This window comes from Lissotriton helveticus, chromosome 7 (genome assembly GCF_964261635.1).
Source record: "Lissotriton helveticus chromosome 7, aLisHel1.1, whole genome shotgun sequence".
NCBI lineage: Eukaryota > Metazoa > Chordata > Amphibia > Caudata > Salamandridae > Lissotriton > Lissotriton helveticus.
This window is the reverse complement of record NC_136068.1, coordinates 134,623,217-134,911,574: the sequence shown is the minus strand read 5'-3', so window position 1 is coordinate 134,911,574 and position 288,358 is coordinate 134,623,217. Positions and strand designations below refer to the sequence as shown.

Here is a 288,358-nt window from a genome sequence, read left to right as displayed (position 1 = left end):
GGAGCTTATGGTCTACCGTGTCGAAAGCTGCGGATAGATCAAGGAGTATGAGAAGGCAGCACTTGTCAGCGTCAAGAGAACCGTGAATGTCATCTATGATGTTCAGCATCGCGGTTTCTGTGCTGCGGCCTTGTCTGAAGCCAGATTGGAGGGGGTCGAGGAGATTGATGTTATCCAGATGATGAGTCAGTTGCAGGAGAACACAGCGTTCCAGTGTTTTGGCGAGTAGAGGGAGGTTAGATATCGGTCTGAAATTGTTCAAGTCTGCAGAGTCAAGACCGGGTTTTTTCAGCAAAGGAGTGACTTGTCCCATTTTTAGACAGTCAGGGACCACTCCGCTTTGTAGGGAGCTGTTTATGATTTTGCCCCAGATAGGTGCTAAAGTGAGCTTCATTTTTTTGACTAGTAAGGGAGGAATGGGGTCTGAGATGTGAGCTGATGGTTTGGAGGTCGAGATCAGCAAGATTATCTCAGTTTCCTGCACGTGGCGAAAGCTTAGCCATGGGGGGGGGGGAGGGGCCAGAGAGGGGGGTCTGAGGGATGGCCGCGTTACTGATGTCTAGAGATAGTTCAATTTTTAGGACCTTGTCGTTGAAGAAGCTGGCGAAGTTGTCGCAAAGTTCTTTGGACGCTTGCAGGGGTGAGGGCAGAGGCTTGGATGTTTGATGTCTGATTATGTTGAAGAGCTCCTTAGGTCTGTTTGTGGAGTTGGCTAGAGCCTCTCGGAAGAAGCTGGATTTCTTGTTTTTGATATCGTTGTTATACTTCTTGCGGGCTGTTTTTAGTTGTAGGCGAAGGGTGGCTGTTGGGTTGTTTCTCCACTTTCTTTCTTTGGCTCTCAATGATCTTCTTTCTGTGTTGAGGTCCGCATTGAACCACGTTCTAGATGGGGTGGCGCGGCTTCTTTTGAGCTTTGGAGGAGCTAGATTATCGAGAATGGAGACTAGCTCAGAGTTGTAGTGGTCAATGAGTTCGTTGGTCGAAAGGTGTGGAGAGTTGTCTAGAAGAAGTGAACTTAGCTGCCCTTCTAGAATGTCTATGGGGACTTGGGAGAGGTTTCTTGACCATTTGGGTGGGTCTTGGGGAGGTTTAAGCGGGATGATGGGGTGATTAATGTGAAATAGGATCATATGGTGATCTGACCAGTCAACAGGGAGTATGTGGTTGATCGTGATTGAATTATTTTGTGCAATGATGGCGTCCAGTGTGGCTCCTTTGTAATGTGTCTCCTCGGTGCAATGTTGAGTGAGGTTGTTATCGGTGAGGAGGTTGGATAGTGATCTAATTAGAGGGTTATGGGATTCATTCCATCGGAGATTCAGGTCACCAAGAATTATGTTTTTGGAATCGTCGAGAGCGTCTTGAGCGATCAGGTTGGATAGTTGGTCTCCACACTCATTGTTTCTGCCCGGGGGGTGATAAAGAAGATGGCAGAGTAGAGAGTCATTGTCTTTGGTTTTGATGGAAGCGGATAGGCATTCAAATGAGTTGTATTCAAAGGGGGAGGTTTCTGTGATGTTCCAGCTGTCCTTGTGGATGATAGCAACTCCACCTCCTCGTTGTTCTATCCTGTCTTTGGAGATGAGGGAGAATCCCGGTGGGACCAGCATGTCTAGGCAGGGGGGAGATGACTTATTAAGCCAGGTCTCAGTGAGAACGCAACATCTATGTCGTGTGTGAGGATGGCTTCAGCTATGTCCGTTGCATGTAATGAGGCCGATCTGCAGTTCATTAGGAGGCAATTGGTGATTCTCTCCTGAGTGCTGGTGGTTTTGTCTTTAACTTCTCTGGGTATGGCGGTGAGGACTGGTAATCTTTGTCGTTTGAAGGTGGGTTGATCTTTCCGGTAACCAGTGATTACTTGGATTTTAGATTTAGGTGAGACTGAGATGGGAGAGTCGTAGGTCGTGGCTAGTAATGCTGCTTCACTGTCTGACATGGGGGCTTCTGATCTGAGTGGTCTGGTGGTCAGGAGTTTTGAGCCTGCTAGGGTGTGAGATGGGTTAGTCGTCGGAGGCTTGGTCCATGATGTTCTGGGGAGTTCAGTTTTTTTGGGACTGGAAGCCAGGACCTTGGGATAGGGATCGATCGGGTGAGTGTTGAGGGCTTCTGTGGGTCCCTGGGTGATGATGGCATTGGCGAGGAGGGGCGTTCGGGGAGGGGTATTGGAAGGTTTGGGGGGATTATATTGAGCACTGAGGGGTACTATGGGACCCTGGGTGATGTTGGGGTTGGCGAGGAGGGGTGTTCGGGGAGGGGGTTTAAAATAAAGTTGTGGTTGTCCTTCAATACAGGTGGAAACAACAAAATCCAACTTCTTACTCCCCAAACACAATGACATATCGTAAACCATCGAGCTACTCTTGATATTATTTTTCAAAAACTTCTCAATTGGAAACAAGACATTTCCTCCATATCCAGCATATGGATTTTAAAATGCCAAGTGCCTGATTAAAATATTTAAAAAGAGTAAAAACCTTCATATTCTGCCTACACTTAAAATATGATTTAAATGTAATATTCCCCAGTATGTCGGGATAACCGATCTCCAGAGTGAAAAATCCTTCTTCGAATCCTCAGGTGAACAAGGCGCTAGAGAGGGACCATCTAATCAAAACTTTCAGGAAAGACAACACCAGCAGCCTTTTATAGGGTGAGGCCAATTCAGAAGAAGAGGGAGATACAAACAACAGAACCAATCCTGGGAAATGAGAATGCAGTGCCAAGTATAAAAAAACAATAAAAATCTCAGTGGTTAATCACGCTCCATTCCAACTAACAGAAGATCAGCTGTCCGCTTTAGATAAAGGACTCTCATTTATCCCATCCTGTAGCGAGAACGTTATCTGACTAAGGAGTGAATCAATTGATTTATTCAGAAAATGAACTGTTCTTTCATATCAAAGACTTCCCAGAAAATTAGAAGTGTCTGGCTTGCGGAATAAATCAAGCTTTTGCCTAACAAATGAAATGCCTGGCGAAGTACTAGTATTTGAAATATGGCTTTTTCTGCCATTACCAAACTAGAAACAAAAATAAAATACTACAAGCTCAACTTGTCGGACATACACAGGAAAGCAATACAAGATCTGAACTATGAGAATTCTACTGTCATACAGCCAGATGATAAAGGCAGTGTTTTAGTCATTTGGGAAAATGACCATACCAAAGAAATTATGGAAGATATTTTGGTACACTCCTAGAAGGATATGATGAGGGACTAATTTAAATTTCTTAAACATGAGTCACCCTGTACTCCTGTCCTACACTTTCTATCAAAAATTCATAAGACTTGGAAGTACTACTTCGGTGTCCAAGGCAAGTGGCTGGCAGTACCTCCATGCTGGACCCAGTCTCGAGTCTTAAACGGTTTATATCCCAAGTGAAATCTTTTATCTAAGATATGACTGATTTAATCCAGAAAGTAGAAGGTTTACCATTTGATGGTCAGACACAACTGTAACATTGGATATTCTGTCTTTATAGACAAACATACCCCAAGATGATGCACTGTTTGTACTTGAAACGTATCTAGAACAGAGGGAAAGACCATATCGGGTACCACTGAATTGTATTCTAACATGCAAGATTTGCTCTCAAAAGGAATTCTTTCTTATTGAACAATGAATCTTTTTTCCAAGTGAAAGGAACTAAGATGATGCGTTCCTTTGCCCAGAGACAGCCATTCTCTCTATGACACAGTTCGAGGAAAACTATGTGTACCATAATAACCCTTTTTCAGCAAACCCTGCCCAATGGGAATGGCACATCGTTGACATATTTTACATTGGGATGGCGATCGAAGAGGATCTAGAACTATTCCTGGGTTGGCTAAATAATTAAAAGTTAATATCAAAGTCAATATGGCCAAATCTAGATCATCCATACGCTTCCTGCACACAGAAATACGTTAATCCAGTAACAACCTTTGTACATCACTATACAGAAAACCCACCGATAAAAACATTGTCCTCAATTACTGAAGTTTCCATTCAAGAAGCCTGCGGGATAATCTCCCATATGGTCACTTTTTAAGAATTCACTGAAACTACTCTGATAAAAATAACTAAATGTTTCACGCAATTGCACTCTCAAATAAATTAAAGGAAGGGATAGCAAAATACATTGATTAAGAACTCCTTAAGACAAGCATGGTTAACACTGCATGGCGCTATCCAGGAAAAGAAGAAAAAAATCAGAGCTCAAGAGAATAATTTGTGTATCAACTTTTTGCAAAAGCACTAATAAATTTTTAATAAATAGTGAATCAAAACTGGCATATCCTGGAAAGCCTGGAATGGAAGCCTGAAAGTCCACACTTTGCCCCTTTCGTACAGGAAACGCCCCACAAAGCGGACACTACAAAAACGCTGGAATTTGTCATCACTCCAAGGATATCACAGATGTGGTTCATGCCACCAAACCATTGAAGGCACTATCTATGAATGTAACAATCTCAAATGGACTCATACCAAATTCTCACACTGTAACAAAGAAAATGTTGTATATGGAAGTCTTTGTCCTTGTGACAAACTATATATTGGGAACAGTAATCAAGAAATCCGGTCACAGATATTGAAGCATAAATCACATATCTGGTGCAAAAAAAAGAACGCACCACTAGTGACATCTCTTGACTCACAATCATGAAAACATGATGTAAACAACCTCAAATTAACCATACTTGGGGTAGTTTGCCCAAATACAAAAGGTGGAGACATGGAATCTCTGTTACTAAGAAAAGAAGCTAGTCTTATATTAAGATTTAACACCGTAAGTACAGGGCTCAACTAAAACTTTTACAGTTTGGTAAAAAGGGGACCCCTTCTGAGAACAATGGAACTTGCTAGCTGTAGGGAAAAATATCAAGTGGGGTAAAGGAACACGCTAAATACAAGATCTATAATATTTCGTCATTACAAAAACATCAGGCCTAATTCTATGTGAGAACAGTGCATGTTAGATGAATATGTACATATGACTGGAATCAATTCCTTTTGATACAAATTATATTTTATTATTATCATTATTTGTTGTATATATATGCTATGTATTCAATTATTTCATATTCTTTCTTTTTTACTATTTTAATATTTTGAATGATTATTTTTGCACACAAATAATACACTATTTACATTTCACAACCACATATGTACATAACACATACAAAAAAATATATTTTCACAGACAATACATTACAGTGCTATACAAAAAAGTTAATGTAAAAATAGGAGAGGGAGTACATATGTTGACAAATGATTTCAAAGGCTGGCGGTCGATGAGAACACAACGCGTGTTTCAGCGTTTTAAGCCTTCGTCATAGGAACAGTCTGTGATCAGAACTTACACTTTACTTCTGCTATAAATAATGACCAGATATAATTTCTGGATATCATTATTAAACATGTTGCAGGTAAGCTGGTCGTTGATTTGTTCATTAAACCCACGGCGCGCAATATGCTCTTGCACGACGATAGTTTCCATCCACTGCCACAAAAAAACAGCATTCCGTTTGGACAGTTTCTGCGCTTGTGCACAAACTGTACCAGCATCACTGATTTTGATGTAAGAGCTTTAGACATGAGAAAGAAATTTCTAGCGCGAGGATACCCACCTAAACTGGTTAAAAACTCGTACAAGAGAGCGAGGTTTTGTGGCAGACAGCACTTACTAACTAATAACAACAAACATAATACAACAGCACTAGTATTTGTTTCCAGACACTCTATGATGAATGTATAAATAAGACAAATCATCTCTCAAGTTGGCATATCTTGAATGTTGACAAAGAATTTAAAGACAAAATCCCAAAGCCCTTATTTGCCTACAGTAAGAACAAAAACCTCAAAGATCTAATTGTAAGATCACGGCTACCCCAAACAAAAGAACCCATACAGAGAAGTATTGTTGGGACTTCACCGGTGGTAGGTAATTTCAGATGTGGCACATTTAAAATTTGCCCTCTAGCAGTAGAAGATGACAAAATACAATTGAATGGTCAAACTGTAAAGGTGAAAAATATGACCAACTAAAAAAACAAAAATGTAATCTACCTTTTACTCTGCCCAGTGGATTAGAGCATATTCGTGAAACATCACGCAGTTTTAACATACAACGATATTATAGATCTTGTATTTAGCGTGTTCCTTTACCCCACTCAACTAGAACTTTTGACATCATGGGTTAGGAATTACTGCCATTGTTGTTCAAGACCTATGGACCTCTAGATTTTGGAATAGAAAGGCTTTTCCAATCTCTACAAGCATATGTTTAAAATACCTTTGCTCGAGTACAGTGAGTTTGACTCTCACAGCCCAGAACAATCTCTTTAGTGAAAGAAATTGAAAATGGCTGCAGTAATGAAGCAAAACTTCCAATTAAAATTATTGCCATAATCCGTTGCATATTTATAAAGCAGTGTATGAACTCAAATCACTTAAAACTTCAGATACAGGATTGTTTAGATTTAAATAGCAGAACTGGAATATATCTTTTTATAATTAATTTATTGTTACGGTGTGTTGTAGATATTTGTTGATTGGTGATGTAACATATACAGTGTTTCACTTTATGATTACTTTTCTCTTTTATATGTACACTATGTATGGTCTTTTCAATTTAAATCTGTTTGTACTCTTTTTCTAAAGATACATGTGCATTGGATAATATAAGAAATATATTTTACCACTCAACTCATTTACAGCTTGTATTTTGTTGAAATTGATTACTTGAGATTATCGCGGGAGGTACTACTTTTTTGCATTTTTATGTAACAAGGTCCAACCACTATGTAAAAAGGACTCACCCTGTTCCCATTAGGGAATATTGCTATTATCTTTTTAGAACTCATCAGTGCTGGAGATATCCACTGAAGTGGCAGTGACATAGAAATCTCACCAGATATAAGAAACATGTCCTATGTAAAATTAATTGGTCATGGGTACTTTATACAATTAGATGGAAAAGACTCGATGCTGTGGAAAGTTAAGGCTAAAGGGAAAGGCAAAAATACTGGAAACCATCTTGATGTTGGTATTCTCAAATTGTCCTGGGTAGTGCACATTGAATCCCTGTATCACTCAAATATATAAACCCAGTCATAAAGAAAGCCTCTTATAGACCTCCCCAAAATAATGTGGAATCTGCCGACATCCACACTACAATTTGGGGATGGAAAATTCTACTGGTGAGTTTCTGAAAAGCAAATCTTTTTATCAGTAATATTTGATTACCATACATAAGGCCAACCCCCTGTTGCGCCCAGCTGACGCTGTGCATGGCATTTGGCCTTTCTCAGCAGTGGCTTGGCAACAGGGCCTGGCCTGCAGCAGTATGAAAGAAGAGCTGCTTGGCAGCAAATCCCAAGGCCAAGAGAGCACATTGACTCTACTGGAGCTCACTGTAGCTACCCATAACAAGTTGCTCAGTCACACCCTGCAGATTAAACGTGGGCCCTTCCTATCTGAGGATCATAAGAAACGCCTCCAAAATATCTATTTTACTTAATATTGATGGCAAAATACAGTGACTACAAAAATATAATTGTTGGGAATATCGATTGTAAGTAAATCTTTTTTTTGTACAATATTGAAGTTTAAATATTGATTAATAAACTACTGGAGTATTTCATATATTTTTGTACAGTTTTTATTTACATTTGTTTTAAAGTATTTTGTTGATAATGCTATAAAATATAATATACAATTATTACTGTTATTAATTTTTGTGGTTATTGGGTTATATTGGGAGGGTAAAGTTTTCAAAACAAAAGATTTTTAAAAAACAATTCTTGTATTTTAATTAACTATGTGCACTAATTATTATTATTATTCTCTGTTTAAACATGGTGTTAAATGTAATTAATGTTTTATTTATGTTTTTTGGATTTTATTGTGGAGTAGGATGGGAAGTGTTTTAAGAACAATTAATAATAATAAACCATCAGAGTTTAATTTAAAAAAATGTTTGATACATTTGATAATATTGATTTTTAAATACATTAAAATATTACATATTTCTGCTTGCATATTTTCAAAAATATCAGTAATTGATAAATAATTGATGAAAAAGCCTTATATGTGTTTCATGTTTAATACTAGAAGTGGTTTGATTTTTAAATTAATTACATTTTAATACATTTAAAACATAGTTTTTAAAAATAGTTGTAATTATATTAAAGGTATCAACCTTTTTACAAAGTCTAATTTTATCCCTAAATCATGGTACTTTTCTTTTACTGAGGATTGCTAAGAACTGTTTATTTTTAATGCTTTTATTAGTTAGCCTAAGACCAATAGTATCACAGAGGGATTCTAAAAATCAAGGTGTCCATCTGAAATGGGGCAAAATTGACTCAGCTAAGTTTCTGACAGACTTACTGACAGAAAAAGGAGATAATACTGAGACGTGAATGAAGCCTTCTGAAATTACACCCGCTTTTCAATCACCCTCACCTCAGAGATTCAGGTGTCATTCCTAGTTTGAACTGACTGGAAGTAAAACTGACCTCACTAGTAGGAAGATCTCAAAGGTGTACTGATCCATGGTTATCAAGTCTTTTTGACACTTTCCAGAATTGAGCAAGGCTTGCAAGGGTGACATTGAGCAGTTAACAAATTAAGACTGGCGTAAACCCTCCTGTCCCCCAAAGATGTAGCTATATTTCCCAGCTATTGACTCACTCAACTGAAATAACTCATGGGATTAAGAACTCAAGTGACAGACTATGGCGCGTGAGGCATGAATGTTTTCCAGCATGCCTTAGATGGAACATCCAGATTGGCCCATATGGTGAAGAAGTATGTGGTCTTCTAGGGCTTCTGCAGAAGAGCTTTACATTTTCTCTCTAGAGTCTTAGGATGGACCATTACATCTTACCCCAAACTCACCCTCCTGCATATCCTCAAAGGGATAAAAGCAAATAGGTAAATCAAGTCCTGCTAAATTTAGCTTAATACTGGCTCAGAGACACATAGGACCGCACTACCATCTCGGTCCGTAATCTGGGAGTGATGTTTGGGTCTAACCTCCAACTGAATGCAGCTGTTAATAAAACAGTGAGTAACTGTATGGGACTACTTCGAATGCTGAGGAAGGTCCTTCCGATGCTTCCCTTGGACAGTAGGCCAGAGGTGGTGAGAAGCATTATTGTAAGTCGTTTGGACTACTGTAATGCCCTTTTCCTTGGAGCACCATCTACTTTGACAGGAAAACTGCAACGGGTGCAGAATCTTGCAGCTAAATTAGCGTTGGCTCGTCGCCGTTTTGACTCTTCATCCCAGGCACTAAGGGACCTTCATTGGTTACCGGTCCTTCAGCGGATTGATTTTAAATCTTTATGTATTGTATTTAGGGCCCTCCATGGACAAGGCCCAGTGCCACTACAGAATATGTTTCATTGGTACACTCCATCCAGATCCCTTCGTTCGGCTTCTGCTTACCTTGCTGTGGTGCCTAAAGTTTTGAGATCGCGACTGGGCGGCCGATCTTTTAGCTTTACGGCAGCCAGGTTATGGAATGCTCTTCCACTAGGATTGAGAAGCACGAACGATCTCAATTCTTTTAAGAAAAATCTAAAAACACATCTTTTTCCTAAGGCTGGGATACACTAGCTCCTTTAAGTCAGCATGGTGCGAAGCAGGTTCCTTTTTAGTCAAAGCGCCAGGATACCCGTTGGGTGACAGACATGCGCTATAAAAGAGTACCAATACATACATACATACATACATCGGGGATGACTGCGGGCATGCCTTACCAGGTTTTCAACCCAGTGATCTTGCTTGCTTCCAGCAGCCAATGTCTCTGGGTGAGATAGTCCGTCTGGAAATCCCTATGGAATTGGTTACTTGTGGTACCGCTCCCACAGGGCTTACCAGGAGCGCTCAGAATGAGGGCCTAACTGGCAAATTGCAGCTGGACTGGCACTGCTTTGCTGTTAGGGAAATACTGCAGTGTTGGTAATGTTTATTATTGCTAGATAGTGCTGCATTCTTTTATATTTCTTTCTTTCTTTTATATTATTCCTAAAGGCACTTTGCAAGGAAGGCAAAGAGAAGCAAAGCAGGTCTGCAGGTGCACCAGCATGTGGCCATGGGCTTCAAAGGGCAACTTGGTGAATGGCTTCACAATCGTTTGCAAAACCCCATATGAAATCCTTAAACAAAGCAACATTCTAGAATGTGCATTGTTCCTGATTGTAGAGATGAAGGACTGGACAAAGAGAACATTTTTTTCTCTACATTGAATGAGAGAGAGAGAGAGAGAGAGAGAGAGAGAGAGAGAGAGACAGACAGACAGACAGACAGACAGATATATATATATTCACTGAAGAAAACAAAAGTTACAGGGAAGTTACAGTTAGGGTCACATTTTAAATACAAAAGAACATAGAATTTCAGCAGTTATAGTTAGAGTTATCTGAAGAAACTATTACTCCTGCCACCACTGTGCCCAGTTTTGTCATCAATAACTTTATTGCAAATGTTGCAGTAATATTGTCACAGATGTCATAGGAGATGCCATGAGTGATGTAATATGGTTGGTAATTAGCAGCGACTTATAGCTACCTTATGGCCTGAGATGGGGTCCTTAAGGCCAAAATCGGCCTGGGAGGGGGGCTGCATGCTCTCTTCCCCCATAATCTTGGCCCCTAATATTGGCCCCCGGGCCATGCCAAATAAAAATAGCGTAGGGACGTGTAGCCGCCCTCCCCTTATATTTATATGGCAGGCCCCATGGATGTGGTGGTCGCACAGCCCCCCTTAATTCATTCAGCCGAGTCCTGGGAGATGGGGCTACCTGACAGGCATATAGAAACAAGCGTGGAAGACTGCGCTTGTTTGGGGGGGGTCCAATTTTGCTGCGCATTCACGGATCCACTATGATTGCACAAAAAAAAAAAACTAACGTTTTGGCTTTAACGCCACCACCAAGCCCAGTGAGCCAGGGTATTCCTACCCTGCCCCCTTATTTTTTTTTCTTCACCTTTTGTCTGGGACTCAGGCGAATTTGAGTCCCTAGATGGCTGTCAACACTACCTGATTAAAGTGTTGCAGCCAATCAGATCTCAACATAAGATCTCTCGGATCTGCGGCGGATTCACGTCCCTAGATATCTATAATTTCTTTTTCTTTAATAACTCCAAAACTACTGAACATATTTCCACCAAAGCTCTTAAAGGTCTCTTTCTGGACCAAGGGTTAGCTTTCTGAAAAAGTTGGTGTAAATCCGTTCACGGTTCAGGCTGTAGTTGTGTCTAAAATCTCTATTGCAACATTGCATGGGAAATGCACATTTTTCTCGGTCCCCGCTTGATGGATCACCTCGAAATTTTCCATGCAGAACTAGATAAAATGGGACGCTTTATTGGGGAAATTCATGAAGATTTGTCAAACGGTGCCAAAAGTTATTAGCAAACCAAAAAAAGTTTCATCTATGAAAACTAGGTCCTAACTATAACCACCAACTGGTGATATGTGTGTATATATATATATATATATCCGACAACAGAGCGCCTCTCCCACACGGATCTGGGCCCGGTTTGAAGTGTTGTCAAGCACTCCTGTTGAATCATCACGGAAACACGCTGCAATCGCGACATACTCCAGGCCACACAAGCAATACTTGTCTCCTTAGACACTGAGAAGCACAGCATACTTGTTCTCATGGCACGAAAAAAATAAGCTGCACAGTGGTTGTGAGACTGTATTTGCACACCGTAACCGAGGTAACGAACTTTCCCTCTAAAGGCACATGGTGCACTCGGTTTACGGTGTAAAAAGTGTGGTTTTGCCAAGATCGACATTGGGAATCCAGTGATGTAAACTGAGGACAGTCAAAGAGAATTCTGGGAAGTGTAGTCCCACATATGAATGCTGAAGCCTACGAATAACTTTTACAGCAAAGGACACCTATATAATTGACTATTTGGAGGTTACTGTGAACCTGAATGAAGAAATGGTACTCACCTTTGCAGTTTCAGGGTAAAATGACAATTAGAACATTAACAAGCATTGAAAATGCAATAGGTCTCGCAATAGAAGAGTTTGACATTTTTCGTTTTGCAAATGGATGAGTGGTGTTGCGTGGATGAGTGGCGTTGCGTGGATGAGTGGCGTTGCGTGGATGAGTGGCGTGTGTGAGTGGCGTTGCGTGTGTGAGTGGCGTTGCGTGTGTGAGTGGCATTGCGTGTGTGAGTGGCGTAGCGTGTGTGAGTGGCGTTGCGTGTGTGAGTGGCGTTGCGTGTGTGAGTGGCGTTGCGTGTGTGAGTGGCGTTGCGTGGATGAGTGGGGTTGGAATGCAATAGGTCTCCCATTAGAAAAGTTGTAGGTATTGGTCTTGTAAATGACATAATTTTTTTTATTTTTCGTTGTTAAAATTGCTAATTGCTATTCTTTTAAATAAAAGCATTTTGACAAGTATTGCTTGTGTGGCCTGGAGTACATCGCGATTGCAGCGTGTTTCCGTGATGATATATATATATATATATACAAAACTCCAACCTTTCTTCGATCCTCTCAGAAAACAGGAGCACAGACCACAAGTAAGTGCAGATTTTTGTTTTATTTAAATCAAACAAGCACAAGCAGCATTACATGTTTTGGCTCCAGGGAGCCTTGATCACGTGACGCGCTTAACGGTGAAGAGTATATATATCTATATATATCTATTTATATATATATATATATATATATATATATATATATCCAAACTCGTATACCGCCAAAAAGGTTTCCCCTCTCCACACAGCGGGTGTCGCAGCTCATGGGGGCGGTCTCGTGAAACAAATAGCACCAGCAGTCCAAGAACAAGACTGCGCACTCAGGCTCCTTGATCATTTTCAAAAATTTATTTTTACATGCCATTCGAAAAACGAAAAACTGACATACGCGTCATTGACGAAGGCCAGGTGGCTGAAACACGTTTGTCAGTTTTTCTTTTTTGAGTGGCATGGAAAAATACAATGTGGGGAGCTGAAGAAGCTACCTGTGGCAGCAAAACAGGATTCATTTCCAGGAAGTGCCCCCTCCCCATCAGAGACGCCGGCTGCTCTACTTCTGGATTGCAGCGTGGCAGCGTGTAAACAAAATGTAGGCAAAGAAACTGTGCAATTCAAAAATAAAAATAAAAAGTTGTGCAGAGGCTTAACTGCTGGGAACTCACCTGCTGGCTGCCCGCATCAGTTATTTCCAGACACTGAAAAATCCTAGAACTGTCTCAGGAGTCCAGCCAGGAGCGGTAGGATGAGCGTTTGTTTGTCTTCCCTACTACCTGCCTTTAACAAACTAACTAGTGTAGTCAGCACCGCATGATACAGCATAGTTGAGCTGCAAACCTCATTATAATGGACAGAGACTTTTGGCAAGCCTTTATTTTTGTCTTTTTTTTTTTGTCCTCATTAGCCTTTACGCCACCCATTTCTGACCAAATGATACTGCCCATGGGTTTTTTATCTCATTTACCGAGACCGTTAACAACCACACTAGTAGTGCCACTCAATGACCACCTCTCTACATATGCCACCCTTTGTAAGAGATTGGTGCATAGGTGAACTCCACCGTCACGTTGAAAACACCACCGGCGAGATAGGCCAAGACCTTAATCATTGGACTGAATTATTTACAAATCCACCTATCCCCTACCCTAAAAAAGAAAGACAAAACACTCTTCACCCAAAATGTGCCAAAAATAGTGTCCAAAATTTACATTTATCTTTTGTCAAACAGACCCAAAGTATCCATTTTAGCTGTGAATCTCATAGCTCGCAACCAGTCTGAAATCCCTGGAGATAACGGGGACACCCACAGTTTACATATCTCTCTACGAGCCAAAAGTATCCCGTAAAATACAAGTTTAACTTTATCATCCATGCTTCTTATCTTGAAATTCAACCTTCCAGTTAAAATAAGTTCAGGGCTTACCTTAATAGTATGGTCAATAGCTTGGGATAAACAGCTACTTACTTCCTCCCAAAAAACTTTAATATTTGGACACTCCACAAACATGTGTATATCCTTCTCATTGGGACTTCTGCACTTTGGGCTTTCCACCAGACCTCCAGGCTTGAACTTTGAAAGTCTATGTGGAGACCAGTATGCTCTGTGGAGTGTAAAAAGATGATTTCGCCTTAAATTTGCAGGTTTGACAACTTTATACAAGATAGCCATAGTTACTTGCCATTGAATGTCAGATGCGATGTCCGGCAAGCAATCCCTCCACAGAGTTTCTGGCAGTGAGAACTGGCCGTCCGCCGTCTCTAACATTGACCAGTACCAAAGTCCTACTTCCTTTTTGTACACTTGACTTGAGTAGACCTTCTCTTCCAATTCATTCTGAAGTCCCACGATGATTTCAGCTTTACTGGCCCAACTATGCATTTGCAGATATTTAAATTTCGATATAGCCTGCCCCCAAATGGCCGCTCCCTGACTCCACCCAACCAACTTTCCATCCGGAAAAAGATGCCCCCATATTTCTACCCCTGCTGATCTTAGAGGAATAGCCCGAGCATCTTTAGTCCATGCAGGAGATCCTGGGCTGTCCCAAATGGAAGTTTAATATCCATAATACGGGATTTTTAGTAACCTCCTAATCCAGTACCAAAGTTCCGCTGCTTCCCGCAATACCTTAAGGCGCACTTTTTTTAAATACTTTGGATCCGCAAATTTATATAGAAAACCAGATTCCTTATGTTGGCAGCTTTTTAGCATTGCTGCCATCAATACACCAATACCCGAGGTCGGTGGAGTGTTGAAAAGAATTCTGAAATTTTTTAACTGAAAAGCCCAACAGTATAACTGAAAGTCCGGGGCTGACAACCCCCCTTTAAGCAGTTTTCGCCTTATCTTAGTCCATGAGAGACGAGATCCTTTTGCGGCCCATATAAATGTACTAACCTCACTCTGAAGCTTCTTAAACCATTCTCCTTTAAATGCAAGAGGGATTGTCTCAAATAAAAAAGTTAGTTTTGGAAGAAACATCATTTTTATCAAATTTGTGCGGCCATATAGATTAAGAGACAAATGACTCTATCCTCGAAGCATTCTTCCTATTTCTCTTATAATTCTTACGAAATTAATTTTTGCTAGGTCATCCAAGTTCTGAGTAATCCTAACCCCCAGATATCTCATTTCTAATTTGCGTTTTATAGGGCCAGGATCCAAATTCCAGCTCATAATTTCCGTTTTATCTTCGTTAATTTTGTACCCTGAAACAGCTCCGAATTCTTTAGTTATTACTGATATATTTTCCAGTGTCTGCTGGAGATTGGAAGTATAGATTATAATGTCGTCAGCGTGTAGACCTATTTTCTTGGACCAGGGTTCTACCGAGAAAGGGAGGATCTTATCAGAACCCCTAATCCTACAGGCCAAAGGCTCTATGTAAAGGTCAAACAATAAAGGGGATAAGGGACATCCCTGCCTGGTGCCCCGCATTACTTTAATCGAATTAGTTAGGATCCCATTAATCAGTACTCTAGAGGTGGGAGAATTATACAGTGATAGAAGTGTGATAGTAAAATATGAACCCAGGTCTAAATGAGTCAAAAGTGCCTTTAAAAAGATCCAGTTTACTCGGTCAAACGCCTTAGCGGCGTCCAGTGCTATTACTGCTCGTGGGAGTTTATATGTCGAGGCCAAATCTATTGTGCCTATTAAAGAAAAAGTGAGTTCCTTAAGGAACCTACCTTTAATGAAGCCTTTCTGATCTTCCTGCACTAGTTTAGGAATAACCAAACTAAGCCGATCCGCCATTATCTTTGCAAATACTTTATAATCGCAATTTAACAGCGAGATAGGCCTATACAAATTAGGATCACTTAATGGTTTCCCAGTTTTTGCAATTAAAACAATAGTTGCCTCATTCCACGAGTCCGGCAGCCCCGCCTTTCCTCGAAAAATATCATTAAATAACTGAACCAATAAAGGCAAGATGCTTTCCATAAATACTTTATAGACCTCAACTGGTAAACCATCAGGTCCAGGAGCCTTCCCTCTCTTAGCTGATCTTATAGCCTTTTCTACCTCAGTTGAGAGTATCTCTCCGTTCAATACCTGTTTTAACTCAGTTGGAAGCGGATCCACCAGCCTCGACCATTTCGCTATTTCCAAAGTACCAGGATTCAAATCGTCCTTATACACATTTGAAAAGTACTTAAAGAATGCATCCGCAATACCCTTGCTCTCAGTAATAGGCTCACTCATACCTGGCAAATTCAATTCCTTAATAAAATTGCGTACTGAATCTTTCTTGGCCTTCCAAGCCAGTAACTTTCCGCAGCCTTCACTATAACTAAAATGGGCCAACTGACTGGATTCCCATTTCTCTCTAATTCTGTGGTTAATAATTGCTATTAAATCCAGTTTTAACATCTCTAGATCTTTCAGCATCTGCTCTTCCATTATACCTTCACAGGAATTGATGCTAGCCTCTAATTCTCGAATTTTCTTTTCCAAATCAGTAATTTTATTAAAATAGGTTCTTCGTTTTTTTGCTCCCTGGGCACCCAGTCTGCCCCTCAAAAAGGCTTTACAGGTCTCCCATACTGTCTCTATCTTTGCAGTGCCTAAATTTGCATCCAAAAAAACCTCTAACTCTGAACTAATAATTTGCAAGCACTCTTGATCTAAAAGTACTGTGCGATCCAGCCTTCAAGTTGTTTCTGCTTCAGATGCTTTAATTTTAATATTAAGTGTAATGGCCGAGTGGTCAGAGATATGAACACCTACATGCCCCACTGCTGTAACTGAGTCTTTTAACCTTAAATCCAACAACACATAATCGATCCGAGATTTATGCTTATATTTCTTATTATAATATGTAAATCCTAACTGTTGTCCATAATTAAACCTCCAAATATCACACAACCCAAACTGAGTCATCAGCAACCTTATTCTGTTGGGCATTTTGGGATTCATAAGCCCACGTGAGTTAACAGATCTATCTAATTTATAATCCAGAACTGCATTGGAATCCCCGGCCATTATAATTTTACCAGCAGATCCTGACAATTCCCTTGCCAAAATGTCCAGAGAATCTACTTCATCAAGATTTGCGCCATAATACCCAACTATGGTTAGTAACTCAGAATCAATTCTTGCACTTAAAATGAGCCATCTACCTTTTGGGTCTGCTAAAAAATGTTCTAAACAAAAATGAACCCCATGTCTAACCAAAGCAGCAACACCCTTTGTAACTATAGTCTGCGGAGTGCAAAACCCATGTGCAACCCACCTTTGACCCTGCATGACCTCCTTACACTCTGTTGAGGTCAAATGCGTCTCTTGCAAAATTATGATATGGGCCTTTGAATCCTCTAAATATTTTAATATTACTCGTCTCCTAGATTTTGTACGTAATCCGTTAACATTCCATGACAGAAATTTTAAATCACCTGTACTAGCCCCACTCATATTGATCTCTAAAAAAAATAACACACATTTTGGTGGTCGCAAAGCTTCTTAGGACTTTTTTCCCCCTTTCCCCACCACTTGCCCCCCCTAACATCCCTATCCCCCCAACTACTCCTACCCACCTCTCCCGTGGAAAACCCTACCATTCTCCCTTTGGCCAAGGCCATGTGGGTGCTTTACCGTGGCGGTGCATCATATTTTATTATAACATTTTATACCAATGAACATAGGCTTAATAGTAAACATTGTGTCAAAAATGTATCTTATACGGCAGCATGCCGGGTCATATCTTGACATTGCTCAATAAATGCATCAACCTCCTCTACTACCCGGAAATTGTGCATCTTGTTCCGCCACATTACTTTTAAAAAGGCTGGGAATTTTTATTGAACTGTAGCCTCCAAAGCCCTAAGTGGTTCTATGCGTTTGCCTAGCTCCCACTGCCTGTTAGCTGTGACTGGTGACAGATCAGACCTCACCTCGATTTTTACCCCGTCAACCAAGACATTCTTTTTCTTCAAGGCGACTGACAACATTTTTTCTTTTAAACTAAATGTCAGAAAATTTATCAAAACTTTTCTTGGCTTGGTGCGGTTAGCATTTAATCTAAAAGGATCTCGGTGGACCCTCTGTATATCTGCATAGATCGTCTCTTCGTCCTCTTCCAGTTCCAGCTCAGATTTTAACAAATGGGCTACAAATTTTTTAATATCAGCCCCTTCTTTTCCTTCCGGCAATTTCAATATCTTTAAGTTGTTACGCCTCTGCATATTTTCAAGTCTCTCCATTCGCTCTTCCTGCGCCCTTTCTCTGAACTTAATTTCCTCGATCTCTCTATAGTTGTCTGCAACAGAATCCCCGAGCTTCTTTGCCTCAACCTCTAAAACTACCAAACGTGAGCTCAGCTCACTAAATTTTGTCTCCAGGCTAGTACATGAAGCACGTATATTCTCCTGAATTGCCTTAGATTCCTCAAACCCTTTATGCATATCCAAGTCCAGTTTCTTCAAATGGGCAATTATTGCCATATCAGAATTTTCCTCTCTATTCAGGTCTGAGGAAATCAGCTCATTCACTGCCCCCGAATTCGAATCCGACAAAATCATCTCATTTATTTCCTCAAGTCCTGGCACTGCCGGCACATTGCTCGTATCCACCGGGTCTTCCCCCTCCATATCGGCCGTAAGGAGCTGATATCAATTAGGACTTAAAACACCAGACCAATCTATAGCAGTGGTTTCTATCGGTGAAGCACTGGCCCCCTCGTCCTCTGATGGCGGTGTCACACTCTCAACAGAATTTACCAAGTTGGGCTTCAATATTAAAGTTTTAGGGATAACCTTAAAAAAAGAGTTAAGTTAGGGCGTTGTCTTGATTTTTTTCTCCAAAATATTGGTTTTCTTGCTGTTATATTTAACTGTTCTTTTCTTTATAGTTTTCTTGGAATTAACCTCGCGTGAGTTTTTATTTTTTCCCTTGCTGGGGGTGAGAGTCTTATCCTCCCCTTGTGTTCCAACAGTATCTGGAACTGCAGTAATTTTTGCCGCGCTCCTCAATTTATATCCAGACACCACAAATCCCGCTAGGTCTGCTGCTTGCTTATGTTCTAACAAACCCCCATGCTCCTCATTGAAGTCTAAAGAGCCTCCATTGCTGGTATTATTATTAGGTTTATTAGTCGATGAATTACACTTGCCTAAAGCAATCCCTAATTCAATACCTCTACCAATACCACCTCTCCCTTTACAACCTACTCTTGCTGCTGCTCGGCGCCCCCTCCCAAGTTCATGTGCCGCTCTCCCCCAACAACCAGCTACCTTCGAGGGCTCGACTGAACCCAGACCACGCTCCTCCGTTCCCACTGCTTCCACCAGCTCATTCAGTCTGTCCTCACACCGAGGGCTATCTGCACCCTCTGCCGCCATGCACCTCGTCCACTTTGCCTCTATATCCTTATACCGCCGCTGCAGTCACCGAAAAGAACCTCAGCCCCCGTAACCTGCAATCTCTCCTTGCCGCCCCGTAATTCCGTGGCTATGCGTTCTCCCTCACCTGCGGTGAACGCCGACTCCACCGACTCACTCTTCAATCTCCGAAGCCTCAGCGATACAATTCAGTTCTGCCTCCCCGTGGGGAGAAGACGCGGCAGGAGACGCCGCCTGCAGTGAACGCCCGCGGTGAAAGCCGACTCCGCCGACTCACTCTCCAACCTCTGAAGCCGAAGCCTCCACGCCTCAGTTCAGTTCCCCCTCCCTGCGGGGAGAAGACGCGGCAGGAGACGCCGCCTGCAGTAAACGCCTGCGGTGAACGCCGCCTGCGGTGAACGCAGACTGCACCGACTCACTCTCCAGCCTCAGTGCCCGTAACTAAAAGAAAAATTAGTAGAAACGCTCCGAAAACCACCGCCTGTGCTTGCCTACAGTTGCTCACACCGCCACTCCAAACACCCACGACCCGCTGTTAGCCGGCCGCCATGTTTTCCCCTCTACTTAATCAATTAACTTTTGGCAAGCCTTGCTCGTAATGTGAACCGCGTCTTGATGTATTTTATGACCTGATTCATTCTTCGGTGATCCAATGCCCTGTCCACTCGTGCATATTTCTACAACCTATAGGTTGTGACTATATAGTAAATACCTGCCAGTATCATTTTAACAACCAATGCTCGGTCATGCCCTGATGATGACCCTTGAACTATGAAGGGGTTGAAACACCATCCACCATTCCAGCAATTGAGACCATAAAATTGTTATTTTTGTGAAACACACTTTTATTTTGCATACATTTCCAGAATATGTAGGATTCTTCCAATAACCTAGTTTGTGACTAACCTTTCTTGTCTCTGGGAGTTTATTTCTTCTAGAACTAATTTAAGAACCATATTTTTACCTCATATATTTGGTAACCTTGTTGAAACACTGCTGATTGATTTCAGAGCACAGACATATTTTGTTGGCCATGCGTAAGTGATTAGATGACGGGACGAGTGATTCAGCATCTGGCAGGGTTATCATGCCTGTTATCGTAATGTCATGTGGAACTCTCAGGGACCTGAGCATGACCTCACAAATCCTGTGGGCTTCAGGTATTATAGTGCAGATGCTATATGCCCAACAGCTCCACCCAGTAACTTGTTCATCCTGTTCGTATGAGTTGATTAGGTCTTGTCATTGGGCCACCACCTCGGAAACTGCCTGGTGTGCAAACTTTCTCTGAATTTAAGGTTGTTTTTGACTTTTAGTTCTAGAGTTTACCCGCTAGTCGTCAAAGTGTTTCTTACTATGAGCATTGAAAGTGCAAGATCGAGGTAAGGGCACTGAAGGGACAGGGATAAAAGCTGACACAATCAAAAAGGGATGAAAAGCATAAGAAGGTGCAGGAGGGGACGAGAACAATAAGGAGGTGTAGAATAAAGAAATGAAGATAAAGAAACTGCCTCACATGTGGATTACTCACTTGATGGCAGCAACAAAGGAGCAAATATAGAAAGAGAAATACTTGGAGGCTTTCAAGCTGCTGCATATGAAGGCAAAGGAAGATCTGAAGAAAAAGAGCTGGCAGAAAACTCAAGGGTAGTTGCTACGAATGAGAATTGCGATTCTCCTATTACCATGACCAGAGAATCTGGATTTCATTAAAGACACGGAGGCTCACATTATGCATACAACTTTTAATGCGTCTCCAAGCAGCCGCAAACATCATAATAGAAAGGTTCCATTGAGAACATAGATAACAAATAAACTCCAAGAGCCATCAGAAGACTGCCTCTTTTAAATGAGGAAATTACAGAGAAGTCATAAAACAGCAAAAGGTTCCAAATAAGTGTTCACAAAACTGCAACAAGTTCCAAATTTTTGAGTAACTTCAGAGGAGCTTAGGATGAGAAATTCCAAACAATTCGAAGTTCAACAAGGATCCAAACATCCCAGGGTTTAAGAAGGATTATCTGAAAAACATAAAAAATGTGTAAATTTGGGAGTAAACAAAATTAAAGGATAGGATAGAAACATTTCAACAATGAAAATCTTTATCATTGAAACATTTCAACAATGAAAATGTAATAATATATACGCGGTATTTGATAAAGAAAGACAATTGTAAAAAGTACAGTCGAAACAAATACACTTCATATCCCAGGGAGGGATGGGTGGGATAATGTGAGCCTCCGTGTCTTTAATGAAATCCAGATTCTCTGGTCATGGTAATAGGAGAATCGCAATTTCATTACAAGACCGGAGGCTACATTATGCATGTTGATAGCTTTGTAAAATTACATCAGACATATGTTCTATAGGTTTGCAGTAATGTCGAGCAAAAGTGCTAGCTTTTGACCAATCAGCAGCTTTAAGAATATCGTCTAATTTACCTCCAGACCAAAGTGATTTGCTGGCCATAGCACCTCTTATAGAATGAGCTTGAAATTTACGTAAATTAATACCAGCTAGACCCATAGCAGATTTAACCCACCTAGAAATAGAGCTGGAGGAAATAGCTTTATGAGGTTTAATAAAAGAAACCAGTAATTGATTTACGTTTGGAAAACGGAGAGGGGACATTCTGTGTTCATACTCTTGTAAACAATCGAGAACACAAAGTTTAGGACAGGAGTCAAAGCGGGGATAGAAGATAGAATCAGACATAGTCTTAGTTCTTCGATAAATTTCAAATTTTACACCAAACAAGTTGAAAGATCTATTAGAAATGTCTAATGCTTTAACATCAGAGACCCTTCTACAGGAAATTAGACAGAGAAGAGTAGCGAGTTTGAAAGAGAGAAATTTTCTACTGAGAAAACTGTTGTGAGGCCAAGAAATAAAGAGGTCTAAAATTAAGTTAACACCCCATAGAGAATCATATTTCTGCTTTGGTGGTCTTCTCAGACAGATGCTCTTCATAACTCTACAAATAATAACATTCTTACCTACCGTCTTACCATTCACCAGAATATGGCCAGAAGAAATTGCAGATCTATAGCAATTGATGGTTCTGTAGCTTAGACCTCTATCAAATTGTTCACTTAGGAAATTAACTATGTGGACAATAGGTGCCTCAAGGGGATCCAAGTTTTTTTCCAAGCACCAACGAACCCATGTTCTCCAGATGTTGTTATATCTGTAATGGGTTCCTGGAGACCATGACTCAGAGAGGAGAGTCGAAGCCGTTGTCGAAAGTCCTGAGACTTCGTTAGATCTCCTGACACTCTCCAGGCAAGAAGGTTCAAATTCCCTGTCTGTATTAGAGGATGAATTTCGCCATCTACGCCTATTAGTAGATGATCCTGCCACGGGATTAGGAAAGGGGTGTCGTAACTCAGTTCCAGAGCTGTTGGGAACCATGCTTGGGAGGGCCAGAAGGGAGTGACTAGAACAAGGCAGCATTGTTCGACTCTGACTTTCTGTAGAACTCTCTGGATCATCGCGAAGGGGGGTAAGGCATAAGACCTCAGATTCTTCCACGATTGAAGAAATGCATTCACGGCTAGAGCTGCGGGATCGGGCATCCAACTGAAGTATCTTTCGAGTTGGAATGTTAATCTGCTTGCAAAAAGATCTATTTCTAAAGGTCCCCAAACTGTATTGAGCGAATTGAAAATTGAAATGTCGAGTTTCCAATCGCTGTGATCTCTGAGGAATCTCGAGTTCCAGTCTGCAGAAATGTTCGTTTTCCCAGGAAGATATTCCGCTTTCAGGGCAATCTTGTGTTCTAAGCAGAACATCCAAAGTTTTTTCGCCAGATTCAAAAGGTCTACAGATCTTGTGCCGCCTAGGCGGTTTATATAGGCTACCGCCGACATATTGTCCATCTTCAAAACGACGATCTCCCTTGTAGGGAGTGTTTGAAACTCATTAAGGCGTAAAGACCAGCGGTGAGTTCCAAATAATTTATGTGTTGGAAAGATTCTTCCAGAGACCACGTTCCACCAGTATTCTGGTCTAGAAGGCAAGCACCCCAGCCATGCAAGCTGGCATCTGATTCCAAAACGAATTCGGGTTTCGTCCCAAAAATCGCTTTTCCGTTCCAGGCTTCTAGATTTTCTAACCACTAGTTCAGTTCTAGACTGGCATCCTTGTCTAACGAAATGAGGTCCTCGTATCAAAGACCGGATCTTAGAGCTCTCCCTTTCACTCTTTGGAGAGCTCGATAGTTCAAGGGTCCAGGGAATATCGCTTGGATAGAGGAAGAAAGGAGACCGAGGAGTCTTGCAAGATCCCTGAGGGGAAATTCTTTGAGCTTCAGAACACGACATATTTCTTTTTTGATTTTCGTAATTTTTTTGGAGGGAAGAAGAAGGAGACACTTGGATGTATCCACAGTGAACCCCAAAAACTCCATCGACTTTGAAGGAGCTAAGACAGATTTTTCTTTGTTGATTATGAAACCTAAACGTTCTAAAAGGTTCATAACAGTTTCCAGATCTTGGGAGATTTGAGAGAGTTCTTGAGACATAATTAGAATGTCGTCTAGATAAATGATTAAACGTATTCCTCTTTCTCTCAGAAAGGAGGCAATTGGTCTCATCACCTTGGTAAAGCACCAAGGGGCTGATGAAAGACCGAAAGGAAGGGCCTTGAACTGGAATAAACGATCTTTCCAAATAAATTGTAGGAAGGGTTGGTGAATTTCAGCCATGGGAATGGTGAAATAGGCATCTTTCAGGTCTAGTTTTACTAGCCAATCTCCTTCTAGAAGAGGATCCCTTAAGAGATGAATCCCTTCCATTTTGAAGTGTCGGTACACTAAAAATTTGTTGAGATGTTTTAAAGTTTATAACTCGTCTCCACCCTTTGTCTTTTTTCTCTACAAGGTTGAGTGTTGTTATGAATCTGAGTTTCTCCATTGGGACTTGCATGATCGCCCTTTTTTTGAGCATGGAAGAGATCTCTTCCTCTATTATACTTTGTTGTTTTGGGGGTATCTGAAAATTCTTTGGAAGAAAGAACTGTTTTGGGGTTTCTGTGAAGTCTATTTTGAAACCTCAGACGCTGTTCAAAACCCAAGAATCTTGAGTGATCTTTTCCCAGTTCTGGAAAAAGAATCTGAGTCTCCCTCCCACCTCTGAGGGGAAAGAAAGAGGGGCAGGAGGGGAAAAGGTACTCACTTGGTGTGGTGTCGCTGGAGGATTGTCCGCGGATCTGTAACCTCTTGAGCGCATGCCACGTCCTCTTTGCGGAAAGAATTGTGAATAGTTGGTTTGTTGGAAGCCTCTTCCAAAGCCTCTTGATCTTGAAGTGGACCTTTGATTATATCGGCCGGAAGAGCGGCCCCTTGTTCCGGCCCGTCCAAAAAGGTTGTTGTTAAAAACCTTACGCATATTCTGCTGTGCCTTATCCAAGGCTGTAAACATGGAAACATATTTTCCCAGATTCTTGATGAGTTCTTCGCCAAAAGAGAAGACCTTTCGGATTTTGAGATGTTTCTTTATCGGCCAAATCCGAAAGCTTTGGGTTAATCCTAGTTAGGACAACTCTTCGTCTCTTAGCATTCAAGCCTGAATTAGCATTTCCGAGGAGGATTAAGGCTCTTTGACTAAGGCCTCTTATTAAATCAGTATTAAGTGGGGTCCCATTAAGGTGGCTCTCCTCTGAAGCATCTATAATTCTTGCTAGAGGGCCAAGGACATCTAGGACACGGTCTTGGCAACCTTTAAGAGACCTCTCCATCCCTTTGCGGGGGTCTCGACCAAGTTTAAAAAGAAATTTTATTAATTCAGGGTCCAAATTAGGGGTTTGGCACACCTTATCGTCAATAGAGGGTCTTGCACACTCAGCCCTCAGGATATTACGAGTATTGCGCTCGAGGGGAAATCTTAACCATTTATTAATTAATTTAGCCACGTGATCGTGGGACCACCTTTCAGAGCTCCTAGGGTGTGTAAGATTAAGGGGTGAAAACATTTCTTCCCCAAGAGGGTCAAGAATGGTATCTTTAGGAACAGGAGAAGACTCCGGAGGGTTGAAGAGATCTTCATCATAATCATCATTCAAATCTAGCACGTATTCGTCAGGAGTGCTATCGGAGTTATCTTCTCCATAATCATTGTTGAGCACAGGGTCATTAGCACTCAGATTTTGTGTGCCGCTAAGGACACCAGAATATCTTGTGCCGCGAGGGACACCAGAATATCTTGTGCCGCGAGGGACACCATAATAAGTTGTGCCGCGGTGGACACCATGATAAGTTGTGCCGCGAAGGACACCCATTTGGTTTGAGGTGCGAGGACCTCCCATATAAAGCGAGGTGCGAGGACCTCCCACAGTGCTTATAGGGGGTAAGTCTTGTAAATTTTTAATCTTTTTAGTTTTTTAACCCCTTGATTCGTAAGAATCTTGATAATGACCATCAGTAAATTCATCTTCATTAGGGGAGATGGTCCTTTTTGAAGATAAGACTGTGCTCAAAGGATTGCGCTGATGTGATTGCGCTTTATTACACTCAACACCAGGGGTAGGGGCAGAGGCACCCTCAGAGTCAGAATCAGACATGTTCACCTTTTAATTTATTTATTTAAATGAAAGCAAGGGGTTTTAATAAAGTAAATGATTCCCCTGTATAGTAATGTCAAGGATTGTACTAAGAAAATAATTTCAATTTAAACGAGTCCAATTCGTAATGTGTTAAAGTGACTAGATTTAAGTACAAAATAATCGAGATTCGGATGAAATTCGGATGAATAATGGCTCCGTGTGTGATGTATTCCTATAGGTACTGTATCGATTCCCCTATTCCTGACCCTGGTTTGGTTAATAATTAACTAGCAGCCATCCAACGGTGCAAAAACCGTTATCTGATTAAGCCACACCACGGCACAGAAGCGCGTTATCTGATTAGGTCATAACGCATGCCATCTAATTAGGCAAGCGATATTCCTCCAGCCCCTGATAAGGCATACGGAGTTCTCAAAACAAATCAAACCTACAGCGACCTGGGAAATTCCCATAGCCATTGTTTTGATTTCACCGAGAACTTCAGTAAAAGAATGTGCGAACGAACCCGTTCATATGACATCCTTATTGACGTATATATGTCCATCCTTACGTCAATCTCGGCACCTTTCAGGTATAAATATTACCGACATTGCCTTAAGCAAACACATGCGGTGGTGACGAGATTGGAGCAGCGAGACGTGCCGAGGAGCCCAGCAGAGAGCGAAGCCCACAGGCGCTGCCCCTCCTTCCTGACGCGCTGAGAACGAGACGCTGCCTTTCTCCTGCTGAGAAATCCAGCACCGGCGCTTCCAAGCAGCCCTCGCAGGCAGCTGGAATATCAAGACCTGGGATAAGAGATACCAGCCCTCCACCATTCTAGATCTCAGGTACAGAACTGAATAACCCCTTGCAGAGAATTCTCGAGGCAGTCCCTTGGCAAAACAAACTTAACTTAAACTGCTACTTATCTACTCCCGCCCACGTATTAGGCTTAGGTCAGGTACACTGGGGTAGGCGTGGTTAGAAGCACCAGTTGAATACGATTAGTCAAATGTATATATGTATGTATCTATTTTATCCATTTTAAAGTATCATATGGCTCAGAAACCATATCAATGCTTTTACAGTATTATTTTATAATTCTGTCTTTACTGTATGCACTTTACTTAACTATAAGTATTGCAATAATAGCGATTCATTTCTCTTGTACGAGAAAAGAGACTGATCAATAAACACCATTCTTTATTGAACACGCCCGTCTCTTTCCTTTCTCTACAATCTGGTGAAACTAAGAATGCACTGAACTGACTGAGTAAAATAAGTTGTCTTTTGTTTTCACACGACTCTAGAGATACACTCTTGATTAGGGGAGAGCAAAGTTGTCATGTTCTATGGTTGTCAGAAACTAAATCCCTTCTTGTCTATCCAGGGAGGTTAAAATCCTCCTTGCCTATTCGAGAAAGTTTCTAGTGAACTCTGAGCTAGCTGGCAAACACAAAACTTTAAGTCTAATATCGTCGGTAGAAGACCTAGTTAACCTCTGCCCTAGGTCTATACTATTGAAGATATTATTCCAATGCGCAGAGCCTATTGGGATAATAGGAACTACCCTACATGGCGCCCAACGTTTGGATAGGCGATAAAACTAACGCAAGACATTAGAGTAACTCAGTCGTGCTTTTTCACACAGACCCCTTTTTTCCCATAATACTCCAAAGACGTCTGGAGTGGGTGAAAGGTCATATCCGCCAAACCTCGCAGGAGGAGACTCCTATGTATGGTTCTTGGTTTACTCAACGTTGAAGGATACACTGTTCCAAAATATTGTGCATCTAATCTTTGTTTCCATAGAAACCTGATCTGCAAATAAATAAAATAATCTTCTTGACAATAGTATGTCAGAAACTGAAGAAGAAAGGGAGACAGTTAGAATAGCAACTGAACTCCTAGCAGCTGACAATACTCTGCTGCAAAATGACCCGGATATAATACTTATCCCGGTCAACATAAGAAAATCTATAACCTTAAAACTTATAGAAAATGGACTGACACCAAGAGGTGGTACAGTCATATTCGTAATTGAGGCACACGAATATCGGCAGACAGAGGTATTCTATTCATGGATAAACTTTCCAGCAGCAAACGCTGTAACAAAGGACTTCCACTATTACAAAATAGAGGAACCTCCTAATGAGTACACTCCTTTCGAGGAGGTGGAAATACCACTCAAATTCCAAGAGCACCTGCTCTTGTTTAATGGCGCCCTAAAACATAATAATCACATCACCAGGCTCGGTCCACTAGGTAGACCAGGAGCAACGTGGCCGGTCCTAGCCGGATACACACCACATCCAGACATTGAAGAAATGCCTGCACCAGATCTTTTAGCACAGCTAAAACAATTAATAAAAATACATAGACAATTAGTCCAATATGTAATGCGGACTTCAACAGTCCAACCAGCAATTAAAATTCCACAGCTGACCACTCATCAGGGGAACACAAATAAAATTACACCTCAGAACATACAGTCCTGTCTAGGTAAAGTACCCGCAAAACGGGAACAAATTCCTTTCTGGCTAGCACAAAAAATCACTCAAATAGAGGCGGTGTTTCCAGATACCACCCCTGTTGAGAAACATAGGATTCTGACTATCTGTCTTCCAATGGGAATCGCACCACATGTGGAGGACTGTGACACTTCGGGAACAGTCTTTGCTTCCATTTACACAAAAACACATGGTGTACCATCCATGTCAGTAATACCAGATGTGCTAAAACAGATTCAAGATGAATACGGTCCAGAACTCGCTTTAACTCTCGGTATGAAATTACTGAAAGATTTCAAGCAGGTCTCGGCAATATTATTAGCCAACATAAAGGGAGAAGCAGCAAATGTGGCGATTCGCCAGAGGTTAAAAGAGACAAATATAGCAGACCAACCATCTGAAATTGCCAGAATCATAGAAAAATCCTATGAAGAACTAGGAAGAGATAGTTTGGGTGGAATACCAGTGAAACCCCAACTAGTTGAAAGTCCTGAAAAGGTATTTATTAAAAATAATTTAAACACTCAAAAAAAGAGCTGGGATGGAAATAAACAATCCAATCCTAAAGAAAAAAGATTCCAGTCCAGAGGAAGGTCTCCTCGGCGGAGAGAAAGATCTCCTGATCAAGGATGCAAGTCTCCCCAAAGGGAGCCCTCTGTGAAAAAATACAACCTTAGAAATAGGGATAATATAAAAAAACCTGATAGATATCAAGATATTGATACACGTCCCTCTCAATCTTTTCAGACTTCCTCGCAGAAATCGGAAAGAAGAGGACGATCAGAACACAGGGAAGAGCACGTCAAGTCTAAAGACAAAGAACCTGCTCATCTGAATAAAAAATTACAATTTCCAAAAAAGAAGGTAGCCAGTATTAAAGTAATCAACAATGCCGAGAATACTGAGGACACAGCTGAAAAACGGAGAATGGGCTCAGACAATGCTAGACAGCGCAGCAGAAGTGAGCATAGCTCGCAAAGTCCTTATGAATCATCTGGAGACAGTGGACACGAATGAATACATTCAGGTGGAAACTGCAGATACCAGAGTTAGCAAACCTCATAAAATATATGAAATAACATTGCGTATAGAGGGGGATAAGACTAGAAAAATAAGGGGTCTATTTTGGGATAATCTCTCCAAGGGCTATGACATCCTTCTAGCTGAACGAGACTGGCCTCCAGAGTTTGTCAGGGAGTGCCCACATGGCGAAGAAATAATTATGCCTGCCTTCTCAAACCATATTCCAATTCATAAAAAATATACACTTGCAAGAAAGTGGGCAGTAGCTCAAGCCCCTGCCTTATATAAAAATCATGTGGGATGGGATGAGGACTCTCCTCCTCACAAAATCCAGTTAAAATCACAACCTACTGCACAGAGGCAGTACCCGATTAAGCAAGAAGCTAAAAAACAGGTAAAAGAGATCCTAGATCAACTTGAATACCAGGGGGTGATTGAAACTTGCACCTCACAAATGAACAACCCTTTGTTTCCTGTCTCCAAGCCAGACAATTCATATCGTCTTGTTTTGGACTACAGACACCTTAACTCATGTTGCAAAACATTTGCAGTACAAAACTCGCATAGTGCTGCACTAATGAATAACATAGTGCGCAAAAAATACAAAACCACATTAGACATTTCTAATGGATTCTTTTGTCAAAATATAGCACCAGAGAGCAGATATTTGACGGCGTTCTCAATAAATGGCACGCAAAAAAAATTCTGTCGTTTGCCCCAGGGGTTCAAGAACAGCCCAGGATTATTCTCAGCGAGAGTAACAGAATTACTACAAACATATGATGACGAGGCATTATCTTATGTCGACGACATCTATCTAACAGATGATGACTTGGATACTCACTTGAAAAGAGTGAACACCATAATACTTGGGTTCGCAGCAGAGGGTTACAAATTCAACTTTAAAAAGTCAAGAATTGCCCATCTAACAGTCCTGTTTTTAGGATATGAACTATCAAGTGAAGGCAAAAGCCTGGCTGACAATTTCCTAGAGAAATATGCTGTAATCCAAGCACCTAGAACACTGAAAAACTTACAATTAATTCTAGGCTTCCTAAATTTCGGAAGAACTTACATTATAAATTATGCAGAGAGAATTAAACCTCTCTATGATCTAATAAAACCAGATTTTAAAAAGAATCAATTGGACTCAAAAACACACAGAAATTTTGAGATCTTTACAAACAGATATGTTAGTTAAAACAAAATTACAAACACGTGACAACACACGCAACCTTGTGATTCGAGTCATCCCAGGAAGATGCGGATTCACATACCTGACCTCTAATGAGGGAGAGAAGGTACCAATAGCATACAAATCACACTTGTACACAAAAGCTGAAATGAAATTTAGCCCAACGGAAAAAATTCTGACCGCGGTACAGACTGCTGTAGCAAAGGAGCGGGCCCTAGCACAGGGTAAACTAATAATCATCGTAACACCTATACCAGCCCTAGAGGCGGTAACAAAGGCAAGCATTCCGAATGCTAAAGCACTCCATCCGAGGTGGATACAGTGGGCTAACTCTCTTGCTGCAACAGACGTGGTATACGAATTTGATCCCAATTTAAAAACACAAGAATTTCTCCAATATGAATTCGAATGTCCTCCGCCGACCGAAATTCTGCCTCTAGAACATTACGGCTGTATAATATATACAGACGGATCAGCACAACCCACAGTGGGGGGTAAGCAAGCCTACAGTGCTGCGTGCGCAATTGTTAAAGGTCGCTGGCACGAAGGAAAATTTAAACCAGTGGTCACTAAAACGCAATCTCTAGGAGACTGTACAGCTCAAAGAGCAGAACTACTGGCATTCAAGATGGCGCTTGAAAATGCCGATCGAGAATTCCCCACACTTATTGTGTGCGATTCGTATTACTGCGTCCAATCTTACAATGAATACTTGCAGATCTGGGTTCAGAATGGTTTTAAAGATGCAAAAGGTGGCACAATCAAACATAAAATGCTTTGGGAACAAGTAGTTCTTTTGCAAAAGGAACTACAAAAGACTCACGTGATACATACACTGAGTCATCAGCGTGATGGCGTTCACGTTGCAGGGAATTCATTGGCTGACGAAGCAGCGAAGGCAGCAGTGCAAACGGCTTCCGTAGCTGCTATCACCCGGTCAAAAACAAAAATAGACAGCGAAATATTACAGGCTGTCAGCGCTACAGTAAAAGATGCGATAGAAACACTCCCGAAAGGCTTTCCAGTAAAGTACTCATACATAACTGATGCAAATAATGTTCAGTTTGCTCGAATCCCTGGAGTGGGGGATAGGGCAATTCCAAACATGGAACATAGGTTAGGACTCATTATAGCGGCACACGAAGGACTCGCTTCTGTACATGCTGGCGTTTCAGCCATAGTGTCATTATTAAAACAGAGATACTGGTGGCCACAAATGAGATGACAAACAAGGAACTATGTTCTAGAATGTGAAATATGTCAAAGAATGAAAGTATCAACAGTGAAACGACCAGCACAGACGCACCTTCTAATCTCAGATAAACCATTAGCATGTGTTTACCTAGACCACTGTGGTCCCTTACAAAGGGATGGTAACTATAAATATATCTTGGTCGCAGTGGATTCATGCACGAGATTCATATGGATGTGGCCCCAGCGATCGGCTGACGCCAGAACAGTTATAAAAGATTTGCGAGTCTTTATCGGCACATACGCAATTGGCATGCTGCATTCCGATCAGGGTCCTGCTTTTAGCTCTCGAGCTTATAAGGAGGCCATGACCGGCATGGGCATTGCATTGCGGTATTCTTGTCCATTTCATCCTGAGGGAAACAGAATCGTAGAAAGAAAAAACCGTGACATAAAGCAATCTATAACAGCAAAGGTATTAGGTTCGGGAGCTGGGTGGGTCAAACATTTAATAAGTGTCCAACGTAGTCTAAATAACCTGCCAAGGAATTCTCTGAAAGGGTTCAGTCCGTACGAACTATTGTTCGGGACTAGAATGATGATCCAAGATCTTGATAGTCAGACTTCAGTGGTTAAAGACAAAAGCTTTGATATCAAAGATCGTTTGGCTATTTTGCAGGACTTAAATGAAACAAGAAAAGACCTGAGCAACATAAAGTTGAAACAACAGCCAACAACCACTGAAGAGAAACCACCTGTCCCAGCAAGGCCTGTCTGGATTCCAAAAGGCGGGGATCTAGTCAGAGAGAAGATCGCGGTAAAGAAGGAATTTGGGCCTTCTTACAGGAAAGCAGTTCCTGTCTTGTCTATCAACGGGACAAGGTCAGTAATACTACCGCCCCTTGCTGGTAAAAAGGAGAACCGAGTCATATCCATCCACCTGGTAAAACCACAATCATGTGGCCGATAACAAACAGTAGGCCAAGTGGACTCCCAAGAAGTAGCAGAACACCAATGTTTGCTACGAATACAGAGGTTCAAACTGAAAGACTGATCACATTTGGAAAATCTACAGTGAAACAACAAGGACTATGCAACAAAGCAATGGAACTTGAACCTCTTAAAACCCAAATCAAAGCTTTTCATCAAGAAACAACAACCTATGATGATGTAACTACAGACTTTGCTAATGAAACAAAGCAAAATCCAAAAGCAATTGGAACAATTGACAGAACAGCATCCGGCTACTTCATCAACTTCGATGATTCATCTGAAGATCTGAGTGAACCTAAGAAACAGCCATCAACAAAAACTTTTAAAGATAAAGCTAAGGAACTTTTTCAACAGCTGAAAGAAACCTATCTGATTTCTCCATGGATTGAATTTTGGGTGGCCTTAGGTGCATTTATCCTCATTCTTTGGCTCATCATGGTACTATGCTTGGGACATTTCATTGAAGGAAAATATGCTAAAATGGACACAGCAAGCCAGAAAATCAACTTGGTCCTTAAACCACACACATCTTCACACATCGAGAAAAGAGAACTTTCTTCAGTGAACTTCACAGCCAATCCTATACCAGGCGGTGTAGCATGGGACAAAACTGATTATGAAATCTATGGTCCGGTTGAAATCCTGAAGTATCCACACCAATTCAAGATCTCATTGAGTGACTTTGTAAAACCAAGCACATTTGCTGATGATTGGGACTTTGAAAGTATTAATGATATGATGTCTGATCTTGTGATGTCTGCTAAATTCACAGAACATGATTATTTGCAGGGTTCGTCTAATTATGATCAGATGTTCTGCTACAACCATTATGGTAACCATTATCTACATAAATCTGCACAACCTAGAAATGTTTTAAATTATAACCAATGGGAACATTGTGCTACTCCTCCAAAAGATAGCTCGAAAACATTTTATGATAAATATTCATACTTTTCAGGGTTTAACACAAGTAATGCAGAAACATTTTATTTCAAATTGTCAAATAAGACAGGTATGAAGACCATGCTTACAAACACAAAATTGATATATTCCGATTCATTCTTTGAGCAAATGAATACATTTGGGTTTGATTTCTGGAACAATAATATTGAAGCAAAAACTGTTTGGGGTACAAGAGATTGGCAAGTACAAGGTATAGAATCATTGTTTAGAGCCTGCATGATCCCAGAACAAATTATATTTTTGAACGACACTATTCAACAAACTACCTGTCTTGGCCTAGCCAAAATCAAAGATTTGAACAAACCGTCTATTCCAAAACCAACAGTGAACAGTAATAGCTCTATAGATGTTGAGATAGACGTAAACCATATATTAAACCAAAACAGAACACATCCTGAATGGAAAAAATGGTTGATCTGGCCCACAGATACAAATAACTGTCAAGACAGATTCCTGAACAAAATACAGGGGTTCACATTGACTAGGCCAGACCCTAGATATTCCCAAAGACAACATCCAGGGATAGTAACCACCTACAGCGAGGGCAAGCTCTGCCTTCAATGGCTACAAACGTCCACACTGGCTGAAATTAAGCAACACCTAACTTTACTTACAGAAGGTGCTGACTTGCGTGATTTTTATTATGGGACCACTCAAATAGCGTCAAAAACGTTTCATAGCGGCCTCTATATATGCAGCTTATAACGAAGTCTGGAAAGTAACTCAAATTGAGACAGCAGAAAAAATACGGGAGATTGACCGTATTAATTTGGAAAAATCACTTTCTGTGGTGGACAATGGGTTAATGACTCTGTCCTCCAGAATATATTCTCTGAACAGCATTGTGTCTTCAGCAATCGATATAATATCGCAAGACTTACTGATGTTACAATCAGTCCCAATTGCGTTCTATTGTACAGCTTGGCTGGACGTTACAAAATCTGCGTTCTGGCTATGTGCCTTGGCGTTTAATCAACACAACGTCATTATTTAATATCTTTAACCTTACTGATAAACAAATCTGTTTGGCGCAGAAGGGTGCTGACTATACAATTCTGAGCATTGAAAAACTTGAGAGATTACCATTGACAATGTCAGAACGACCTGTCATTGAATGGATAATACATGGAATAATAAATATTCCGATAACTACTTTCCAGTTTCAATTCTGCCAAAAATATATACAGGCAGGCCAGTATGAAAGGTTGGGTAAAGGGTACATTAGGGGAGTTACATTCTAATAGTAGATCGCAGATGTTGTAGTTTGCTGCCCGGAAAACCTTATCTCATAACCGTGACTAGGAAGGTCATGTGCTGTGAACGAGTATTGTTCCCTAACGATTCTCCAGACAGGGAGGCATGGTTATGGCCCGATTTGAAAATTGCTTCTATTTGAATTGATACTTTAAGCAGAATGAAGACTGTGCTCCTACAGACGCCGACCAGGCTAACGTCATCAAAAGAAACGTATGATCTCCAAGTTGCAAGGACAACGGCAGAGATTCATTCATTGTTATCAACTAATTCCCCCATACATTTCGCAGAAATACTGAACGAAATCTTAAATATGTCTGATACCAGTGGTGTCTTATGTGTATTTAAGACAGTGTTTTCAGGAGCTTTAATACCATTCAAAGCCATCCTGGGTATTTTTCCAGACTTTGTCCATTCAATTTTTGGCGGACTTCCTCTCCTTTTGGGACTAGTGGCAGGATTCCTATTTTTGATCCTGTTATTTCGCTATGGCAAACCATGTCACAGACAAAACACCTGCGACAAGGGAAGAAATGATCCTAGCCATTGGCTACCGGGACCGCATAACTAAAGTCCTTGGACTAGCACGGCTTCGGGACCTGAACATGACTTGGTTTCTTTCATTTAGACCAATGTGGCAAAGTTGTGTTATGCCTGTATTAAGGTGCTTGCTATGCGGCGAAGAATGCGTGTTGGACACCTGTCTGGCACTACAATCGGATGTGCCAATGGACGCAGATACCTTGTTGGGTCCGGTAACGGCTCATGCATTGTGCTGTCCCCAGCGGCTACCAATCCCGATGACGGCATTCGTGGAGACTTCACCACTACGATTGAGGGGTAGTGAAGTACAAGATGAAAGCAGCATCGATCAGGTACGACCTTCAGTCAGCTATGCTGATCAAAACATCTATGGAGGCAATCATGCTCAGGCTCATGAATGCATGGTAACGACCTTTTCCGAGTTAGTGGAACTTACGCAAGAAGCTGTTGACAGTTTTTTCAACAGTCTAAATGATATGATGTTTTCACCAGAGCAGCAGGAATAACTTTGAGCAGACTAGCACTCGGAGTTCCCTACATCCTGAATTTGGCCTTCAACTTTTTAAAAAAGCGATATGAAAAATTTTTCTCATCAGTTTTTTCAGACTGCAAGAACCTTTTTCCCCAATTCCAAAATATTTACGATTTTTTGGGACACTTATCTTCTGCTTAAAGTAGACATTATTCTTAGAGAACTGAATTTCTATTTTAGGTAGTCACGGGACATTAGCTATCCTCTAGCACTCTCATACAAAACTTTATGATTGTGATGAAATGGTCTCGCACTTTTTTTCTGTATAAAGAGCCATTTCATGTGTGGTTTTCGCATTTATTCATGCTGAATTTAAAATATGCGTTATATGTTTAGCATTATTAGACTGCTTGTGCATATAGTACATGTGATAGTACATGTGATTGTGTTTCGTATATTTCATGATTCCAATTTTCAGAATACATATGAATGTATTTTGGGGTGGTACGGTATACACAAACGCTACTAGTTTCACTATGCCTAGATTTGTAAATATGGACATAGTCTACGTGGAATGGGTGTGATGTATTCCTATAGGTACTGTATCGATTCCCCTATTCCTGACCCTGGTTTGGTTAATAATTAACTAGCAGCCATCCAACGGTGCAAAAACCGTTATCTGATTAAGCCACACCACGGCACAGAAGCGCGTTATCTGATTAGGTCATAACGCATGCCATCTAATTAGGCAAGTGATATTCCTCCAGCCCCTGATAAGGCATACGGAGTTCTCAAAACAAATCAAACCTACAGCGACCTGGGAAATTCCCATAGCCATTGTTTTGATTTCACCGAGAACTTCAGTAAAAGAATGTGCGAACGAACCCATTCATATGACATCCTTATTGACGTATATATGTCCATCCTTACGTCAATCTCGGCACCTTTCAGGTATAAATATTACCGACATTGCCTTAAGCAAACACATGCGGTGGTGACGAGATTGGAGCAGCGAGACGTGCCGAGGAGCCCAGCAGAGAGCAAAGCCCACAGGCGCTGCCCCTCCTTCCTGACGCGCTGAGAATGAGACGCTGCCTTTCTCCTACTGAGAAATCCAGCTCCGGCGCTTCCAAGCAGCCCTCGCAGGCAGCTGGAATATCAAGACCTGGGATAAGAGATACCAGCCCTCCACCATTCTAGATCTCAGGTACAGAACTGAATAACCCCTTGCAGAGAATTCTCGAGTCAGTCCCTTGGCAAAACAAACTTAACTTAAACTGCTACTTATCTACTCCCGCCCACGTATTAGGCTTAGGTCAGGTACACTGGGGTAGGCGTGGTTAGAAGCACCAGTTGAGTACGATTAGTCAAATGTATATATGTATGTATCTATTTTATCCATTTTAAAGTATCATATGGCTCAGAAACCATATCAATGCTTTTACAGTATTATTTTATAATTCTGTCTTTACTGTATGCACTTTACTTAACTATAAGTATTGCAATAATAGCGATTCATTTCTCTTGTACGAGAAAAGAGACTGATCAATAAACACCATTCTTTATTGAACACGCCCGTCTCTTTCCTTTCTCTACAATCTGGTGAAACTAAGAATGCACTGAACTGACTGAGTAAAATAAGTTGTCTTGTGTTTTCACACGACTCTAGAGATACACTCTTGATTAGGGGAGAGCAAAGTTGTCATGTTCTATGGTTGTCAGAAACTAAATCCCTTCTTGTCTATCCAGGGAGGTTAAAATCCTCCTTGCCTATTCGAGAAAGTTTCTAGTGAACTCTGAGCTAGCTGGCAAACACAAAACTTTAAGTCTAATATCGTCGGTAGAAGACCTAGTTAACCTCTGCCCTAGGTCTATACTATTGAAGATATTATTCCAATGCGCAGAGCCTATTGGGATAATAGGAACTACACTACACGTGTATGGGGGGATGTACAGCTGATCGCGGAGGTCGAGTAACGAACTCGCAGTCCCTCGCGCGCTCAGCTGATGCTCGGCAACCGCATGACGCGAAGCAGTGAAATAAAGAAAGCACCTTGGCAACGCGCTTACGCGACGTTGTTCCTCCCAAGGTTCTTTCTTCTACGCAAACAGAGGTAAGCCCGAGCTTGCGCCGAGGCTTATTTTGAAAGGAAACTCACTAAATTAAAGGCGCGTGAGTATAAGAAACGGCGACATAACGAAGGGGTTTGTAACATCGTGATTTCGATTTCGTTTTTAATAAAATACGTAAGTTGGAAGAATCATAATGATCGGTATAAAATAGATAAGCAGCCTAAAATACTTACGTGGCTGAAAGAGAATAAACCATTAGGACAAAGGGATATAAATTACATGAACAGTAATTAATCATAAACATAGCAATCAAACCTAAAATCCGACCAGAGAAAGGAGGGAAAAGGGGGATTTCCGTAAATTGGAAATCAGTATGGAGAGAAAAGGGGAAGGAGGAGGGGGGGAATGTTAAACCAAACCCTTGAAATCTCCTTCAAATAAAGAATAATAACAGTAAACTAACAATGTGAAAGGCAAGAAGTAAAAGGTTACTTATCTGCTCGGAGTCGCATTTAAAAGAGGCAGTCTTCTGATGGGTCTTGGAGTTTATTTGTTATCTATGTTCTCAATGGAACCTTTCTATTATGATGTTTGCGGCTGCTTGGAGACGCATTAAAAGTTGTATGCATAATGTAGCCTCCGGTCTTGTAATGAAATTGAACAGTAGCATTCTTAAAATATATATTTTTAATATATGCCAGTCTTTACTGTGAGAAATACCCAGAGAGGTGTGTCATGTTGTTTAAAAATACTGATGTAATAAGGAAAGTCCAGATTACTTTCAGGGTTATGCTTGGGTGAGAGACGATGAAGGATTTTGTTCTTGTTTGTCAGTGGATGCCAAAGGTATGGGGGAACTTGACAATGATGTTTGATTGCAGTTGATGGCGCTCACTAGGCCGGAATATATGGTGTGCACTACTAGTTGCTGCAGGTGTTGTATCTGCCCTTTCAAATGCTTCCATCCCAAAGAGGGGTGAGTGGTGCATGGAGTGGTCAGCAAGGTCATTGTGACACATGCTGGGCTTTCAATAGAGGTTTCTGCAGCAGGAAATACTGTGAATTCAGGCATGAGTGCTCGAAGCACAGGGAGAGTTATGCACTTACCCATTGTGGAGGTAACATTGGAAGTGAGCAGGGGAATCTCGTGGGGTCGTTGGCAGCAGCACAATCAGAAAGGAATGAGTGGGGAGCCTGGCACATTGCAAAAAAAGTGCATACACCAATTAAGCTGCACAGATTGAGTATTGGCTGCAATTTTATGAAAACAGATTAGATACTCATTGGTTGTTGGTTGGTTTCGAACAAGGTTTTACGTTGATGGTCCGTGAGCTAGAAGATGAGAGCTAAACTAGGAAAAGAAATTAGCACGGGTAGAATAGCGGAGCTTTTGGAAACTGGCCTTTCCAAAACTGGTATGTGTCACCAATGTGGTTCCCATGAAGAAGAAAGGAGAATTTCTTTCGATACAACACTGTCATGGCTGAAAGGCCAGTTGGTTAATGACTTTAAAGCGGAGGTGTTGGTGTCCGTAATGTACTCATCAGTTGATGTCACTAATGAGTTGGTGAGACCAAAAGGAGTAAGAAAGATAAGATAACCAAAAGTGACCTTAAACCTGCATTGGGGCTTTTGAAGGTACATCCGGGCGATTTTGAACTGTTGGGAAAACAGTTTGAAGGTCACTGTTTGTGGACAAAGCATTGCTTATGGGATGTTCTACGTCTTGAGAGGCTCGCCCTTTTCTGAAGAGGATGTTCACGCTTGCAACACGTATAAAGTTGGTGATGCATTATGTGGATGATATCTTCTTTGTGGGCCCAGGTGGATCAACGGACTGCCAGCCGATGCTGGTAAGTTTAAAGAGCTTATGGTGGATTTGAGTATTCCTTTGTCTGCAGAAATGATAAAATGGGAAGAGGGTATGGAGGGCAGAACTGTGATGGATTTTGCAGAGGGTACTAGTAGTTCTCCCTGGAGTTTACCTTGATAAGGCTCAAATAGTGGTGTCTTCTATGCTGATGGTATGGATGTTTTTTGGGGCTTTTCGTCTATCAGAAATACTAGGGGCTACGGGAAGGACTTAGACTATACAGTGATGTGTGTGTAGTGATAAGGTTGCAGAGGCCTAAAACAGATCAGATGATGACGCACCTTTGAAAAAACACCCTGTGGATAGGTTGTGTCTGTTTATTTGTGGAAGGGTTACATTGCCAAAGGTTTCGTAGAAAGAGAAGACATCTTTCTGCATAGAATGGGTCTCAGATTGAGACTTTTCAGCTGCTTCTTAAGGATTTAAAGGAAGTGGGCCGATTGTGCGAGAATTATGGAACTCATTTATTTAGGATAGGGTCGGCGACAGAGGCTGATAGAAGGGATTGGTCCAATGACAAGAATAGGCAGGTGGCCCTCGGATTACATAAAAGAGATACATGTGGGGGGTTGATTACATTGATGAAAAATGTGTGCTGTTTTACTGCTAGTTGTTCACAGCTTTGGTTCTGGGCACATTGATGGAATTTATGTCCATTTGGATTTGCGGATGCTCTTTTATGAAATGTGCTGAGAGGCAAGTAACAGGAAGGGCACACAGGAGGCAGCTGAGGTACTACAAGACAGAGATACGGATGAAGTGGTTGTGTAAGGGTGGGTGACATGGAAGGAAATGTTGCTGTTACTGAAAAGAACGTTTGCAACAGAGGGTTGACCAGATGCTTCGTTAATTCAATCAATCAATCAATCAATCAATAATTTGTAGAGCGCACAAGTCTTGAGAAGTCTCCTGAACATCAGCAGGTCCTGGGTTTGTCGCAGGTGGATGGGGAGGGTGTTCTAAGTCTTGGTGGCGAGGTGGGAGAAAGATCTGCCACCGGTGGTCGTTCGGTGAATGCTGAATGCTTGGAACGGTGGCGAGGGCGAGGTCGGCGGAGCGAAGCTGGTGGTTGGGAGTGTAGAAGGTGAGGCGGTTGTTGAGGTATGTTGGTCCGGCATCGTGAAGTGCTTTGTGAATGTTGGCAAAGAGCTTGAAGGTGATCCTCTTGTTGACGGGGAGCCAGTGCAGTTCTCTCAGGTGGGCAGTGATGTGGCTGTGGCGGGGGATGTCGAGGAAGAGGTGTGCAGAGGCGTTCTGTATGCGTTGGAGTCTTTCCTGGAGTTTGCCCGTGGTTCCCGCATAGAGGGCGTTGCCGTAGTCCAGCCTGCTGGTGACAAGGGCCTAGGTGACCGTCCTCCTGGTTTCGGTGGGGATCCATCTGTAGATCTTGCGAAGCAGGTGGAGGGTGTTGAAGCAGGAGGAGGAGACGGCATTGACTTGCTGGGTCATTGACAGTGATGAGTCCAGGATGAACCCCAGGTTGCGTGCGTGGTTGGTGGGTGTCGGCCAGCTCCCAGCGAGGCCGGCCACCAGGGGTCGTCCCAGGCAGAGGTGGTGGAGCTGAGGATGATGACCTCCGTCTTGTCTGAGTTCAGTTTCAGGCAACTGTTCTTCACCAATTCGGAGACGGCCTTCATTCCTTCGTGGAAGTTGGTTTTGGCGGTGGCAGGGTCCTTGGTGAAGGAGAGGATCAGCTGGGTGTCTTCGGCGTATGAGACGATGTTGAGGTCGTGCAATCGGATGATGTTGGCGAGAGGTGTCATGTAGATGTTAAAAAGGGTTGGGCTGATGGATGATCCCTGGGGTACGCCGCAGGTGATCTTGGTGGCTTTGGATCGGAATGGAGGGAGGCAGACTCTCTGTGTTCTGTCGGTGAGGAAGGAGGTGATCCAGTCCAGGGCTTTGTCGTGGATCCCTGCGTTGTGAAGGCGTTTGCGTAGGGTGTGGTGGCAGACGGTGTCGAAGGCTGCCGAGAGATCTAGGAGGATGAGGGTTGCGGTTTCGCCATTGTCAAGCATGGTCCTGATGTCGGTGTGGCGGTTTCGGTGCTGTGGTTGCTGCGGAATCCGGATTGGGACAAGTCCAGGGTGTTGTTCTCTTCGAGGAAGCGGGTCAGTTGTCTGTTGACAATCTTCTCTATTACTTTTGCCGGGAATGGGAGCAGAGAGATGGGGCGGAAGTTCTTGAGGTCCTTTGGGTCCGCCTTGGGTTTCTTGAGTAGGGCACTGATCTCTGCGTGTTTCCAGCTCTCCGGGAATGTAGCAGTATCGAGGTAGCTGTGAATGATATTCCGGAGTTGGGGTACGATGTTGGAGCTCGCTTTGTTGAAGATGTGGTATGGGCAGGGGTCTGACGGTGAGCCGGAGTGGATGGTGATCATGGGGGGACTAAGTGTTGAAGCTGTGTTGCATGTCTCTGATCTTGCAGTGGAAGAAGGTGGCTAGAGAGTCAAGAGGTCTTGAGATGGCAGGATGTCGGAGCTGGGGCTGGGGTTGGCGAGTTCCTTCATGATGTTGAAGAGCTCTTTGCTGTTGTGTGCGTTGTTGTCGACGCGTTCCTTGAAGGAGGTCCTTTTTGCAGTTCGAATGAGTTGGTGGTGCCTGCGGCTGGCCTTCTTGAGGGCTGCGTGGCTGTCCCGTGTCTGTTCATGGCGCCACTTCTTCTTGAGTCTTCAGGAGGTCTGCTTGGATGTCTGGAGGTCGGTCGTGAACCAGAGCTCTTCTGTTGGTGTGTCTGTTTGAGGGTTTCTTGATCGGGGCAAGATTGTTGGCGCAGTCGTTGATCCATTGCCTGGGGTTGCGGGCGGCTGTGTCGGTGTCAGTGTGGTAGGTTGGGGGGGTCTCCGGTGAGGGTGGCGGTTAGCTGGTCTTCGGTGACCTTGTTCTAGCAGCGGTGGGGTATTCGTTGCGGGTTGTTGTGTGCGGTGTTTTTCTCGAAGGAGAAGTGGACGCAGCGGTGGTCAGTCCAGTGGAGTTCGGTGGTGTTCCTGAAGGTGATGTGGCTGTTGGCAGAAAAAATGGGGTCGAGCGTGTGTCCAGCGGAGTGAGTGGGTGTTGTGACGAGCTGTTTGAGTCCGAGGTTGGTGAGGTTGTCTAGTGGTGGAGTTGCTGTCGTCGGCGTTTTCGAGGTGAAAGTTTAGGTCTCCGAGGAGGATGTAGTCTGTGGAGGCAAGGGCGTGCGAGCTGACGATGTCTGTGATGGAGTCATTGAACTGGTGCCGGGATCCGGGTGGTCTGTAGACGAGGGTTTCTCTGAGGGTGGTCTTGGGATCTGGAAGTGTATGTACTCGGCGTTGCTGAGGGTGTATTCGGTGTTGGTCAAAATTCTGAGGGTATTTCTGTGGACAATGGCGATTCCTCCTCTCGGTCTGTTGGTGCGGTCCCTGCGGGTGATTTTGTAGCCATCCGGGATGGCCTTGGCAACATCGGGTGTCGATGAGGGGCTCATCCAGGTCTCCGTCAGTAAAGCGACGTCCGGGGAGGATAAGTCGAGCTTGTCCCAGAGTTCAATGGCGTGCTTGTGTACGGAGCGGGTGTTGAGTGGTATGCATCTGAGGTGGTTGTGGCCTGTCCTGGTGGGAGGGGAGGGTCGTGATGGTGGTCTCTGGCTGGTGAAACTGCAGTTTCGGCATGTGAAGGGTCTGCGGTGCACTTCGGGGTGGCCTGGAAGCAGGTGAATGAGTGCGTGGAGGAGGTAGGCGTGGTAGCGATGTCAGCTGTCGTGGCATTCGCGGGGGCCAGGGGTTCTGGCGCTGGGCACGGTCCAGATGCGGACGGGGAGGTGGGAGGGAGGAGCGGCTGAGAGGCCAGAGCGGGGCGAATGGTCGAGCGAAGGGGGCTGGCCACAGGGGACGCATCGACAGGAAAGAACGAGCAAAAAATGGAGAGGCAAGCAATAAACAATCAGAGTAAAATTCAAGGGTCTGGCATGGAGTAAGACCATGAAAATGGATCTACGAGAGGCAAAAAATGGGGTTGTACTTTTGTACTATGGAACAAGTTGATTTCTCGGCTGAAATGGTAGAGAGCAGACAGGCCAGCAGCAATTGATAAGGAGAGGTGAACAGGGAGATGAGGAAATGTTGCAGGGCAGAAGGCACAGGGAAAATAGTACACTGGGACATTAAATATGAGAGAGGCAATTTTATTGTGATGACATAGTGCACTTGTCGGATTTTGGCATGGATCTGACTCTGGCGCAGTTTAGGAAGGAATGTGAGAAAGTCCTTGGGTAAAGACGTGGTGATGGGGTAGGTAGAGTGGAACCTTGACTGAGGTGCTAGATGGGGGTGGGGGGTTAGAAAAAATCCTTTCTATGGGCCTTTTCTGGGTGGAGGGTTTCAGAATGTTTTAGGGCCAAAAAGGGTTTGGTTGCATTTGGGGCTGCAGCAAAGCAGCACTGGGAGTTGAGAAAGCTTACAGTTCATTAGGCATGAGGTTTAAGGGAAGGTCTGTTACACTGATGTGTACTGAGCTTTTAATTAGTTTGTACAGCTGTGTGCCAAAGCTTCTGTAGTTTGTAATGCACACCTGCTTTATTAAAGTCACATTTTTCAAGCCTTTTGATTGTCATAATAGTTTGTGAAGTATGCTGTCTTGTCGAATGGGGTTTGTGGGGGCAGCCAACATTGGTGGTCTGCTCCCTGAGCTTTTTGGGCAAGTGGCACAGATTCAGGGACTACAAAGGCCCTCAATAGAGGTGGCAGGTTAAGGGAGTGGGGCTTTAGGGGTGAAGGGCAGCATGTTATATGTCTTCTTTTGTGAAAAGTTGACTCAGTGACTGTACTTAGTGAAAGGGCGGCAATTTTCTATCTGCCCCCCCCCCCCACCTCCCTATCATATAGGTGGGCTTAGAGAGTACGATTAACATATGGGAAGACTTTGACCGTTAGGTTAAGATAGGTGATAAATGGGGATCAGTGTTTTTAGGAGGGTTTTAGAAGTTTTAATGAAAAGGTGCAGCTGTGGTGGGTTTCAGTATGTTTAGGGCCAGAAAGATGTTTATTGCAATTTGAAGGTGGGGTAGAGGAATGTTTAGGGTTCTTTATGCATGACGTTTAATGCTTACTCAGCTCTTTTGCACCAGTCTAGGGCTCTTTCCCACTCCCCCAGCGACGGTGTTTGGGGCACCCCCCACCTCCTTGCAATGCTTCTTTTTGCGATCCCTGCTGCAAGGGCCAACCATAAGCCTACGTGTCTGGGGCAATCGATTAATGTTGACGTTTATTAAAAACTCTGTGGTATAGGGGATTAGTGAACTCACATGCAGTTGTTGTGGCCATGCTATTGGGTGGCAATTTAGGGGCGGGGTAAGTGAGGGATAGGTTTCATTGTATAGTGCTTGTTAAACAAGCCTAGTGGCAGCGCGCATGCGCTGCTCGCTCTGCGAGGCATGCTGTAGTAGAGTGTGCTGTGGAAGCCTCGCACACTCTTCTCCCATATTTTTCATTGGCTGGTGTCATTGTCCTTGGTAAATGCTGGCTTCCGATTCATTATGAGGCTAGTTAGTCCCTCCTTGTTACCGCCTTTTCGCCGTTTGTTACCTCCCATGAGGACTGGATCTTTTACTTGTGGCGTTACACGGTCTCCTTCATCAGTTGGTAAGCACTTTTTTCTTTAATGATCTTCCTTATTCAACCCACGACATCTCAGCAGCCCCTCTGGTTTACTAATGTATATATTTAAATTAATGGTGATGTTATTCTGAGCCTTTGCTTAGAATATTTATCATGTTCAGAAACACACAACTCATAGGGTATTAATGTAGTGGTGAAACACACAATACCTATGTGGTGGTGTGTCAAAGGTATTTTTAGCTGTCTTTTGAATCATCACTTACCTATAATAGTGTTTCATTCCACTTCTTCTAAGTATTTACATTATACTATTTAATGACGCTCATATAATGGACCCAGGAAGGACGATTGTGCCTGGCATAGATTCAGACTCCTGATCTGCAGTTACACATCCAGGGTGCAACGCACAAAACGATTCTGCTATCAACCGTGAACAAACTGAGGCCTTGCTTGCCTCCTCCCCACGCTTTGTTTATTTAAAGATTTGCTATCCAATCCGAGGCCCCAATTATTAGTGACCACACATAAAGGATATAGGCCTTGCATGTATTTTGTCTTGTTTGTTGCATGTACTGAGCACAAACCACTTTACGGAGAGATCAGAAGGAAGATGGATGCAAGGGCTTCCTATTGGCCTCGCATGTATAGGTGCAGCCATAGGGAGGAAATGATGCTCACTAACTCATTCCTTAAACCCCATCTACAGACTGTTGTTTTGGTACATTGCAAGATGGCAGCCGTTTTGAGCCTTCCTGTTCAAGGGTTTATTCTGATAAACGTGATTTGTAGTGTTGTGAAAAGCAGACGTTACTGTTAATTAGTTTAAGGATACATTAATCGTAGGCTGGACAGCCTGTTAAGTGAGCATTTAAATAGGTACACTTATGAAATGCTACATGAAAGATGCCACTCTTATGTCAGCTAGCCTGCTCAAGATTGCACACAGATCACAACAGAAGTCAGGTTACCCCACCCAGCAGCCTTATAGGTTAATGTGACCCACTGCAGCAATTTGGAAGTATTTCTAATTCATTTTATTGGGATTTTAACTTTTCAAGTGTGTCTTACTTTGGTGTCTAATTAAAATATTGTCTGGTATTGTAGCAATTGTATAACGCTCACTACCCATATGTGAGGCGCTGAAGCACTTATCAACATAGATAGCAAGCTACAATATGTAGGGTGTGTGGTTGGAAGGGTGTTGTTTTGTTTTGAGCTTATGTGTAATGTGTTTTTATTTGATGCATGATGACCATCGAGGTACGGTTTATGTTCTGGAACGCGGCACCGCGGGGTGAGATGGGTGAGGGTATGTGAGAGGGAGACTCACAAATTGTGAATATAATAAGGAATTCACAGCTTAGCCACAGCGTTAGCGGAATGCTGTGTGCCTGTACCCCAAAAAGAGTGGTAATCACAGAAGCCGGTAATCCATAAGGCGACATGTGCCAGGCAGCAATGGCTTTCAATGAGTAAAAAGATGTTAAAATTGCTAGAATTGTAATAGTGACATAAGTTGCTGCCATGCACTATTTATGTATTGATTAGAGGCAAAGATACTTCCTAATGCTCAAAAAATACACCTGATGAAGAAGGAAGGAAGTCGAAGAGAAATCAAGGCTGGCAACCTTAGCAGAAACAGACCATCGAGCAGGAGGGAGCCTGAATAACCCTGCCGACAGTGCCAAGAGTCATTTTTGCACCGGACCAACTGCGGGGGGCTTACCTTTGCTGCCGCCACCGCCAAGAGTCCTAAAATGCCACCAACAGCGCCGCCGCCGCCACGGGACTACCATTGCCGGCAGCCTTAGCGGCGCATCGCGCTACAACGACGTGGGCTGCAGCGCCAGGAGGCGCATATAGACGGCAGTAGCTCTCCGCGTCGCGGGACGAGCCGGGCGAAGCCCGGGCAAAGGGCGGGCTGTCTGTGGCCATCAGGGGCCAGAAGAGGCTGGGCTGGGCCACCCCCCTTGGCAGCTTGAGTGAGGAGCAACGATACACCATAGCAAGGTAACATTTAACCTAAGCATCGTAGCTGGCGACCATGTCTCTACTGAGCAAACGAAAGGGGGCTGCAGGCACCTTGGATGACTTTATTGTAAGGGGTGAGTCTGTACTCATCCATCAAATCCAAGCCACGGAGAGGCGGCTATCTTTAGATCTCGCAGCGTCCCAATCTCGCCTGCTCACTGGGGGAACAAACAAGTTACTCCCTGCTTCTCAATTAGGAGCAAAACCTGTCCCATTAAGTCCGGACATACAGATAATAAATACCCCTTTGACTATGGCGCAGTCTGCTCAGGACCTACAAGTCCCAGCCAGTAATACCCGAGGCAAGACAATCAAACGGCAGGTATTGACTGCTTCAGTATCGGGCAGTAAAAACCCTAACCAAAGGGAACACAGAAGAAAATCACTAGACCTCGCTATGGATACTATGAGGAACAACAAAGGTGGGGCTGACACTGAACCACTCAATGTTAGATCAACTAACTCTATCTCCACCCAAACTGATTTTCTTCCCGTCAGTGACTCTCAGACAAAAGATTTGGGCATTGAAATCCTGGACACCTTGATGGAGGGTTTTGAATCTAGGTTGGATGATTTAATGGGGGTGTTTGCTATGAAACTTGATGGCCTGTGGAAATAAATGCATAAAATTAATGATGTTGCAGCAGTTATAAAAAAGGTGGGAGAGGGTATAATTGCTCTGGAACCCACGCTGTCTGGCATATTAAACTGCCCCTAACCCCCATAGAGCACCCGATGTTATGATACCATCTCCATTAACTCAGGGTGACAATTGTGGGGAGAGAGGGGGCTCACATAAAGAAAACACAGCTAACTGCATACCCACTAAGCCCCCCTTAGAGCCAAATAACGGCAGTAAAGATGTAACCCAAATAACCAGAGAGTCAAGTGTTAGCCATAACCAGGATGTTTTGCATCTCCCACCGGACTATGCACCATATGTACTGGTCCTAAGTGGAGTCCCCCCATTAAAAATGGGACAGAGGAAGTCTTGGCCAGACTTGCAAAGAAAGTCAGTGGACTGGCTTTGTAAGCAAAAATGTTTTAATCCTAATAGAAGGAATGATATAATTATGGCCAGACGAGTTGGGTGGATAGGCTCCTCTCATAAACATATCCAGGGGGACTGTGTGGTCTTTAAATTTTAGAAGGCCCCAGCAGATTTGCCATCTTTTGTCTATTAACGATGCAACCTTTAATCCTCGTACTGATATTAGTGCCCTTCCTCTGGGCTATTTTTACAAACCCCGTACCCCACCCAATAGTGGCACTGGAACACCTATACCCCTGTTCAATAATTTTTGTGCTTTTCAAAGTTTGGATCAACAAGACTGACCACCAACACCCCTAGATTTTGAGGCTGTCAGTATTGCACCACCCAGAGTAGTACTGACCGCACCACCTCAAGGGAAGAAAGTCCCAGCAACCAGGAATGATGGGGCAAGTCTGAGTATACTCAGTTGGAATGTGGCAGGTCTCCAATCAAAACTTGATAATATTGAATGGCTAAATTTGGTCAGGGAACATGATATTTTGATGTTTCAAGAAACTTGGGCTACCGAAAACTTATACATTGAGGGTTTTCATTGTTATAGTGTCCTTTCACAAAAACCAAGGAAGGGAAGGCCATCAGGAGGATTGTTCATAGGATTCGAGGTGACAGCTGGTGACACATTTGAAATAATTCCAACGTATAGCCTAGATTTTCAAGCTGCATTTTTTAAAAGGGGTATTCAATTTTATCTATTAAATTTTTATAACAATGATTTTCATTCAGTCCCTAACAAAAGCTTTTTAAAGTTATTTGATTTTATGTCTGATCTGGATAACCAGTCCGCAAAAGAAGATCCTTTAGGCATCTTATTAGGTGGCGATTTTAATGCTAAATTTCAAAGCCAAGGTACTGATATGTTACCATCTTTCTGCACACAACCCTCTTATACCAGAGGCCAAGAACTTAAAAGAATTATTAACTTGCATAACCTATCTAATCTTATGGACTTAGTTGTAAGTTCTTATAGGATTAACCATCCGACATATAGAGGAAGGGGGAGTGGCTCTACATTAGACTATGTTTTTGTATGCCCCCTAATTGAAAAACTGGTGACTTTTGCTGCGGTGACACCGTCTGATTTTGGGGATCATAACCCGATTAAGGTAATACTAAAAGCTACCAGATGGACTATCGCTCATAGCGATTACGTAGCGGCAAATTTATCAGTCTCAACAGATAATTAAAGACTATGTTGGAAAGGGGCAGATAATGCAGAAGTCTTTAAGTCACTGGCTAAAAACAACTTGCCTCTGATCGAGTCCTGCCTCTCTCTTGTCTCAACACCTGAGCAAATAATCGAGGACTTTGGTAAGATATGTCTGACTGTTAAAAGCCTCATATCCAAACCTCCCAAAAAGGTAGCACCTGTCCCTAGTTGGTTTCATCGAGACTGCTCGAAAGCAAATAGGAATCTTCGCAGGGCTCTAACCACTATTCCGAGATGCCCTATAATGGTTAGGCAGGCCAGAAACAATTACAAGGTAGTAACCAAAAATAGGAGAAATGAAGTCCTAAAGGAGCGCTGGGACAAGCTGTCCGACGCTGCCAATTTAAATAATGCTAACATCTTCTGGGCGGCGGTGAGGGAAGTGCGTTCCATGGGGCAGTCACTGACACCTATCAGTTGCAATATAACTAGTGAGGCCTGGGTGGCCCATTTTGCAACTATTTACTGTGCCCCACCTCCATCTCACCCAACCCCTATTTGTGGTAATCCTACACCTATAGACATCGGCATTTCAGAAGTAATTGAAGCAATTAACCAAAGTCTAGGCAATAAAGCCCCCGGCCCGGATGGGCTGCCAATAGACTTAATTAAATGGAATCCGGCGTTTTGGGCCCCCTTACTTCTGAATATTTTTAACAATTTGACCCTGGCAAAGATCCCATTAACATGGGCCAGAAGTGTAATAGTTCCGATCTTTAAAAAAGGCGATAGATCACTACCGTGTAACTATCGACCTATCTCCCTAATAGACAAAACCCTTAAAATTTTAGGTAGAGTTCTTTATAACAAAATCTTAGATTGGGCAGAGGAAACTAACATCTTGGACCGTTGTCAGCTGGGTTTCAGGAGTAAGGTGGGAACAAGGGAGCAATGCCTTAACTTGAATTTAATTATTAGTAAATATGCTATCGCTAAGAAATCCCCGGTCTATATGGCCTTCATGGACTTGTCCACAGCTTTTGACCTAGTTAATAGGTCCAAGCTGTGGGCAATCCTTCTATCCAAGGGTCTGGACGAAACTCTGGTCAATTTCCTGGCTTATCTGCACAGAGATCTTAAGGCCCAAGTAAGAATGGGGGTGGGAGGAGAGGTCTCAGGGATTATTGATATTGGCAGGGGGGTCAGACAAGGTTGTGTTCTGGCCCCCCTGCTTTTTATTATATATATCAATGACCTGAATGCCTCCCTGAAATTGGCCACCCAAGACGTCCTATATATTAACAAAGTACCCATTCCTGCGTTGCTCTACGCCGACGATGCAGTTTTAAAAGGGCGCACATCAAATTCATTACGCCTCCTTGTCGAAGATTTTAATATTTTTATGAAAAATCTAGACTTACAAGTCAATTTAAAAAAAACTTTTTTAATGAGCAGTGGCCCAGGCAAACGGGCTATACGCCCGATTGCAATAGAGGGCCATAAGATGATGGCGGTAAAATCCTTCGTATATTTGGGTTTGGCCTTTGCTGCGAACAGCTCCTGGAGTGAGCACTTAGCTCACGCCAGGAGCAAGTTCTCAAAGGCCAATAACTCGATTTTAAGCATCCCTCGCCCTAAGACGATGGGTGCAGTATTAGCTGTCCAAAGGATTTATAAACATCAGTGTACCCCGGTAGCGACCTATGGCGCTGAGATATGGGGGACGGCCAGCTGCTCTGGTATACAGCAGGAGGAGAATAGATTCTGCAGAAAAATACTGAATGTCCCTATTTCAACCTCCCATTACATATCTGATAAAGAGCTCAATATTAATTTTATTACTGATTTTATCAGGGCTCGTCCAGCACTTATGTGAATTGCTGTATGGAAGAACGAAGCAGCCACTCTGACCCAGTCAATCATTAAGGATTGCTTAGGTTGTGCTAAGGGCCTAGATATCCCGTGGTTGGGTGGAGTGTTGAGCAGTTTGAGCAGTATAAATATGGAAATCATTTTTTGGGACCCTTTACTTGCTGTGTCAGTCGCAAAAAAGGATATTCAGAATGCTCTGTACTCCTTATATAAGACCGAGCGTGAGGCAGTAGAGGTCAGCAAAATTACTGTGCGTAACTATATGGTCATTGAACATTATAGGCACCCACTCCACATCTATTTGTTACTACCGATGACTCGCTGGGAGACAAGTTTATTGTTCCGTTTAAGGGCTGGCACAATTTGTTTTGTACTCTCCTTCCCACTTGGTTATAGTTCTAATTTAAACTCAATCCCGTGCCCGTGCGATGGGAGGAGTGAGCAATCTGTAAAGCATTTTATATTCTCCTGCAAATTTTATATCAAATATTTTAAACAGTTTTTATGCTCGTATTTTAATAAGAGAAGACCAATTAGCTTAGAGGCAGCATTTGATTCCATGTTAACTTTAGATGATGAGGACCTTATTTTTCGCACTTGCACAGTAAGGGCACGCAGATCCATGGTTGAAGACTGAGAGTAATGTACATAGTTTTGTACTGTGATGATCCTAAATTTTGCACTAAGTCACTTATGATCTGTAAAAGGAATGTATTTAGACTGTTTGACATGTATGTCATGTATTCTTATATTGTGCTTTTATGGGTACTGTGGTACCCGAATACAGATTGACTGACTGACTGACTAGCAGAAACAACACAAACTTTAAAATTCCACCGACTTCTACTGGCACAAGGGAAGCCTGAATTTTGAACAGGAGTTCACACAACAAGCCTCTCTCAAACTGCAGAAGGCTATCAAAAGCAGACAATCACCAGTCGGACTGGCCTTATTCGGATTGTGGTTCAGACCCTAGCCACACTGGTACCCTGCAGATGGAAGGGTCAGTGACAAAGCGCTTGGTAGGTTTCTGCCTTGACAGCAGAGGAGTAAATTGGGCTGCCTTGTGTTGCCTTGCTGGCATCACCCCTCCATGCAAGCCCAACATTTTACTTGGATCCCAGGAACCCTTGTTCGTTCTAGCTAACACGAGGAAACATCAACATGACATTCAAGAATTTTCTCCCAGAAATGTTTCCCTTCATTATTAGTAGTAAATTACATTTCAGGGTAAAAAAAGACACAATGTGTACAAACGGGACGTACCCAGTTCTATTTAATTGTCTATGATAGAGAGCATCATGGCACAGAAAGTTTTTCAATCTTCGCACTGCTCTCCTCTGATCCAACAAGAGTATGCAGTTCCTTTTAAAGATGGTGGAATAAGTGTGCATAGATACAGTTTATCAGGAGGGGAATATGTTCCAATAGGAGCAAGTGCCCTAACACACGCATATGGGTGTCATGTTACATTATCAGGCAATCTCCTTGTCGGGCTGGCACTGCAATGTCCAACGGGCACTCACAAGGGGGCACTTTAGCGGAGAACTTTTTATAGAACTGTTGGACCATTATATATAGTAAGGAGCTACAATGCTGGACCTAACAACTCCTGGTCCCCCCCAGTTGATATAACTGCTCTTCTCTAACCTGAGAGCCTTGTGGAAAACCCTTTTTGTGTGTCTCCACAAGTTAACTTTACTTCTGATCGCCAGTGTTTTAAGGAATATCCTGATCGGCTCATAGGGTCACCACCTCCTAATCATTGAAGGAGAAGTTAAGTATAACACTAATTTTGTTGCCTTGTATTATATCCCTGTTTGTTATGAATGAGTTTTCTGATAACCTGTTATATATATATGTTTGTAATAGGATGTAGGTGAAACAGGGCAGATTCTACCAATAACTTTCAGATGTGTACAGGTCATGATATGAAGATGGTAATTTCTTTGTTTTCATATTCTTAGCCCTACCTACATTTTTCTCAAGTTGGATGAACACATAAAGTTGGAAATATATACAACAATAGGACTATCTTTTTGGGGCGATTGAGGGATTTTCATCCCAATCCTGCCATTCTGGCACTACCACTTTAAACAGTTCTGTCACCAGATGAAAAACCTTAGTATAAAAAAAACCTTACATCTGCAGCATACCTTCACTTTAAACACACAGATACTAAACTTTATGTAATGAATCAATACCAGGAAGCCACCCAACGAGAATAATCTAGAACTTTGAAGTTACTCTATTTCTGTTTCACTGGAATTGCATTTTTATGTACTTATCAATTTAATTATCGCCTTGTTATCAGATTGCAATGTTTCCTTTTATCTGCTTTTTATATGAAATGTATATTTCCTCACTTGGCTTCCATCCCCTGTGAGAAGAATATATTCATTCTGTATCCTAAATCCGAAAGTTTTTTTTCTACAGAACTCTGCTGCCCTTTTTTGTTCAGGTCTGTAATTTATGAAGCTCTTAAATAAGAATGCAAAAGGTATATGTATCTGAATTCATCTTCATCTCACTATACCCTGTTGCATATTTTTTCCAGTGATGCTGATGGAGCAAGGATTCAAGAAAACAAAACTTGCTCGTAGAAATCCCTCATTAGCAGTAATAAGTGTTAGAAATAGTAAAGAAAATTAAATTAATATATACACAACATTTACATATGGGAAAGAGCTTTATGCGTGCTTAAATAACGAAAAATAATATGCAACGCAACTGAATTCCGCTTTAAACTGGAAAATGCTTATGAGCATGTGCGGATCAAAATTACGGAGTAACAACGTGACTAACTTGCTTTGAGAGGGGAAAAACTCTCATGCATGCGCAAGAAGAACTAACGAGTGGTCGTGAGGTACCACATGCCCGACATATGCTTGCTTCAAAGCAATGGAAAGCGGGAGGTTGTCTCATGTTAGCAGACCTGTACCCCGACCAACAGTTCATCACGTACCAAGATGCAGTAGACACCTACGAGTTGGGCCCGGGGCAATTCTTACAATATGCCAAGATAGCAGCGACGGCACGACACCTATGGCCCACTTTCCCGGACGCCCTTGACCACTCGCACATCTTAGTCACACTGATAGCAATGGCGGGAGGGTGGAAATTGGTCACTCACCTGTACAGGGCCCTTAGGGAAGACAGACAATGTACACCACTCACATTAGAAAATAGGTGGCAGGAGGTGAGCCCCCAAGAGATCACGCCACGGGATTGGGAGAAGATCCATGAAGGGGTTCGTAAAGTAGCGGTTTCCAATATAATATGGTCCATATGACCTACCTCTCACCTAAGCGCCTCCATGTTATAGATTACACGATAGATACACGGTGTCCCTGATGCCAGTACGACCAGGCAGATTTCCCGCATATGTTTTGGGCGCGCCCCATCATACAGACATACTGGACAACTATCACAGAGGACCTGAATAGAATAACGGGATGGAGGGTGGCCCTGGAGTTGCGTACATTTCTCCTGGGATTGATCCCCCGGGACCCGAAACGTAAAACTAGCAGAAAATTCCTGGTGTTGGGACTTGTTATAGCCAGAAGACAGATAGCGATTCACTGGCTGACACAGGCTGGGCCGTTGGTAGAGAACTGGAAAGGCGATCTGAGGGAGTGGGCATCGGCTGAGGAGGGACACATACGCTGCACAAGGAGGGTTGCCAAACTCCCGCAGGTATTACAGGCATGGGGATTAATGATTCAGGAGATTGGGAGGAGCTCCCCATATTCTACGCAGACAGTGTCATCCACAGTTAGCCACAAGAGGACCTCATCCCCCAGGCGGAGGGAAGAACGGGAGGTCACCCCTGTTTGAAAAAGTGTTAGATAATCCTTTGGATGGATGGGCCCAGTGGGGGGGAGGGTACTGGGAGGGTGGGTTTAGTTAAACTGTTTGTATGGTTGATACAGCCAATGTTTGCATTACTTGCTGGTTTGATATAAGCTTCCACTGCAACTCAACTTAGACTACCAGTTGCTGTACAGGAATTGAGAGACCTACTGCTCAGAAGTTGTCTGTAAACTACTATTGTCCTATCGTATGCAGTGGACCACAAAAAAACGCAATAAAGAAATTTTTAAAAAAAAGGCTTGCTTCAAAGTAAAAGACAGCCAATGTTGTTGATGCTTTTGCTTAAAGAAATAATATTAACATGGGATAGAGTAGAAGTGGGTGGTGAACATTGAGGATCATATGTTTATGAAAATAATGTCTGTTTATGATTCTTTTATTAATAGTGTACATTTGGGCCGGTATACCTTGGCAATGAAGGAAACGCCTCTGGAAGAAAAATTGTACTGCGCATGTCCGGAAAGAGACGTAATGTGACCTAATGCCAGGAAAAGTTGAATGAATGCCAAAGACCAAGGACAACAGCTGTGTGAACATGGGAACGTGTGATATTTGTCAATGGAGCTTGAATAAAATGTGCAACAAAAATTTGTATGGAAAAGGAAGTCATAGATGAGCTAAAGGGGAATGGTTTGCAAAACAAAGGGGTCACAATAAAATTAGTCATGTCAGCATAGTATGATGCGAACTCCCCTAGTCTTGACTAATCATATTCCGTATTTTACCAATATTTGCAAATATTGAGGGTGGGACATGTTGGAAAGAAGACTATAACTAAAGTGACTTTAGAGTAATTAAAAGTGTGATAAGATGACTCGAGAGACAAGAGACAAGTGCAAGAGAGAGAGAGGCAAAAAACTACTGCTGCTGAGGAAGGAGACAACAGACTGGAAAGATTCACCCCTGAAAGACAGCCTGATTAGATTGAACATTCCAGAAAAATATCGAGGAGGGAGAGAGTGTATGAGGGGATGCGCCTTGGTGCGTCGGGTTTGTAGAGAAGTGTAGTAAGTATTGCCCTGTCCTGATCTTGTCCTATAGTCTTTGTCTCCTGATTCTTGATCAGGGGACCTCCACCAGCCCTTTGGCCACGGGGTTTGGTTTTCTGTTATCACCATTGGGTAACTATTATTTTGTCCTAAATTTGCATATCTTTTGCAAATGTATGATTTATTATCTCTTCTGTCTCTATAAAAGTTGATGGGGTTTGCACTGTGAATTTGTACTAATGAGCGTTAATGATTGAGATTTATTTAAAATTCATTTAATTTCACCCAGAGTCTGTGGTTATTTCACTGAGATCAGAAAACTAGTTAGTTATTTGTTAATAACACCATCATCTACTCAAATAATGGTCCCCCGACCAAAGGAAGAGTGTTGATCTGTGAAGATTAATTCGGTATTGAAATAATTTTCCTTAAATGATCTAAGGTTGCAGTGACTTAACTAATCAGAGCAGAAGTGGAATTATAAAAACTCCTCCCCCAGCGGAAACAGCCATAAGAAAAATTTGAATGTGTATATGGGCCCATTTTTAAATAAAATGTTGACTGTGGAGTGTTCATCCCTGGCCTTTCCGCTGGATCAATGCCATTCAATTTATTTTCTGCAAAGCTCTCAAATTATTACTATGCACTAATCTGGCAACAATCAGTTAACTTGGAGTAAGAATAGCCATCTTTGTGAGATCTACGTTTAGCTTTTCCATCCAATGTGACCATTGAAATCCACTTAATACAGTTTTAGAATAGATGGACGTATTTCATTCGAATAATCTTTTAATCCATGTTACTGATATCAACAATGGGGGGCATATGTACAAGCCCATCAGGGCTTCATGAGAGGGAAAGAGCAGGGCTCCGCCACTAGAGCTGCCGACTTTGGAACATGTGGAAAAAGATTCTAATCCGGTAGTGGCATCCTGTGATTCTAGGTAATTCTCTTAATCCACCTGCGCCTAACAAAAATGGGGGGGAAAGTATAACTTAGCCTGGTGTTGTTGTAAAGTGCTCCAACGCCCTTGGGGCAGATAATGCTATAATAAAACAGAAAAAAAGCTGATTTATGCCCCTGGCATAGGTCGGAAGGCTGGTACATGCCCGTTGTGCATAGCAAACCTTCTAGCAGTCACGTGCATACTTGGTTTCATCCTGGTCCTCCCTCCCGGTTCACTTGTAACATTCAGCAAAGGGCCCAGGTTACAGCAGACTATTTAACACAGTAATCCTGCTGCTGCAGAAAAGCAAACTCAGTTGACAAAACATGAAAGGGAGCCCGTTCTATTAAAAACACTGCATATATCATGCAATTTTAACATGTGCAGTCAACCGAAACCCAACATGTTGCGGCATACTAATACAGGGAGCTGTGTAAACCGTTCGCCATCTTGAAGAGTGTTAAAGTAGTTTCTTCCTGTCCTTCTCATCCCTTATGTAGCTAAAATGTACACATACCCCAGAAATGCTAGGTGTTGGACCTGGCCCTTTTGGCAGGTTCACCCCGAAACTTTTTGCTTTTTCCTAGCCTATTTCTGTAACCCGGTGTTGGTGATATTAGGCCTCTGTGCACTTTTTCACTGTGGTACACTGTAAAGTGCGTGAGCTCTCTGTGTATGTGTGGCGAGTAACCTGCCCTCCCATAGGAATGCATGGGGAATATGTGTGACCATGGTAGTTCCTGATGTGTGGGGAGTGGAGGGTCGAGTTTGGTATGTGCAAACTCGTGAGATTGAATGCTGCGCAATGATGTATGCGGCATGATTGTGTCTAGTGTGGAAGTGCCACTTCTAGAAGTTGGCATGTTAGTGCAATTTGTGTCTGGCGTGTGATTGGCTGGAGCTGGCTGGTGAGCCTTGCTCCAGGAGTCAGGATGGGTCTGCCCAGGTGGTGAATGGAGAGATTAGCATGCTGATGTGAGGGAGGGGTACACCTGGGACCTGAATAGGGCTGGTCCTTCCCTCCACAAGGCTGGCTCCTCCTCCTGGGGTGCGTCTGATGCCCCTAGCCGGGCCAGTGAAAGGGAGTTCCCCATAACCAGTTGAGCTGGTTCTCCCTTGCCTGCACCTTTTACAACAAAGGATTTTGCTGTATAAAAAGGGGGCTGTGACCCCATGAAGTTGTTCTGGTTTTTCCTAACTTGAATCTGCCAGGGGCGTGCTGCTGCTGGGGCCCAGGGGAAGGCTTGCCCCCCTGGGCCCTGCCCAGCCCCTGGATGACTGATGGACTCTCCCTGGGAGCCTTTGTTCCCCTGCTTGCAGACTTCTGGGACCTTTTTCTTGCCTTTGCCCAGGCTTGTTGAAACCTAAGCGCCCTGGGAGCGTTTTTTAGGAAGAAGGATCGTGACTCTGCCCTGATTTAAAGGACCTTGGGGGGACTTTAGGCTTTGCTCCTTGCCTCTAGCACTGCAGGAGGCGCTATTCCTTGTGGCCAAGAGAGGAGCGTGGCTACTCGACAGCACGAAGCTGAGCCCAGGATTTATGGCGCATTTCTTTTTATGGCGATCTGCTTTTATGGATGAGGAGGAGCCTACCCTGCATTTTGCCCGTATTTTTTTGGTGCCTTAATTGAGCGGGTGCCACCCCGCTGTGTATTTCTGAGGACGAGGGAGCCTACCCCTCATGGTGCCCGCCGTAGAGAATCACCGCCATCGGCCCCGCGATCATCATCGGAGTGGCCGCGCTGTGATTGGCTCGCTCTGGGGGGCTCGACTAGAGAGGCCGCGCCGTGATTGGTGCATCGCTGTAGACTGCACTGAGGAGCGCCGCTATTATTGGTCCGCCGCGAGAGGCTCGCCCAGTGAGCCGCGCTAGGATTGGCCCAGCGCAGAGAAGAAGTGCGGCGTCATAGAGGTCTCGTCTCGTGAGCCGCGCACGGATTAGCCCAGCGCTTGTGCCCTATCTGTGAAGGAGCCGCCATCTAGGAAGCGACGTACGGAGTTCGGGAGGTGCCGCGTGACTGCCAGCCCTCACGGAAAAGCCAAGCCCCAGGTAAACGCTCGGAAAAGAAGTCGCGAGCCGTGGTGTGTCCTTGCCTGGGGGGATTGAGTATTGAGGGCTGCCCTGCCGCCCTAGTTGCCCGCAACCGCGCTGCAAGCATTGAGTGCTTTGGGGGCTGCCGTCCTTGTTCGGCCCTATGGCCCGTGTCCTGTCCCCCGTTTAGGGGGCATAGTTGGTGCATTTAGGGCGGCCCCGGATGGCAGTGGGCCGCCTCAACGTTTTATTAGGGATTTAAGAGCCAGCGCGCTCTAACAAGAGGGGACAGGGTTCCTTTTTAATTGTATTGGCCTCACTGTTTCCCGAGCCTTGGTGGCTCCAACGCGGGCCGTTATTGTTTTCAGAGCCAGAGAGCTCCAGTTTTGGGGGCACTTGTATTTGTTTAGAGAGCCTGTGTGGCTCTGACTGGGCCATATGTGTTTTAAGGGCCCAGGGGGGTCCTCAGGGGTCCGTACCACCCCAGTTGGTGCATACCTAGTTAAGGAGCCAGAGTGCTCCATGGGACATGTTTATCTTCAGAGCCTGAGGGCTCCAACGATTTGGCACAGTTGAGTTCAGAGCCAGATGGCTCCAACGAACCCATGCTTCTTTCCAGAGCCTAGAGGGCTCCCATGGTTGGTGCAAGTTATTGAAAGGGCTACTGGGAGCCCCCTGCTACAGTTTACCTCCTACAGCTGCCCAGCAAGTAGTGGGCAGTTGCACCGTTTAGGCGCAGCTTGGAGTGAGAGTCCCTGAGAGGGACAGAGTGGCACAGAGGTGCCAGGCCTTCCACAGCTGCGCAGCACTTAGTGCCAGCTGCAGCGTTTAGGCCCTGTTCTTGTCATCATCCTTGACTGGCGCTGCGTTGGCAGCGCGCCCTGACATTCTGAACACAGGGCATTTGAGCCCCTTCTTGGGATGGCCAGTTGGCCACGGGACTGGTATGTGGATAGGGCGCAAGGCCCTAATGTGATTTTTGCGCAATGTGATTTTCCACTATGTTTGTGATGATAATTGCCTAAATTTGATTTATGTGCTAGAGTGATGTGGTGCTAGGCAATGTAATGCATTTAGTATGGTTTGCGCACCCTGTGTTTTATACCTCTAAACTGTGGTTTATGATTATGGAGGTGTATGCTAGTGAGATGATATTTCACTCTGTGCTTGACGCCCCTAAATGTGATTTATTCTTGGGAGGCAGAGTCTAATGTGTTTAGACTAGTGAGAGATTGCCTACTGTATTTATACTGTAGGCCTAGATGTGATTTCCTCGTAATGTGCTTTGCCTTTATGCTTGTGTTATACTTCTAAATGTGCTCATGCTTAGAAGTTTGCTTTGCCTAGTATAGTTTATACTAGAGAGGTTATGTGTCCATGCGTGATCTAGGCCTATGGTTATTAGGATTGTGTAGTGTGTACCTACCTTTACCAGTGGTTACTGGTGGTGTTCTACAATTGTCAGTTTGTGCTACAACTGTTCTAAGTGCTAGTTCTACTAAGTGCTGATTCTGACAGTGGCCCACGTGGCCCTGTCCTGGTGTAAATAATCCCTTGTGAATATTGCCTGTGCCAGTTGGCACAATGTACATTGTGTGATTACTATCTGATGTGTTTTGACAATACAAAAGTTATTTTTATATAACCTTGTGTGGAGTTCCTTTTGTGGTGTGCCTAGGATGTTGTTGCTGTGCGTGCGCAAATCCTTTACACATTGCCTCCGGGATAAGCCTGTCTGCTCGTGCGAAGCTACCAAGGGGGTGAGCAGGGGTTATCTTGGCGTGTGACTCCCTTGCCCTGACTAGAATGGTGGTTTCTGCCTGACTTTGGCGCAAGCCTCAGCCAACCAGAAATCCCAGTTCTAACATTGTTGGTCAGCGGTGAGGATTAGGACTCGTGTTTGCGCAGTACCACAGCAACAACTATAGATAAGGAAACCCTTGCTGGTTCCAGTGCCCAATCCCTGTTCCTGTCCCTGTGTGGGTAGATGGAAGAGAGGGAGTGTGGAGGAGAAATGGCTTGCTCAGGAGGGTGGTTATCCCCTGAGTGTAGTGTGTGTCTGCATTCCCCAGGATGGTAGGATCCAGTGGTGGCAGCTAAAATGTGTCCAGTGCGTGAAGTCCCATTCCCAGTTCCCAGAGTATGGTGCCTGATGCTCAGTAAGAGGGGTACAGGTTGAGAGTCAGGGGCAGTGAGGAACTGTCTCACCAGTCTGGAGGGGGAGTGTGTGGATGAGTTATGTGTTGAACTAGAGGAGTTGGTGTGAGGTTTTTTGTGATAAAAGGAGCTTGCCCAGGAGGTGTACCTCTGGTGGTGTGCAGGAGGTCCTGCAGAGGCACTGGATAAAAAGGTGGACATCTGGCGGTGTGCTAGAGGTCTTGCAGAGGCTGTGGGGAGTGATTCCAAAAGGAGTGGCTTGTGTATCTGATGATCCTGTGTAGGGGAAGAGGTTCATGTATAGCCCAGCTAAGTCTCAGTAGGATGGTATGGGTGTAGGGGCTCACGTCCTGTCTCAGTGGAGGTGGAGTGAGTGTGGGACGGTGTGTCCCACGTTGGCCCGAAACCCTGTCTCAGGTCCTGGAGGGTTCCCTAAGGGAGCGCCAGGTCAGGGGCCTAAGCTGTACTTACAGGTCATTTAAGGAGGACCTTCCTGTGTCTAGAGGATGGGGAGTGTCTGTAACCAGAACTCCGGCGGTCCTGGTGTTGGGCAGTACCGCTCCTAAGTGGAGGGTGCAGAAGTCCTGGTTGAGGAGTGAGAGGGGGGAAAGAGTCCCCAGTGGAAGAACCGGTGGGTCAGGGGCCAGCCAGAAGGGCTGGGCCACCAGTGAGTGACCATGGTGATGCCACTTCTGTCCTGGGGGATCTCTGCGCCCCGTCAGGTGGACAGGAGGTCGCGAGGTTAGAGCCAGGCAGACTGTCACACGACACAGTAGTTATGTCACCCTCAGGGGGGGCATGCGTGCTCCCCGTGAAGTCCTGGTTCGCTGTGCATTTGACCGTCTAGAGTGCTTGACCATTTGTGGGGCCTCTGGAGGTCGTTCCCCGAGGAGGGGGGAGGCCAGGTTCAGGTAGCCTGACCTAGAGGGAAGAGCATCTGTGACAGGGTCCTGAACAGTTGGGAGGAAAGTGTGTTGCTGATACACTGCAGGCGTGTGCTCTGTCTAGCCTGGGACATCCTGAGAATCCCACTGTGATAGGAAGTACTGGAGGAGAGTGTGTCGCTGATACGCCGCTGGCGTGTGCTCTGTCTAGCCTGAGACACACTGGGACTCACCCTGTGATCATGGAACTGGAAGGGGGTGCAGAGGGAGGGAATTCTTGCCTCTGACCCCGGTGTAGCCGGAAGGTAGATCCCAGGTGATAGACCAGTTGATGGAGTGAGGTTCTGATCTGGTGGGAGAGTTGTGTTCTGGTGGGTGCCTCCCTGGGAGGGTGCGGAAGCCCAGAAGTAGAAGTAGGGTGGGGCATTCTTGCCCGTGACCTCTGGTCAGCCTGAGGGTACGGTGCCTAGGTTGAAGGATCAGTGGTAGTTTGGAGCTACACTGAGAGGGAGAGTGGAGAGTGGCTATTGTGTGCCAGGGGTTACTGCCCTCGACTCTGTGAAGTGGTCAGGACCTGTGACATCTGGATGGCCTAGGGCCTAGTCCTGGCCGTGGATGACTAGAGAGTGCCAGTGGGGTATCCTAGTTGGGCCAGAGAGTTCTTGTTGAGAGAAATCCATGTGGGTTCAGAGTGGCGTAGAACCGGAGGGTGTCCCTGACGTGCGGGCCTGTGTCCGTGTTTTGTCGCCCAATGCAGGGAAGCGCATCAAGGGAGTGATTGGTCTACCCTGTGTTTTGGCTGGAAGGGGGTTGTGTTGGACCTGGCCCTTTTGGCAGGTTCACCCCGAAACTTTTTGCTTTTTCCTCGCCTATTTCTGTAACCTGGTGTTGGTGATTTTAGGCCTCTGCGCACTTTTTCACTGTGGTACAGTGTAAAGTGAGTGAGCTCTCTGTGTATGTGTGGTGATTTAACCTGCCCTCCCATAGGAATGCATGGAGAATATGTGTGACCATGGTAGTTCCTGATGTGTGGGGAGAGCAGGGTCGAGTTTGGTATGTGCAAACTCGTGAGATTGAATGCTGTGCAATGATGTATGCGGCATGATTGTGTCTAGTGTGGAAGTGCCACTTCTAGAAGTTGGCATGTTAGTGTAATTTGTGTCTGGCGTGTGATTGGCTGGAGCTGGCAGGTGAGGCTGGCTCCAGGAGTCAGGATGAGTCTGCCCTGGTGGTGAATGGAGAGATTGGCATGCTGATGTGAGGGAGGGGTACACCTGGGACCTGAATAGGGCTGGTCCTTCCCTCCACAAGACTGGCTCCTCCCCCTGGGGTGAGTCTGATGTCCCTAGCCGGGCCAGTGAAAGGGAGTTACCCATAACCAGTTGTAGCTGGTTCTCCCTTGCCTGCACCTTTTACAACAAAGGGTTTTGCTGTATAAAAAGGGGGCTGTGACCCCATGAAGTTGTTCTGGTTTTTCCTAACTTGAATCTGCCAGGGGCGTGCTGCTGCTGGGGCCCAGGGGAAGGCTTGCCCCCCTGGGCCCTGCCCAGCCCCTGGATGACTGATGGACTCTCCCTGGGAGCCTTTGTTCCCCTGCTTGCAGACTTCTGGGACCTTTTTCTTGCCTTTGCCCAGGCTTGTTGAAAAGGAAGCGCCCTGGGAGCGTTTTTTAGGAAGAAGACTTGTGACTCTGCCCTGATTTAAAGGACCTTGGGGGTACTTTAGGCTTTGCTCCTTGCCTCTAGCACTGCAGGAGGCGCTATTCCTTGTGGCCAAGAGAGGAGCATGGCTACTCGACAGCACGAAGCTGAGCCCAGGATTTATGGCGATTTTCTTTTTATGGCGATCTGCTTTTATGGATGAGCAGGAGCCTACCCTGCATTTTGCCTGTATTTTTTTGGTGCCCTAATTGAGCGGGTACCACCCCGCTGTGTATTTCTGAGGACGAGGGAGCCTACCCCTCATGGTGCCCGCCGTATAGAATCACCACCATCGGCCCGGGCCCGAGATCATCATCGGTGCAGCCGCGCTGTGATTGGCTCGCTCTGGGCGGCTCGACTAGAGAGGCCGCGCTGTGATTGGTGCATCACTGTAGACTGCACTGAGGAGCCGCACTATTATTGGTCCACCGCAAGAGGCTCGCCCAGTGAGCCGCGCTAGGATTGGCCCAGCGCAGAGAAGAAGTGCGGCGTCATAGGGGGCTCGTCTCGTGAGCCGCGCACGGATTGGCCCAGCGCTTGTGCCCTATCCGTGAAGGAGCCGCCATCAAGGAAGCGACGTACTGAGTTCGGGAGGTGCCGCGTGACTGCCAGCTCTCACGGAAAAGCCAAGCTCCAGGTAAACGCTCGGAAAAGAAGTCCTGAGCTGTGGTGTGTCCTTGCCTGGGGGGATTGAGTATTGAGGGCTGCCCTGCCGCCCTAGTTGCCCGCAACCGTGCTGCAAGCACCGAGAGCTTTGGGGGCTGCCGTCCTTGTTCGGCCGTATGGCCCGTGTCCTGTCCCCCGTTTAGGGGGCATAGTTGGTGCATTTAGGGCAGCCCCGGATGGCAGTGGGCCGCCCCAACGTTTTATTAGGGATTTAAGAGCCAGCACGCTCTAACAAGAGGGGACAGGGTTCCTTTTTAATTGTATTGGCCTCACTGTTTCCCGAGCCTTGGTGGCTCCAACGCGGGCCGTTATTATTTTCAGAGCCAGAGAGCTGCAGTTTTGGGGGCACTTGTATTTGTTTAGAGAGCCTGTGTGGCTCTGACTGGGCCATGTGTTTTAAGGGCCCAGGGGGGTCCTCAGGGGTCCGTGCCACCCCAGTTGGCACATACCTAGTTAAGGAGCCAGAGTGCTCCATGGGACATGTTTATCTTCAGAGCCTGAGGGCTCCAACGATTTGGCACAGTTGAGTTCAGAGCCATATGGCTCCAACGAACCCATGCTTCTTTCCAGAGCCTAGAGGGCTCCCATGGTTGGTGCAAGTTATTGAAAGGGCTACTGAGAGCCCCCTGCTACAGTTTACCTCCTACAGCTGCCCAGCAAGTAGTGGGCAGTTGCACCGTTTAGGCACAGCTTGGAGTGAGAGTCCCTGAGAGGGACAGAAGTGGCACAGAGGTGCCAGGCCTTCCACAGCTGCGCAACACTTAGTGCCAGCTGCAGCGTTTAGGCCCTGTTCTTGTCATCAGTTGCCCAGCAAGTAGTGGGCAGCTGCAATGTTTAGGTTTGCTCCGGTGGCGCACCCCTGACTGGCGCTGCATTGGCAGCGCGCCCTGACATTCTGAACACAGGGCATTTGAGCCCCTTCTTGGGATGGCCAGTTGGCCAGGGGACTGGTATGTGGATAGGGCGCAAGGCCCTAATGTGATTTTTGCGCAATGTGATTTTCCACTGTGTTTGTGATGATAATTGCCTAAATTTGATTTATGTGCTAGAGTGATGTGGTGCTAGGCAATGTAATGCATTTAGTATGTTTTGCGCACCCTGTGTTTTATACCTCTAAACTGTGGTTTATGATTATGGAGGTGTATGCTAGTGAGATGATATTTCACTCTGTGCTTGACGCCCCTAAATGTGATTTATTCTTGGGAGGCAGAGTCTAATGAGTTTAGACTAGTGAGAGATTGCCGACTATATTTATACTGTAGGCATAGATGTGATTTCTGCGTAATGTGCTTTGCCTTTATGCTTGTGTTATACTTCTAAATGTGCTCATGCTTAGAAGTTTGCTTTGCCTAGTATAGTTTATACTAGAGAGGTTATGTGTCCATGCGTGATCTAGGCCTATGGTTATTAGGATTGTGTAGTGTGTACCTACCTTTACCAGTGGTTACTGGTGGTGTTCTACAATTGTCAGTTTGTGCTACAACTGTTCTAAGTGCTAGTTCTACTAAGTGCTGATTCTGACAGTGGCCCACGTGGCTCTGTCCTGGTGTAAATAATCCCTTGTGAATATTGCCCGTGACAGTTGGCACAATGTACATTGTGTGATTACTATCTGATGTGTTTTGACAATACAAAAGTTATTTTCATATAACCTTGTGTGGAGTTCCTTTTGTGGTGTGCCTAGGATGTTGTTGCTGTTGCTTTACACATTGCCTCCGGGATAAGCCTGTCTGCTCGTGCCAAGCTACCAAGGGAGTGAGCAGGGGTTATCTTGGTGTGTGACTCCCTTGCCCTGACTAGAATGGTGGTTTCTGCCTGACTTTGGCGCAAGCCTCAGCCAACCAGAAATCCCAGTTCTAACACTAAGCATTCGACTGTATACATAGACACAGGTACAGATCTTTCTTTTTGTAACCATTTAGTTGTTTGCTCATGAGGCTTAGTCTTTCATTTAGGTGTGATCAAATAGCAATGATGTGAAGTGACATATGTATGAATTTGACTTCGCACTCAGTGCAGCAGAACGAGCATCATTCACCAATCAGCTTGGTTCGCCTATCATTTCCTCTGTTTCAGTATGGATTGGTAAACGAGACAGCCTACCAAGTACCACGCATCAGGGGCTAGACCAATGCATTTTAGTGCTATTGTCCATATCACTGCACTAAAATGTGTTAGTCATGCATCACTAGCTCCTAGCAGCATGACAGGGCGCTGCAGGAAGCTCTATGGTAATATTAAAACCGATCAGCCAGTGTGGTTTCTGTGCACTGCCAGTCCTAGGACCAGGAGACGTGTCACTCATTGCTAATGGTGCGGGCCTGGACCCAGCCAGATTACAAGTTGTCATTCTGTATTATTAATTACAAAGGCTCTGGGACCAGCCTTTTCTGTTTCACGAGATTGCAGTTGTTGATAAGCACAGTGCCCAACTCAGCGACCCTTGATAAGGTAATAACATCTAAAAGCAGTCTAGATATGGCTGGCTGTCTCTTTCTCGCTCTGACAGTTCAGGGCTGAATGAGTAAAAGTAAAGCGTTCCATCATGATGTTTTTGTGACAGAAAAGGGACAGTGAAACTACGTATGTTACCGCAGTTAAGAAAACACTTAAAAATAATTCTTGACTGAAATGATACCCCACCCCCACACACACCACATAAACACGTCACGTTTTCATTATGGTTATATTACTTATTATGTAGTAGTGCATTCCGAAAACTGAATTAGTAACCAGTGAGATAATTGTTATATTAGCATCACTTAGTATAGTTCAACAAATCATCCCCGGAGGAATAGCTCAGAGCTTCAGCTGAAGTATAAGGCTAACGAAAACTAACTTAAAAAAAAGCACGTTTTTAGGAGGTTTATTTTTACTGTCTGTTCAATACATTTCCTTTGAATCGTGTCTACGTTTGCTCGGTGGCTTAGGCATTGAAACACTTTTCGTTTTTGCTTGTGGTGTAGAGAGAGACCAAGAACACCCCTCAGTACAGGGTGGGTTTCATGTTTGTCAAAGCTGCATATCTTTGTGTTGATATCAGAAGTCAGTGGTCTGTTTTGATTTACTTACCCGTTCCTCACTTGGTTTTTTGCTGTGGTGGATGAACCAATCTACCATTACCACCAATGATTATAGTGTGCAAACGCTTTCATTGGTGCAAAAAGAACAAGCATTGGCAATGCAATAGGCCTCGCATTTGTGAGAGTTTGAGCTGTTGGCATTGTAAATGACAATGCCTTTTATTTACGTGTTGGTTTTTAAAACATAAATTAAAGGATTAGCCATTTACAATGCCAATAGCTTAAACTCTCACATATGCGAGACCTATTGCATTGCAAATGCTTGTTTTAAATGCTGTTTTGCAACTTTAATGTGTGCTGCATTAAGCAGCACACATAGAAGTTACAAAACGGCACTTCAAGATTCCCCTCAACACAGGCAAGGGTGCCTGCATTGGCGCTAGTCAGCTTAATTTATCGCCAGCGTAGGGTGAAATGCAAGGCTGCACCATATTCTTTTAATATTGTGCAGCCCTGCGTTTTCAGAATGGAGAAGCGTGGCGTTAGCAATCTTTGCTTAACGCCATGTTTCCTCATTCTGTTGTACATATGCCCCTAGGTCTCTTCAGCAATGACAAAGATGATAAATAGTCCTGTGATGTTGGTTTTCTATGATGTCACTTATTGTGATGTCAGATTTAAATTAAAGGGGCCTCCCATCTTCCCTTTGGCCCAGGGCCCCACAAGTCCGAGGACCAGCCCTGAATGCACCCTTTTCACACACTTTGGATGATCAAAGTAGTTTGTGGAGTGTCTGTCCACTCGTTCCCAATGTCTGGTTTCAGAGACTGTGCTCAGTGCCTGATACTTTTCATTGGATATCAGGCCCGTGGGAAGCCGCGATAGACTTTTGACGTCATGTCACCTTGCATGACACTAAAAATAATTTCGCTCAAAACACTGGCTCAGACGATTCACAGGGGCAGAGCCACGAACAGAATGCCCAGAGTGTGCTTTCTGTACGAACTAGGCCTGGGAAGTCTTCCTTCCCACGTTGTTTACAGCCTCAGTAAGAGCGCACCACGACCTTTACCAACCCCAATTCGTCAGCATAGCCGCCGGTCACCTCCCATCCCCGTGCTCCACCTATCGCTTATCTTATGCCACTGTATGGCCCCGCCCCTTACCCCCGAAGCATCTACATTTCGCTTCCTGGTGCCGTTGCTTCCTGGCTCCGCCCCGTCCCCGCCCCTTACCTCCGACACGCCCACCGTTAGCTTCCTGGTGCGGTTGCTTTCTGGCTCCGCCCCTTACCTCCGACACGCCCACCTCTCGCTTCCTGGTGCGGTTTCTTTCTGGCCCCGCCCCTTACCTCTGACACGCCCTCCTTTCGCCTCCTGGTGCGGTTGCTCTCTGGCTCCGCCCCGTTCCCGCCCCTTACCTCCGACACGCCCCCTTTCGCTTCCTGGTGCGGTTGCTTTCGGTTTCCTTTACCGCGGTTCAGTGCAGCGCTGTCCCCAGTCGACCACCGACAGATGTGGCCTCGCACTGGCCGGGGAACGGAAGGTAAGACAGCGAACCCGCACGAACCGAGGTCTACAGGGGTCGTCCGGAGGCAGGGTCTGTTGAATCTACTGACAGGGCTGGCTGCCCAAGGTAGGTGCTTGTGGAAGGTGTCTGACGGGTCTTCTTACAGGTGCTGCTTTAAAAAAATAAAAACAAAATACTTTTTTAGTTAAACAAGATAGGTAAATTTAAACGACCATGAATCCCAACCAAATCGGAAGGGCTTCGGTTCATACAAAGTAGCGCGGTGCTTTATAAACATTTGTTATATAACAATAGACAGGTGCTGCTTTTTTAATTTAAAAGTGCCTTATAAACGCTCGACCTGCGATCTAAATGAAAAGACGAAGTCCAAAAAGCAATATCACATATAAAAAAAACACCAAAAAACGGCTGCCTACAGATGTACTATTAAAGGGGTTCATCGAGGGCAGGTGGGGTGCGTTGCTTCCTACAGCGGCGTGAAGACGGATCAATGTGTACATAGGTGGAGGTCATTAGTAAGCAGATGAAGTAGAGATCGTGTTTTTGCGGCTGTTCGAGCTCTAAATGCCACTGACTCCGACTACCAAAACAAGACTCTTCCTCATTGCAAGATACTTCCATGCGCAGCAGAAGTGAAGGCCCTCTCCCGGTCCAAGGACAGGCTTTGAGCTCATTGCAATGCGAGAAGCCAGCTGCAAGCACTCTCGAGTGAGGTTCCAGGTCTTGTTCACGTTTCTCTCATGTCCTTTCCTACAGGTTGTGGTTGCTGCTGATGTTGTGATGGGCAGGACTGATGGGGGACCCAACGACTAAGGGTAAGAGCAGTCATCGCTGTGGGAATTGTATGCTTGGTGGGAGGCTGGGGGACAGCCAGCGGTGTGGGAGGGTAGAGAACAGCCAGTGGTGTGAGAGAATACAGACCAGCCAGTGTAGACAAACAATACTGTGGGAGAAGTCTCCAAGTGTGCAGCTAGTAGCCATAGAAGGGCCGCAGGCACCTTTCTTCCCCTCTGATACCCTAAGCATGGAAGTCATTGTGGCGAATGGGCACCTACTTAGGAAACTAGAATATGAGTGGCAGACCCATAAGGCAAGTGTGCTAGTGACCATATAAAAGAGAGTGAGAGCGCGAGAAAAAGGCCCTACGGGATTCACGCCTGCCTTTACAAAACAATAAAAAAAAAAATTGGTATGACACCCTCTACTTGTGCTCGAAACAGTTTTTCAATAAATCTGTCACGAGTGTCTGTCTTACCACCTGCTGCTACACTCCAGCCACAAAATAAACCGGGGCAATTCTAAGAATTGGACGAGGTAGGCTCACTCATGTAATGTGACATGCTGCATTATTTGCCACCTCATCCCACCCTGGTTAGGTGGTACTACTACGGCAGAGATGAATCAATAGTACGTAATGGTCATAATAACCATATACGTTCACTAATAATTTCTTTTATTAAGCCTAAGATACCACCTACATTAAGGATACTCTGTGGTTTATCCTAAAGGTTTTTATTCATTAACCTGCATCCAGTTTTATCCAGAAAAAATAGGCAATTTCTAAGAACTCCCTCAGGTTAGCCCCACCCAGAGGTTGAGTCTGTCCTGGTACTACCACCTTATCAGGGTGGGACGAGGTGGCAAGATATGGTGGAGGGAGTGTAGCAATAGGTTGTAAGACAGACTAGTTAAAGGTGTGTTGAAAAACTGTTTCAAGCACAGGTAGAGGGTGGCATGCCACTTTGTGTTTTGAAGTGTGCAATTGAAGCATGCATCAGTCGGTTAAAGGATGCCACAGTTACCGTCCTCTTTTATCAATGGCATGCTATAAGGAATGCAGGCTGTTGCAGGCAACAGGGGAGTAGGTGCATTGTGACATTATGAAGGCGAGTGTCCTGGGTGCATATTCTCAGATGGTACTTTAGGTGGCAGTGCAGCTGCACACGGCCCAAGGAGGGTTGGATACCAGGAGGCAGGGGCGGCTCCTCCATGTGGGTGGAGGAGCGTCGCCCCAGTGCTTTCTCACACTGCAAGAAAACAGAAGGGTTTGGTTGGGGGCGGGTGGGCGGTCCTGCAACAGGGCAGGGGCAGCGTGGCTAGCCCGATGTTTCGGGCCCTGACTGTTTGGTCAGCCACCTGGGGCAGACCAAACAGTCATGCGCACTCTTCCAATTTCTCCATGTAGGCTGCAGCCTACATGGAGAAAATGGCCTCCCCGTAGGTGCCTGGCTGGGCGCCGTCCCCACCAATCACAACACTGCCATGGCAGCGTTGTGATAGGCTTAGGGGAGGGAGGTTGCCTGCTTTCTGTGAGGAGCAGAAACGACGCAGGGCCGGATCGGGCCAGCTAAGGTAAGTTATTTTTTTAATATAATTAAAATAACCACCCTCCCCAGCGCCACTCCCCCAACCGTGAGTCCTGACTGCTGCAACTGCCAGGAGGCTTATGTGAATACTTCCACTCGGTAGTTGTACATCTATTTACAAATGATGTGAACGAAGAGTGGAGGATTCAAATAGGATTTTTATCCCCCTGTAAAGAAAAACCCTTTTACATGTTATGGTTACTGTCGTCATATCCATGTACATTCACAGGAGTGAAGCAGTCCTGCCTGCTGGGATGGGAATTCTACCTAATATAGCATATTGAGATGCACTAGGACCCTCAGGGTACTGGGGTGGATTCTAGACAGGAACTGCGTAATAAGCAGGGAGGTGTCTGAGTGTGGTCAATTAAAAAGTATAACTTAATGTTCAGTGTGTGTATGCTGAAGAATAAAGTAAGGTTTGACCACAGCTCCCATGTGGCATATGTCATCTGCATGTTCTCGGGCTGGGGGAAGACGCTGTATCTGGTGACTGGTAGGGGACATGTGCCCAGAAAAAAACAAGACTATTCTCCCAAAGATTATGCAACAATACAGCAAACTGATCGTGTATGCCATGTGTGCCCGAAATCAATGCAAGGCAGCCTGCAACCGGCACATGTGGAGTCAAAGCTCCAGCCCGTACACAGCTGCAGAAGGAGTCAAAGACCCTACAGAGGAGAATATTCAAAACACTGCCAAGAAATCGCTGGTGAAATTGCTGACAAAGACGCTGCGCCTTGAACACAGAGTAATATTCAGATGAAGCAAAGACAACAGCAGGGACAATCTGGTATGAAAAACAGAAACCCACTCCCTGTCAGGGACAAGTGAAATGCTTTACGACATGCGGTCAGGTGAGGAGACCCAGACTCAAGCAACTGGGGTGTTGCGTGCAGAGGTTGCCAGGCCCGCTTGGTGCGACAAACGCTGTATGTAAAGCATGTGCTCACAATGGCAGCAGAAGGTAGCTCAAAATGTACTACAGGCGCATTCCTGAAACCACCACCGCCTTTTGTCCCTTCTAAGAAGCAGAACATCAGTGCCAGGTGGGTTGTGTGGATTAAAACATTTGATGGCTTCATAGATGCGCTAGAAGAAGATGAAATGAAGACCAAACCTTGCAGGTGATGGGGTGAAAGAAGCACTAAAGAAGATTTCACATACTGAAGCAAAAACATGCTAAAATGTAAAAGAAGCATTGAAGGTAAAATTCAACAACCTGCTGAATGTCTACTATGTAAGGTACATCTTCAACCAAGCACAATAACAGGTTGGTGAAACAATGCATGAGTTTGTTGAAAGACTTGATACACTCATTAAGTATTGCAAGTTCTGTGACTACACCAACTAAGAAGCCATGCAAGCAAATATCCACCAAGCACTCGTCCTCAAATATAGTCTCTAGGGTCTCGATGTTCAAATTCTTTTATTCCAAATAGGTCATCATCAGATTTCTTCATCCAATATACGACAAATACCAGCCAACACGTGTTTCGTCTGATCAGTATATGATATACAGACTTCTTCAGGGCTGTAATTGATGCAGTAACCACAAATTACAAAACATACTAAATACTGGACTCAGTATTTACAATACAAATCACCATAAAATTCACCGAATCCGTGCAAAGAGAAAAAGTAAATCTAAGAAGTACCCGTCACCAAGAGTAAAGCTTGAAAACCCAAAGTGTATCTATCATACTCTAGTACCCAGGAATGAGTACATTTGCTTAAAATCATATATTTATTAATCACCTACAATACCAGTTAGGACCCAGTCACCAACCACACCAGCAGGTTGGTCATCGTGTTAATGATAATAATAAGACATCAGTAACTCACCATTATACTTAATGCTAATGGTTGTGATTCGTAATCCTCGTGGCAAAAAACAAATTCTTCAATCCAAACCAATCGTAATAATAGTCTGTAAACAAAACTAGTATCTCTTAATATACACTCTATTCATATTGTCACGCACATATGTCAAACTGAGGCTAAGTACTCTTCACTATCTTCCTGCTCAATCGCTGTGTCCTCCAAGTTGGCCAGCATATAGCATACGTACTGGCTAGAGATATGTATCATTCTCTCACAAACTTCTCTGTACTCAAAATTTATACCGACTGAAATTATATACTAAGCATTTACATCAATCACCATTAGGTACCTTGATATGTAAGTTGAATCGCCTTCCAATAATCTGATTCGTCTCAGAGTTATATAATCAGCAAGGTCTAAATCCGACCCTCGTAAATATTCCACACTTTCTCGTTGTCCACGTATCTGTAGACCGAGATCAATATATTACATATATTAGTGTACACTCTTGTATCAATAGCGTCATATATGCTACGTTTTCCAAACCCCAAATATCTGTATTATTATCAGTAAACAATAAATACCTCAGTTTTTAAGTAAATTCTCAGTCCAATGTGATTCCTAGTATACTCCGTTCCTAGTCAGCGATGCGACACTCTCTAAGTAATCCAAAGTTATCGCTATCCTCATAACAGTGGGCTGTAAACAGAAAATGTAGTACATTAACAAGCGCCCTTTTAGCAAACAAACATCTTGCGCCCAACGTCCGTATTGTTCTTTAACTCACCGCATATCCGCTCCACACTCCTCTGTCGACGGTCGCGTTTGACTTGCGCGCCATCTTAGAGAGACAGTAAATAGTCTAATCCGCGGGCGCCATCTTGGAGTGGTGTGTCTATGAGTATGCGCACAATCTTCCACAGTATTCCCAGTCCTGACTATAATATATACACAATCTATCCACATTCAGTACCTTAATGTTAGATCTAGTAATATCCGCCGCGTAATTAATAATAAGTCAACCTGAAGCTATCGCGTTATGCACGCGTGCCATCTTTGTATAGTAGTCTCGAACCGCTTACGCAGGCGCCATCTCGAAGTAATTATTTACTAATATGTCATCATAATGCTTAAGAGTATTAACAATTCTAGGATTGGGTAGCTGCTAGTTCACTTTTACAGTTAGTCCCATAGACTCAAAGCTAATTATAAACCATTGTTACAACGTTACGTAAAAGAGAAAGAGAATTGGTACAAATATTTCCAGCGCAACATCGTGCGCTATTTACATTCATTATTGTTGACAACCCATCGCTATGGCTATCTCCAGTCATATGTATGATATTAATAATAACAGCTCAACTGCACTAACCTATTACGTTACTACAGTAAGTAAAATTCGAAATTTCATAGATGAACAAGGTCAGATCAAACGACCCACATCTGGCAGCGTGTATCAGTTAAAAGGGTCCCAAAGGTATTGGCATTCTGCTCTAGATTAGCAGAATTTCCTTACACCCAGGAGTCAGGAAGAGTATGAAAGGAAGACAGGGTAGGAATTGCAGTAACATACATAATACAATCTGTTCTTATGTACATCCTTTAAACTCTACAGAGTACAAGGTACAGTCAATTCATATGTACATCTTTAAAGCTCTATCAGAGTAAAGCCATACATTCTGTTCAGACTCAGTGATTCACCGTTGTCCTAGATAATATTCAAATTCATGGTCGATGTTCAAACCACGTTCAACTGCTTTAAGCTTCATTAGCCACATAACTTCTCTACGTCTCAGCTGTAGCTGCCTATTCCCACCTCTAGCATCAGATTTAATGTAATCAATTCCATGATATTTAAAAACATGTTTCTCTTTTTCATGAAAATTCCTAACACTGTGAGATGCTATTGGATAGCGGGTGTCCCCTGTTTTAAGTGCTCGGAAATGCTCAGCCATCCTATCTTTCAATCTCCTGATGGTGCTACCAACATAAATCTGATTACAAGAACAAACTATAACATAAACAACATAAGTAGTATCACAGTTAATAAACATGTTAATCTGATGTTCCCCTGTATCGTTATAGTTAAAAGTTCTGATTTTGTTTACCGCCCACCTACAGGAACTACATCTTCCACATTTGTGGAAGCCTGTAGATCTCTCCGTGAGCCAGTCAGGAGCTGTATTCTTCAGAGGGTAGCTAGGACTGACAAAATTAGAAAGAGTGCGACCCCTTCTAAAAGTTAGTCCTGGTTTGTCTCCAATATGAGGTGTTAGGTCTCTATCCATCTGTAAAAGATGCCAGTGTTTATTTAGGATTTTATACAGTTGGGCACTATCAGTACCATAATTTGTAATTAGGCGAATCTTTTCATCTTTATGTGTACTAGACTTATCTTTGAGGGTTGTAGACCTCTTCAGTTTCTTAGCTCTAGTCACAGCCTCCTCAACCACTTTACTCTGATAGCCACGTTTCAAGAATCTTTTAGTAAGGTCATTAAGATTAAGCTCAAAGTCGTCATCCATCGAGCAGTTTCGTCTTGCCCTTACCATCTCTCCATAAGGTATAGCATTTACTTGGCTGACTGGGTGACAACTTCGGGCATGTAGAACTGCGTTGCAGCTAGTAGGTTTGCGAAACATGCGACTACAAATTTTCCCATCTTTAATGAATAGTTCAAGGTCTAGGAAATTAATGCTACTTTTGTCATAGTGAGTGGTAAATGACAGGTTCAGTGAGTTATCATTTAGATAGTCAAAAAAACCCTTAAGGTCATCAATTGAACCTGTCCAAATTAGGAGGCAGTCGTCAATGTACCGCCCCCAGTAGTAAATGTATTGTATCCATCTCTTACCGGATGGGCCCCAGATTCGCTCCGCCTCAAAGAACCCCATAAAGAGGTTCGCAAAGGACGGAGCAAATCTAGAACCCATCGCGGTACCAAGGCGCTGTCTGTACCAGTTTCCGTCAAAAAGAAACACATTATTTTGAAGCACTAATCTTGTCATCTCCAAAATCATCTGATTGTGATCGTAGTATTCAGCACTTCTTTTACTCAAAAAGAAGTCAATTGCATGAATTCCTAATTCATGATCGATGTTGGTATACAGAGATACCACATCGAGAGTAACCAATGTCATCCTGTCATCCCATACCAGATCGTTCATCAAATTGAGTACATGCTTGGAATCCTCAATAAATGAGGGTAAATTTTTGACATATAATTGTAAGAAAGTATCTATATATTGGGAGAGACGCTCCGTCGGTCCCCCAATGCCAGAAATTATTGGCCTGCCAGGCGGTTTGACCATAGATTTGTGAATCTTTGGCAGCGTGTACATGCATGGTGCCCTTGGTGTAATAACTTGCAAATACAGAAATTCATCACGATCAATAAGGGTTTCATCATACCATATTTTCAAACGGTCATTAATAACCTTAGACAGGCTCGTAAGAGGGTTACTATACAGTTTCTCATAGTACACAGGATCATTCAGTTGGGAGTGAACCTCTTCTTTATAATCTAAGGTGTTCAAGACTACTATGTTCCCACCTTTATCCGCTCTACGTATGGTGATGTCAGAATTATTCTTAAGTTCATTCAATGCCACCCTTTCCCCAGGTGACAAATTATCTATGTACTTCTTAGTCTTAGCTGAAAATTTAGCATCAGTAATTCTATCTATGTCTTGGTTCACTGCTTTAGAGAAGGCTTCAATCGTACCCCCAGATGCTACCTGAGGTGTCCATTTGGATCTTTCCTTCAACCCACTATCTTCACTCAAGAACCTGTCTATCCCTAGATCATCCAATAACTTAAGTAACGTCACTGGATCTTCCTCTCTCTCTGTAAGAGACAACAAAAGTTGCGTTTCCTTAAGTTCTTGAATTGTGATGTCACTTACAGGTTTTATTTTTTCATATCTAGGTTTATCTGGTACATTAGCAAAGTGTTTCTTCAATTTCAGCCTTCTAACAAATTTGAACACATCAATTTTAATTGAGTACCAATCTGACATAGTGTTAGGGCAAAAGCCCATTCCTTTTGAAAGTAAACTGATCATATTCTCAGATAACTCAGTTGATGACAGATTAACAATTTCAATATTATTTACATCATTAGCATCATTTTCCATTACGGTTTCCATGATCTCGTTCGCATGCCTACCCTTCCTCCCTGTCCTCCTGCCGCCTCTGCCCCCTCTCCTGGTTTTTTTACAGTAGCCCCTCGATTCCTCTCTGAGTCCCTGTTTCCACGGCGCAATCTGTGCACCTCTACTAAAAAATTATTCTCAAGAGATTGAATAGGAGTGGTCTCAGAGTTATCTTCAGATTCACTGCTAGAAATATTGCTTGAACTAGGGTCACTCTCGCTAGGTGATGGGGTGCCACCCTTCTGTTTCTCAGTATTAGATTTAGTAATTAGATAATCGAATCTCCTTGCAAAAGTGTATACACGACCAGACCGATAGTCCTTTTCGTCGCGTTTTATCTTTCTTGCTTTCCTTTGTTTAATTTCATTCTGTAAATCATTTAATTTCTCATCCAAAACGGTATAGTTTTTAATTGTTGCTTCAGGGAGATTCATTTCTTTAATTTCATCCTCCACCTTTTGTATCTCTATAAGGAGTTTCGCTATTTTTCTCTCAGCGTTTTCAATGAGAATATTAATTAAATTTCTAGAGCTGGTATTAAGCTCCTTCTCCCATGTAATATAAAGATCAGGTTCCAGATCTTCGTAGGTAGGTATAATCTGGGACCTGAGGCCTCGTGGGATTCGATTAAGCTTTAAATATTGTTTTAAAGTGGCGGCATCCCACCATTTATTTAATTCGGTACGTTTAAGGGATTCGAGTTTCACAAACTTAGCTCTCAGGCCTTCTTTTTTCGTCTCTTTAGGTGGTCCCATGGCAGCTCCTATTGTACCTCCTGCCACTAGTTTATCAAATAATTGTTCAGCTTCTTTATCTCTGTTCATCTTCGCTTATGCGGCTGCTCCTAAACCTTAAATTACTCGAAAAATGATGGTAACAGTTATTATGAAGCGCACAGCATGTATAAGCAAGTAAATACAGTTATAAGTCCAATTGGTGCTCAAAGCGGAGCGAGTAGGTTACCACTACTCGATAATTGTCATAAATGACTGAACGTAAGCAAATATCCACCAAGCACTCGTCCTCAAATATAGTCTCTAGGGTCTCGATGTTCAAATTCTTTTATTCCAAATAGGTCATCATCAGATTTCTTCATCCAATATACGACAAATACCAGCCAACACGTGTTTCGTCTGATCAGTATATGATATACAGACTTCTTCAGGGCTGTAATTGATGCAGTAACCACAAATTACAAAACATACTAAATACTGGACTCAGTATTTACAATACAAATCACCATAAAATTCACCGAATCCGTGCAAAGAGAAAAAGTAAATCTAAGAAGTACCCGTCACCAAGAGTAAAGCTTGAAAACCCAAAGTGTATCTATCATACTCTAGTACCCAGGAATGAGTACATTTGCTTAAAATCATATATTTATTAATCACCTACAATACCAGTTAGGACCCAGTCACCAACCACACCAGCAGGTTGGTCATCGTGTTAATGATAATAATAAGACATCAGTAACTCACCATTATACTTAATGCTAATGGTTGTGATTCGTAATCCTCGTGGCAAAAAACAAATTCTTCAATCCAAACCAATCGTAATAATAGTCTGTAAACAAAACTAGTATCTCTTAATATACACTCTATTCATATTGTCACGCACATATGTCAAACTGAGGCTAAGTACTCTTCACTATCTTCCTGCTCAATCGCTGTGTCCTCCAAGTTGGCCAGCATATAGCATACGTACTGGCTAGAGATATGTATCATTCTCTCACAAACTTCTCTGTACTCAAAATTTATACCGACTGAAATTATATACTAAGCATTTACATCAATCACCATTAGGTACCTTGATATGTAAGTTGAATCGCCTTCCAATAATCTGATTCGTCTCAGAGTTATATAATCAGCAAGGTCTAAATCCGACCCTCGTAAATATTCCACACTTTCTCGTTGTCCACGTATCTGTAGACCGAGATCAATATATTACATATATTAGTGTACACTCTTGTATCAATAGCGTCATATATGCTACGTTTTCCAAACCCCAAATATCTGTATTATTATCAGTAAACAATAAATACCTCAGTTTTTAAGTAAATTCTCAGTCCAATGTGATTCCTAGTATACTCCGTTCCTAGTCAGCGATGCGACACTCTCTAAGTAATCCAAAGTTATCGCTATCCTCATAACAGTGGGCTGTAAACAGAAAATGTAGTACATTAACAAGCGCCCTTTTAGCAAACAAACATCTTGCGCCCAACGTCCGTATTGTTCTTTAACTCACCGCATATCCGCTCCACACTCCTCTGTCGACGGTCGCGTTTGACTTGCGCGCCATCTTAGAGAGACAGTAAATAGTCTAATCCGCGGGCGCCATCTTGGAGTGGTGTGTCTATGAGTATGCGCACAATCTTCCACAGTATTCCCAGTCCTGACTATAATATATACACAATCTATCCACATTCAGTACCTTAATGTTAGATCTAGTAATATCCGCCGCGTAATTAATAATAAGTCAACCTGAAGCTATCGCGTTATGCACGTGTGCCATCTTTGTATAGTAGTCTCGAACCGCTTACGCAGGCGCCATCTCGAAGTAATTATTTACTAATATGTCATCATAATGCTTAAGAGTATTAACAATTCTAGGATTGGGTAGCTGCTAGTTCACTTTTACAGTTAGTCCCATAGACTCAAAGCTAATTATAAACCATTGTTACAACGTTACGTAAAAGAGAAAGAGAATTGGTACAAATATTTCCAGCGCAACATCGTGCGCTATTTACATTCATTATTGTTGACAACCCATCGCTATGGCTATCTCCAGTCATATGTATGATATTAATAATAACAGCTCAACTGCACTAACCTATTACGTTACTACAGTAAGTAAAATTCGAAATTTCATAGATGAACAAGGGTACAGACAGCGCCTTGGTACCGCGATGGGTTCTAGATTTGCTCCGTCCTTTGCGAACCTCTTTATGGGGTTCTTTGAGGCGGAGCGAATCTGGGGCCCATCCGGTAAGAGATGGATACAATACATTTACTACTGGGGGCGGTACATTGACGACTGCCTCCTAATTTGGACAGGTTCAATTGATGACCTTAAGGGTTTTTTTGACTATCTAAATGATAACTCACTGAACCTGTCATTTACCACTCACTATGACAAAAGTAGCATTAATTTCCTAGACCTTGAACTATTCATTAAAGATGGGAAAATTTGTAGTCGCATGTTTCGCAAACCTACTAGCTGCAACGCAGTTCTACATGCCCGAAGTTGTCACCCAGTCAGCCAAGTAAATGCTATACCTTATGGAGAGATGGTAAGGGCAAGACGAAACTGCTCGATGGATGACGACTTTGAGCTTAATCTTAATGACCTTACTAAAAGATTCTTGAAACGTGGCTATCAGAGTAAAGTGGTTGAGGAGGCTGTGACTAGAGCTAAGAAACTGAAGAGGTCTACAACCCTCAAAGATAAGTCTAGTACACATAAAGATGAAAAGATTCGCCTAATTACAAATTATGGTACTGATAGTGCCCAACTGTATAAAATCCTAAATAAACACTGGCATCTTTTACAGATGGATAGAGACCTAACACCTCATATTGGAGACAAACCAGGACTAACTTTTAGAAGGGGTCGCACTCTTTCTAATTTTGTCAGTCCTAGCTACCCTCTGAAGAATACAGCTCCTGACTGGCTCACGGAGAGATCTACAGGCTTCCACAAATGTGGAAGATGTAGTTCCTGTAGGTGGGCGGTAAACAAAATCAGAACTTTTAACTATAACGATACAGGGGAACATCAGATTAACATGTTTATTAACTGTGATACTACTTATGTTGTTTATGTTATAGTTTGTTCTTGTAATCAGATTTATGTTGGTAGCACCATCAGGAGATTGAAAGATAGGATGGCTGAGCATTTCCGAGCACTTAAAACAGGGGACACCCGCTATCCAATAGCATCTCACAGTGTTAGGAATTTTCATGAAAAAGAGAAACATGTTTTTAAATATCATGGAATTGATTACATTAAATCTGATGCTAGAGGTGGGAATAGGCAGCTACAGCTGAGACGTAGAGAAGTTATGTGGCTATTGAAGCTTAAAGCAGTTGAACGTGGTTTGAACATCGACCATGAATTTGAATATTATCTAGGACAACGGTGAATCACTGAGTCTGAACAGAATGTATGGCTTTACTCTGATAGAGCTTTAAAGATGTACATATGAATTGACTGTACCTTGTACTCTGTAGAGTTTAAAGGATGTACATAAGAACAGATTGTATTATGTATGTTACTGTAATTCCTACCCTGTCTTCCTTTCATACTCTTCCTGACTCCTGGGTGTAAGGAAATTCTGCTAATCTAGAGCAGAATGCCAATACCTTTGGGACCCTTTTAACTGATACACGCTGCCAGATGTGGGTCGTTTGATCTGACCTTGTTCATCTATGAAATTTCGAATTTTACTTACTGTAGTAACGTAATAGGTTAGTGCAGTTGAGCTGTTATTATTAATATCATACATATGACTGGAGATAGCCATAGCGATGGGTTGTCAACAATAATGAATGTAAATAGCGCACGATGTTGCGCTGGAAATATTTGTACCAATTCTCTTTCTCTTTTACGTAACGTTGTAACAATGGTTTATAATTAGCTTTGAGTCTATGGGACTAACTGTAAAAGTGAACTAGCAGCTACCCAATCCTAGAATTGTTAATACTCTTAAGCATTATGATGACATATTAGTAAATAATTACTTCGAGATGGCGCCTGCGTAAGCGGTTCGAGACTACTATACAAAGATGGCACGCGTGCATAACGCGATAGCTTCAGGTTGACCTATTATTAATTACGCGGCGGATATTACTAGATCTAACATTAAGGTACTGAATGTGGATAGATTGTGTATATATTATAGTCAGGACTGGGAATACTGTGGAAGATTGTGCGCATACTCATAGACACACCACTCCAAGATGGCGCCCGCGGATTAGACTATTTACTGTCTCTCTAAGATGGCGCGCAAGTCAAACGCGACCGTCGACAGAGGAGTGTGGAGCGGATATGCGGTGAGTTAAAGAACAATACGGACGTTGGGCGCAAGATGTTTGTTTGCTAAAAGGGCGCTTGTTAATGTACTACATTTTCTGTTTACAGCCCACTGTTATGAGGATAGCGATAACTTTGGATTACTTAGAGAGTGTCGCATCGCTGACTAGGAACGGAGTATACTAGGAATCACATTGGACTGAGAATTTACTTAAAAACTGAGGTATTTATTGTTTACTGATAATAATACAGATATTTGGGGTTTGGAAAACGTAGCATATATGACGCTATTGATACAAGAGTGTACACTAATATATGTAATATATTGATCTCGGTCTACAGATACGTGGACAACGAGAAAGTGTGGAATATTTACGAGGGTCGGATTTAGACCTTGCTGATTATATAACTCTGAGACGAATCAGATTATTGGAAGGCGATTCAACTTACATATCAAGGTACCTAATGGTGATTGATGTAAATGCTTAGTATATAATTTCAGTCGGTATAAATTTTGAGTACAGAGAAGTTTGTGAGAGAATGATACATATCTCTAGCCAGTACGTATGCTATATGCTGGCCAACTTGGAGGACACAGCGATTGAGCAGGAAGATAGTGAAGAGTACTTAGCCTCAGTTTGACATATGTGCGTGACAATATGAATAGAGTGTATATTAAGAGATACTAGTTTTGTTTACAGACTATTATTACGATTGGTTTGGATTGAAGAATTTGTTTTTTGCCACGAGGATTACGAATCACAACCATTAGCATTAAGTATAATGGTGAGTTACTGATGTCTTATTATTATCATTAACACGATGACCAACCTGCTGGTGTGGTTGGTGACTGGGTCCTAACTGGTATTGTAGGTGATTAATAAATATATGATTTTAAGCAAATGTACTCATTCCTGGGTACTAGAGTATGATAGATACACTTTGGGTTTTCAAGCTTTACTCTTGGTGACGGGTACTTCTTAGATTTACTTTTTCTCTTTGCACGGATTCGGTGAATTTTATGGTGATTTGTATTGTAAATACTGAGTCCAGTATTTAGTATGTTTTGTAATTTGTGGTTACTGCATCAATTACAGCCCTGAAGAAGTCTGTATATCATATACTGATCAGACGAAACATGTGTTGGCTGGTATTTGTCGTATATTGGATGAAGAAATCTGATGATGACCTATTTGGAATAAAAGAATTTGAACATCGAGACCCTAGAGACTATATTTGAGGACGAGTGCTTGGTGGATATTTGCTTACGTTCAGTCATTTATGACAATTATCGAGTAGTGGTAACCTACTCGCTCCGCTTTGAGCACCAATTGGACTTATAACTGTATTTACTTGCTTATACATGCTGTGCGCTTCATAATAACTGTTACCATCATTTTTCGAGTAATTTAAGGTTTAGGAGCAGCCGCATAAGCGAAGATGAACAGAGATAAAGAAGCTGAACAATTATTTGATAAACTAGTGGCAGGAGGTACAATAGGAGCTGCCATGGGACCACCTAAAGAGACGAAAAAAGAAGGCCTGAGAGCTAAGTTTGTGAAACTCGAATCCCTTAAACGTACCGAATTAAATAAATGGTGGGATGCCGCCACTTTAAAACAATATTTAAAGCTTAATCGAATCCCACGAGGCCTCAGGTCCCAGATTATACCTACCTACGAAGATCTGGAACCTGATCTTTATATTACATGGGAGAAGGAGCTTAATACCAGCTCTAGAAATTTAATTAATATTCTCATTGAAAACGCTGAGAGAAAAATAGCGAAACTCCTTATAGAGATACAAAAGGTGGAGGATGAAATTAAAGAAATGAATCTCCCTGAAGCAACAATTAAAAACTATACCGTTTTGGATGAGAAATTAAATGATTTACAGAATGAAATTAAACAAAGGAAAGCAAGAAAGATAAAACGCGACGAAAAGGACTATCGGTCTGGTCGTGTATACACTTTTGCAAGGAGATTCGATTATCTAATTACTAAATCTAATACTGAGAAACAGAAGGGTGGCACCCCATCACCTAGCGAGAGTGACCCTAGTTCAAGCAATATTTCTAGCAGTGAATCTGAAGATAACTCTGAGACCACTCCTATTCAATCTCTTGAGAATAATTTTTTAGTAGAGGTGCACAGATTGCGCCGTGGAAACAGGGACTCAGAGAGGAATCGAGGGGCTACTGTAAAAAAACCAGGAGAGGGGGCAGAGGCGGCAGGAGGACAGGGAGGAAGGGTAGGCATGCGAACGAGATCATGGAAACCGTAATGGAAAATGATGCTAATGATGTAAATAATATTGAAATTGTTAATCTGTCATCAACTGAGTTATCTGAGAATATGATCAGTTTACTTTCAAAAGGAATGGGCTTTTGCCCTAACACTATGTCAGATTGGTACTCAATTAAAATTGATGTGTTCAAATTTGTTAGAAGGCTGAAATTGAAGAAACACTTTGCTAATGTACCAGATAAACCTAGATATGAAAAAATAAAACCTGTAAGTGACATCACAATTCAAGAACTTAAGGAAACGCAACTTTTGTTGTCTCTTACAGAGAGAGAGGAAGATCCAGTGACGTTACTTAAGTTATTGGATGATCTAGGGATAGACAGGTTCTTGAGTGAAGATAGTGGGTTGAAGGAAAGATCCAAATGGACACCTCAGGTAGCATCTGGGGGTACGATTGAAGCCTTCTCTAAAGCAGTGAACCAAGACATAGATAGAATTACTGATGCTAAATTTTCAGCTAAGACTAAGAAGTACATAGATAATTTGTCACCTGGGGAAAGGGTGGCATTGAATGAACTTAAGAATAATTCTGACATCACCATACGTAGAGCGGATAAAGGTGGGAACATAGTAGTCTTGAACACCTTAGATTATAAAGAAGAGGTTCACTCCCAACTGAATGATCCTGTGTACTATGAGAAACTGTATAGTAACCCTCTTACGAGCCTGTCTAAGGTTATTAATGACCGTTTGAAAATATGGTATGATGAAACCCTTATTGATCGTGATGAATTTCTGTATTTGCAAGTTATTACACCAAGGGCACCATGCATGTACACGCTGCCAAAGATTCACAAATCTATGGTCAAACCGCCTGGCAGGCCAATAATTTCTGGCATTGGGGGACCGACGGAGCGTCTCTCCCAATATATAGATACTTTCTTACAATTATATGTCAAAAATTTACCCTCATTTATTGAGGATTCCAAGCATGTACTCAATTTGATGAACGATCTGGTATGGGATGACAGGATGACATTGGTTACTCTCGATGTGGTATCTCTGTATACCAACATCGATCATGAATTAGGAATTCATGCAATTGACTTCTTTTTGAGTAAAAGAAGTGCTGAATACTACGATCACAATCAGATGATTTTGGAGATGACAAGATTAGTGCTTCAAAATAATGTGTTTCTTTTTGGCGGAAACTGGTACAGACAGCGCCTTGGTACCGCGATGGGTTCTAGATTTGCTCCGTCCTTTGCGAACCTCTTTATGGGGTTCTTTGAGGCGGAGCGAATCTGGGGCCCATCCGGTAAGAGATGGATACAATACATTTACTACTGGGGGCGGTACATTGACGACTGCCTCCTAATTTGGACAGGTTCAATTGATGACCTTAAGGGTTTTTTTGACTATCTAAATGATAACTCACTGAACCTGTCATTTACCACTCACTATGACAAAAGTAGCATTAATTTCCTAGACCTTGAACTATTCATTAAAGATGGGAAAATTTGTAGTCGCATGTTTCGCAAACCTACTAGCTGCAACGCAGTTCTACATGCCCGAAGTTGTCACCCAGTCAGCCAAGTAAATGCTATACCTTATGGAGAGATGGTAAGGGCAAGACGAAACTGCTCGATGGATGACGACTTTGAGCTTAATCTTAATGACCTTACTAAAAGATTCTTGAAACGTGGCTATCAGAGTAAAGTGGTTGAGGAGGCTGTGACTAGAGCTAAGAAACTGAAGAGGTCTACAACCCTCAAAGATAAGTCTAGTACACATAAAGATGAAAAGATTCGCCTAATTACAAATGATGGTACTGATAGTGCCCAACTGTATAAAATCCTAAATAAACACTGGCATCTTTTACAGATGGATAGAGACCTAACACCTCATATTGGAGACAAACCAGGACTAACTTTTAGAAGGGGTCGCACTCTTTCTAATTTTGTCAGTCCTAGCTACCCTCTGAAGAATACAGCTCCTGACTGGCTCACGGAGAGATCTACAGGCTTCCACAAATGTGGAAGATGTAGTTCCTGTAGGTGGGCGGTAAACAAAATCAGAACTTTTAACTATAACGATACAGGGGAACATCAGATTAACATGTTTATTAACTGTGATACTACTTATGTTGTTTATGTTATAGTTTGTTCTTGTAATCAGATTTATGTTGGTAGCACCATCAGGAGATTGAAAGATAGGATGGCTGAGCATTTCCGAGCACTTAAAACAGGGGACACCCGCTATCCAATAGCATCTCACAGTGTTAGGAATTTTCATGAAAAAGAGAAACATGTTTTTAAATATCATGGAATTGATTACATTAAATCTGATGCTAGAGGTGGGAATAGGCAGCTACAGCTGAGACGTAGAGAAGTTATGTGGCTATTGAAGCTTAAAGCAGTTGAACGTGGTTTGAACATCGACCATGAATTTGAATATTATCTAGGACAACGGTGAATCACTGAGTCTGAACAGAATGTATGGCTTTACTCTGATAGAGCTTTAAAGATGTACATATGAATTGACTGTACCTTGTACTCTGTAGAGTTTAAAGGATGTACATAAGAACAGATTGTATTATGTATGTTACTGTAATTCCTACCCTGTCTTCCTTTCATACTCTTCCTGACTCCTGGGTGTAAGGAAATTCTGCTAATCTAGAGCAGAATGCCAATACCTTTGGGACCCTTTTAACTGATACACGCTGCCAGATGTGGGTCGTTTGATCTGACCTTGTTCATCTATGAAATTTCGAATTTTACTTACTGTAGTAACGTAATAGGTTAGTGCAGTTGAGCTGTTATTATTAATATCATACATATGACTGGAGATAGCCATAGCGATGGGTTGTCAACAATAATGAATGTAAATAGCGCACGATGTTGCGCTGGAAATATTTGTACCAATTCTCTTTCTCTTTTACGTAACGTTGTAACAATGGTTTATAATTAGCTTTGAGTCTATGGGACTAACTGTAAAAGTGAACTAGCAGCTACCCAATCCTAGAATTGTTAATACTCTTAAGCATTATGATGACATATTAGTAAATAATTACTTCGAGATGGCGCCTGCGTAAGCGGTTCGAGACTACTATACAAAGATGGCACGCGTGCATAACGCGATAGCTTCAGGTTGACTTATTATTAATTACGCGGCGGATATTACTAGATCTAACATTAAGGTACTGAATGTGGATAGATTGTGTATATATTATAGTCAGGACTGGGAATACTGTGGAAGATTGTGCGCATACTCATAGACACACCACTCCAAGATGGCGCCCGCGGATTAGACTATTTACTGTCTCTCTAAGATGGCGCGCAAGTCAAACGCGACCGTCGACAGAGGAGTGTGGAGCGGATATGCGGTGAGTTAAAGAACAATACGGACGTTGGGCGCAAGATGTTTGTTTGCTAAAAGGGCGCTTGTTAATGTACTACATTTTCTGTTTACAGCCCACTGTTATGAGGATAGCGATAACTTTGGATTACTTAGAGAGTGTCGCATCGCTGACTAGGAACGGAGTATACTAGGAATCACATTGGACTGAGAATTTACTTAAAAACTGAGGTATTTATTGTTTACTGATAATAATACAGATATTTGGGGTTTGGAAAACGTAGCATATATGACGCTATTGATACAAGAGTGTACACTAATATATGTAATATATTGATCTCGGTCTACAGATACGTGGACAACGAGAAAGTGTGGAATATTTACGAGGGTCGGATTTAGACCTTGCTGATTATATAACTCTGAGACGAATCAGATTATTGGAAGGCGATTCAACTTACATATCAAGGTACCTAATGGTGATTGATGTAAATGCTTAGTATATAATTTCAGTCGGTATAAATTTTGAGTACAGAGAAGTTTGTGAGAGAATGATACATATCTCTAGCCAGTACGTATGCTATATGCTGGCCAACTTGGAGGACACAGCGATTGAGCAGGAAGATAGTGAAGAGTACTTAGCCTCAGTTTGACATATGTGCGTGACAATATGAATAGAGTGTATATTAAGAGATACTAGTTTTGTTTACAGACTATTATTACGATTGGTTTGGATTGAAGAATTTGTTTTTTGCCACGAGGATTACGAATCACAACCATTAGCATTAAGTATAATGGTGAGTTACTGATGTCTTATTATTATCATTAACACGATGACCAACCTGCTGGTGTGGTTGGTGACTGGGTCCTAACTGGTATTGTAGGTGATTAATAAATATATGATTTTAAGCAAATGTACTCATTCCTGGGTACTAGAGTATGATAGATACACTTTGGGTTTTCAAGCTTTACTCTTGGTGACGGGTACTTCTTAGATTTACTTTTTCTCTTTGCACGGATTCGGTGAATTTTATGGTGATTTGTATTGTAAATACTGAGTCCAGTATTTAGTATGTTTTGTAATTTGTGGTTACTGCATCAATTACAGCCCTGAAGAAGTCTGTATATCATATACTGATCAGACGAAACACGTGTTGGCTGGTATTTGTCGTATATTGGATGAAGAAATCTGATGATGACCTATTTGGAATAAAAGAATTTGAACATCGAGACCCTAGAGACTATATTTGAGGACGAGTGCTTGGTGGATATTTGCTTACGTTCAGTCATTTATGACAATTATCGAGTAGTGGTAACCTACTCGCTCCGCTTTGAGCACCAATTGGACTTATAACTGTATTTACTTGCTTATACATGCTGTGCGCTTCATAATAACTGTTACCATCATTTTTCGAGTAAGAAGCCATGCATGTCAGAATCATCAGTGGCTTCCTTGCCGTTTAGAAGGCGCATGTTGAGAGGAACACACAGCTTATAAAAAATGCGGATGGTTGTGAGAGCAGAGGAACAAGCAGACTGACAAGCTGTTGATATGGAAGCGTGAACAGCCCATAGTGAATCAGCCCTGAATGTGAAAAGCGAGCACAAGCAAAAATAAGATGCACGTAAGTCGACATCTTTAAAGAAATCAAGGTTATGCTTCCGATGTGGATTTTCATTTACCCATGAAGGTGAATCTCCAGCCATTTGCAGATCTGCAGAGGTTGTGGGAAAGAGAACCATTTCATAACAGTGCAAAGCAAAGAAAAAATCAAGTGCTTCACGATGGAAAGACAAGATGGATGCGAGAACGTTCCAGACTCACTTTTGCCATGCCCACAATACCAAAAAGCAACATCAGCTACGACAAGTGGAAACCAGGGTAGATCAACTGTACTCATGCCCATCGTTCAAAGGTCTTTGACTACACAATCGAGTACTGATGAAGGAGATGGGTGTGTGCTGATGGTATCTACCAAAAGTGCCGGGTGTGCTTGTAGGGTTAGCTGTTTATAAAGAAGAACACAGTTCAAAGGAAATTCAGCAAACAAAAAAACAAACTTCATTTTGGACATTGCCCCAAAATTACATTGAAAGTGAATGATCACCCAATAACTTTCAGCATAGACAGTGGTGCATCAATTGCTATCATGGCAGTGGAAAAGTTTATTAGCCTGTCTCGCGTGCTTCTCCTCACTCCATCAGCAATGAAGGTATATACCTGGGCCGCATTTGAACTACTGCAAAGCCAGGAGTCGTTCTCAGTAACAATGCAACACAACAAGACAATGGTGCATGCCACCATTCGTGTTCTATAAAGGACTTTATCAGTTTTGCCACTACTGCTGACAAGTGATTGATATCCCTCAACTACAACCTCTGTGCTCAGTCGTAGATCATAAGCCAATTCCCATAGTTGTTCCATGGCCTGGGAAAACTCAAGAAAATGAAAGTACGGCTTCATATCAAAGAGGACATTTGCACTCTTGTTCAGCGACATTGTAGAGTTGAAAAAAGAAAGAGGGTCGGAGGGTTGGGTGATAATTTGCGCTAGGTAGTGACAAGGAAGTCCCTATGTTAACAGTCAACAAAGCTCCAAGGATAAGGAGATGGCCATCCACCATCTACCAGAAAAAGTCTATATCCTGAGCTAAAACGTGAACAATAAGTACAGTCATATACAAAATGTCAGAAATTCTTTGTTTATTCTTTTATTCACAACGTGTAATCTTCCAAGACACAGTCTAGCCGCCAACACATGTTTCGTCTATTGTGGTTCTTGCCACAGACTTCTTCAGGGCTATAGATAAAGTCACAGTTATATTAACCTCTCAAGGAATCTGACCAAGCAACGAAGTTGTATCTCATCTGAAAACCGAATCATATTCAAGTCAGATTCCAATATTCAAAACCTGTATTTGTTCACTCTTCTCCAATATCATGGAATTTACGAAAAGTAACCTTTGGCTGAGTACGGACCAACCACGTATGCACGAGAAACTGGTGTGTCTTGTTCAGCGACATTGTAGAGTTGCTTTTCATTTGCAAGAAGCTGTAGAGAATGAACTGGAAGCACTTTTAAAGCATGACATCATTGAACTTTCTACAGGTCCACCCCATGGGTTTCACCCATAGTTGTAGTGCCAAAAAAGGACAGTAGCGGGTCATTGCGCATCTGCGTTGATATGCGCCAAGCAAACAAAGCCATTGAGAGGGGAAAGGCACCCATGTCTTCACATAGCAGATTTGATTATGCAATTAAATGGAGCCTAGGTATTTTCCCATCTTGACCTGAATAAAGGATACCTTCAACTCGAACTGGAGAAGAGCTGCAGGTACATTACTACTTTTTCAACTCACGGTTTATTCAGATATAAGGGACTGAGATTTGGAGCTCTCAACCAAGTGTGCCAGTTACTTCCTGATGCAGATGTCACTCTGAATGCTGTAAAGTGCGAGTTTCACAAAACCAAACTCAACTTTTTTCGGCACATAATCTCAGATGAGGGAATGATTCCAGACCTGGACAAGGTGAAAGCACTGCCATCCACTTGCACCCCCTTTCAGGACGTTACCATGCTGTGATCCTTTCTAGGCATGGCTATAGTTATTGCTCAAGATACATTCACAACATTGCTACAGTGAGTGCCACTTGACAAAGTAGAATGTGCTGTTCCAAAGGTCTCTGGAATGTCAGGAGCGTTTCAGAGACATTAAGCATGCAATTGAGAACGCAGCTGAAACGGCCCACTTCGACCCCAAATGACATATCAAAATAACTGTTGATGCGAGCCAGACAGGGCTAGGGGCAATCCATACTGAACACAATGGCCTTTCGAATGCTCAGAGACACATTGTGGTCTATGCCAGTTGGATTCTTTCTGAAACAGAACAGTCCTATTCTCAGCCAGAGAAGGAGAGTCTGGCTGTGGTGCAGGCCTGCAAACATTTTTATGTATTCCTCTACGGAAAACGATTTACTGTTGTCACTGACCACCAGGCCTTGCTCACAATTTTCTGAAACCCGAAGGCTAAGATGCCCCTCGCATTGAGATCTGCGGTTTAAGACTTCAAGAATATGACTATGAGATTATGCCTGAGCCAGGTTGTGCAGTCTTGTCTTGGAAGTGCATTTGGCCATGGTGTGGTTACCCATATACTTTAGTAAAAAAAATACAGGGCTTTCCTTTCTAATTCCCTGAATGTGGAACTGTGTAGTTTTGTGTGATATGTATGGTGCACATTTGTGTTCAGAACCAGCAGTTTAAGCGATACTGGGTAGCCGACCCAGCACAGGTGCTCGCAGCCAAGTGGTCAGCCCAAGGTTGGGTGACCTGAGCTGAAAGTTATCTTTAAGATTTCAGGACCGTGGGATTGACACTGGACCAGGACAGGACATGGGGGTATATGAGGTAAAGGTCTCTGCTCCTATAGATTTACTTGTGTGTCTGGGAATTCTCCATGTTTTGGGAGAGTGACACATGGCGTGATCGTGCAGAAGAGCTAATGCAGGCAGATTACCAAGCAGCGCAAAGTGTGGTAGCGGTCGGTGTGGCACCCCACCAAGAGTTAATGGGGTTAACCTGCAACATAATAAGAATAGTCAAGGAGTGTGATAGAGGCAGAATAATGCTTAGTATATGTAGATAGTAAGACGTAGTAGGTGGGCAGGTGGAGTATGGCTTAGACAAGGTAGGTACAACAGAACAAAAATATTTATTACAGATCAGGTGTGGCAGGCACCACAAGCTCCAGTACAGACGTGTGGTGACAGAGCAAGGCTTAGCGCAAACTTGTGGTACAAGGCTTGGCACAACCTGATATGTCTCCCAACATGTCCCTTCTCAGCAATACCTATTTGTCTCCACAGCGGAAGAGCTCGCCCTGAAGCTGGCAAAGGCAATCGAGTTAGGTGATAAAAAGACCTCCATAGAGTGTGCCGAACACCTGGCAGAGGTGTATGCACAAGTGACAGTGCAGTTAAAGCATGAGGCCTACCCCAAGCAGGACATCAGGTGAGTTATATATCTGAGCAAGAGAAGTGTCTGTGGGTCAGCCGGATGTTTGACCGCAGCCTCACTGTGTGTGCTAAGTGTCTGACAACAGCACTGATTGTGCATGAATGATCCTGTCTGGAAACCACCCTTTGTGAGCCAAGTATGAGACTTCCCCCTCGTGGTATGTGTGCACCAAAAGTTGAGTACCCCTAGTGTCTGTATAATAGATGTCTGAGACTAAGCCTGATGTCTACAACCACATTGTGCACGGGGGCTTGGCAATGCACTCCTTCTGAATCAGTTTGAGGTCTAATCACTGTGGAGAGAGAATGAGAGGAAGTGAGAGCATGGTGTCTTGACACTGCACACTTTGTGAGTTTTGCTTCGTGTCTTAGGACCACATTTTAAGTCAGCCTGGTGTATTAGATCTGAGCACCACAGATTGTGAGCGCTTTTCATGCAAGTTCACCAATTTGAGGTGCCTAACTATTTAAAAGTCTGTGGCCCCAGGACAAACTTCGTGTGAGTTAAGTGTCTAAAGATGATGCTATGGTTGTTCGGGTTAAACTATGTAGTTTAATGTACTACGATTTGAATAAGCGTACTCCAGAGGCTTATACTGTTTGCGTAAGTCAGCTACCTAAATTTTGTAGTGTGTGTGTGTAAGTTCACGAGCAAGGGATAAAAGCATGTTGCTTGCGTATTCTGTGTGCTGTTGCCTGCTGCGCATGGCACTGCCTGTTCTAGTTTGCTGCTTGAGGTTGTCACTCCATGTCTTTGAGTAAGAGTTTGCTGCTTGAGAATGATCTTGTTTCTAAGGTGGTGCTTTCTAGTGAAGGGTCGCAGTGACTGATATTAATACCTAAGGGTGAAAATGTATGTATTTTATAGGTAGAATTGTAATAAAAAGATACACATCTTCCTGCCCACATTAATTTATCCTATAATATTCAACAAAATCTTTAAACTTTTTACGCCCCTGGCCATGCAGCACCTTTAACAAAGGGAATTTAACATTTCAAATGTTGATGGACTGCCATGTCCACCTTCTTTCCAGGCAAAGTTTAATCTATTACAGACCCCATTGAGGAGGAAAGCTTTCCAAACCTTTCTGTAATACGGATTTTTAGAGCATGTCTTAAAGGGAGCCTTGTCTTAAGCCTGACTATTTTGTTGTTCCTAACTCCTCAGCCGACAAACCCGTGCTGTGGGGCGTCCCTCAGTTCTCCTGACTCTCATTATTCAAAGTTTACCTTGTGCTGCACGAACTTTGGCTGCATGGTATAGATTTTCCTTTCTACATGTCTGCAGATAATACCCACCTCGAAGCCCAACTCAACGGTGAGGAGGAGTTGGGTATCTAACGACTCATCACTATATTGGAGCTCATGGATTAGTCAATGAGCTCATACTATCTAAAGGCTAATGTATAGAAGTCTGAGATCCTTCTTACCAAAAACATCTCTTAACATCTATGGGCTTTTGCCTTATGACAGTTAAATTGGTGAGAGATATAGGAGCGGTAACTGATGCTGGCCTTTCTCGATCTTGGCAAGTGGTTGGTGTTATGAAAGCTTTTTGTTTCTTTCTACAGGTACTGCATGGGCTTTTACTCTTTCTAAATCTTTCCATCCACATAATGGTGGTCAACGCATTTCTTATTATAAGGCTTGATTTTTGCAATATTGTGTACCAGTGCTTGCCTGCAAAAACACTATTAGACTACAGCATATCCAGAACAATGTAATTTTACCCTGTTATTTCTGCCCTGAGGAAATTAGATCCTGTTGCAGCTAAGCGCAAGTATTTTATTTGATATTGGGTATTGGAAAGGATCTCGTTCGAAGGAGCGTGTTATGGCATTTTTTTATTTATTTTTTATTTATTTATAGAGTTTTGTATAGCGCGGACAAGACCCGTGGGTATCAGAGCGCTTCACATGTAGGATAAATTACAGACATTATGGAGACAATTGTAACAACAGATATATATGACGTATAAGGCGATAAGCTGTAAGGGAGATTATAAGTAAGAGTTCTTCAGCCTATCCAATTAGTATTAGGAGGTGCGTGAGGTAGGGTTATATAGCATAACAGTGCAAATAACATGTGTAAATAGCATTAAGGAGTAAAAAGTGTTGCCATGTATCCGGGATCCTAGGCAATAAAACAAAGTGAGGTAGAGGGTATATAGTATTGTCTGTGAGTTACAGATATCAGATCACATAGATTTGAGGTAGTAGTAAAGTGTGTGGCCAAGGTTTAAACATGAGATCAGTCGGTTGACAGATAATTGATCTTCAGGATGTTCTAGTCGAGGCCGACTCTCTTTGGCGTAGATGTTCTCATTAGTAATCAGTACGCTTCTCTATGAAAGGTGTTTGCTCATCATGTGGTTCTTCAGTTCACGTTTGAATGTTATCGCATTTTTAATCTTCCTGATGTTCGGAGGTATTGAATTCCAGACTCTGGGGGCGGCTCCAGAGAACGCTCGGTCGTAGGTCTTTTTCTTACGGAAAAAGGCAGGCCTCAGTAGCAGTTCTTTAGCGCTTCTAGTTGGTCTGTTGCCTCCTGATAGCTTAATTTTCTTGGCAAGGTATCTCGGCGTGTTGTAGTGAACTGCTCTGTGGATAATACAAGCCATCTTCATTTGAATTCTGGCCTCATAGGGTAGCCAGTTTAGTGTTTTCAGGTGAGGAGATATGTGATCGAATTTCCTCGATCCCGTGATCAGTCTTGATCTTGATCCTCGAAATAACTAGGGATTGTACAGCCAGTTTTAGGTCTGCCTTTGAGATGTACGGTTTCAGTTTTCTTAAATAGTTCAGATGGAAACGGGCACTCTTGGCCATTGAGTTTATGTGGTCTTTCATGTCAAGGTTCTCATCTAAGGTAATTCCAAGTGATTTTGCTGAATTGACTAGGGTCGGGGTGCAATTCAGCGCGGTCACCAGTTTCGTCAATTCCTTTACCTCGGGACGGTTCTTCGTCGGAATTAACAGGAATTCTGTTTTATGGGCATTTAGTTTCAAATGGTTCGAGGTTAACCACTGTAGAGCTCTCTTTAGTGTCTTGTTCATTAGGTCAATGTCTGCAAGGGAGGCGATCTTTATGTATATTTGCGTGTCATCTGCATACATGTGATAGGGTATCTGTGATTCCCGAAGGATCTCCGTGAGGGGTTCAACATATAAGTTGAATAGATCTGGGGATAACGTTGAACCTTGTGGGACCCCGACGGCAGTAGGACAAGGGGAAGAGGTTGCTTGATTGACCAGGAAACGTTGAGTCCTATTCTGCAAGAAAGATTTAAACCATTTCAGCACATTTCCCAACAAACCCATCCTTTCTTGAAGCCTGGTCATCAGCATTTCATGATTTACCGTGTCAAATGCAGATGACAGGTCTAGGAGAATCAGTAGGCATGCTTGATTTCTGTCTAGGGCTTGTAGGGCGTCGTCCACGATATGCAGGATCGCAGTTTCAGTACTATGCCCAGCTCTGAATCCCGATTGGCAATCATCTAGTAATGAGAACGTAGCGATGTGTTGACTCAGTTGGCCTTGTACGCATTTCTCAATAAGTTTGGCCAGTAAAGGTATGTTGGTCACTGGTCGATAGTTGTTCGGGTCTGTTGCATCCGCTGTCGGTTTTTTGATGATGGGCACAACCTGGCCTGTTTTTAGGCAGTCAGGCAGGGTCCCTTGTGCAAGTGAGGCATTTATTATCTCGGTCCAGATCGGAACTAGGGTGTGGCTAATTTCTCTTACGCACTTTGCCGGTAGAGGGTCTTGATAGTGGTTATTCGGTCTGATTTCCAATAGCGTTTTGGCGATCTTTTCTTGGTCATAAAATTCAAATGTGTCCCAATTTGCCTTATTTTTTGTTTGGGGGCTCTCTATTGACTCATTGGCCTCTTTTGTAGGTGAGGTAAGGGTCGAGATGTTAATCGCGGCCGTTGAGAGCTCCACTTCAAGCTATTTTGTTTTCTCCGTGAAAAATGTAGAGAATTCCTCACAACTTAAGGGAGTTTTTGGATTCTCGTGAACTGTTTTAGCTAGTTTATTCGACTGTTGTTTCAAAATCTCAAAGAGTTTCCGAGGTCTGTTTGAGGCATTGTCAAGTTCAGCTTTTATAAAATCTTTTTGGGATTTAATTATCTTTTTGTTATATTGGCTTCTGGTATTCCTGAGGGCTATCAGCTCGGGAGAGGAGGGATGTTGCCTCCATTTCCTTTCGACCATTCTCAATTTGCGCCTGTCCTCATTCAGTGACTCACTGAACCAAGGATTTTTAGGTTTCTCTGATACTCTTTTCAGTGTCTGTGGCATGGTGTCATTGACGATATTTCCTATTGAGGTTAAGTAGTGCTCCGTTAACTCGCTGACATTCAGACTGTTGTTTGGTGGCTTCAAGACTTTCTCACATCTTTCAATCAATAGTTCAATATTAGCCTCTTTTGTGTCTCGGACCAGTTTTTTGACCTTGCGGGGTTGTATGGTCCTGCCCTTTTTCATTGTGGGTATCGCAAAAGTTATGGCGTGATGGTCGGACCAATCACACGGGTCAATAGCGAGAATTGAGGTCTCTTTATTCCTTGAGATAATCCAGTCTAAGGTCCCTCCTTGTGAGTGAGTGGGATGTGTGCAAGCTTGTGTAAGGTTTAGCTCGATGAGGAAATCTTTAAGTGAGTTAACTAGTTTGTCATTGCCGTCCTCCCAGTGGAGGTTAAAGTCACCTAGGAATACATTGTGGGCATCAGGGTTAGAGTTGGCTGTTATGATCTCCATGAGATGCTCTGTGAACTTTGCATTATCTCCAGGAGGGTGGTAGAACGCATGCATGTTGCATCTTTGGTTGTTTGTTGATCTTATATAAAGACCAAGGTATTCACAAGACTCTAGGGGGTCAGATTGGAATTGGCTGACCTCAATCTCTGACCTGTGGATGCAAGCTATACCTCCTCCCACTTTCTTAGGTCTGTCTAATCTGACAATATTATATTGTGGTGGAACTAGGAGATCTATATTAGGTGAAGATGATTCACTGAGCCAAGTTTCAGTGAGGAAGGCCAGGTCGATTTCCTTGTTGATGATGAGAGCAGCTATGTCAGATGCATGTTTCGTTGCCGAACGACAATTTAGTAATAGGCATTTCAGGGGTTCATGTGAGTTCGGGACGTTGTCATAATCAGATTCAGTTGGTGTTACCTGGATATGTCGTAGGTTGTTGTGGATTGCTTTCCTGTCATTCTTTCTGGACGATCTATTGGAGTCAATAGGTACTAATTTGATGCTCTCCTCTCTTCCCCGGACCGGTTGTTCATAAGATCGGAGTAAGGCCAAGGCTTCTTCATTTGACACGGGATCGGTCCTGTTTGGTCTGTTGAGCCTGAGTACAACATTCTGGATGTGTGAGACTTTAGTGTGTGTCCCTAACGTCATCTCCCAGATTTTTTCAATTGTCTGTGAGAATTTCGACGAGACTTGTACCAGGTTACCTACTAGTTTCTGGAGCTCCTTAACTTCATTCTGAGTTTGTGATGTTATCTTTAGTGCGGTAGTCCTGCTTGTCTGTGTTCTACATTTTCTTTTTCTCCATGATTGGTTCTTTCTCACTGTCATAGATCTTTCTTTTTTGTCCTTCATTTCTTTGGCATTACTGACTCTATTACAGGTGTGCTCATTATTCCCTAGTTTGAGTGGTGAAGGGGGTGAATATATGGGTAAGGAACTGTGGTATTCACGTCTCACATTCCCAGGTTGTTGAGGAAGGGCGCGGTTATCTTCAACAGGGGATTTCCTTGGAGCTGAGGTAGTCACCTCCAGCGCGGGGACGTCTTGAGCTGGCAACATCAGCTCTTCGCTTGGGGCCAGATTCTTCCCTCTGTTTCCAGTGTTAGTAGACTTCATTATCCCTTCTATCACAATCTCTGGTAATGCACTTTCAAATTCAGTGACATCTCCGGGGTTGGAGGTTAGATTGTTCTGGCCGACCGTTTGGTTCGAGTTACTAGTGATAGGGCCGTTGAAGTCGGGGGTGACAACTGGTGGGGTCATGTGTTGTTGGTGGCTTGTACCTTCTATGGATTCCTTCAGGGTTTGGAAAGTTATCTTAAATTTCTCGAGTTCTCTGTTAGCTGCTTGTATCAGAACTATTCCCGTTTTATATAGAGTAATGTAAAGTTCAGTATTGCTTCTTTTAGTTAGTGAGGTCGTTATTTTAGTGCCATGTGGTATGTTTTTTTTAGCTTTCGTGAACAGCGTTTTAGTAAAGGCATTACGCCATTTAGCTGTTTTGTCAGTGTAGAATATCAAATCATTCATCATAGCGCCTTTAACTCTATCGAAATATGGGTCAACGAATAAGGTGTCCGGATTTTTTCTTAAGGTGTTATGTTTGAATTTTTTAGCAGCATTTTTGGATAGGGTTGATGGGTATTCTATACTCCTTGCATTGGGTCTGGTTGAGCATCGGTATCTTCCATCCATGTCCGCTTCTCGTTGTGGGTCTTACGACGTCTTTGTCTATCTGTTCTGAATAGTTCCCTGCTAAAATATCATGTGGTTTATACTTCTTATACTGTATGGTCGTGGAGGGTCTAGACGTTGAGGTGATTCCAGGTCTACAGTTTCGGAAGTATAGGTATGGTTTCTCTGTAAAAGGTATCTTCTAATTAGACCTTAGCAGTTAAGCTATCATAATTCACAGTCAACCTTTGTAGTTGTGATGCCATGAGTAGTAATTAATTAATTAACTATCTTTGGTAATCAAAGGGTTGTCTGATGAAAAATAGTCAATGAGGAAAGTTAATCATAATGATATCGTAATCACCGTAAACCATTGAGATTTTGATGCCATCATCAGTAATCAATAAAATAAAATAAAATAAATGTTATTGATTATCAAGAGGGTTGTCTGCTGAATGTTACTCAGTACAAGATGTCCGCTGAGTCTGATCTACTGGTCTCTTGAGGAGAGAAAACTCCAGATCTTTAGTCCTTTTCACTTTTCCTCCACCCTTCTCTCTTTCCACTCTCTTGAGGAGAGAAGACTTTCTCTCTTTCCCCTACTCCCGTTCTTTAGTCCCTTTTTGCTTTTCCTCGGCCCTTCTCTCTTTCCACTACTAAGGCTCGGTAGTCCTTTTTCGCTTTTCAGGACAGTTAGGGCTCTGTAGACTTCCTTCTCGAGGCCCCAGTCCTCTTTCGCTGTCAGTGCTCTTGTGTTGTTGATCCTTAGCGGTTAATGGCAGTAGCTGTGTCTCACGCAGCCGCCATTTTAAGGTCAGGCGCGCCGCTTCACCGTCTCTTGTCTCCGCGGTCACACGTTTCTCTCCTGTGTGATCTGGTGAGGCCACGTCCGGGGCAAGGGATGGACGTACCTTTTCCGACGGTCGTTGAGGATCTCTCCGCTCCTCCTTCCGCGGTGACCAGCCTGTGTCTACAGGCACCGGGGCTGCCGCAGATGATTCCTCCGATTCCCCTGATTCACTGGCTCGCCTTGCGCTGCAGCATAGATGTCGCCTGTCCTGCGGATCCTTCCCAGTTGTTGTTCCCCATCGGGTTATTCTTCACGGGATCGTTCTGAAGGAGGAGGCACCTAGTTCACCGATCAGGTACCTTGTTCTCGCCGGCTTCTGTCTTCTGTGTTCCTACAGGCTTAGTTTCAGCTCGGATCGGCTCAGATCGGCTAGCTGTGGTTCCGCTTGGTATGGAGACGCAGTTTGGGGTTGTTCGGGGATTTAATCCAAATTTGGAGATCCCTAGCCCCGGAGCTCCACACTAGAGCTCCCTTACAGCGGCCATCTTGTTGACTTCTTCATCACTTTACTTCTTTTTTGGCTCCTTCTTTTTGGTCAGAATACATGAGAGGCATTTCTTCTCACAAATTTCATTTTATCCCTATAAAGCTTTTGAAGTCCCTAATGTTTGATATGAAAAGTAGAGCGGAATATATTTTACCGGCCAAGGGGTGAGCTTGTTGAATGCGCTACCTATGTTTTTGAAAGTAGAAAATAACCATCTGATATTTGGAAATAAACAAAAAACTGGGCTTTTTGTTCATAAGGGATTCCTAACGAGTGCCTAAGTTGTCACTTCTTTATCACACCTCCGATATACCTTGTTTGAGAGCGGATGTCCATGCTAGTAGCCAATTAGATGAAGATGTCACTGCTCACAATTTGATAGTATTATTTTGGGTGGTGGTGGTGTGTGAATGTAGGTTCTCTACCAGGAGACCTAATGTATGTGAACTCCACGAGAAAGCTTGCTGCTGGGGGATATCACTGAGTTCCTATTTTCACTCCCTGGAGAAGTCAGTGATTGTGAGTATATCCATGTACTGGAAAATGTATTTATTTATTTATAAAGTTTTATATAGCGCGAACATGATCCCAAAGGATATCCGAGTGCTTTACAATTTGAGGGAGAGGAAGGTAATAGTTGAAGTACAGTCATCAAAAGGAATACCAACCCAAACAAATCAAATATGCATATCAAACAGAAGGTTACGAATAAAAGGGACAACACAGGTAAATATAATAATTGGACCATAGAGAACTGGGAGGGGAGAAAGTGACTAGTAAAGCAGAATAATACCAAAGGCAGGATTTAGGGTGTGAGTCCAGAGCATTAGAGCAGACGATCCAATACCCTTTTAAGGTAGGTACTTGTTCATGAATAATCTTTTTACTGCCACTTTGAAGGCAACCTTGGAGAAGAGTCTGCATATTTCCGGTGGGAGAGAGTTCCAGTTCTTCGGCGCAGAGCCTGTTGACAGGTTCTCTTTTTTGCGAAAGATCTGTGGTTTCAGGAGGAGAGAGTTAGCACTCCTAGAAGGTCTACCCCCTCTGGATAATTCTAGCTTTTGCGCTAGATAATTGGGGTTTTTGAAATGGGGGGGCTTTGTGAGACAGACAGGCAATCTTTAGCTGAATTCTTGCTTCATAGGGCAACCAATTTAGGCATTTTAAGACTGAGGAGATGTGCTTGTTTCTTTTGGTACCCGCGACCAATCTGGCCGCTGCATTCAGAGAAGCCCTTAGTAGGGCCATGGTATATTTGGGGAGGCCACAGAGCGCAGCACTGCCATAGTCTAGCCTCGGCAAAACAAGCGCTTTGACCACTTGCTTGAAGTCAGTTTGTGGGCCGAAAGGTTTTAGATTCCTGAGTATCCTCATTAGGTGATTAGCTCCCTTGCACACATTGTTGATATGATTTTTCATGTTCAGATGCTTGTCTAGGGTGAGTCCGAGAGATTTGGCTGAGTCAACAATGAGGGGGAGCAGTTGAAGGCAGTGAGGTGGTTCATCCAAAATTTTGGGGATGTGATTCGGGGGAGAAATTAGAAGGAATTCTGTTTTGGAGGTGTTCAGCAAAAGGTGGTTCTCAGTTAACCAGTTTTGAGTATTTATTAGGGTAGAGTTGAGTGATATGAGGTTATTCGGGGAGAAGATTTTTAGATGAAGTTGCATTTCATCCGCATAAATATGGAAGAGAATGTCTGCGGAATGTTTTTGTTTTTTAAAACTTTCTTTATTGATTGAAATCACAGTAGTACATTACATGATTGAACGACATATTGCATGTTACCATCAAAATATTCCGGCTCAACATCAATCAAGATTATTCAGTACATGTCTCCTACCAGTCTCTCTTGCCTGCGCATTTCCATTTCGATCGTGGGTTATACACATAAGTCTCCCCTGTGTTTATTCCACTGCGACCACTTCTTGTCCCATTTCTTAGGGCATCCCCTCGCCTTCTAGACTTCCGTCTCTGCCAGCATACACCTGTCCATCTCTTTGACCCATATGGTGACACGAGACGGGTGTTTGTCCCCCCAATTTCTAGCCACTTCTCTTTTTACCAGCGTGTAGCCCAGTGTTGTGAACTGTTGTTCGATTTCCGTTAAGTCAGTGGCCTCCCAGATGTTCAATAATCCGATTTGTGCGGTTAGTGTTAGTTCTTTCCCTACTACGGCAGTGGACATGTGAGTTGTGGCTCCCTCCCAGAAGGGGCGTACCTTGGGGCAGGACCACAGAGTATGGTAAAATGTGGCCTGCTGGCCACACTCTTACACACCTATCATCCGGTTTGGACCCTATTTTGGCCAAGACTACCCCTGTAATATACGATTTGTGGAGTATTCTAAGTTGGATCAGGCGGAATCTCTGAGTGCTAGCCGCCTCACGTGGGGACATTAGTGCCGATTGCCAGTCGTCGTCCTCCATGTGTCCCATATCATTTTGCCAGCGCTCCCTGAGCTTCGGGAAGATATCCGGAAGATTGTTACTCAGTTTCTTATAGGTTAAGGGTATCGTCTTTGACCTGAGAGGACCATCAAGCAGGCGATCTTCCAGAGGCGACGACTCCGGTATGTCTGCGAGAGAGGGAAAAGCTGCCTGTAGCGCATGTCTGATTTGTAAGTATCTGTATATTTCTCCCTGTGCCAACTGATATTTTTCCTGGAGCTCACCAAAGGTCAATATCGCCCCCTTTTTGACCAGATCTCCCACAGTGGATAACCCGATAAGGTCCCATTTGTCAAATCCGGGTTTATACCCTAGTCTTCCTTGTTTCTGAGTGAACCACAATGGTGTGGCCAGCGAGAGAGTGCCTGTCCAGCCTAGTCTAGATGTGACTATACGCCAAATGTCCAGTGTATGTTTGGTAGTCCGAAGCACTTCCCCCTGTTTTTCCTATCAGTGGTGTATAGAGCCCCCAGATAACCAGAGCGGTCTGTCTGGTATCTATCGAGTTCATACGCTGGGTCGTCTGGACGGTAATACATCAAATGATTAACAGTCACCAGCTGCGCCTCCCAATAGTATCGTTGCAGGTCTGGGAGGGCTATGCCCCCATTGTACCAACTTTTTGTCAGTGTCTGCCTAGCAATTCTAGGGGCCTTTCCGTCCTATAGTAACATATTAATTTCACCCTCAACAGCTCTGAAGTACGAATCTGGGACTTTGTACGGACTGTTATGCAGAACGTATAAAAATCGAGGCAGGGCCAGCATCTTGAAGAGCGCCGCCCTCCCCACCAGTGTTAAGGGCAGGGTCCTCCAATGCTTTACATCTGCACGCAGTCTGGCCAGAGGTGGAGCCAAATTTGAGTCGTAAAAACAGGCTGGGTCCGAGGTAACAAATATCCTCAAGTATCAAAATCCGTCAGCTGCTATCGATATCACACACTGTGACGGGAGACGCAACACCTCTCCTTTCAGCATGAACAAGACTGATTTGTGCCAGTTAATTGCATAACCCGAATATTTACCAAAGTTTGTGAATATGTCTAACACGGCACTAATCGATTTATATGGGGACGCCAAATAAAGTACGATATCGTCTGCATAGAGCGATATGCGGTCTTCTACATCAATTGCCCAGCGCATGCCACGTATCATCACATCCCTTCGTATCCAGGCCACGAGTGGCTCCAGGATGAGGGCAAAGATCAGCGGGGACAGTGGGCATCCCTGCCTTTTGCCCCTGCGGAGTTCGTACGTCCGGGAGGTAAAGCCGTTAACCCTCACATGTCCCAATACCCCAGTATATAGAAGTCTCACTCAGGCCACAAATTTGGGGCCTAGCCCTGCCCTTTGCAGCACCTGGAATAGGTATGGCCATTCTATGGAGTCTTAACGCCATGGAGGCGTCAAGGGACAATATTCCGCGTCTTTTTCTATGTATGGTCTTCTAGCCATGACATTGTGTACACAACGTAACTTGAGGGCCGTATTTCACCCTGGCATAAAGCCAGACTGGTCCGGATGGACCAATGAGGTAATAACGGTCGCCAACCTGTTGGCCAAGACTTTCGCTAATATCTTCGTCTCCACATTTATTAGTGAGATAGGCCTATAGGAGCTGCAATTGTCCTCTGGTTTACTTTGTTTATAAATAACTACAATAGTGGCTAGGCGCTGATCTAGGGCTAGCTGACCCCCTTCCAAGCTCTCTTCATACATGGCTTTCAGATGTGGTACCGTCAAAGAGGCTGTAGCCTTCAGAAACTTCACGGGACTCCATTGGGCCCCATCGCCTTCCCCGATTTAAGTTGTCCCAGAGCCTTGCTTATTTCTTCTGTTGATAGGTCTGCTTCCATAACGTCCAATGTCTGTGGAATTTAGTGCATTAGCTAAGGGTTCCAAGAGCAGGAAGAGTATGGGGGATAGGGTGGAACCTTGGGGGACCCTCATGGGTACTGGTGATGGCTGGGAGAGAGAGTGGTTCGCCTTAATTCTTTGGGATCTGTGATGGAGGAAGGAGGAGAACCATTGCAGCACCGCACCAGAAAGGCCCATCCTGTGCTTCAAAATGTATAGGAGGTTGCTGTGATTAACAGTGTTAAACGCTGAGGAAAGGTCAAGGAGGATAAGGAGGCAGGGTTGATTTTGGTCGAGCATTTTTAAAATGTCATCCATAACGTGAGTGAGAGCCGATTCGGTGCTGTGCCCACTCAGGAAGCCAGATTGGTGTTGGTCCAGGAGGTGGAAATTCTCAATGTGGGCGCCGAATTGAGATTGGACAAATTTTTCTAGGAGTTTGGCTAGGGTGGGGATGTTAGAGATAGGGCGGAAGTTGTTAAGGTCCTTACTATCTACTGTAGGCTTTTTTAGGCAATCCGGGATCGTACCTTGTGAGAGAGACGCATTGACAATCATTGTCCAGATGGGGGTGACAACCTCCTTTAGTTCTTTGAAGATGAACAGTGGTAATGGATCTTTAAAATGATTAGATGGGTTGATGCTCTGAAGAATCTTGTGAGTGTCTCTTTCACTGAGGGAAGTGAAGGTGCTCCATGAGGCATTGTTCTTGGTGTTCAGACTAGTCGGTTCAATTTTCTCAGATAGGGCTGGGGGAGTAGGAGGGTGGGGGCATTCCTCCCGGATAGTAAGGGCGTCTTCCTGGAGTCAAGATCTATATTGATGAGTCTGGATTTCTCAGCAAAGAAGGCAGCAAGTTCATCACATAAAGGTGGGCTGACTCCAGAGACCGAGCGGGTTGGTGTGTCAACTCAATTTCAATTACCTGGCCTGAAATATCTGCCTCTGTCTCTGTAAGTGCTGGGATGCCTCCGGGTAGCCATGCGCTATATAAATACCACTCAATTTCAATTGCTCTTTCACCAGCTCAAAAAGTTTCAGTTGGGACCTGAAGTAGTCCACCGTAGCGATCTAAGGATTATTAGTTGGCCCGAAGATGAATTTGATTTCTAGGATCGTTCAATTGCCCTAAGGTTATGGCGCTCTGTGTTTAAATTGTTGTTGAACTATGGTTTTGAAATTTTAGTTGGGGCATTTTTTTGTTGGAGTGGAGGAATGGAATCCATGATTCAAGCGATAGTAGAGTTGTAGAAGTTAGTGAGTGCATGTACCTCAGTCATGTCAACTTGTGGAGGGAGGGCAGATGTACACTGGGTTGCTAGATCTGCTGTATTGATATTTCTGAGGTCCCTTTTCCAAATCTTCGATTTCGTTGGTTGAGACTTTCTCTGGGAGACTTCCATGTTGATAAAAAAGAAGATGCAATGATGAGCGGACCAATCACATGGGGTAATGGTGTCCAATGTGATGGTGTGATCTTTGGTGATGATGAGGTCCAGAATTTCACCTTTATTATGGGTTGTCTGGTCACAGTGTTGAATCAGATTGTGATCAATTAGGAAGGATTTGAGGCATGTTACAGCTTGGTCATTGAGGTTGGACCAGTGAAGGATGAAATCACAGAGGAAGATTTGGGCCACGGTAGAATCAACATTGTCAGAAAAAATGGTTGAAATTATTATTATAGACAGTACACTACATTTGCAAATCTGACTTACCATGTCTCCTGTTTCCAGCTGAACTCTGTCTTGCACATATGTGGACCTGAGCTTGGTATGTTTAAAACATTAGGTCTAACAAGAATCAAACCGGTTTATAATGCATCTTAGAACATTAATTTCCCATAGATGGTCGCCTTGGGTAGGAGAGAAAACTAGAGAAGGCGAGCCTGGTGCTTCTATATAAGCAACGTCTGATCAGTCATCTCGAGCACCTCATGCTAGTTGTGAGGAAGATTCTTCCAGCATTTGTCCGCTGGTGCATAACCATCTCCCATCCTTCCTACGAATATTGAAGCCTTATTGAGGCTCACGTATTAGAGTTGAGCACCTGTGTTGGTTGATGAGGCTTTGTGTGTTTGTGTCGCATTGTGGTTTTGGAGTTTGTATCCAGTGGTTTCCTTATCGGATAAGATTGGAGTAAATTTGGAGTTTGTTTCAAGCAGTGAATGCTTCTATCAACCATGTATAGCGGATTACACCCCTGGAGTAGCTCTCTGCATGTATGATGTTAGGTCCTTGACCTTGAGTTTTGCTTGTTGCACAGGAGGAGGTCTGGATGTATGTGCAATAAGTCAAGACTTCACTCTTAGATGAATATATGGGTTCTAATACTTGCTTCCACTCCTCCTTTTTCAGACTGCGGGTCAGTGTTGAGGATGCCGGTTCCCTGACAGCGCCCATCACACTGAAGGTCAGCCCTGACATGACTGTGTCTACGCTGAAGGATCTGGTAAGAGAATAGGAACGGGCACAAAGTGGGCTCCACGAGAACGGAGGCATGAAGGATGAATGCAAAGAGGCCTCATCTCTGGCGATTGTGTATTTTGTTGATATATTTTGAGTGGTTTGGGATTCTGTGTTGGCATTTAGAAAGGTTCTGCCATAGGTGAGGCGGTCCAGGCATAGGCCGGGGTATTCTGGAAATGAAGGGGTATGACAAGGGGTTGGTAATTTTTAGCTTCTCATATCAGAATTGACTAGGTAGAAGACCGTATCAGTCCAGATGGTTCAGCGATGGCATTTAGTGGGAGATTGTTAGCGGGGGGTTGGAAAGGAAGCCACATTCGAATGATGAGTGAGCAGTGTTGGAAGTTTCCATTTTAGAATGGGCGCAGTGTGGCAGGAGGATGCTTATTGGCTAGGGAGATCAGGGTTGATATTGGGTTGGTAATTGATGGCATGTGGTTTGTTGGTATCAGTCCTGGAAAGTGAGGGGTAGTTGTCATTGTGGGTTCAGTGTTGAATAGGTCTGTGTTGGCCTAGTAAAGCAAGTGTTGGCTTGTGGGGCATTGTTGGCATTGGGGGGCCTCGGTGTCGGCATGTTGCTGTACCGAAGAAGTGGGGACTATGTAAAGGTGTGGGCCAGAGGGTGAAAAGTAGCAGCCTAACCCAGCTTGCTCTGATAGGCTGTGCAACTTTGTTCTTTGAGCAAGCTTTACTCTGCTACATCTCTGATGGACATGGGCAAATCAATCGTCACATGTTTTTCAGACCATGTGGCTCTGGGTGGCCTTCTGTACATTTTCCGTATGAAATGTTAGTGATTCTTACCCCATTCTATTTCTGCCTCTCCCACATTGATGATTCAGGTGTTTAAGGAGTACAACTTTCACCCAAGTGTGCAACAGTGGGTGATTGGACAGAGGCTCCCACACGACCAGGAGACCCTGCACTACCATGGCATCCGCAGGGATGGCGACACAGCCTTCCTGTATATTCGATCTGCCAAGCAAGCTAAGCTTACCCCTGGGCATCTGGAGAAAGCACAGCGGCAGATCTTTTTGGAGGGTGAGCGACCATACTTTTGTTTTTCGGAAAACAGCATTGCTGGTGATGGGAAATGTGAAGTATGGAATGCAGACACTGGATGTGCCGTCTACTTTTGAAGCCATTTTTTCACTACCTCGTACTTCTGTCAGTTCCATCTTACTCATGTACACCACTGCAACAAACTGGGGAGTATGTATATGCTTTGGGATAAAAAGGAGATGCAAGATCTAGCAATAGTAATAGCAAGCTCTTTTTATGGCAAATGTGTCAATCATATCCTGTAGTCAGAAAGCCTGAGAAAAATGTATACACATTTTTTAGGATACATTACCTTACTATGGGAAGTTCTTGGGGGCTGAAGACCCCGAGAGAGAGAGAAAGGAGGGGCAATAAATCTTATATTAACTCTAGGTTCACTTTTGTTTATTACTGAAAATGTTTAGCTTATTGACTTCTTCATAAAAACCAGCAGACAATTGAGCCTGGAAGGATCTCAGAGTCCAGGGACATAGCAGAGTGGGTCTATTGTGAGCCCAACAAGAAGGCAGAGCATTGTAGTACCTACAACATTACACCCAGTGAATGTAACTTTTCTAGATTGACTGCAGTCTCGGTTTCCTGCTCTCTCTGTAAGCATGAAAGCAAACCACACCAGTTCTACCACAAATCTGCAGTGCATTGAGAATTCTTTTTCGTGCTGACCTGTAACATACTTTGTAATGCTCCTGCTTGGCATTGGGTTTGTAAACGTGTTGCCACATTTCCCCAGTTGAGTTCCTGTGGTTAGCCAGTGACACACGATTGTGTTTCAGACACAGATCTCTGATAAAAAGTCAGGTTTAGGTCCTCTGTTAGTTGTGCTGAAGTATGATAGATGATCTGATTAGGAACTTGGTTGATTTAAGACAACTATCAACGAAATGCTATCACAGTTGGCTATAAGGAAACCCAAGTTGGCTAAGCAAGCTTTTCCAGACCTAACACCATCCCTGCAGGGCACCACAGGAAGCGTGGATGAAATGCTGCTACAAAAGTTGTACTTGCTGTTGCACCATCACTAGCTGCCCTGTTGTTGTCATTTGGCGAGCCTGCTCCTAATTTGAAACAAAGGTTCCATCCCCAAATTAAATCCTGCTACCAAAACTGAAGGTGTTTGATGTGCTGATCCCAGTGAAAACCTACTTTATGCCCTGCCTTTGTCCCAGAGAGGGCGGTACAGAGGAAATTACGCCACAACTTCATAAGAGGAAGTTGGAATCCTACGGTCAGGAAAATGATTCAGCCTGAAAGTGTTAGACCACTTCGTACCATCTTGTGACTCCAGAAAACAGTTGAAGGCAGTTTGACATTCGTAAGATTTGTTTGCCTTTGTGTATTTTGTGCTTTAAAATGTTCTCGTCCAGATATTTGTGCGTAAAAAAATTCATTTTTATTGTTGGGTAATTTTTTAAAAGTTTTTAAAACTGCTTGTGCTGTTATTTTTTTTATTCTTTGGTTGTGTGTGAAAGATGCTTCGTTAATAGCATGTCAATGAATTCTGTAGGTTACAGTGTCCTCGTGCTGCATCGTTTTTCGTCTGTCGGCATATTGCCTTTGTGAATCTCATCGGAGGTTGTGTTATGTTATTATCATCTCATGGTCAATAGTATAGTCTTACTTACAGGGCCACAAAATGACAAAGCTGTAGTTGCAAGTATCATGTAACAGTAAGTGATCTGTTAAGCGTCATTTGGACATTTATTTCACTTCTATGCTAGCTCTATTGCATGTCTGGTGTTAGCAGAGATCACGTCTTGTATGCTTCTGTCAGTGGAGGGTATTTCTTTAGGGGGCCATTTGTTTTGTGCTTTTGGCACTTGGCTCAACAATGTTAGAGAAGTTGCGTTGTCAGCGCTTACACAAGAAGGTGGTAGGTGTCAGCAACTTATATACAGTGTGACACAGTAGATTACACTTAAACTCAATAACCAGCTAGTACTATATCTACAAATAAGAATAGGTTTGTTATTCACTCGTAAGTAAAACGAGCAGTCAAATATGATACACAAAAACAGAAGGCGCTACAATCTTTTAGGGCCAGAATATTACCAAACTTTTTTTTTGCCCTTAATTTCTCCAGGTTATGTTTTTTTTATGACTGTGCTATCATATTGGCTTGTACTTGAGGCGTCGCTGGGTAAATGAAGGACTTATTTGGTGTTCTCCAACACTGTTTACATGAGCCCTCTAGTTGACCATTTCAAGTCACCGGGACAGGTTACTAACAGAAATGGGACACTGTGGCAATCTTGCTATATGTGTGACTCTGTTTCAGTGGCCTAGGCTCTGGCCCGGCTGCAAGGCTGGACAGCTCAGCGGACAGGCACCCTAACTGCTGAGTTTCAGCAACAAAATTACTGACCAGTTCCTCCGCCCAATACCACAATCCCCAAACAATATTCCTACCAATTGCAGTCAGTGGTGCAGTTCTGGGTTCCTTCACAGTCTTTGTCCAAGCCAATGGTCTGATGTGATAGTGGGGGCAGAAGACAGTGGATCGCTTATAAAGTCCTCTGGATACCTAATATATATTGAAACCAATATTTGCAGTACAATATTTCCAGTTGCAGGATTCACCCATTGGAGAAGGGGCCCTTACTGGACCCCAATGCTTCACATGGTCCACTGGGATCTGAACATTAGTGTTAAGGATGGACTGTGACTACCATAATATCTAAGAAACCATAAGAGTCAGAGGTCGTTCAAGTGTTCAAGACCTCCTGGTCTCTGTAAGACTGGAAAATTGTATAATACAAGGCATCCTAAAGGTATGGGGAAGGCAACAATAGTGAAGAATGACTAGTTCTCTTTATGAAAAGACTAATTTGCAGCTGCCTAACCTGGGCAGTGCTTTGTCTGCCTCTTTGCTTCTCAAGGTTACCAAAGATCTAATCTCTTGGGTCATATTGGTTCCTTCAGGTATCTTCCAAGTTGAGGATCTAGGCAGATGGGCCTTGTGCAGATTTTCAGAGGATCAAGACCAATTTTCTGTTTGCAGGGAAAAACTAGCTACTCACTTTTCAGGACAGGTCAGGCCAAGCTGCAAAGTTTCTTATAAGAGATTGGTAGGAGAACTGCAGCCTGCCTGAGGGTCTGTTCCTGGCAGTGCATTTGCACTTGTCTGGAGCACAGTCCACTGGATGTACAAACATAAGAGTCAAGGGGATCAGTATTTATCCTACATCGGTGCCTGGGGCAGGAACCTTTTAAACTAGTTTGTCTTTCTGCAGTTCAGGAGATCTATATTTTCCTCGTTGTCTCTTGGCTTTGACAGGCTTCAAGAGCAGAAATTCCCAGGTCAAACCATTTTGGACTGGTTAGTGTGAAATGAGGGCTTCCTTCAGACGGGGTTTGGAAACTAAGAGTTTCACTAAAGCGGGGCAAATGCTCTGTAAACAAAGAAAGGGACTTGGAAGCCTCCTGAACGCAAAGGCTGAGATTGGAATTGTGAAGCACGAGGATGTGTAGACTACCATGTGTAGTATGGGCAAAGCATGGCCTACTGACCACCATCTTCTACATCCATGTGCAATGTCGGAATGGACACCACTATTGACTCTTGTGCCAGGAAACCCACTCTTCCTCCAACATGCATACACCATCTCACAAACAAGGTAGGCATGTGAGCCTACCTGGATCGACCTTTACTAAGGAGATCTGGTAAGCGGCCTCTTCAGAGGGGTCCAGGCAAAACAAAACAAATGCCTCTGGACTAGCATCATGCTGGTGCCATAGTCCATCTCCCCGTAGATTGGGGTTGGGGGCAGGAGCCACTGTCACTCCGATTGGGTGGTCACGTAGGGTAACCTCATGTCAGCAAAGCTAGTATCTTCTGATGAGTCACAGGCATAGAAATGTCATGCAACTCTAGTGTGCTTGCATGTTGCCAATTTCAATGAAGGAAAAACATTGAGGGTGCCAGGACAAAACATACAGGGAAGGGACACTCCGCTTTTCCAATCCATGCAGAGGCCCTTCTTCCCAACACCAGCATGGTGGAATCCTCTGTGGTCCAGCCAAAAAAAGAACTTATGAAGCAACATTGTAATTGTTTGTTCATTTATATCTTTTTTAATTTCAAAACATAATAGATATACATTTAGAAAATGCTCACATGGTGGAGACATTATTCTTTTTAGACTGCAGGGCTACATTGAAATGTTGCCTGTCCCTTCTTAGAATTTTTTTTAGCACTTGTTTTCAGCAATTAATTAAGTCTGCTTTTTTATACGTAAACAAATGGCTAAATGCTGTTGCGCTGTGCTTGAGTATTGCTTCAAGGTCCATTGTCAAACGCAACAAATACAATAAATTATAGACTTTCCTTAGTACTTTGGCCAGGCTGAAGAGTTTCTGTTCATTGCATGGGCGTGGTGCGTTGTAGACTGAAATGGGTGTGTTTTAACTGTTGCGCCATAAAAATGCCTTGTGACCACAAATGATGCCTAAGGTTGTTTGCTCCTGTGAGCAACAGGAACAGCCACAAGTATAAAGGACTCACTTGTAATATTTCTATACAACTACTGATCAGAGGTGCATCTACACAGACCTCCACAAATCAAGAGTTGTCATACTGAGACATGAGCCATAAGTTATTGTTACACCTGGTGTAAAAATGTGTCACAACAAAGTTTGATTAAAAACCTGTAAAAAAAAATGTAGTTCTTCACGTTAAAGGATGTAATGTGAGAGAGGCTCACAAAGTTGCCTTGGATGTGGTAACCTAGAGTCACACGTATCTCAGTTTAGGAATGCTGGTTCATCCTTGTAAACGGCTAAAGCTGTTGTCTGAAAATAGAGCTGGACTTTCACTGTTATGTTATGGTTTTTAGATGGCATAGTCAGAGCCAATAGCTTTGCTCCTTGTTCTGTTGTGACAAAGGCTGCTATCTTCTTGTTTGGTGATATCAGGCTGTGGGACCATAATTTACCATTAATTCTATTGTTGGATATCAAGTTTGGTACCAAGAAGGATGGGATTACCTCTGTATGTACTGGGTTTTTAAGAAAATTGGGGATAGCTTTCAGTACTCGGCAGTCAGTGGATTCAATGGCTGGGTGTTTGCAATCTTGTAAGAAGCGATGAAAGATTGTGGAAGTAGGGGGGGTCATCTGGTGCACAATACTATATTACTATAAACTGAAAATTACCACATTATAAAAAAACTTCATGATCCTCAATATATGCCTAAAAATGTTTTATGGGGCTCTTCCTCAAACGCCCAGTGTCCTAGTTATGTTATGGAAGATGTCGATTTAATGTGTACGTCTGCCAGGCACTTTTATGAATTTTGGAAATGCATATTTCAGGAGCATAGCATTTTTACTTGGATCCATCTTACTCTGTTTCTGCGTCATTTAACTAAGTCTTTCCCAGGACCTGTCCTCTTGAGACAAATGGAGTTTTTTTTAATACCATGCTTATAACTTGATTTTGTATTGTTATGGGAAGCTAGTTAGAGATCTTCCCCACTATTGATTTTGGTGCAATAGTTTTATGGATTTGTGTGTGATGAAGGTATCAAATTAAAAAAGTATCAAATTAAAAAAGTAGGACTATCTCATGTAAGATGAAACAGATTTGGGGACTTCATGGGACCTTGTAGAATAGATAAGTGAGGAAATGCACATTTTTAATATGTAATAACTATTTATTAGTATGTCTGATCATTGACCACTTGTATTTATTTTCTTTTTATTATATTCTTTGATATGATTTCAACATTACCTATAAGTGCTATATGTAATTATTTTCTTTTTATCTTAATGCTTCCCCAAACAAACAATAAAAGGATGAGGTAAGGCAACGTCTCCCTCTCCGATTCAAGTCCCTGAATTTAGCAGCATGGCTCGTTCTTCAGTCTTAGAATTTGGAGACTTGGATCCCCAGCATAGAAGCAAGGTCAAATTGCAAGAGACTTGTGAAGTAGTTAAGGGAAGCTTGGACTCTGCTTGATAGAAATGTTTTTTTATGTGATGTGTTAAGGCAGGTAAGACACCATTCCCTCATACAGGGCTTCAACACTTGCATGGGGTCTAAATCTAGTGCTAGGTACATCATTGGTTATGCAGGGGCGTAACACAGGCCCCGCAGCCCTCCCGGAGCAGAGCTGCAGGGGTCCCCCTCAGCACCGTACTCCGGCCTGAGAGCTCCATATTAAATACAGAGTGGGTTACGCCTGTGTGCTTATGGTTAACAAAATGCAAGCTTTAGCCATTTAAGACTTCTTCATTCAAATACATATATGGGCTTGTTCAGAACACATCCCAAATTTACCCCTAAAGTAGTGCCTGTATTCCATGCAAAGAAAGCCGTCCAAAACTAATACCAGAAACATCCTTGTTGACATCTAGTGCCGGGAGGGACCTTCTTTATTAAATTGATACGGTAAAGATATTTAGGAACACTGCTTAACTTGTTTTGTATGTGTAGTTGTATAGCGCTTACTACAATTTTTATTTTGGTCCTGTAGTGGCTTCCTGTAGAATCATGGTGCTTTTTGCCATTTGAGGTAAACCTTGATTATTTGTGGGATTGTCTGCTAACACTATATCTCATTGAACACGTGGATGATATTGGATTATTCAGCTCTGTTCTGGAGCTGTGTAGGACATTATGTGGAAGGATAAGTATTCCTTCGAAAGACGTTGCCGTTTGTTTCTCTTTCAGTGGGTCTACAGTTGTCCATTGCTGAGTATCAGGTAGTGGTTACATTTGATGTGAGTCGAATATGGATTCCAGTTCCTGTGGTAAAACTGCATTCCCCTTGTTCTACCTACCCCTCTGAACAAACCAGATGAAAAATGAAGATTACCTGAGATATTGAGTGTAGTGAAACTGGTACCCTTGATAAATCTGGATTTCTTAGAGGCTATTCATGATATAACCTGGAATATCACATATGCTGACAGCAGTTGGAATAAGGAGCTACATGTCTTGGGGCGGCCTTGTGTGAATGTTCATGCCAGGGTTTCTCTAAAGTGATTTGTTGATGTAGAGCATTAATTGCTCCGTGTTGAGTATTGCATTATGAAGCGGAAACTTTATTCAGTTGTTTTATTTATTATCCTGCTGAATACTACAAGTGAAACAGAAAAGACATTTGACGCGTAAGAAAGCAGCAACACTAACTTTCAATGGAAACATGACATTGTTAGGTATATCCAAGGCAGTAACATGGTTGACATTACACATCTTTAGTAGGAATTATTGTTTTTTTAAAGAGTAAATTGCGTTTAGTTAATTAAAACCTTTACATGCACAGAAAAAGATATTAGACATGCAGTACATGGTTTAAAAATTGTTTGTTATTGCACATTAATTCTATTAGAACACTTAGAGCAAGAGTATGCTTAAATTATATTTAAAATGAACTACCTATCACTCTCCAAAGTTTGGAGTAACAAACTGCAAATATTGGTAAAGTGCGTTGCAGGGTTATAAAGTGCCTGCTGTTTCGTTGCAAGGTTGCCAATCTGAGTCCTTGTCTGTCCCTTCGTCTCACCTTAGGATGTACCTGTACTGGTATGATGCATGCTAAATCTTGTGAAATTATATTGTCATCGTGATTATGATGATAGAAAAGGTTTAGGTTGAAATTTCCGGACATCAAGTATGAGGCATCATGTTCTGTTGTTAGTACCATATTAATTGATTCCATTTTTTTTTTATTGTTGCTGACTTTTCCCTGAAAAGTGGGGTTGATGTATATGTTTAATACTATAAGTGGATTGTTTTGTACCTTGAGCCCAGTCTTGTACATTTATAGTCTGAATCCATTTCTCTGGAATGTTTGTTCCAACCTTCACATTTATATTAGCCAAGATGTATATTGCAAGCCACCCCCCGCCCCCCCACCACCTCCCCCCTTGGGCCGCCCGATGAGGCTAGATTTCAAAGCATTGTTATAATACTCCGAGTAGCCCAACAAAGGGACCAAGTGCTTGGACCAGTTCCCTTGGAGAATAATAATTTAAAATTTCCTAAAAACTGAACGACTTCAAGGTCAGTTATCTTGTGCTGGATTCCGGGTATGATCCATGAACAAATGTTCAGAATAGCTGAGGTTTGTTCATTGGCTTTAGAATAGATTATGGGTATTGTCTGCGTCTAGTCCACAGTTCGATATCTCACCACCTGCTATAGTCCTGGGAAGCCAAGTCAAGTCCAGGGTACCTAGTTTGTTTCTGAGCGGGTTGTTCTGATTGCCTTCCAAGCACAGTGTGTCCTTAATTGGTTTGTTCCTTTTGGGCTTTCTTTGACACGTAATTTCCTTTCCGATTGGGGACTTCAAATAGAGAAGAGTGTTTCTGTAGTTGAAGTGGATTGCTTGACATCCATAGTCTGTTTCTTATGAATGGTAAATTGTGTTCTCTGGAATACTTTGTCCATCAGTTGATACAGCGATGATAATCGGAAAAATATTTGTGGGCACTTTATATCAGACTTTATTTTACAGCAGTGACTGCTAGGAGTGTGAGATGAGGATTATGCCAGTGAGTCGTGATCTTTATTCCCCAATCCCAAAAGGATGATCTTGCACTAAAGACTAAAGTGGCCAGTCTTGAGTAGCAAAGTTTTACCAGTGATGGTTCTGACGTCTGAGCCCCTCTTGGCTTCCAAAATGCAACAGAAAGTAAGTCTGAGGAGCCTTTTTTTAAGATTAGTATTATTTTTGAATAGTTTTATCAGGTTCTAAAGATTTAATATGTCATAAGGACCCTTGGACTGATACTGTGGCAAAAATAATAGTTTGGGTGTGGACATCTTGTTTACACTGATTTGAGTCTCTCTATGTTTTTAGGTTGAGCCTTGGCCGTGCATACGCTGCCCTGTGAGCCATGCTGTAGTGCAGTGTGTACTTTAAGCCTAGCCCACTCTTCGCCCAGATTTGCCATTGGCTTGTGTCCTTGTCCTTCGTAAATGCTAGCTTCTGATTGGTTAATAGGCTTGTTAGTCCCTCCTTAGTACTGCTGTGTCTTCATTTTTAGGTCTCGCCTGAGTCGAGACATTTAGTAAGTGGCTTTTAAAAGTGCCACCAGAGGCTTTTGCTGGCCTACAGCTTGTGTTCACGAGCTTGTACACGTGCACAGCTGCCATCTGTGTTTTTATTGCTGTAATCGGGCTTCTCCGCTTGCACTATCCCCCTTCCTTTTCCCCCCTCCCTCCTGGTCAGCTTCATTTGTATCTTCTAGCTGTGAATCATGCTCCTCTGCTCGCACTCCCCCTCCCTTCTCCCCCTCCTCTTCCTCAGTTTCATTTGTGTCTTCTATCACTGTGAATGCTTCTGCTTCCACCAGGCACACACACCATCAGTCGTCCGTGCACGCTTTCAGTGGGCACACACACCATCAGCCATCAGTGCACGCTTCCACCAGGCACACACACCACCAGCCGTCAGTGCATGCTTCCACCAAGCACACACACCACCAGCCGTCAGTGCATGCTCCCACCAGGCACACATACCACCAGCCGTCAGTGCATGCTTCCACCAGGCACACACACCATCAGCCGTCAGTGCACACTTTTACCAGGCACACTCACTACCAGCCGTCACACACTACCCGCCGTCGGTGCATGCTTCCACCAGGCACACACACCATCAGCCATCAGTGCACGCTTCCACCAGGCACACACACCACCAGCCGTCAGTGCATGCTTCCACCAAGCACACACACCACCAGCCGTCAGTGCATGCTTCCACCAAGCACACACACCACCAGCCGTCAGTGCATGCTTCCACCAAGCACACACACCACCAGCCGTCAGTGCATGCTCCCACCAGGCACACATACCACCAGCCGTCAGTGCATGCTTCCACCAGGCACACACACCATCAGCCGTCAGTGCACACTTTTACCAGACACACTCACTACCAGCCGTCACACACTACCCGCCGTCGGTGCATGCTTCCACCAGGCACACACCACCAGCTGTAGGTGCACTCTTTCACCGGGCACACACACCACCAGCCGCTGGTGCACACTTTCACCTGGCACACACATCACCAGCCGTCAGTGCACCTTTCCACCAGGCACACACACCACCAGCCGTCGGTGCATGCTTCCACCAGGCACACACACCCACCAGCCGTCAGTGCATGCTTCCACCAGGCACACACACCCACCAGCCGTCAGTGCACGCTTCCACCAGGCACACACACCACCAGCCGTCAGTGCACACTTTCACCGGGCACACACACCACCAGCCATCAGTGCACGCTTTCACCAGGCACACACACCACCAGCCGCCAGTGCCCGCTTTCACCAGGCACACGCACCACCAGCCGTCAGTGCAGCAGGCAGGCTCTTCTCAGAATTTCTTGATAAATATGTGTTCCTTGCCTGGGAGGGAGTGGGTCGAGTTTCCATAAACCATGCTGAGTATGCAGGTGCAGTGCATGAACTCCTGTGTGAGTGAGCCATGCTGCCTGGGGCTCCCTCACTCCACACTTGTAAATTGCGCCTGCACTAGGCTTTTTCTCATTTGCAAAGTTCGGCGCATGCACACAGCTAGGCAGCCCCCACACCCCCAGGAATGACTGCTTCCTACACCCAGAATGGATACAACATTCAGAGCAATGAAAACAAGTTCATTTGATGCAACTAACTGTTAACAAAAGAAATGTCCGGCTATTGTAGATCTGGCAACTTAAACAAAACAGCAACAAAAAACAAACAAGCATTGGCATAGCCAATAGGTCTCACTTTTTGAACCCTATAAGTATTTAGTTATGCAGCAGAATATTCTTGGTGCAACAACACGAACTGTTGCATGGCTAAACACTTATAAGGTCTCAAATACGATACCTATTGGCTATGCCAATGCTTGTTTTATTTTTTATTTGTCCAACTAGCAACAAGTCATTATAAACAATTCACATCTTACATATGTTTGAAATATTTGCAACATAACATTTTACATTCTAGTACACAACACAGCTACACCGCACATCTAGTTAAAAAAACAATGACCGTATGACCTCTGTGTTATTTGTCATCAAACGTTTTTTTTTCTTTCAGGGCCTTATGCATTACAGTGTACCAAAAACATAATTACTGTACTTTATTTTAGGGTCCCCACTGACCTCACTCCATTCCTTGGGAATTCTGTGGTGTGCAATCTTCCTCCTCTGTTTGTCTCAGATATTGTACCAATGGTTCCCAGAAATCTCTAGGTTGTGAGGCTCGTGGCAGTTCCTGTGCATAAACCTCTAATGTCTCTTTACAATAAGTCATGTCAGTAAACCAGTCTTTGAGTCTTGGGGGTCGTTTACTCCCCAAGCGTATGGCTATTCGTCTTTTTGCAAGTAATAATGCTACTGCTAGAAACTTCCCTCGTCTGGCCACTTTACGCATGTCCATGATGCAAACCAGTGGTGTGTTTGGTATGTGCTCGGATAACATATTAGTAAGCGTGTCAGTGATATTGTGCCAGTATGTTTTGAGTTGTGGGCATGCCCATGACATATGCAGGAAGTCAGCGCCTGGAGAACTACATCTCTGACATTTATCATCCTCTCTAAGTCCGTATTTGTGCAATTTGACCAGGGTATGATATATTTGATGCGGGATCTTAAAATGGATCATTGGTAAATTGCAGTTTGACGTAAGAAGTTGTAGCTGTGTGCAACTATATTTCCAGTCATATTCGTCTATCGGTTCAGCAATTGTTGCCTCCCACCTTTGAAGTGCTATGTTTGGGCCTCTGCTTTGTTCATCTTGTGCTGCATTATACAGTTGTTTGTCTTCATTTGTAATCTCCCATGAGGACGGCCTCATTTACTTCTTTAATGAGTTTCTCCTACTACATGCCTAACATGCTTTCCTTTAACATTCAGCGCGTCAGGCACACTTTCCAAGTAGCCCGGGACAATCGTGGGTGCTTCCTTTCAATGAAATAGGTCTCGTTAAAAATGTCAGAGGCTTTACCTACATGTTATCGACATCTCAGTTTCAGTCTTTCCTTAGGTGAAGATGCACTTGCGTCGCTCAGAGGGTGGTCAAATGATTTAAACAAAACCGGTCGCGCCGCACCCGAAACTCCTGACCCACTTAACAAAGCCTTGAAATTATGAATTACATAATTAGGAGTCAACAGTTGGGTTGATTTGAGTTGTTTAGGTTGAGCATTGCTGATACCGTTATCTGAGTTTTGGAACCAGTAATTAATGTCTTCCCACCTAGCTACTGAAGGTGTAACGAAAATAAATGACGGCTATACATACCTCCCCGCAGCAGTGAGATGCGTTACGCATGACCTTTTTAATGTAGCAGCAGCAACTCCTCAAAACTAAAGGGCTGTTCATAGAGCAGCTTGTTATGTAGAGTGTGAATGAGGTTAGATTACAGAAATTTGTCTGCGAGGGGGCGGTAATTTATTATTGCTTCCGCACAGAGCAATGGCACTTTTCTTACTTTTTTAGGTCGAGCTGGTAAAAGCAATACGAAGCATTGCGTCCAGCGAAGTATCTATTGTTTCCCACTTTCTGGGAATCTGAGACCGGGGTCGGGCACGCGCGGCGATTGGGATCTGTGGACGCGCACGTCCAAGCCGGCGCCGTGCACATCTCCTGCCTCACATTCCCTGAAGTGCGCAAACACAGACACACAGACACACAGACACACAGACACACAGACACACAGACACACAGACACACAGACACACAGACACACAGACACACAGACACACACACACACACACACACACACGCACACACACACACCCTACAACTAAGCCCCACTCACCGGGCTACAGGATCCGTCCTGCAGGGCTTCCGATTTAGAAGGCTCTGTCCAGCACTTCGAGCAACCAGTTGCCTTCACGCGAGCCTCTTTAGTTCAGGTCATCACCTCATACCATACCACGAAGTACTTCACTTCTCTTCACCCGAAAGTGCATATACTCATCAAACGCGCATGCACAGTGACCAGACGCTCCAGCCAAAGCAGCTCTGCGTAAGCAAGATGTAACACACCAGGCTCGAGAGACTAATATAATGTAAGAAACCGCTGGAAAAGGATATTATTTGGGAGCCTGGTTTGACTAAGCACGAGATCGTGTCCACTCTTTACTTTTCAGTGGGACGGCTTGTTTAGTCGCATGCTATCCGTTTTATCTGTTAGTTGGGCAGCAGTCGAAGACATTACAGCTGTTACTGGGCTTATCTTGGTTAGAGATCAGTGAACCGGTGACTACTTATGTTAGACATCAACATCACTCAAGTTCATGGGCGCTCTTTTCATCTAGCGATGAGCTACTCGCGCACGAAACTGGACTTGAGAGTTCTAGACATCAGATCAGACTGAGAGGTCGAGATTCCTTTATTAAAAACAAGTTTTTACTAAGGTTTTTAACAGTGACAAGTACAGCATCACAACGTTAGTCTTTTTTTAATCAAGCAATATAAGTGACATGCATTATATCCAGAACTCCCCAACATTCTTTCCCTTCCTCCCCTCAAGCAGGTAGGGCTAGTCCATCTGGTGGCTCAGTCTGTAATCTCCGCCATTATATTTCCCCTGGTAATGGGTCCAGAACCCTTCTGATAATTTCACCCCGGTCGCCAGATCTTCCCCCACTTTATCATCCCTTCGGGTCTGCTTAATATGCGGTTCATCCGTAAGTGCCTACTCCATCAGGGCTGCCCCTCACGCTGCCAGAGGGGGGCCTGACCACCTTCCTGGTTGTTGCACACCGTCTCCTTGCCAATACCGTTCAAAGTGCCAACATTCTCACCTCGAGGCTTTCCCTGCGAGGCACCACACCCATCCAGCACAGCTTCATAGATCCCTCCACCTAGTACGTCAGTATTGCCAGTACTAGCTGCCAGTATTTCATGGACCATGCCGTGTGTAGGGAACCGGCAGAGGAGCCCGCATTTGCGCAAGTCACCGACCTATCTGGGTATATTCGTGTCTACTTGTCCAGCATCCGGTAGGTTCTGTGTGGATAGTGGGAGCGGGACTGTGAGTTTGAACCTGCCATTATGGTATACCTGTCGCACCTGCTCTCTTTCTCTCAGCTTCAGTGATCGCCTCACGGCAATCCGCACTCTCCAGCCATTTCCGTGGATTCATTCACCTCTATCCAGCACCAACGCTGCCGGGAAAATGTCGCCAATTGCCTGCACCCACCATGTGTGGCTTGTCTAGAATAGAGGGCTGATTTGTATTTTACAAAATAGCTGTTTAAAGAAATCAAATTTGCCTGGATGTGCCAATAAGGAATGCATCTCTGTCACCATATGATGTATAACAACTCGCTACCGTCTCTCGCTATCCAAAAAGTCAAGCATTTAATGTATGAAAGGCCCTGTGGAACCTTGCTGCCAAATGGAGGGGACAGATGCAGGCTGTACCATCCCACTTACTAACCATTCAATGCTAGCCGGACATGCCTGCAAAGACCGGAGAGATCTCCCTCATGATGCTGGTCCCCGGAGGACGCGCCCCCCACCCCACCCCACCCCTCCTCTCTCTTCCCCTCCCAAACACCCGCAGGTCCTGAAGAGCACTTTCTGTGAACAACAACTAGTTCAAATATGTTCTCTCAATGTTTCAAGCTTTATTACAAATGTCACAAAAATATGTTAATATTTCACTTCTGTTCTTGGATTTTCCCCACAATAAAATACACTGAACATAATCTTCACAAAAGTTATTTACTAAAGTTTAAGCTATTGCCATTATAAATTACAATAACTTTTATTTAAGTATTAATTATTTAAAAAAAATAAAAGCCATTGTTATTTGTAATATCAATCCATCGAAGTCCCGTAAATACAAAAGATGTTACATTATAAATGCTATAGGTGTCACATTTGCAAAACTTAAAAGTATTGGCATTGTAAATGACAACGCTATTAATTTCACTATTTTCAAAACCAACATATAAATAAAAGATTTGTCATTTACAAGACCAATAGCTCAAACTTTCCTAATGCGAGACCTATTGCATTGCAAATGCTTGTTATACCTCATGACACTGAAATTGTTTGGTATTGATTAGTAATGAAAAATAAATTGTGGACCACATGTATTTCAAAGGGATTGCACGATCAGTTTGGTTTTACCAAATTAGTTAGCTGATTTGTTTCTAATCCCACTTTAAGAACTTGACCCAGAAATATAAAGCGTGATAATTAGGGCAAATCTGAGTTGTTTTTTTTTAAATATAGCGCGAACTCGGCTCAAAGGTATCAGAGCACTTTACATGAGCACCAGTTACATTACTGATGGACACAATAATTTTGTGAGGCACGGGGAGATTGCGTGATTTGTCCAGAATCACAGGATGTTGAGCGTCCCTGCCGAGACTAGAACCCAGTTCCCCAGCTTCAAGGGTGACCGCTCTAGTTTGTACCTCAGTTTGTACATAGTTTAGCATGACGTAAATATATTATTGGCTAATGTAAACTTGTGTAATGTAATAAATGTAGTATTCTGCCTAATACTGAGCATATTACATAGCACATAGTTATCTTTTCTCCACACACACTGCAGTCCTCTATCTGTGGGCCTGCCACTGCAGTCAACAGATGTATTTCCAACGAAGAACACTGGGGTGTGCGGTGTGTAGATAGCAGTGAGGAATGCATCTTCATGACTGCACAGTACTGAGAAGAAATAACTTCACACTAATGTACACACTCTTCTAAAAAAGTCACTAATATGACCGCTTCAACATTTTTGCCAATACCTTAGGAGTCAGAAGAAGGAACTGCAAAAGCAAATGAAAGCAAAATAAATGGTGATTTTATTTACGAGTCATTAAAGAACAGTCAGAGGGCCTACAGCACGGGGCGGAGTGGACACTCGCCACACAACAGGCACATCAGAACCAGAAGTGGTCCACACTTCACTCATACCAAACAGGCCCAGCTGTGACAGCAGCAGTACACGGTGCCCTCACGTGCACAGAGGAGAGATCTGTGTGGACTGTTCTCTATGCCTTTGAATAGGTTGCTTAATCAGAGAATGCAGAAATTGAGCAATAGGCAGCTGTATGTTAAGGATTTTTAGAAAATTGTGCCAAAAGAACCTAATATAAATGAGATTTCAATGATTTAGACAAGGCATCAAAAAATGTGAACTGAGGGTTTGGGACACATTCCAGGAAGACATGTGAATTAACAAAGATGTACAACCTCGCAAAATGCGAATTGAAAATTGGACTATTCGGTAATATTCTCAACTACAATCTCAGCATTGAGTCTGCACACTTAGAGATCCTGGGCTTATTGGAACCAGGAAAACTAAATTTCACTAAAAAATGGTCCGTCAAGGTCATAGGCAGAGGAGGTTCGCAGGTAAAAATGGGCATATTAGTGAAAATTAGATCCAGAGTGTGCCCTGCCTGGTGAGTAGGTCCTAGAACCCTTTGTGTTAATGATAAGGTTTCCATACTGGTCTTTAAATGACAGGAATCAGTGTCAAGAATAAGTTCCATATGATAATTAAAATCTCCTATTAAAATAAAGTGATCCGTGGCTAATACACGTGAGGCGATAGTGTCCAGGAGAGCATTCACAAATTTGGATTTATCGCCAGGACGCCTATAGACCAGTGCAACTCTTCCTATCGTCGTTTTAAAATACAAAAGATTAACTATTAAAATTTCGAACAGGGGGTTTGAAAAGGATTCCAACAGGGAGATACCAATCGGGGCCTTTGCTGCCACTGCAACTCCGCCTCCTCACCTCCCCTTTCTGTCTTGTCTGATAACATGGTATTCAGATGGAAACGCAGTGGCCACATCAGGCGATGCTTGACTGTGAAGCCATGTTTCAGTAAGGACGCATATATCCAGCCGGTCATTATCAAGTAGACTCCATAATTCCACAGCGTGCTTGGGAATGGACCTAGTATTTATATTAGTAACATAGGTTCCCTCATCAAATACAAGGTAACCCTATTTGTAAACTACTCCTTACTGGGAACAAAGCAGCTATTGGTGCACAGATCCCTGGGCATAGAGGCGAGGCAACTACCTTTGTCTTTTACTTCCACACAGTCTTCCTGGCCTAGCTGTATGTCATGTTGGGCTCTAAAGAGAGCTCCAATGTTTGGGATTTAAAAATACACTTTTTACGTATGTGCTACCTGTGCTGTCTCTTCAAAACATGCTGTATTCAGGATATGGGAATTATGCTCTGCCTATCTTTACAGTTGGCTCCTCTTCCTGTCCTTTGTAAATGATGGCTTTTGATTTGTCAATAGGCTTAGTAGTCCTTCTTTAGTACCGCCCTCTCTCCTGTTGTTTCCTCCCATAAGGAGAGCCCCTCTAACATTTGTCCTTACTTTCTAGCTTTCATTAGCAGTTAGGGAGAACTATTTACTTAATTTATGACTTTCAGAAGCAGGCATGACATGCTGCACAAGCGTATAGCAATGGCGGCTGCTTCTTGTACAGCCAGCCCGACACAGCACTGCCTTTTTAAAGTAGTGCTTAGCGTGCTGTCCACCCCCTCTCCCCACCCCTTGCCCTCGAATTTTAAATCATAGGTTTTTGTTTTCTTCAGCGCGCCATGCGTCCTTTTGATTTTACAGTGGTGGCAGCACACACCACTTGCGGGGCGCTGCCCTTGTGCAATGGCAGCCACATATTGTTTTTATTTTCAGTGCACCATGCGCGCTTTCGCTTGCACAATGGCGGAAACAAAGCAGAGGCGATCAGATTTTTATGATCTACTGGTGGGAGGTAAGGTCGTTTTTCTGGAACTTCCCGCGTGGTTCGGGAGGGTTGGCATGCTAGAAGCATGCAGCCGCCATTTGTTTTCTATTTGTTTACTTTTGTTACAATGGCTGCACCCTCGCTTTCGCTTTAAACATCTTAAGCTAAAGCGCGGGTGCCGTGATTGCTTCAAAAGTACAGAAATAGAAAAACATATTTTTTATCCTTTTGTTTACTTTTGAACCAGTTGCAGCACCCGCTCTTTACCGTAAGATGTTTAAAGCGCGGGTCCCGCAATTCATTTGCAGTGCAATAGCTGTCGCATTACTGAACGTTTGAGCTATTGGCGTTGATTTATTATTAGCAAAGGCAATAGCTCAAACTTTCAGTAATACAAGACCTATTGCATTGCAACTGCTTGTTAGCATACTTGAAAGGGGACTCCTCCATTCACAAGGTCGCCCCCATGCTTCCATGGCTGCATAAAGATATTTGCTGGCAGCACTGGGGTACCTGCTAGCGTTCTCAGTAGGTAGTGGTGTGGTGCATGTCAGTTTTCTATGCTAAAAGCAAGACCTAAAAGACTCTGAGGGCAGCAGAGGAATGAAGTTAAAAATCTCTTAGAACAGTTGCAAAAATGTCATGAAAATTGGGGGGGGGGGGGCTTGAGGATTTACATTTTATGTACCACTTTCTTTCTTATGAGCAAGTTTCTTTTTTATTTTTCCTTTGTGTTTGTTATGTTATATTCCTGGGGATGACTATAATAAGCACACAGTTTGAGAATCCGATCACGTCACTAGCTCTCAAGAAGGTGTCATTGAAACATGTAGCATTGCAGGTTTATTTCTGGAAGCAGATGTGCATGTTTTCATAACATGTTGGCTTTGGTGTCACTTTTGTACTGTGATAGACTAATTTGTTCACTTGCTTGGTTTTAAATCACATCTGCATCGCACAGTTTTCTGCAAACACAATGTGTTCTTGGTATATCCACCCTCTTTTCTGTCTCACCCTCATCCTTTAATTCCCTGAGGGGTGCAGTAAGTGGTGTAACTCATTAGCTGTTAATCTGATGGTAGTTTTGTAAGTGACCGCAGGCTTTTGACTTCTCTCATTGATCTATTATGATGAGCACAATGTTTATGTTTGAAAACACCTTCACCATTGATCTAATCCGCTCTTCTCATCTTCTGTATAGAGGTCATCTTGGAAGCACGTGGGACAGGGGACGTAGTGGAGGATGATGGTGAAACAAAACAGCCAGTCATCCAACAGGAGGAAGTGGAGCCTGCCAGCAGAATACAGCTACCGGACCCTCCTAAACCGCCTGAGGTAAGGTAATGCAATGCAGAAACAAAAGGCACCACCAAGGAGTAGACTGACGCGCGAGGTGAGGGATACATGGTGCAGTGACGAAGCAAGACAATCAATGCACAGGGATGACTTGGCATGTAGAGGACTCGCTGTGGTTTGCTTCCGGGTGTTCAGGCACCTCTTATAACAAGGGCACAGACCTGGAATGTAGTCATTTGAATAAAAGTAAAGTAGAGTATGTGCTATGGAGATACTCTTGTAGGTACTTGCTTGTGACAAACCTATCTTTCTCTGTCTTGTTTAGGAGGGGTGGGAGTGCCCCAGTTGCACCTTTATCAACAAGCCCACACGCCCGGGCTGTATGATCTGCGCCACTGAGCGTCCTGAAGGGTACGTTGTGCCAGACATCTACAAGCCCGATGAGGAGGAGCTTCAACGAATGCTGAATGAGGAGCTAGCGGTAATGCAGTATGAACAGGTGAGTGGATTTGGGGTCCCTAAGATATGCCAAGTGCTGGTGATACGTGTTGAAGGGAGGTGAGAGGTGCTGGTTATTGTGTCACGCGTGGCAAGCATGATCAATGCGTCACCCTAGAGAGATGATTATTTCCCACAAGTCATCAGTGATCACCATATCACGAGGTTATGACTGTCCACAGGGCTACTTTATCTAGGTTTCAGAGTGGACTTTATGCCCGCACTGCACTTGATGCAAAAGTAGCAATTCTCTCAGTTGGACCTTCCACAATTGGATTTCGCTCCAAGAAGTCTTTTGAAGTGCAATTTTGTGAGGGTGTGGTTCTGCTAGAAGGCAGGCAAAGGTGAGTGGAGTTCTGTGAGGAGTACTTTGGGCTGCATCAGGGGTGTGGGAATCTATATAATATCTACATGTTCATGGGTCAGGTTGCTTCATTAATCTACTTGTCCTGTAGAGAACACCACTTGTCCCTTTAGTGCCAAGTAGTGCAGCAACAAATTATGGCAGCAATCTCATTATTTAAAAGGCCTGACAATAGCCTCTTTGTTTATGCTATAGTAAGTTTTGAGTACTAGCAATTCACTTATTTTGCCAACTTTCCACAGATCTACATACAGGGGCTGGAAGTAGCAGTAAGCTATAGTTTCAGGGTTGGAATGCCCTTTTAAGACTTTGAACACCTACTAATTTGGATGTTTTAGGGGTTTTCACCAGCTCTTCTCTAATCTTTTTCCATACTGATAAAGGTTGGACATTTATTTCTGATATGGGCAGAAGTAAAACTTCTTCCTGGATTGATAAGAATGGGGTTGGAGTAAAAGTGAACTTGTAAACACACAGAAAAGTTTAGCATGAGCAAATCCAAAGCTAAAATGCAGCTCAGAAATATTTTGTAGGCGTCATTTCCTAGCTTACTTCTGTACATGTATTTTTATAAATTGATGACAGCTGTAAATCTGCACTAATGCTAGGACATTTACCATTTGTTTTACTTTTGTGAATATCTTTAACCCCTTCGACGCTCATGACGAGCTCAGCTCGTCATGAGTTACGCCTCTCGTACACTCATGACAAGCTGAGCTCGTCATGAACCGCGGGTTTTTGAAAAACTCAGCACACAGCGGGAAAACGCTTAGCGCGCATGCGGTTAAGAATTGGGTCCCTAATTAGGTCTGGCATTAGCTATTAAAATTCTATCCCTCTCTATTTATCGTCTAACTTCACTGTGAGTGACCGCATTCTGCTCTTTTCACAAGAAGCAGAGCGGCACACAAAGTATTTTTGTTTACAGCAAGGAATTACTTTGGCAAAGTGTGCTTTTTGCGACCAAAAAATATTTTTGCCTTTTGCCAATGTTTCTTATAATGGTGCAGGCCCGGCTGTTCCCACAACTAAAGTTTTACAAAAACAGGAAAAACATTGACAAAATCAAAATGCGACCAACAGTGTCAGAAGTATTGGCTTTGCCAATGCTTGTTTAATTTCATGTTTCCCACAATCTTATAGAAACTAGTTTCACCGATTTTTTGCGTATGAATATTTTTGGAAATACTAGCATGCTTCAACACATTTTACTGCATGATGATTCAAAGAAATTATATCTAAAATTTCACAGTAGTTTAGGCAAATGGTTTTCTTTCCTAGTTGTTTTTTCTGAGAACATTATATTTTGAATGCAAAGAATCCTCAATCTTGCTTTCAAGCTTCTGCAAATATTTGCATCCAATTGGAGAGCATTCTGGGAACATTATACATAGCCTTGTATTGTTAAACTTTGCATACGTGTTTACACGTCTTTATACTGGAATCACTGTCAGTAGTGTAGTTAGAGCTTGCAACACATCCTTAGAGCGCTCACCTTAATAATAAAGGTTTTGCATTAATGAACCATAAATGCAAGTTTGAACAGCATTAACATATGGACACAAATATTACCTTAACTGCAGACAGTGCCCTTCCCTGATCCATAATGTGATACTGTGAACTGGCAGTCAAAGGGTTTGTGCTGCTGGGGGTTGGACCCTCTTGTCCCAAGGACAAAATAAGCATGAAAACGTGCTACCATTGAACTAAAAAAAATGTCCTGGGAGTCGGGCTATAGGAATTCCACACCCCTGCTGCATACATATTTATTGTGGACCGTTTTGATGAAGTGCAGTTCTGGTGAGGGCATTTCGAGCATAGTGGGCATTACCTTCTGGGCGATGGCTAGATACAACAGATGCAGAAATAGGTAAGTGAACTGGTACAACCCTCCGACTTCGCCCATCAAACCCTTTACTCACTAAGGCTAACCCACTCACCTAACAGGATCACATTACTTAAGCATCCTAACTGCTTAAACTGAATAAGATACCCCTTTAGAAGACGCATAACATTTTGGAAAGTCATTCCCAGACTCTGAAAGCACTGCAGTGGCGAGGTGGTGCCCTAAGTAAATGCCAATACCAACATACTGTTTGGGCACCGTGCAGTCTTGTTGGCACACTTTTATTAGGTTCCCCCATTTTTTGGTGGATGTTTGGGAGCAATACAACTCTGTGATTTGGACTGTGTGCAGTTATTTAGCGGCTTATTTGGGGCATATGTTTCTCTGTTGGGGAAGATGCATTTGTGTTGGGTTGTTTGCTTATGGTAGTATGGACAAGGTGCAGGTCTGTTGGCAGGCAGTGTAGGCGCATGCAGGTCTGCAAGAAGAGCAGTTCAAACATTGTACTGTAGTTCGATCAGAGGGAAGTTCTGCTGGTTGCGGATTGATGTTGCGGTTCTTTTGCAGAGTAGTTTTGGCAAACATGCAGTTCTGTTAAAGGTAACTTGGATGCGTGCTGTTCTGCTCAGGGCACTTTGTACAGCATTTTGAAGTGTTGGGATATAGTTGGGGCAGCACCGCGTTCTGTTTTAGGTCACAGAGCAGGATGACTTTAAGTTGAAGGCAACATTGGGCTGTAGTTTAGCCAGCATGCTGTTCTATTTGAGGGGGCGTAGGTGCAGCATGTAGGTACAGTTACTTGATAGTCTGGTATAATTTTGATGGAGGTGTAGTTTGGGAGAGAACAACCAAACACTTAGCGGGTTATGGTTTGGACTGTAGTCACTGGTGTGTGATGAGGAGACAGTAATTCTTTCATTGTTTTCGAGTGGCGAGTAGGAGATATTTAGTTTTAGCTCCTGACGGCTGGAGTGTTATTCCGTCAGCAAGAGTGCCTGGTGATGGGTATGACAGTGGAGGTCGATTCTAGGGGTACATCAGAAGGTGGATCACAGATTGTTTGAGCAAAGACTGATTTTTGTCCTTGATGGCAAAGCTGTAGATCTCTTTGTATACTAAGATATATAAGGTGAATTGACGTTGATCAGATGTTTGTGTGCTATCCTGTATTTGAGCATGATGTAGGCTCACCGTTTTGTTGTTTGTTCAAGTGGCAGTATTTGTGTACTTTGCTGGGATGTTACTACATTCTTAAACAGCCAGTGGGGCGTATGTTGTAGTATTCTGATTGCTCACTTATGGTCGCTCTTGCCTTCGCCGCCATACATTGACATAGAGAAATGGCGTATACTCTGCAAAGTATTGTAGCAGATATGGCCTGATTTGACATTGTTGTCGACTGTTGGTCTGTTCTCAAGGAGGATTTGATTATTGCTTCCAGTGTTTTTGCCTTCTTGACAACATAACTAAAATGGTTCTAGGTGTGGTGGAAAGACTGAAGAGGAAAATGTGCTTGGCAATATGATTCACAGTCTCTGTGCATGTGCATGGAGGTTGATGTCAGCCATCCTTTGATGGTGTGCATTCAGAGAGCATCAGTGATTTATTAGACCTGTAGTACCTGCATCGCACTACAAGGTGGCAGTTGAACATCACTTGACTCTGGACTTAGTCTGTCACTGTCATAAGCATCACAAGACCACCCGCCCCCTAGGATGAGCATGAGTTCTACAAATACACCTGTATGTAATACTAGCAGCCCGTCCCGACGTTGTCCGGGAGCATTTAGGCTTCAGGGCCCCCGCCCGCCCCAACGTTGTCCGTGGGTCCCCCGGAGCCTTCCTCCATATATTGCAGTATTATACCTCTATGTTTACTTTGTACGCTTTTGTAACCTGCACACGTCACTTTTTCCTCCTGTAATGCACCGTTTGGCTCACTTTTGTAATGCTCCGTTTGCTTCCTCTTGCTCACGATGTACGCTTTTGTAACCTGCACACGTAACTTTTTCCTCCTGTAACACACCGTTTGGCTCACTTTTGTAATGCTCCGTTTGCTTCCTCTTGCTCACGATTGTCATTTTTGCTTCATTTTTCCGCCACTCACCGCTCCTAACTAAATAAATAAATAACCTATCTCATCCGCCGCTCACCGCTCCTCCCCGCCTGTCCGCCGCTCCTCACCGCCTGTCCGCCGCTCCTCACTGCCTGTCTGCCGCTCCTCCCCGCGCCATGTCTGCCGGTCCTCCTCGCGCTCCTGGACGCCGCTCCTCCCCGCGCTCCTCACGTCAGCACGCACGTCGCAGCCGGCGCTTCTTCCAAGGGACTACTTTTTTTTTCGGTAAATTTTTTAAATAACGTATATTTATTACGTTTATATAGCCTATGTCCATCTGCACACCCTGACGATTACAACGATGTATCGGGTGTGTGGATTGGCGCTGTGGTTCCCGAGTTTACCCGCCTCAAAGGTTCAAAGTTCTTCCTTTATAATAGTAGTATAGATGATAATATCCTAAGGTCAGGCTGGGATGGCTTTGAATGTAGTTGTGGGATCCCATGGATGTGCATGTCTTATGTTTGTAGCATGTTTTGCTGTAGATACACCTGCTCTGCATACTCTTGCCATCTAGTCTGGGTTTATGATTTCTAGAAGTTGTTTTTCCTTGAAGAAGTCTTGAGTCACAAGGTATAGTGACTCCTCCCTTAATTGGCAATATGCATGGGTATCCACTCTGTTAGAGTGTATTTTTTCCATCATCGGGTTCGGATGTGTACTGATGAGGCTCTGTGCTCGGAGCTCGGAGTGCTTTCCTTGTAGCCCACTTGGTCGCTCTTTGACTCTGGTAGCTCCAGAAAACATTCAACCCTACGACTGTGCTATTTCTTCAGCAAAGTAGAATAGCAGTTGCCAACCTTCTATGCATTGTCACTGATCTTACCTTTCTTGTAGTTCCCATGGTTGGCAAGGTGGTTGCAGGAAAATCCCAGTAGTTTATCAACCCCGCAGAAGGGTTCTCAAACACCCCTAATCCAAACCCACCACCCAACCCACAAAAGCAGCGCACTGGCTGGCAAAGGGTGCTCTAAAGAGGTAAAATGAGGTGAAACCTACTACAGTGGAGCTGCTTGATGCCTGGTTGTGGATGACGGCCAAGGAACTTAAAGGGGCTTGAGTTGCGTGACTTAAAATAGTCACTGTTCAGGGCAAAGCTGGAGCTGGGTTAAGGGATAGCAAAATCTGTGGCAGTCAACGATGACTGTAGAACTTCCAGTACCTCCATCTCAAAAGAGCCTGGTCGATTGTCAAGTCTGTTTTTTTCAATAAAAAGAACTATAAAAAAAAAAGGACTGGTCATAGAGAAGTTTATCCTACCTGGCTGCAGGTTGTTGAGTGGTGGTACAGAGTTTTTCATGTGCTCTTATGCAGTTCTGGGCCTGAATGTATTCTCCTGTCTGAAACCAACCAAGCCCAGCAAGCAACCTGAGATAGTTGGTGATGGCACAGGGCACCCAAAGTATAGCGGTCTGCAAGACCTGGTGTTGCCAGTTTGTTAACATATACATAGAGTGTGCTTTGGCTCCATCCAAACGTATGTTTCTTTCAGCTGGCTGTTGGGGGAAGGGGGTATCATTCCACCTCCGACAAAGTACTTCCGTTGATATGTGTGAGGAACTATTTTACATCTGTACATTCAATTATCACACAGTTTGACACGTAGGGTACTTTGTCTGTTTATGCATTAAATCATAAAACTCATTTTTTTACTCCCTTTTTCCCACAATGCTGTAAGTTAGGTTTAATGTGAGAAACCACATGTTTGCACATCTGCTTACATGTGTTTGCAGATTGAAGCCAGTTCTTTGACTTTTGCCCCACTAACACGTAGTGAGAGTTTCTAATGTCCTTTTTTAGGTCAAGCCTGGGCAGCGCATGCGCTGATCTGCAAGTCATGCTGTATTTGAGTATGTACTTGAAGCCCCACCCACTCTCCGCCTATATTTGTCATTGGCTTGTGTCATTGTTTTTCATAAATGCTGGCTTCTGATTCGTTACTAGGCCTGTTAGTCCCTCCTTAGTACTGCCCTGTTTTCATTTGTAACCTCTCATGAGGACTGGCCCTTTTACTTCGGTTGTTACATGATACGCCTTTTTAGTCTTTAAGCACTATTTTCTTTAATGAGTTTCTCTTACTGCAGGGGAGCAGGAGGGTCTCTCGTGAGCAGTTGTGACCACCGGCTTGTTTATTTAACTCATAGCAAACTGGGATCTCGTCAGGGGCCATGGGAGACCGAAGGGGGCAACTGAGCGATGCCTTCAAGCATTTGGAATGCAATAGGTCTTGCTTTTGCGATAATTTAAGCTATTGGCATTGTAAATGACATTCTGTAGTAGGGGATCTCTGTGTATAGTCATAATCTAGTGAATAGTCCCGCCCATGTGCGTGGACCCCGGAGCAATCAAAAATAATCTCTTACGGTGTCGAAAAATGCAGAACTGCACAGACACTTAAGAGAGAATTAAAAGACAGATAATTCAGCCTATATCCACAGGCTACACTGTCCAGTACTTCAACTAGAAATTCCACCAAAAATCCACAAACGGCAAAGCCTGTCCAGATTTCCCTTGCTTTAACAGCAAAAACCCTCTGGAATGATAGAGAGAAAAACCTGGACAAACAAGCCCCATAGGCTGCCATTATGTGGCTCAAAACAGGGTACTGTGCCTTTAAGAGAACCTTCCAGACCTTCACAGTATCCCAGAATGCACTGCAGGTCCCTTTTACTTTCAGTTCTTTTTTCCGGCTGCTGCTAGCAGTACCCTGGAGCATTGAGCTCTCCCTTTTGGGATTTGTTTTGTGATTTTTCCACTTTTACAAGTGTGTTTTGGTGCTTTTTTCAAAGTTCTTTGGTTATTTCTTCTTTGGTGTGCTTTTGGGGCAGTCCTTTTGTCAAAGATGCCTGCATTATTTGACAAATGCCCTGAGTGTTCCAGGAAGAAGGCCAAGACTGACCCACTCGAAGTGTGTATCCTCTGCCTTCCCTCCTCTCATTCCCCTAAGGAGTGTGAGATTTGCCAGGGATTTACCACCAGGACCCTGAGAGACAGAATGAAGATCAGGTTCCAAGGCATGGAGGAGAGAAGACTGCAAGCACGAGGTGGGTCTGGGCAGGCTCCATCTGCCAGTGCTGAGGCCTCTGGGGGGGCTCCCCAGAGGCAGGAAGTCCAGCAAGCGTCCCCATTCTCCGTCGGCGTCGATTGCACCGACGACGGCGTCGAGAGGGATGACTGCAGTCTGTTCCCCGTCTCCCCAGGGCTCTGGGTCGAAGCGGCGTCGACGTTCGTCGTCGAGGGATCTAAACGGACCGCCGTCGAGATCACCGGTGACGATTTCGTCGTCGTCGAGGACTCTACGTCGGAAGGTAGCCCGGCGTCGACGCTCGCCGTCGAGGCGATACCGTCGTTTGCCGTCGGCGAAGAGGAGAAGGTCGTCGTCGAGGGGATCCTCGGCGTCGACGGAGCGATCGCCGTCGAGGAACAAGAGATCGCCGTCGAGGAACAAGAGATCGCCGTCGAGGCACACGAGATCGCCGTCGAGGCACAGGAAGCCATCGAGGCGAAGGAGATCGACGTCGAGGCGATGGAGGTCGCCGGCGAGACGTAAGCGTTCGCCGTCGAGGGACAGGCGTTCACCGTCGAGGAAGCGCAGCTCGACGTCGAGGGGCCGGCGCTCGATGTTGGGTCGCCGTTCTTCGACACAGGAACGGCGCAGAAGGAGTTTGGGCGCCAGGAGTCAGTCTGGCAGGCGTCCAGTGCCTAGAAGAGACTCTCCCACATCCCAACCTGATAAGGAGGGCGAGTCACCGGGCTCGGTGTACTCCGTTGTGTATACCCCTCCGAGGCCGAGGGGAGTAACGCCTCCGCCTCCTCCTCCTTTACCGAGAGGTCTTCCTCCGCGGGACCCTACCCCGCCTCCTCCTCCACCTCTACCACCTCAGCCTCAGCCGCAGCCTCAACCTCAGTTGCTGGTGGACAAGCCTCCCCCACTTCCTCCGAGGTCGATGTCCCTGCCCAGGTATCCGACTCCTCCGAAGGGGACCCCTCGGCTGAGGGCCCCATCCAAGCCAAAGTCTCCCGCCATGGTGGAACCGGCAATGCGACCGAAGCCAAGGAAATCGCGCTCCTGCTCCGGACGGAGAGGGAGGTCGCGCAGTCGTCACAGATCCTCTACGAGGTCAAAACGGCACCATAGGAGGCGTGGATCACGGTCCCGCACGGACTCTTCCAGAACCAGGTCCTACTCCCCGACCTTGTCAGACTCCCCGGGGACGAGGGTGTCTCCCGTGGATGACATCAGCACGTTCTAGGATGAAGGATGTTCTCCTGAGGGGTGCAGTGAAATTGGGAATCACGGTGACGGCTCCCAACACCTACGACGTCCGTGATTTTTGAGACGCTTTACAAGAAGCATTTGTCTCGCCCTCTACTGCCGCTCGTGCCAGGCTTGGTAGAGCCAGCGGAGGAGCTGTTCCTCACGCCTGAAGTGACGAGAGCCGCTCCATCCCGGCTGCTTAAGAAGTACAGGGCTCCGGATTCCGACCTGGCTTTTCTGAGGATTGACCCCGTTCCGGATTCCGTTATAGTGACGGCGGCCAGAAAACAACATTCTACCTCTCCGTCTTCTACCGTGCCTCCGGATAAGGAGAGCCGATGGATCGACTCCAGTGGCAGGAAGGCCTGTGGGACGGCGGCTACGGCCATGAAGACCGCTAGCGATATGGCTTTGCTGGGGCGGTATGATCGTTCCCTGTGGGAATCCCTCCAACAGTTCACGGAACTCCTGCCACGAGATAAGAGGGAGGATTTCCTCGAAATCCAGAAGGAGGGGATGCTGGTTTCGAACCAGGTCATCAGCGCGGCTGCTGATGGTTCTCTTTTGGCGGCCCATGGTTACTGTCATGAGATCAACCAGCGACGCCATGCTTGGCTCAGGCTCACGTCACTCAAGCCGGAGGCCCAGCAGCGAGTGGCTAATCTGCCCTTCTCGGGGGAGACCCTGTTCGGAAAACATGCGGATGATGAGATGGCCCGCATGAAGGCGGAAGCCGAGACTTTGACAGCTGTGGGCTTGGAGAAGCCCAAAGAAAAGAGAGCCTACCGTCCGTTCCAGAGACGGTTTGGGGCGCAGGACCGAGGGCGAGGACAGGCTTCGGGACAGCAGCAGCAGTTCCGGAGGCCCTTCCAGAAGCGCCAGAAGGGTAGAGGAGGTCAGCAGTCCTCTACAACGAACAAGGGCGCGGCCGGGTCTCGACCCTGAGCTGTTACTTCCCCTACATCCGTTACCCGCTCCGGTGGGGAGAAGCGTTCAATTTTTTCTGGCAGAGTGGAGAAAAATTACTCGGGACAAGTGGGTGCTGAATATTGTTTGCAATGGATACAGTCTTCGGTTCACCAGCCCGCCTCCATCAATTCCTCCGGTCAGCTCGCAGTTTCAGCTGCGCGAGCTCCAGGCGGAGGCCGATATCCTGTTAAGGAAAAGGGCGATAGAAGACATACCTCTGTCTCAAAGAGGAAGAGGTCTGTACTCCCGGTTCTTCCTGGTCCGCAAAAAAGGACAAGAACGAGTTCAGGCCCATTCTGCATTTGCGACAAGCAAACTAGTAGATTCGCAGAGAGAAGTTTCGTATGCTGTCATTGCATCAGATTTATCCTCAGCTGCAACAGGGGGACTGGCTGTGTGCCATAGACCTACAGGATGCATACTTCCATGTGCCCATTGCACACAAACACAGGAAGTTCCTGCGATTCCAAGTCGGCGCCAATCATTATCAGTACACAGTACTGCCATTCGGACTGAAGTCTGCGCCCACAACATTCTCGAAGTGCATGGCAGTGGTAGCTGCACACCTAAGGAAGAACAAGGTGTTTGTCTACCCGTACCTGGACGATTGGTTGATCAAGGCCTCCTCCTTCTCAGAAGCTCAAGCGCACTTCTGGATGACGTGCGTTCTCTTGAACAAGCTGGGGTTGCACATCAACATGTCCAAGTCTGTCCCAACTCCGGTCCAGTTCATACAGTACTTGGGAGCCTCCATCAATACGCTGTCAGCAAGCGTGTCTCCTTCGGAGGAGAGACGATTATCACTCCTTCGGAAGGCTCAGGCTCTTATGACCGCTCCATCTACAACAGTGAGGACGGTGTCTTCTCTACTGGGGTCGATGGCCTCTTGTATCTTCCTCACGCCACACGCACGGCTGCACATGAGACCATTGCAGGAGTGCTTGGAGGATCAGTGGGATCAGAGGAAAGGGTCTTGGGACGACAAGATATTGATATTGATATTGAGATGTATTTATAAAGCGCTCGTTCGCCCGGGGGCTTCATGGCGCTATAGACAGGGACACAACGCATCAGTCACAGGAAGCAAAAAGACGACTGTCTCTGCATGCTCTTCAGTCTCTGAAGTGGTGGTGTTCAGCGGAGAATCTCCTGAGAGGGGTTCCCTTTCACAAGGACATTCCCACGCAGACTATTTTGACGGATGCGTCTCTCCACGGCTGGGGGGCGCACTCCGGAGACTTACAGATTCAAGGGAGGTGGTCCCAGATGGAGTCCACGTACCACATCAATTTCCTGGAACTCAGAGCTGTTCACTTGGCGATGAAGGCCTTTCTTCCATCCTTCCGGACCAACTCTTTGCTTGTTCAGACGGACAATACGACCACGATGTATTACCTCAACAAGCAGGGGGGGTCGAGATCGCGCACTCTGTCGCAGGAGGCGCAGGCGATCTGGCACTGGCTTCTGGCCAGAGGACTGACTATAACGGCCACCCATCTACCAGGTGTGCAGAATGTTCAGGCAGACGCACTGAGCAGACTGCTTCAGGAAAACCACAATTGGGTCATAAACGACGAAGTGCTAGGAGAAGTCTTTGCACGGTGGGGGACTCCAGACGTAGATCTGTTCGCCACCGCCGAAAACAGCAAATGCCGAGACTTCGCCTACAGGTACTACCAGCCAGGGACGCTGGGGAATGTGCTATGGATCAACTGGTCGAACAGCTTTCTGTACGCTTTTCCACCCATTCCCCTGATTCCGGCGGTGCTCATCAAACTGTCCCAGTCCAGGGCGCGGATGATCCTGATTGCCCCGGAATGGCCCAGACAGTGGTGGTTCACGGACCTGCTTCACCGGTCTCTCCTTCCTCACATACGGCTGCCGTGCAGGCCGGACCTTCTCACGAAGTTCGGGGGGCAGATGTTGCACCCCAACCTCTCGTCTTTGAGTTTGGCGGCATGGCTCCTGAAATAGTGCAATATGGCCATCTGAATCTACCAGAAGATTGCATGGACATACTGAAGGAGACCTTCCACTAGGACTTCTTATGCTTACAAGTGGAAGAGGTTTTGCATCTGGTGCAAGTCCATGAACTATGACCCGACGACATGTAAGGAAGATGTCATCCTTCCATATCTTCTACATCTGGCGCAGTCTGGCCTTAATGTCCATTCCATTAAGGTTCATCTGGCTGCATTGACTGCCTACAGGAAATGCCCTTCTAGGTGGATTGTGTCCTGTATACAATTGTGTTACCAAAAAGCTAATAAGACCTTAGGGGGTAAGCCTAAGGCTCATTCCACCAGGGGCAAAGCTGCCACGACTGCTTTGCTCCGTAATGTTCCAATTGCAGAAATCTGCAAGGCGGCCACTTGGAAGTCGGTCCATACCTTTGCTAAGCATTACTGTCTGGACACTGATGCCAGGGCAGATGCTCAGGTTGGGCAGGCTTCGCTGCGAAATCTGTTCGCACAGTAGTGGTGTTATTTTCTCTTTTCTCCACCGCGCTTTGGTGTGGGGATGGGCTTGCCATTCTACTCACTAGATTATGACTATACACAGAGATCCCCTACTACAGAAGGAGTAGTTTCTGTCCTGTAACAGGTTCGAGGCATGTGGGCTGCTGACATTTATATCTATGCATAGATCGCCGCCTAGTGTTGGGTCCGGATGATTGCACATTGTTGTCCTGGAAGAGTCTTCGAAGTATCACGAGATAGGTGGCTCCTCCCTTGGACTACAGTGCACATGGGCATCCTCTCCATCTTCAGATTGTTTTTTTCCGCCATTGGGTTCGGATGTACCTTCTCGACTCCAGTTCGGAATATACTTTAAATACTTTTTGCGAGGCCAAAAGGCCTTCGGGGCGTCGGTATTGTCTCTCGTTCGGTGCCCAATACTTTATCCAGTTCTTCGAACAGGACGTCGAAGGCCGTATTGCCTTCGACAGCTAGGCCCCGACGAGCGTCGACGATGGAACGGAGCCCGTTCAAGAGATGCCCCGTCTGCAACTCCAAATACCCTCACATCGATGTGCACCCGGTGTGCAACAAGTGCCTATCCCCGGACCACGACGAGGCCAGCTGCATGGCCTGTTCCAAGTTCCGGTCGAAGAAAACACTTCGGCTTCGACGCGCCGCAAGGCAGTCGGCCCAGCAAACAGCGCCAGACCCAGAAGATATCTTCGAGGCAGAAGTCATCGAGGGCGCCGATCAAGAGGATCCAGACCGGCAGTCGGACCCTGCATCGGTGCACGACTCACAATGTAGTGTGGACGAAGAACAAGACTACGTCCATGAAGAAGACATCGTCGAGGTAGGAGACGACGCAGACGCCATCGGAGCCGTCGATGACGACTCAAGCGATGAGCAAGGCCCATCCGCAAACGCGGGGCCCGATACTGACACTATACTCTCTACGGCTCAGGTCGAGGCATCGCCGGAAGGCCTTAACCAAGATCTATACCCGCATTTAATAGCCCCGTGTCCAGGCCCGGCTAAGAATACTTCTACAGAGCCATCGGTCCATCAGCCACTTTTGACTGAAAAATCGAAACCGAAACCGACAGGAACTGTATCGAAACTGAAACTGCTTACGTCAGTCCTCGGATCGAAAGCCTCGGATTCGTCGGCTCCACGACCATCTAAAAGTGTCGTTAACCCTTCGGGGTCACAAGGGGGCGTCGACCCAAAACACGGGACGCCGAAGCCTGTCTCTGCCGTCAAGCACATCGCGCTGACGCTCTCGACGCCCACGCCCAAAGCTGCCGACACTGGCAAAGGACTCAAGGCTAGGAAGACTGTCGATCCGAAACTTCCAGCCTCGGTGCCGATATCCAGCAAGGCCTTCGAGTCGAAAAGTAAACCCGACCCGAAAGAGCACGTCGTGTCAAAGCTAAAAGGCGTACCTGTTGTGCACCGACAACTCGAATCGACGCAAGTCCACAATCAGCCAAGTGATCCTAAAAAGTTGGTCGGATCGAAGACGGCAACACCCTCGGAAACGGTCTGCTCGTCTCCACTGCTTTCACAAGCTATAAAATACTGCCCCCAACCGCTCGACCAAAAACAGTCGAGCCACAAAAAAGCACCGACACTACCAAGAAAGTGTCGGCAGTTTCCAGGCGTCAGTCCACTGAAGAGGATGTCATTTTCCAACCACCCTCCGAGGACAATCAAACTAAACTGTTCATCGACTCGGATACAGGTAGACACACTATTTATAAACGGAAAATTGCTCCAGAAAGACCTTTGGAGTCATACAAAATCCCTCTGAAAAGAAAGGGAGACTCAGCAACCTCACCTGTTCTTTCAGAGCCTGTGGAGTCCTATAAACAAGACTATTCCTATTCACCCACACGCACCTATGAAGATATAGGGGAGGGATACAATGAAGATGAGTTCAATTATCCTGCTGACACAGATCAGGATGAACAGCAAACCTGGACTGACCCTGTTGACCCTGGTGAGCCACAGACCACACCTGACACTCAGTCCTATACCATCAAAACCTCGCCTACTGAAGATACTGCTGCGTTTAACGCTTTGATTGAAAGGGCAGCCAAAAACCATGATGTGGACATGCATGCTGACCCAGTAGAGGAGGTCTTTTTGTTTGATACTTTCTTAACTTCAGAAAGGTCAGTCAAAACATTGCCTATGCTGAAAGGTGTCCTTAAACACGCTACTGACATCTTCAAGGAGACCACAAGGGCATGGGTTGTGAACCCAAGAATTGAAAAGAAGTACCGGCCTGCACCTGTGGACCCCACGTACATCAAAGGCCAGCTCCCATTGGACTCCCTCGTAGTGGCTAATGCTCGTAAACGGGCAAACTCTCAAACCAGTGGTGATGCTCCCCCTCCGGACAAAGAATCCAAAATCTTTGAAGCATCTGGCAAGCGAGTAGCAGCTCAAGCTGCAAATATTTGGAGGATCTCCAACACACAAGCCCTATTAGCCAGATATGATAGGGCACACTACGACACGTTAGAGCAGCTACTGCAACACCTGCCTGAGACTTATAAGGAGGGAGCAGAAATGCTGATACAGGAGGGGAAATTAATTTCAAATGCGTCCATCAAGTGTGCGCTAGATGCAGCAGACACAGCAGCTAGGGCCATAAACACAAGTGTGAAGCTTAGAAGGCATTCCTGGCTACGCATCTCTGGTTTTAAGCCGGAGATACAAACTACTTTGCTCAACCAGTCAGTTAACCCTGATTTTCTCTTTGGCCCTGATGTGGACACAACCCTTGAGAAAATTAAAAAAGACACTGAGACAGCGAAATCCATGGGGGCTCTGCAGTCACAACAGTTCAGGGGCAGTTCCTTTCGTCGCTCTGGTAACAGGGGAGCCTCCAGAGGTCAAGCATCACAGCAAGCCCAATACAATAGAGGGGGCTCGCAGACCACCTATAACAAGAACAATCGGGGTGGCTATCGTGGGAACAGCACCAAAGGCAGAGGACGCGGAAATAATAATACCAGATCCTCTGCCACCAATAAACAGTGACGTCTTGTCACTGCCCCCCGACCATGTAACACCAGTCGGGGGAAGACTCCAGCAGTTCCTGCCAGTCTGGGAACGCATAACCGCAGACCGGTGGGTGAGAGACATTATACAACACAGCTATTGTCTAGAACTTACCTCCACTCCACCCTACATACCCCCAAGGCACCGTCCTATGTCCGCAGAGCACATGCACTTATTGCAGCAAGAAGTCCTCTGCATGCTGCAAAAAGGGGCCATAGAACTCGTGCCTTTAAATCAACAGGGTACAGGGGTGTACTCGCTGTACTTCTTAATCCCAAAAAAGGACGGGTTCTCAGGCCCATTCTGGACCTCAGACCCCTGAACCAGTACATCTTGTCAGAGCATTTTCACATGCTAACTTTACAACAAGTTCTGCCATTGCTCAGTCAGGGAGACTTCCTAGCAACCCTAGACCTAAAAGACGCATATTTCCACATTCCCCTTCACCCAGGACACAGGAAATATCTCAGGTTCACCATAAACAACCAGCATTACCAGTTCACGGTCCTGCCTTTCGGGTCACTACTGCCCCCAGGGTGTTCACAAAGTGCTTAGCAACAGTGGCGGCGCACCTTCGGAGACAACACATCCATGTCTATCCTTATCTAGACAACTGGCTTGTTCAAGCAAAGTCGGCCCAGCAATGTGCCAGCCACATGTCCCGCACAATTCACCTCCTACACAGTCTAGGGTTTTTGCTCAATTACCCAAAATCACACCTTCAACCCGCACATGTGCAACAATACTTGGGTGCGACACTCAACACTCTAACAGCGACAGCGCACCCAAACGCAGCCAGAGTCAACAGCATGCAATTGCTCATTCAGAAGTTCAAGCCACAACACTCGCTCCCAGCTCGGGTTTTCCTGCAGCTCATAGGTATGATGGCCTCCTGCATCTTTATAGTCCCTCACGCAAGGCTACACATGCGTCCGCTTCAGGAATGCCTGGCACGGCAGTGGAACCAGGCTCAAAGCCATCTAAAACACCTAGTGTTGGTGACCGGTCATGCATACAACTCTCTGCTTTGGTGGAACACACAAAACCTTTGCAGGGGACGATCGTTCCAAGAGCCTGTACCACAGATAGTGCTGACAACGGACGCATCTCTCCAGGGTTGGGGAGCGCATGTCCTCCATTATACAGTGCAGGGACTGTGGACGGCGCAGCAGCAAAAGATGCACATCAACCTGTTGGAGCTCATGGCAGTTTTCATGGCAATGAAGGCCTTCAGGCTGCATCTGTGCAACAAAGTCGTGCTGATCCGGACGGACAACATGACTGCCATGTATTACATCCAGAAGCAGGGAGGCACGCACTCTCCACAATTGTCTCATCTAGCCCAGAGCATGTGGAAGTGGGCCATTCAAAGGAACATGTTCCTCATGGCGGAACATCTCCCAGGCAAAGACAACCAGATGGCGGACCTGCTCAGCAGGCACAGCCACCAAATGCACGTGTGGGAGATACACCCCTCGGTGCTCCAACCATACTTCCAGCAGTGGGGTCATCCAGAGATAGACCTATTCGCCACAAAAGAAAACGCAAAATGCCAAACCTTCGCCGCCAGGTTCCCACACCCGCAGTCTCAGGGCAATGCGATATGGATGAACTGGTCAGGCAGATTTGCATAGGCTTTTCCTCCAGCACCACTCATACCGCTGGTGGCACGCAAACTGTGGCAGCACTCCATGACGCTCATCCTAGTTGCCCCAACGTGGGCACGTCAAGCGTGGTACACCACGTTCCTAGAACTTTCAGTGGTGCCTCACCAACGGCTGCAACTCAAGCCCAGTCTCCTCACTCTGAACCGTGGAGACATTCAGCACCCAGATCCGCAACAGTTAAACCTTGCGATATGGCTCCTGAGGTCATAGTTTGGCTACCTCAACCTGCCCCCTGACTGTATGGACATCATCAAGGAGGCAAGAAGACCTACAACCAGGACATGTTACGCGGCCAAATGGAAGAGATTTGTCATTTACTGTTCTAATAATGACATAAATCCGCTAGATGCATCTACGCAAAACATTATATGTTATTTGTTACACCTATACAGATGCAATCTGGCATATAGTTCCATTAGGATACATTTGGCCGCAATGGCAGCTTATCTTCAAAACAGACAGCATCTTTCTCTTTTTAAAGTGCCAGCCATTAAAGCTTTTATGGAAGGACTCAAAAGAGTGATTCCTCCCAGACACCCTCCTTCACCTGTCTGGAATCTGAACATAGTTCTCACCAGACTAATGGGGCCACCCTTTGAACCTCTTCACTCTTGTGAGATACAGTTTCTAACATGGAAAGTAGCTTTTCTAGTGGCAATAACATCGCTAGGGACAGTTAGTGAGCTTCAAGCCCTAACTATTCAAGAGCCTTTCATACAAATTCATGCTAATCGGGTGGTGTTGCGTACCAACCCTAAATTCATGCCTAAGGTGGTGTCGCAGTTCCACATTAACCAAAACATAGAACTGCCCGTTTTCTTCCCAAATCCAGACTTGGTAGCAGACAGAGCACTGCACACGCTAGATGTCAAAAGAGCTCTCCTGTATTACATAGACAGGACAAAGGATTTCAGGAAGACTAAGCAACTGTTTGTTGCCTTCTCGCCACAACACAAAGGCAACCGCATTTCAAAGTCAGGTATAGCCAGATGGATCGTTAAGTGCATACAAATCTGTTATCACAAAGCGAAACGCACATTAACAGTTCCCCCAAGAGCGCATTCCACACGCAAGTTACGGGCATCCATGGCTTTCCTAGGTAACATTCCTCTAGAGGATATATGTAGAGCAGCCACATGGACCACCATACACACATTCACCAAACACTACTGCGTGGATGTAGACTCCAAACAGCAAGCTGCTGTAGGTCAGGCTGTTCTCAGACCTCTTTTTCAGACTGCTGCAGCTGGCACGGGCAACTGCCGCTAAGGAGGATACTGCTATTTATTCTATGCATAGATATAAATTCAGCAGCCCACATGCCTCGAACGGAATATGCTACTTACCAGTATGCATCTGTTCTTGGCATGTAGGGCTGCTGACATTTATATCGCCCACCCTCCTCCCCGGTGCCTGTCGCAGCTGTAGCACTCAGAATCATTCTCAGGCATGGTCATCACTTACTGCATTACACTCCATCTCTGCCACAATGGCGAAAAACAATCTGAAGATGGAGAGGATGCCCATGCGCACTGTAGTCCAAGGGAGGAGCCACCTATCTCGTGATACTTCGAAGACTCTTCCAGGACAACAATGTGCAATCATCCGGACCCAACACTAGGCGGCGATCTATGCATAGATATAAATGTCAGCAGCCCTACATGCCAAGAACAGATGCATACTGGTAAGTAGCATATTCCTTCTGTAGTAGGGGTATCTCTGTTATAGTCATAAGCGCCCGCTCTCCTCCCCGGTGGAGAGAGATATTCATGTAAGGAATGCTACAGGTCTGGCGTGTTACGCCTTCAAAAAGAACTGAAAGTAAAAGGGACCTGCAGTGCATTCTGGGATACTGTGAAGTTCTGGAAGGTTCTCTTAAAGGCACAGTATCCTGTTTTGAGCCACATAAAGGCAGCCTATGGGGCTTGTCTGTCCAGGTTTTTCTCTCTATCATTCCAGAGGGTTTTTGCTGTTAAAGCAAGGGAAATCTGGACAAGCTTTGCTGTTTGTGGATTTTTGTGGAATTTCTAGTTGAAATACTGGACAGTGTAGCCTGTGGATATAGGCTGCATTATCTGTCTTTAAATTCTCTCTTAAGTGTTTGTGCAGTTCTGCATTTTTCGACACCGTAAGAGATTATTTTTGATTGCTCCGGGGTCCACGCACATGGGCGGGACTATTCACTAGATTATGACTATAACAGAGATACCCCTACTACAGAACTGGAGTTACAGGACAGAAACTACTCCATGCCTTTTATTTATGTTTTAAAACCAAAACATAATTAAAAGTCTGTGTCATTTACAATGCCAATTGCTCAAACTCGCATAAATGGGAGACCTATTGCATTCCAAATGCGTGTTACCTGTACCTCTGTGGGAGGGCGTGGGGGTGGGGAGGGGCTGCAGAATGGATCTTAGTTTAAAATATGTCATAAGTCTTGTAAACAGAGGGCTTTTGCCTTCATGTTCCTCAGTGTGTGTTTAGTGAAGAAGTCTTCAAACTGGGCGTGCTCCCTGGGGGTCCGTGACAAATGCCTCAGTAAGCGCCTGTAAATGAAGATGGCCTGGAAGCACCACTTTATTTATTTTTCACGTTTTCAGGCCGTCTTCATTTACATGAAGCGATTAAAGTTAGGGTTTCCACATTCCACAGGGAAAAATGCCAGCCATCTGTTCCTGTTTTATGATTTTTCAAAGGTCCAGACATGGTTAAATAGAACTATATATGAACTCGTCTGTGTACATTCTTCACATGACTTTTCTGTCTTTGTTTACTTTATCAGTTAGGGTTCATTAAGGCAGCTGTAGAACACACTTTAGAGAGGTTTGTTCTAACATGTTCTGTATAAATTAGGCACTGATAATAGGGAAAAATACAGGCTTTTGGTGACTTTTGTAACAGACATGTCGGCAGCTGTGATCCTGAACCCTGTAGTGGTGGGGTCAAAGACAACAAAATATTCTATAAGTATTTTTTTTTCACCTTCACGGCAACTGCACATGAAATATGCATACACATTAAATGAAAAATAAATTAATCTTCAACTATTTGGTGGCAAATGCATTCTTTCACATTATGAAACATGAATAGGCTAATGTGATCACTGTAGGCATCTGTAAGACCGCAGAATTGAATCCTGCTTGGCGCAGTGCAGAAGAGTGTCTTGTGTATATAGTACTACGGGGTCCCAGCAACAGAAAGCACTGTGAATATTCAAGTCGCTATTTTAAAATTTTATTACACACATTATAAGATAGGCTGCCACACAATGATTAAGTGTATGTGATAAAACAAGTATTTTTCAAGAATACATATAAGTAATATTTGCAGAATTGAATCCTGCTTGGCGCAGTGCAGAATAGTGTCTTGTGTATATAGTACTACGGGGTCCTAGCAACGGAAAGCACTGTGAATATTCAAGTCGCTATTTTAAAATTGTATTACACACATTATAAGGTAGGCTGCCACACAATGATTTAGTGTATATGATAAAACAATTACATTTCAAGAATACATATAAGTAATATTTAACTAAACTGTACATAGAGCAGGCTTTTTTATAAGTACATTAAAAGGAATTTCTAAAACTCCGCCTTACACTATCTTTCAAAAATAATAAATGCTTGGTGTCAGGATTTCTTAAGTGACTCGTTAAATTAAAGCACTTTAGAGACCCTTCCCTATCAGCAGCCTCAAGTACTCCAGGTCCCCATTAACAGTTCTGGCATGGTTGTTTTTTAACACAATGTATGGGAACTGTTTTTGTAAAATTAAAAACACATTGTCCCCTATACACCTGGCCAACTTCGACCTCTGTTTACATGCCGATGTCCTCTCAGGTGAGTCTAGGTGAGGGCAGGGAGGGGGACAGAATGGTCAAATTCAGAGCTCTGATCATACTGACCCCTGGGGCTTCAGAGTAATGGCCCATGAAAAAAAGCAGAATGGAGCAAAATCCATGGGAAGCGTCAAAGAGATGGCCTAGAGAAGGGGATGCTTTGTGGTATCTAATCTTTTCTTTTATCAATGGAGATAGGTGCTCTGAAGAAGATGTTGAGAGATGCTAACTATTTGTGCCATCACAATAATTAGTGCAGTATGTTCGCTGGCAGTCGGGCAATGGTGTGAGGTACCACTACACCCAAAATTAAGTACATGTTACTATAAAAAAGGTGGTTGTGGCGCCATTATCCTTATTAGCATTGGGGCCCAAGTCCCCCTTGCTGCACAAGGAAAGGTCCCAAGCAATAGGGGGTGAAATGTGGGCCTTGCCCCATTTTTTCACACAAAGGGGCAGACAGCCTGCTGTTGACCACAGGCCTACGAGAGATGGCCCAGTAATGTGGGCAGAGGAGAAGGCATTATTGGTTTTGCAGGTGCAGTGGCACTGGGACCCAGGGGTGTGAAGGGCCCACTGCATCACAATGATGACCCTTTCTTTACAATCGAGGCATGGTGGATAGCAATAGCGCTGACCGCAACCTTGCTACAAAGAGGCTGGCAACACAAGAGCTCATTTTGTCTGAAACGAGTGTTTCGAGACCGGAGTGATATCCAGGCTTGCTGGGGAAGGGGTGAAAGAGTCAGAGGGGATAATGCAGCACTGAGGAGCAGGCTAGCATTAGTGCAGCAGGTGGAGTCGCATTGAGGCCCGGAAGTGAGGGGTTCAAAGACCCAACAAGTAGTGTTTTTTTTTACTATTTCAGTTTTTTTTAAATGTATTTTCTCATTCAAGTCTCACAATTAGTGTGGCTTATGAGATGCTGAAAACGTATCCCTGAAATGATCTGAGACACCCGCCCTTTTGCGCTCAGCCATGACCAACCCCGCCCCATCCTCCCCCAGGTGTTTTTGTCGATGCCCCCCCCCCCCCATATGCATCTCCTGACGATGTGAGATGGGTAGTTAGCCCATGCCCTTTAATGTAAAAGAGATTCCCCTGCCACAGTGAGTCTTACCCCTGCCCTTTGTCTGTTCACGATCAACGTCCCACTGTGAAATATATATATATACAGTCATTCGATATCTACCTAGACCAGACCAAACCAAAACACCTGGCCACCATAGGAAGAAGCGTATGCACCTGCACAGGCAATAATGGGTTCACAGATTCTTCCCATCGCCGAGGTCCTGTGACTAGAAATGGAAGAGAAGTCTCTGACACACCAGAAGTGGAGCCTCTGCTTGGTTTTAAATCTCCCCTCAGACTGGGCGTTCGTCTGGAAAGCCCAAGTAACTGCCTTACTGTGTAGAAAGAAGGCCTGCCTGGAGAGAGGTGGATTCTGTGTGGCAAGAGGTGTAATGTGAACTGCAGTAAAGGAGCAGCTGACTAGAAAAAACACTTTGGAGGACATCAAGATGGACTGAGACTGCCCAAATTCCACAGGGTCACCCCAGCCAGCTTCCTCAGAGCAAGCATGGCCACATCTGTGTGAAGAAGCAGATTCTTTGCATTCACAGCTGATAAGGGTGAGCTTGCAAAGAGTCCGACTCTGCTCATTTCCAAGAGTGCCTGTAATTACCTTCTTTGCCTCTCCCATTGGTCTGGAATTCGACTTCTGTCTATGGCCCCATCTTGGCAGCAGGAGGAGGTTGCCCTGATTCTAAATCCATTGGAATCTATTTTATAGCTGATCCAGTTTCTTAGATCTCACCAATGAAAGCCACTGTCAAGGCCACCTGCAAGTAACCAGTAGCGAGTGGGCTAACATTCTTCCTGATGCCCTTGGTAGTCACCCCAATCCTGGAAAATCTTGACAGTGACCAGTAGATTCAGACTTACTGACCCCATACTTCCAAAGTACCACCAAGTGGATTCAGCAATAACTGACATACTAACCAGCCACCGTCTGCAACTTGCAATCCAGTGGGAGCCAGACCCCCCCCCCCCCCTCTGGCCACACACACAGCTCCCCATGGATCACCTGCAAGCACCTTGCGAAGGCGTTACAACACGGGTGGGATCCTGCTAATTTGAGCAGTGTAATTGGGGCCAAAAAGGATTGCATATTCAGTTCGAGGCATGTGGGCTGCTGAATTCATATCTATAGCATAGATCGCCGCCTAGTGTTAGGTCCGGATGATTGCACATTGTTGTCCTGGAAGAGTCTTCGAAGTATCACGAGATAGGTGGCTCCTCTCCTGGACTACAGTGCGCATGGGCATCGACTCCATCCCCAGATTGTTTTTTTCCGCCATTGGTTCGGATGTATATTCGACATCTCCAGTTCGGAATCGATATAGACTTTTCTTAAGGCCCGAAGGCCTTATCCTATACATCGGTATTGTTTGCGTTCGGTCCCCGCTCTGTTCCGGCTCAGTTCCCGAGTCGGATGTCCAGAGGAGTCGCGTGGCTCTTAGGTACTCGGGGCCCAGTCGACGCAGCAAGACTTTAGACGACATCATGGAACGGAGTCCGTTCAAGAAATGTCCTGTGTGCGGATCTAAGTACCCACACATCGACGTCCACCCTGTGTGCAACAAGAGCCTGTCGCCGGACCATGATGAAGCCAACTGTATGGCTTGTTCCAGGTTTCGATCGAAGGAGACGATTTGACTTCGGCGCGTGGCGCGCCAGGAGGCCCGGCAGTCGGCCCCGGCACCGGTGGACATCTTCGACAGAGAAGAAGCAGACGAGCAAGAAGTTCATCTGCAAGTTTCCCCTCCGGCGGAGGAGATCGACTACGGATACGACGCAGACGTCGAGGTGGTCGAGGCAGGAGAAGTCGTCGACGAGGTAGGAGACGACAATGAGGCCTACGGGGCCACGGGAGATAGCTCGTGTGAAGAGCTAAGCCCCGAATGAACAATTACTACGGCTAAGGTCGAGGGATCGCCACGTGGCCTTACCCAAGACCTTCCACCCAGATCCACGGCCTCGCCTGCGGGCCCGGCTACGGACACTTCTGCGGAGCCGACGTTGGTCAAAACGAAACCGAAACCTTTGGTGTCGACGAAAACGAAAGTAATTGAGACGCCGTCGAAACAGAAGACGTCTGTCCCTCCGGCCGCCTCCTCGTCTTCGGACACGTCGGGGCAGCCGAAGCCGAAGAAGGCTGTCGACCCGGGGAAGTCAACCAAGGGCGCCGATCCAAAGTCGGTCAAGGCCGTCGACCCTAAATCGGCAAAGTGCGTCGTACCGAAGACTGGGGCCCCGCCCCCCGTAGTCAAGGCCACCGGCACAAAGCCGTCGACGCAGAAGGCCGTTGGCACGGAAGGGGGACACAGCGCGCCGAAAATGGCCGATCCTGTGCCGGATAAAAATAAGGCATCGACGCTCGAGTCTTCACTCGCTGGTGGACCGAAGACGTCTGTCGGATCGACGAAACCGTCCGCTTTCTTCACGAAGCAGGTGTCGGATTCTCTTCAACGCATCAGGAACAAGGCTTCCGCGTCCGCACCGAAGGATGCTTCCCACGCGAAGCCAGCTGCCACGACGCCAAAGTCTTCGGCGCCACTCCTGTTTGCGTTGCCGCCGAAGGTAGCACCAAAGGCCTTCGCACCACGGTCGGTCACCGAAGCGCCTGTACCTGTGTCTACGCCGCTTGGGAGCCTGAAACCTCGACAACCCTCGTTGGAGGAGCAGTCGGAACACTATATCGACGCCGACACCGGGAAACTTACCCTCTACAAGAGGAAGATCACGGCAACCCAGCCTTTGGAGTCCTACACGATTCCTTTGAAGCGCAAGAAGCCTGCTGCGGAATCCCCAGTTCTGGTGGAGCCTCTTGCTCCACGGACTCCACGAGTGGCTACACCCTCACCCACTTATTCGGATGTGGAGGGTGGAAATTGTGATGACGAGGAGTATGGCTTTCCTGCCAACACTGATCCTGAGGATCACCAGGACTCATGGACAGCTGCAGGTGACCCAGGGGATCAGCAAACTGCCCAGGACCCTCAGATGTACGCTGTCAAGACCTCTCCTACTGAGGATTCGGCTGCATTTAATGCTCTAATTGAGAGGGCGGCTAAAAACCACGACGTGGACCTCCACACTGACCCTATCGAAGTGGACTTCCTTTTTTTATACCTTTTCCACTGCAGAAAAGACTGTCAAGACTCTCCCCATGCTGAAGGGGGTTCTCAAGCATGCTGCAGACATTTTTAAGGAGCCCACACGGGCCAGGGTGGTCAACCCTAGGATTGAGAAAAAATATACGGCGCCTGGCGACCCCACCTACATCAGAGGCCAGTTGCCATTGGACTCTCTGGTTGTTTCTAATGCCCGGAAGAGGGCGAACTCGCAAACCACTGGTGATGCTCCTCCCCCAGACAAGGAATCTAAAGTGCTGGAAGCATCAGGGAAGAGGGTGGCGGCTCAAGCGGCCAATATCTGGCGTATCTCCAACACTCAGGCGCTCCTGGCCAGATATGACAGGGCGCACTATGACACACTAGAGACCCTGTTACAACATCTTCCAGATCAGTATAAAGAGGCAGCTGAGATGCTTATTCAGGAAGGGAAGCTTATCTCCAACGCTTCAATTAAGTGTGCACTGGACGTGGCGGACACCGCGGCCAGAGCCATTAACACCAGTGTCATGTTGAGACGTCAGGCCTGGCTCAGAATCTCCGGTTTCAAGCCGGAGATACAAACTACCATCCTCAATCAGCCGGTGAACCCAGACAGGTTATTTGGTCCTGAGGTGGATACCACCTTGGAAAAGATAAAAAAGGATACCGAAACTGCAAAATCCATGGGGGCTCTCCAGTCCCAGCAGTTTCGGGGAAGCACTTTTCGTCGCTCAAGCAATAGAGGTGTTTCCAGAGGCCAGATGTCCCAGCAAACGCAATACAATAAAGGTGGGGCACAGTCCTCTTACACCAAGCAGAGTAGAGGCGGCTATCGGGGCAACAGCACCAAGGGCAGAGGTCGTGGAAACAACAACTCCCGCTCCTCCGCCACCAGTAAACAGTGACGCCCTGTCACTGCCCCCCGACCATACTACACCTGTCGGGGGGGGGGAGACTCCAGCAGTTCCTGCCCGTCTGGAAATCCATCACCACGGACAGGTGGGTCAGGAAACTTATCCAGTTCGGTTATTGTCTGGAGTTAACATCCACTCCACCCAACATGCCACCAAAACACCGTCCTATGTCCACAGAGCATTTGCACTTATTGCAGCAGGAGGTACTAGTCATGCTGCAAAAGAGGGCGATCGAGCTTGTGCCGTTGGAGGAAGAAGGCACGGGGGTGTACTCCCTGTACTTCTTAATCCCAAAAAAGGACGGATCCCTCAGACCCATACTGGACCTCAGACCCCTAAATCAGTACATTCTATCAGAACACTTTCATATGCTCACACTGCAGCAGGTTCTCCCGTTGCTCAATCAGGGAGACTTCCTCGCAACCTTGGATCTCAAGGATGCCTATTTCCACATTCCACTGCATCCATCACACAGGAAATACCTCAGGTTCACTATTCAGGGTTGGCATTATCAGTTCAAGGTCCTGCCTTTCGGGGTGACCACAGCGCCCAGGGTGTTCACAAAATGTCTGGCGACAGTAGCTGCGCACCTCAGGAGGCAGAACGTTCACGTTTACCCTTATCTGGACGACTGGCTTGTCCAAGCAAAGTCGGCCCAGCAGTGCGCCGCAAACGTGTCCCACACCATTCACCTCCTTCACGATCTGGGATTCTCCCTAAATTATCCCAAGTCGCACCTTCAGCCGGCCCATGTGCGGCAATATCTGGGTGCGACGATCGATACTCTGGCAGCCACGGCTCAGCCGAATTCTGTGAGGATCGACAGCATTCAGTCACTGATCCAAAAGTTCAGACCGCAACACTCGCTTCCTGCAAGAGTGTTCATGCAGTTGATAGGCATGATGGCCTCCTGCATCTTCATAGTCCCGCACGCGAGGCTACATATGCGTCCGCTTCAGGAGTGCTTAGCACACCAGTGGAATCAGGCTCACGGACAGTTGAATGACCTAGTGTTGGTGACCGGTCGGGCATACAGCTCTCTGCATTGGTGGAATCCACACAACCGTTGCAAGGGCCGACCGTTCCAGGAGCCTGTGCCACAGATTATCCTGACGACAGACGCATCTCTCCAGGGATGGGGAGCTCATGTACTCCACTACACAGTGCAGGGACTATGGACAACACAGCAGAGGAAGATGCACATCAACTACCTAGAACTGATGGCAATCTTCATGGCATTTAAGGCATTCAAAGTACATCTGTGCAGCAAAGTCGTGTTGATCCGGACGGACAACATGACGGCCATGTACTACATTCAAAAGCAGGGAGGTACACCCTCTCCGCAGTTGTCTCATCTGGCTCAGAGCATGTGGAAGTGGGCCATTCAGAGGAACATCTTCCTCATGGCGGAACACCTCCCGGGCAAGGACAATCAGATGGCGGATCTGCTCAGCAGGTACAGCCACCAGATGCACGAGTGGGAGATGCATCCATCAGTACTCCACCCGTACTTCCAGCAGTGAGGTCATCCAGAGATAGACCTGTTTGCCACAAGGGAAAATGCAAAATGCCAAAGCTTTGCCGCCAGGTTCCCTCACCCACAGTCGCAGGGCAATGCGATATGGATGAACTGGTCAGGCAGATTTGCGTACGCTTTTCCCCCAGCACCTCTCATACCGCTGGTGGCACGAAAGCTAAAGCAACACTCGATGACACTCATCCTGGTTGCTCCAACGTGGGCACGCCAACCATGGTACACCACGTTTCTAGAACTCTCCGTGGTACCGCATCAAAGGCTGCACCTCACACCCAGGCTTTTGACGCAGAGCTGTGGCGACATTCAGCATCCAGACCCGCAACAGCTCAACCTGGCGATCTGGCTCCTGAAGTCTTAGAGTTTGGCTACCTTGACTTGCCTCCTGAATGCATGGATATCATACGGGAGGCTAGAAAGCCCACCACCAGGGCCTGCTATGCAGCAAAATGGAAACAGTTTGTCGTTTACTGTACTGAACACAACATCAACCCGCTAGATGCATCCATTCCCAACATCATCTGTTATTAGTTACATCTTTACAAATGCAATCTAGCATATGCTTCCATTCGGATACACTTATCCGCCATAGCGGCTTATCTCCAAAACAGGCAGCATCTCTCCGTTTTCAGAGTGCCTGCCATCAAAGCCTTCCTAGAAGGACTTAAACGGGTCATCCCTCCCAGGACCCCTCCAGCTCCTGTATGGAACCTCAATGTGGTCCTCACCAGGTTGATGGGCCCACCTTTTGAGCCTCTACATTCCTGTGAGATTCAGTTCTTAACATGGAAAGTGGCGTTTCTCATTGCCATTACGTCTCTGCGACGTGTTAGTGAGCTACAGGTGCTCACTGTACAGGAGCCATTCATACAAATTCACCCCAACAGGGTGGTGCTGCGCACTAACCCTAAATTTCTTCCTAAAGTGGTTTTGCAGTTCCATGTCAATCAGACCATTGAGCTGCCCGCGTTCTTTCAAAACCCAGAGACAGTTGCAGAAAGAATGCTCCACACTCTTGATGTCAAACGAGCTTTGATGTACTACATCGATAGGACAAAGGATTTCAGGAAGACACAACAACTCTTTGTTGCCTTTTCAGCCCAGCACAAAGGCAACCCCATTTCCAAAGCAGGTATAGCCAGGTGGATCGTTAAGTGTATTCAGATTTGCTATCACAAGGCTAAGCGCACTTTAACGGTCCCCCCCAGAGCCCACTCCACCCCCAAGTTGGGGACCTCCATGGCTTTCCTTGGTAATATCCCTTTGGAAGTCATTTGTAGAGCAGCCACATGGTCTACCCCACACACATGTACTAAACACTACTGTGTAGATGTGCACTCCAAGCAGCTGTAGGGCAGGCTGTTCTAAAGACACTTTTTCAGACATCTGCAGCTGGCACAGGCGGCCGCCGTTAATGGAGGGACTGCTATTTATTCTATGCTATAGATATGAATTCAGCAGCCCACATGCCTCGAACTGAATATGCTACTTACCAGTATGCATCTGTTCTTGGCATGTAGGGCTGCTGACATTCATATCGCCCGCCCTCCTCCCCGGCGCCTGTAGCGGCTGCAGAATTTACACTTATTCTTAGCATGATCATCGCTCACACTGTTACACTCCATCTTCGCCACAATGGCTAAAAACAATCTGGGGATGGAGTTGATGCCCATGCGCACTTTAGTCCAGGGGAGGAGCCACCTATCTCGTGATACTTCGAAGACTCTTCCAGGACAACAATGTGCAATCATCCGGACCCAACACTAGGCGGCGATCTATGCTATAGATATGAATGTCAGCAGCCCTACATGCCAAGAACAGATCCATACTGGTAAGTAGCATATTCAACACATTCCTCGGTGGGCCATTATCTGCAACCACTCCATTTTACTCCGAAGCTAAGACAGTCCGTTACAAACGTTGTAACATTCTGCATTTCAGATTTTTCTGCCCATTGACTGACAGTGCCAAAGGATGCAGACTACACCTGAGTTCACTCAAATTCCCTCCTTGCCTTCAGTGATGCTCTATAAACACGAGTGCCCAGAAGGTGCTAAGCATTCCAGGTTTTCAAAGAGTGTCATAACTTGTAGAATAGTTTACTTGTTGAAAAGTCCTTTTGTGAAGTAAGGAAGCACTTGAACATTCCATTTAAGTATATTTTTTTTACTTTCTAGCCCCAACCCACCTCCTGGAGTAAGCCTTGATTGCAAAGTGCTGTCCTTGGAGATTCCTTGGATAACTAGGTCATACAATTGAAGTGCAACAATATTGTGAACCCAGGACAGCAGTGGTAAATGACAGTAACTCGAACAGTTGCTACCCCGTTATCTCTGACTGCAGTGATTCCAAATGAAAAGGCCTTCTAGCATTCTTTACTGCATAGGAGTGCATTGTTCCCACAGCACACAGACTCCTTTCACATCATATGTAGCACATACTAGCAGCACTTAACTGTGGGAAGTGAAGCACCCAAGATGGATGGAACTGTACAGATTTTCTATGAGCGAATCTAGAAACCCCTTTCCCAGGGATAACAAGTAAAAATGCCTGTGCACCCTGCACATTAAGAAGTCACTACCACCCTTCAGCCTCCCCATAGCAAGGTGCTGGGGCCACCCTTCATAGTGGATAGTTGGAAACTTTTTAATGTTCCCCATCGATGAGAGTCAACAATCATGTTTTACCTAATTTAAGATGTGACCTTCATCAAACAGATTACTCTTAGAGCAGAGCCATACAATATCATAATGGCTTCTACGGTTGGAGAGAATCCTAGACCTTTAAAAGCCAACAAACCATTCGCAATTGAGAACTCTGTCTTTCAACTGAGGTTGATTTTCAAGCTGTGATGAGACATCAAGTTCTGGATTCAACCTAAGCTTTAGCTGGAAGAAGAGAACTTGTTTCACCACAACCATAAGTTTTATCCGAATATCATTCTTTTACTTCTGGCTGGTTAGAGCTGTGTCTCTTTTCAGCTTATGTAGCTGCTGATTGAGGATTTTTAACAGTGATGGTGCCAGTATCAATCATTAACTGAGGTCCAGAAATATTAAAAAGACACCCCATTCCTTTGTCAATGAAGTTGAGTGTCTCATAGGTTATGAAGGGTGTGTGATTCTATGCGGAAGTCTGATCTGAACTTCTCTAACAAATTATTTTTGGCAATGATTGTTGAGCTTCATGCTTCACAGCTCTCTTGACTCCCTTTGGTTTTTACAAAGAAATTGAAGACAGTCATGGTGCAGTAGCTGTTAAGATCAGAAGGATCACTGGAGTCTGTTCATAATTAGAGAGGGGACCTACCACACCATCAGTTTTTAGGTAAGTTTCCGGGGGAATAGAAAGGAATCTATGTGCCTCATCCAGCACGGATCAACCACGGGATCTAGTCTGTGGAATTAAAGAGGGACTTTTCAGCATGGGACTTTTATCACATTTTTAGCTGGCAGGCAACTGCCCCCTGCGAAATTAATTTTCAAGGCATGTGTGGCTATAGATACACATGCTGTGCATGCTCCTATCATCTAGTGTTGGGTCCTTATGGGTGAAAGTTGTTTTTCTTCGGGAAAATCTTGTGAGTCACGAGGTAGTGTGGCTCCTCCTCTTGGCGATAATGCACATGGTCATCGACTCCATTGTTGGGCCACCTCCTTTCGTAAGATGGAACTTCACACCTAGCCCTTAGAGAAGAATGTCCACTTCAAAACTCTTCCCCTTCCTCACTGCACCACTCAGTACCTACCCATGCGGAAGGGAATTTGCAGTCAGCTCCCATCCGCCCCTATGGTAATCACTACTGCTTGTGAGCAAGCCAACCTCCTGGACAGCAAGGATGCCCACCACCAGAAAAGGAAAGTAAACACCTTGATGCAGCAGGGAAATGGGTGGACGCGAAACTGGCCAACCACTGGCACACAGCTTAATGTGTCGGCCTTCTTGCAAGATACGATCATGCCCACTGGAATTAAATGGATAAGCTCCTCCAATACCTCATGAAAGAGCACAGGAAAAGGGATCAGGATATTGTTTCTGAGAGCAAGCTGATTTTTAGCACCTCTAAACTCTGTGCCCTTGCCACAGGCGACACAGCTGCCAGAGGGATGAGTTTAGTGTTCTGCTACACAGACACGCATGGCGCCAAATCTCTGACTTTAAGCCGGAAGTTCAGCTGGACATGCCCTTTGATGGTGAGCACCTCTTTGGTCCTCAAGTGGACAGAGCTTTGGAAAAGATCAAAAAGGATACGCAAACAGCCAAAGCAGTGGGGGCACTGCAAACTCCTGCTCCCTGCATCTTCTTTCGCTGCACCCCTTTCTGTGGAAGTTCAAAAACCACCTCCCTTGAAACCTCCACGTCCTGTCGGCCTGCTCGGGGCGAGCAATCCTCTACGAGAGGTTAATTTAGAGGGCCCTATTGGGACAACCATTGCAGAGGCAAGGGTAGCTCGCCAAATCTGATTTGTGGTTACCGGAAGGCATTATCAGTTCAAAGTGCTCCCCTTTGGGGTCACTACTGTGCCTCAGATGTTCACCAAGTGCTTTGTGTTGGTGGCTGCACACCTACACAGACAGGGCGTCCACGTTTTCCCATATCGGGATGATTAGCTTATGAAAAATGCCACCTGCCAGGAATGCCGCAAACACACACGTCACAATAGACCTGCTTAATCGCTTAGGGTTTACCATGAATGCCACAGGAGCCAGCCCTACCTAGGGGCATATTCTCAGCTCTGAGGTGGGCATAGTCTAGATAAATCCCTTCAGTATCCAGTCCTTTCAGGCACTGCACCGCTCCCCTTGTTTCAATCAAATCAACTACTCTCAGTCAGAACAGTCATGTGCCTCCTAGGCATGATGACCTCCTGCATTGCCATAGTCCCTCGTGCCAGGCTTCACATGCATCCATTGCAGGACTGTTTGGCGCAACAGTTGTCTCAGGCAGGGGGTCACTGAGACAATTTAGTGTTGATTGACCTCCGTACTCCTTGGTCTCTGCAGTGGAGGAACACCAACAACCTCTTGCTGAGGTGGGCTTTTCTTGACCCAGTTCCGCAAAGGATTGTCACAACAGACACCTCTCTTATAAAGTGGGGTGCACACTTACAGGATCTGACTCTACAGGGTCAGTGGAAAACCAGTTCGCAGGGCCTCCACATCAAATATTTGGAACTTCTAGCCATTCACCTAGCGCTGAAGGCTTTTTTCCCTCCCCGGATAGGCAAAGTTGTACTTGTTCAGACAGACAATATGGCAGCCATGAATTACTTTCAGAAACAAGGAGTGGGGAGGGGGACGCTGTCTTGGCTGTCCCAGAGCATTTGGTGTTGGGCTCTCTGCCACAAAATTAATCTGTTATCCTAATACCTTCTGGGGATGGACAATGATTTCGCTGACCTCCTCTGCAGAATGTGGCAATAATTCCACGAGTGGAAACTCTACCCGCAAGTCCTCCCTGTTACTTTAAAAAAATGTGGGTTCCCACAGATAGAGCAGTTGTCAACAGCAGAAAATGCCAAAAGCCCAAACTACGCCACCAGGTTCCCACACCCATAGTCCAGAATCAGTGCACTATGGATGAACTGTTCAGGGATATTTGCCTACGCTTTTCCTCCTCTCCCACTTCCATATGTGGTTCGGAGGCTTCCACAGACATCCCTCATACTCTTCCTGGTGGCACCCGCATTTGCCCGCCGGCCCTGGTTCACGACTGCTCAAACTATCAGTGGTTACGCATGAGAGGCTCCCCAAAAAGCCAGACCTTCTCATGCAAAACCATGGAAAAATCAAGCCCCCAGATCCCAGGACCCTCACCCTTGTGATCCGATTCCTGAGGTTATAGAATTTGGATACCTTAGTCTTCCACCAGAATGCATGAGTAACCTCAAGGAAGCACACAGACCTACCACCTGTGCCTGCTATGTGGCCAAGTGGAAGAGATTTGCCTGCTAATGTCACTCAAAAGAAATTGACCCATTGAAATCTTAAGTACAAGACATTGTCTATTACTTACTCCACTTGCAGGTTTCTGGACTAGCCTTTACATCCATATGATTACATCTAGCCGCTGTAGCTGCCTACGTTCAGAATAGACAACACATCTCTCTCTTCAGGATGCCGGTCATTAAAACGTTAATGGGGGGTCTCAAAAGGGTCATTCCTTCCTGTGTTCCATAGGCTCCCTCATGGAGTATCAGTATTGTACTCCCACGACTCATGGTCCATCCATTTGAGCCCCTCCACACCTCCCCTTTTGGTTCTTTTCTTGGAAGGTGGCATTTTTCATTGCTATCACCTCACTTAGGTGTCAGTGAGCTTGAAGCATTTACCCTGAAATAACCTTTCTTCCAAGTACATAGGGCTAGGGTTGTCCTCCGCTCCAACCCCAGATTCCTTCCTAAGTTAGTTCCTCACTTCACCTTAATGTGTCCATTGACCTGCCTGCCCCCCCCACCTATTCAGTTATTGAACATGTTCCATGTACTATGTTGACCAAACCAGACCAATTAGAAAGACACAACAACTTTTTTTGCTTCCCCTGAACCCCACAAAGGGAAGGCTCCATCCAAGTCAGGTATTGCTGGTTAGGCAGTTAAACGCATCTAAACATGCTATGCTAAAGCCAAGAGGACTCTACCCCCTCCTACTAGCCCACACTCTACTAGTGCCTTTTGCCGTTGCTGTGACTCTTATCTCTTTTTCCTCCTATACATGCACATCTCTTTATAAATCACTTCGTATCACAATTCATCCTCACCCTCCGTGTGGGAATACAATCTAACAATGGAGTAGATGACATAGAGCATTATTCCCAAGAAAAGGAGTCCTGCTACCTCATGACTTGAAAGACTTCTTAGAAGAAAAACAACTTGCAAACATCTGGGTCCAACACTAGATGGCAGGAGTATGCACAGCATGTGAATCTACAATACTACATGCCATGAAGAGATGCTTACAGGGTAAGTAACTTATTACTTTTGTATGATGACAGTGAAGTTTACCAATTCCAGTTCAAGTACTCGTTCTAACATGAGGAAACAAACAAAGTTCAGCATAGGAAATTAGTCTTCAATGGTTGCTTTCATGTGTGAGTACACAGGTCACGTAAATGAAAGGACACAAGGTGCAAAGTCATAACCTCAAGGTCTCCTGGTTGGAGCATAGGAGATATAAGCACATGCCACGCCCTGCCTTAAATACGTGTAGAGAGAGCCAGTTGAGGTTACTATTGTGATTTAAATATGGTTGTTGCAAGAGACATGAATGGGATCCTTTGTGGTTAATTGCTGGATGTTGATTTGCAGCTGGGAGAGGAGCAATTGAAACAGTATTTGGATCCTCCGGTCTGGGTTTGTGCATATGGTTGATCTTTTGGGGTTGATGTGGCCTCTAGAATGGGCTGCTTGGGTTAGTGGTGGTGGGATGTTTTTTGGAGTAGAAATGCAAGTGGTGTGTGTGGATTGATAGTAGGCTGTTTTCGATATAAAGGTAATGTGAGGTTGCTTCTGCTAAGTTTGTTGTTTAAGACATTTAACATGTTATACAGACTGAAATAGTGAGTGTGCCGACTGTTAGTGGATTGATACTTCTGATTATCTAGAATCATTGTAATGTTGAAATGTGAAGAGTTTACGTTGTGGCAACATTGATTTCTTGATAGCGTTTTGCTGGGGTTGATTTTTGGTGCCATCAAATGGAACAATGATTTCTTGGTGGCATACTGCTGTTATTGATTTTTGGTGTCATTGGTAATTGCTTGCAGCCTAGTTTCCTCGTCCTTTCAAAATTTGAATGAATGGTTTCATTTTCTGTTGTTAAAATGTTTTGTTGTTTTGTTTACACGTTTTAAGAGATGATTTAGTTCTGGTGTGGTTTGCATTGCTTTCATAATGTTGGCAGTAGTGATTGAGTTTATAAATGAGCTAAAGCGTACTGCATATCGGAGTCTGAAGATGGTCTTTGTGTTTTTATCTTTGAGCACAATTGTTTTTTTTGTGTTTGCTAGAGTTAGGTTGGTCGGTTTGGAAATTGCTGTGGAAGGAGCTGGGTAGAAGGTCAGACCAGTTCTTTGGTGCAGTGTTGCAGGTGGTTTGGTTGGGGTTGGACAGCCAGCTTATAGTGAGTGACTGTGTTGTAGTGGGTTCTGTATTATGATTAAATGATAAAAGTGTAGTGCATCAGTGATGCAGTTTATTCAACTTTCGCAACAGTTTCAGACCAGATGTTTATCACTTAGTATGTTGCTGGTAATGGGTGGAACATCTAACATGATGTCAAAAGTGCATACGCTCTTAAAGGACTGTGATTGCTAATGATGTGGTTAGATTACTCTTTTTGTCATCTTGTCACAAGAGTGGTGTCTGGGGTCAATATTTGGTGTTCAGGGATAGTGTTGTTAAGAAGTAAGAACACTTTACTTCTTGGTCTATTTGTGCTGTATGTGGTACTTTGGGCAACAGTGGTTGTCTGGAAACATAATGTCGTGTACTGCATAGTTCTGGAGTTTTGCCATGCGTGTAATTTGTTTGAGTTTATGCATGCATGGGTTTGGTGTATTAGTTACAGCATGCTTGGTTGCTGAGTGTGTGTGTACTCAGATTGGTGCCAATGGAGATGTGGAGGGATGTAGGATGTGGAGATTGGGCCAGTTTCTCCAGGTGTTGCCAGGTGTCTTGGATAGTAGTTTCCCAAGAGTACAGTTCTTGAAGCCCACTGTTCTCCTGGGTGCCTTTTTGGGGAAAATAAAGGTTATCGCTTCTGGGGTCCAAAGAGTAACCCCTTTTTTCTTCTCTTCTTTCTCTTTAAGCAGCAGGAGAGAGAAAGAACAGAAGAGATGCTCCAGGCCCTTTTATTGCAGGATCTGGCCGTCTGGGAGACAGATGCTCCTGTGGCTGTTGATTTGGGAGAGCCTGCACCCACGGAGACTCTGGCACAGATTGAGGACAGTGGATAACCATTTGCCAAAAATAGATCCTGAGCCCTCACCCAGAAGAACTTCTTCCTTGTTAATGAACTTATGGCCGAAGCGAGCAGCAGGATTGGTACAGTCGACGTATGTTTTTGCCGCAGGGCTCCGGATTAGGTTTTCACGCACAACTATCACAAAATATTAACTTTGTAATCCAAAAAGAAATCTCAAACAATCCACCATTTAATTGTTACAGTTAACATAAATGAGTTTCTTATGTATCGCCTTTTGTCCTTCAACAAGAAGTCACTCAATGTACAGGAATTAAATTCTGCTTTATGAGCTAATTTAGGAATTTCTGTCGGCTACTTCAGTGCAAGTAGGAAATGATCTCTGCTCCTTTAGTCTTTCCCTGTTAGTCTGGGCAGGAAGAAATCTCTACTGCATGGGGTTGTAGCGGTCATGGCCTCAGAGGTGTTAAGTCTGTACAAGTGGTCTCGTTTGACCAAGTGTTCGCTCTGTTAGTTTTTACAACTGCATAGGAATTGATCACTGCTCAGTTTGTCTATACAGGATAACCACTGCTCGGTTAGTCTGGGTAGGAAGTGGTCTGTAAGTCTGAGCAGGAAGCGGGGTCTGCTCCCTTAGCATGGAGAGGAAGTGGCCTCTGCTCCTCCGGTCTTCACATGAATTGACCTCGGCACTATAACTTTTGTTTTAGAGGCAGTGAGTACTGCTCAGTTAGTCTGTACCTGGCAGGCACCCAGTAGCAGCTGCCTTAAAACAAGTCGAGGGGGTGGTCAGACGGGAGGGGGAATGATAATTTAAAAAAACAAAAAACATATGTTAATGTTAATGTTAAAATGGGTTTTATATAGCGCTCAGCTACTTAGAGGAGTGTCGCGGCGCTTCAAAACCCAACGCAGAAAACAGGAAGAGACCAAAACAAGTGATAAACCTATTGAACAAACAGCCAGGACTTTAGATCCCTCCTGAAAGCTAACAGAGAAACATTTCTTCTCAAGAGAACTGGCAAGGCATTCCACAGTTGGGGTGCCAAACATCGGAAAGAGCGACCTCCGATGAGTGTACGTTTAAAGACCGAGACAGATGCCAAGTTCAGCGAAGCTGACCGCAGTGATCTGGAAGGTTGATAAAAAGCCAGCCGCTTCCTAATGTAATTGGCGCCAAAACCATGGAGCGCTTTAAAAGTAAGTGTAAGCGCCTTAAAAACAATCTGTTTACGGATTAGGAGCCAGTGAAGGGTTTTCAATGAGTCAGTAGCACTAGCTCTCCGATGGAGGCCAAGAATAGCACGGGCAGCCGAGTTTTGAACAACTTGCAAACGTGCAATAAGATATTCCAGCAGACCAAGATAGAGCACGTTGGCATAGTCTAAACGGGAGCCTATCAAGGCCTGCACGGTAGTCTTCCTGTGCTCCAGGGAAAGTAAAGGAAGAAACTTTCTAAGCATCTTGAGGAGGCCAAAACATTTCCCCACAAGACCGAGCAGCGCCAGGATTGTCTGAGTGGCCAGTCCCTGGGAGCCTGCAGCTTTTCTCTAACCCGGGAGTGAACACAGCTGGGTTGGAGAAATGGAAATGTGCATGTCCGTTTGGCCGGCCTAGGACGGCAGGGCAAACTTACATGTGCACTTCTTTCTAAGTGCCGACCATTCCTCCGGACCCCACTCCGTGCTACACGCATGCGTACGGGAGTCACAGAAAAATAAAATGACGTTTTATTATTCAGGAACTGACGAGTGGGGCGACGCTCCTCCGCCATTATAGTGGATGAGCCCCTTCAGGCACCTCTGTTCTGTCAGTCTGTACAGCTAGTAACCTCTGCCCTGCTAGTCTGCACAAGAGTGATCTCTGCACTGTTGTTTATACAGGTCGTGACTGCTGCTCCGTTGTTCTACAGACACACACCTATTGACAGGACATGTTCTTCCATGTTAGGCTGCACACAACTATCGCTTTTCTGCTAGCCTGTACTGTCCCTAACCTTTGTTCGATTTGTCTGTGAAGGAAGTGACATTTGCCCCAACATCTATACAGGAAGTGGCATTGGACCCATCGTCTGTAGAAGTTATTCCACTCCATTGTTCCTGACATACCTCGATGGGGACTCTGAAGCTGTAAATATTTGTCGTTCAGAAATGTTGATGCTTACTGTGGGTGGGTTGTGTCTGCTTCACCACCCACCTTTTTACCTATGTGTTAAATCCCTATTTTTTCCCATCACCTCTTACTTTGTGTCACAGCCTCTTTTTGTAGAGTTTGTGTTGATTTAAGTGCCCTCTTGTGCACCTGTCTTTGTGCTCAGAGTCACATTCAAAGAACTGCCTTCTGCTTTACCCAAGGATATAAAACATTTGTAAGGATTTATGTGTCAACCAAAGGAAGGATACTGAATACACTTTCCATAGTTCATCGCTGCATATACCCCATGTCTGTATGTTTATCTTTCCAGCCTGCATCTGTAATATACCCTTGAGGCCTTCACTGAGTGCCTTGTTCTCTGACTGTTTCCCTGCATCCTGACTGATAGCACTGCCTGTGTCAGATTGGTTAATTCTCTTGAGGTAATTTCATAGAATTATCCCAGACCCATCACACATTTGTGGTTGTGAACACTGGAGCCTAACAAGCAGAAGACTCTATGTTATATGTATTGTGAGGTTACCCACATTAAGTTGTGTATTGTACTTCTCTACCTCCTTGTGGATATGTACTGTGAATTTCTACATCCTAATTGTTCTTATTAGATACACTAGGGTGTGCATTTTAGCTTTCTACGCCTTGCTGGGTCTGCACTGTCCATTTCTACACTCCCAATGTGAATTTCAGGTTCTACTGCCTTGTGAGTCTGTGTGTTCCTGTGTCTTTAAAGTTGTGGCACTGCAGGTACCTACACCTGTGTGGTGTGGCACCTGGGTGCTTCAAACTGCTGGTCAGTGTACCTTGGGGATGTGTTGTGTTCTGCACCTGCTGGTTGTGCAATATGGAGAATCGATGTACCTGTTGTTTTGTACTGTGGGTTTCTTCGCCCTTACAACTGCACACTTTGTGGTTCCACAGCCCTAGAATTGTGCAAAGCAGGATCTTCTTATACCCCTGTGGTTGTGCAATATTGGAGAACTTTATGCATTGAGTTATGTAGTGTGGGCAGCTGCTCTTTTAATTTTGGACTTGCAACGTGGTTTGCGTTCAGTCTTAATACATTCGACAAGTTTTGTTGAATATTTCTCATATTGCTGCTTAACTCATGTACTATAGCTTGTGGCAAACACCACGAGCGGCTAATATACCAGTGACAACTGCACCAGAAATCAGCCGTGACTTCAGCCGTTTACTTTAGCATGCATTGGAAAGACTACTGATGTCATAAAAGGGGAGGGTTGTGTTTTGGTTACCAGGGCAGCAAAGGCTCAGGGCGTCCAAGGGGAAGTAATTTTCTGTTCCAAAAACACAATTTCAATCAATGTTTGATTTTATAAAGTGCAATGTGACTTCTCGTCCTCATCCTGCCCCTTATGTGACTTAAAAATGGTCAGATAAGGGGGCAGATGTTCCTTAATATTGGTTTTCAATTTGGTGCTACACAAGGAGGACACATGCCAAGACTAACAAACATCTGCAACTAAAAATAAAATATGAAAATGTTATGTTTTGTAATGCAGGAGAGCTTGTGATTTAAACACTTGCCATTGATATTTACATAATTTTATATGTGATATATACTTGATCTTTGCGTAACTTTCTTGACTTGTATCACGATAAACAATCCGTTAAATGGGCTAGTGTTGATTGTGCACTTGCTGCAGAGATTGGGGTATAATTCTTCAGTTGATAATCAAAAACTTGTTTATTCTATGAAGTTCAATAAATTGATTACTGTTGAGTGGGGTAAAAACGTTTATTGTTCAGAAGTTGAAAAACAACTGTTTGTGGAAGGAGTAGCAAAAATAGTTTCTGTTGAACACAGCGATAACTTTGGTCACACATTCTAGCGTAAGGGGTCAGAGGCCATGTGAACATGTTCAATTTGAAGACACAGTAAATTCCAGCCATTATCCTACTATGCTCTGCCACCTCACACCAGGTCTACTGACTAAGCTTCAAGAGTCGATAACTGGATTCAGGTCAGGACTCTGCAATTTCATGGCCCAAATTCAGAGGTAGAACCCAACTATCTAAGTTCTGGAGACTCAGGAAATGCAGCTGGCCCAGAGTCCAACATCTGTAACCTGTAATGCCAGCTAAGGGATGTAGATTAGAGGCTAGATAAAAATTTCCCTCAAACTTTATTTTCTCTATGCAGAACAACTAAACGCTGAAGTACCCACAAAGCGACATTATGAGGTTGTACAGATTGAGTGAATCCGCGTGGACAATCACCCGTCACTTAGAATGTACGCACTCATTCACTCAATGAAAGCTCCAGCATCACTCACTCACGCACTTGCATTCATGTTCATGACTATCGCTCACACGGACACACCGCTTCAGTGCAAGCTTCCATTCCTGCCCGCTGCTCTCACACACATTGAACACATGCAGTATTAGCGGACACGTCACTTGCACACTTGACAAGCATACACAGCTCAGGCAGCAGAGGTGGAGACTCGCACACATCAGTTGTAACAAGAAGACCAAGAAGTGGCAGCTTCCCTGTTTCAGGTGAAGAGGAACAGCACAGGCAGCAGTAGTGTACACGTGTTCCTCACACACATTAGAGGTACAGCACTGGCAGCAGCAGTTCAAGTTTCCTTTGCATACAGAACAAATAACACAAATGGGGCAGAACTGGAATCTTCCCCTCACACAGACGAGCAGGTACTTACATGTGATGCATCACTAAACACTTCAAAAAATAAATAAGCGACTGAGTGCTGTGCTATTACCGTTTGGCTGAAAAGAACACACTCCCACATACACTACCCAATATCTATGCGTAGCGTTTACTGTACGAGCTCTGTGCATTTGCAAAACACACCAAAATAATACAGAGAAAAATCCCAAAAACTTAAATCAACAAATGCAATAAAAATGTGTATCCTAACCTGATAGATTTCTACACCTCCCTGGGTCTGCACTGTCCATTTCTACACTCCTGGTGTGCATTTCTGGTTCTACTGCCTTGTAGGTCTGTGCCTTCCTGTGTACTGCAGGTACTTACAGCTGTGTGGTGTGGCACCTGGGTGTTGCAAACTGTTGGTCAGTGTACCCTTGGGATGTGCTGTGTTCTGCACTTGCTGGTGGTGCAATATGTAGTTTCTATGTCACTGTTGTGTAATGCGGATTTCTTTGCCCTTAAGCTGCACGCTTTGTGGTTCATCAGCCCTAGGATTGTGCAACGCAGGATTTTTTTCCTACCCCTGTGGTTGTGAAATATTGGGGAACTGTGCCTACTGAGTTGTGTAGTGTGGGCAGCTGCTCTTTTAATTTTGACCTTACAACGTGGTTTGCCTTCAGTGTTTCTACATTCGACAAGTTTTGTTGAATATTTCTTGTTTTGCCGTTTAACTCTTCACCATAGCTTGTGGTATACACCACGTGCGGCTACTATACCAGTGATAACTTCACCAGCAATCAGCTATGGCTTCAGCCTTTTACTTTAGCATGCATTGCAAAGGCTACTGATGTCATAAAAGGAGAGGGTAGTGTTTTGGTTGCCAAGGCCCAGGGCGTGGTCTAAGAGGAAGGAAATAGTTTTCTGTTCCAAAGACACAACTTTTATCAATGTTTTATTTTTATATAGTGCAAAGTGACTCCTCGTCCCACACTTAAAAAAATAAATAAGCGACTGGGTGTGCTGCTATTGTGGTTTGCCTGCAAATAACGCATTCCCACAAACACCACCTAATATCTGTTTGTAGCGTTTACTATACAAGCTCTCTGTGTATTTGCAAAGCGCACAATAATAATACACAGAAAAATCCTAAATACTTAAACCAACGAATGCAATAATAATGTGTACCCTAACTTAATAGACATACATTGTCCCTTCCACCTAGCTTTAAATTCAGAAGCTGCTATTAGACAGCTAGTCCCAAACTGTTTGTTTGGTATGGCAATAGTCCCACACAGGGCTAGAAGGGGCAAAAGACTTCCCATGTTTTGGTGCTTGAAACTATTCTAGATTCACATGCTATGCATAATGCTCACAGCTAGTGGTTGTGCTTAAAACGGTGGACATAAAATGTAGACGGATAGGTTCATTATGCAATTGGTCTGAAACCCCCAGTGCTTCACACCTGATGATACCTTCAGACTGTATTTTTTCCTGCCATGTGTCTCAGAAGCATGAGTGGTGTATTGAACAACTGCAGAGGATGCTAATTGTTTTGGGACTGGAATAGTTCAGAACCCTTTTTGAACTTAAGGATTTGGTAGAATAGGTCACTTGGGAATGACTCAAACGTATTGAATTTATGGATTCTCTCCGCTTTCTTGAAGCTGGGCAAGGACAATTTGCATTTAAAATATTGCTCAATGTGTCATTAGAAGTTGCCATGGATAGAACATCACCAACCTTCAATCAATCAATCATTTGTAGAGCGCACTACTCACCCGTGAGGGTCTCATGGTGCTGGGGGGGGGGGGGGGAGGGGGAGGGCGGAGCTGCTACTGCTCGAGCAACCAGGTCTTGAGAAGTCTCCTGAAGGTCAGCAGGTCCTGGGTCTGTCGCAGGTGGATGGGGAGGGTGTTCCATGTCTTGGCGGCGAGGTGGGAGAAGGATCTGCCGCCGGTGGTCGTTCAGTGGATGCGTGGAATGGTGGCAAGAGCGAGGTATGCGGAGCGAAGGTGGCGGTTGGGAGTGTAGAAGGTGAGTCGTTTGTTGAGGTATTCTGGCCCGGCGCCGTGGAGTGCTTTGTGAGCGTGGGTGAGGAGCTTGAAGGTGATCCTCTTGTTGACAGGGAGTCAGTGCAGGTCCCTCAGGTGGGCAGTGATGGGGCTGTGGCTGTGGCGGGGGATGTCAAGGATGAGGCGTGCGGAGACATTCTGAATGCGTTGGAGTCTCTTCTGAAGTTTGCCCGTGGTTCCAGCGTAGAGGGCGTTTCCGTAGTCCAGCCTGCTGGTGACAAGTGCCTGAGTGACCATTCTTCTGGGTCCGGTGAGGATCCATCTGTAGATCTTGCGCAGCAAGCGGAGGGTGTTGAAAGCAGAAGGAGGAGACGGCGTTTACTTGCTGGGTCGTCGTCAGTGATGAGTCCAAGATGAACCCCAGGTTGCCTGCGGGGTTGGTGGGTGTTGGTGCAACTCCCAGTGAAGCCGGCCACCAGGAGGAGTCCCAGGCGGAGGGGGTGGGTCCGAGGATGAGGACGTCCATCTTGTCTGAGTTCAGTTTCAGGCAGCTGTTCTTCATTCATTCGGCGACGGCTTTCATTCCCTTGTGGAAGTTGGTTTTGGCGGTGGCGGGGTCTTTGGTGAGGGAGAGGATCAGCTGGGTGTTGTCGGCGTATGAGACGATGTTGAGGGTGTGCAATCGGACGATGTTGGCGAGTGGTGTCATGTAGACGTTGAAAAGTGTCGGGCTGAGGGTGATCCCTGGGGTACGCCGCAGATGATCTTGTAATCCATGTCTGCTCAATTCTCTGTGCCGAGCTTATTCGTGTTCTATACCAAAGACGTTGAAAGTGGGAAGCAAGAGAAACTCATAGGAATTGCTACTGTTAACCAAGTTGTAGCCTGTTTACTGAAACTCTGAAGCATAACCTGACCTCTGACTTCAACGCAGAACAATCGGAAACTGAAAGGAATGTTTGCAGAATCTTACTCAGGATTTACATGAATGCTCCACATGATTTTTTTTTTTAGATAGGAAACCAGACTTCTCCATTCCCTTTAGCTTGAGAATTAGGCCGCTTGGACGTTAACCGCATGCGTGCGGGCGGAATTCCGCCCGTACGCTGAGATTTTCGAAAGCGCACTTTACGTGACGAGCTGGGCTCGTCATCAGCGTGCGAGGAGGCTACCTCATGACGAGCCCAGCTCGTCATCAGCGTGGAAGGGGTTAAGAACCATCGTGTGGCATTTTGATGCCTTTACCACGGAATGGCAAGGCTTAGCTGAAGAGAAGGCACTTCTAGAGCACAGGGAAGTGCTATTTTAAATCTGTCTATTTGGAAGTGGCTGGTTCTGCCCTACTGGCCATAGGGTCACTTTATGCTGTTTCCTGGCCTGGGATCTTACAGGATGGTGGGTCTATTGAGTCACATATTGATATAAATACCAGTTTATATAGCATGTCTGAGTGGTATTATCTAGGAAATCTGCCTCTTCGAATTGGTCACCCCGGATTCTTTGGCTTTTTCTCAAATGTATTTTTGCTGGCTTTAGAATTGTGTTCACTTTATCCCTGCTAAACATGAGAAACATGTCTGTGCTCTCCGTTTAAACATGTAAGGTAAATACTACTTGCGGACTGCAGAACCTATTGTGTTATCCACTACACTGGCAGTGCAAACAAGGCTACAGGCCTACATGTGTTATAAAATGTATCCATTACGAGGTTACTTTCGGATAGGTAAGTATACACTCCTTTGCATGCCTAAATTTAGTATGCATGCCACATAAAGTTTTCTGGAGACGTAGTATATGTCACCGTGGGAGGGGGGGGGATGGTGTGTACTAAAAAAAGAACCCGCCCTGACGAATGCCCAGGATCTATTAAGGCCAGTAATGTTGGGCAGAAACATGTTGGCGTTGTAAGAGTCATAGGATCATAGTATACTCAGTGACCCTTTCATAGTTATTTTTAATCTTTCCTATCCACCCCTTGAATAAAGGGGGGATATCTTGGGAGTGGATGAGGAATTTTTATTTAGCTATAAAGCCCCACTAGATAGTAATATACAAAGAACATGGTTGAGCCCACCCTCACTTTTAGGGGTATGGGTGAACCCAATGATGAAGCATGACACTATTAGAGTGAGTGAGGGTTACTTAAAAAAAAGGATTCGTTTCCCGCCCCCTACTAAGGTGGTGTATAGGCGTGGCACATATCCACCCCCTCTTGATAATTGCTTCTTCTAGCAGAGGTATACCTTTACAGTTATTGTGTCGTTTTTAGGGCGTATGTCCCCCTTCGTCCTTTGACATTCGGAAGGATCTCCCCACCCTTCTAGGTTCGGGATGTCCCTTGACCTCCCATACCAAAGTTTTGAGTAAACTCTCTTACACCAACAAACCGAAGAAGGATGGCGTATGAAGATCAATACTTCGATATCCGCCAACTCGTTTAACATGTACACACATACCAGAGAGGGATTTCTATATAAACTCTTAGTTTTTAAGGATATGTATGTTTTCATGCTCATGCTCCCGAAACACCTCAGTTGAGGGGCAGCTGTGCAGCTTTATGACATAAAGTCAGCACAGTGGGTTTTACCAAATGTGAAGCAGAGATGACATGCATGTGTCCCGGTTACCTAGGCAATTATTTGGCAGAATGCATTTCTATTCGCCAATGTCAGCAGAGCGTGAATTGGACATAATACATTTTGTACTCTTTGGGGTATATGCACGAAACCATGTTGACCTATCATGCTACAGAAGCGTTTTTTGGGGTTTATAAAGATACTGTGAAGATGGGTGGCTTCTGCAATTCATAATGAAATTGTCATTCCAGAGATTAATTCTTATACAGCACCAGCACATCAGCTGAGGACCCCGACTCGACCTGCCATGTACTGGCATGAAAAGTTGTTATCTTATACAATACAAGACCTGTTCTGTGGGTGAATGTACTTATCCTCATCCTTGCCAACTAATAAGGTTATTTCGTTGGGACAGTGGCTTTCACATCAGCCATTATAACTTACTGGGTGGAGATCACCACGTCACATTTATAGCATCAACAAGAGATTGAATTTAAAAAGATGGCGCTGTTTTCACTCTAGACTCTCTGTTTCTCAACACTCCCGTCCCAAAGGAATTGAAAGGATGGGGTGAAGAGAACAGGAAAACAAGGAAAGGTGTAGGAAAAGAGTGGTGGAACCTCCCAAGAGCATCACCATGGAGGCAAGCAGGATGGTACTCGCCTGCTGCCTAGGTTCTCATCATCAGCATCCACCACTCAAAAGCAAAAGTGAAGGTGTGCAAACAGAAAAGTGCAGGTGCTAGGGTATCCGTCCCAATCTATACACCAAGCCTGGTGTGTTGCAGGTGTGGACCCAACGTGAGGAGAAGATGTGGCAAAAGACTGTAACACTCTAATCCTGTGATAATAAAACCGAACTTTATCACACTGGCCTCCTGGTACTTTATTCTGTGCTGTGTGACAGTTCAATTTAAAAAGCCACCATTTTTCGTTGCCCCTATACACTTACGGCAACTTCTTCAGGGCGTTGGTCTGTCACTCCCCCCTGCACCAACTTTCATATGTGTGTCATTGGTTGACGCTCGACATGTATACCTATACCATGAGCATGGATGTGCTCTCGTCACCCCTTGGTGTTCTTGTTTTTATGTTTTTGGTCCCATGTGCTACCCACGTCAGCCGGGAACTCGTGTGCTGCTGAGCGTTGTCTCATGAAAAGTTGTTACCCATAAGTTGGGTAGTGTAGCATACTAGATACCAGTGTGGGGAAGCTGGCACTAGGGCAGGTGCAAGTAGGTTGCAATGATGAAAAAAACAAGTAGATGGCACTTGTGAACTATGCCAGAATCTGGTACTGGCTGTCAGTGTATGAACTGTCCACGGGTGGGCAGTGTAGGAGAGTAGGGTCTGCTATCCTATGGTCACCCCAAATTTTTGCTTTTTGCTTCACTGGTTTTCGACTTACTGAGGCTGTGGGCCTGCTAATCAGACCCCCAGCCTGCTGCTCTCTCACTAAATTAATAATACATGTGCTATAGGTACATACCACAATTGGAAATGGACTCCTTGTCAGCCCCTGTACCATGCACTATAGGTGCTCAGGGCATAGGTGCCACCAAGGCCTACCAGGGGCTGCAGCATATCTTTTGCCACCCCTGGCTGGTTCTTAAATTGACACAACTGGCTGATCACTCAGCTGGGGCAAGATGGTGTAATCACCTCTTGCTTAGGTATAGTATACCTATATCTAAACCTATATCTGGACACATATAAACCTGTGAGCCACTCCTATGGAAGGCCGCATCAATCCTGGAGGCAGAGTGCGTGGTTTAATGTGAGATGGAGCTCTAGCATGAGCTGAGCCTGTCTGCAGCTGACGGGAACAAGTCCCTAAGCTGTTCCAGGATAATGCCATACCATATACTATTAAGTGCCTTATAATGCTCGCGGTTATATAGCAACTTTGGTTTGGCTTTATCAAAACATGTCGTGTAAGGTGTCATACGATTTGGAATACTATCCCCTCGCCAGTTCTGGCGACGGGGATAGCATTCCACCCCTCTAGAGGGAGAAGACATGTTACTTTACTGAAATGCGGTTGATTTTTAAAAGAGCCTCAGATCCACAAAATGGATGCTTTTGCAACAGACACGAGTCTGACCCCCTGCAACTGACCGAAACTCAGCCAAGGGGGTCTGGACAAAGGGTTTCCTGTCGCAGGGAGGTGTCACACCACCCCAGACAGGAGATAGTGGATTGTAGCAGGGAGGTTTGAAAGAAACCAGACACTGCATGGGGAGCACAAGGCAGCCCCTTGCATAATCCGGCCAAACCGGTTCTGGGGCACACCAGCCCCCGTCCCAGCGCGGCCTGGATCAAAGGAAAGGGGTGTACCCACCCCCTTCCTGGGTCCCAACCATAGGAGGGGACCTAGCAGGTAATCCAGCCCCCTAGATTGGTATAAGAATGGGAGCAGTGCCAATGCACTTCAGATTATCCTGATGAAACATAAGAAACGAAACTCTGGACCCTTCAACATCCTACTCAACGTAGAAGACTGAAGAATCTCCCTTGTGGTCAAGGAGTGACCACCCTGTGCAAACAGGCACCATCCAGCACATCGACGACTGCTTTGTTGCAGTTCCCGCCGGGACTCGAGCGACAGAGATCGACGAGATCAAGCTTGCCTGCCTTCTTACAGCCCGATCCATAGTCCCTGCAGAGCAGAGACCCGTGGAGGCGACCGGAAGCGTGGGGCACGCCATCTTGAAAAGACCACGAGACGCTGACCGTGCAGCCCACGAGTGACCCTCGAAGCTGTACACCGGGGTTTGAGAAGCCCCAACCCTGAGCCACTCTTGCACCGAAGTTCACCCCTCTACACTTGACGAGTGCTGCGTGGGGCCCTTCTGCTTCTTTTGGCTCAACGCGTTGGCCCGGTCACTTGCCAGCTGGCTTGTGGCCCCTGTGCCGGCGAAAACCTAAATACGACTTGTGATTCTGGTTGCTCCAGATTTACACCAGCTCCCCTGAAAAGGAGCCCCCACTCTGACCCTCCTGGTCCGAGTGAGAAGCAATCTTCCAGTTCCGCGTGGATTGCTTTTGCCAAGTGTTGTTTGCTCCAATCTTGAAGCCGACAGCGCCGACGGTGAGAGCCTACGTGGGACAGCTCGTGACCCGCTCCTGGACGTCGCAGATGCCCCAGAGCCCACGTGGCAGCGGAGAGAAGCTCCTCGACAACCACCTGATTGCGCCCGACATTGCCTGGTTACGTCCTGGTTCCACCCGGGTCACTGCTGAGTGACCCAGACTCTGTCCCCTCTGCTTTCAGGTACTTTTCGACTCTGATCCACCCTTGGATCACACCGGACACTTCTCCTTCACATCGCCTGCAGCATCTTCAGCTTCAAGCACCCAGAACCTGCGTGACGAAACCCGACGCCACTTCGACCCTATGCACCCGCTTCCTGTGGGTGAGGTAACATTGCAACGCCGGTGTTCCCACACTGGTACACACCTCTAGGGTCTGTGTCTAAAGTTTTGTCCTTCTAGGTTCAGCGGAAGTGTCCTAAAACTCTGTTTGCTTAACTTTTACGCACCATTGACTTGCATTGGTGCATGCGTGTGCTTTAAGCACTGCACCCGAATCCCGCGGGCTTTTCCCGACTTCAGCATTTCTTTTCCCGACTGCTCCCAGCGATGCCCTAGGCCCTAGGCCTAACCACTGTTCGATTGGTATCTCTTATACCACTTTTTAGGTCTCGTCTTTTCCATTCTGAAGGAATGGGAAATGGCGAGAAGTGCTCAAAATCCTCTTGAAACCACCGCTTTTCCACCGCTTTTTTCGTGCGGTTTTCTTCAAGTGCACGTGTCCACAGGCATGCGCTTTTGGCCCATAAACTTTCATGGCCATCTGTTCCCCAATGTCCCTCCCACCCTTCCTTTGATCTTGCCGCGAGTTCTTACAGGCTAATGGCCCTCCCCCAGCACAGAGCGCGCATCGCTTGTTTTTTTTTAGAGCGCTGTGCTCTCACAAGCACTTCTTCCTACTTGTTTAAAAAAAAGTACTCAAGGCGTTTGCCTACATGAACACTTCAGTCAAACGTCGCACGTTACCTCGCAGAAGGGAGATGCAGCCGTTTAATTTGGAGGTAAACGATCCAAGAACTCTCTCCATGAGAAAACTACTTGTTTTTCCCAATAATCTGTTCAATACCCAAAGGCTACCCTCTTCCCACCGTTGACTTTACACGAGCATGCAGCCCCATCTACCATTGTGACCGAGGAGCTCGTGAAAAGGGCATGCTCTTCAGAAACACACACAGCGTTGCTTCAGCACCATAAATGGCCACGCAAACCCATCTGTCAAACGAAACCACATGACCTTAACTTACCATACGAATTATTTTGTGGAGTGCAACTAGCAAAGTTCACACTGGCGTCGAAAGTATGAGCGCTGAGGAAGCAATGTTTAATCATTTGATTCAAGTGCTCGTAGAAGTGGCAGTGGTGTAACAAGGCCTGAAGAGCGGGCTTTCCTACCAGCGAGAGCCTGGACTCGTCGACGTGCACACAGGGGCCCTGGAATGAGAAGCAGCATGGTCAGCATGTGTACAGCTGTTCATTTGAGAAGGCCAAACTGTTATTGGCAAAGTCTGAAACACACAAAATACATCTGCCGGCATCGGAATAACAAGCAGGTTCTGAAGCATGAATGCAGCCTGAAACACAAAACTTTGTCAACACTGCCATCTAAAGGAAATAACGGCTAAAAGCAGGCTAGCACTTGCAGCACGAAGACATCTCCTGATCCCCGTCTGGTCTGAAAACCACATTTATTTTAATTCACATGATCTAATGAGGCCCTAAAAGGCACGTTGCAGTCCTGTGCGGAATAAAACAGAGAGGCGAGCAGCTATGCATTGCCGTTGTGTCAGAGTACAGACTTCATTTATTTTTAACTTTTTTTGTGACAAATTGTAGGGATTAGTTAAACCTAAACAAATCACCCATTTACAAATGGACGGCGTCGCGTACAATATTTTTGGAAATGATGCGTTTGTTATTTTTTCCCAAGATTCCATTTAAAGGGGCAAATGAGGAATAAAGGTGGCATTAACGTTAAGGGTCTACCGTATTTAGGTACAAATTCATGACGATAAATACTTACAAAATGCTTTCTGGATATCTTCTCAGGGAGATTTCTTCTTCGATAAAAAAACAAAACAAGCATTGGCATAGCCAATAGGTCTCGCCTTTGGGACCTTACAAGTGTTTAGCTATGCAACAGTTGTTGTTTCACCAAGGATATTGTTCTGGATAACCAAACACTTATAAGGTCCCAAAGGCGAGACCTATTGGCTATGCCAATGCTTGTTTAGTATATGGTCTGAGTGGCCCCCCGCCCTCATCCATAATTGTGCAACTTTGTATGTTATACTGTGCTTTTGATTTAACGCTTGTGCCCCTTTGTTCATAAAGAGTACTGGGGATTTATTTAAGAATAAACACATATATTTTCATAATATATACTTGTGTGGTGTCCTTTCATTTGATATTACAGGACTGTGATTGGTAAAACAGCTCGCTTAACACGACCTCTTGAGTTAAGCCTTCAAGGCTGCTTAGTCTATGCTACCATTAAGATAGCTTGTCTACAAGGTTGACTTACAACCAGACACCATAAGGGTTAGCTTGGACTGATACAAGGTGGTTCCAGAATTGGAAACATCATATATCAGGGCAACTTCTCACATTGGTGCGCAGCGGTGCGGATTTGAGCTTGCTGTTGTTTTACCATTGCAATCTTTTTATCAAATTGAAAGATCACATCAAGTACCTTAGGTACATATAAATCAAAAGCTTAGCATATTGAGTTCTACTGAACTTAGTACTTGTAGATTAAAGGGAGTAGCACACCCTAACTACAACTCACTAGAAAGGTACAGTAGGAAAACACTTAGTGTAGGTAAGTGCACCACTTACACCTCACTAGAGTCATGTCTGGCACAGGTGAAGCTTCAAGCTCTCTGCCTGTGACAGTTGACCTTACCAAGGCAACTTCCAGCTATGACAAACTTAGCCACAAAGACTTGGTTGCCTTGTGCATCTCAAGAGGGCTAAAAAGGGGCAGAAGTCCCACCAGTCCTACCCTGATAGCCATTCTAGAACAGGATGACTTAGATAAGGCGAGTGCAGTTCCCTTAGTCTCAGGAGATGGAGTGAATCCCCCTGTAACTGATACCACTCCAGAGGAAGAAGGAGAGGAGGTAGAGGAGGAGGATGGGTCAGATTTAGAGGACCTTGAAGATCAGGATCAGAGGGGTAACCAGGTTATAGTTGCCAGGCTTAACCAGGCCAACTTAGACCTACTTGGGAATGGAGAGGGCCAGAACCTCCCCAGATCCCAAAATATCATTCTCCCAGGCAACAGAAGAGTGAGATCTCCATCAGGGGACTCTCATATTTCTAGTGCCTCAAGAGAATCTCAGAGAGGAATGACTTCCTCTCGGAAGATTGAGCATAAGGCGAGGATGAGGGCTGTCAAACTCCAGATAGAGAGGGAGGAGGTAGCCCTGGCTCAAGCTAGACTTGCTCTAGCAAGAGAACGAAAATTGTGTGGCTTAGATGCCACTGGTGGCAGCATAATTCCTAGAGAGAAAGACAGGAGCTATGATAATAGAAACCTGACAAAAATGGTGCCCCCCTACAAGGAAGGGGATGACATCCACAAATGGATGACTGCTCTTGAGAGAGCCTGCATGGTACAGCAGGTTCCTCAGGATCAGTGGGCTGCAATTTTATGGTACTCCTTTTCAGAGAAAGGGAGGGACAGGCTCCTCACAGTTAGACCTGAGGATGCCAAAAACTACTCTGTCCTGAAGAGTGCTCTTATTGAAGGGTTTGGCCTAACCACTGAGCAATACAGGTTGTTGTTCAGAGACACCCAAAAAGCACAGACTCAGGACTGGACTGATTTTGTTGATTGTGCCACTAAGGCTCTGGAGGGTTGGCTGCAGGGAAGTAAAGTCTCAGACTATACAGGATTGTACAACCTTATAATGAGAGAGCAGATCCTTAATAACTGTCAGAACCAGCTATTGCATCAATACCTTATTGACTCTGATCTGACCTCTCCCCAAGAATTGGGAAAGAAGGCAGACAAATGGGTCAGAACAAGGATTAAGCAGAAACCCCAGAACCAAGGTGGTGACCAGAAGAAAACAGACCAGAAGGGTGGGAATCGGAAAGATAAAGAAAAGGACCAGAAGTCTTCAGGCCTCCAAACTAGTAATAAGGAGGGTGGTTCCCAAAATGGAAACAAGAAAAAGAAGAACGATGGCCCAAAGAAACCTTGGTGTAATACCTGCAAATCAGTTTCACACTGGGGCAGTGAATGCACCAAGAAAAATCCAGTTCCCACCACTGTAGCTCCTAAAGCACCTGCACCCCCTAGTACAGTTAACAGTGGTGGTACACAACCTAAGGGTATAGTGGGGTTAACCTTGGGTACTGAGATGGAATCTGGCCTAGTCAGAATCCCTACTCAGGCAGTTCTCCTATATGATGTGGACTTAGCTTTGTCCACTACAGTGAGTCCCAGTAACCTGGGCAAATATAGGCAGACGCCTTTGATAAATGAGAAACTGGCTCAGGCCTACAGGGACACATGTGCCAGTGTCACTATGGTGACACCTGACTTTGTGGACCCTGGACAGATTGTACTAGGTGAAAGTCACCTAGTGACCAATGCAAGCAACTCCACTACTTCACATAGTGTGGCTGTTGTGAACTTCTCCTGTCTCCTGGGGAGGGGTAGATGGCCTAAAGAAAGTTGTTGTGAGTGCAGACCTCCCAGTAGACTGTCTGTTAGGCAATGATCTTGAAAGCTCAGTTTGGTCAGAAGTGGGAGTACAGGACTCATGCAGAAATGCTAGGGATTTCAGCACATGTCCTTGCAGTGACAAGGACTCAGGCTAAGAAGTGCCTTCCTGAACCAGTGGTGGATCTTGGAACAATAGACCAACCACAACCCAAGAGAAGGCGCAAGAGGGTAAAGGCTATGTCTTCCCCCTTGCCCCAGATTGAGGATCAGATTTCACAGGAAACTGATTCTGCAGTCCAAGAGGAGACTGTCTCTGAGGAACTTGAGCCTGATCAGGTTGAGTTTCTGGGGACAGGGGGACCCTCAAGGGCAGACCTGGGGCAGGCCCAATTAGATTGCCCTTCACTTGAACCCCTCAGACAGCAAGCTGCTGCTGAGGCTGCAGGGAATTCTCAAGGTGCCCATAAAGTATATTGGGATGATGGACTCCTTTACTCAGAGGCTAGAGACCCCAAGCCTGGTACCACCAGGAGGTTGGTTATACCTTTGAAGTTTAGGGGTTTCCTTCTCACCTTGGCCCATGATATTCCCCTTGCAGGACACTTAGGTCAGAACAAGACTTGGGACAGGCTTGTTCCTCACTTTCACTGGCCTCATATGTCAGAAAATGTCAAGGAGTTTTGTCGCTCCTGTGTCACTTGCCAAGCCAGTGGTAAGTCAGGTGGCACAACAAAGGCCCCCCTCATACCACTACCTGTGGTGGGGGTACCCTTTGAAAGAGTTGCAGTTTTCTCAAGAGTGGGCTTTCCAAAGGAGGTACTTTCAGATAGGGGCACTAACTTCATGTCTGGATATCTAAAAGCAATGTGGAAGGAGTGTGGAGTAAACTACAAGTTTACCACACCCTATCACCCACAGTGCAATGGGCTTGTGGAGAGATTCAACAAGACCCTCAAGGGAATGATAAAAGGTTTACCAGAGAAGCTCAGGCGGAAATGGGACATCCTTTTACCCTGCTTGCTCTTTGCTTACAGAGAGGTCCCACAGAAGGGGGTTGGCTACAGCCCTTTTGAACTTTTGTTTGGCCACCCTGTGAGGGGTCCACTATGTTTGGTGAAGGAAGGATGGGAGTTACCTCTCAAAAAGCCTAAGCTAGATGTTGTGGACTATGTACTTGGTCTCCGCTCCCGGATGGCTGAGTATATGGAGAGAGCATCCAAAAACCTGGAGGCCAGTCAAGAATTACAGAAAGCTTGGCATGACCAAAAGGCTGTTCTGGTTGAGTTCCAGCCAGGGCAGAAGGTGTGGGTGTTGGAGCCAGTGGCCCCAGCAGCACTCCAGGACAAATGGACTGGACCCTACCCTATTATTGAGAAAAAGGGAGAAGTCACCTACCTGGTTGACTTTGGAACCCCTAGGAGCCCCCACAGGGTGCTCAATGTGAATCGTTTGAAAGCATTTGTGGACAGGGAGGACATGAGCTTGCTCATGGCCACAGATGGGGAACAGGAGGAAGAGAGTGACCCTCTCCCAGACCTGCTTTCCCAGAACCCTGATGATGGTTCAGTTGATGGAGTAGCCTTGGCAGGCAGCCTCACTGACCAGCAACAGATGGACTGCAGACAGGTTTTGCAAGCCCACAGACACTTGTTTTCACTCACACCCAGTCAAACTAACTGGTGCACCCACGAGGTGGACACCGGTGACAGTCTGCCTGTGAAGAATAAGATCTTGAGGCAACCTGACCATGTCAGGGATTGTATAAAGGCTGAGGTGCAAAAGATGTTGGAGCTTGGAGTGATTGAGCCATCAGAGAGCCCATGGGCTAGCCCAGTGGTCCTTGTGCCAAAACCTCATACCCAAGATGGAAAGAGAGAAATGAGGTTTTGTGTGGACTACAGAGGTCTCAATGCTGTCACTAGGACAGATGCACATCCCATTCCAAGAGCAGATGAGCTCATTGATAAATTGGCTTCTGCCAAGTTTCTGAGCACATTTGATTTGACAGCTGGCTACTGGCAGATAAGACTAGCTGAAGAGTCAAAAGCCAAGACCGCATTCTCTACCCCTAGTGGACATTATCAGTTTGTGGTAATGCCCTTTGGTTTGAAGAATGCACCTGCCACCTTCCAAAGGTTGGTGAATCAAGTCATTGCTGGGCTGGATGACTTTTGTGCAGCATATCTAGATGATATTGCTGTCTTTAGCTCCACCTGGGAGGATCACCTGATCCACCTGAAGAAGGTTCTGGAGGCCCTGCAAAAGGCAGGCCTGACTATCAAGGCTACCAAGTGCCAGATAGGGCAGAGCAAGGTTGTGTACCTGGGCCACCTAGTAGGTGGGGGTCAGGTTCAACCACTGGAGAGCAAGATCAGACCATACAGGACTGGGCTCCTCCAACTACCCAGACACAAGTCAGAGCCTTCTTGGGCCTGACTGGGTATTACAGAAATGTTGTAAAGAACTATGGGTCCATTGTGACACCATTGAATGACTTGACATCCAAGAAGATGCCCAAAAAGGTTCAGTGGACAGTTAGCTGTCAAAAGGCATTTGATGACCTGAAGAAGGCCATGTGCTCTGCACCTATCCTGAAGAGGCCTGACTACTCCAAACAGTTCAATGTACAGACAGATGCTTCTGAGTTGGGGGTGGGAGCTGTGCTTTCACAACTTAATCAAGATGGTCAAGACCAGCCCATTGCTTTTATTAGCAGAAGGCTGACCCCCAGGGAGAAACGTTGGTCAGCTATTGAGAGGGAGGACTTTGCTGTGGTTTGGGCCCTGAAGAAGTTGAGGCCATTCTTGTTTGGAACTCACTTCCTAATTCAGACAGACCATAGTCCCCTCTTGTGGCTAAATCAGATGAAGGGTGAAAATCCCAAACTGCTCAGGTGGTCCATTTCCCTACACGGGATGGACTTTACAGTGGAGTACCGCCCAGGGACTGACCATGGTAATGCAGATGGTCTCTCCAGGTACTTCCACTTAGAACATGAAGACTTATCTGGTCAAGGTTAAGTTTAATGTCCCTGCGTTTGGGGGGGGGGGGTGTGTAGGAGAGTAGGGTCTGCTATCCTATGGTCACCCCAAATTTTAGCTTTTTGCTTCACTGGTTTTCGACTTACTGAGGCTGTGGGCCTGCTAATCAGACCCCCAGCCTGCTGTTCTCTCACTAAAATAATAATACATGTGCTATAGGTACATACCACAATTTGAAATGGACTCCTTGTCAGCCCCTGTACCATGCACTATAGGTGCTCAGGGCATAGGTGCCACCAAGGCCTACCAGGGGCTGCAGCATATCTTTTGCCACCCCTGGCTGGTTCTTAAATTGACACAACTGGCTGATCACTCAGCTGGGGCAAGATGGTGTAATCACCTCTTGCTTAGGTATAGTATACCTATATCTAAACCTATATCTGGACACATATAAACCTGTGAGCCACTCCTATGGAAGGCCTCATCAATCCTGGAGGCAGAGTGCGTGGTTTAATGTGAGATGGAGCTCTAGCATGAGCTGAGCCTGTCTGCAGCTGACGGGAACAAGTCCCTAAGCTGTTCCAGGATAATGCCATACCATATACTATTAAGTGCCTTATAATGCTCGCGGTTATATAGCAACTTTGGTTTGGCTTTATCAAAACATGTCGTGTAAGGTGTCATACGATTTGGAATACTATCCCCTCGCCAGTTCTGGCGACGGGGATAGCATTCCACCCCTCTAGAGGGAGAAGACATGTTACTTTACTGAAATGCGGTTGATTTTTAAAAGAGCCTCAGATCCACAAAATGGATGCTTCTGCCACAGACACGAGTCTGACCCCCTGCAGCTGACCGAAACTCAGCCAAGGGGGCCTGGACAAAGGGTTTCCTGTCGCAGGGAGGTGTCACACCACCTCAGACAGGAGATAGTGGATTGTAGCAGGGAGGTTTGAAAGAAACCAGACACTGCATGGGGAGCACAAGGCTGCCCCTTGCATAATCCGGCCAAACCGGTTCTGGGGCACACCAGCCCCCGTCCCAGCGCGGCTTGGATCAAATGAAAGGGGTGTACCCACCCCCTTCCTGGGTCCCACCCATAGGAGGGGACCTAGCAGGTAATCCAGCCCCCTAGATTGGTATAAGAATGGGAGCAGTGCCAATGCACTTCAGATTATCCTGATGAAACATAAGAAACGAAACTCTGGACCCTTCGACATCCTACTCAACGTAGAAGACTGAAGAATCTCCCTTGTGGTCAAGGAGTGACCACCCTGTGCAAACAGGCACCATCCAGCACATCGACGTCTGCTTTGTTGCAGTTCCCGCCGGGACTCGAGCGACAGAGATCGATGAGATCAAGCTTGCCTGCCTTCTTACAGCCCGATCCACAGTCCCTGCAGAGCTGAGACCCGTGGAGGCGACCGGAAGCGTGGGGCACGCCATCTTGAAAAGACCATGAGACGCTGACCGTGCAGCCCACGAGTGACCCTCGAATCTGTACACCGGGGTTTGAGAAGCCCCAACCCTGAGCCACTCTTCCACCGAAGTTCACCCCTCTACACTCGACGAGTGCTGCGTGGGGCCCTTCTGCTTCTTTTGGCTCAACGCGTTGGCCCGGTCACTTGCCAGCTGGCTTGTGGCCCCTGTGCCGGCGAAAACCTAAATACGACTTGTGATTCTGGTTGCTACAGAGTTACACCAGCTCCCCTGAAAAGGAGCCCCCACTCTGACCCTCCTGGTCCGAGTGAGAAGCAATCTTCCAGTTCCGCGTGGATTGCTTTTGCCAAGTGTTGTTTGCTCCAATCTTGAAGCCGACAGCGCCGACGGTGAGAGCCTACGTGGGACAGCTCGTGACCCGCTCCTGGACGTCGCAGATGCCCCAGAGCCCACGTGGCAGCGGAGAGAAGCTCCTCGACAACCACCTGATTGCGCCCGACATTGCCTGGTTCCGTCCTGGTTCCACCCGGGTCACTGCTGAGTGACCCAGACTCTGTCCCCTCTGCTTTCAGGTACTTTTCGACTCTGATCCACCCTTGGATCACACCGGACACTTCTCCTTCACATCGCCTGCAGCATCTTCAGCTTCAACCACCCAGAACCTGCGTGACGAAACCCGACGTCTCTTCGACCCTATGCACCCGCTTCCTGTGCGTGAGGTAACATTGCAACGCCGGTGTTCCCACACTGGTACACACCTCTAGGGTCTGTGTCTAAAGTTTTGCCCTTCTAGGTTCAGCGGAAGTGTCCTAAAACTCTGTTTGCTTAACTTTTACGCACCATTGACTTGCATTGGTGCATGCGTGTGCTTTAAGCACTGCACTTGAATCCCGCAGGCTTTTCCAGACTTCAGCATTGCTTGTCCCGACTGCTCCCAGCGATTCCCTAGGCCCTACGCCTAACCACTGTTCGATTGGTATCTCTTATACCACTTTTTTAGTATATGGTCTGAGTGGCCACCCGCCCTCATCCATAATTGTGCAACTTTGTATGTTATTCTGTGCTTTTGATTTAACGCTTGTGCCCCTTTGTTCATAAAGAGTACTGGGGATTTATTTAAGAATAAACACATATATTTTCATAATATATACTTGTGTGGTGTCCTTTCATTTGATATTACAGGACTGTGATTGGTAAAACAGCTCGCTGAACACAACCTCTTGAGTTAAGCCTTCAAGGCTGCTTAGTCTATGCTACCATTAAGATAGCTTGTCTACAAGGTTGACTTACAACCAGACACCATAAGGGTTAGCTTGGACTGATACAAGGTGGTTCCAGAATTGGAAACATCATATATCAGGCCAACTTCTCACAGGCAGTGAGAGATGTAATGGCAACATGGGAACCTGACACTCTTGGCTGTGTGAAAAGTGGGCACAGAGGCTCCAGGGATAATACCTTATGTCTTTCACAGGGACTAAACCCATTCGCAAAATTCGCCCAAGTGATTAGATTCAAAAGGCTGTAGTCACAGAGGGCCAGATGTATCAAGAATTTGCTTTTGCGATTCTTAAATAGCTAATTTTACCAATTCGCTATTTTAGAATTGCAAAATATAATATATGTAGGATTTGCAATTTTTTTGGTGAATCCTTAACTTTCCCTATGCATTCGTAATTTGCGATTACCAAATTGGTTATAGCAAATTGCAAATGCAATTTTGAGGGTGCTATAAAGGGCCCCCTAAATGCACCCCCAGAAAAGGTAAGTGTGCATATATGGTGCACATACATGCCCTAAGGGCGTGTTTGAGTGCCACATGACACTTTGATCGCAAATTGCAATTCCCTACCTGCATTTGCAGTTTAGGTAATCGCAAAAAATTGCGATTTTCCCATATTGCGAATGCCAAAGGTTTCATACATGCAAAAGGCATTTTTGCATTCGCAAATGGGCTGATTCTGCAAATTGGCCCATTTGCGAACGCAAAAAGCCTTGATACATCTGAGCTCCTTTCACCTGTACATTTGGCTTACATATAGAAATCGCCTTTTTAGGTCTCGCCCTGGAATTAGCATCCAAAGGATGCTTCCAGGGACGGAGACGTATAGTCAGCTGTCTCGAGGGAAGGACGGACGAGAAGGTGCACGAGCGCAGTCCAGGCTGGATTGGTGTGCGCGAACGCGCACGTTCCGTCCTGCGCCGCCCTCCCAGCCTACCGCGCATGCATGCATGCACACAGACAGACACAGACACACACACACACAGGCACGCACTTGCACTTACACAGACACGCAGGCACCCAGACATGCAACCCCCTCCTCCTCCTCCCCCACAGTCACACACGCATACACACAGACTCCAAGACACACGCACACATACACAGGCCGCCGCCGCGCGCGCGCGCCCACACATGCCCCCCTCCCGCCCTCGCAGGCCAGCCACAAAGCGCAGCCCCACTCACCGGCAGCAGGACTCTTCCTCCATTCTTCGGCACCGGGGCGCAGGGTAGGCTCCTGCCTGCTCAGGTGCTGCAACGAATCGCGGCTCTTCCGGCTCTTCCGTGGGAGGCGGGGTAGGCTCCCGCCCTCCTACTTCCTGTTGTCGCGCCGGCCTGCCTGACTTCCTGGTCGCAGGCCGGCAGAGCACGGTTTTAGGTTTCCTTGAGTGATTTTTTTTGCTGTTGTTCCCCACTTCACTTTTCTGAACACCTATGAGTTTGTAATATAACTTGCTAGTTAGTAACAGTGTCTTCCCTAAAATTAATGTTTATGTTCACTTCATAGTGTTACTTTCCAAACAATGTATTTTATATCGTCGGTGGTGGTGGCTGAATACTTTGTGGCTGCTCGTAGGATTTATTTTCATTTTTTCTTTTCCATGAGCAGAATATCTCCACAATACGTGGGCCCTCCTGAAAAATACAAGCACCAATGAGGCATCACTTTAAAATACTTGTGCAACTTCGTATGTACTGCCGGAATTAAACAAAAATGCTTAGACGACCTCTAGTTTTAATGGATACATTTCGCATTCCACAAAAGTAAAACTGATTTTCAATTGAGTGTATTTAACACGACAGCGTAAACAGCAATTACAATACAAGCAGGCTAAAGGCGAATGCCAGAAAAGGTAAATGTATGTTGCAAATTATGATAAAAGAACCTAGTTACACTAGGTATGCCTGTTCATAGGACGCAACAATGCGGCGCTGCATATTTTTGAAGCGTCAAACAAGACACAGCCAATGCAGCGCTTTGTTTACCAGAGCTGCTTTAGCAACCTAACGTCAGGCCTGCTCACCTGGTACCTGGCGGGCCAGTTGAGATGTCGCAGGTAGCGGCGGAATGCGGGGTTTTGTCGCTGGGTCAAGAGGCCCAGCTCGCCCTCGTCACCTGCCCTTCTATTCCAAATCCCCCTCAGCAGGGATAATGAAAGCCCAGAGTGACTCAGTCAAACACAGATATGACTACTTCTTATTAAGAGGGGCAGTTGGCCTCTCGGTTACTACAAGAACCAAGAAGTGGCGTCCTGTTGCTATTTAATTAAAGTTGATGCCTCACTTCAGGTTCTCAAAGCCTGTCACAGGGCGGAGGAATGTCCTCGCTGGCTGTCACTGGGGGATGGGAGCATGGCGCGCTCTGCCTTTGCCGCCTTTTCCTGCCAAGCCTGCTCCCGGTAGGCACTCTCTGCTGGGTGCCCGCCTTCAGGTGTGGGTGGAGTGCGGGATTTATGTTGGGAATGCTGAACGCCGACTTTGTTGTCGGTTTAAACATCCTCCCAGTAATCCTTCCAGTTAGAATCACAAGGGCAGCCTTCCCGCCTGGATGAGCTCATGTTACCGTCGGCTTGCGTCTGCTGCGCGAGGTGGGTTTGGTATATTTCCAACAAATTTTTAAAATGGAGCGCCAAACCGACGGAAAACTCGTGGAAGGGGCTGCCAGTGAGAAAACGAGCACTCCGTGTTTCTGACGGTGTTCTGATATTAACGTGACTGCTTTTCAAAGGAGCCGTCTGCTACACACAGTATGTACCTATCCTCAAATAAATAAACTAGGTTGTGTACTTTCACTTCATTGTGTATATTCGTTGTTGTCCGAACCTGTTGTCCTTCTGAACCCCAAAAATGTGTGCAAGTAGTTGTGGGAGAATAGGGCATTAATGGCCAGACTGCGAACTCTGGAACCGGGGGAACCACCAGGTTCGAGTCTCGGCGTCACCTCAACTACACCCTGTGATTCTGGGCAAATCACTTAATTTTCCCATGCCTAAAATAATTGAAGTGGTGCTCGTGTGAAGCGCTCAAGTACTTTCGGGTCGAATTCGCGCTACATAAAATTGCAAGCACAGTAAACGTGCCTACACTGTGCATCATCTTTCCCAGGTTAAACACACATGACCGGGCACGCCTGGGAGCACAGTGCCTCTCTCCGTCATGTTTACATTGCTACTGTGTCCACTCTGTCGAGTAGTTTTCAATTAGGTGAGAAAGGTACCTGTCAGAGTCCAGGAAAAGCCAACTTATTCAATAGTTAGATTTGGAAGTGAGACTGCGAGCTGCACACCCAGAAAGGCGCCAACCCACCCCCTCCTAGGCAAGCATGGTACTTGGGTACAACTGGTGGGCATCTGTACCAGGTTCTGACAGGAGCCCGATGGTTCTCTACCCCCCTCCTTCTCCCTGCACTTCACTTACAGCAGACTAGAATTTTCTGCTGTCACACCCACACAACAGACGCACCTCGTTAACCCCTGCCTCGCCGCAGGCACCAGCCCCATCAAGGAAGGTGTGGGTCTGGTGCGGGGGGAGTAGAGCCGGGCATTCTCCTGTGCCCTGTCGGTGCGGCTGCTGTGCTTGGCGCGGCCGGTTTGGCGCCACCGGCGGAGTGTTTTTATAGACGGAGGGGTGAGCTCCAGGAGGAGCCTGGGAGGTGCGGGCAGCCTAGGATGAGTCTTTTGTTGCCCTGAGCACACGCACCTCACAGCAGCAGCAGCAATCGTCACCAGAGCTCCTGCGTGCTCCGGGGGCTCCCCGGCGACTGCACGTACGTCATCATGGTAAGACCCCATTAACTTTCAACTTTTTACAGAGTTTTTGTACGGCAGAATACGCCGAGATGCCACAGTTTATTTAAGTACTGAACGCTCCCGTCGCACAGAAAGGAGGCGTTTGGGCGGCCGAGTCGTACGAGCACCGATTAGAAAAGTGCGCTGCTTAGTTATTTATATTAAAAACAGAAGAAATTGCCTCGCCACTTCTACTTTATCATACACTTAAGGAAAAGTTGAGAACACTGTTTGTCGTACTCAACTAGGTATTTTTATTTATACCAATCACTTTTTGATTTCAAATTATATTTTGTCATAACAACCTACTTATGATCAGACAAACATATATATACACAATATACAATCAACTGATTGTATATTGTGTATATATATGTTTGTCTGATCATAAGTAGGTTGTTATGACAAAATATAATTTGAAATCAAAAAGTGATTGGTATAAATAAAAATACCTAGTTGAGTACGACAAACAGTGTTCTCAACTTTTCCTTAAGTGTATGATAAAGTAGAAGTGGCGAGGCAATTTCTTCTGTTTTTGATTTAATTGGGCCCAGCCTCCCCATTTGTCCATCAGGGCCAAGCTCCCCTTGTGCCTCTTAGTTATTTATATTGGCAGGTTGGAATCTGGGACTATTGGGCGGGTGGCACAGGAATATGCTAACAGGCTTTACACTGTGGCTCCTGGCGCTTGCCGTACTTGTCTACTTGTGTTTCTGGAGGTGTGACGGGAGTGGAAACATAACGTAACTACTGCAAAAAAAAATAGCCAATGCCATTTACAATACTAAAAGCTCAAACTTTGCCTAATGCGAGACCTATTGCATTGCAAATGCTTGTTAATTTTGTATTTCTTTTAAGAAGTGCACAACCACATTTGCAAAGTGTGACCATAAAAGATTTCAACAGGGGTGAGAATGGCATACTCCCGTGTGTACACACCTATAAACCTCAATATGTGCACACCTATAAATCTGTGTGTGTGCACACCTATAAACATACTTTTCTGGGGGTAAATTCAGACGCTTTTCTGACCCACTTTCTCTCTACAAGCTATTAGATGTATACTGCTGTAAAAGGCCGGGGTGCTTACCTTCTCACTGTAATCAGACAGGGAACACCACAAAAGTGGTGTGGGTCTAGGAGAGGGGTTTCTACAGCAATATCTTCACTGTCGTTCAGAAAATTAGAAAGAAGTGTAATTGCAGTAATGCGACGAGGTTTTGCGTGTGCCATTGTACATTATGCACACTTGTGCATATGGAAAGGCGTTTGCATGCTCTTATGTGAGAATCTACACAAGGTTTCCCGAAGTATTCTCAGAAAACCTTTGTGTATTCTCGAAATTGATAAATTTGCACCTGTGCGAAGTAACCCTCCGGTCCAGATTATGAATTTCAATGAGAACCCGTCCCCTGGTGGTAGTTCTACAAAAAACAACTTCATGCAGTTTCAAAAACTGCCAGTTCTTGATAACCTCCCAAACTGTCCATTTTTAGGTCGAGCGACCTATCTCAATGCGCATGCGCATTGAGAGCGGGAGCTCGATCTATTGCGGCTTAAACAGAGCTTACCGAGATCAGGCGATTTCTTCCAGTGCACGTGAAAGCGCGTGCACAATGCCACCAGCCGCTTGCCTCGCATTACCACATCAAAGGCAAGGCGGCCTCGTCTCAGGCCCCTGCTGCTTCACACCCTCATGCCGCTCTCCCCGCTCCGCCCCCTCCCCTGCCCGCCGTTTCCACTTCACTTTGACGGCCGCAGGCCGTCTCTCGTGTTTCTGCTTGTTTTTAAAGCCAAGTTTGACCTCGCATGGATGAGAAACGACATGCGAGGGATTGGCAACCCACATGTTGTGCTAAAAGTGACACACTGAGGTCTCCTCGCTTCAGCATCCTCCTGAGCACAAGTCCGCTCAGGGAGCCTCGCCTTTCTTCAGGCCGCCCCCCCCCCCCCGCACACGTAACTTGTCACTGTCGTGACCTATGGGAGGGACCTTTTTTAATTGAATATTTACACTGCACTTGTATGGACTAGCTGTGCTGAAGTTTATTTTTGCAAATCTGCACAAACTGGGCAACTATTGCTCATTGGCCCCTGATAAGAGATTGTCCAACCTTCCGCATGGAAAAGCCCTTTATCCCATTCTGCTTAATTTTCCTTCCATTACAATTTGGTCCTTCTCTTAGTCTCTGTTCGTTTGCTCCCGTCTTTTTATCTCGTTTTTATTTGCGTTACGTTATTTTTCCCCAAGAAGACACTTCCGTTGTTTGACTTCGGGAGGAGTCTATCTCTTTGTAAATCTCTTGAAATGCTGCTTTAAAGCTGAACCCCTGTCTGTGCTGTAGTGTGCACACCCGGCCGCCTACCCCCACCCGTGTGGCTGTGAACAGAAAGCACCGCAAACCCCACTATGACATTCATTCCATACGGCTCAGTAGTAAAATAATCGTATTGGTGCACAAGCGTTCACACTCCTTTCATCTGAATTGTGTTTCTTTCAGCCGTGCCCCCATACTTTATTTAAACTACTCTAATGTTCAGTTATCGGCTGTTATGTCAAGTTGTGTTCAGGAATGAATCGCGATAAATGGTGTTTTAGCAGAAAAATAGTGACCTTTGTGAACCCCCTTCCATGCCATGAGTCAGCATGGATATAAATAAATACTAACTTGAGCTTTACGCTTTCTTTAAAACCTTCAGCAGGTAATTCTAGATTTTAATGCCACGATCTACCATCAGATACGTGCCATGAAAACGCAAATTCGGCTAAGAAACTACTTGAGGGGTAAAATTGTCTTTTTGTGCAAATTTCAGTGGGGTCTGGTTAATAGGAGTGAAAGTTATCACTTTAAGCTGCCAAGAAGGGACACAGAAGTGTGAGTAAAGCTGCTCGCCAAGCGCTAAGAGCCCTTTCATTTCGTTTTGTGAGCTACATTCACGGTCATTATTATTTTCAATATTATCATGCTTGGATGCGCGCACACAGAAAAAGGCATCAAAGGGCCAGCCACGTGCGGCGTACCTGCGGCTTATTCAAAGGCTCGACAATTGGATAGCATACAATGTTAATACTACTATTCATATATGTATACATGGGCACATGTGTCTTGATATTTGAGGCCCTCCTCGCAAGATCGTAAACACGTTAACCCGTGTGATGTGGTGTCTGTCCGCTCCCGGCTTCAGGCAGTGCTTTGAAAGGAAGACCCCTACGTTTGTCCCTGTCAGCATTTTCTTTTCTTTTTCTGTCTATATATCGAGTTTATTCCGCTATTTCCTCTACTGCAAGTCATTTTCCATGAATTGATTTTTTCGTTATTTGACCTCTATTTTAAATATAATCCAACGAGACAGCTCAGTGACCTGCGCAGTGGCTGCAGTGACTTGCATAGAAGCTGTCTGTCGAGCCTTTTCGTCCCATCTTGGCCGGGTCTGCTGTTTATTCTTCTAAGGTTGAGTGCCTGAGCCCAGTTGGTTCTATCAGTCATAAAAGTCATAGTCAAAACATTTAGAGGCAACTCGTTTGAAAGCGTCAAGCGCTTTGCATTGTCAACGGTATTATGCGTTTTTAGCTGGAGATTTTGGAAGAAAAGTAAAATATAAAATATTTGTTCTGTTGAAAATCACATGTTCACCTCGATGTAAAGTGGTTTCTACACAGTTATATTTAGTATAAACCCACGGAGCCTCATTTACAAACAAGCATTGGCATTGCCAATAGGTCTCGCTTTTGGGACCTTATAAGTATTTAGTTATGCAGCACAATATCCTTGGTGCAACAAGATAAATTGTTGCATGGCTAAACACTTATAAGGTCCCAAAGGCGAGACCTATTGGCTATGCCAATGCTTGTTGGAACTACTGATCATTCCGATTTTCAACATAATGTTTGTTACACTTGGCATCAGACATAGAGTAGGAATACCATTGCATAAGCATCAAAGCAAGCACTGTTATTTTCATTATCTCTGCTAATCTCATATCTCTTAATATTTTTTAAAGTAAAGAACCTGTTACTTATGGGCCAAAGGAGGATTTAATTTATCGTGTGCCCTGTTTAAATGATCAACGAGGCATCTCGTGTGATAACCTCTACATTTGACCCATTATTTATTCCCCAAGGTCCTTCGTTACTAGCGTAAAGGGAAGCCATATAATAAGGAAATATTTAAAGCAATTTTACCAGCAGGATCACTTTGTAAGTCTTACTGATGAACACAAGAATTGCATGCCGTGGGGGAGGGGGGGGGGGGGGGACAGGAATGTCCCAGAACCTGAAGAACAGGCAACACGGGATTTGTCCTGTTGCAACACCACCAAAGAAAACCAAACTGTTGCAATATTTATGAATCCACAGGAGCTTTGGCAATACACGTAACCCCATAAATCATGGCAATTGTGTTGATCACTTACCTGGTTTAACTCAATTTCATGGGGAAAAGGCAGGAGTCTGAAGTTATGCAGTGACATCAGATGTGGATCAAGGGAAACTAGACTGTGTGTCCTGAAACACAGAGAAAGTCAGAGACAGGCACTAGTGACATATATGTTAAATCATGTTTGAGACTAAATGTACAGTGCTTATGCTTTCCTATGGTGTGTCAATTCTGTTATTATGTTGTGTGGCCTTCAGTGTGAAACTGCTTGTTTTTGTGTAAATTAGTGCCATTATGATAAAGGATTGTATTGGTTTTACAGGAGCGGGGTGGGAGCAGGGTATTACTTAATGTTCTAAGTCTCTGCAAAATATTGTGTCAACACAGTGTATCATACTGCACTGCAGAATGGTATGAACGTGGTGTACTGATGCTCTTGTACAAACTGATGTTGCCTACTTGATTACTGTGAATTGAATATCCATCTTGGAATTAAGTCTTTGTAGAACACTGACGCGCCTTTTCACATACAGGGTTTTCATGACTTGAAACACTGAAAGTAGCGGAGCTAAAACTTCACATTATATGCCATAAAATATCTTGAGCATATTTAACACCAATGTAATATTGTAACAATTTTGTAAAGATTTTGAATCACAAGTTACCCTGAGAAAGTGTTATTTATTTGCAGGGCTATTCGTGTATATAAAATGAATCAATTAATTGATATACTCTTGCCGGAGTCTGCATCCCGGGTTATTTGGAATTCACACAGTTAACTTGACAAGTGAGCTCGAGCCTTGGGAAGAGTGCAAGTTCCAGTGAAACCAGACCCCTAGAGTAATCAATCAATACTTTATTCTGTTTCCAAAACCACCAAAGTTGATATAAATACATAACTTAGGATACACAATTACATATGTACATTTGATACGCATTGTTAAAAACTGGGATAAAACGATTGTGTTGTTTGCTCTAGGCATGCTACACAAAGACCAGGAGTAAAAAGACATGGGCGAGCAAAATACAAAACAATGCAAAAATATACTCTAAAATATAAACATATGGCCCTCGCAAGGTCTGAGTTAACACCGCAGATTAAGAATTTGGAAAATGTCGTCATTTGAATCTATTACAAATATTACTGATAATAGGGCAGAAACACACGTATATACTAGTGACCAGGCCACAGATATTTACGCATAGATACGGAAGTCAAACTTGTTGATACACATGGGGGGGTCTACCATGCAACAGTTAAAACAATTAGAGTATCTCACAAGAAGACAACTCAATCAGAGACTACACGCATCCACCCTAGTGCAATACCATAGGGCCCAGAGAATACCACGAGGTCTAAGATTGGCAATACGCCCTATGTTAGTCAGGTTCCATCTAAACGCCAAGTTCATGGATAAATGGTTCGCTATATTAAATAAGTGCTCACTTGACCTTATTTTGTTAATTATAGAAGAACTGTCTAGAACCATACGGGAATGAGAGGAAGAAATATTTAATATCAAGAAGGACCTGGAACGCCAATTGGAGAGTGCAACATGGAGTGCAACATTGGAAGACCGTAACCAAAAATTAGATAGATATAGTAAAGAGCTGCAAGAAGGAAAAATTAGGAAATATCGTAGAGATACCATAGATTATAAGCTCAACGAAATTTATACATGGGCTGAAATCTATGCCAAAAGACGTTTTTTCCAGAATAAGAAGTCAACCTCCTCTTCAGAAGAAAGTATTGCTACGGATCAAGACACATCGATCAACAGGCCTCTAGCCATTAAATCGTCACTACGAACCACAGGACCATCGACTACAGCAGTGGGAGCAGAGGTACCAACTACATCACCAGCAATATTTTTTTTTATCACAGGCTGCAGACCAGGGGCAACCTCCTTCGAGTCCCCAAAAACAACAGGTCCAATGGCACCAAAACCAGGCGAGGACAAGGCCGGAAAACAATTGAGAAGCGGGAAGAATCTAGTTAATATTTCCTCCACAAGGTTATCCAGTCAAGAACTATCTACTTTAAACAAAGGGATGACGTTTGTTCCAACACCAAGTACCACGAGACTAGACACTGATGTAGCATTATTTCGGTTTATGCGCAAATTGCGCTTAAAACATTATTTTACTAACATCATTCAAGACGTTCATGATGATCGAGAAGAATTGATTTCAAGGCTGAAGCCGAAAAGCAAATTTCAGGCTCCCATATCTCATAAATCGTTGGATATTTTTGAGAACTTAGTAAATCATGATTGTGCACATCTTGATTACAAGATAAAAAAATCTTCAAACTTGACTGTTTATGAAAAACGGATAATACGTGGCATAGCCAACAATACTGCATTGACTTTAAAACCTGCTGACAAAGGTGGAGCATGGGTAGTTATGGATACTGAGTACTATGATAAAAAGGTCAATGAACATGTTTCGGACAGCGCAACATAACTCAAATTAGAGTTGGACCCCACACAACAGCTGCAATCCATTTTACAATCCATTTTGGATTGAGCAGAACAAGACGGTACCATTAGCGGGTCTTTAAAATCAACATTGATAACGGATAACCCTAGGAGACCCAGAATTTACATGACTCCAAAAATACACAAGCACCCTATTGACCCCCCCCCCCTTCCTCCAATTGTTTCTGCATACAATTCTATTTTTGATCCACTTGGTCGGTATTTGGATTACTTTTTGCAGCAGTTCGTACAGAGCTGGTGCACATATATCAAAGACACAACCTTTTTTTTTACTAAGCTACAGACAATGGAATCTGTCATGCAAGAACATTGGTTACTTTGCACTATTGACGTCACGGCCCTATACACTTCAATAGTACATACTGAAGGGCTAGAAGCAGTGGAATGGGCACTTTTGAAAATGGACATACCACAACAACAAAGTATTTTTTTGCTACAGTTACTATTTTTTTGTCTTCACAACAGTTATTTTGAGTGTCAAGGTGAATTTTATGGACAATTGACAGGTATGTCAATGGGTTTTTCGGGCGCACCAGCATATGCTAATATTTTTATGTCTAAGTTTGAGAGTGATAACCTTTTAACCAATGAAGATTGGATTAATGGCATTGCACAATACTGTCGATATATCGACGATATTTTTCTCATTTGGACACAATCACAAGAAAGTCTTGAGAAATTGATTGGCGATCTCAACAAGAGGAACCCGAGAATAAAGTTCACGCATACCATCAGTAAAGACCAAGTAAATTATTTGGATGTTCCGATCAAAAAACGGCAAGCTAAACTGAGTACAGAAATTTTCACCAAACCAACGGATAGAAAAAGCACCTTGATGCACACAAGTTTCCATCCCAAAAGCTTGATAGAAAATCTGCCATACTCGCAGTTTATACGCATTAAAAGAATATGTTCCGAGCCGAACACAGCTGAGCAGAAAATTACAGAATTACAGGAAAGATTCAAACAAAGAGGATATCCGGCAGAGATATTACAGAAAAACATACAAAGGATTGGCAATAAACAACGTGGAGAGCTGTTTGTCAAAAGGCAAAAGAAGGTGTCCAACACTGCAACATTTGTGTCGAAATATTCTAACCAGTCAATGCAAATCAAGAAGATCATTAAAAAAAGATGTGAGGTGTTGGTTAATGAACCGGATTTTAATGGGATATTTAATGAAGAACCAACCTTTGCATATACCAGATCGAGAAATCTTCAAGAACTAGTACAATCCACTGACAAGCCTAGGCACAAGACAGTTGATAAAGGGACAACCAGATGCCATAATTGCATTCACTGCAATAATATTATCATTGGAACGACTTTAACACATCCAGTATCAGGAGTACATATTAAACTGCGCCATACACCTGACTGCAACACAGCCAACATTATATACTGTTTGAAATGTCCATGTGGGAAAGCCTACATAGGTAAGACAGAACGGAAGTTTAAACTTAGGCTATCTGAACATAAAAGTACTATTAGATTATTGAACAGAACATCGAGTATAGCCACACATTGGGCGGAAGCCAAGCATACTATAGCGCAATTGAGGGCACAAATAGTAGGAGTGGTTCACAAACATGAGGGTACAGACAACAGCAGTAAGCTCCTACAAAGGGAGATATTTTGGATTGATTTTTTACAGACATTAAAACCTATAGGACTCAATGATAAAATCGATATGAGTTGTTTTTTGTAAATAAACCTGCAGATTGCACTATTGTGATTATAGTATTGGGGTGGAAGCTTGTGATTATATCCAGGGCTTAAATTAATATAATTGTGGATGATGCAATATTTGTATTTCTTAGTGGATAAGAAATAAAGACAGGACATACAGACATTTTGAAAGGTGGCACAAGTCCCAGACAGGAAGTATTCAAGATTGCATAGGTCAGTCAGTGACTGCAATACATTTTATCAAGTGTTGAAATTATATGCTAGACAAGAGGGGTATTCGTTGACTAGTAATTGCACTCTGATGTTTACATGAGTAGAACTTGAATTTATATTCGGTAATTGTATATTCAGGTAAATGTGTATCATTGTTGCGCACCAGCTTTGTACAGTTAATTTAAAGATTTGTACTCTGGACGCTAAGCATATACAATGTATTATTGGTAACTAACATAGTAATGCAAGTCACAGGTACTCTTAACTAGTGGAGCAGTACATTTTCTATTGTATGTTAATAGAAGACAATTTAGACATAAGAGCATCACCTTGTGTGATATGCAACTTGAATGTATACAATGAATGTAAAGCAAGATAATCATGATTTGGCACACCATATTCTATATCAATATAGCTTGATTACATCTGAACAGGTTGTTTCCACATTGCATCGGTTTCCTCACTTTACATGATAGCAAGAGATGATTAGGATGAATGATGTGATTCACAATGAAACAACCAGAATAACGCACACCAGCAAGTGCCCTTCGAGGTAGCTCGTTAAAGCTATAGGCTACATGGACAGATTTGGAGATCATATTTATGTGAAGTAAATCCATATCAATACGTTATTTTGCCGTATTTGTATGTCGGTACAAGACAAACCTTGGTTTTGGGCAGCAGGATGCTAGTGGATGTATTCGGTCATAGCAGACCTTTTCATTATAACACAGGGAGTGTTCGAGTACGTTGTTTGCAGAATCCAATAAGAGAAAGTAGATAGTTAGAGGTTTTGCACTAAACTACATTTCCCATCATCTTAGGGTCATGTGATGGCCCACGAAGATACAATATGATAGATTCATATAGGACTGAGGGCAAGTACTGTTTTTTTAACATTAATATCAGTGTGATCACATAGGATCATGAAGTGGGCGCTTAGCGCTAAACAGTAGGGAGATTTCTCGACACGGTTTTTAAAACTCGCACAACGCTACTCTGGAACTATATTTCCCAGGGTTTCACCATCACGGGATTTGTGAGGTCAAAGAGGCAGCGCTCTTCACGCGCAGCTTGACGGAAGTGGAGTTAGCGTCGAGGAGTTTTTAATAAGACGCACTTCACGAGGCGGCAAACCGGTACGTTTGTTTAGTGGAGGGGGATTAATGTGAAAAATGTGGTAACAGTACCATGGTTACTAATAAGATTTCCGCAATTCGACTTTTAGACATTGGGATACAGTGAGCCATAATACCAATTTCAAGAAATTGTCACTCGGATTAAAGTTCAAGGGAGACGAGTTAGGTGAGTGCATGTTGGTTTCTTTTACTAGTGGTAACGCCGGTCCACGGTAACAAGTACCAATGAGTGCAACACTTCTCTTGCAGCAAATCGATATTGCAAAGAGCAGAGTGTGAAGCGATCAGCCACAGGTACACTTCTGTTTTCGACACGAGTGTTGAGTGAGTTATTGGAACATATTAGTTGAGTCCAAGCAGACGTAATCGTAGAGGAACAGGCTTCTTACCTAAGATTATATGTATTTACAGGATTACTACCATAATCCTGCAGTATGGGACATTTGAGTGAGGCCTACAGCAGGATTTATTAGGTATCACAGTGACGTCTTTAATTTAAAGTCACCTTGACACAGTGTACAGTACATTATTACCCTTTGGACACTCCTGTTGGAAGATAAGGTGGCACAAGGGTGTGAACTTATTTAACATCCCTTAGCACTCCTTAGTTTCTATTAACATCTGGTGATGGCTATATAGCTACGACACATGGGAGACCCCTTAAATACATGTGGCAATGGCATATTCAGTTAGTATATACAAGAAATACTACAGTAATGTTTATTTTGTTTACAGAATACTTCCCCTGAGGAAGGAACCGATGTGTTCCGAAATGCATTGAGCCAGCTTCAACATGTGTTTCAATCTATGATGTATTTTTAAGAATGTAATTTAGAAATGATTATTGATCAGGGACATGTTAATTTGATTTATGTAAAATGAATGTAAAATACACTGATTTGTGACAACTGAACACATTAATGTAATGCAATAATAAGATAAAGGAAACGTAGAGCCATAAAAAATTGTTTCAAAGAAAGTAAAGATTTTTTGTTTACAGTGTATACTAAAAATTGCAATCTCTATTTTGAAAATGAGTGTGAACAGTATATAAATTTGATTGAACCGGATGGTTCGCCAGGAACAGTGGACACTACATTCAGGGTGAATCCTGTTTTCTGCTGAGTTAACACTAGCCACAGTAGTTGCAAACCAAAGAACCCAGCACGAGTAGCTAATATTGGAAGCCTGTGTCATAAGGTACAAAAACTATGATTAAAGTGCATGAGCACATAAAGTTCAGTATAGAGCAGGCGATACCTGATTTTACAAACATAAATTTGTACTCACAGATGGTGAAACAGCACTATTCACATTGATTATAATTTAATTTTTTTAAATCTAAGATAAAACCTTATTGCTTTTGGACCAGACATTTAATAAAAACCGACTCAAAGCAAGCACTATGTGGCTCGAAATGTCGGATTTTAGTACCCTAAGTGCTACTAAATAACTCTTGGTTCCTAAATTCAGGCACGCCGGTTGAATCCACTTGCGACGAGCACCAAGGTCCACCAGAGAGGAGAGCAAAATATGTTCCTCCGTTTTAGGTTCCAAGCCACAAGCAGGACAAGTGCTAGGGGCCATTCCATGACTCCACTTCTTTGCAAGAGCTTTGAGTTGTAAAGTGCCCAGTCAGACATACAAGCTTTTAGCAAGGGAATGTGTAATGATGTCTAAAAACAATTCAAAGTGCAGAGTAGTCTTCAACTCAAAGTATTGGTTGGTGCGATGCCCGTTACTCATAATCAAAACCTAGTGATCATAAACAAATGCCCAATAACGCGACTTTAAAACTGCAGCTTTAGCCTTTTTGATGTTTTCCGGTTTTTCCCACAGATTGATTAGACACAATTTTGCACACCAGTTAAATACAAGCTTTAGCCATGGAACTTTCAATGAATTCATCAAGCTCATTCATTCCTATAAACAATCTGCTCTGGGGAATCTTACCCAGTTAACCAATGATATATGCAAAAAGTATTTTGGACGACGTAGAGTATAATAGGTGCACTAGGGATAGTACACTCAAATTAGCGTTAACACTCTACCAACTACTGGGGCATCATCCTAACCCCAGATTAAACTGAACAAATGCAAAAATGAGCTGGGAGTGCTTGTTTATCTCAGACACAATTAGAAATTTTAATCTTCAAAAGAAACATACATCAATCAATAGTTCAAAAATATAAATTATAGACATATGCACAATCAAAAATTCTTGTTTATTCTTGATGTTCAGCAGCCGACGCGTTTCGTCCTAAAGGCAGGACGTCATCAGGGCTGCAAGTGCAAACACATAATACAGATGTATCAGTACATGTGTACAATCTCAATCATATGTGTACAATCTCAGTCAGTAATAACCTGAAAACATAACTCAAATCTCATTGAAAACTAATCAATATGATACAGCTCACTGTGCCGTGTGGTACTCACAAAGAATTCAATAACTTCACACTGTTAGAGAAATAAGCGGGCACTTATTACCTGTGATTCACACTCTAAATAAAAACTATTGTTTCTCATTAAACACTCAAATTTTGCATCTACATCCTGGGATCAGAAAAGCATGCAAACTGCTGCATAGTTATTCAGAAGAATTATTATTTATGTAATTGATGAACAGCTCACCTCGTACTCTTATCTTGCGGTTCCTCTGATATTAAGACTTAGAATTTCAAACTAGGCAATTGTGCTACAAGAGGTCAGATCCTTCATCACAGTACCGGAAATAATCATAAACTGGGGTGGGGCAGAAGAAAAGGAAGATCAACCTGATCAACAGCACTAATTTTAACACAGAAACCAGCTTCAAATGGAGACAACTTGGGATGTTCATCTGGCCAATTTAACAGCTTATCAAAGACCTGTCTAGCAAAGATCTTATGCAGGTTGTCTATGATGCCGATCGTTTGCGGGGTTGCCAGCATCTCCCTTCTTAATAAATTGGAATCATTTCAGCTTCCCTCCAGGACCCTGGGATTTCTCTGTGAGCCGCAATGGCATTAGAAAAGAGCTGGACCAAACTTGAGCTTCAGGTTTGTACAGATTTCTGGTATCTTATCTGGACCAGGTGACTAATAGCATCAAGAGTATCAGATATAATAAAGCTAACATCGCTAGCCACAGTTGTGTATGTATTGTGAGTGACGGGTATACAGCTTCCAGAACTTCGACCTAAAGATGGCCCAGCTATACCAGCCTGGGCATATAAAGATTTTAAAAGTGCAACCCGCTTACCTGGGTGAATATAATGAGAAAAAGTATGTGCTTTCCAGGCTTCCTTGAGAGATTACATGACACAAGACTTTATTTATCTTAGTAGCTCAAAGTAGATCTTCCCAATTTTTGTCTTCCCAATCATTCTTAGCCTTCACAGGTGCCATCTTATATTTGCTTCTAGCCTTTAAAATTTCCTGGCATGAGCATATTTGAACAGCCATCCGTAATGATCATTTGGCTAGTTTACATTCAAGATTAAACCACGGTTTTGCTTTAGCATAGGGGGTCTGCTTATGTGTGACCTTTTTATAAAAAAAGTCTAGAAGTTTATTTTTAAAACTTGTCATACGGCTTCTACTTTCTCAGTAGGAACTGTGAGTTTATTGGACAACATAGACGTTGGGGTGGTGGCTCAGTGATTCAATGCACCCACCCAGGATATGTTGGCCTATAGTCCTGCTAGTCCACTGTGCAACCTTAAGTACCCCTGAGTCTAGGAAGGTAATAGACGGATTGCGCAACCTCAGAACACGACAACCCAGACTCCCTAAGGAATTGTGGTAACAGATCCAGAACCCTTTCACTCAGTCACTCGTGCATACCCAAAGAGATATACTAGAAGTCCACAGGTAAGCATTTCAATATTGAAGCATTGCAAGTCTTGTATAAAATAAATGTACTGCAACTATTAATCGACAGAAACAAATGAGTTATTAGCATCATGAGAACAGTGAAAAGGATAAACAATTCCAGTGTGTAGCTATACTGGCATATACGTACTCTGTATAGTGTACTCGTACTATACGATCCCTAACCTAGTTGCCTAGGGCGGTATGATCTGCTAAAATGCCCTACTGGATGATCCGACTCCCCATTGCCTGAGGGGAAGTGTCTTCAGGGGCTCGTCTTGGTGACAAGCTAGGCATGCCTTCTCACATAGCAACCCCGAGGCTGGAATTCCAACAAGCAGCAAATTTGCAGTGGCAGCAAAGTGCTCCTCTGATTTGAACATTGAAGTACTCATGCATATATAATTAACAGATCCATGTTACAGTGCTGAGACCTCAGCCAGGCTGTCATTATTTATCCTCTTATGATAGCTATGTTGCCTACCTGACGATGAACAAACAACATTTGTGCAATTAACTTTATCCCTTCTACTAAACGCATAAGGTATCGTGATAATGTGCTGAGGAAGTTGAAATGTAAGCAAATGTGGTTTCTAAGAACCATTTCCGGTAAAGTCATGCAAGCAAATGTGTGTCAAAAGTCAACGTGTAGAAAAGAAGGCAACTTAAGAAGCGTGTGTATGTAAAATGGCAGCGTTTCTCCCTGGGCTTAACCTAGCCACATGACAAGCTTGTTGTGGATTCTCAGGATAGGAATTTCATAATCTGGGCGACATACAAAGTCAGACAAGTATTCAGCATACCAGTGGTAGATCTCAGAAAAGCAACTTCGAGTTGGACAGTACTTGAGGCCATGCAACCCACCTATAGTTGTTGGCTATCAAAGGAAGAGGTACCCTAGTGTGATATGAGGTTGAAAATATAATAAAGAGGTCACCGTACAAAAATGTGATCAAGGGATTATGATCACTGTCAGCATGATTAACAAATTTCATATTGTCAAGAAATGGCCATAGCCTTACATTAACAAGCAAATAGTCAATGATACTCCCTTAAAATCCCCTGCCAAAGGTGGGTGTCTTCTCTTGGTCAGAGCGGGTACCGCCATTACAAGTTCTCAAGCTCCTACACACTACATTTGAAGATAACTGAAGGGCTGTGTTGGAACAAATGCTGCCATGGTTCGACAGTTGAACGCGGTATGCTCCACTGATTATCCTTTGACTCAGGCAGAGCATTTTGTGATGCAATTCAATGACCTCATCAAGGAGTTCCGAAACAGGGGAAATATATGCATTATATAATAATACATGCAGCCCAGGAGGGAACTTTGAACTACTCCCCTTTAGATCAGGTGACTCAACCTTTAATAACAAACTTGTTCAGGGGACAGGGTTTTTACTAGAATCAATAATCCTCCTGCAGCCCGCCTAATTTTCCAGTGTTGTCTGTCTTCTGCATTAGAAGAAGTGAAGCCATTGATGAATACCTTATCTACAGTTCAGGTCTCTTGAAATAGACCGATATAAAAGTCAACTATGTAAGTATTCTACTCGGTATCACATAATTGAGATTTTATGCCAGCTAAGTTCCAAGATATCATAGTAAGAGCCGCTTTCGTAGGAGCACCGTCTCTCTACGTGCAGTGTCCCCATTCGTTCGCTTAGCCTGAGAAATTCCTGTGCACTTTATCATTCATTCCCCCAAACATTCTAGAATTTGTTCCCCCAGCCCCGATAATGTCATAAAGTCAACACTCTGCCTGTAGACCCACAGAGTCAATGATGCAATTTCCCTTTCAGCCAATCGACAAAGGTCTATCAGCCCAGTGCCCCAGTCTTTCATTTAAGTTTAGACTCTTGAGTCATCCACTCCTGCATTTTGTCCTGTTACTAGCGGGAAGATGACGATAATGTGACCCCGTGTTGGAAAACCCATCGCAATTAGGTGGAGGTTGCAATCTTAAACTAATAGCAGAGTGGGGTGGAGGGTCCTTACATGTGGCAAGCTCACAATTCAAGACTGATGAGCCCATCAACCAATGGCTTGTTATTTAATGTCACAGAAATATTGTATCTTCATGGGCACCAGGATCAAGTTTCTCAACCCGGGTCACAAAAATGACCATTCTGGAACTGTTGCTAGCCTTTGTCGGGGTAGCTGAACTATCCGGAGGAATAAAGTGTGATTTAAACAATTAATATTATGGGCCCTATCAGAAGCCTGGTAAATCTGGCACCTGGCAGAGTATCTCGGCCAAGTTGGCTGAAATGGCAATCTATTGTTGTTCATGGGTGAATTATTAAGATCAAAATACTGATTTATATATGGAACTCTCCTTTAAGGCCTCAACCCTGTGTGGCTCTAGCAGTAGACACTACAACTGATTTAGCAACAGTGGTTTTTGTAGTCTTTGTATGATGCTTCATAGCGTGGGCGAGGTTCTTCGCGAAAGTGTCTACTTCAAAGTGCTTGACAAATGAACTGGAATTCCCTAATAGAGGTTTACCAACCCAACAAATGCAACTACAACTAACAGTTGCATTGGGCTGAATTTTTTAAGGTTCATCAATTCTTTCAGTTAAATTTTAAATTAAACATTTTATTTTCTATAACTCGCATCTTAAGAAACATAGATCTTGATCTTCGGCAGAGTTCAGAGGTATAGTAGCAGCTGTATCCGTTACTACAACATTTTCCAGAGTATTACTGCTCTTGATACTTGCAGGAATGTGTTGGGGACGAGGGGTTGGGACTTCTAACCGTGCAAACCTATTGTGGCAGGGAATGTTTGGCAGGATACTGGTTTCAGGAGTAAGTGGCAGACAGTTGGGTACTAAAGCACTATCAGAGTCTAATGAAGTGAAATGAAATTAAATGAAATGTAAATTTTTAAAGAGCGCTATTACCCCGAAGTGTCTAGGCGCGGCAGGTCACCATGATCTGCTAGCCACAGTGGGGTGTTAGGAAAGTGTGACCGGACTAGTTGTTAAAGAGCTGAGTTTTTAAAAGTTTACAAAATGCCAGGAGATTCTTTTCTGCTTTAAATGCCAGTGGGAGTGAGTTCCACAATCTGGCTGTGCCTGCAATTTACCTCGCCCTCCCCCCACCCCCCACGGACGTGGGGCCCTTGGGATTATCCTATTTGCAGATGTCGCAGAGCAGAGCTGTCGCTCTGGGATGTACCACTTGAACTTGTTTGCGAAGTAGTCTGGGCCAAGACCATGTAGTGCTTTAAAGGCAATGCAGAGGGCCTTGTCCTCAATCCTTCTTTTAACTGGTAGCCAATGTAATATTGGGAGGGCATGAGCCACTGATTGATGTTTTGGGATAGCAAGCTGTAGGCGAGCTGCTGCGTTTTGGAGGACCTGCATTTGGTTGAGGAGGCGTGGTTGTATGTTGAGGCACAGCCCACTACAATAATCTATTCTAGACAGGATAAGAGCTGTTACCACCACTTTCTGGAGCTCTAGCAGGATGAAAGGAAGAATTTTCCTGATAGTTTTGATCATGTAGAAACATGAGGAGGTGATTGCATTGATTTGCCCCTCGAAGGACAGCTTGGTGTCATAGTAGACTCCTAGGTATTTGACCTTAGAGATAGGAGTTGGGATTTCTCCCATTTCCTGTGGCCACCAGCTTGGTTGCTGCCATAATGAGGTATCGCGCCCAAATAGAAGTACCTCAGTTTTCCCTGTGTTTAGTTTCAGGCAGTTTTGGGACATCCAATGTCCAACTTTGCGCAAGCATTCATGAAACCTCATTGCAGTTTCCGTTGAGTCCCCTGAAAAGGACGCCGCGATTTGCATGTCGTCGGCATACGACACTGTCTTAAAGCTGAAGGACTTTGAGAGACATGGAGGGGGGGTGACATAAAGATCGAAAAGTGTCGGCCTCAGCTAGGGGCCTTGCAGGCACCCCGCAGGGAAAGGTGAACCAAGACGACCCGTGTCCGCTAAGCTCCACTCATTGCTCGCTGTCACAGAGAAAGGACTTCGAAAGAGCCAGAGGCCTGCCCCTGATCCCTACAGAAAATAGTCTGCTTATTAGAAGATCATGATCAACCGTGTCGAAGGCTGCTGAGAGGTCCAGAAGGATCAGGCTGTCTTCCCACCTTTGTCCAGGACCTCACTTATGTCCACCGACACATTGATCAGGGCCAGCTCAGGGCTATGTTGACTTCTAAAGCCATATTGAGCGCAGTCTAGAACTTTGTTGTCGTCAATAAACAGGGTGAGTTCTGTATTCATGGCCTTCTCTACGATCTTGGCTGGGAGAGGTAGTCGATAGATAGGTCTGTAATTGTTTGGATCGGTATTATCCAAGTTTGATTTTTTTCAGCAGCGGGAGAATAGATGCCTTCTTCCAAGGTATCGGAAAATATCCATTGGAGGACATACAGTTGAAGATATCTGTAAGGAAGTTAGTTGTAACCTTTGCTGCCAGGTTGAGGATTTTTGGGTTGCAAGGGTCCCAGGGGATTCCTGATCTCATCTGACTGAGAACCATCGTGACCTGTGTTTCCGAGATGGTGTTAAAGATTTAAAGCAAGGGTTAGCAGCTGCTGGGATGCCTTCTCCGCTTGAGACCTCTCTCGCAGCGGAAGAGGGGTCATTAGGTCACCCTCCCGCCACCTGACGGATAGAGAGAAATGAGTCAGAGACTACTTTGACTTTAGCTTGGAAGGTGTCTGCTAGCAGATTACAAAAAATCTTGATCTACCACTGTATTTTACTGTACAGTAAGTTTACTCAGTTTCTGAACTGTGGAAAAGAGTGCCTGCCTGGCGCGCTGTGGGTGCTCCCCCTGCCTCCTCCTGACAGGTACTCTGGGGTTTGCGGTCCTTACCCCCATGGCTACTGTAGAAGCGCGACCCCTAGGGTATTTGACATAATCTATGTTTGTTTTCGGTCTGTACCAGGCCAGTCAAGTTTACTGTGGTTAGAATGGGGCTACAAACTGTATGTGAAGTTACTGCTCATTTTCTGCCTCTTTTCCAGTTTTCGACATATTGTCAGCTGGCGTTTTAAGGACTTGGTTCCTGATTACTAATGTTAAGAAATGAATCATTTAATTAAGTTACACCTCTTGCTGACGGGCAAGTGTAACAAGTTCAACACATTATACCAGGGGTCTCTAGCAAGTAGTTTAGGTGCCACTGGTAGCCTCTAAGCTCCCTGAAAGTAGCCTGTGGAAGTGAAGCTTAGACCAGTAAGTCATGTAGAGGGTTCTGGCACTTGCAGGAGTTATCCATGCTCATTTTCAGACCCTTGGAGTCACAGTTAGACAAATCAATGACAGAGCCCCATGCTAACATAGAAACACACACTATCACAATGGGAGCGGTCGGGAGCCTGTAACATCCCCACCTATCTGCACTCTCAAGTTAGCAAAGTTGCATAGTTGCTTCAAGCACTGTCACCCTGAACACTAGGCAGGAAAGAATGACAACTAAAGCTAGAGGAGAGTCACTCAAGTGTAAGGTAATCATACTTGAGTGATTAAACTGTGAATTTTATTGGAAGTGGTCTCTATTGGAACTGTGACACTATCCATGCATCGCTTAGAATGATTTTCCTTTCTCTGAAGTAGCTTTCTTTGTATACAATACTGTAAGTGCCTGCTATTTAGCAAACAAGTTTTCACATTTGTGATAGGTTTGTGCCCCCAATATTATATATAGTGTCAGGGTGATGAAATCCGAAATTCTGGATTTCGCGTGGTGGTTACAGAAAGTAGAGTACTCTGTTGTAATCTTATTTTCTTTATTTGAAACCATGTGAAAGTTAGAGACAGCCGAAATGTGTTTCGCCCAAAGGGCCATCAGTCAACAGCATTTTCAAGGCAGGTTATGACTGTTTGTGATTGTGAAGTCTATAATCGTAACAGAAATAATCTGGTTTCTCAGGCATCCCCGAACAGTATGCGTAGAGTAATTCCTTGCGGTCCGATTAGCCATTACCAAATAATCTGCCATATAGCTCCAGTGCAGCAGATAATAAAACAGATGTTTAAGTTGGCTGACAAATGGGTTGGACTAGAAATAGCTGACACATAAGGACAAGGTCACACTGTGGAACAACGCTGTATTCATTTGATGAACTCTCCCTCCCCTGTAACCAAAGAACACACTGTCACTATTGTTCTCCAAGATATTGAGCAAGTATGTGAGTTGCCTTATTACTTTAATTATTATCAAACTTGGAGTGAGATCCCTTTTAGCCATCTGAGAAGCTGAGATTGCCTTCCTCACAACATCCTAAGGCCTCCGAAATGGAGCTGCAAATCAGTTGTGTCTATGAATCGATTTACAAGGAACGTCATCTAAATATTTTCCAATCCAAGCTAGGCTGGACATGTTGCCCATCGAGCGGCTCAATATATAGTCAAAAATGTGATTAAATTGCTGTGCTTAAAACTGGGGCTAGATACATGTTAAATGGCACCAGCGAGGGAGTGGAAATTGAGAGTCTACACCGGACAGAGTTCCTCCCATGGCTGATTCAGATGAATCAGTTGGGTTTGGTTGTCGTCTTTGCAGATATCTATTTGTTAACTTTGATTCTTGTTGGAGGCTCCACACCTCTTACCAAAGAGAACTGCTGTTAAAAGAACACCACAGTTTAGTACTCAGAAATGTTTACTGAAGGTTTCCAGTAGCATTGTTTCAGTAATCAACCAGGATGGAAGGTAAACTGTCAACTGCAGGCGTTCTGGATCTCTAGTAAAGCCTGCATCCAAGTTATCAACCATTTTCAACTTCGTGACAACAGCAAGCTGGTAATTGGCAGGAGTTTAGCCTTAATTGTGGAATCAAGACCAGCTTCTATAAGAAGTGCAGTTACCTGGCCGTGTTTGAGGCACTCTGAAATCACACTTTAAATTATAGATTTGATGGATAATGGGTATGTTAGTGAACTAACAATATGCCATTTTCTTCCATATCTATCCAAGGTCAAAAAGACAGCTGGTTTGTTTAGAGACAGCAAAACCAACTGGCTTTCCTCGTCTAGCCTCCTCCCTTCTTCAACTTGGAATAGCCACAGGTTGGCAAGCTGAACTGCTCTGAAAAGTCTTTAATGCTGTAAGGAAGGGCTATAAGTGTTAGCACTCTTCTGTGTGCCAGGCCCCTATTTTTACAGTCACCTTCAAATACGTCCTAATTTTCTGCCTAGAGGTTGGATCAGAAAACGCTACGGAAAATCACTTTCTGTGTCTGAGGAATGTTTCACCTTCAGTTTGTCAGGAGGGCATTAGTTTGTGTTCCTTTTTATCAACATTGAGAGGATCTTCATCTGACAGAATTTAGTTTAAACTGCATTGCATCTATTGGTACTGGAGTATAGGTCATTCCCACCATCTGGGAAGGTACTCTGCTGTCAGGTTTTCACTTGATACATTGCAGAAAAGCTTAGCTCCTCTGGAAGCAGACTCACCAAATCCTTCTGTTATTTCCAATTACGAGCAAGTTCAAACCCCCGCCCCACCGTTGTCACCACTTTGGTGTTAAAAGTCTTAAGTTATTCAACAAATGCTTTTCTATGGTACAATGTTGAATGATTTAGCAAAAAGGGCAAATTAAGTGTTCGGTTGCTGCCTTACACATTGCCTGAGCCCACAAGTATATTATGGAATAAATGTTGTAAATCGGTCTCAAACAGCGAGGCTGATGACATCATGCTACAATAAGAAACCTGTTAATTCACTCTGCTGTGAGCAGCGGCATAGGAAGGGGGGTGCGTGGATGCGGGGTGCCCCGGGTGTCATCACTGAGGGGGGAGGGGTAGGGGTAGGGGTGACAAAATTGCAAAAATATGTGTTTTTCAAATAAAATAAAAACATTGGGGCTCACAACACTTTAAGAATATTATTTAAAACGAGTGGTGCGCAGCAAAGAAAAAACAGAAAGGGAAAGTTTTAGTATCTTATTTTTCCTTCTTTTAATAATTTCAATGTGGGGGGGTGCAAGAAATTTTCCGCACCGGGTACCACCTGACCTTGCTACGCCACTGGCTGTGAGCATTCAAATCAAGAAGGTAACAGGAAACCTCTCTAGGATCCACCACTAGCAAGGTTTGGGGAATAGGAATGCAGGGAAACTCACTGTACCACTGAGCCCAAGTATTCAAAAGTAGAACAAGTGCCATGAACTCCTACAACTTTGAGCTGTAGACTCCAAGGAAGTGAAGGGTCGATAAACCATGCTATGACATAGACACCAAGTAGCCAAGGTTTCTTAACTTAGAAAAAACATTTTAGGTTTAGATTTAAAAGGAAACACTCCTATCACTTAATTTCAATTATTTATATATCTTGATATCTGTTTTGGCAAAGACATTTTGTGGGCTAGGTATCTCTTGTTGTACATGTGGTATAATCCTAAACTTATATCTCCTCTCCTGTTTTCGCGTCATGAATCCTATTTCTTTTGATTGATGCTCCATATTACTCGCAATTTAACAAGGAAAGAAACCTTTATGAATAATACATTATTGTGACGTTTTAACATCTTGAACTTCATAAACTTTATTTAGGTTCCTTTTACTGTTGTATACAGGAGAACACCATTGTGAGCAGCCATGTCTGCTAACTGGATCATTTGCTAGTGACGTCTTGTCACTTAATGCCAACTTTGCTGAATACTGTAGAACATATTTCATCCTTGTATACATCAATGTAACCTGTATTGCTTCTAGAAATGTGATGAACTACTTTTTTACATCCTAGAAAAAATCCACTTGTCCTTGTGCTCTGCTGCTGCCTATTGTAGTTACAATGGCAGCCAACCCAGTAGGAGTTCTGATGAAGCAAAAACTCAAGAATTTGTAATAAACATTTTGTTGGTGTTTCAGGGTCTCCAGGCTGAGTTAACATTGATTCAGTTGCTGCTAATACTTTATATTGTGGAATATTATTTCACATTACATGTAAAATGCACCCTTCCTTCTTGGGATTCTTTCTGTTCAAATGTTCACCCTTGCTTTCCATGGAAATTTGTTGTTTCACTTAAGTTTGTATGTGAATCAATTGTTGCCTTTTGTTTTCGTGACTTTTGTTGGTGTGCATATGTGTGTTAAACTATACACATTGTTGCCTGCATAAATGATAGCATCTCAGTTTGCTAATCTTCTGTTTCTTCTATTTCTTTTTTTTAAACATGTTTAATACAGTATGCTTATCAATTCTGTTCTTTAAACTGACTTTGTAAATTAGTCTTTGTGCAATATCAAAACCCAAGTTATTAACGTCTTTGGACAACTGATCAGAAGAGGGAATTACCAGATCCAGCGAACATTTGTAATATATAATTTATTAACATATAGTATAACCCCGAGATTATTTTACACAATGAAGGATTTAATGAGATCCTTAATCTGCAATGTATACACTTATTTCTGATGGATTTCTCACCTTAGACTATTCCCCATGCACCAGAATCAATCCAGAAACGTTTCCACAGTAGTGCTCCTGCACGCCACGAGGTGGCGTGTTGGCTCCACAGTGGTTCTACACCACCCGTTAAGAGATAGAGCAGAGCCACATGTAAGCGCCATTCCTGAACTCCGAAAAAAATAGTTCTTTTCTACACCTTTTGATGCAGATCTGTATCTCTGCCTCCGTTTTTGGATGACTTCAAAACGATCTGTCAGTGTGCTAAAGAAGATGTCCCTACTAGAAATTACAGGTTTCAAGTCGTGCCATGACTGTAGGAAACCAGGCCTGGTTCTAGAGGGTGGGCCAGGTGGGCCAAGCCCACTCAAGGAATACACTGGCCCACCCAAGGCCATTCAGAGCGGGGAAACAAGCGTTTAGCACCTTAATGTTTCCCAGGGGCGTGCAGCCCCGTGGGCTCTCCCTTATCGTTTATTTGAATGATTCACACCATTGACATGGGCTATTTTCAGGCCTGGGGAGAGGTGTGAAGTCAGCAGAGTACATTAGCTGCCATGATGCACAAGTGACCAGCATGGATATCCTGAAAACTGAATTATGATTCTGGGCTGATTGCATCGTATGCAACTTCAATGCTTTGCAAAGTAAAAAGCTGCCAAAATTTTTTTGAAACATGAAAAGCTGTCCTGTGGCTCTTTATGGCAGCAGAAACATTTCTTCCGCTGCACGTGACCAGGAGCATGCTGCAGTCTTAAAGTTCTGCATCTTAAAAATTTGACAAGCCGCGTCCCTCTCCTTCTCCAAAGCCAGAACCACATCAAAGAAAGCAAAGTATGTAACACTTTGCGTGCTGATTATTGTGTCAAAAATGTCAAATGCAGACAGATGCCAATACCTAAAATATTGGCTCGATTAAATACTTTGTTTGTTTTTTGGCCAATAGCCATTCGCCTTCATGGCCCACCCATGCGTCTTTACAGCCCACCCAAAGAAAAAATTCTAGAGCCGGGCCTGCAGGAAGCTGATATCAGTCATGGACCGAGAGGAGGGGTCTGGGCTTGTGAAACGACTAAGGGACAGATGTAGGTAAATTCAATTTTGCGAGTCCTTAATAGAGATTTTTACCAAATCGCTATTAAGGTCTCGCAAAATTGAATGTAGGTAGGAATCGCAAAAATATTTGCTATTCCTTGATTGCGAATCGCAAATGGAGATTCACAATCAAGGAATACCATCCCATTCATTGCATAGGATTTGCGCCCGCAATTTGCGAGTAACCAAGAGGCAATCGCAAATTCCGGGCGCAATTTCAAGGGTGCCAGGGTTCCGAAAGGACACCCTTTTGCACCCCTGAAATGTACATGTGTGCACATGTGGCGCAAATACATGCCCTATGGGCATGAATGTGTGACACATGGCACGTTTAAAAAACAAAAAATTTTTGTTTTTTTTTTAAAAGGAAAACGCTAATTACCACCAACTTGAAGTTGGTGGTAATTAGCGATTCCTTAAGGCTAAAGTGCACGTTCTTTTGTGCTACTTACTTTGCATTTAAGGAATCACAATTTGCGATTCTTTAAATGCATACTTATTTTGCGAGTAGGTTTAATCTTACCTACATTGCTCAAAGCCAAATTGCTATCGCAAAGGCTGAAATTCTGCGAATTTCGGCGTTTGCGGTCGCTCTTTGGCTTCCTACATCTGGCCCTAAGTCATATAATAGGTGTGCCCTCCTGCATCCAAAGGAAAACTGAGACCCGTATGCAAAGCTGCATGTTGCCGAGCACAAGAAGTCGAGGCAACAGCGTTTGACTTGCTTATGCTAAAAGGGGCAGCTCTGTCCCGAGGCCGCTTATGCGACCATTGAACTTCATGCTCAAACTTGTCCGGTAAATTAAACTCCAAATCTGACTCCAAGAAAAAGGCACAAGGGTGTCACAGTGTAAGCCGCACACCTTTGAGGTCTCCATGGAGCGTGGTAGCCATTCTTACCTAGAATTGGGAAATATTTTGGATTATTCCATGGTGTCACCCTGTTGTTAAAAAAAAAAAAAAATCACAACTCACATGGAGCACCTCCAGTGGATGCTTCATGGCAAAAATACAAGTCTGTCCAAAAAACATACAATGACAAGGTAGCACACATGTCCAAGGCTACACAGGTAACTTTAATCTCACCATAAGACAAGCACACTGTCAGGGAAATAAAACATCTTGTTGGCCAAACAATGGCAAATGACTACCTCTTTGGAAAAGGCCCTGCCCATTCTGTAAAATAGTGCTCATTAAACACCCAGCCTTTTATAGGCATGAACATCTGCCTACACACCTTATAGTTTCTGTTTGTACATGTCGTTTGGCTACAAAAAATTCCTTCAAATGAAACAATGTACAACTACAACAGTCGGAGAGATACTGACACGAACAGGTACAAATGTTTGGAAGAAATGATATTCATACTAAATAGAGTGACACTGATTTACACTCACTACACAGGGCACCAGAATAGGGACAAGACCCTGCCCTTTTTTGATCTCCGTGCCTGGTCTTCGTATCCGTTTATTCCATTGCCCACCGTTCCACCTTTTCCCCTCTCCATCCTACCCCTTCATTTATTACTTCTTCTACCCCTTTCATACCATCTCCCCTTTGTCCTTCCCCATCACTTCTCTTTGTCCCTCCTTCGCCCTTCCTTCTATCCGCTCCTCCATGGCGCCCACAGCATGGAACACGTATAGCTGCCGACAATGGTGTAAATAATAAGACCAAGGAGACAACATATACTGACTGTATCATGATCCATAAAACATCAAGCACATATTGACTCTAGTCACCAAAATTGCAGACAAAAATGTTTAAATGAAGAACATGACACTGGTCTTGTTACAAAGTCCCACTTGTCATCTGCAACCACAGAGGACAGGGACTCACATATGGAGGCCTTGACAACCACTTACACACTAACATGGTTGAACTTGAAAGTAACAGCCCTTTGGGAAGTCGAACAAAGTCAGAACTCTGTAGCCAACATACTACAAAAACATAATAGGAAGAGGTTAGCGATAGTCAAAATACAATCAATTAACTAACCCAGGCATGCACACAGAGCAAGATTGGCCATCCCTCCTTCAGAGCACCTCCATTTGGGAAAAACCACAAGCGTACATCAGGGAACATACTAATGACAGGACAAAGGGAGACAGGTAATTGCAGAGATCAGAGACAAAGTCATGCATGCTAACCACAACAGATACCCCATAGAGCAGACTTAGTCGCAAGTCCTGACTCCTTTTTAGAGCCTCAGTCACTGAGAATACTCAAAGTATTGAACAACAGTTTGCAGTAGGGCAAGGGCAGACGACTTCCAATGCTTATTGGCAGGTAGAAAGTCCAAACTGTTTTAGGAGCCCATACCTTTTACGAAGACTTATTTTCAAGCTAAGAACAAAGGCCTCGTACGTGGGTTAAGTTAAGGGTCTCGAGAACAAACCCCCTTTCGGACCACCCATTTTTGGGAAAACTCCTAATTTGTAAACAACAGTCCTATATAATCTGATAGAGCTATCTAGCCACAGATTCCCAACCTTAGAATTTCCCAGGCATCAGGCTGGATCCGGAAGCCTTTTGCTCGAGCAATACCCTTGCGCGCTGATAGGTATCGTCGGTTAGATCCATATGGCATCATCCACGCCGGAAGTGACGTCCGCTTCACCTATATAGACGCCACCTCTGTGCGCTGCTGTCAGTTCTTACTCTTTCTGCGCCAGCTAGCGCAGATCCCTAAAGAGAGCTACCCTCTGTCACATTTTGACAGCTTTTGTCAACGTTTTGTCGATGATTTTTGGTGTGTAGGTTTTTCCTCAATGTTGAAAAAGACTTTTGGATTCGAACCATGTGGCCTGCCTTCGCGCCATGTTGGTGACGGATCCACACTTAATTTGTCTCTAGTGCCTGGAGTGCGACCAGAACTCGAAGTCGTGCTCTGACTGCCAGACTGTGGCTCCGAAAGCTTTGAGGGAGTGGTCCCTAAAGCTGCTTGTGGCCCGGAAGTGCTAAGTCCTCGTTCTCCCACTCAAAGTCATCGGGTAGGTCAGGTAAGAGGCATAAGAAACACAAGTAGTCAAAGCGTGCTTCAACTTCTCCCAGTCTGTCAGCTGATGTGATGTAGGAGTCTCAACGCTCTAGGCCTCTTTCTGCAGAACCTGCGCTTTGGTCGACTCCGCGCATCCCTGCCTTCCCAGGAGCTGGAGCGACCCTTGCCCAGCTTAAAGAAATCTGTGACACCATATGCCTCGTATTTGGGCGACCTGACCCTCCTATCATGCCTTCGGGCCCAGGTGCTCAGAGTGGGCTCCATCAGGTTCTGTGCTGGCGGCACCGACGCCAGTGCCCCCCAATGGATCCGGTGGTGGATCTGGACCTGCACCGGTTGTGCCCCTGGGACCTTCCCCGGTGGCAGCCCCCACGCCGAGACTCCTGATGCCGCCGTCACCCCTCGGGGCGCCAGCCCCATTCTTATTCTCGACGAGCCGGATCTGCACTTGGCGCCAACAGCACCCTTGGATCCTAGGTCAGTTCTTCAACCTTATTTTGAGGGGCTAGGAATGGAGGAAGATTTGGAGGGGTCGCTGGACCCTTTACAAGACCAGCCTGAGCATGAAATGGACTGGTCTGAGGAATTGGGTGAGGCCAGTGGACTTGGATACCTCTTCATTTTCTGGCCAGCTTTCTCCCCCTACAGTGGCTACAGAGAAGGGAGCTTCATATGCTATGGTGATGAGAGGGGCAGCTGAAGTCCTGGACCTTCAGCCCTCTTCGGAGGAAGTCAAGATGAACATCTTGACAGAGTTCCTGCAACCAGGTGTCTCCTCCGCTCAACCCCTCCTGCCTTTCAACTGCCTTTTGGGAACCTGGTCCAAGCCCAGCACAGGAGCTCCTGTGAATAGGACAATCACCCGCCACCATCGCCCTGCACACGGCTACCTCAAATTTCTCACCAACCACCCTACCCCCAAGAGCTTGGTGGTGCAAGCCTCTCCCTCACAAGGCGCATTCCTTTCTGCACCCGCGAACAGGGAATTCAAGAGGCTGATTAGTTGGGACAAGAAAATGTTTTTTTTCCTCCAGCCTTTTTGCATTGCAGTCAGTGAACACTGCATGCCTATTGGGCCGTTATGCCCACTTCATGTGGGGAACGGTTGCGCAAGTGCACCCACAGGTCCCGGAGGAAGCCCGGGCCATTCTCTCCCAAGCTGTATCAGATGGGAGGGATGTGGCAAAGTTCACCATTCGTTGTGGGCTTGACAACACCGACTGACTGGGCAGAGCGATGTCATCGACAGCGTCGGTTTGACCTGGCTTAGAACTTCTTGCTTTTCTGGGGATGTCCAGCCTTCCCTTATTGACATATGCCCTTTGATGACTCCCGTCTCTTCGGAGACCAGACAGGCATGGCCCTGGAGCGCTTTAAGGACCCGCTGTGACGTGGACGTAAGTTACAGCACGGATGCCGCCACGCTGGGCCGACCAATACCACCTATCGGCACGCAAGTGTATTGCTCGAGCAAATGTCTTCCAGATCCAGCCTGATGCCTGGGAATTATGTCTCTACCAGATAAGGCGTACCGAAGGTAAGTAACTTGTCCTTTAACACCAACACAAAGCCAAGGAATTGCAGAGCACTAAACTTTACAAACATTGGTAAGTTTAAAATGAGAGTGAGACTGAGGCGCTAACTACTGTATTAAGTGTTTGTATCGGAGGGACCCCCAATCTCTTTACAATGTATTTACAGGTGTACTCTCATTATAAAGAAAAATATTGAAAGATGAAGATACTGGTTACAGACCATTCGCAAGGCTTTGTAATCTGTAGGTGTATTCTTTCCAAATCCAAGGTACAAGGGTTTGGTTTACACCACCACCATCAGAAAGGTTTCAAGTACTAAAGATCTTTATATGCCGCAAGGCTGAAACATCTCTAAAAAATCATTCAATAATGGAATGACCAGTGTATAAGCTATGGTGCTTGCTGAGAAGGGCCTTGGTTCCACTGACACTGGTGAGAATTATTATTTTCCAATCTTCTTGGAAAACTGTATCCTCTGGGGGGGGGAACATCCTTTACAACGCAACTTTCACTCTGCACTACCATTACGACGCAGCTATTACAACGCAAGTAGTTACAACGACTTGCGCTGGAGGGAGCTGTAGGATAGGGAATAGTTTAATTTTCTATCCAACACCTTCCCTACTATCCACGGGGACTGGAGTTGGAATAGAAAATTAAACTATTCCACTATCCAGCGCCCCCCAACGCAAGTCGTAAAAACTGCGTTGTAATGGCATGCGGAGTAAAAGCATGCGTTGTGATGTCATACATCCCCTCTGGGAGGAGTATATCCTTCCTTGTGGAATATCTATGCATTCTGAGAATGTGCTCCTTAGTGTTTCAATGGGATCTGTTCCAGGTTAAGGTAGCCTTCAAGTACAATCGGAGCTCTATGGAACTGTTATTTCCTGTGGAGTTCTTGAGGAGGTCTAGACCTTGTCAACGTCCGTGTCCACTAGACATCGATACTGACTCAACATTATTGATCTCTTTATGTCATCCCGAGGATGTAAGGAAGGAGAGTCTCTCTGAATGACCCTGGGGTGTATCAATGTGGAGGGCCAACAAGGAATGAGTTGGATGCATTTTTAAAGGATTTGGGCATTCCTATTGTTAATGTCAGAAGGAAGCACTTGCATAAAGAAGGATCTTCTTCCTATGACTTTTTATCTACTGTAAGAGGCACAGAGGTGAAGAAAGGTCTACAGTGGCAATTTGAACATATGAGAACAATGTTCAAGTAACCTTTAAAAAACCCACATCCTTAAGGAACTAAGACTTCAAAATAAAGACAAAGTCAATGGATACAGATAGAAGCAAATAAAATACTTCTTAAAACTGTTTTGTTGCGTAAAAATAGGTGAAAGATCCAATGCCTAATCTTAAAGGATGCTCGCACCACAAGACAGGGAACTAAAACACTGTTGCCTCAGTGCATTGTGGGACTCCACTTTCATTGATCTATAATGTATGCTAGTCTATATACTGTATTTTTCTTTTCAAAGTATGAGTTTTCAAAAAGTGGTATATGTGTAAAAGTAGTCTGTGTTTTTTATATAGGCGTAATAATTGCTTTTTGGAAAGATTTTTTTTTTTTGTTTTTTTGAAAGGGCTCCTTGATCCAGCATATAGGTGCACTTAATATGTTGTTTATGAATATTTAGGAAGATCATGTGAGGTGAGAGGGAAAATAGTCCACATCGAGTTTACAACAGGACTGAACAATAGGTCAACAATGAGTTCTAAAACAACCAAAAACCCAATAAAAAAAACGGAATGACAATCTATGTTCGCACACCAAAAATTATACAATTGAAAAAAATCATCCTCTGAGCTGACACAGATTCCACCAGTAACCTATCATTAAACTCACCCCGGGGCTACCACAGATTCCGCCTCTTAACTAGCATGGTTCTACTCCTGACCAGTCACAGGAGCTACCCCTGAGCTGCTATGGGTTGGATCCACAAACAACCACCACACCCTCTCCAGAGCGACTAGTTTTCATACCTGACTATGACAGAGTCTTCCCTTTCTTTACTACAAACCTGACTTTATTACTGTGTCTACTCCTGATACATCCACTACGGAACCTGCCCTTAATCCAAACAAGCATTTGCAATGCAATAGTTCGCGCATTTACGCGAGTTTGAGCTATTGGCATTATAAATGACATTGCCTTTTATTTAAATTTTGTTTTTTTAAAACATAAATAAAAGGTATTGTCATTTGCAATGCCAATAGCTTAAACTCTCGCAAATGTGAGACCTATTGCATTCCAAATGCGTGTTTGTAAAAGCGCCCCATGCCGCGCTTTTACTTTAATTGCAGCCACGTCCCTTTCTTTAGACGACCCGCGGCTAAAGAAAGATCTGCGGCCAGCATTAAAGGGAAAGTGTGGTATGTGGTGTTTAAAAAAATAAAAATAAAAAGTAAGCATTTGTTAAGCAGCAGATCGCGCGTGCAGAAGGAGCATTTTTCAAAGATGAAGTGCAGCGTTCATGATCAGGCGACAAGCTGTCATGAACACAGGTTGGGTTGGGGAGATTCTGTTGTGCCTGCAACAGCAGCTAGATTAAGGATATTATAGAACATTTTGCAGACAGACTGAAGATAAAACAGACCGTGTAACAACACAAGTAAAAAGTCCAGTCCTCATGGGAGGTTCCAAATGCAGACAATGCGGTACCAAGGAGGGACTACTAAACCTATCCATGAATCAAAAGCAACGATTTAGAAAGGACAGTAACAGGAGCCAATGAAAAATATGGGCGGAGCTTCAAGTCCATACCTGAATACAGCATGCCTCGCAGAGCAGCGCCTGCGCTGCCCAGGCTCGGATCTAAAAAATGAGGTCTCCGAGTTATCATGAAATAACATAAAGCTGGTAGTAAATATAGTGTCTTCTAGTACTGTTGAATAAAACGGTCATGTCCGTAGTGAGATTAACAGTGCACATTGTCTCTTCTAGGAAAAGGAGATACGGAGGCAACTGAACTACGAGCGCCTGCTGCAGCTGGATGGACAGAGCCTCGTGCCAACTGATGAGGCTGTCGACTGCCCTGTCTGCTACACAACCCTGGAGCCAGGAGAAGGCGTGACTCTGCGGGAGTGCCTACATTGCTTCTGCAAGTAAGATCTTAAAACATGGTCCACCGAATGCTTGATCTAAGTATACTCAGTATGCCGTTAAAATTACATTGAGGGGGTTCACTGAATATGAATGTACCAGATTACTTTAGTGACTCTTTCCCAGACTAGCATTCTTGTGTCTGTACTGCATACAGATGCTGAAAATATATTTGAGGGAAACGGTGGCAGAGTATTGGTAGTTATTTTACATCATAAGGAATTCATAACACTGAAAGAGACATTGCTTGCGTATTATCATACATATCCTATCTGTAAAGTTTTGAGATATCTTATTTGTGTTTTGAGCACAGGAAGCATTATTAAGTTAATCACCTCAATCTATGTCATCACCGCGTTCCTGGCTTCAACCCACAAATCATACTATCTGGTGTATTACCCTAAGTAACTCAATAGAGTCAGACTAAGACTACAACACCCAGAATCTGTAGGTGTATTCATTCACAGATACAAGGGGCTGATCACACCATCAGAAATGTTGAAAGAACTAAGGATCTTTATATGCCGAAGGCTGAAACATCCCTGAAAACTCAGTCAATAATGGAATGACAAGTGCATACGTTTTATCACCTGCTGAGGAGAGCCTTGGTTCCACTGACACTGGTGAGAATGGATAGTATACAATCATCTTTGAGAATAGCATCCTCTGGGAGGAGCGTACCCTTCCCTGGCGAGGATCTATGCATTGGGAGTATGTGCTCCTTGGAGCTCTATGGACCTGCGTTATCTCCTGTAGAGTTCTTGAAGAGGTCTAGACGGCTTGAGAAGGCATGAGGTTGCCACATGAAAGCCCAGGACTGGATTCACTGAATGTGATGCTATGAAGCAAGATGGCCACACTAACTTTAATTGAAATGGCCAAGTTCTCCCTTTTAGCACGTGCCTGTCTGAGAATGGGGAGGTCTGGCAGTCGAGGTTTAGTCCAGGAGATTCCCAGAAATTCAGAATGTAGTGTACCTACAAGTAATAGGTCAATAATGTAAATGTCCAGTCAGTGATTCACATTCTAAGAAAGGAAAATGTTTCAGTTTCAGATAAGCAAATAGAACCCTTTTAACTATGATGTACAAAACCTAGAAGTGCATCATTTTTCCAAGACAGAGACCGACCGCAAACATGTCTGCAGTTCTTACACACTAGAAATACAGCTAATATTGAGGCCAAAGACTGGTGTTATTGTAGGGAGGATGTTCTGTTCTGCCAGGGACTTCTCGGACGCGTTCCATGCTTGGGACACTTTCAGTGGGTTGGAGTTGGGAGAATGATGGATTGCGTGTTACATGTTTTGTAGCCCTCTGTGTCAGAAGAAGTGATTTCAAGTTGCGGAATTGAAAGAATGTAAACAGACCAAAGCCCACAGAACCAACCAAGCCCATTAAACCCAGTATCCAAAACAAAGCTTGGACCACTCTTCACATAATTTTGTAGGCACTACTCAGACTGTTCTCCTTAGTATAGGTGAGATCCTGTGTCTAGTCACTGGTGTCCAAAGTTCATAAGCCCACTGAACTGTTGTTGTGTGGCATCGACTTGCTAGTGTCTCCCGAAGCAAAGCAGCTAGAAAGTTGATCTCATTGTTTCAGATTTTGAGCTATCTCATAGGATTGGACTCCAGGCAAGGGTGCAAAGTCCAGGCTTCCCCAGACATCACAGGTTGGCAGAGCAGGTACACAGAAGCATTCCAGAGGAACCTGTAGGTCTGGAGAAGATGCCCACTCACTCTTCATGGTTGTAAAGACTGTAATGCAGCTCCTTGACCCTAATGTCCAGCTTCTCCTTGACACCTGGTGAGCGACCTCCTGGCTCCTGGGAAGTCTGTGTTTTGTGATATTCCTCTCACAGGTTTCTCCAGTCAGCTAGGTCTAGGCTTTCTCCTTGAAGGTGCAATCCAACTCCTTGTCAAAGGCAGGCAGGTATGTCTTCTCTCCACAAGTGCAGCAGCAGGATGACTCTGGAGAACAAGCTTTATAGGACATGGATCCATTCCGGGAGAAGTGGGGCAACCAACTTAGATCCTTTCCTACTTCTTATCATTTTATCTCCTAATACTAGTGCACAGAACCTCCTCAGGAATTAGTTGAATATTTGAAGCAAGAACTGGCTGAGAAGTCCAATACTTATCCTCTTTTCTGGTGGCCAAACAAGGTCCATCAGATTAGGGCCTAGTGCGTGTGAACCGAATAATTGGTGGCCATCATCTTTCAAAAATGTTTATAAAATCATGAAGTACTGGCCTTTCTACCCCCAATATATTTCACAAACTTGAAAAGGCACAGAGTACAAATTAACATTGCTTCTGTATGCGTGGGCAAAGGGACTTATGATGGCAGGAACCCACAAGCCACAATTCCCCTGGGCAGTATTTTGCCTAGAATGTGTGGTTTAGCTTTCTCCATTACAAGATGGAGGTGAGCTCTGACGTGATTTGAGGTTAAAGACCAAGCATTCATGATGCTGCATCTCCCAAGGGAGAGGGTATTTTAATCATTTGTATGTGTACAGTGTGCAGTCTGCCATTAGCACAGCATCACATCACCTTCTGGTAGTCTGGAGTAGGACTATCTAAAAGTATTCATCACAGATTTCTGGTTCAGTTTTTTTGTAGTTGTGCAGTCGGTGTGATGAGTATGTCAGTTGTAAAGAGTTATAGTTAAGATTAAGATTTGTACACAGGACAATGTGGTGCTCAAGTGGGTGGCCAAACTCAGATGCAGCACAGTTTGTTTGTGAATTTTGTACCTGTTCTTACCTGTCTGAAGAGGGCTTGGCTCTCTCGGATGAAATTTCTAGCTGTAATGTGTGATAGTCAAGGAGACCGCTCTAATAACTTTTCTTTGCTGTCCTTCTACATTTCCCATAGGCCTTTTCAGTCTGTCATGCTGTTGCTTACTTTGAAGCAGTGTGCCAGCTGGTTTGATCTTTTTTACTCCTAAAAACTCCCAGGCACCGCCTGCAGGCATTCCTCCACCTCCGTGATTTTGGTGGGACTTCCTCTCTTGTTTTCTTTCTCCCCTTCCTTTGCATCCAGCACACACACAGCCACTCAGCCAGCAAACTGTCCCTGTGGTGGCCTCTCATCTTATCCTGAAGAAATGGAATCTGGAATCTACATTGGATGAATATGGAATCTACATTGGATGAATATTGAATCTACATTGGATCCCCACCCTTTCCCCTTCTCTCTTTCTCTCTAGGGACTGCCTGAAAGGGACTGTACTTAACAGCCTCGAGCCTGAGGTCCCCTGCCCTTACATGGATGATAACTACTCCTGCCCTGGGAAGCTGCTGGAGCGCGAGATCAAAGCGGTATAGTCTTGTTCTTAGAAGCCGCGCATATCATGACGGCCTCTGCTTTCTACTGCCACCCCTAGTGAAAGTTGTGTTAATCAAAGTTTATTGTTAGTCTCATGCCAGCAAACATGTTTCAGTAGGGTGACCTTCGGCTCTATGTCAGAGAGATTCTATGTTTCGAATTTGGAGTGTGATCCTGTGGTGGTTCAAATTGGTTTAAGTGAAGTGAATCAAAACTAGAATTTAAAAAAATACGCTGGTTAGTAAACCAAAAGGTCATAGCCTAGAAGCTTAGTCCAGGCCACACCGAGCTACATGACCCTGGTTTGAGAAAACAATGTAACTCAATGTTTGGCCTGCCTAGCTCTTCCATTGGCCTGACTGCAGAGTAAAGTAATTCAAGAACACAAGGGGTTCTCATGCCCCATGATTAGTGGGGGAGAAGAACAGCAAGACAACACTTGCCTGAAACCACAGCAGTTGCCTTCTCTTTGCATGACAAGAGGACGAGGTTGATGACTGTTACTTGTCTAGATAAATACTTACCCAAAGAGCTGGAGGTAGCTTAAATATCCAAAGAGGTGGTTTTAAATTGGTGACATTACTCTAAATGAGGGCCAGTACTTGACACCTAGACCCCGAGGAGTGTGATCTGAATAAACCTATTTGAATGTTCAAAAGATGACCGACACGCTATTTTGTAATTCCCAAAGACAGAGCACCCAGCAAGTCCAGACATGGCATCATCCAGAGAGATCTAGCAGAAGAAAGCCATTTTACATCATCTTTCCCAGAAGCCCCAGTGTCTATTGACATGTGACCTCACCGTAGGATGTAGCCTCATCCACGGCGGGTTCAAAGTTGCTGTATTTCATCTTCACCTCCAAAGCCTCCTTCTCGTTCTCAAGTCAAGGACCCTGACTGGATTAGGGAAGTGCTCAGCATATACAGTCAAGAGTGCACCTCTGAACAATGATTATACACCCTTAGAAGGGTTGGACACCAAGTCTCTGCAAGCTTTAAACAGTCCCCAATTCCTGACAATTTCTGGCTTTCCTCAGCTGCCTCTACTTTGGTCCTGGCTAAAGCAGTGCGTAATTTGGGAGTTATGCTGGATGCTAATCTAACCTTAGAAATACACATAAATAAGTTGGTGGGGGTCTGTTTTCCCCTGTTCAGAGCTTTGAGGAAGAGCCTCCCGCTGTTGCCAAGGACGGCGAAAGCGCTGGTCGTTGGATACTTAGCAGGTTGGATTATTGTAACGCCCTACTATTGGAGGCCCCAAAATTTCTAGTTGATCGTCTTCAAAGAGTCCAAACCTTGGTGGCCAAACTGGCACTGATGAAACCATGTCGCTCATCAGGCTCCTTGGCCCTTGCAGAACTTCATTGGTTACCAATAATGCAGCGGCTTCAGTTTAAGTCTCTCTGCTTGTTCTTCAAGGCCCTTCATGGTTTTGGACCCAAACCTCTTCAGGAGACCTTTGCATGGTATATTCCATCAAGGTGTCTTCGCTCCTCCACAGCCTACCTGGTGAGAGCTCCTAAAATTCGCAAAGCTAAGTCAGGAGGCAGGGCGTTTAGCTCGGCCGCTGCCAAACTCTGGAATAACCTCCCTCTGGAAATCAGACAATCTCTGGATCTTTTGCAGTTCAGGAAAAAGGTTAACACATGGCTGTTTCCTAGAACCTGACTGTCAGGAGGGCTTTCTGGGAAATCCATTCTGGTGCCTTCCACTGATCGATGACTCATGTGCTATAGCGCCAAGATACCCGCTGGGTGACAGTTGCGCTCTATAAATATTACATACAATACAATACAATACAATATCCTTTTTATAAAGCACAGAAGAGAGTCTCCTTCGTGGCACTCGATCAGGTTCGAGTGCTCCCCCTGCTGAGTTTCTGCTTGGTGACTCGTGTTCGCTCCCATGTGAAGGAGTGCAGCGATCCTTCTGGGAGATGGACATCTATCTATTCCTATAAGTTAGAAATGATCCTTTGCAGGTCCTTATGTTAGATAGTCAACCGCGGAATGCAATCGTAGGGTGAAAAGCGCAGACTCCTCATTGTGAGTGAACAAGCAAATCTAATGCCTTGGTGTCACTTATTTTAATGCACTGTTGCAATGTTGTCCTACTTGCTCTTCTCAATTATTATTCATGCATTTTGGGGCTCCAAAGTGCATATCTAACTGAAAGATCAAAGTTCTGTTCTGTTGTGTTTTTGGTGGCCATTCTGCTATTACCATGAGCGGGAGCCAGTTACAAGGCTATACTAAAGGGTGACTGTGTCCGATACAAGTGCCAGTAACACAACAGGTGGCAGCGCAACACTCCATGGTATACGTTAGAAGCTCAATCTTGTTTTGGGAGGTCTCTGCACCTTTTCTGAGGGTTCAATATGGGGCTTTCTTGTAACTAGTGAGGGTGCAGTATTGTAATCGAGGTGCTACTTTGATGTGTGGGTTTTCTTGAGCACTCGCATCAGTACATGCCACTCAAAGGGCCAGGAGGTCTGTCTTTCTTCTCTGTTCAGAGGACATGCTGAAAGCATTTGAGGCCTGTTATTTAGAGCTGATTGTCAGTGAATGTGGTACCTTGTCACTGTCCTTTGTCTTCTTTGGGCACTTGGTGCTAATCTTCAGTAGCTTGTTTGTAGTATAAAGGATCTATTTGGTACTTATGGGATTCTAATACCACATTGTTGTCATGGCAGCTTCTCAGCCCTGCAGAATACCAGCGCTTCCTTGATATTGGCGTATCCTTAGCAGAAACACGCAGTATGAACAGCTATCACTGCAAGACCACCGACTGCCGCGGCTGGTGCATCTATGAAGACGACGTCAACGAGTTCTTGTGCCCTCTCTGTGAGCTCACCAACTGCCTACTCTGCAAGGTAAGGCATCCCCAGCCTACTTACTATTACCACGTTCCTAGACTACTAGAACCCCTCCACTTCACCCTTCCTCTCCCACAGCTATGGACATATTGCTCCTCGCATCGGTCGTCGTCACAGTCTGCCCCTGCACTTTCACACATTATCCAAGCTTCCCATCACATCTTCTCACTGATGACTACTTCACCATCTCTGTAGGCCCCTAAACTAGTCATGTAGTCTTCTTCCTATCACCTCTCCTCCTCCACCTTACCCTTCCACCTTGTTGACTTCTCATTATGCCGCTTTGATGGTTGCCCTACGCACCTAGCTCCTTCTACATCACAAACTTTAGGAAGTTTGACTTGCAAATATTCTGTAGACATTGTGCACAAAGGCGCCCTGCCATTTTTCTTAATTCCCTTAGAGGTTGATGAAAAGGTTAGTGACCCTCCTTTCAGAATGGTTAAATAAATCCAGTAGATGATGGAAAAGAGAGGGCAACTTTGTGCTGAGAACCATCAGAAAAGTGCTTTGCAGAGCTTGGCTGTGACAGGTCATATCTTCCTGGTACTTTTCATGTGTTGCAGAATGTAGACTTTCTAGAGTATCCTGGTTGCTAACAAACCCAACTGATCCTACTTCATTGGGGACAGTGGACAGGTTGTTTTAGGTCTATTGACTGTCCTGGTCCGCTACCCAGATGTCTCCTTCCACACACTTGGCATTCTCTTGATGAAAGATATGGACATTGGAAGTGCTGCCCAGTAGCGCAACCTTTAGAAATGACTTTACACTGTGGATCATGACAGACAGCTGGTACTGCTGGCTGTTGTAGTGGGCGGAGGGGGCCACTAAAGAATAGTAAGAACGAGGTACATGTCATAATCAAAGTGACATTTAGAAACAAATAAATGCACAGCCTAGGAGGCGATCAGTGGTTAGTATGTAGCGAAATTACAGAAGCCTCAGCTAGAATCGTAATAGCTCTTGCCATTTTTCCTGTAAGTAGCAGAAACACTCTGAGCATCCTTCAGGTTCACTTACAAAATGAAAGTAAAAATGTGCAACACAAACGGAAAGCAAATCAATTTATGTATGGAGTGGTGGGTATCCTCTAGCTGGGATCCCCTGCATTGCATGCCAACAATCTACTCCCCTCTCCAACGCCGACCATGCTCTTCCTCACCAAAGTCACCAAAGCCTCCTTATCTTACCTCTGTCCCTAGTTCTAGGCTGCCCTCCTCGTCAGTGCCCTTCGTTCACCAGTGTCATATTCCCAGATGACAACTCATAACTAATGTGAAGAAACAATTACATCCTATCTTCTAAAGCCATGAGAGTAACCGCCTGCACCTGCCATTAGGGTCACAAGTCTCCACCAACCCCGAAGCCGCAGTGTGACCAAAGAAACCATTAAAAGTTTGTTTAAGATCCACTGGCGCCAACAGTCAAGGTAACAGCCACAAGTGCTAGAGTCTGTGTACCAGTCCCCGGGGTCTCAGTCAATGTACAAGTCGCCAAGTCCATAATCTGCACCAACCATAAAATCCAGGTTCTGCAACACCCTCCGCACTTGTAGTCTGATCCAGTTGGTAGGCCAATGATATCCACCAATTACCAGGTCCACGGCTGGATCAGCTGCGAAGGCGATGGATTGTACCAGTCACCAGACCCACAGTCTGCACCAGTCACTAGGCCAAACGTCTGCCCAAATTTACCAAGGTAATGGTTCGTACCAGAAACAACTAGCATTTGTGTTTAGGGTAGCAAATGGAAAGTAGAATTAGTTAGTTGGGCGAGTTATGCAAGTGCAGTATTGTAGAGTGATATGAGGAAAGGAAGTATAAAATGTTTTTATACTTTTATGATATTGTATATCGAATAAAGTTATATACAATACGAAAAGGTTTTGTATGGGATTATTTATTAGATTCCTTTAAAGATGTAGAAAAGAGTGATGATTCTGGGGAAGAAAATGGGTAAAAATGTAATTTGCTAAATAAATGTGTTGTATACATACTGTGATGGGGACTGGGCTTAAGGGAGGTTCGTGGTAGTGGAGGTAAGTTGTTCAATATTGTTATGCTTGTCTTATTTTAAATGCTAATAAAATGTATTTACAAAAAAACCCTAGCATTTGTGTTTTAATAGGCAATTCATACAAACATGAACTGTAAGGAGTATCAGGATGATTTGAAGCTGAGGGCAGAGAATGATGAAGCTGCCAAGAAAACAACAGAGGCTCTGGCGGTAAGTCCTTGATTTCCGTCAGTCAGTTAATGTCTCAGAGATGTACCAGCAGCCTACAGGGTGGACACACAGATTACCAAGACTCAGACCTTCTGCTAGACATGTGGCCTACAAACGTCTTAAGAACATTTTGCTGGTCCGATGAGTTAGAGGTGACCCTTGACAGTGGGGATGGTCTTTCGTCCATATCCATCTTGAGTCCGTTCAGTGACCTTCTGGGGAGAGGTTCCAGTTGGTGAGTCTGGATGGAACCAAATTATGTATGAAGTTGGTAGTAAGTTGAGCTTCTGAGACAATTCCCTTTACAAATGTAAGGGGAGACAGTCAAATCATGCTATCCACAGAAACCATGCCTTAAAATGGCAGATTTCAGTTCTTGCCTGAGCTAGTGGTGAAGTAGCTGTGTCTGCTGTGGCAAATATTGTTTTTCCTCAGCAAGGGACTCTAGCCTGTAAGAGATCCTTCTCATTGTTATTTGCATGTTAACCTTACTTGACCGATATGTGCTGTTTTTCTACAATCCATATACACCATATACATTGTAGCTATGTAACCCTGGGCGTAGTTCGCGTAGTCGCGCTACGCGTAGCTACGCGAAGTGCACTATGCACCCTACGCGAACTGCGTAGTGCGGTAGGGAAATGCTGTATGCAATGATTGCACGGTGCCGGATGCTTGTCCGCACTTTGCAATCATTGCGAACGGCATCATGCACAGTGCAAGCGGTCTTTCTCTGCCGCTCGAGTAGATATGTACTCGAGCTGCAGCTTTCTCAAGGCGGACTGGTAGTTTCTCATTGCGAGCGGTCCCAAGCATACTCGACCACTCGCAATGACCTCCCCGCATTGAGAATCTCGCTGGGAGGTTTATTTTTCACGCTCGCGATCGGCAACTTGATGTTGCCGATGGCGAACGAGGAAAAAGTCTTGCCGGGATGTTGATTTTGCTCGCTCGCGGTCGCCACACTCCACGAGTGTAGCTTAGTGTTCCGCTCAGGGTTAATTGTGATAAATAATTCTCTGATGTGGAAGGGTTAGGTACTAGCGCAAACCTAGAGTATTCCCAAAATTATTCTTAAAGATAATGGTGCTCCAAGGGAAGAAGAGCGGCCACCAACACTCTCAACTCGTCTGAGGAAACCTCAGTCTCTTCAAATATATACAAAACCCGAGCATCCAATGTTACAAAATCACTGAGTCCGTGTGCAAAGGTTTCTTTGTTCCTGGTTCATTTATTTTCTTTCCTCTTCACATATCAAGGGTTGTTCTTAGTACATTTCATAATCACTCCAATAGCTTCTGTAGCCGACACGTCAGTTAGGTATGTTATCACCTCTGACCAGGCGCGGTGCATCCATTGGGGCGTTCCCCCACTAACCATATGGCCAGGGAGGAAGATAAACTTCACCGCCAGGCGCGTGCTGACTCGAAATCCGAGTCAGTCAGGAGGACGCGTCGCTGAAGAGGGTGGGGCTACACTGGAGGGTTCGGTTTGTCGTTGACTTCACTGAGTGACAGCAACAGGGCAGGCCCAGTGCGCATGTTCAGGTTTGGGCTGATCATTTTTCTGACAAGTCCGAACATGCTCACTAGTATAGCCTGCAGTACCCTGCATTTGGAGAGCGAGCAAGGGCTGTTACTGGCCAGTGGCCGCAGCCCGCGGTCTCCTATGGGTGGAGACAGTCCCTGCTCTAGCCAATCCTGGCACTGCTGGAGCAGCGTCTGGATTGGTTGAGAGGGGTTGCACGGTGCACAACCCACTCACCCTCATGTGATTTCCCCCCCCTCCCAGCACGACCCCCCCTGCCCGTATTGCAAGCCGCAACTTTTCTACACGAATAGCACTGCACTGGGGCTCGGCTCATTATGTGCATCAAGGACTGAAGAGTGAGACGGGCAGGCTGCCTTTCCTCGTGAGCTGGAGATCGCGAGGGTCAGTGGGATTTGGGACTCTGGGGCCCGAGGGTCGGGTCGGAATGTGAGGGCAGAAGGGTGCACACTGCCGTGCAGCCCTCCAGATCAGGTATGTGCTCGGCTCCTACGTGGGGTTGTCTGCGGGTGACTACATTACACCGTCTGCCCAGTAAACTGTTACCATCGCGGTTAAGAAGCGCTAATGTATAAGCTCAAATGTCACCCTGCGGTGTCTAGTGTTCTTTTTTTCAGTTGATCCTAGACAAGTTCAGCTGAAATACCTGTTGACTGTGGTACCTTGGGAGTGGTAATAAGACGAGATAATTTACTTTACATCTTTACCCAACTCGCCGCCGTTTTATGGAATGTGCTTTCATTCTTGCCTGACTGACTGCATATGTTTCTGCACTGTAACACATGTCAAGTGACACAGGACTGTCCCATTGATGCAAATGTCCCGCTTTCAATAAGACGCATAATATGTCAGTCAAGTTTATTTGTTTGATTAATTAAAATCTTACAAAAATGCTTATAAAATCATCAGAGAATAAAAAGTTTAAAAGACCATGTACATAATTGTTCTAATATCACATAATTTGTAGATTAAAAAATATTTTCTTCAAGTTTTTTACCAATCATAGATAAAAAATTTACAAATGCAGAATTCATGATATGTTATTTTTTACAATTTACTGACAATGTTATTGCACAATCGAACTAAGGCAAAGGGTGCTAAAATAATTGTACAGGAGCACACGATGTGTTCTGGATAGTAAAGTAGTAAAATGTGTCATATGTACTTGTGGGCTGGAGTTATCATCCGCCTGGTGCTTCTATTGGTGTGCTGGGGAACAGTCAGCATTTTATTTAGTTATTGAGTTTTATATAACGCAAACATGACCCTTTTGGGTACCAGTACATTTCAAAATATGTTTATTGTGTGAGATAGTGACCCATAATCTCACGTTTAAAATATATCTTTAATGTATGGGAATTAGAATTTAGTGGCTCTAATCTCATTGCTCACAATGCACCTTCTGTGCCCAGCCATGGTTGTGAAACTGATTTGTCGTTTAGTCCCATACATTTTCACTCTATTTTATGACACGTCACACAAGGGTGTGGTTGCCCATAGTGATTCTTGTTGGTTGCTTCTTCTGGGATTGTGCATGTTATCATTTGGAGTGGCTTGAAACACCTGTAACTTTTACTGGAGTGATGTGTAAAATGAGAAGCACAAGTCATTTTGCCATCAGAGTGATGGACTCATCTACTCACTGATTTGTAATCTGTGCTGTCCCTGTGCATTAGTTTGTCCTCTTTTCAATTGCTATATGTTTGTGTAGTGTATTCAATCTCTTGGGGTGTTACAGGGTAGGTTTGTGTTGTTTATATTTTAATTCTGGATGTGAGGAAACTCGATTATTGCAATTCCAATGCAATGGACTGTCGTGTTTGTTTTTTACCCCTGTGTTTAAGATTGTTGCTGTACACTCAAACGCACTGCTCGATACGAAAGCTTGTGCGCACCTCCACAGGGGCCCTACTTTAAGTGTTTGTTCGATGCTGGGAGTGTTCACCATAGTAAGGGACTGCGTTGGGAAGAGATAAGAGGTATAATACTCACAAAAATCTCGAGTGGAAAAAGTAACTACAGTTAATTGTTTTCGATCACCCGACCTTTATAATGATACACTTTTTCTTAAATGTTTATTATGAATTAGATGGTTATGTTGTGTGGCTGTACAACTATGAGTACAACACTGGATGAGCTGTATGCCCTCATGAGTGAGGGTTGAGGTTAGTGGTGTGAATACACTAGGTGAGTGGTGTGCCCTCTGAGTGCAGGGTGAGCAGTCTACTTTTGTGAGTGTAGGGAGAGCAAAACAGTGTGCATCTTTTAGTGCAGTGCAGTGCAGCGAAGGGTGAGTGATGTCTGTGTGAGTGCAGGTTGAGCAGTGTGCCTGTGTGAGTCCAGGGTGAGTTATGTGGATGGGTGAATGCAGGCTTAGTAATGTGTCAGGGAAGGGTGAGTAATGGGTCTATGAGTGCAGGGTGAGTAGTGTGCCTCTGTGAATGCAGGGAGAGTGATGTATCTGTGCAAGTGCAAAGAGACATGTCTGGCTACTCCGAGAGATGTGTTCGCGGGGGAGAACCCCCCCCCCCCCCGAATCCCCTGTAGGTGGTTCCGGCTTGCTGGCTACGCTCGCTCACCACAGTGCAGTATTTACGCCTCACCACTTTCAAATGTCACCAGCCACCCCTGCCTCTGACTTCATCAGGGCTACAAGTCAAATACAATTACAAACCATCCATTAGAATTACGATATTCTGATCCATTATCCCTTCACCATAGTACATAGGTGCTCTGTGTGGTGCCTCATGCACCTGTATTACCATGAGTATCATCATCGAAGAAATATTATGAGGGTAAGCATGCCTCCTTCTTGCATTACTAACTAGATGCTACCTTATAACCCATGAGTTGGTTACATTAATTTAGTAGTGTCATCACATCAGCTCATCTGCCGCCTTCCGTTCTTACTATAGTTAAGCACAAAAGTAAAAATATTCGGTTCATCAGTTATCTTTGTTAAAAGAAAACCTCGTATTAGGTGTAAATCGACATACCCATACGAATTTTACGTAGTATCTCCAAGGTCTCACCTACGAAGCGTTAATGGTCCACTCCACCTTTCATCGTGAGGAGAGTTCAAAATTGCCAGTGAGTATATTGCCTTAGAAACACAACACAAACCATCTGTGTTAGTGTCTCCCTATGGTCCCAAATCGAATATCATATATACAATATGAAGCATGTTGACACATGGACGTTAGAGATATGAGCCGTATACGTAATTCGAGTGTGAAGCAAAGGGCTCTTGGAGTTTGATGATGTTTGGAAATCACACTGCTTTGTAGCATGGTTTGAAGAGGGAGACGATCTCCAATTTGAAGGAGTGTACTCCATGATGCAGTTTTGAATCCAGTATTTTAACTGATAAGTCGACGTGCTTAATATTATATATATGATATACGATTTGGGACCATAGGGCAACACTAACGCTCAGATGGTTTGTGTTGTGTTTCTAAGGCGATATACTCACTGGCAATTTTGAACTCCCCGAACGATGAAAGGTGGAGTGGACCATTAACGGTTCGTAGGTGAGGCATTGGAGATTTTACGCAAATTTCGTATGGGTATGTCGATTTACACTTAATACGGGGTTTTCTTTTAACAGAGATAACTGATGAACTGAATATTTTTACCTTTGCGCTTAACTATACTAAGAACTGTAGGCGGCAGGTGAGCTGATGTGATGACATTACTAAGCTAATGTAACCAACTCATGGGTTATAAGGTAGCACCTAGTTACTAAATCCAAGGAGGCGGCATGCTTAACCTCATAACATTTCTGCTCGATGATGTGAGCTCTGGCAATTCTGATTTTGCACAATTTATTCACAATGAAGACTGTTGGTAGTGGAGATCATATGGGTTTTATATATTTGCAGTTTACATAACCAGTTTACTGCGCATTCCATAAATACAATCTGTGGATATGATCATAGTTTTTTAATTTGGACATTGATACACAATACTCACGGTAATACAGGTGCATGAGGCATCACACAGAGCACCCATGTTCTCTGGTGAAGGGACAATGGATCAGAATATCATAATTCTAATTGATGGTTTGTAATTGTATTTGACTTGTAGCCCTGATGAAGTCAGACGTGATAACATATCTAACTGATGAAACACGTGTCTGCTACAGAAGCTATTGGAGTCAATATGAAATGTACTAAGAACAACCCTTGATGTGTGAAGAGGAAAGAAAATACATGAACAAGGAACAAAGAAACTTTTGCACACAGACTTTGTGATTTTGTAACGTTGGATGCTCAGGGTTTTGTATAGCTTTGTATTGTGGTGTCATGTCAGATTCAGAGCTTTACTGTTTTCTTTCTGCCAGAAGCAGGGTATGAAATTCTCACAATAGTTAGATTGGGCTATCCTTTGGTGGCGCAGGGAGCGACTGTCGTAGTTTAATTACCAACTATATTTCAAATCTGCAGTTTCTGCATTTTTGGATGTCCGGCGTACAGGGTGTTTCAGTAGCCGCTCCTTCAGGGGACCAGAGATGTTCAGTGACACTACTCGGTGTTTGACTGGAGTAGTAAAAGAGTATGCATTAGCATTATTTGCTGGTGCTTCGCTCCCTTGATCACCCTGTTTACCTGTGTTCAAAGGAGAACCCTTACTCAGAAAAGACACACAACTTTCACCCAGCTGCCTGGACCAGAAGAAGCTGAGGGTGTTGATGGTTTCTCTGGTTTTCACTTGCTATGTTGCAGCAGAGTAGGCTTTCCTTATTTAGTAGGCTAAGTTCCAAATACTGGCTTCATGTTCACCCTCTAATCAAAGCTGGGTCTCTGAGTCACCTGTGTAGACCTGCAACTGGAGGTGAGGTTATCAAAGATCTTGGCTCATGCAAGTACATATGGACCATGTTGACTGCAGCTCATAGAAAATCATGTTGTTCGAGGCATGTGGGCTGCTGAATTCACATCTTATGCATAGATCGCCGCCTAGTGTTGGGTCCGGATGATTGCACATTGTTGTCTTGGAAGAGTCTTCGAAGTATCACGAGATAGGTGGCTCCTCCCCTGGACTACAGTGCGCATGGGCATCCTCTCCATCCTCAGATTGTTTTTTCCGCCATTGGGTTCGGATGTACTTGTTCGAGGCATGTGGGCTGCTAAATTCATATCTGATGCATAGATCGCCGCCTAGTGTTGGGTCCGGATGATTGCACATTGTTGTCCTGGAAGAGTCTTCGAAGTATCACGAGATAGGTGGCTCCTCCCCTGGACTACACTGCGCATGGGCATCGACTCCATCTCCAGATTGGTTTTTTCCGCCATTGGGTTCGGATGTGGTTTCGACGTCTCCGTGTCGGAACCGATAAACTTTCATCTTAAGGCCAAAAGGCCTTCGTTACCTGCGTCGGTATTGTTTGCGTACGGTCTCGAGCGTCGTCCGGCTCTCTAAGCCGGATATCTCCGGAGTCGAGTAACTCCTCGGACATCGAGGCCTTCTCGTTGCAGCAAGACCCGACGAACTTAACATGGAGCGGAGCCCGTTCAAGTTCTGCCCCGTCTGTGGATCCAAATATCCACACATCGATGTGCATCCGGTCTGTAATAAATGCCTTTCGCCGGACCACAACGAAGAAAACTGCATGGCCTGCTCCAAGTTCAGGTCCAAGAAGACGCTCAAGCTTCGGCGCGCGGTGCGCCTTGAGGCCCAGCGAGCGACCCCGGCACCCGACAACATATTCGGCGACCCCGAGGAGGAAGGCGATAGCCATCATCTCCAGATTTCGCCACCGTCGACGGAGGTCCTAGCCGATCCAGAGGAATACATCGGAGGTCAGGCCCCAGACCTTGAATACGTCGAGGAGGTAGGGGACGACGAAGAAGTTTATGGGGCCGTGGAAGATAGCTCAGAGGAGGAGCTATGCCCCGAGGTCTACGTTATTGAGGCTCAGGTCACGGGTCCGCCACTCGGCCTTACCCACGACCATGCACCGCTCTCCCCGGCCCCGCCTTCTGGCCCGGCCACGGACACTCAAGCGGAGCCGCCATTGCCCGTATCGAAACCGAAACCTTCGGATCCTACGGGGCACAAGTTGGCCGACGTTCAGTCGAAAACGAAACCGAAACCTACGGACTCGACAAAACCTAAGATGGCCGACGTCCTACAAAAATTAACAAAGCCTGCTCCTTCATCGACTCCGTCGCCCTCCGGCCCACAAAAGTCGAAGAAGGCTGTTGAGTCGACAGCGCCGCAGAAGGTGCACAAAGAACCCTCCTCCAAGAAGGCCGTCCACCAGCCGTCGACCAAGGTTGCTCCGGCGCGGACACCTAAACCTCTTGAGACGCCTTCGGGCGCTGCTACGACGCTGTCCGGTAAACGCACGGCCGACCCAAAGTCGACTAAAGGCCACGACCCAAAGGCCGCTGGCTCAACGCATCGGCACAAGGATGCGGGATCTGCAGCATCGGCGCCAAAGCCTTCAACGGAGCCCCGAAGCATTGCGGCCGAAGATTCGTCGACGCCAATACCGTCGACACCACACAACCCCGACGCCACCGAAGATCGGCCGTCGGTTCCGAAACCCTCTGCCTCCTTTACGAAGCAGGTTACTGACTCCCTTAAACGTATAAAGGAAAAGGCATTGTCGTCCCCGGCTTCCACGCCATCGGCTCCGAAATCGGTGGACACACCTCAGAAGTCCTCAAGCAAGCTTCTTTACACTCTGCCACCAAAGGTGGCCCCAAAGGCCTTCGCAACCACGTCGGTGCCAAAACCGTCGGATCCGTCCACACCAAAAGGCCTCTCGGATCCATATCTTGCCTCTGAGGAGCAATCTGCGCATTGCATCGATGCCCACACAGGGAAATTGACCCTTTATAAAAGGAAAATCACTTCCCAACCACTGGAATCGTATGTTATTCCACTGAAGAAGAAGAGGCCGGCACAAGACATTCCTTTACTTGTTGAGCCTATTCTGCCACCACCGAGAAGGAGTCCATCGCCTTCCCCAAACCAATCAGGAGGGGATGATGATGACCAACAGGACCAATACAATTTCCCAGTGGACAATGACCCTGATGTTCAGCAGGACTCATATGGCGACGCTGGGGACCAAAGTGGGCATCAGGTGGTACATGATCCACAAGGCTTTGGGGCACGTACATCTCCAACGGAGGATTCTGCTGCATTTAATGCTTTACTCGAACGGGCAGCAGCAAATCATAATGTGGACATGCATGCTGACCCGGTAGAGGAAGACTTTTTATTTGACACTTTCTCCGTCTCGGAGAGAACAGTTAAAATACTTCCTATGCTTAAAGGTGTCCTTAAACATGCCCCAGAGATCTTTAAGGAACCTACCAGGGCAAGGGTGGTGAACCCACGTATCGAGAAAAAATACAGGCCAGCACCTGGAGATCCTGCATATATTCGAGGACAGTTGCCCCTGGACTCGTTGGTGGTCGCAAATGCCCGCAAGAGGGCAAACTCCCAAACAACGGGTGAAGCTCCTCCCCCAGACAAGGAGTCGAAAGTGCTTGAGGCATCGGGCAAGAGGGTGGCAGCGCGGGCTGCCAATGTATGGCGTATCGCAAACACGCAGGCACTATTGGCACGATACGATAGGGCGCATTACGACACCCTAGAACAGCTCCTTCAACACCTACCTGATGAGTTTAAAGAAGCAGCCGAAACTCTCATACAAGAGGGAAAGCTTATCTCCAACGCTGCAATAAAGTGTGCACTTGATGTGGCAGATACAGCGGCTAGGGGGATTAACACTAGCGTCATGTTGAGGCGACAAGCTTGGCTTCGCATATCTGGATTTAAGCCTGACATCCAAACTACAATCCTCAACCAGCCCGTCAATCCTGACACCCTGTTTGGTCCAGATGTAGACACCACCCTTGAAAAAATTAAAAAGGACAACGAGACTGCTAAGTCCATGGGGGCGCTTCAGTCTCAACAATTCAGGGGAAACACTTTTCGTCGCTCAGGAGCACGTGGTGTTACCAGAGGACAATTGGGTCAACAGACACAATACGCGAGGGGTGGTGCACAATCCTCGTACCCCAAGCAGGGTAGAGGGGGTTACAGAGGTAACAGTGCCAAGGGCAGAGGCAGAGGAAACAACAACTCCCGCTCCTCTGCCGCCAACAAACAGTGACTCTCTGTCACTGCCCCCCGACCATACCACTCCGGTCGGGGGGAGACTCCAGCAGTTCCTGCCAGTCTGGACGTCCATCACCACGGACAGGTGGGTGAGAAAACTTATCCAGTACGGTTACTGTTTGGAGTTGATATCCACTCCTCCCAACATTCCCCCAAGACACCGTCCTATGTCGGCAGAGCACTTGCACTTATTGCAGCAGGAAGTACTGGTGATGCTGCAAAAAGGCGCAATCGAGCTCGTGCCAGTGGAAGAGGAAGGCACGGGGGTCTATTCCCTGTACTTCCTCATCCCAAAGAAGGACGGATCCCTCAGACCAATTCTGGATCTACGCCCCCTCAACATGTACATACTGTCAGAACACTTCCACATGCTGACACTGCAACAAATCCTTCCCCTGCTCAATCAAGGGGGCTTCCTAGCAACCTTGGACCTCAAGGATGCTTATTTCCACATACCACTCCACCCATCCCACAGAAAATACCTCAGGTTTACCATTCTAAACAGGCACTATCAGTTCAAAGTCCTGCCCTTCGGGGTAACTACTGCCCCCAGAGTGTTTACAAAGTGTCTGGCGACAGTGGCGGCGCACCTCAGGAGACAGAAGATACATGTCTACCCGTACCTAGACGACTGGCTTGTTCAAGCAAAGTCGGAACAACAGTGCGCCGCGGACATGTCCCACACTATTCAGCTCCTTCACAGCCTGGGGTTCTCGCTAAACTACCCGAAGTCGCACCTTCAACCAGCCCATGTGAGGCAGTATCTGGGCGCGACAATAAACACCCTGACTGCTATGGCTCAGCCAAACCCAGTCAGAATCGACAGCATTCAGTCGCTGTGCCAAAAATTCAGACCACAACACTCCCTCCCAGCGAGAGTGTTCATGCAGTTGATAGGCATGATGGCCTCCTGCATCTTCATAGTCCCGCACGCGAGGTTGCACATGCGCCCGCTCCAAGAATGCTTGGCAAATCAGTGGACACAGGCTCAGGGACAACTGACAGACCTAGTGTTGGTGACCGGTCGGGCATACAACTCTCTGCATTGGTGGAATCCACACAACCTTTGCAAGGGCCGACCGTTCCAAGAGCCAGTGCCCCAGATAATCCTAACAACGGACGCATCTCTCCAAGGGTGGGAGCCCATGAGCTCCACTACACAGTGCAGGGACTGTGGTCCACCCAGCAGCAGACGTTGCACATCAACTACCTGGAATTGATGGCAATCTTCATGGCGTTGAAGTCCTTCCAAGTACATTTGTGCAACAAAGTCGTGTTGATCCGGACGGACAACATGACAGCCATGTACTACATCCAAAAGCAGGGAGGTACGCACTCTCCACAGCTGTCTCGTCTGGCTCAGAGCATGTGGAAGTGGGCCATTCAGAGGAACATCTTCCTCATGGCGGAACACCTCCCGGGAAAGGACAATCAAATGGCGGATCTGCTAAGCAGATACAGCCATCAAATGCACGAGTGGGAGTTACATCCATCAGTACTCCACCCGTACTTCCAGCAGTGGGGTCATCCACAGATAGACCTGTTTGCCACAAGGGAAAACGCAAAATGCCAAAGCTTTGCCGCCAGGTTCCCTCACCCAGAATCGCAAGGGAATGCGATATGGATGAACTGGTCAGGCAAATTTGCGTACGCTTTTCCCCCAGCGCCTCTCATTCCGCTGGTGGCAAGAAAGCTAAAGCAACACTCGATGACTCTCATCCTGGTTGCTCCAACATGGGCACGCCAACCATGGTACACCACGTTTCTAGAACTTTCCGTGGTACCGCATCAAAGGCTGCATCTCACATCCCGGCTCTTGACGCAGAACCATGGCGACATTCAGCACCCAGATCCGCAACAGCTCAATCTGGCGATCTGGCTCCTGAAGTCTTAGAATTTGGCTACCTCAACCTGCCTCCGGAATGCATGGAGGCACGTAAGCCCACTACCCGAGCTTGCTATGCAGCTAAATGGAAGCGGTTTGTCATGTACTGTGCAGACAACAAGATCAACCCGCTAGATGCATCCATTCCTAACATCATCTGCTATTTGTTACATCTTTACAAATGCAATCTAGCGTACGCTTCCATTCGGATACATTTATCCGCCATAGCGGCTTATCTCCAGAATAGGCAACACCTCTCTGTTTTCAGAGTGCCTGCCATTAAAGCCTTCCTAGAAGGACTAAAGCGAGTCATTCCTCCAAGAACACCACCAGCTCCAGTGTGGAACCTCAATGTGGTCCTCACTAGGCTGATGGGCCCACCTTTTGAGCCGCTGCACTCCTGCGAGATTCAGTTTCTCACATGGAAAGTGGCTTTTCTCATTGCTATTACTTCGCTCAGACGTGTTAGTGAGCTGCAAGCGCTCACAATCCAAGAGCCCTTCATACAAATACATTCCAACAGGGTAGTGCTCCGCACTAACCCCAAATTCCTTCCTAAAGTGGTGTCACAGTTTCATCTCAACCAAACTATTGACCTGCCTGCATTCTTCCAAAACCCACAAACAGTAGCAGAAAGAATGCTTCATACATTAGACGTTAGGAGGGCGCTAATGTACTACATTGACAGAACACAACACTTTAGAAAGACACAACAACTTTTTGTTGCCTTCTCAGCACAGCACAAAGGCAACCCCATTTCCAAAGCAGGAATAGCCAGATGGATTGTTAAGTGCATTCAAATCTGTTATCAAAAGGCTAAACGCACTTTAACAATACCCCCAGGGGCGCACTCCACACGCAAATTGGGGGCCTCCATGGCTTTCCTGGGGAACATTCCCTTAGAAGACATTTGTAGAGCAGCCACATGGTCTACACCACACACATTTACCAAACATTACTGTGTGGATGTGCATTCAAAACAGCAAGCAGCTGTAGGACAGGCTGTTCTCAAGACACTTTTTCAAGCTTCTGCAGCTGGCACGGGCAACCGCCGTTAATGGAGGGACTGCTATGTATTCTATGCATCAGATATGAATTTAGCAGCCCACATGCCTCGAACTGAATATGCTACTTACCAGTATGCATCTGTTTTTGGCATGTAGGGCTGCTAACATTCATATCGCCCGCCCTCCTCCCCGGTGCCCGTAGCGGCTGCAGATACTCTCTCTATATTCATCATTAGCATGGACATCCTTTACACTGTTTCACTCCATCTCTGCCACAATGGCTAAAAACAATCTGGGGATGGAGTCGATGCCCATGCGCACTGTAGTCCAGGGGAGGAGCCACCTATCTCGTGATACTTCGAAGACTCTTCCAGGACAACAATGTGCAATCATCCGGACCCAACACTAGGCGGCGATCTATGCATCAGATATGAATGTTAGCAGCCCTACATGCCAAGAACAGATGCATACTGGTAAGTAGCATATTAATTCTTAACTCCAGTTCGGAAACTTTTCTAAAAGGCCAAAAGGCCTTCGGGGTCGTCGGTATTGTTTCTTTCGATCGGTGGCGAGTTCTTCTTCCGGTTTATTTCGAAGCCGGACGTCGAAGAGCCCGGCGTGGCCTTTTCGACACCAGAGGCCCGATCGTCGATGGAACGGAGCCCGTTCAAACGATGCACCCTTTGTAATTCAAAATACCCGCACATCGATGTACACCCGGTGTGCAACAAGTGCTTATCACCAGACCACAACGAGGACAACTGTCTAGCTTGTGCTCGGTTCTGGTCAAAGAAGACGCTTAGGCTCCGACGTGCAGCAAGACAAAGGATGCCGAAGCCAGCGCCCGACCCGGTAAACATCTTCGACGAAGACGACGATGAGGTCGTCGAGACTGAGGATCCAGAACAGACGTCGGATCCAGGTTCAGACCACGACTCCATCTACTATGGAGAAGACGAGGAGCACGTCATTGAAGATCAACCCGTCGAAGAGGGGTCGAGGCATCGCCAAAAGGCCTTAGCCAAGATCATATTAAACATTCTATAGCCCCGCATCTCGGCCCGGCTAAGAATACGTCACAGGAGCCATCGGTCGCCCAAACAAAAGCGAAACCGAAAGCCACCGAGGAACATTCGAAACCGAAACTGATAAAGTCAGCCATCGGATCGAAGAGTGTCAGCACATCGGAATCGACGTCGAAGACAACTGTCGACGACCCTAAAAGGTCAACCGCAAAGGGTGTCAAACCGAAGATTGGTGCGCTAAAGACCCTCGCTAAAGCCAAACACGTCGAACCGACGAGGTCGGCGTCGACGGACAGCAACGTAAACAAGGGACTCGACTCTCAGAAGGCCCTCGAACCGAGGCACCGAGTCGAAAAACAACAGCTCGTCAAAGCCCTCGAGCCGAAAACAAAAAGTGCCTCGAAGGAGCAAGTCGATTCGACGAAAAAAAGCGCACCTCAAACGCAAACACCAAAGTCGACGCACAGTAAAACGCACGACGACAAGGCAAGGTCTGTCGGTCCCATATCGGCGCCAGGACAGCAACAGCCGATAAAATTCGGACTGCCCCCAACGGCACGGCCTAAGGCTACCGATCCAAAAAAAGGGATCGAACACTCCAAAACTGTGACACTTGGCAAACGGAGTCATCCTCAAGAAACAAGCATTGTGTATCAGGAGCCCTCCTATAATGAACAGTCGAAGCTCCATATCAACGCCGACACTGGTACTCTTACTATTTATCAACGAAAAATCAGGTCGGAAAATCCAATGGAATCCTATAAAATTCCACTAAAAAAGAAGAGGGACTCTTCCACATCACCTGTTCTTTTTGAAAGTGTGCAGTGCCATGACCAGGACACTTATGCATACTCACCCACACGCTCTACTGAGGAGCTAGGGTACAACTATGAGGATCAATGTAGTTACCCTGCGGACACTGATCAAGATGAACAGGCTCAAACCTGGACAGACACTGCTGACCAGGGGGAGTCACAACCTATCCCTGATACTCCCTCTTATCCTATAAAGACTTCGCCCACGGAGGATACAGCGGCATTTAGCGCGCTAATAGAGAGGGCAGCACATAATCATGATGTGGACATACATGCTGACCCAATTGAAGAGGGTTTCTTATTTGACACTTTCTCCACTTCAGAGAAATCCGTTAAGACATTGCCAATGTTAAAAGGTGTCCTCAAACACGCAGGAGACATTTTTAAGGAGACCACAAGAGCAAGGGTTATTACCCCAGAATTGAACGGAAATACAGACCGGCGCCTGTGGACCCTACATACATTAGGGGACAGTTGCCGTTGGACTCTTTGGTAGTCTCCAATGCTCGTAAACGTGCCAACTCCCAAACTACTGGTGATGCTCCTCCTCCAGACAAGGAGTCTAAAGTGTTAGAAGCCTCTGGGAAAAGGGTGGCTGCACAGGCAGCTAATATCTGGAGAATTTCCAACACACAGGCCCTAATAGCCAGATATGATGGGGCACATTATGACACACTGGAGCAACTGCTACAACATTTGCCTGATGCCTACAAAGAAGGTGCGGAAACACTAATACAGGAAGGGAAACTCATATTCAACGCTTCCATTAAATGTGCGCTGGACGTAGCTGACACTACAGCCAGGGCCATCAACACTAGTGTTATGCTAAGAAGGCATGCTTGGTTGCGTATCTCAGGATTCAAACCAGAGATTCAAACAACTTTACTAAATCAGCCTGTAAACCCTGATTTTTTATTTGGCCCAGATGTAGACTTCATCTTAGAAAAAATTAAGAAAGACACTGAGACAGCCAAATCTATGGGGGCCTTGCAGTCTCAACAATTCAGAGGTGGTTCCTTTCGTCGCTCCAATAACAGAGGAGCTTCTAGAGGACAGGCGTCCCAGCAGACTCAATACAACAAAGGGAACACGCAGTCCACCTATACTAAAACAAGCTGAGGTGGATACCGTGCGATACAAAAGGGGATGATGGACGGAGCGTTTGAGCAAATCAAACACTCACCCCCAGTCAACTGATCTGGGTTTAATCCATCACCATTCTTTAGCCCACTCAGCCACCCCATTTCAAACATGGCTATATGCAAATCAGTCTGACCCTGTGCCTCATGGGAACAGTACAGCCCGAACTGCCAAGCCATGTCTTCCATGGACCGGAAACAAGCATCCTGGGACCGGTTTCGGATTCATAATCCTCATCAGCCAGGCTATCTTGAATCCAGTGGCCAAGTGAGCAAGGGACTCACGTCTGAGCATACCCTGCCACACTTAGGGCGAACAAAGCGATACAAAAGGGGATGAGGGACGGAGCGTTTGAGCTAATCAAACACTCACCCCCAGTCAACTGATCTGGGTTTAATCCATCACCATTCTTTAGCCCACTCAGCCACCCCATTTCAAACATGGCTATATGCAAATCAGTCTGACCCTGTGCCTCATGGGAACAGTACAGCCCGAACTGCCAAGCCATGTCTTCCATGGACCGGAAACAAGCATCCTGGGACCGGTTTCGGATTCATAATCCTCATCAGCCAGGCTATCTTGAATCCAGTGGCCAAGTGAGCAAGGGACTCACGTCTGAGCATACCTGAGCAAGGGACTCACGTCTGAGCATACCTGAGCAAGGGACTCACGTCTGAGATACCGTGGCAACAGCACTAAAGGCAGAGGACGAGGGAGTAACAACACCAGATCCTCCGCCAATACTAAGCAGTGACGCCTTGTCGCTGCCCCCGGACCATATAACACCGGTCGGGGGCAGATTGCAACAGTTCCTGCCAGTCTGGGAAAGCATTACCACAGACAGGTGGGTAAGACAACTCATTCGCTATGGTTATTGTCTGGAGCTAACATCCACTCCACCCAACATACCCCCAAAACACCGTCCTATGTCCGCAGAGCACATAGACTTATTGCAGCACAAAGTTATCAGCATGCTTCAAAAAGGGGCCATAGAACTCGTCCCTATACAAGAACGGGGTACAGGGGTGTACTCTCTGTACTTCTTAATCCCCAAAAAGGACGGGTCTCTCAGGCCAATACTAGACCTCAGGCCCCTAAACCAATACATCTTGTCAGAACATTTTCACATGCTCACTTTACAGCAAGTTCTACCACTACTCAGTCAGGGAGATTTCCTTGCTACCCTAGACTTAAAGGATGCATATTTCCACATACCTATACATCCAGCACACAGGAAGTATCTCAGGTTTACCATCCAAAACCAGCACTACCAGTTCAAAGTACTGCCTTTCGGGGTGACCACAGCCCCCAGGGTGTTTACCAAATGCCTAGCGACAGTGGCTGCACACCTCCGGAGAAACCATGTTCACGTCTACCCCTATCTGGACGACTGGCTCATCCAAGCGAAGTCAGCCCAGCAATGTGCCAGCCACGTGTCCCGCACTATTCACCTCCTACACAGCCTCGGATTCTCATTAAACTACCCAAAGTCTCATCTTCAGCCAGCCCACGTACAGCAGTACCTGGGAGCCACCATAGACACTCTGGCGGCAAAGGCGCAGCCAAACTCAGCCAGAATCAACAGCATGCGGTTACTCATTCAGAAATTCAGACCACAACACTCGCTCACGGCACGGGTGTTTATGCAGTTGATAGGCATGATGGCCTCCTGCATCTTCATAGTCCCTCATGCAAGACTACACATGCGTCCGCTCCAAGAGTGCTTAGCACGGCAGTGGAACCAGGCTCAGGGACAATTGAAGGACCTAGTGTTGGTGACCGGTCGGGCATACACCTCTCTGCATTGGTGGAAACCACAAAACCTTTGCAAGGGTCGACCGTTCCAAGAGCCTGTACCACAAATAGTGCTAACAACGGACGCATCTCTTCTAGGATGGGGAGCGCATGTCCTCCACTACACAGTGCAGGGACTATGGACGACACAGCAGAGGCGGATGCACATCAACCTGCTGGAACTGAGGGCAATCTTTCTTGCGCTAAAAGCTTTCAAAGTACACTTGTGCAACAAGGTCGTGTTAGTCCGGACGGACAACATGACTGCCATGTACTACATACAGAAGCAGGGAGGGACACACTCTCCACAGTTGTCTCATCTAGCGCAAAGTATGTGGAAGTGGGCCATTCAGAGGAACATCTTCCTCATGGCGGAACACCTCCCAGGCAAGGACAACCAGATGGCGGACCTGCTCAGCAGACACAGCCACCAGATACACCAGTGGGAGATACACCCCTCAGTGCTGCAGCCATACTTCCAGCGGTGGGGTCACCCAGAAATAGACCTGTTCGCCACAAGGGAAAACGCAAAATGCCAAAGCTTCGCCGCCAGATTTCCACACCCGCAGTCTCAGGGCAATGCGATATGGATGAACTGGTCAGGCAAGTTTGCGTACGCTTTTCCCCCAGCCCCGCTCATACCACTAGTGGCACGCAAACTGCGACAACACTCAATGACGCTGATCCTAGTTGCTCCAACATGGGCGAGGCAACCATGGTACACCTCGTTCCTAGAACTTTCCGTGGTTCCTCATCAAAGGCTGCACTTAACACCGAGCCTTTTAACACAGAGCCATGGCGACATTCAGCACCCCGATCCGCAGCAGTTGAACCTTGCGATCTGGCTCCTGAGGTCGTAGAGTTTGGTTACCTAAACTTGCCCCCGACTGTATGAATATTATCAAAGAGGCAAGGAGGCCTACCACCAGGGCATACTATGCGGCGAAGTGGAAACGGTTTGTCATCTATTGTAACAATAATGACATAAATCCGCTAGATGCATCTACTCAGAACATCATCTGTTACCTCCTACATTTACACAGATGCAATCTAGCTTACAACTCCATTCGTATCCATTTAGCTGCAGTGGCAGCTTATCTCCAAAACAGGCAACACCTTTCCCTCTTCAGGGTACCTGCTATTAAAGCTTTCCTAGAGGGACTCAAACGAATCATTCCTCCTAGACACCCACCTTCACCTGTCTGGAACCTCAACGTGGTTCTTACCAGACTAATGGGACCACCTTTTGAACCGCTACACTCCTGTGAGATACAATTCCTAACGTGAAAAGTGGCTTTCCTAGTTGCAATTACATCACTCAGAAGAGTTAGTGAGCTGCAAGCCCTAACTATTCAGGAGCCGTTCATACAAATTCACGCTAATAGGGTAGTGCTGCGCACTAACCCTAAATTTATGCCAAAAGTGGTGTCCCAGTTTCACAACAAGCAAGCTATAGAACTGCCAGTATTCTTCCCTAATCCAGATTCCGTGGCAGAACGAGCTCTACATACCCTTGACGTTAAAAGAGCTCTCCTCTACTATATAGATAGAACAAAAGTTTTCAGAAAGACTAAACAACTGTTTGTTGCCTTTTCTCCACAACACAAAGGCAACCCCATTTCCAAATCCGGTATAGCCAGATGGATTGTTAAGTGCATACAAATTTGTTATCAAAAAGCTAAACGCACATTAACAGTTCCCCCACGAGCTCATTGTACACGCAAGTTAGGGGCATCCATGATTTTCTTAGGAAACATTCCTCTAGAAGACATATGTAAGGCAGCCACATGGACTACCATACATACATTTACCAAACACAACTGCGTAGATGTACACTCCAAACAGCAGGCAGCTGTAGGGCAGGCTGTACTCAAAACTCTTTTTCAGACTGCTGCAGCTGGCACAGGCAACCGCCGCTAAGAGGGGACTGCTATACATTCTATGCATAAGATGTGAATTCAGCAGCCCAAATGCCTCGAACGGAATATGCTACTTACCAGTATGCATCTGTTCTTGGCATGTAGGGCTGCTGATATTCACATCGCCCTCCCTCCTCCCCGGTGCCTGTCGCAGCTGTAGCACTCACAATTATTCTCTAGCATGGACATCACTTACTGTATCATACTCCATCCCTGCCACAATGGCGAAAAACAATCTGAGGATGGAGAGGATGCCCATGCGCACTGTAGTCCAGGGGAGGAGCCACCTATCTCGTGATACTTCGAAGACTCTTCCAGGACAACAATGTGCAATCATCCGGACCCAACACTAGGCGGCGATCTATGCATAAGATGTGAATATCAGCAGCCCTACATGCCAAGAACAGATGCATACTGGTAAGAAGCATATTCCTTTCAGATCATTGTGGTGCGCTTTCTTGCAGGTGTGCGAGTATAGCCTGGTGGTTTAGTATGTTGTGTGCTGTGAACAGCTGTAAATGAATTATGGCTGCCGGCAGATCCTTCTGTAGTGTGATGGGTGGCCCGCACTCATGTCACTTATTTCGGACTCTGTTGCTCATATTAGTCTGAAGCTCGACTGGGCTATTGGACTTCACAAAATCTTGTAACTGATGACATTTTGATCAAGGATTTTACTCCGTTAAGAAATGTTTGAGACCATGCTGTATTTGCCATGATCTTTAGGACCAAATAAGCCTTTTTTGTTAGTAAGGGTTAACAGCATGTTTAGTAGCACTGGATTATTAGCCTCAGATCATGGACAGCAGCGCTGTCTACCACGTTTATGCACATTTTCAATGTACTGTGTAATATGCCTTCAATAGTGTGGACGCTAAAGGCTTACAGCAGTAATTGTCACGCATACTTGGATCTTACACCGCAGAGTCTTCACTGGGGTTAAACAGATTTTGGCAATTTGTGGCCTGATCTAGGGTTGCTATTGGATTGCTCTAGTAAGTGCTTACTCTCTGCTCGTAGAAATTCTACTGTTGGGTCCGCCTCCGGATTTAGAACTTTCACCATAAATTTGAGATTTCCCTAAAGCCAAACTTTGCATCAGGCCCTTAGGCCAGCAGTTACATCTCTGCTTAAATAACTATTACATCCTTACTGTTTGAACAGAAATGCCTTCTCCTAACCAAGAAAAGATCTGTTACTCTTCATAGTAACTGAATCCTCCACTTCCTTTCCTTCAAACAAATGGGGTGTCCTTTCAGTTTAAAGTGGAACCAATCCATAGGCATCGGGGCACAGACCAGAGGCCAGTGTCCATATGTGGCCACACCCTGGCCTTGCCCCTTATCATTACCAGAGTCCTCCATGCACACTTCCTTTCTATTCAATCTTGCCAGATGCTTATGAGCTAAAATTGGGAACTTTGCAAAACTTTTTTCGGGGACAAAAATACTCTGCACCCTCCTAGGCAAGGTTTCAGTAAAATCTTGCTCCAAGAGGTTCAGAAAAGGAGGCAGTAAAGGCACTGGTGGCTTGGAGATTTAGGGGGAAGGGAGTATTCAACTTAAAATGCTGATGCAGGGGATGTTTGGAACGTGGGGTGCACCTGTAATAATGTTTGGCACCCCATGCTTCACGATAGATCATTGTAACCTCTGTTAAACCGAAGATTCCTGGATCGCACCGAAAGCAAGGCTCAATTCATGTTGTTGAAGATTAGCAGGAGCGGCCTGTGGAGACATATATGACATTCGAATATTGTGCTGTCTTGTTTATGTTTTTTTGAGGTAGTGAAATAGGTTTAAGCAAAGTTTAGCAGAAATTGAGAATCATTGCCCCTCCTGTGGAATCAGAAGATCTGAAACCTGAAGAAATTCCATGAAGTTGTTGAAGAGCAAAACGAGGTCATAAAATCAAATATGCCTCGGCCAGTAAGGTGCAGTGCACATCATGTCTGGTGTGTTAGCAATTTTTCACGTTTAGGAAAATCCTGTGATTTAGTGTTGTAAGCCGAAAGTCTGATTTGTGGACCTATGCAGTTGAATAGCACCCTTTAGGTAATTCCTTCATTTACTGTGGCGCAAAATGAACTGGGGAACCCCCCAGCTGCTACAAATAAACTGTAGGATTGATTTACTGATTCATCGGCCATTCTTGAGATGAAGAGCATGGCACAATCTGCCTGATCAGGGTGCATATAGCTTTTTATGTTCTGGCTTGACAGGCCAGCTGTCGGCAGATAATTATGTGAGCATCACTAGAGAGGGACTTTAGCTCCACCCGCATGTTGGGAACTAGGAGTACATGTTTTTATTAGGCAAAAGTTGTGTGCTTCCACAAAAAAAGTGCTTGCCCTCCACACAACTGTGATCATTTTGTTTACGTGTCCAGCTGCCTAAGCTTGAACTTTCAGGGGCACAAACATGACACTGGAATGCTGTTAAAGTGCTTTGATAACTACATAACTTATGAAGTTTTTCTCTGACAGCAGCAGGGATGGAAGGAGGGCAGTCATTAACCTATGTTAATATTTGGGTCTGACTTGACATTGCAACTTGTTCCAGACCTTTTAACCCCATGCGCGCGGCGCGTTTTCCCGCTGTGCGCTGGGAATCGCGAAATCCCGCGGTTCATGACGAGCTCAGCTCGTCATGAGCGTACGAGAGGTGTACCTCATGACGAGCTGAGCTCGTCATCAATGTGGAAGGGGTTAAACTACACCATTAATATTCTATCATTCTTCGACACAAATACATATTTCAACGTTCCGGAGTAGCGTGCTACTCGCCTAAAAAGTGCTTTGATGCCTCGTCAGGGGTAGCAAGCGCTATATAAATGCAATTACAATACAAAACAATATCCATTCTTATGCTATCTACTTGTAATACTTCACATTACCATACAGCATTCCTTTAAATCCAGTCCTATTGGCATTGCTAATGCTTGTTTTTCTTCTAGTTGAAAAAGCATTAGAAATATGTTCTTCTGAATCTCCCATCCCTCACCCAACCAGCCAGTTGACACAGGGAGTGAGACCTTTGACCCACCCTGCTTCTGCTAATAGAAGGTGGCTTCTATGCTATCTGTAGGGACTCGGGCAGCTTCCCCCTACAGAAATGAAATAAAACCCCTTCAGTCTGAGGATGTTAGCTATTAGCTTGGGGTGATTTATAAGGAGCTACGCCTCCTGGGTTGCACACAGTCCAAGAATCCGGTGTCATTGTTATAAAAGAGACCGCGGGCTGAGGAAAAATTGACCTTTGAGACCGGGGCGTAGCTATCAGTGGTGCAGTTGGTGCAGCGGCACCGGTGCCCTGAGGTTGGAGGGGCTTATTCGGATCTGTACCTGCTGCTGTTTATTTACACATAAATTGTTTTACCCGGGTGCCTGGCTCTGTGTGGCCCCTTCCTTTTGAGTTTGGGGGAACAAATACTGTCAGAGAGAGTAGTATGGGTCCCAGTCAGGCTCAGACAAACACAGAAAAGAGACTGCCATGAAACAACAACCAGGCGTAGGCTGTGTTCAGGGGGCTTATTAGGGGGAAGACGGCAGAGGAAAGAGAAAAGGAAGAGGAAAAAAAGAGGCAGAGGATAAAAAGGGAGTAAGGTAAAGGAGGTGAAAAATGAGGCCAGCAGTCCGCGAGGCAAGACGTGCCTGAGACATAAATAAATAAGAGAATTGGTGGGAGGGTGTGAAAATGGATGGAAGACATATAGCAAAAAGCAAGTGGAACAACCAAAAGATAAAATGGGTGAAAGATCAGCAGGGACAGAAATGGAAAAAGAAGGTACAAATGACCAAAGTTAAGAACGAGAATAGAGAGTAAAGGATGAAGGACGGAAAGAAAGGAAAGAAAGAGATGGAAAAGGAAGAAGGAAGTTGGAGAGAAAAGAGTGAGTGAGACATCAAAGTGGAAATCTGAGCACAGCTGTAAAGTCACCCACAGTTTGCTGGTGTTTTATGATTTCCGTGCTTAACACCAGCTCCCGCTTAAATGTACAGGTACCCTTAAAACACTATGGCAGTCACTGTATGGCTAGTCGAGCTGATTCTAGACAGGAGAAGCCTGATAGCGGAATTGTTGAGTTACAGGCACAAAGCCATGATGTGCTTAGTGTACTGTCGCTGCATTCAATGAAAGGGACGGAGGTTGCATCGAAGTTCTATCTTGAGGGTCCAGCCGGTATGTCAGGTCATGTGCGGATGCCAAGCAGTTAGATCGGCTTCTACAGCCACCTTCGCTTGCCCTAAGTGTTATCTTATTTGATACGTATAGCGCACTAGTCACCTGAGAGGGTATCCAGGCGATGCAACACGTGTGCTGATAGAAGAGCCAAGCTGGATACCAAAGTCAGCCCTGGAAAAGAGCTGAAACCAGTCCCACAGTGCAGGAGACCACGGCTAAAATAAATCCATGGTGGCATTGCTGGTTCCCGGCAGGCCATTTCTCTCTGAAAGCAACCTACAGCCCCCTGGGCAAATGCCAGAGTGGTACAGCGGCAGGTTTGCAGAGGAAGAAGTTGCTGCTGTGAAAGCAACTCTGCTCCGTCAGAAGCCTCCAACATGCCAGGTAAGGAGTAATGGACGCGACTGGGTTCACAGGAAAACCGTTACCACAGCCAAGCAAGACACATCTGAGATGATGTCTGGTTGGAGGTTTCAACTCCTCATAGAAGGGAATGGCAAATGGCCCTTGTAGATGGCTGGTCCCTCGTAGCCTAGACCGTGTTGGAGTCAATGGCCGACAGGCTCGGACTATGGCAGAAACTCTCTTCAAGCTCAGTGGATGCAGCATCCCTCAGCCTCTTCCATCCAGCATAGTTTTTCATTTTGCGGCAGAGTGACCAAGGTGGTTGGAGGTTTCAAAAACTGCTGTCAAGATAGTTTTACCTTTATTTCATAGAAAACATACATATCACTAGATCCATTGAAAATCAAAGGAGTTGCCTTAATAAACCCTCAGAAATAAAATGTCTTTTCTCATGGGAAACTGATTCTGTAATGAGCCCTCAATGGACTGCAATACAAACATTCTACACTTTTATTTGAAATCAAAGAAAGATGGAAGCATACATTCTATCCTCCCAAATAGGAACCACTTGCAAATCTTAAGTGACATGTGACATTACCAAAGTTAACTGCAACATCTTTGAAGACCAATGTGTGCAAGTTTCAGATTTGTTTTCAGACAGTTTCTATATATTCTCTTGCAGGGCAAACAACACACTTAGACACATTTAGGCACCCTAAACGGGAACAGACATCTGAGGTACAGAAGGTTTTCCCAGGATCGTGCAATTTAGTAATGAGGAGAGCCAGGAGTTTATTCTCCACCACCTGATGCAGAAGGATGCAACTTCCCAACTACACCAGCTCTGTGTCACTTTCTGCTCACATTCCTTTACCAAATAAAATCAAAAGAATAAAGACATTGCCTCACTTATAAATATCTGGTGGAGCGGAAGTGGCCTCCCAATCTGTGGCATTATTCTAAGGGACACATCCTTTCTTACCATTATGTTCACCTTTATATAAACATTTGTAAAATATTTTAGATTTGATCAGCTTTGTATCTCTGCCAAGGTCATATAAATTCTCCTCTAGTGCACTTAAACGTCCTTATTGATGCACTTCATAATGATACAAAACATTATTTATTCCGTAGTATAACCTGGTTTATAATACTCAATTTTAACTATATAAATGTATAATCATTGGTAGGGTAAATATTTGAACATTACTGAAAGAGGCAGGAATGCATGCAGTGACAACTCTCTTAATGACACAGGCTGATCACATCCCACGTTGGTTTGATATCCTTAATCCAGAAGGACCTGGCCCAGCCCTCCTATCATCTTGTCAGATCATCCTGGTATGCATTCTGAACCCTTGAGGTGCTTGCCCCTAAAACTTCTACCCCGGGCCCATCCCTGTCAAAGAAAATTTAATTTCCACAGAAGTGACAGCCAGAGGTGTAAAATATTCCATCAGTCTGGTCATTTCTGCCACCCATCCGAAACATGGCACTCATCTTAATTATGGCACTACAGTGACTTATTCATGGTTAATGTTAGTAGTGCAATGTACTTTAAAAAGTACCATTTACCCCCACATCTCCAAATCCGGTACTGACCCCTTGTGCTTTAGACTGCATCATATGTCCCTACTTAGGAAAAAGAAAAACCCCAGGAAAGACTAGACAAGCTTCCATGTAAACCCATCTTTAAACTAGATTTGGTTTTGGTCAATATTACAGGTTCATCATGCTTTAAAACATATCGCTGTTCCAAAATATCCACCCGGGCGACTGCTCCAGACCATATCCACCCACCAGTAGTGTTTGCAACATCGCACAAATGTCTTCCATATTTTTGTCTTAAAAACTTGACAGGCATATTTGAGTGTACAGAAAGAAATAACATAAATGGAGAGGAGTGAGAAAGCGAAAAGACTTCGAGCTAAATGTAGCAAGGAAAGGAAAATGTGAGAGAAAGAAGATATAAGAACTAGCAAAATAACTATGGAGAAGAAAGTGAAGTGGAAGAACTAAGGTTGGAGACAACACCGAGAAAGAGACGAGTGAAGACCAGCTACAAATCAAAGTGGAAAGGAGGAAGGGATCAGAGACGACAGTGATAATAAAGGGAGGTTGTGGTCGAAAGTGTATTATGTAGAAAAAAGAGAGGAGACTGGATGAAGGGAAAGTAAAGAAGGAAAGAACGGGCAAAGAAAAGAGGCGAAGTTTAAGGGGAGCAAGAAAAGGAGGAAAGAGAAAGACGAGTCAGTTTAAGAGAGGGAAAAAGTGGAAGTGGTTAGGGAGAATGTGAAAGGGAGGAAAGGAGAAGGGGATAGAGAAGAGAGTTGAATGATAGGTAGATGAAAAAGAGCAGCAGACGTGGAACCGGAGCCTTGTGGTTAGAGGAGCCCACTGCGCCTCTGATTTGGATAGATATGGCTGTCATTTAACAGCAGGCTGGGTGACCAAAGGCCCATTCGCCTTGGTTGCATTAGGACTCTTGACACCTCTGCAACACCACTTCTTTGATGTTTACTTCCTGGCGGTCTTATGTAAGAGAGTCTGCAGTTTGGTATAAAATAAGAATTGTCTTACACTGCAGATTTTGAAGTTGGCCCCAGGAATGACCACATTGAGTTACAAGCCTTTCAAATTTGGAAGGGTGAGAGGAACCACATGGACGCACACGATGAAGGCACCTAGCAGCCTCAGAAACCACCATGTTGATGTCTGAGGTCTCAAATAGAATTGATTACTTGTTTGTATGAGAGATGTCTCGCTCACTAACTGGAAATTGGCAGTTCCCTTGGTCATAGCAATTACAATTCCCTTTAAATTGTAGTCTTTGTCTAAGGACTAGCTGACCTTTATGTTAAGGAGAAACCATAGTTGTGAAGGGTCTTGCACACCACAGTAATTTTGTAATGGTCTCTACTTGAGGCTGCATAAATGAACTTCTGCAGACAAAGACATGAGGCCTCTATAGAGGTCACCTTTGTGAGCATTCCTGGAACTGATGATATTGATATGAGAGGACTCTGCATCATTAGTGGTGACCATCAGTTTTGCAAACCTTATATATTGGTGATGCCTTCTAGATTGAGATATGAAAAGATGGAAGTCAACAAATGCTGTCCAGTCCTCATGATGCAGTCTAGACTTTGTAGCAACTGTACCATTGTCAAACAAGTCCACATGGTGAAACTGATTTGAGTCATGGTGGTCTAAAATAGGCAAGTTCTCCTGGTCACTTTGAGAACAATGAAGAACCCAACCTCAAGCCCTTCTGTCTCTTGAGCTGGTATGAGTTGATTGCTACTAGAAGCAAACTAGATCAGGGCTGCACCACTCGAAGAAAAACAAATTATTACATATAATTAGAATTGAATGATCCTCAAGTTGATTGAAAAAAGTTTCTTCTTTATTGTTTTGTTCTTTAAAAGCCACAGCCAATGCGTTTCGTCCTGTCACGCAGGACTTCTTCAGGGCTGTAAGTTAAAAATATAAATAACATATACAATACATTGAAACGTACATATCAATATATATATATATATATATATATGTGTGTGTGTGTGTATGTATATATATATATACATATACATAAATAAAACATATAAATCAAATGACCACACAAACCCTAACTACCACAATACAAACGATCAATGAAAACGCAGTGATGTGTACATGTAACATGTAGAAAGAGACCAATCCCAAGGGGCCAACGCTTGTGTACAAAAACAAATCACAACCTCATCAAAAGATTGAATAGCCCTGCTATATAGACATATGGCTAGAGCAACGAGGGAGAGGGAATATGGATCATAATGAGTAAGAACAGTAGCAGAAGCTGGTGTTTTGGAATCCCCTGCAGAATGCCTGGAAATGATTCCTGAGATTCTGGAGAGAAACCACTGGGGGGACGGGTGAAAGGAGGAACAGAAACCTTCCGATATTATTTTTGTTGCCTATTACTCTTGAATGGTGGAACCCCATTAGGTTTGAAAGAAAAGTTGACCTTCCCTGGTATAGGTGCTTCTGAATCACTGGTGGGATTAGGAACTGAACTACTGTAAGAGGGTTCATGTGAATTCAGGAAAGTTGTCGAATTGGAAATAGACTTGTGTTTGGAGTGAAATGTGTGCTTTGTGGAAGACTGATTAGGGCGGCAGATTGTTTCTCTTTAGTGGCCGTAAACCATTTGGGAGCCTGTGAAAGCTCCAAGACAGCCATTTGTTAGCTTTTAGCAATGGAACTCATGAATTTACCTGTCACCACCCCTTTTTACCTTTTTCAAGGCCTTTTTTGGAGCAAAGTACAAATACAGCTGTGCCATCAAATGACCATAATGTACTCATGAGCAGATCTATTGTGTGCCATGCCTTGGTCTCGCTCAGGTACCTACCAAGTCTTTATTGGTTTGTAACTGTTGGAAGGTGGCTTCTTTGACTTCTGTGGTGTAGAAAGGGAACTTCCCAGCAGCCTAAGATGGCATAGCTCTGCAAATATTTCAACATTGTCCGGTTCAGAAGTAATAATAGGACATCATGTTGGACGCGTTTACCTGTATTAATGATATTGTGGTAGCTCTTTTCCCCTGACACTCACAAGATATTTTTTTCAGGCCAAGTTGTGCAGCTGCATGGGATCCAGGCTAGCATTGGTAGCTGAGTACTGGATTCGGCAGAAGCGAAAGAACCTCCAGTGAAAGGAATTTGAGAGGGACTACTGAATGTTTTCGAAGGTTATGCTCCCACGACCTGAATGAGTCAGGTGTTCTTTACCCTGGTCCTCTTATGACTTGTTTAGGGTGGAATAGGTAATCTGGTATCATGAAACCCCGAGCCTTGTGGCTTGGTGGTTCTCTACCAAGGGATATTCACAACTGTGTATACCTAGCAAATTTACCACCAGAATGGATGCTCTGTTGACGACCGCACTGATACAGCTAATGAGCCTGTTCCCAAATCCTTCTACCTATATGTGCAATGCTTTCTCCTGTTAGAGCAATGGCCTGCAGCAGTACTTGGCATACCTATGACATTGACTGAGGATAGCAACTCACAAGAATAGAGTTCCCCAAACAAACCACGCGTACCTTTCAAGGATCAGCCACAGAGAAGATGCTTAGAACTGTCTGCATAGCATGTAGCATGTTCTTCATCGAATTGTGTGGGGGGAGAGAGCGGGAAAAATTTAGCCAATCAAAGTTGTGAAAACCAAAGTAAAAAAAAGTCACCCTTCCACAAAAGTAGATAACAAAAAGGGAGACCAAGCTCAAAGATGGTGCAGATTCAGGAGAAGCTCTTGCACGTGTCTTGCCGTAGGTTGAAAATCATGAGCTGGGCTGGTTGGGCCCGGTACAAAGGGATTCCTCTGGAAAAGCGGAGGCCTCTGCTCCTTCACTGGATGAGGAAATTCAGACTTTTGGGGAAATGCATACACCGTGGGAGGGGGGGGGGGGGGGGGGACATTGTACGAAAACTTGCATTTATCATGTTTCGGGTCACGGGGAGACTGGAGGCTTATAGCCAGGATGTATTTATGCACCAGTATGTTATATCATTGTACATGACTGTGTTTAACTCGTAAAATGTGATGTACAAAAATGAATCAAGAGCTGGATATTTGGCTAAGAAAGGGTAGCTTGTGTGGTCTGTGCGAGCTGGCGGTACTTGCGTGGAGACCCGTTACAAAATGTTGAAATAGACAATCTCTTGGGAAGCTTTTTAGCGGTCCTGCCTGTGATGTAAGAATTTCCAATAAATTGGGAAAGAGGAAGAGACAAGAGCAAACAAAAAATAGTCCTTGATTTCTATTAGGGTATGTAATCCCTTGTACTGTTTGTTCTAATAGATGGACTTGTTGGATCAGCAAGTTGGGGTGTGTACTTCTGGGTCTCCTTTGATCTGGCAGTACAGCGATCCCCATGTTCAAATAGGGATCTCGTGGTTCTGCTTGCCGGATTTGTCATTCCAGGATAATCCAGCTTCTATATGAATGTAGTCCTCATATCTCCATGTTGACATCCATGTTTTTGCACGATTTGATCATAAATTAGCCTCCAGTTTGCCATATATGTGAAATCTGATAGAAGGGGGCAATTTCCTAACATTTCATGCAACACAGCGCAGCAAGGCAGCACAGCGCAGCAAGAAAATGAGCTGCGCTGAGTAAAAGGGCGAGAGCAGAAATGCACCAAATTTACAAATTGATGGCGCATTTCGGTGGCCTCCTTGCATAGCCTAGCGCCAATGTAGGCATCCTTGCAACATGGTGCAACTGTGCCTGCGTTATGAGCAGGATTTGGTTTGTGCAGGAAGGGCCACCTTCTGCACAAAAACAATCCTTAAGAAATTTTCCTTTTTGCATGTGTGATGCAAAATGAATCACACATAGGAAAAGGAAGTAACCAGGAGAAATAAAGGCATTTCTCCTCATTACACCTGGGTCTGGGAGGCATACTGTTTTGATGCTTTCCCTCGTTTACAACTCTTTCCAAATTTGGGAATGCACCAAAATCAAGGGATGTGGATAAGTGGGAAAGCCCACACTCCTCGCATGGAACGCCTCTCTGCTGCAAGGTATTGCAAGGCAGCAAAACGCACTGCCTTGCAGTATGTTGGAGTTTTAATTCATGCAGAGCCACTCAAGCTGGGTTTGCATTGCTTAGTAAATTCCAGTTAACCTCATCACTGCAGCGCAAATTCCACCGCAGTGCTGAACATTTCGATCGCGGGCGTGGTCATGACTGCTCCCGGCCGTCATCAGCACGGCCGTCATGAGTATGAAAGAGATTAAGGGCTTGTGTTGCAAGGGCAACGCAAGCCCTTAGGAAATGTGGTTTTACATTTTTAACTGGCTTACTCTGACTACTCGTTTGTTCTTACATTGATCACAAAGATGACATCTGTATGTTTCTGGTTCCAGGCCTTTGGACGAAGTAGCCCTAAAAACTCTTGTCACTGTATGCGTGTTTGCTGCTTTTTAAGCTGTTCTGGGACTCATTGTCTGTTCTGGTGATTCCTTACAGGAGATGGTGCAGCAAGGCGTTGCTATGCTTTGCCCCCAGTGTCAGATCATTATCCAAAAGAAGGATGGCTGTGATTGGTTGAAATGTGCAGTCTGTCACACGGAGATCTGCTGGGTGACGAAGGGACCTCGTTGGGGACCAAAGGTGGGTGCAAGGATAGAACTACTGAGTAAGCCGGTTTATGAGACCTACTGTGAGCATAGCCAACACAATGAGTGGCCCATTTGACCATAAAAAGAAGGGCCAATGAAAGGCACGCTGGAGGACCAGCAAGTAGGAGAAATGAGGGGCTATGAGCAAGGCCACTCAAAGGAAAGACATGCTAGTAAAAGGCCAGTCCCTGGAAAACCAGACTGGGAATATGGCTAGTCTAAGAGAAGACCTGTAAAAGGAAGGTCAGTTGACATATCTGAAGACATATGTTAGGGTGAGAATAAAACGCTGGTGAGGGGGCGGCAAGAGACTCTAGAAGTTTGGGTCTGCAGACTGTGAAGTCAGCCATGTTGTTTTCTGCTTTGTCTTCTAGGGCTCTGGAGATACATCCGGAGGCTGCAAGTGCAGACTCAATGGCCCTCCCTGCCATCCAAACTGCCAGAACTGCCACTGAGTTAATAAACCAAAGCCGGGGCAGAACCCGCAAGAGCCACTACCTGACACTCAAGTTCGATATCCTTGCGGAATGGGGGGAAGTCTATAATTATCTCAGGTGATGGACAATCAGTTGGTATGCTTACACTAATCAATCATTCCAGCCAAAGAAAGTGTTTTTTTTTTTATTTTAATAAATACGTTAATCTAAACCTACCCCGGCTACAGACTATGTATTTGCTGCGCATGCTGAACTGCTTCTAGAATAATTGCCCATATAAAAGCTGCTGAACACAGAAGTGCATGTACTGCAGCGCACCAAACTCTGCGATGGGGCCACTGGGTCTATTTCAAGCCGGTCTTTCCACAGGAATGACAGGAAGTGCATTGAACTCTCTTCTGCGGGAGCTGCAAGTGTCGCGTATGGTTCTCTATCAATTGCAAGCAGCGCGTTTATGCTTCTTTAAGTGAGGAGCAGGAAGTGCATTGTATGGTTCATTGGCTAGAAGAGGGGCCCATCATGGTATGTACTTGTTCGCTTCTGTATGACCAAGTCAGATGAAACTAGGCCTATCTTCAGTCCTACTGCAGATGTTTTTCCCTACTTCTGTGTGGCCTTGGGACAGCATTGTTACAACAGTAGAAACAGTACAATGTGCACCTTTGTGAAGCGCATCGCGTTACTTGTACCGCCATTGCTAGCTCTGGGAACACATATCCCTCTGTTCCTGCAAAAAAACTGGATTTCTAATTAATATAGAGACACTTGGTGGCCAGTTGGACTGTGCCTCCGTTACACAGACAGGCGGTGGGCATCTGTCTGCCTCCATTGATGAGCATTTGTGGTTCTGTTAATTCTGCAAGCACAGGAGTGGTGGGGTCGCCATGCTGAGACCGCCTAATGTTTTTATTGAGAGGTGAATAGAACCAAGTGCAGAACGCAACAGCACAGTGACATTAAATATGGGCAAGGCAGTTTTAGGATCTGGTCTCTGAAAAGGAGATATTCCTACATCCAGAAATATGTTTGTATTTTACTTAGGGTATTGTTATAACACAACCCTAGCCTGCAAGGACCTGCAGAATGCTCATCATTGTACGCAGCAATTATATATTCAACTTTCCAACAGGGGTGGAAGCCCTGTTCTTCATCAAGACTAGAGCCAGATTAACTCAAAGGTAAGGCGTGCATAGGCGATTATTTTTGAGGGGATACCAGTCCACACTGGTCAGCTTAAAATGGTTGTTCTGAACCTGTAATCTGCAGAAGCCTGGTGGTCTGCAGCGCCTATTTACAGGGTTGGCAGACCCATATGTCCTCTAACCATTATTTGCTGTTAATCGTAATTGTTTTGAGCTGAACCATTGTATAAAAAATGATTTTTCTTCCTACCAAGTAACAGTTTATTATGTAACATTAATATTTGTTTGAAGTCGACTGTACTCCCTCACCAATGTACTTGATGTATGTATTAATAACATCAAGGAACACATATTTTTTTTAAAATCCTAAGCATTTTAAAAACTATTCTAGCCAGAACTAAATTACTAGCTCGCGATAGATCATGTGTGCATATGCAGTCACTGTTTTCTAGTTGCTAGTTGGAGTATGTTTGAATGCAATCCGCTTCTGAATGAAAATACTTCTAAATTCCTTATGATTTTCTAGAAAATCAAACGGGTATACCCAGTGAGAGAGCCAGATATTGCACCGCTCAGTGATCTGTGTGTGTGTGTGTGTGTGTGTGTGTGTGTGTGTGTGTGTGTGTGTGTGTGTGTGTGTGTGTATATATATATATATATATATATATATATATATATATATATATATATATATATATATATATATATATATATATATATATATATATATATATATATATATATATATATATATATATATACACACACAGTTAAAATATGGTCCTTGGCTTTTTATCACATCATGCTCTGTCCCGTGTCTGTCCGATGCCAATTTACCAATCAATTCCTACTTCTGCCCTCCATAACTTCAGCTGAGAGTTTTGATTTCACATGATTATCTACTGGTTTGTGTATATAGCCTTGCTCTTAAACCGATGTGTAGTCGCTCTCGTATTTAAAGTTCAGTTATAGAAGAAAGTAGATATGCCAAGTTCATATAGTGTCTACTTGTGTGTGTAATATTGTTTAGGCCCAAATTGTGGAAATGGCTTGGGAATCCTGTCTCCCGGATGCAATTCAATGGAATTCTCTGAAGTTAAAATGATTAAGAACCACTGACTTAGGATAGGGCAAAGAAATAGGTTAGAGAACTGCTGGAAAGAGGCGATGAGTCAGGAGACTGTAGTAGAGTCTACCCTGAGAAGGCTTGCTTCCTGCTACTTTCTTTGTGGCACCTTTTAAGTCTCATTGGGACCAACGGGCACATGCATCAACCTATTTAGGAAGTGCAAACGGTGCGAATCGGTAAATTCGGCCGTTTGCGCTTCCTAAATACGTTTTTGGGATGCATGAAACCGAGTTTCAAAATTCGCTATTTTTTGCATTTCTTAAAAATGCGAATGCATTTAAGGAATCGCATTTGTGTGATTCCTTAAATGCAATGCATCAATTTTTTTAAAATTGCGAATTTTGAAATAGGAAGTGCAAATTAACACGAGGTTGACCCTCGTGTTAATTTGCGAAAATCTTTAAAAAAGCAAAAAAATGCATTTTTTAACCTTTCATGTTACAGACACACATGTCCTTAGGACATGTGTGTGTGAAACATGCACTTTAAAATACATTTCAGGGGTGCAGGGGGGGGGTCCTTTGGACCCCCCTCTGCACCCTTGCAATGCATCAACAAATTGCGAGTGCAAAAAAAAAAAATGCAAAACGGCATTGATTCCTATAGGAATCAATGTAATGCCATTCCTTAATTGCGATTCGCAATTAAGGAATCGCAATTTCCGAAAATTAAGAAATCCTAAAAACTTTTAGGATTTCTTGATGCATAGGATTTTGCAATTCCTAAATTGCGATTCCTTAATTTTCGCAATTTAGGAAGTGCAAAATCCTACAATGGTGCATGTGCCCATTAGTTCTTCCTGGTGCATTAATGGCCCACGAATGTTAGTTTTTAGTCAAGGTGATTTAATTCCTTGGAGTTGCCTGTTTTGCAAACAATTACACATGATTTAGCCAATGTAGCATGCAATGTGGTCAAACATCTTTTGACCAAGTGGGCTCTTAGATGCAAGACCAACTTGAAGATGGTGATATGTTGTCTTGCAAGAAGCCCATTTTCCACAGCACATGGGCATGGTTGATAGCCCGGCAGTTGGATGCTAGAAGATAGGACTCGATCTCCAGGGTTAGCCGCACTTGGTGCCATGCTAATTGAGACTTTTCGCTCATGTGCTCTCTGAAGGGTGAGCTGTGAGTCGGTGTAGAAGCCCAGGGAGTCGGAGCTGGGTAGAAATGATCAAGGGCTTTGGTTGAGAATCAGTATTAGAACTGGCAAACTAAGATGTTGATGCCCAGTGGAATTCAAGAACTTTATTGGGGAAAAGCATGTTCTTCACTGATGGAGGTCAGCTGACAAAACTTTCAACTAGTGTTGTGTGTCGTCAGCATTCTAATGTTTAGTTATTTTCAGGTTAGCAAGAAAAACCCTGAGGAGTTCCATATGTAAGTTGAAATTCACGGTTAGCAGCTTTCGTATCGTGTTCTCTGCACCGCCTGACATTTTGCCACCTGGAATGCACTGCTTAAATAAACAAACCAGTTTGGCTTTTGTAGTTTGGTTTGCCCTGTTCCCATCATGCACTGGGACAGGAACAGACTAATTTGCATACAGCCAGGTTCTGAAACTGGGATGGTGCAGTGAGCTAAAAAACGGTGTTGGATCTAGCCCTGATCTCTTGACAGGGTGAGAGTATTCTGCTTAATTCAGAGACTCTGTCCCTCACCACCCCTTGTTGTAAATATTTTTGTCCACCCTAAGCGTCGAAGGGTATACTCAGACATGAGTCCCTTGCTCATTGCACCATCAGGATTCAAGCAAGCCGGGCCGAAGACGGCTGTAATGCCAGAAACCGGTCCCCGGAAGCTTGTTTCCTTCCCAGTGTAAGAATTGGCTTTTGTAGTTTGGTTTGCCCTGTTCCCATCATGCACTGGGACAGGAACAGACTAATTTGCATACAGCCAGGTTCTGAAACTGGGATGGTGCAGTGAGCTAAAAAACGGTGTTGGATCTAGCCCTGATCTCTTGACAGGGTGAGAGTATTCTGCTTAATTCAGAGACTCTGTCCCTCACCACCCCTTGTTGTAAATATTTTTGTCCACCCTAAGCGTGGAAGGGTATACTCAGACATGAGTCCCTTGCTCATTGCACCATCAGGATTCAAGCAAGCCGGTCCGAAGACGGCTGTAATGCCAGAAACCGGTCCCCGGAAGCTTGTTTCCTTCCCAGTGTAAGAATTGGCTTTTGTAGTTTGGTTTGCCCTGTTCCCATCATGCACTGGGACAGGAACAGACTAATTTGCATACAGCCAGGTTCTGAAACTGGGATGGTGCAGTGAGCTAAAAAACGGTGTTGGATCTAGCCCTGATCTCTTGACAGGGTGAGAGTATTCTGCTTAATTCAGAGACTCTGTCCCTCACCACCCCTTGTTGTAAATATAAATAAACAAACCAGCATATGTAGGCATCAAAATGCCAAGAGCAGAAAAACCCAAAGGGAATCCGCAAAGAAAAACAAGCATTTACAATGCAATGGTCTCGGCATTATTAAAGGTAGAGCTATTGGCATTGCTCATGACATTTTTTATTTTTATTTTATTTAAATCATAAATAAATGGCATTGTCATTTATATTGCCAATAGCTTAATCGTTAAATAAATGGCATTGTCATTTACAATGCCAATAGCTTAATCGCTCGAAAATGCATGACCTATTGCATTTACACCCACACAGAGCCACACACATTCAGAGCCACCCACACAGAGCCACCCACACAGTCATTCACTTAGAGCCACCTACACAGAGCCACCCTCACACAGACAGAGCCACAGAGCCACCCACACATAGAGCCACCTACAAAAAAAGCTATCCACACACACACACAGCCACACACACACACAGCCACACACACAGAGCCACACACACACAGAGAGCCACACACAGACACACACACACAGACACACACACACCCAGCCACACACACAGACACACACACACAGAGCCCCACACACACACACGGAGCCCCCCACACACACACGGAGCCCCCCCACACACACACAGCCCCACACACACACAGAGCCCCACACACACACACAGCCCCACACACACAGAGCCCCCCACACACACACACACACACACAGAGCCCCCCATACACATACAGCCCCCCACACACAGAGCCCCCCCACACACAGAGCCCCCCCACACACAGAGCCCCCCCACACACAGAGCCCCCCCACACACAGAGCCCCACACACACAGAGCCCCCCACACACACACAGAGCCCACACACACACATACACAGAGCCCCCCCACACACACAGAGCCCCCCCACACACAGAGCCACAAACACACACAGAGCCACACAGAGCCACACACACACAGACACACACACACAGCCACACAAACACCCAGCGCCACACACACACACCCAGAGCCACACACACACACAGGAGAGCAAGCACAGCCAGGGGGCAGGAGAGCAAGCACAACCAGGGGGCTGGGGAGCAAGCACAGCCAGGGGGCAGGGGAGCAAGCACAGCCAGGGGGCAGGGGAGCAAGCACAGCCAGGGGGCAGGGGAGCAAGCACAGCGAGGGGGGCAGGGGAGAAAGCACAGCCGGGGGTAGGGGAGCAAGCACAGCCAAGGGGCAGGGGAGCAGGCACAGCCAGGGGGCAGGGAAGCAAGCACAGCCAGGGGGCAGGGAAGCAAGCACAGCCAGGGAGCAGGGGAGCAAGCACAGCCAGGGGGCAGGGGAGCAAGCACTACCACCTAAAAGTAGTATAAGGCTTTTCACAGCAGCCAGGGGGGTCACATCATCCCCAGCAGTCTTAAATGTGCTGCTGTTAATTCACATATATATTGGACTAGATTTTTTTTATCATGTTCCATTACACACTCAGGGTTATTGCTATGTAAAACGCTCAGCCACCCATTGAGTTTTAGCAGCGACCCACAAAAAAACTCTGTGGAAGGCCAACCTCAGAGAGCAGACCCTGAGTTTTTTTTTAGCACTCCTCGAAAAATGCCCGCAAAAAGTGAAGCTTTTTGCTAAATTCTTCAAAAATTATACTCTACAAAGTCCACTACGTCAAACCACCCTTGGTAAATTTGGTCATGCACATTTCCCACGTTCACTCACTCATGGTCATGCCAAATGGTTCAAAGTGGGGGGTATTTTATTCTGGCTACTTCCCTGTACACACACAGACACACACACACACACACACACACACACACACACACACACTCCTCACTACTACCATTTGAAGGTGGCCCTACTAGTACTGGCTGTGGTCCATTGCGTCCCCCATACCCCCAGAAGAAAATCCCTTCTAGTGACGCCACTCTTTACGTAATCTTCTTCGACTGATCCTGTCCTCTGTTTTGCTAATTTTAGAGAAATAAAAAGTGCATGCATGTAACGAACATGCTAAGAGCATGCTTAAATAACGCTGTTTGCCGCGACAGCATGTGGCCACAACGGGACTTGTTTCAGTTCTTCTGTCACATCATTAGTCACACAAACTCTGCAGAAACAAGGTCTTGAAGCAAATCTTTGTACCCTGGACTTCAGCATTTGTTGTTTCATTTTAACTACAAAGGAAGTGCATGTTTTTTTCATTGCTATTACTGGTGTTTTGTGTATTTTGTTGGGATGCGTGCTTTATATTGCTATTACTAGTGTTTTGTGTATTTTGTTGGGTTATGTGCATTTTAGAGCACATTTCTTCCTCTGGTATTATTCCATGGTGCCCTCAAAGCTCCTTGGGGCCCTGGGATTCTTGTTGACAGGTGTTAAGGTTGTTGGTTGCGTTGATGTTGTATTTGGTTGTGTTTTGTAGTCGTTGGAGATGAATCATGTTGATTAGAGGAGGCAGACGAATGGGGTGTATATTGATGGATTTCCTTGGATGGTGACTGTCTAGATCCAGTCAGGGATCTGTGTGGATCATTGTGTGCGGATGTGTGTGCCAAAGGTCTTTGAAGTGTTTTGCCATCTGGTGAAGTGAACTGCTGTCCATTCGTGGTTGTTAGGTTCGGATGCACCTTTGCTGGTTGTGTGGAATGGTTTGTGAATGTGGAATAATTGAGTTAACTGCTGGGTGGTTGTTATGCAGATTAATTATACAGCCTGTATTTATCAGTCGGTGGTGTAATATTGCATTAATTTCTCATTCTTTGCAGGATGCTTAGATAAATGTGATATTGCATGAAGTGCTTGGGACTTCATAATGTTCATTCTCTACTCGTCAAAATACTAAATAATAGAGCAGGGGTTACTACAGGGTGGGTGGGTTGATGGATGGATGGATGGGTGGGTGGGTGAATGGATGGGTGGGTGAATGGATGGGTGGATGTATGGATGGGTGGATGGGGACGGGTGGGTGGCTGGTTGGGTGGGTAGGTGGATGGATGGGTGGATAGATGGATGGATGGGATGGTGGATGGTTGGGTGCATAGGTGGATTGATGGATAAATGGATGGATTCAGTAAGTCCATATAGGGGTCACTACTGAGCGATTGGTAGACCGGTGGTGCCATAGCCTAGAGTTTGTGTGATTGTTTACCGGAAAGAACGTAATTTAAAGTTTTGACGAATGCCCCCAGGTTGGGTGTTGACATTGTCTAAGGAGATATGACATAGCCATGGGTCTGCTCTTGTACAAGGCGCCTCTTCATAGAAATGTGACGCGGCCTGGCTCACTTTGCTGCTAACACGATTAATAATCGGAGCACAGAAGATGCCGGTTTGTTCTGACAGCCTGAAGGCCCCAGGAGAGCAAACACAATAGAGGCTCCTGCCTCACGTCTGTGCCCGTCTTGTTTGAACTATTTCACCACCGAAACACACAAGCGTTCCTCAAAAGGCCAACTTCACACAGGAACAAAGTAAAACTGAGATCTCCCGCCTTGGCTGTTTGTATGGGACTTTGGTTTCCTTTCTTTTTGAATAAATGGAATGAACAGGCTGTGGGCCCGGCAGACTGAGACGTGCACTCACACTCACACACGGATACACACACTCAGACGCACTCACACTCTACGATGGTCGCACATGCCTGTTCGCACACTAGCACACACTCCCAAACCCAAGGACACCGTTATTTACACACATACACGCTCAGACACACCTGCGCGGACACATGCAAGCTCGCATGCACTCACACACCAGCAGAGAGCCACGGTGCCACACGCACTCAAACACGCGCTCAAACTCCACCGGAGGCACCGACTGTCTCACACACCCGCTGGCTCACATTCATACAACCCCGCACACACCGACGATCACACACCCACGCCACAGAAACCTTTGAGATGTTTGCCCTAAAACGGGCAGATGGCTGACAGCACGCCCACCTTGTGTTCAAAGCAAGGGGGCGTCCAGCCCTGAGCATCCGACCTTGAGCAACCACCAAGGGGCATCATCAAGAAGGAATAACATGGACATAGCGCTTGCTACCCAGCCTTGAAGCTTCCTAGTCCTGGGTGCAACAGATCCTACCCACGTCTTACCCACCTCAGCTGCACTCATTTTATCGGCTTTACGATGCTGAAAGGCAGAGTCCGAAGCCATATCTTGCACCTGCACTATTTCCCTGCTGATGGCACCTCTATTAACAGTTTTTTGTACGCTGTAGCGCCTCGGGACAGGTCGGTACATTACCATGGGTCTTGTGTTTTGCCCGCAAGAGTCTCGCCTTGTATTGGTGGCATCAGGTGCCCCATCCCCGCAGGTTATGTCAGAGCAGCGTTGATGCGCGTGCCCCGCGTCAGGTGTGCTCGCAGTGAGTAGTTGCTTGTCGGAGAGCACCCCTCTGCCCTGTGTCTGGCGTTTGATGCTGTCGTTGTTGCAAGCAGGCGTGGCGCAGAAGTACAAAGATGCCCTCTTGTGCTCGGTGCCCTGTGCAGCCATTCTTTCCAGTGTGTGTTGAGGTTGTCATTACTGTTTGGGGGCAATGCCGCCGCTGCTGGAGGAGGGAGGGTGTTAGAATGACCTCTGTTAGGTTTGTTTTGAGTGTTTTGGGGAACTTTGCATCTCACAGTTTATACCTGAAGGCCTTGCCAGGCCCGGGCAGACCTCTATTCCACTGGGCATTCCCCGGTAGGCTGGAGAGACAGTGAGCGAAGAGTGGGCATGGCCGGTTGAGCATTTTTACCGGGGCAGTTTTTGGTTCCCAGTCCATTGTGGGCCACCAGTGAGCTTGGCTGGGGAGGGTGTTGGGCCACGCTTGTGACACCTTTGTCACCAGCCTGTGATGCCCCTACAGAAAGAGCACAGTGACAAGGTAGTCATCTTTTGCTATGATTGTGCAGGTGGGTTAGACCTGTCAATCCGCTACGCTGGGCTATCGAGTAACTGAAGTGGCTTCTGGGTTGGAGCAATGCGGACCTCAAATTGTTCGGCCAGATGCAAGAATATATTCCTTATGAAAATAATTATTTGTCAACTGTTATTTCAATCTTCTGTTCCCCGACAGGTTAATGTTTTAAACAGAAATAAAGTTGCTTTGAAAGTTGCCAAATCTTACTCATACTTTCCCAAAAATGATTATTGTGCCTGTGCGTATCTTTTTGGGATGAGTTGGAGGACCACACCTTGCCTTTTACAAACAATTACTGTTTGGTGGCAATTCCTTGGAACACGTTCTGAGGGGCTTTTATAAAGCGCAGACCTAGCCAGAGAGACAAGGCACTATGCGTGTTTACAGGATAGCCTAAGAGCAATAGGGACATGCCTTTCAATGGGAGAGCGGGTGAATGATGTCACAAGGCGTCTGAAAGCCCGGGATGACATCCAGCCACGTACTCGAGTGTTTATTGGTGGTTCTGTTAGAGCCGCAGGTCTGACTAGAAAGAACTCCCTTTCTTTACACTGGTCGTCCATGTACAGGTGTACACTCACCACATGCAGTGCCAGGGACACGGCCGAAGGTGCCCTCGCGCAAGCAATGAACCGGTCAGACCAAGGGTTGGGGGAGCCCCACGGAAGGCCACTACCAGGCTGGTCCTCCGCTCCAGGGGCGCCCTCAGCTCTGCGCCCTGCAGGCTCCCGTTTACAGCTGGGGGCGCCCTGGACTTCAGAGCCCGCGCCTTCAGCACAGCGGAGCAATGAAGGCCGGGCGGGACATTAACCCCTCTCTACCCAGGCAAGCATGCACCTTGTGTGACTTGAGGCCACCCAGAACACCATCCCATTCACTCCTGAGCCTTGGTTGGAACAAGGCACCCTGCTGCGTCACTCCACTGCTTCCACCCTGCATCACTCCATTCTTTCCCCCTGCATCGCTCCACTGCTTTCACCCTGCATCGCTCCACTGCTTTCACCCTGCAGGTGTGTACGTTTCTGGGGATGGGAAACAGCAGAGGAACCCAAAGCACAATGTGAGGATGCGATTATGTAAATATAAATCACACCCCTGACGACATGAATTTCAACCAGCCGCTCCCATCCTAGGGTAATATTCACAGCCGGGTGTATTTACTGCCTTCATAATACATCTGAGTTAGTGTTTGTAGCCCCAACACTCGCACCGCCCCAACAAACAGCAGGAGAAGTCCTTGGCTACCATACAGTCCGCAATTTTACTATTCAGAAACCATCGTCAGAGCAATAGGATTGTAAACACTTGTGGCCACAAATGATATTTTATTTCAGATTTCCCAGTGTTTTCGAAAATTCTAATTCGTCATCACCTAGGTTTACGGGTACGTCCAAGCAAAAAGTCCTAAAAGTACCAGACTTCAAAGATTTTAAAAAAAAACTGTGTGTGTGCTGCAGCAGAACTCTAAAATCCTGGTTAAAAGAAAGGTCTAGTGTTTTAAAAGACTGTACATCAAAATAGCCCTTATTTATTAAATACAGCAACAATCTATAGCAGCCACACGCAATAGCAGGTGTCCCTATCCCCAGAATGTGGGGACATTTGAATTTTTTTGCGATTTTCTATAGCTCGAAGGAGCTATATTGGACCGCTTTACATGATCACCAGTCACATTACACAAGATCATATAGGGTTTTTGTATGCACGAGGAGATTATTTGGCCGTAATCACGGGATTTTGCGCCGCTGGCGAGCCTCGAACCTGGTTCCCCAGCTCCAAACACCACATCCTCCCCCGCCTTCCTAATGTCTCGGACTTTAGGGGGCAAAATACTGTTTTTTAAGCATTAATGTTTTTTAGAGTGTATCCTTCTTATCTATCTGAATACTGCGAAAACCGCCTTCAATTGGATTTCAGTGGGTTTGGCAGTTTATTGTTCTGAATTATTATTAGGAACATCAGTTGCACTGGTGTATTTCAGTGATGATGAATTTTTTTTGGGGCAGAAAAAGTGATTAGCATAAACAGCACCTAAACTCGTAAATTATAATAGTTTGCAGGTACCTTTTTTCAAGGTAAGCAGCGAAATGTTAGTAATTTGTAACTTGATTATCATTTCACCTTGTAAAGTTTGTAAACAATCTTAAGCAGGTCTTACAGTTCGCTTCGAGGCCGCTGTGCGCCCCCTGTAAAAAGTGCCCCGACAGGGCCTACCCACTGGCCGATTCAACTCTGGGGTCACCTCGCCGAAGCAACGTGAGACATCTGTTTTATTCCTGATGTTTCTATCTGAACATTCGCACTACCGGCGCCAATTCCCAATCTCGGGGCTATCGGAGGACAGCTAACCACCTGGGTCAATCAAACTATCAGTCCTCTGCACGGGCCCGGAAAGCGGGCCTCTCTTCTCCATTATTACCCTCAGACAGAGAAGCCTTTATAGTCCATTAATACCTACAGACTGGCCGGGCCTCAAACGGCCCTGGTATCGGACCAATATCTCTCGTCGGTGTCCGGGACCGTGCGCCTCACACACCCCCAGAGCGGACTCCGGTCCCTGCACACCCCGCATCCTTCCCCCCCGGATCCTGGCGTCTCGCTCGGTGCGGTGCTCTCCTCGCCCCGCAGACTGTCACTTTGGTGGAAGCCGAGAGCGGCTTTATTGTGTCCCCTCCCGGCAGCCTGGGGTTTTTACAACTTCGCCAATGAGTAAGCCGCCTCCCATTCACCCTCTTTGGGCTCTTTGTGTGTCTTCGGTTGATGATTTATAGAAATAAATTAATAACGCTGACTACACGTGCTTCCGGGTAGGCTTTGTTTTGGTGTCTGAGCCCATTTCACCCACTGGTAAAAAAACAAACAAGAAAAAATAAATGGTGGCCGCAAATGTCCGTAATTTTCGGAATCGGGGGCATGTTTTTTGCGTTCTGAGTGACGGATGACGTCACAGGGCGAAAGAACGCAAGAAACATGCCCCCGAATCCGAAAAAGATGGGCCTTCAACCAAGAGACACCCCTCTCCTCCAATGGCTGGCCTCCGTTTAGGAAGCCAGCCAATGGAGAAGAGGGGCGGGTTCAAGTTCCCCTAACTAAAAAACATAAAATCTTCAGGACTCCGCCCACTGCTACGCAGTGTGACGGTCCCTCGACCTAAAAAGTAATAGTTCATATAGAAATGAAAGAGGATGTAAGAATGTGTTCTTTCGAACTGAAAGGAAGTGAACCACTTTAGCACTGTGCAGCAAGGAGGACTGGTGATCAATGGATTCCAATGTGCTGCCAGCTGAGTAGCCTGTGTTGACCCGAGTCTTTAAGTGAACGGGATGGACGCCCAATGGCAAGTGATGCTAGTTAGTGTTTGGTTGAACAGTATCATCACTACATCTAAAAGTTATAGTTATTAAAGAGGGTTACAATTTATGAAATGGAAGTGGGTGTCTCTCTTGCAAGCAGGATGATGTCAAATTTAAGATGTTTTATTGGGCTTTTGATGGGATGGCTTTAATGTAGGAATGGATTAAGATCTGCTTCTTGAAGTGACAGTTGTTACGGAGGTTTCAATGCTCTAAATATCTCAAATCAGCGGTGTCAATGAGTGCCAAATGGATATGTCTGGTAGGTGGTTGACCAGGTGGATGACTATCCTCTCAATAAGCATTAGTTGTAGACAAATGAGGTCTGTAAGTGAGATGAAGCTCTGACCAACACCCTTGAAGGATCTCCGGTCATCTACATCTGCCTGCTTTGTTTTTCCTCCTCTGTTCATGTTTTTATTTTGTCATTGAACTGTTTAAAACGCCTTTAGGGTACGAAACGTCCCTGGTTAGGAAAATTAAAAATCCACTCACAGTTGGTGATCCGTTTTCCATTTAATAGTGCGACACCCTTGGTAGCTTTTTTCCCTAAATAAAAGAAAAACCTGCATGCGCATTGTTAGGCTCGGCTGTGAAGTTTTGACAGTAATTACATGTTCGAGGCATATGAGCTGCAGATTACACACTATACATAGATGGCCACCTAGTGTTAGGCCCGGATGTTTGCAGTTTGTTTTGTTGTAGAAAAGTCTTTGGAAGTCACGGGATAGGTGACTCCTCCTTTGGATGATACTGTGCATGGGCACCGGCTCCATCCCCAGATTGTTTTTTTCCGCCATCGGGCTCGGATGCGTTTCCAGCGCTCCGTTTGGGAACAGTTTTCCTTCGCCGCACAATCCTCACCACCTTACAAAACTTAGTTTCGAATGCTTTCCAGTCGACGCTACTTTTCAACATCGAGGATCTCGATTCCGGTCGTCGTCGACGGCCTTCGGGCCTAGCTAGGCCTCGACTCCAGCTCATGGAAAGGACACCATTTAAAAAGTGTCCTCAATATGGGTCGAAGTTTTCCCACACAGACCTTCATGAGGTGTGTAACCTCTGCCTCTCTCCGGAGCACGAGGCAAAGGACTGTTCAGCTTGTGCCTCTTTCCGCTCCAAAAAGACTATACGGGACCGAGGAGAACAATGGCTCAAAGATCTTCAGCTCCGTTTCCGGATGACATCTTCGAAGAAGGCGTCAACGTTCCAGAACAACACGACGTCGACAGCAGCTCGAGGCAGAAGATTCCGAGGTCGAGGACATCACTCCAGTGCAGCGGGTCGTAAGTAAGACCGTCGACCCCAACCCTTCCTCGACACAGAAGGCCCCGGTCACACCCTCGCCCTCGGGCTCGGGTGCACACCGGCACTCTGCTTCTACTGCCCCACCTTCGGGCCCGGCTAAGAAGCCAATTAAGCCTTCAGGCGACTCGGGCTCGAGTCGGCCTTCACACGGTGCCGGAGCACATCTACCGGCACTGAAAAAGACAACGGCACCGACTACACCTACATCCAAACCATCGGCGCCGAAACATATCACTACTCCTTCGGCACCAAAACCCAGGTCGGAACCAAGCAAACCCGCTTCGGATTCCAAAAAACCATTGGATCTGAAAAAACCATCGAATCCAAAAACCATACCAGAACAGAAAAAATCCTCGGAACCGTAAAAAAAAAACTTCGGAGCCAAAAAAGACTCCTGCTTCCCCAGTGAAAGACATTGTCAAGAAACCAAAACAAGCCATTTCGGTGCACAAGCCTTCCTCCACATCAAAAGATCACCCTCCTGCAGAGGATTTACCTTATCCAGACCCTGCTCAAAAGACTCTAGCTAAGGATCCAATCACTGGACACTTAATTTTGGCCTCAAAAAAGCGACCACTGGACACACCAGCTCCAGCTCCGCATTCAAAGAAGGACATGGCTACCTCTTCCCTAAGACTGCCTTCCCCTTCTCTTTCACCCGTACCATCACCACATCCTCCCATACCACAGCATTCCCCAGCATCCTCCATCATACCAGACAGGGATGATTGCTCTGATGATATGGGGGTAACATACCTGATCCAGCCACGCCTACAGGATCCCCTGACCCGTGGGATGTTTATACCACCCCAGATTTCCCAAATGTCCCTCAGGATGACTTATACCCCTCAGGATGACTTATACCCCTCAAGGCCTTCCCCACCAGAAGACACTATAGGGTTTAATGAATTAATTCACAGGGCTGCACAATATCATGGAGTGGACATGCATACAGACCCTGTTGAGGAAGACTGCATAATGGATACCTTTGATAATGCACAAAGGTCCTCATCCATTTTACCAATGCTCAAAGGAGTGATCAAGCATGCCCATGAAGTCTTCAGGGACCCAGTCAGAACTCTGGTCATTAACCCTTGTATAGAGAAAAAATATAAAGCTGCTCCCTCAGACCCAGCATTTATAAAAGGTCCAGTACCATTAGACTCACTTGTAGTTTCCAATGCACGCAAGAGAGCAAACTCCTATGGACAACCACCTATAATTATCTAGGTGTGTGGCTGACAGCTAAGGTAGTTACCAAAACTCATTTGGGTCACCTGAAAACCAAGTTTGCAATGAGCACCACGAGATTTAGCCAACTTAATACAATTTTAGAAAGCCCATCAACAAAACCAATTAGTCAGGTTCTTCAGGCCTCCCTTTTACCAGCACTTAACTATAGCCATGAAGCCTTTCCAGACAATCTCAGCAAAACAATTAGCAAACTTCAACTCCAAGCATATAAGAGAATTTTCAGACTCCCAAACCACACAAGAGATTATAAAATCAGATTAGAACTGGGTTTGGAGGCACAAATGAGGTCTAACAAGGGTGCCTTCTTGAAATATTAATACAGGATTATTAAGGACCCACTGAACACCTTGAAATCAACCCTTCAACAGACCATCTTAATGATGAATCCTTGGTCGAATTATTTAAATAAATCAGTGGATATACTCCAAATAGACACAACAAACTGCTTTCACATTCATCACTTAAAAAGATCCTTAAAAGGCAGATAAAAATGCAGTCAATGCTCTCTGATTTGGCCAAATTAAAGTCAAAGAGCACTCTGGTATTAGAAGCAGTGGCCATATCATACGACACCCAAGAGCAGCCTTATCTGAGACCACAGCCATACCTCCATCGCTCAATCGGAAAAACATGTTTAAAACAAATTATGGCTGCAGGGTTGATGTGCCGAAAGACAAAAGAGATGAACCCAAAATGGCACTCCCTTTCCATGATAGTCACATGCAGACTCTGCGGATATCAAAAGGAAACGTTTAACCACCTTTTGTACTGCACTCTTGAATGCCCGCCCTTGCTAAAAACCCTTGTTCCTCACACAATGGTGACGAACCTGCAAAGAGGCTACGAATTTGGGGGCATATTACCAAGGGCCATTATCGCCGCTTTAGCGGGACTTTTTCCCGCTAAAGCGGCGATAATTTTATCGCCCTATTACCAAGCTGTCGCTAACACCTGTTAGCGACAGCTTGTAGGCGATAGCGGGCATTTTGGGGCCCGCTATGCATGTCAGCGATAATTATCGCTAATAAGCATATATTTAACAAGGACCCCCTGAGTACACGGAAATGAGGTTCCTAGAACAGGGAAAAATAAACAATTGATATGTAACAATCTAGGCAACACAGAGGATAGAAATTGGAAGGTAACTGAGCTACAACGTTAGTTTTTGCTAAAAAATCCACAATTTATTCAGAATTAACAAAACACATACAATATCACATTTCAAAATTAATAAACAATAATAAATTTTACACAATAAAAAAATTCAGAACATCATATAAAAAAGATCCAATTGTTTATATGGATACATATAAGGTAAAAAAAGGGGGGTTAAAGAGAGTGTGGCAAGTTATTTCTCTACGCGCGTTTCGGCGAACCAGCGCCTTCTTCTGGAGCAGCCACGAAAATTTCTAAAAGGAAAATTATATACAAGGAAAATTATACATAATATCAAATATATTCTTTAAAGCATGGTTTTAAGAAATGCAGTTTACAAATTCTAACAGTAGTCTAAGATTTGTACTTTCCTATTTACATTAGTCATAATATTTTGACATATCCACATTTTTGATTTCGTTTCCTTGCTTTACTGGCAGCGACAAAATTGAAAGGCTAGTAACGAATACAGGGACCTATAGTTAGAAGAAGCTGGCGAATATTATTGTGGAGCTATGCGATTCCAACTATAGCATACATTTACAAGAATTGATACACTGTATGGGATTAGTGATTCCGAAAGTCAGAATCCAGGAACTTTAAAAAGGATATATAATAGGAAGTTCCTAGAAACAGTTGTGAATAGACTTCTAAGTTTCGTTAGATAATAAGATGTATCTCATAGTTATAAACCACTTACATGGAGATGAAAGATTATATGTAGTGCCCAATGGCTATAACTGATTCTAGGTGAGAGAATTTACTCTCCTATTTTCTGGAAATAAATGGACTTCTACGTTTCGTAAAATAAACAGATGCATCTAATAATTGTAAGCACTTACATAAAAACGGAGGATAATATGTAAAGCACGATGGTTGAATCTGGTTCTAAGTGAGAAGTTTTACTCTCCTGGTTTCTGGAGATAGCACTATAGACCAAAAGAAAACAAGGGGGAACAAGGTAGTGTTATATATAAGTCAATAGTTAGTGTCTCGAAATCAAGGCATTTATAATGATGATTTTTACCTATTTCAATTTGTGTCCTGGATAGATTTCCAAGTTCAGTTTTTGCTATTTGATGCTTTTAGGTCATAGTTTTTTAGTTTTATATTTCCTATAAACATACATTTTGGAGTTTTAGGAATTTATTTTAACTAAATATGAGTAGAATTCACGTTTTCTTTACACATTATCCAGTGAAGTCGATTAATTACCTGAAAAATTTAATAGAATATCATTTAATCCCGCCGACCGGAATCAATGAATCACTTAGGCCAAGAGAGGGCTTGGTTACTTGATACTACGATAACACAATCCTCATGATGTGGGGATCTTGTTAGAGGTAATCTCCTGTATGTTAAAGGGAAATATTTTAGAGTGAATGTTTGTTTAAATTTAAAACAACAGGAACTTAGTTAGTGTTTTCCATGCAATAACAGATACATTTTGGTTACCTTATTAATTTACTTCCAATAGGGTTGATAAGGTGAGGTTTAAAATAACTCCCTGTCTGAAAAATAAAAATCAAAAGGGATAAAGTTGGGACGAGTTGTATATATAAGTAGTAAGTCAGAGGTGAGAATATCACACTAAGTGATAAGAAGATCTTACCCAATCGAAATTAACAGGGCTCTCGATTTCCGGCGGCGGGACGCGGGGTTTCTGCAGTCGTGTCAGGATGGATAATACCTGGATGCGCCGAGAGTTACGTTTTTATAATGCGACTAATAGGCCGATGTGATTCAGGTGTGCTCCGTGTAGAAAGAGGGAAAGGGCTTACTATTGGGCGCGATAGAAAGAGGACTCTATTTTTAAAGCAAGTCGGATGAGGATAATCTCTGAACTTCCCTTTGACGCGCGAGCATTGACCTGAATCAGTGGTGCGTCAAGGCATTGAAATAAAAGAAGGAATATAATAATAATTATAAGATCCCTGCTAGTAACAATAAAGGGGGGACTATAATCCCTCTATGAAATAGCGCTTCAAAATGAAATTTATATATCTTTGAGGATTAATATAACACAAAGAAAGGGGGGAGCTATAAAGTAGGATACTATTGAGGGTATTTAAAAAAGATTTGGTTCATGTATCTTTGAAATTTTAAAGTGGCAGAAATAACTCATATACACAGGAGCTAATTTATATTTAAAAATAGTGCAGGTGATTAGTAGGGCTATAAGGAATTAAAGGTGATTTAGCATATGGCATGATCCCAGGGCAGTTCACTGTTCATTCCCTCGCGGAAGGTATTAAAAACAAAAATCCAGAACACCTCCCTTTTCTTTCTGATGGCTGATCCGCCATTTTTTTACCTTATATGTATCCATATAAACAATTGGATCTTTTTTATATGATGTTCTGAATTTTTTATTGTGTAAAATTTATTATTGTTGATATTAATTTTGAAATGTGATATTGTATGTGTTTTGTTAATTCTGAATAAATTGTGGATTTTTTAGCAAAAACTAACGTAGCTCAGTTCCCTTCCAATTTCTATCCTCTGTGTTGCCTAGATTGTTACATATCAATTGATAATTATCGCTAATGACATGCAAAGTGGGCGTGCCAAAATGTCAGCGACTGAAAACAGTCGCTGCAATCGCAATCGCCTATGATCAACACAGGCGTAGTTTTGGAAATATTCGTGCTAAGCGCGAATATCTCCAAAAGCTAACGCCTGCCTTGACCAGTTCTTAGCCATGTTATCCAATGAGAGGTGGATAACATGGCTAAGAGCATTGTCACGGTAATGCCTGAATATCGCTGTATTGACAGCGATATTCACGCATTTCGCCTGATTTTTATCGCTCCTGAGATAAACCTTGCTAATAGCAAGGTATCTCAGCGATGAAAACTGGTGAAGGGCGTCGATAGAAATATTCCCGCTAAGCCAACTCAGCGATAATTATCGCTCGTTGTTGGTAATATGCCCCATGGTTTTCAACATAGTGGAGCCATGTGACTTGGCAAAATTCCGCAAATACGTCCGCCTGTTACAAGTATTATTTAAAGACATTAACAAGACTGATCATCGCCCTAAGATCAAAGAAAAAACGGAATTTAAAAATGTTGTATGATAGGATTTTAATATCCCTTCGGATAGATGTTTTAAATGCTTTTACTAGCCGCTCTCCCAGTACATGATTAGACAACAATCTGCTTGATGGCTTATAGATCGCATGGACTTTAACGCACTGTTTTGCACATTTAAACTACTTTACACAGGATTGAGTGGATATCTGCCATCAGGTATTATTTATGACTCCCAAACTTTCATGGCACTTAATTAGAATTGATTTTATCTATGCTTGCGTCTAAGACAATATACATTACATGTACTGTTTGAACAGCCATGCCACTTTTGCGCACCAATGATCTGGTTTTAGCCTTGGTACAGTACACAAACTTGCAATTTTTATGGCATCCATTTAAACGTGACCTCTCATGTGCTGTGTCCCTGAGCATGCTTATGTCTGGGATAGCAACTTTTACAGTCTGCTCTCTTTCCTGATAAAACCGGATTTATATTTAAGCGTTTGTACATACGTTGTAATGATTTTAATTTATTATGCAATAAATGAATATTGACTATGCAATAACACTTAAGGGTCCTTGGTCTTGTCCTCGTTGCTTTTTCAGGTACCTCACTGTTTTGTCCACTGAATTGCCTCAATGCTGGTTAAAAGGATTTTAAAAGTAGGCAAATACTTTCGAGTTCAAAATGTTCATGTGAGTGCTTATACTCGATGTGACTATGGGTGGCAAAAACTCTCCCTATATCTAGGATTGTTTTACTTGTTAAACGGAGGCAAAGTGGCGCAGTTAATTCTTCTTTCTTGTTCTTATATTTCTTTGCAATGTATTCTTTGTATAAATACTATAACATTGTTGAAAATGTTGACATTCGTATTTGTCATCCTGTATACATCCCTTGGGAGCCCTGCAAGGCACTCTTTTTTGTATTAGCTGTCAACAATACAATTATGCTGCTTTTTTAACCAAGCACCTCCCTGAATCTTAGATTTGCTGATGAGGGCTCTCCATCCTTAAAAGAAGAGATGGAGCATTTGATTGATTGGAACTCATCAAACTTTCTTCCTTCACCTGCCACCAAAAGATACATGGCTCCACCCAACTGCAGAAGTTAGTCATTCTGACTCTTCAACAGGTCTTTTGTGCACTCGTACAAAAATCCTGATCAGTACTATTAAGTTAAAGTGATGGCATCGAGCTGAGGAAAGAGGAGGGCTGTTGAGCCTGTGGGATGAGGATTTAAATGAAGAAATCCATGCTCTGGCTAAAGAAAAACTCTCCTACAAAGGGCACACTTTCCTTGATTTGCGTCTAACAAAGTTCCTAAATAATTCATTCATTGGAAGGAGGAAGATGAAAGCTTCTCAGGTTTGAAGTGGAAGCCCAGGCTTTGCAGGATTGTCTAAGCTCTGAAAGTTCTACAGACCCTTGTAGTAGATGTTTCATTTTAGAGGCCAGTGATCCAGAAAAGGTAGAAAACTCCTCTTGTGAGGGAAGACGCTACAACGGTCACACATTTTGAGAAAGCTGTTGGTGCAGACGTAAGACTGAACAACACAACACTGAACTGGAAGTCGTCACTCTTTACTATGGACCTCAGACTTTGTTTTCAAGGCAACTGGGATGTGGAGATTCTTCTCTTTTAAATGTACGGCACACGTCCAGTTCTCCTTGGATCGTCTGGAACATCTGCTGAAGTTCTAGCATGATTGATATACATATTTTATTTTACCCCATTGCTTTCCAAGATTCAATAAGAGCTTCTAGACTGTCTTCAAGCTTTTATTACAGAACAAGAAGTAGTGCCTTAAGTAGATACCATTGTTCGTGTGAGATCCAGGCACCTAATCTAATCAAACACCTGATTCTGCTGCAACCGACAACGTCTGGGAGCAACTGAAGGAGAGAGTATTGTGCAGAAGATGTAGGTGGTATGTTAAATCTCAGTTCAGTATACTGCCACAACTTATAATAGATACACACCATGTTTTTGTCTGATTTTCAGCTAGAAAGGAAGCGAGTTTCATGGTTTGGCCGTGCACGTTATGAAGCTCTTGACACCCCAGAAGGCCCGTTTGAACTTAGGAACAACAATATACTTGGCTGTGGAAGAGCGTAGCGCTCTGGAAGGAGTATACCATGTAAACTTGCATTTTAGGTAGTCAGGCCTTTCCTTCTGTTCTGTGTCAGAGTCCCGTTGAAGACCTGTTGGTTGGATCAAGTATGTTAGTGTGTGTTTCAGCACTTTAGGAAGGGTAGACCTATTTGATAACCCGCTAACAATCTGAAGGAGGGATCTAAACTGGCTGAAATAATGTTTTCTTAAAAGGCGTAGCTGGGAAAGAGAGGAAGCAGAGTTGAGAAAGCAAAATGTGCGCAGGTACATTCTATTGAAAACAGTGCCATTTATTGAACCATATCTTTTATGGGTCAAAAGTAATCATGATAGCGTTTTATTGATTATATTTCGGGTCGATCATTTTCATTATCTTTTGGCCCAAACACGCGGAGGCCAGTGTCTCATACCCTGTGGCTGCGACGGTCAGTCTCCACAGGATATGATGCACTTTTTAATATTTTGCAGTTTCTACGAGATTCCTAGAAGGTCTTTTATTGTTCCTATTCGTAAGAAAGCATGTTTTATGAGGGTTAGATCTGCTTTTATGTTTTTACAACTTCTTTCAAGTGACTCAGGATTGTATACGCTTCGCTTCTTAAGGGCCGCTATTAGGCTTAGGGCTAGCTGTGAGTAACCCTGATAGTGGGGCCTTCACTTTCAACCTTGTAATCATGGGTCTATAATGATCATACTGCACTGTTCATTGTATTTTGTTGGAGTTCTGATTGATGTCCGTTTTGATCCAGCAACTTTTATGGTTTGATTGTCAAAAAACAAATAAAGTATATATATTGATATCGACCCGTTGTTGAGGCTCTAACTGGCCCTTCTCCCATTTATTGGGTCGAAATGTCAACATTTCATAACGCCTGGTTTGGATTATTCTTCCATATAAGGGGCACTTACGATGGGAACAATTACCCCTATACCATGAGATCATATTAATGATGTACAAATAAATGTAACGGACAGGCTTCTATGTAATGGCTATGTTTTGTCTTCATTTTCAAACCAAAAATTGCTACACCGGCACTCTCTTTTTGAGCACCTGTAGTTGGAGTGAGCTACAATAAATTGTGATGTCAATTTTGTGCCAGGCTCGACCCTTTATGGCCGGGGTTGGTGGCTTTGTGGACTATTGCATCCCCACAGGGGCCTGTGTTGGACCTCGTGATCACAGGTTCAATTCCCTGGCTGGTCCACTCAGCCTTTCATCGTTTCTGAGGTCGATAACAAGCTATAGTGTCAATTAACAATTGAGTCTCTATCAGCAGGTGTCTCTAAATAAAAGTTGAAGTGCCCCTAGGAATGTAAAATTTGGTGAATTTAAACTTGATTTAAATGTCGGGCTGAAGGTCTGAATAACAAGATGATCTAGGGACGATAAAGTAGTAGGCCATTAAATGTGTGGTTTTTTTGGGTAGCTTTTCTTGAAACAGGAGCGCTTCACATTCGAGATTTGTGGACGTGGCTGAGAAGGAGCCAGTGAGCTGATCACGATACCCTCTGCTTCTCTTACAGACTCTGTCCATTCTAAAAATAGAGTACCCCGCTGGTATAGCAGCTATAAATGCGATAGCTAGCTTGTGGGAGTCTACAAAAGTCAGCACATTCAACTTTATTCTTTATTAGGCATCTGGCATCGAGTAATGTACAAGAAATAATACTCTGCCTGGCCGGATAATTAGTTTCAACTAAACTGTTTGAACTATTGGAGCCAATTGTGTAGTTTGTGACCCTGCTCGCAGGCAGGTCGCTCCCCACGCTGCTGCACAGCTCTGCCTGCATTGTTTTTGCCTAATCTTGTATTTTTCCCAGGTACCTAACTTGCTTTCTTGGCCAGACTTTTTTTTTATTCCCCTGTGCCTGTACTTGCTTTCTTGCCCAGACTTTTTTTTATTCCCCTGTGCCTGCACTTGCTTTCTTGCCCAGACTTGTTTTTATTCCCCTGTGCTTGTTTTCTTGCCTTAACTTGTTTTTCATTCCTGTGCCCAGTTCTCCTGCGGCCCGCCCGTTTCTCCCACCCCTGCGTCCCTGCACCCCAGCCCCCCTGCAATCCCATTCGCCGCCCTGCTACCGCCACCCAGCAGCTCCTCCCTGCTACATCGCCTCGTATGGAGGCCGCGCCGCTGGCGTGCCTAAGGCACGCCTAAGACGCGCCTGACCGCGCCCAGCGCCAGGACCCCGCAAACGCCACGCTGCCCGACACCACTACGATGCCAGAACCCTCCACGACTCAACACCGGACAATCACACACCTGCTTCCTGGCCGCCCCGAAGCACACCCACAGTGATTTCACCTGCCAGAACTGCAGCTTCACAAGCATCCGCCCCACCATGCTGCCGACCAGGGAAAAAACCCAACCACCTCAGATGCATCCTTCTCAACACCCGCTCTGCCAGTAAACACGCCGTTGCACTCTGGGACCTACTCGACTCAACCTCCCCAGATGTCGCCTTCCTGACGGAGACCTGGCTGAACCCCACCTCGGCACCCGACACAGCCATAGCCGTCCCGGAAGGCTACAAGATCACCAACGGACCAGGAGGAGGAATCGCCATCATCCACAGGAACACTTCCAGAGTCTCAACCAACACCGACAACACCCTCAACACCGACGACACCCTCAGCACCGCCAAACACCTGCACTTCCAGATCCACACCGACTCCAACACCACCCTCAGAGGAACCCTCATCTACAGACCCCCCCGGACCCCAACCACAGTTCAGCGACTCCATCACCGACTTCGTAAGCACACACGCCCTCGCCTCCATGGACTACATCCTACTCAGGGACCTGAACTTCCACCTCGAGGACAATAACGACACCAACTCCACCACCCTGATCGACAACCTAGCCAACCTCGGACACTCGTCACAACACTCACCCACTCTGATGGTCACACGCTTGACCCCATCTTCTCCGCAAGCCCTCACGTCTCCTTCAACCACACCACCAAACTCCACTGGACCGACCATCGCTGCATCCACTTCACCTTCAAGAAACCCACCGCTCACCACCGCACCCAACAGATGCCTCACTGATGCTGGAGCAAAGTCACCAAAGATCAGCTAACCACCACCCTCGCCCAGAGCCCACCCGCTGACCCCTCGGACCCTGACACCGCCGCCCACAACCTCAGACAGTGGATCAACGACTGCGCCAACACGCTCGCCCGATCAAGAAACCCTCAAACAGTCACACCAACAAGAAAGCCAGCTGGTTCACTGATGACCTCCGGGCCTCCAAGCAAACCTGCCAAAAGCTGGAGAAGATCTGGCTCCGAGAATGAACACCAGACAGCCACGCAGCCCACAAGAATGCCACCCGCAGACACCATCACCTCATCAGATCCGCCAAACGGGCCTCCTTCAAAAACCGCCTAGACAACAACGCACACAACAGCAAAGAGCTCTTCAACATCGTGAAGGAACTCTCCAACCCCAGCTCCAACACCAACGACGTCCCACCCTCGCAAGACCTGTGCGACTCGCTGGCCACCTTCTTCCACCGCAAGATCGCTGACATCCGCGTCAGCTTCATACGCCACGACC

General features: G+C 44.8%; 1 protein-coding gene across 1 annotated transcript; it reads left to right on the top strand.

The window, feature by feature from the left end:
- Positions 1-69,333: 69,333 nt before the first annotated feature.
- On the top strand, positions 69,334-263,261 carry RBCK1 (RANBP2-type and C3HC4-type zinc finger containing 1). Its single transcript, XM_078651729.1, has 13 exons — positions 69,334-69,460; positions 70,202-70,260; positions 93,291-93,435; positions 107,885-107,978; positions 108,838-109,036; positions 127,933-128,066; positions 128,353-128,526; positions 223,045-223,205; positions 226,418-226,529; positions 229,231-229,410; positions 231,544-231,642; positions 262,462-262,605; positions 262,988-263,261. Exons 2-13 carry the CDS (start codon positions 70,239-70,241, stop codon positions 263,066-263,068), a joined length of 1,545 nt encoding a protein of 514 aa, XP_078507855.1. The 5' UTR covers positions 69,334-69,460; positions 70,202-70,238; the 3' UTR covers positions 263,069-263,261.
- Positions 263,262-288,358: the final 25,097 nt, after the last annotated feature.

What these genes read in the sequence shown, in the direction of transcription:
- RBCK1 (XM_078651729.1), top strand. Translation starts at nt 70,239, where the DNA reads ATGGGGGACCCAACGACTAAGG. An exon ending in CGGTAATGCAGTATGAACAG is followed by an intron (nt 128,527 to 223,044) that starts GTGAGTGGATTT and finishes TGTCTCTTCTAG; the next exon opens with GAAAAGGAGATACGGAGGCA. An exon ending in GACCTCGTTGGGGACCAAAG is followed by an intron (nt 262,606 to 262,987) that starts GTGGGTGCAAGG and finishes TTTGTCTTCTAG; the next exon opens with GGCTCTGGAGATACATCCGG.